This window comes from Emydura macquarii, unplaced genomic scaffold, assembly GCF_026122565.2.
Source record: "Emydura macquarii macquarii isolate MOO-44397 ecotype Brisbane River unplaced genomic scaffold, CSIRO-AGI_Emac_v2 contig_1119, whole genome shotgun sequence".
Taxonomy (NCBI): domain Eukaryota; kingdom Metazoa; phylum Chordata; order Testudines; family Chelidae; genus Emydura; species Emydura macquarii.
This window is the reverse complement of record NW_027131256.1, coordinates 13,064,780-13,353,137: the sequence shown is the minus strand read 5'-3', so window position 1 is coordinate 13,353,137 and position 288,358 is coordinate 13,064,780. Positions and strand designations below refer to the sequence as shown.

General features: G+C 39.9%; 1 protein-coding gene and 1 long non-coding RNA gene across 7 annotated transcripts; both read left to right on the top strand.

The window, feature by feature from the left end:
- Positions 1-68,828: 68,828 nt before the first annotated feature.
- CBLB (Cbl proto-oncogene B) lies at positions 68,829-246,728 on the top strand. Of its 6 annotated transcripts, none has more exons than XR_010919355.1 (20): positions 68,829-69,090; positions 69,730-69,909; positions 79,235-79,485; positions 157,985-158,131; positions 172,740-172,896; positions 178,638-178,759; positions 180,894-181,031; positions 182,805-182,892; positions 187,124-187,255; positions 191,504-191,707; positions 206,719-206,904; positions 213,830-214,192; positions 220,289-220,383; positions 228,392-228,535; positions 233,048-233,136; positions 233,248-233,379; positions 234,899-235,039; positions 239,248-239,367; positions 242,251-242,420; positions 245,812-245,928. XR_010919355.1 is itself a non-coding variant. In XM_067546190.1 (20 exons), exons 3-20 carry the CDS (start codon positions 69,742-69,744, stop codon positions 246,072-246,074), a joined length of 2,940 nt encoding a protein of 979 aa, XP_067402291.1. In that variant the 5' UTR covers positions 68,829-69,090; positions 69,509-69,537; positions 69,730-69,741; the 3' UTR covers positions 246,075-246,728. The 6 variants fall into 6 exon arrangements, 5 of the variants coding, with proteins under 5 accessions (XP_067402291.1, XP_067402292.1, XP_067402290.1 ...); XM_067546190.1 differs by lacking the exon at positions 242,251-242,420 and adding an exon at positions 69,509-69,537 and having other exon boundaries at positions 245,812-246,728; XM_067546191.1 differs by lacking the exon at positions 242,251-242,420 and having other exon boundaries at positions 68,829-69,053; positions 245,812-246,728.
- Positions 246,729-254,865: 8,137 nt separating this feature from the next.
- LOC137151887 (uncharacterized) lies at positions 254,866-258,551 on the top strand. Its single transcript, XR_010919394.1, has 3 exons — positions 254,866-254,878; positions 258,002-258,063; positions 258,477-258,551. It is a non-coding gene; the product is annotated as an uncharacterized lncRNA (long non-coding RNA).
- The last annotated feature ends 29,807 nt before the right edge of the window (positions 258,552-288,358 follow it).

Below are 288,358 nucleotides of genomic sequence, written 5' to 3'. Positions count from 1 at the left end.
TGACTCCCTGCTAAGACTGTTATAGTGCTTCAGGAGTTCACATTTGTTACTGGATTGGTGAACGCTAATTATAGAACACACCACCAGTTTGGGGTCTCTGCCCTGCTTTTTGACAGTCTGCCCTAAAGTTGGCACTCATGGTCGTGAACCACTCCAGACAGTGTGACAGACTCTTCAGGATCCCTATACAGGACAATACTGAACTTCAAGGCTCATTAGCTCCCTGCAGCCACCTCCCCTGTTGCGGATTGGGAGGCGGAGGGAATTGGCACTCTCTGTCAGCCCTGTGAGCCATTGGCTTGGGGAACTTTGACCATATTGAACTCCAGAACTCCAGAAAATCTGGCCTCACCTAATCTCTATTTTCTTATTAAACTCCCTCTCCCTCCAGCCTTTAGCCAAGTTGAAAGTCCTCAGGCAGCCTGAGGTGAAGTAAATGAATGGTGTGGGGTTCAGAAGATCTGGCTGCAGGCAACAGAACTAGAATCTTGATAACTATCCTCTTGATAATCAAACCAATCTGGAATGTCATAATTTCCTCCTGGGCTAGAAAGGAGCAGTTAGAATTGCCTGTGCCATCCTTCATCCAGATTTCTAAATTACTCATTGTGGGGGAGGCGGAGAGGAAGGAGGAAAGGGATTGGAGGAACTCAGTAAATCAAAGGAATCCAAAAGAACTCTGAATGCTTCAGGCTATTGCAATCAGACGATTCTCCCTATAAAAACAGCAGCCACACATTCATTGAGTAACCAAAGTGTGAAGAAGGAGCTCCATTTCCCCATGGTTTAACTCAGAATATTTCTATCTTAAATCCTAATTCCCTGGGTAAAAAGCTTGGGGGGGCGGGGGTTTGTTTTTTTCTAAATTGCCAAGGGGTTACTAGAATGGGACAATGTAGTACAAAACACCCAGCAAATGTTCATGGGAATACAACCAATTATGTTGGACAATATTGACAAACCCCTATAATTTTCTGCTCACAAGCAGTTGGGCAGGTGAGGTTCAGACATGTAGAAGAAGCTCCTATTAAGGTGAATCCTATTATTCGTGTATTAATGTTCTTGAATAAGAAGACCCATGGCTCAAGAACATATTTGTGTTAAAATCTATAAAAGTGGTGGTCATGCAATCAGAGGAGAAACAATATCAAGTCACTTTGGTAACCAAATCACACAACTTGAATAACTAATTCCAAATAAATATTCGTAGATTTTAGGCCCATTGTGATAATCTAGTCTTTCCTCATGTATAACACAAACCAAGTGATTCCTGCATCTTGCCCAAAACTTCTGGTTGAGCTAGAGCGTCTCTTTTAGAAAGATACTCAATCATCACTTGAGGAGTTCAAGTGACAAAGAATCAGCCACGTCCTTTGTTAAATTGTTCCAAAGGTTAATTATCCTCAGTTTCAATTACATCTGCTTTATTTCTAGTCTGAAATTGGCTAACTTCATCTTTCAGCCATTGGAGCTCATTATGCTTCTGTCTTCTAGATTAAAGCACCCTCTGTTATCAAAAGTTTTGTCTCCGTGTAGGCACTTGTAGACTGTGATCAAGTCCCTTCTTAACCTTTTTCATAAACCACACAGAATTTAACTTCGTAGGTCTCACTGTAAAGTAGATTTTTCTAGACCTTGAATCATTCTTGTAGCACCTTTTTTTTAATCCTTTCCCAATTTTTGACATCCTTTTGACACCAGAACTGGATTCACAATATTCCAGCAAAGGTCTCACTTATGCTGTATACCGAGGGAATACCACCTCCCTACTCCTACTGATATTCCCCGCCTTAAACATAAAAGGATTGTGTAATGTTTTCTCAGTCACAGCACCATACGTGCAGCTTCTATTTTGGATAGTTATCCGCCAGGACTCTTAAGCCCTTTTTAAAGTCATTACTTGCAAGGATACAGTCCCAAATCCTATAACGGTGACCGTGTTCTTAGTTCAAAGATGTATGACCTTGAATTTGGCTGTATTAAAATGCATACTGTTCAAATGAGCCCACTTACCAATCAACCCAGATCAGTCTGTATAACTGACCTGTATGTATCATTTGTCATTTCACCAATTTTTGTGTCATATGCAAATTTTACCAAAATTATTCTATATTTTTTTTGCAGAACATTGATAAAAATATCAAATAGCACTGGGCCAAGAACAAATCCCCACAGGATCCTATTAGAAACAACATTAAAACTCTTCATTTCCAATTATTCTGAAATCTATCAGTTTGCCCTCATTTCATCTATTTAATATGTGCTACACTGATTTTGTACTGTGCTAATTTTTTCATTAGAATGTTATGCTGTAGTAAGTCAAATGCCCTACAGAAATTTAGGTATATTCCCAGACAAAAATTACATTAAGGTGAAATTAAGGTTGAGAGTACATATAAGTAGTTTAGAATAGAGTATGTTACAGGGATGTAATAATTATAACCCCTCAAAAAAAAATGTTATAAACCCAGGAAATTCACAGTTAAAGTTAAAATTTAGAACACCACCATAGTTACATCAAAGTTATCTGTATCAACCAAATTTGTAATCTCATAAAAATTATATAAAGTTTAAGACCTATTTTTACATAAAACTATGTTGAGTATAATTAATTATGCTACCAACCTTTAATTCCTTAGTGATTGCATCCCATATCAGCATTTTTATGAATCTGTCAGGAACTGATGTCAGGCTATGTAGGTTACAGTTGCCTGTGGCATCCCAATTACACTTAAAATATTAGTACAATATTAGCCTTTTTCCAGTCCTCTAAGACAGTATTCTAACATTTGTTAAAAGTTAATATCAGTGGTTCAGAGAGCTCCTTGGCCAATTCTTTTAAAACTCCTGGGTGAAAAATCTGGAAGCCAGCAAGATCTAAGCAGCATTTCATTGCTTAAGTTCTCTCACTGTTTTATAAACGGTCTTCATTTTCCCTTCCTCATTTCAGCAGCTCAGCTTCATCCTCATATGCCAGAATAGGCTGAGTTTCTTTGCAGAAAAGAATTTCCTGGGCTACCAATTTGTTTTCATTACAAGCAGAAAATGACACTACATTCTCCTCCTAACTAATGAACCTCATTTTATATAGGGCTGGATGCGCAGCTGGTGTAAATTGAGGTGGCTCCATTTACTTCAGTGACGATTTGCCAGTTTACACCAGCCAAGTATCTGGCCCACAGGATAAATATGTACTTTTTTTATATTTGTGTGGATTCCTTCTGGATCTTTGCCCATTTTTCAACACATACCTATTTTTATTCATTTTTATTTCCCTTCTACCATTTTTAAAGATATGATGCTGTGAAGACTTCCCTTGTGATTAAGAGGAGATAGATTAGAATCCCATTAGCATTTCTCTGAATGTCTATCAGAGGGAGCTACGTGAGAGTGGAGATTTTTCCTCTTTGGAACAGCTTCCACATTGCCATTGACGCAAACTATGACCACAACCCTGCAAAGAACTCCTCACAGATACAGGGATCCAGCTGTGTGGAATTCATTGCAGAATCAGGGCCAAAGTTATTTTTAAGCAAGCCAAATATCCCCGAACACCAACTCAGAAGAGCCCTTCATTTCTAATTTTATGTCCAAATGCATTATTTCATTTTCAGTTTACTCATAGTGAGATGAGCCTCTGACCTTTTAAATTTTCAGACTGCTGGGCAAAGGAAAATGGCTAGGGTTTTTCTTCTGAGAAATGAATAGGGTAATCAATGGTTTCCTTCACATCTGCTACACATTATTAAGCACCATATGAAGTCTAAACTAATGTAACAAAGAAGAACCCATCTTTTGCCCTGTATCCAGCAATAACAGTATGTCTTTTCTCTTCTGTCATGAGTAATCAGTCTTTCCATTACAGAAAGGTAAAAACAAAAACCTTTTAAAACTTCTAGAGCCTCTTTCATCTGTTGATCTCAAAATACTTTGCAAACCATATTTAAACTACATATCACCCTTTGAACTGAGAAATTATTAATCTTATTTTGAAGATGGTATAGAGAGGGTAAATCTTCCCTCCAGACATATTACATACACATATCCTCTCATAGTGCAAAGCACCATAGAGTCACATCACAATGAACAGTAAACGCACCCCACAGGTGTCACTGGCCAGCTACCTTCCTCCACATGTCATGGTCTTCACACAAGCTTGAGAACAATGCCATGCAGCATGCCATCCAGACAACCACACTCACCATGGGTGTTCTCTGCCCCTGGCATCTGGCACCAGCCCTGGCAAAACTTGCTTTGGCAATTGTCCTCCACTCATCCGACCTACGTGTTCCACAAACTTAAGTTTTCTTCATTTTATCATCTTGATCACTCTAGTTATGCTGTGTATATTTATGCAATTTACTTCCTCGTTAGTCATGTGTGAGGTATAACTCACATGCAGCAATCTCCTGTAGCATTTCAATTCAAAAGCAGAAGGCTTCTTAATGTCCTGTTTATTTAACATCCATGTCTCACATGCATTTAGCAAGATGCTGAAGACCAGAGACTTCAGCAATTTCATTTTACAGTTAATGAAAATACCTTTGCTTCTCCACATGTGGCTGAGTGTTGCTTTGAGTGGTAGTTGCAAATCCAATTCTATGTTGGATCTCCAAGTGATGTTTAGCGTTTTTTGTAGTCATGCTACCAAAGTATTTGAACTGCTCGGTGCACTCTAATATCTCCTCAGATTTGGGTAGGCATATCCTCGCCTTTTCAACAGATTAAGGCCTTGTCTACACTAGAAAGTGTTGCCGATGCAAGTTACAGCGATAATCAAAAAGTGCTGTAATTACAACGCTTGTGCCTGTCCACACAGCATCTGTATTGCCGAAGCACATCCATAGTTGGTGCTCTAGCATCAAAAGTGAGAGCCGTGCACTGTAGGAAGCTATCCCACTGTGCAGTTCTCCACCTTGTGCCACTAGGAGCTGTGGGAAGGCAGAGAGGACCACAGTGCATCATGGGTGTGGACTCAATGTTCCATGATGCACTGATTTCCGTCCCATCATTCCATCGGTTTCTGACTCTGTTTTGTGGCATTTTTCCACAGCCCCAGTTTCCTGTGCAACCACCACCTCTATCTGAAAGGATGGATCCTGCACTGCTCTCCACTGTTATTGTCAGTGTTCTGAAAACATTGCAGCTGGTCATGCAGTATATCATGAGCTCCCAATTGGAACTAAAATCCGAGGCACCTGACCTGTTGTGTGCCATGCAAACAAACAACGCCGGATTACTGTTTGCATTCATGTAGCATCTGCACACAGTGCATCACTGCTTTTGGGCACGTGAGACAAGCACTAAGTAGTGGGATCACATCGTTACTGCCAGGGGTTATGAAGCCTTATCAAATTGTGTCACCATTTTCCACAGGCGGGGGCCATAGAAGTCAATATCTCACTCCTGAGAGTAAGCAGAGATGCTGGAGTGCATCTCCTCCATGCTGACAGCTTCAAACCAGGTCCCTATGCTGCTCACCTGTTTGCTGCTTTGGTCCCTGCACAAGTGATTGCTGATTTGGTGCAGAGAAGTTTCCTACGGTGGGGGAAGAAACAAAGCAATTCTGCTGAGGAATCTCCAGCAGAGGATTTGTGAGAACCTCCAGGCAGATTTCCTAGAAATCTCTCAGGAGGATTCCCATGAAATCTCAGTGTGCATTAACACACTGCCTAACTGCACCGGGAAATGGGAAACACGCAAACACAGCTACTCTTGTGCATTTCTATTCTATCAAACAACTATATCATGCAACAAAGCAAAGGACAGCTGTACCTCATGTAACCGAGCAACATCAGCTCAAAAAAATCACTTACCTGAGCTCCCCTCTCCTGCATCCGGCACACCAGAGCTGGAAGGCTAGGACTGGCTCGAAACCTCTGGGGTTGAGAAGAGATCCTGGCTCCCCATGTCAGCAAACAACCCGGTCCCCTGCTCTGCATTGTCCTCCAACTCGACCTCCTCATCAGGGTTGAGTCCAGTGTCCACTGCCTCCAGGCCTGCAGTGGTATCCCCGGGTCTCTTGGCGGTGGAGGTGGGGTCGCCGCTGAGAATGGCTTCCAGCTCTTTATAGAAGCTGCAGGTCTTTGGCTCTCCACCAGGGTGACAGTTTGAACCCCTAGCCTTTTGGTACCTCTGCCTCAGCTCTTTGATTTTTCACACGGCAGCGTGTCCCATTCATAGCCCTTCTCCTCCATTAAACAATACATTTGACCATATATATCGAAGTTCTTTCAGCTGGAGCGGAGCTGGGGACTGCACAGCAGGGAATGCACTCCTCTCCCCAAATGCCAATCAGATCCAGGAGCTCTGATGTACTCCAAGCAGGAAAGCGTTTGTTGCGTGGAGCCATCATGGTGATCTGGGAAAATGAGATGGAAGCTCTCCAGACCGACCAAGCAGGAAGTGAATTAAAAAAATTCCCAGGACTTTAAAGGGGGAGGGATGGATGGCTGCAGGGCAGCAGAGTTCAAACTGATGGCCAGAGCAGCCATGATGAGCATTGTGGGACACTTCCTGGGGGCCATTTACTGTGACAGAACCAAGCACTGTGTCTACACTGATGCTTTGTTGCTAAAAGTTCAGCACAAAAACCTCTACGCCTTTCATCAAGATGGTTTTATTTTGTCACAAAATCATGGGAGTTGGGTCAATATGGGGGGATAGCAGTGTGTACACCACCACCATTTTGGCACAAAAAGCTGACTTTGGTCAACAAAAGTCTCTAGTGTAGACCAGGTCTTAGATGCCATCATGGTCTTTGTCTTTTTGTGTGATATCTTTTAGACCTAACTTCTCCATTACTTTTGCTGGCAATTTTTGCATCTCTTCTTGTGATGAGTCCAATCACGTCTATATAACTGAACCTAATACAAGAAGCACAATAAAGCAATCACTCTTCAGTTTGAGGCTAAGGCTTGAAACCTTAGATTTGTGTCAAAGTGAGATGACCCTAAAGCTGTGACCCTACTAGTAAATTAGTTAGAGACTGATTAGCTTTTTTTTTTAAATTAACACATACAGCAGGGCATATAAAAGCAATTATCAAACTATCCCACACAACGATTCAGTTTTGAATTAATACAGTACTCAGAAAATTTGCAGTTGTGCCAGACAAGAAAATTAATTAGTTATTAGTAAAGTAAAATGTTTCTCCCTCCAGATTATTCACATCTGCCAGTCTCATTGACTTCTTCAGCCCATAATACAGCTATATATGTCCTGATGGATTTGGAAGAATAAAGAATAGTGAATCTTTATAATGAATCCTCCACTGTGTTCCTCCACATTGTTCCTCTACTGTGGAGATCTTAAAATGGCGGGCAGATGAACTGGGAAGCTGCAAGATGGCAGGATCAGCTGGAATTCACTCCTCCTTCTGCTTTGGGCTGGCCTGGTATTTCATCCTTTAGTTGTATTTCATCTTTAGTTGGAGAATGATACAGGTCTGTGCTGCAGCTAGTTTTTAATGCTCTCAATAGCATCCCTCCAGTAGTTTATTTTTGCATGAGGAAGAAGGATAGCACTACCCCCTAGTAATATCTTCCATATTCCATCAATCATGCAGAGGTAACTGAAGCACACTTTAAAGCCATGTGCAAATGATTTCTGTACAGTCACTGCTGCCATCCTATGCAGAGCACACTTGATGAGATAGTGTAATAAAATGTTCCTTAAATCATGGCAGACTTTCCCTAATGGAAAAAGTCTGGGTACCATCTGGAGATCCTTTGTGCTGGTGTTGTGTAGAGAGAGACAAGATTGATATGCTCCATACTTTCTGTATGGCATCTCTGAAATTTTCCCTTTACATACTCTGCTACAAGACAGTATTTCTTCAACTTATGAATCAGTATTTCCTCATGTTTAATAAGGTTGATTTGCCTCAAATCCTGGCATCTAAAGGGCCAGTCAGTATCTTAATCAGAGAAATTAGAGTGTTTTCGGGCACAGAAATAGCAGCATTGGGGGAAACATTAACAAGAACCATATGTACTACTGATGCTGAGACTATTCTGCCACCACTCTAGAAGCTAAACAGTACCTTTCTATTATTCACTAATGAAGGCAGCCTCTTTTTGCTGAATTCCCTGTAACGGAACCAGTTCACCTTAAAATTCCAAGCCATTTCTTTTTATGGAATTGCAATAAAAAGGAACTTGCCCACCACTACTTACAATTAAAAACTATGCTCATCTTGAAGTGCCTTTATAGGCATTCTTTTGTGTTGAGAACTGTGCAACCAATGCACCGGAGTCAATCCAGAGATGGTTGCAGTAACAAAATTGACATGCACTCACAAGGCCCTCGTTTGAGATAGTGTTTACTAATTACAGTACTTGACACTTCACAGTACTCTGCATGGTCAAAATGATTTATAAACATTGAGGACTAGATTGTACATCCCTTATTTCTATTGGAGAGTGCTTATACTCAGTGACTTCATTGGGACTAATGTTAGTAACTGCTCATCAGTGTGAGGAAGGGATTGCACGATCTAGTCCCAATTAATTTCCAATTCTTATACCAACCCCTCTCCTATCCCTGTGAGGCATGTACAGGAAGTATTTTTATTCTCTCTTTTTCAATGGGGGAACCAAAGCACAAACAGGTAAAGTGATTTGTCATCACACACTGACGCAATCATTGCCATAGTACAAACTTCAAAATGACAGGACTTTGCAGCGTGATTATTTTGTGGTTCTGATTTTATTCAGTAAAATCTCTCTCCTCTTTCCTGGATTTCTGGCTATGTACAAAGAGAAAAACATAATTTCACTCCAAATTACTTTTATTTCAGAATATGAAAAAGAAGACATAAAATCTCCATATGAGAGGGAACAAGCTGAGTATGTATGTCAACAATCCTTCATCTTGAATCCCTTCACCACCCTAGCAGAAGCAGGCATAGGTCTTATTTTAAAAGTTCCAATGCACCGAAAACAAAAACATATCTATATGTAGCACGGTGGCATTTCTCCTTCCCTTCATGTCAAGTTTTCCCAGACCTAGAAGAGCAATGGTAAACTTTCAATCTGAACGGCATTTATATCAGAAAGCAGCAACACGAGTGCAATAAAATCTCCATAATAGAAAGCACTACAACAGGGACAAAATGGTTGCTATCTCCACACACAGGCATAGTTGTTAATGGGGGAGGCATTCACAGAGAATGTGGGGGCAGAGGGTTAGGAGGGACAGTGAGCGGAGCTACTGAGACTCAGAGCGAGGGCAGCCAGTTCCAGGCTGGGAAGTGATGTCCCAGCAGTTCCTATGCCATTTCTATAGCATTTCCTCAATGGCTCCCCTCCCTCGTTTCTTCGGTATCTGGCTGCCTGTGTACCAACGCCCCCTGCCGCCCGCCCAGATGCCAGTGCCCTGTCCCCCATCCTGGCAGCTAGCACACATGCTCCCCCGAGCCAGGTGTCTCTGCCAGGACCCACAGCGACTTAAAGGTGGGGCTGGGCTGGGCTAGAGAGTCACATGAGTGGCCGTCTCTGGGCATACACTATGCCACCTCTCGTGGTCCCTGCTCACCAGCCCTGGCCCAGCTTGGCCACTACAGCCAACCAGGCGAAAGAAGAGGGGAAGAAGAAAGCTGTTCCTACCTGGTCCCCAGCAGTCAGCCCGATCCCGTCGCCATGGCAATCACTCCAGTCCCTCCTCTAGGTCCTGCTCTCACCTCCATGAGGGGGCAGAAAACATTGAGGGAGTAGAAACATATCAGACCCCAAAATAGTTCCATTGCGAGGGTGCTACCACCTACTGCTCCTCCTCTTAGAAGGCACCGTTGTTTTTGTAAGCGTCTCATAGCTACCTGCCAAGCTCTTGTCTCCACCTCTTACTTCCACGCTGGGAGGGAGGCTAACAGGTACAATAAGGTTCCAGGTATTTTATTGATTTGGGAAGGGATCCCAACAGGAACTTGAGATATACTGAACCTGGCCTCTTCTAGTGCCGCTGATAGTTGAAGTGCTGTTTTCCATCTTCACTCATCCCCACACCCTACCATTATGCATATCCATGACTGCTTTAAGGGACAGACACAATCTGGCAGCTCTGAATCATTCACTCATCACTATTCTATTCTATTCTATTCTATTCTATCATGCATGTACCATGTGCTATGTGTCGTTAGAGTGAGAAGAGCACTGAACAGATACATGGATTCAACAAAGACCACATGCAGCTCGGGAGCCTTAGATTGAGTATCCATTATGAGTGTAGTCCTGGAACATCTTGCTATTTTTCTTCTGCTGTATATCCTCTCAATGACTAATCTACTTAAGCTTGTGTCTGAGTATCTTTCTTCGAAGCTCTCATGTCACCATCTCCCAGAACTTCTGATGCTTAAAACTGAATTATCACAAAGATTCGACCCACCAAGAACCCAACGCCCTGCAGTCCCTAAGTTGCAGCTGCTACTAAATACATCACCTTTGACTCTTGATTTTTCTTCTTCCCTGGGAAAATGTTACATGGTTTTGATTTGTTTTTAAATATTTTGCTGCAGTACATTGACTTAAGCATAGAGAGACAGAATCAAAGACAGCAATAGCCAGTGGCAGTAGGATGAAATAAAACTGTCAGGTCAAGCAAAGAAGCACAGATGTATCAAAATAATTTCTAAATCTTTTTGAAGGAGTTCTTTTCCATCTTAGATGTGTATTGCCTCCAGCAGTTAATTGGAACCAAGAGCTGGAATCAAAAACATGGCCCACTTTGACTATCAAAAGCAAACTCTATATTATCCTTGTCATTAAATACTAATAAAAAGGCATGGAGAACAAAATAATTTTAACATTACCACATTACAGCCAAATGGGAGTCACTAATAACAGTTTAGCCTTTATTCCAAACCTTCGGCATATCATTAAACTGCTAACAAGATGCTGAGCATCCTATTTTATCCATTTAGATAAAATTATTGGATTTCATTTTTTACATTGAGACAAATTTTGCTTGGATACCTTAATACAGATCCAAAATAAATCCATCAGTCTCAGTGGAGTAACTCCTCATTTACACTTGAGTAATAAAGAGCAGAGTTTGGTCATAAATCTTATTAACATTGTTAACAACAGAGTATATAACTAGGATATAAAAATCATTACTTCTCTTCCATCTCCTCAGATTTTATATGGTGTGTAATCGCTGTATAAAACCAAGGCCATGGAATCATTTAATAATCTAGCTGCAAAAAAGGATTCAGTTGAAACAAAGGATGCTTTTAATGTTTTGGTTTGTTTTTTGAGTGGTTAAAGCACAAAGTTTCTATTCCTGCCTCTGTGATCTGCCCACATTGTTGTCTCAGACAAGTCACTTATGGCCTGATGCAACTAACACTAAATTCAATACAAAGAGTTGGATCCCAATCTTTTACCCTCTTTTCGCCTGAGTTTACTCATGAGTAAAACAGGTATAATGCCACCTCGTTCTCAGGACAATATGAGAGACTGAGGGCCTGATTCCATTGAGTCTGAGGGGTGCAGATCAGACAACTCATGTTTGTATGGTGTTTTGAGATCCTTATGTGAAATGTGACTCTAGAAATACAAAGGGTTATTAAATAAGTAATTCCAATTTCTGTATTATACCATCCATGATATCAAAAAGACCTTTCTTCATGAAGGGGAGGAAAACCCTAATCAAGCATAAGCAAAAGATTTTCTATAGGTACTGAAGTCCCTGGTCACACAAATACAGCATGGTGGTGCATATCTTCCCTGTTCATCAGTTTTCTTTTGTTTCCATTTCATCATTTCAGGCAGGAAGAAGGGATATAACCATGATCCAGATCTTTTTTCATCATCAAGTTGTTGACTCTTTAGAGGATAGTTGCATTAAATTACAGATGAATCAAAACTAGAGCCATTATCCCATTCCCTGTGACAGTGATCACTCTGGTCACAATTTTAAACATTATTGCTCAGGAGTAACAGAGACTGGAAGCCACTCCATCCTTTAAAACCCCTCACCTGTTTTTGAAATGCTTTTTCCTGATTACCCATCTTGGCAAGCACATCTAGCAGTTCACCCTTGTTGTGTGCAACTGCTTAACTGATCACACCAGCTTCACACACTAGATGAACTCCTATCTGGAGTAGGCAGAAAGTTTTGGATCTTCTGGGCCTATGTGAAGAAGCAGCGCTGAAGACAGAACTATGTACCAAGCATAGAAACATGGATATCTATGAGACGATTGCACGAGGGATGTAAGTAAAGGCATATGACAGGGATCAGCAACAGTGCCACATGAAAGCAAAGGAACTTTTCCAGGGATACCACAAGGCCAGGGAGTGCAACACTAGATCTGCCACTTTTACAACAAGCTGCATGCCTTACTGACTAAATCCCACCAGCACCCCACAGACCACTGTGGATACGTAGGAGGAGCTAGAGACAGAGACCCCGGTCTTGAACAGCAAGGTGTAGGAGGAAGCAGAAAAGGAAAGGGGAGACACGGCAGGGGACTTCAGCCATATCACAAGTCAGGACCTGTTTGAGACTCCACCACAGACTAGCCAGTCCCACCAGGCAAGCACAGGTGAGCCTGATGAAGGGAAGGGAACTTGGATAAGTGTGTGCATGCATCTTTCCTTACAATGTTTACACTTAAAGATGGTCCCCGACCCATCCTCAAGTTAACAAGGCACAGGTATCAATTTTCCATTGTTCTACTCGTACAGGAAGAGGTAGAGTTGGCATCTGCTTTTCATTCTCTGTGAGGGGAGGAGGGGCACGGAGGCATAGGGATTGTAATGGAATGCTACACTGTATTACATTGTTCAGCCAATAGGTGGCACTGTTTTTAAAACACCTCATGTAAACAAACCGCAGCCCATACCTAGCAGAGCATTAAAAGGATCTTCTGAGACACAAATCTGGCATGTATAAGCAAGCTCTGTAACCAGTCCGTGTCTGGTTCAGGAAGATGACAGTGTCAGGAGTAAACTAAAAACAGAAACAGAAAGAAAACAGCAGTAAAACTTGCAAGCAGAAGGAACAGCGACAAAGGTTGCAAGATGTCCCAGACAACCTCAGCTTTGACAAATATTCACAACGGACAGAAAATATTAGACAGTCTGGTTATTGGGTTAACAGATTAAAACCTCTCACAGCAGCTACAACTGAAGAGAGATTTGCTATACATATAGCAAAGCAGCCAGAATTAGTCAAACAGAACAAAAGGCAGAAGCAATTTGAAAAACCTGAAACTGGTTTAGAAGCTATAAAAGACACTTGAGTGCTAAAAGTCATCATAAAACTCCCAAGGCAAGATGAAAGAATTCCCAGGCTAAGAGGGACAAATTCCGGCCTACATGCGCAAGGTGTGAAAAAGTCATATCCCACAAGATGAAGCATGTCCAGCCAGAGACACATGGTGTAATAAATGCATGAAGTATGGACACAGTACTTGTAAATGCACACCAAGCAGCATGTAATTCTAAGCTTAAGGAAAACACAGTCCTATGAGTCATCAGAGTAGCATAGAAGAGTAGGACTGGAAGGGATCTCAATAGGTTTTCTAGTCCAGTCCCCTGAACTCAAGACAGGACTTAGTAATAACTAGACCATTCCTGACTGGTGTTTGCCTAACCTGTTTTTAAAAACCTTCAATAACAGAGATTCCTCAATCTCTCTAGGCAATTTGTTCCAGTGCTTAACTACCCTGACAGTTAAAAAGTTTTTCCTAATTTCCAACCTAAACCACCCTTGCTGCAATGTAAGCTCATTGCTTCTTGTCATAACCTCACAGGTTAAGGAGAACAATTTTTCACTCTTCTCATAACAAACTTATATATACTTGAAAACTGTTATGATGTCTCCTCAGTCTTCTCTTCTCCAGACAAATACTCAATTTTTCAGTCTTTCCTCATAGGTCATGTTGTCAAGACCTTTAAGCATTTTTGTTGCTCTTCTCTGGACTTTCTCCAATTTGTTCACATCTTCCCTGAAATGTGGTGCTCAGAACTGGACACAACGCTCCAGTTGAGGCCTAATCAGCATGAAGTAGAGTGGAAGAATTACTTCTCATGTCTTCCTTACCACACTCCTGCTGATACATCCCTGAACGATGTTCGCTTCTTTTGCAAGTGTTACTGTTGACTCATATTTAGCTTGCAAGCCACTATAGTCCCCAGATCCCTTTCCGCAGTACTCCTTCCTAGGCAATCGTTTCCCATTTTGTTTGTGTGCAATTGATTGTTCCTTCCTAAGTAGAGTATTTTGCATAATTATACATGTACAGTAAGTACTACACAGTTCTTAATGGCATCCAAAGCTCCAGGCCCAGAGAACAGTCCAGCACAGAACACGAATGTGGCTGACTGTTAAGGTGTTCTTTCAAAGCCTCCCTCAATCACACAGCTCAGTGCTGGGCTCTTGTAATTACCCATTAGCCTAGCTGTTAAATGTCAGCAGGCAGCTGCTCCACCTCCACCCTAGTGGCAGCTTTTCCCTCTTTGCCTTGCAGATATTATGCAGGACACAACAGGCAGCTATAACCACTGAGATATTTTTCTCACTGAGATCCAGTCTAGTGAGTAAACAAAGCCAAATATCCTTTCAGTCCACCAAAAGCACATTCAACAGTCATTCTGCAACTGTTGAACCAGTAGTTGGCTCTTTCCTTGGTGCTGTCAACATAGCCAGTGTATAGCATTATGAGCCAGGGGAACAAGGGGCAGTCCAAGTCCCCCAGAATTACTATTGGACTTTCAGTATCACCAATGGGTAACGTGTCGGTTGGGAAAAAATGGTCTTGCTTGCAGCTTTCTGAACAGTCTTGTGATCTTAAAAATTCAAGCATCTGGCACCTTCCCTGACCATCCCACACTGATATCAGTGAAGCATCTCCAGTGACCCAGCAATGCTTGCAAAACCATAGAAAAGTAGCCCTTTCTGTGGATGTGCTCTGTGGAAAGGTGCACGAGTGCCAAAACAAGGTTATGTGTGCATTCTATCACCCCAGCGCAGCTTAGGAAGCCCATTGCTGCAAATCCATCCACCATGTCCTGCACATCGCCAAGAGTCACAATCCAGCATAGCAGGAGATGATTAATGGCCTACACACTTGCATGACAACTGTCCCCACTGTGGATTTTCAAATCAAAATAATTTCCCACTGACTGTTAGCAATCCAGCACTGCAAGATTCCACAGTGCAATTGCCACTCGCTTCTCCTGAGGGTTACAGGAGACAAGAAGCTGGATAAGAGTCAACAGTGTGCCCTTATTGCCAAGAAGGCTAATGGCATATTGGGCAGCATTAGTAGAAGCATTGTCAGCAGATAGAGGGAAGTGATTATTCCCCTCTATTCAGCATTGGTGAGGCCACATCCGGAGTATTGTGTCCAGTTATGGGGCCCCCACTATTAAAAGGATGTGGACGAATTGGAGAGAGTCCAGTGGAGGGCAACAAAAGTGATTAGGGGGCTGGAGCACATGAGGGAGGTTGAGGGAACTAGGCTTGTTTATTCTACAGAAGAGAAGAATGAGAGGTGATTTGATAGCAGCCTTTAACTATCTGAAAGGCGGTTCCAGGGAAGATGGAACTAGGCTTTTCTCAATGGTAGTATATGACAGAACTAGGAGCAATGGTCTCAAGTTGCAGTGGGGGAGGTCTAGGTTGGATATTAGGGAAAAAAAATTCACTAAGAGGGTGGTGAAGCACTGGAATGGGTTATCTAGGGAAGTGGTAGAATCTCCATCTTTAGAGGTTTTAAGGTGAGGCTTGACAAAGCCCTGGCTGGGATGATTTAGTTGGGATTGGTCCTGCTTTGAGCAGAGGGTTGGACTAGATGACCTCCTGAGGTCCCTTCCAACCCTGATCTTCTATGATTCTCCACTGTCAATGTAGCTCTCGTTCTGGTGTGCCAGCGTTGAAGGGCTGGAGTGAGCTCAGCACACAGATCCAGGAACGTGGTCTTTTGCATTTGGTTCTGAAGCCACTGCTTATTGTCTCAAACCTGCAGTACAATGGGATCCCACCAATCAGTACTCGGTTCTCAGGCCCAGAAGCAGTACTCCGTCATCTGCAGTTGTTCCAAGACCTCCAACAACAGTCTTGAATATGTTTTTCACTATGTCCCTCAGGAAACTGTGCTCAAAGAAATCATCATGATCTGCATTGTTGTGATACTTCCTGTGGGTCTGCAAATACAGGAGAATCATGCGGCCTGTATTTGCAACATTCATGAGAATAGCTCCGAGCTCTGTGGGCTCCAGGCTTCTGTCAGAGATAGCAGACAACGGGTATGAGTTTGTCAGATTTTTTTTTAAAAGGCACAAAAATTATGTTGTGACCGTGGTCACCAGAGGGGATATACTGAGAATGCTTATTCAGGGCAAACTGCAAAGAATAGTGCAGATGATCCCCAAAACTGGTGGTTTATTCTATAATTAGATTTCACCAAGCCGGTAACCAAACAGCCTCTGTAATGCCTTATTGATTACCAAGAAGCCAAAACACAGTTCCCTTTAAGCAATCCCAGCCTTTGGTTGCCACCCAGATAGCCAAGTCCAATATAGTGAAGGTCACTAAAACCATATTCACCGTATATAAAGTTCTACCAATCCCAAGAGATCAGACACGTTACCCACCAGGTCAGTGAATATTTCAGATCTCACCCAAATACGCACTGACAAACAATCCTTATTAATTAAATCTAAGATTTATTTATAAAAAAGAAAAGAAAGAGTTGCTCTAGTTAAAGATCATTATACATACAGTTATGAATAGAAAAATCCTTCTGGAACCAAATTGTCAATAGCTACAGCTGCAGAGCCAACAGCTCCAAGAGAAGGTTGGTGCATTTGCTAGAACTGGGACTGGTAGAATTAGGTCCACAGTGAGAATTGATTCTGCTTTCTACTTGTGAAAATTCTATACAGGGAAAGAAATAAAATATATAACCATAGGCAAGTATCTCCAACATTCATTGCTTCCTATTATTGGTAGAGCTAGTCTACTTAATTCTATTGTAATTTTCTTCTATTCATCAGTTTATGTTCAAAACTTATTAAGAAAAGATAATTTTGGGTCTAGTGGTTAGAGCCTAGCAATAGGAGTCCGGCCCCCAGGTCCTGTTCCTGGCAATAGCGTTGAAAATGCTGTGATTAGAGCTAATACCTGTAAGCCTCTAAGATTCTGGGATGAATGCAGCTATATACTCTAAGGGCAGAGCATTATTATTTGTACATTAGGACTTTTGCAGTGGTTGTTGATGATCTGTAATTCCCATTGAATTCGGTATCTATTAGAATTCGGCCCAAGCTAAATACATTTATGGTAAAAGATGACTCATGAATGTATGTTTATATTGATCTATCTATTCTGTAGGCTTATGATATAGATCCATTTCTATTATAGAGGTACTATTATAAACAATTACCATTATTAAAATATTTGCAAGCCCATTATTATTTGTAAGTACACATGTACATAAAAGTGTTTAGTGTGTGTCGGCCATGGGGGGAAAGCACACCACTGCACCCAGTCTTTAAGCATGCACTGCCCCACCCAGTTCCAGTCAAGGTTTATTCTTTTATAACAAAGGTTAAACAGACAGAAGGCAATCTTAAGTCAATATCTGGCCCCCTCAAGCTTCAGGCCATCCTCCCCAGGATTTCTGGCTATCCACCTCCTGGCAGCTTTCTTGTCTCGTCCAATTTAACTCCACTGTTGGAGCCATCACCATGGGGGTGTTTCTCTGAGCCCCTGGTTCCCTTGCTCCAGGGACCCATCACAGGAGTTAGCTCTACTGCAGTGTGGCCTCTACTGACCAGAGCTCAGCCTGTCTCAGTCCTTCCTCCCCTACCTGCATACTAGCAACCCTTTATAGGCCCAGGTGTAGCCCAACTCTCTTTAATTAGCTGGATTAGACTCACCAGTTCCAGTCCAGGGAGGCTGGGCTCAGTCTATCCACAGAGACCAGCGACTCTGTGACTGTGTTATATTCTCATTGAGATTGTTACGAAGTATGGAAGTTAATGTTAGAAAAATGGGTTGTGTCAGATGTTTAATATAATGATACTAATAGAGCAATTTTTCATCTATAGAGATGTAATGATAATTATTATTATTCCCATTTTGCAGGGGAGAAAATTGAGGCATATGGAGTGGAAATGGCTTGCTCATCTTTACACAGCAAGTCAGTGGCAGAGTCAAAAATTAAACCCTCACCACACTCTGATGCACATGGGTACCTTTATGCACTTCCATCAATTCACATTGTTGCAGCAGCTTTAACACTGAGCTACTGGAAGAAATGTGTACCCACAAGCCAGCCTGTGATTACAGTTTCATTCACAAATGGGTTGCATAGTTTTCTCATTTGTTACTGAGGCCCATTTTCTTCTGGTTCATTTTTATAAACAACACATTCTCTCTTAAATGGCATTTTTTCTCCCAATAACCATTGCTTCCCTAGTCTGCTGTAGGACAAACATTTAGCAAATTTTTACTGTTCTCAGTGAGGTGGTAGGACACATGGCGTGTGTCCTAAGTTCACACAAATGCCAGCTCACTGAGTATGTTTCCAAAATGATTCTCAGAAAAATGCACAAGCAAATCCTATTTTAACACGCAAGGATTTAGTGTCATAGAGTTTAAGGCCAGATCATCTAGTCAGACCTCCTATACATCACAGGCCATCAACACCATCCAGCACCCACACACTACACTCAACACCAACATTAGACCAAAGCATTACAGCCCACAAGAGACTACACTAGACTGTTATGTGCCACAGGCAGAAAATAAGAGGGACTGAAGTGCACTAATGCCCAAGGCCCCGCAATAATAGGGAAATGGTTGTGTGAGATACACCCAGATAATCCTGATTCGGGACCCACATCCACACGCTCCAGAGAAAGGCGAAAAATCTCCAAGGTTATCTGACCTGGGGGAAAATTCCTTCCTAACCCCACATATGGTGATCGGTTAGACCCTGAGCATGTGAACATGTGCAGCCAAGCACCTGAGAGAGAGACTGCTCAGTGCCACCTCAGAGCCCTGGCCTGTGTATGTGTAGTAATTCCGTAAGGGCCGCTCTGGAAATTTATCACAGACTGTTTGTACAGCGGCACTCTGTGGAGTTGACTACTCTAGAAGTGATGGAATTTTTTTTTTTTTAAAGTGGTTTAATTATTTGCTACTACATTGCTGAAAGTGAATACCTAGAGGACTCAGACTATTACTCAACACTTTAAACAAAGAAACATGCACATTTTCACAGCAATCTATTGGTTAAAAGAATGTTTTCCCCAAACGTTTTCACTCAGATTGGGCCTGATCTCTTACTCCTTTTGAAGCCACTTCGAGTAGTGTATGTAAAGAAAAGTTGCAGATACAAACTTTAAGCGCATATATTTTTATTATTTACTGACAACCAGTTTTGTTAGTGTTGTACAAACATAAAAGATGACATACTGTTGGGCCAAATTTTCAAACTTTTTTTTAACAGTGCTTGAACCCCCACAGCTCTCACTGATCTAGTGGAGTTCTGTTTTTTGGTTTCTATTTTTAGTGTTTATTTTTGCCCACTTCATTGCCTTGTATCTTCCAAAAAATATTCAGTTTATATCAGTTTATTTGAATTTGACTGCATAATTTCTAGCAGAAATCAGTTATTTCATTAGCACTAATATAAACACATATGATTTATAAATGCTTTTTTAAACAGTCACATTCATTGTTTGCAACCTACATTCCCACACTACGTACAGCAGCCTATGAAAATAAACCTCACACAACGCTACCGCTATGTGCCAGTCAGGAATGAACTGTGAAGAGTATGAACACAAAGTGACAGAGGCTGTAATTTTCTAGCACACTGCATACAATAAATTCACCTTTAAAGCAAACTTGTCAATTTGTTTTCTCCCCTGGGGTTTATTTTAAACTTTTAAAAAAGTTCATGAAATGTATGACCAATGTGTTTTATCTTTTTGTTAAAACTGGAATCCCTAGCCATAAAGAATCAGATGATGGTTCAATCTTCAAGAAGATAAGATGTCATGAAGACATCATAGTTAAAAGGCTTTGTGAATCTTTCTTAAAATCAGAAATGCTCCTTTTCTGTAAATCAGACAATCTTTTGACTTATGAAACGAATCAGAATCTGAGAAAGATAGTCTCTAAGTTCTACAAAGCTACTCAGGTGCCTAAGGCTTGAGTTTATGTGCCTAAAGTCTCTGTTGTGGCTCCACTGTGAGCCACAAAAGTGCTGAACCCTGTCGGTGCCTAAACTCACTCAGTAAGTTTTCAGGATAAAAGTTGTCTAGGTTTCTGTCTCTGGACATGTGCACTGCTGCCTTCCTCTAGGCATCCAGATGCCTGTCTCCTGGCTTACCCAAGAGCTATCCAGGTATTGGAAGAAGACAGGATTTTAGCTCCCTAAGGCATCGGACAGATGTACTCACAGGCAGCCTACTGGATTCCATCCCATTCAAAATCCAGCCGGAGGAGGAGACCAACGGTTAGAGCACTTGCCTGGGATGTGGGCGATCCAGGTCCAATTCCACCCTCTGCCTGAAGGGGAGAAAAGATTTGAACAAAGCTCTTATCTATCTCAGGACCATGCTCTAACCATTGAGCTGTTGACTAGTTTTACATAGGGCTCCCTCTCTTCTATTAAAGCTGTTTCTCTGCGGATAAGTATTTTAATAGTGATGGGGCAACTGGTTAGGACACCCACCTGGGAGACGGGAGACCTCCAGTCCAGTACCCTTGCTCTACTCACTCTTTCATTATTTATCCTCAATGGAACAGCTTCAACAAGCTATCAAGATAGCACTTAAAACGGATACCTGGTGCAGCAGGATACTGGTAGCAGCTATAGAAGCCCTTTGGGGAACCAGCACCCTGGTCACTTAGAACATGCAGGGCTGTGGGCAGTTAGAGTAAAAGGGAATTGGGTGGTCTGACTGGGTCTAGAAGGTTAGTGTGGATCACTTGCATCTGCAGGGAGTCTGATGAGCTAATGAGATAATTAGCTCACCAGCTGACTACTTTGGAGAGGAAATCAAGCAGTATAAATATCTGAGCAAGGGAGCAGGGCCCTTTTATGTTACTAGACTGTATTGTACTGGGAGCATAAGGAAAGAAATAATAATGAAGACACTTGATGAAGGGATCTAGTGGAGTGCATGTGCTGTTTAATTACCAGGAGAGCTTAGCATCTGGGATGTCCCGGGCTGGAGGGAACGCGCTCACACCTTGCTTTAGCCAAACATTCCAAACAAAGGGATCTTTGTCAAGTCTAAGAAGTGCATTTAATGACCAAAAGATGAAAGGGAAACATAGTAACTGTTGGAGGCCCAGTACAATTTGAGTTGCCTGACCATGGTCCTACAGGCCTAGCTTAGTTTCAGTTGCTTGCTTGGCTATTCTGACCCCTGTAGCATGACATCTTCCGGTTGGCGAGAGATGAATAGGACTACTGAGTAACCTTGCAGATGTCTCCGTTTCTGCATACCACGGCACATAATGATGAAATACACAACATGTCTGCTTGCAGCTGCACATAGATAACGGTGATGAGAACAACAAGTTATCCTTGAACGTCTGGGGTACACTTTTTCATTGCCAAGGGGCATATTTTTACACTCCCCCTCCTATCACCAGATGTTGTTTTGACAACGCCAATAATCATGGTGAGAATGGAATGTAGTTAAGGGTGAAAACCCACTGTAGGTAATTAGCATGAATGATAATGAGTAGAGAGTTAATTAGGTGAAAGATGTTTATGGAAGGGTATAAGAAGTCACTACTTAGAGAAAGGGGTGTGCTCCATCAACACGGGACGCTGTGGGAGGTGCTGCTGGTTGGACCAGAGGCCACTGACTCCCTGGTTGTTGTTGAAGAAAGCCATTCTTGTATACAACCTTCTGAGTGACCCTTAGCTCTCCAGGCTTAGTGAGTATGATCTATTGTAGTTAATTTTAGGCTAGTATATCTATAGAAAACCTTGCACATTAAACCTTATTGATCTGCAAATAGGGTGTATCGTTTCTCACTGGTATTCACCCTGATCAGTAAGTGTCCAGTATCAACAGTAACCATCTTTGATGTCATACAGGTCTTAATAATAGTCAGAGCCAGAGCACCAGCTGATGTAAATCAGCCTGGCTCCACAGACTTCAGTAGAACCCAATTGACTACACAAATTGAGGATTTGGGTCTCTATGTGAATACATAGCAGATGGGAAGATTACAGAGGAATGGGAAGGAAAAGAGGGTGAAGATTATTTTCCTTTTCATAACAAGCCCAAAGAAATTAGTTCTATCACATAATCAAACTACTTAACTCCTTAATGGGGCTAAATGATAGATGACAATGAGAAATGTTAGGAAACTTCACTCTTCTATAAATGCAACAGATTTAATTACTTCATTATTCCACTTGCTTGATGATTCACACACACACAGACACACACACAAATTGGCTTCTCCTTTCCGCTTCCTAGCAAAGTTTTGATTGCAGAGAGCTGCAGCCAGGTCTCATATGAATAATGCTTCATTATTATTAGAGACGGATTCAAGCACAAAAGTCAGATACAAGTTTTTGATTGTGCCATTAGCAAAATTTGAATCCACATCTGGGTTTGGATTTCACACATTCTGAAAGTTTGGGAATGCTCAGCTTCAGGCTTTTGGTTCAGAGCCATCTCTTAACTATGTTTATGAAATACATTTCCTATTATGATAGGAAGTGATCTAAATTACTAAAGTTAAAATGACAAGTGTTAAAATAGCTGAATAAAGCATATATTTTTGATGTTATCATTGCATGTTATTGCAATTCTTTACTTGTTAATTTGCAAAATTGAGTAATATCTAACAGGTCTCTTAATCTCTCCTGTGAATTAGCAAAACTCCTTTATAATTGGAAGATACCAACATTTCATGCTACTTGTAGTGGTTTTATTATTGTCTGAATAAATACAATATATATTTATAGAAATTGGGAGGAAAGAATATTGTTATCAGACTGAAAAATTCAGTCCTCATTCTGGCTGGAAATGGCTAGATAGGAAGAGAAACATAAGTCATAACAGTTGCAAACAGTTGCTGACTTCCCTAAAACCTGCAGAAACACACTCCATAGGTGTGTACAGCCACAGTCAAATGAGATAATCCAAGCTGTATTAAATATCAGGGATGAGGTCATAGCATTTTAGCAAGTATTCTCCTTCATCTGGCTCGCTATGTCTGGGACAGATTATTTTTGCCATGGTTAGGAATAATCTGAGCGAGGTGTCATTAAAAGCCAAGATACTGGTTCACAATAGTCCTACTTTTGCTGAAATATTTGTATGCCAATTGTGAGGAAAATTAACATGGGTCCTGAATTTTGCTCATATTATAAAGATGGCTTGAGGGACAATATTTATCATCATGGATTCTTCTCTTTCTAAGCAGGACAGATTAAGGAGGGATCAATGAGAAACACTTTATTTGACCTTAGCACTAATTGAATCTGCTTTTTTTTTTTTTTTTAAGAGTTGCTTTGAGATTTGAAAGATTCTTGGCATCCATATATTTAATACCTAGAGAGATCCATTTAAAGAGAAATTAAGAACATAATAAAGGGCAGTTATGGAAAATTAGTAGGAAAAGTATTTCACATTTGTCCTAGTTAATTTAGTAATGAGGTAATTTTTTCTGTTAAATCAAAAAGGTGGTCAACGGAAGTGTTAGTGTTAAAAAAGAAGCATTTATCAATGGAGTAGATTTAATAGATTCATCAACCAGCCACAAAATAGGGGAAAGCAGCAAAGTAGTCTAAATTGCACTAATTTGCACTTTATTAGTTGTGCAAAAATGATTACACTCACCCCTATACACAGCCCTATTTTAATATTTATGGTGGGGCTGAAATACTGTATCTCTGCTCTGAGGTCAATGTCACCCAAGGTGCTTCACTCCACTTAGTCACCTAAGTGCTAGAAAAAGGAGGTTGTAGCTTGAGTAGATGTGTACCAGAGGTATGTTGAATGGATATGAGACCCAAGGGTGATCAGCACCTCCAAAAATCAAGCCATTATTTTGCATATTCTGTGTCAATGAATCCTAACTTAGATTTACATCCATGAAAAGAATTTACTTTTGTGTGAACTTGAGTAACACCTTTTATTTTCAGCTGCACTTCCGATTTTGGATTATCTGTAATATGAACATCTTTTTAAAGCCTCTGAAAGGGGGGGAAATAAACATGCATGCAAAAAAGCAAGGCACTGTTTACAATACATATATGTATGGAAGAGAGGTTATTTATATCCACCTATAGAATAAGAGATCTCATTTCACCCAATCAAATCTTTTTTGACATTAATGGAAAGGCCCAAGGGAGAGTGTACTTATATGGCACAATAAGTTTGTTAGATAAGGGCCAGCCACTGCAAAAATACAGTGGCTGGACCACACAAGGAGCTTTCCCGCCTCTTGGGCTTATCTTGGCCAGAACTCACTAGGCAGTGGAATCACTGCTCCTACCTAGTGCCACTAAAAATGTATCAAAGAAATCAAACTAAAAGAGAGAGGTATGTGACCAGCTTTGGGAATTAACGTGAATGTGTCTTCAGCAAAACTTTGTTCTAGGCTAGTAGTTTGGCTTTTGAACAAAAGAGTTCTAATTTGGAAGTTATTCTAAGTGTTTTGTAAACAAAAATCTTCCTTTTTGTTTGTAAGATTCAGCAATGAAGCCATATGGACTTCAAGCTTTTTGGATTTTAGTGACTTAATTGCCTGTATTATATCTCCTTCTGTGATAGGAAAGTACTGTCATGAAATCAGATTTTTGTCCATTTGTTTTTTGGAAGACAGTATCAAAGAATTTGGAAGAGGCAAGAGGGTCTAGAGGGGATTCTAACTTACAGAGCTTTTCTGTAGTAATGAGCAGAGGCATCTGCAGTTTCATTTTCCTTAGAGACTAATGGCTATCAGGAGAATGACTACAGTAAGATTTTGTTTCACAGTTTTTGATTTTAATGTAATTAGCCAGGAGGTGAACAGCTTCGTAAAGAGTCTAAAAACAGTTTGGGTTTCATCAAGAGAAAGGCTAACTTAAACAAGTCACATTATAGGGCAATCATTCTTTATCCACAGTGAAACAGCTTCAACAAGAGAGACTGAGGGAGTCCCACATCCACATATCCTATAACTCAGCAGTTAGCACACTCCAGAGGTAGGAGAGCCCTATTCAAATCTATTCTTTCCTGTTAGCATAGGGGGATTTGAACCCAACTGTCCCACATCCTAGGTCAGCGTACTAACTACTTAGGTGCCTAAGCTGTCTGATTGTAGCAGCTGGGTTCCTATACATGGATCATGAAGAAGAGCTAGGTGCCACACTGCAAGAAGAGACAAGGTTTAGGACACACCTTCATGTCAGCATCTTTTATTGGCTAGCTTAGGCAGCTCTATGCCTAACATGCTGGCATTTGTGAATTGCATTCTAAGAGGCATATCTCTCCCCGTTCATTATACAGGGAGTCTAACTGCCTAACTCAGGCTCTGTGGGTTATACTTCTGTTCTTGTGACTTTTCTAGGAGCCTGAAATTTAGGAGTCATAATGCTGAGTGTTGCAATACCTAAGTCCCTTTGTGGATCCCAACCTCGGTGCCTATCAGCATCTTTGGGTGCCTAAATTCCTTTGAAAATCTGGCCCTAAATCCTTGACTACAGCAAGGACACAGATTTTCACTGGTCCAATTGTGAGCAGAATTTGGCTCATGTTCACTGTAATTTCATCTCTTCAGAAGTTAAAACATGCCTTTCTTTCCTTCTTTCCTTAGATTTTAAAGCTCAGATCCTCAAAGGTATTTAGGCACCGAAGAAACTGGTCTTAACCAACCTTGTTCTGGGTTTTTTTTTCACTCTGTATGAGCCCAATCTTATTCCCCTTCAAGTCAATGGATGTTCTGCCATTGGTTTCAGTGGAAGTAGCGTAACAGCTGTACACACACAGTCTCTTTAGACTGTAATTTCATCTTTCTTTTGAAGATAATTTCACAAAAATGTACTTGTGACATATCTTGCAATTCTCCGCATTGTCTTTGGGGACCATATTGTATTAAGTTTATGTACACTGAGCCAGGGACTGTGTGCAGTGCCAGTGGGAAGGGTTATCACAACTTAGTTCTCTAGGGATCAAAAAAGAGAACGTGTGCGTGCGTATGCATGCGCATGTGTGTCGGTGACTAAGGTTCATCACTTAGACTGTAAACACCTCCTGAGAGATATCACCCCCTGCAGAGGCTTGCATGTACAAGTTCAAACTGGATCTGCTAGAGCAGTGGTTCCCAAACTGTGGTACGCATACCACCAGTGGTACACAGGCCACCTCCCAATGGTACTCATCCATTACCTAATTAAGACTGCAGAATGTGGGCCTGGCTCCACCAATATCTCTGTGCTGCTGGGTGCTGGCCGCAGAACCTCCAGTGGCGCTCAGCCGTGCAGGGGCTGAGTGCAGCAGCTCCCAGCACCCCCCCACACACCTCCGGACACACTCATATTGGCTGGCCAGGAGCTGCTCGGTGCCGGCCTCAGCCCCAAGCAGCATGGCAGCCACTCCCCGCCCCGCCCCTTCCCCCACCCCTCTCCCATGTGGGCCCAGCACCCTGTCCAGGCCTGCCCCAAGTAGCTCCTGCCCCAAGTAGCATGGCAGCTGCCCCCACCTCCCAAGATTTCACCAGATATCCACCAACCAAGATACCTACCAACTTTGCTCAGTCAAGCAAGCACATCCCTCTCATTAAAGGCATACCAGAAATCCCAGTTGGGGTAAGTTTATAATGCATTTATTACCATTTTGCAAGACTACAGCTTTTTATATATATATATATATATAGCTATGCTGTTGATACAGTGTGTTTTAACAACACTTAGGTTTTAAGGTGGTTTTCATATATAGCCTGTTTATAAAAAATTGGTGATGGTACTACAGGTGGTGGTGTTTTATGTTGGTGGTGCGCAACATGGCAGAGTTTGGGAATCACAATCTAGAGACAAGTAGACCAAGAAAGGGCTTTTGTTTAGACTGACACAGGGCCTTCTTTCTGATCCAGCAACTGGACAGGTCCTTCAGTCCCCTTATGGAAGGGTTGGGAAAACTTTAGCTTACAAGGCCCCCTAAGACTGATAGGGACTCCAACTATGTTTAGTTTGTGTTTAATTCTGTTTATTGTTTGTATTATGTTTTCTGTGGAATGTTTTTACCTTCAGAATAGATGTGCTTGCTTAGAAAGAGCTGTGCGGTAACTTGTAACGGCTGGCAATACACTGTTCATAGCTTGTGGAGAGAAAGCAAAGCACAGGCACCGGCCTTTAGTCCAACTGGCTAGCTGGGGATATCACCTGTGCAGCCTTCATTCAAACCCTGGTTGAGAGGGAGAACGACACAGGTCTCCATCCAAGAGAAGTGATGGCTGGAAACAAGAAACTTTAAGTGGGAGCCCCCCAAGAGACTACGGAGGGAGAATACCAGTGCAGTTACTCTGATACTGAAAGTAATGACAGAAGTTAAGGGTATGAATACAATACCTTAGGCTGCTAGTTATAGGCTGCAGCAGCATGCAGATCTGGAATTGAATACAGCATATGATATAAAATGACAATTTCAAACTAGGGTAATTTACATAATGTTAAACATTTCAGTATGCTCTCCACATATTACTGTATATGTAATCTCTCAAGAGGGCCAAAACTGCATGACCCTCATTTTTAAAATGTGTGATTAAAAACTGCTGAAAAATACTAAGACAGGAAACTTCCATTATCCAAGTTTCATGAATCAGCATTTCATTGTGATGTCAATAAATTACTGTAATAAAAGAGAATCCACAGTACAGGGGTATAATTTGGACCAAACTGAAGGACATCCCTATTACTGAGGCACACTTGAAATGTGAGAGCCAATATAAAAAAGATATTACTGCCCAGAAAAGTTGAGGATCTGGATCATGGTTTTTATCTTGGCACTGTCTTTTAACATCGGTGGGCGGAGGAAGGGCAGAAATAAACGTGTGCCTTTTTCCTGGTTCAATGCAACTTGCAAGGTATGTTGTTTGAAGGGATTCTCCCCTCCTCTGGTGCCTCTGTATGGCACAGTGCAGGCCCTGGAGCCAGCTGGAGGAGAATTCTCTTAGTAAGGACCACGCATAAGACTGTTATAGGTAATCTTACTACAACAGGGTCCCTTGTGTAGCTCAGCGTAGAGGGCAGGAAGGGAGTCCCTCCAGCACATGTTGGCTTGTAGTTGACAAGATTCCTTAGAACTCATGGGATGCTTGTGGTTTTTTTCCTATGTGCTTGATGTCTTCTCTGGCTGGTTAAGGCATTCAGTTATTCAGTATAATCATTCGTCCTGAATGCCACTGACTACAGAGCAGCTCGCGTTCGAAAATGGAACTGCTCATCTCAGACAAGCTTGCAGAGATGCTAGCAGGATATATATATATATATATTTTTTTTTGCACATTATTGAGAACGTATACCTAGCTTTATTCTGACATTTTGCTGCTCGTGTGACAACTGGGGTATGGTAATGTACTGCCCAAACTGATAAGAAGTCTTTATGCTGGTCAGGACTAAGACATATAAAACCAGATTGTGGCTTTTGCAAGCAAAGCCATGTTGGGGATGCTGGTGCACTGCTTGAGTGGTACTTGTCTCTGGCGTTCTGCTCCCGAGTGTTCTGGCAGGCAGAATGCGTACAGAAGAGGCAACTACTCTGTCCCTAGAGGTGTGGGGATGAGTGTAGGTGCACCTTAACCTCTCCAAGTGCCATTGCTGGTTTCCAGGTAGTAGTGGATTCAGAGGTGGCTGGGCCCTGGCCCCCACCACATCCAGGTTTGGGGTGTGTATTACTTCAGGCCATGGTCTCTTCTTGTTCTCCAGAAATATAAGCACCCCCACTCATGGTGACCTTCTGTATGGCTGTACAGTGTGTGTGGGGGAGCGGGGAGGGGGGAGTTTCTCTGCATTCTCCACCCATGCAAGATTATCTGTGATATGAGCCACAAAAACTCAATCCTAGATTTTCAGAAAGGAAAAGCAACAGCTCAAGCTTTTACTCTGAATTCCCCGTTCAATTTTCTTTATTTTTTTTTTAAATGAATCACACCTCATGTTATCGCAGGTCCACTATTGCAAGAAAACCGTCAAGAAATTATACTTGGCAGTTTGCTGGTATCAAAGATATTTTAGCATCCATTCAGACACAAACACTGGCATCAAAAGACCACTTACAAAACCCCCTGCTTAATTAAAAAAGGCAATGTTTTAAAATCCGGACAGTCTACCAACTATATAAGACTTAGTTGTAACCAGATTCCAGATCAACAGGGAGACAAAAATGCTTGAGGCACCAAGGCTGCTTCCACTCTATTTATACCTTTAAATGGATTCACTTATAGCCTGCTCCTTAGCACCCATGACCTGCAATGATTTAAGTTGCTCAGCACCTCTCCAGATCATGGCCTAAGATTACCAGGCAGTTAAATGGAATCTCTCACTATATAAAGGTCAATAAATCTTTTACATCAGAAATGCTAATGGCTAATCCAGTACCGTTTATTGTATAGTAGATAGACAAAGTGAACTCATTTTACTAAATTTATTTCACCACTATCTTCTGTGTGCCTACTTCTAATTTCAGTTTGGGTGCGATTTTTCCTAGTGTAGATACAGTCTTAGAGATGGAAGTAATCAGAAAGGGTTCTGAGCGTAGGCTCTGTAGCTATGGACCAGAATGGGCACAGAATGCAAAGTTAATGAGAGATCTGAGACCAAGAAGAATTGTTCCCTGCATTCATTTGGGGAGGAGGAGATTCTGTTACGCCTTGATATGACAGGCAGGAATAGGTACTGAATCTTGAGAAAGTGGAGAAATCCCCAAGATTCCTTCTACAGAGGCAAGAGATAAGGGTTAGCCTTGGGAACTGATTTAAGAAAGGCTTGAGACTGATTCAGTTTAAGCCAGGTCACTTGGTTAAAAATTCTCTTAAAAGCCAAAGAAATGTTTGGCTACTGAGTTGAATCATATCCTGGGAGGAGAAAAATCCCTCTTCATTAAAAATAAATAAGTTAACTTGATGCATTTATCCTGGAGACTGCCTTGGGATTTTGGTTCCCTTTTAAGACAAATGGCCGAAGCGTGCCACCACCAGATGAACATACCACTCTTACTTGAAGGAGCTCATACTCCATTAAAAACTCTATTAACATTAGCAGAACAGCATAAATTTTCCAATTTGTCTTCTTTCTAGGGGAAGGCGTTTCCAGCTGCATAGAGGGACTATGGGGCTTCTAAAACACCTGCATATAGTTTCCACATAATCCATGATTAAATCTACATAGGTTGGGTCATATATATACACACTGCCAGTCCCTCCACCTTGTTATTTGCTGTAGCACAACTCACTCAGGAAATGCAGTGTTGTTGGTCATCCGGCTCCAGAAGCCCATTACTTCCTGCACCAAGGAACATTTAGGGGTTAATATCTTGGTTTCAGAATAGACAATCCAGAACGGCCACCCCGAGCGTGCAAATATCACAAGTTTTATTTTTAATAAATTTGGTGTGGTTTTTTTATTTGACTTTTGGTGTTGGAGTGTTTAAGGGTCACCTTTTTAGGTCTTTTGATGTAGCAATGAAAGCTAGGAACTTTATTTATCTGAGATGCTTTGCTTTCATTGGAAAGAATAACCTAATTCCAGCAGCTGGGACTTTAAGGAAAAACACCATATCAAATAAAATCATGAGGGTTGGCAATACTGGATAATGCTGCTAATACAGTAACTGTTCTCACCTGCTTGCCACTTTCTCTGCGATCACACAGAACCCCAATTACAGGGAGAGGTTGTGTGAAAGGGCTTCTATTGTCTTGGGGGGGGGGGGGGAAATGCCTCACAGGTTTTGCTATTCCCCTACATCCATATTTATAGCCATAATCTGTGCTAGTTCATTATCCTTGTTTCCTTGCATTGGACAGTATGATATGGCCCTTATTCACACATTTTTAAATGGAGTTCGGTGACCAGGACCGTAGAGTCACTGCCCTGTATGGCATGATTCAGTAGCATTTTTAATCCTTAAATTTAGAGCAAATAAATAATTAAGAGAGGAATGGGGATGGGAAAGTAAGAGAAAATGAAAATCTCCCCAAAGTGTAAGGCAGTTGTTCTGATGTTGCTAAACAGTTGTTTTATTATAAGATGAAATGGCAATTGAAATATTTTCAAAACATTAAATCCCTACTTTTTTTTTTTTTTTTTTTTTTTTTGCATTGATGTACTTACTACAAAGGAGAAATTGTCTGATCCAAAACATGTTTGATTAAAAAATAAGATACCCTAACCAGTATGAGCCATTACTAAGGGGGGGGGGGCGGGGGAGGAGGAGTAACTAGAAAACATCCTGAACAGGATTAATTTAGAATCACAGGGTCAGTTTTTAGCAAAATGAATGTGCACAAATCTTAAGCCAAGAAGGTATTTTTATTCATTACAAATGGCTCAGGTAATATGTTTACACAACATGATTGTGACTTCAATAATTAAAAGTCTAACATAATTTAGAAAGACCTTTAAAATCTAGTGCATTTAAACTTCGGTCTACAAACTGCCTCGCTTGATATGTTACATTTAGGTGTTTTAGAAAGGTAGTGATAAAATACTAGTTCTGATTGACTTTGTTCCTATTTTGTTAAACTATATAGTTTGCTACAAGTTTTCAGATCAGAACAGTCTAGACACACACTATCCACTAAATTACTGTGCAAAACTAATAGTCATTTGACTAGAATTTTAACATTAGACAAACAACATTCCATGCCAGCAAAAACTTGTTGCTCAACAGAAAGAACTCATGCCCTTATAAGGCTGCAGGAAATCATTTCTCTTACATGAAGGTAAAGCTTTTCCTGAGGCTTCAGATTCCCTACGAACGGAAAGGCAATTAAACGGCTAAGTGACGTACTTATTCTCATGGTTGGGAATTCTGTTGGGGGGGAAGGGAGAGGGGAATATCCAAACCCAGATTAGCATCATCCGCATTGCTTCCTGTTCCTATAAGTGTTAAGGAAGGGGAGGGAGAAAAAACCCACTCATTCACAAAAAGGAGTAGAAATATGTACCATATGGGAATGAGACATTTTACGGAACAATCCCAACTACTTAGAAGGTTCAGAAATTATGTAGTTCCTCACGTCAATGGAAGTTTTTGTGTGTTTTTTTTTTTTTAAACTATGAATCATGAAGATCTGGAGCAGATACAGGGATACTCCTAAAACACCAGTGTGGATTAGGAGGCAAAGAATGTTGGTGGAACAACATTTAAGACATCCCTTCAATTCCTGCTGCCTCAACCCATTTTGCCTACAAAGTGCTTTAAAATACTAAGTATCAGAATGAGGTCAAATTTATTCATTTACTTTACTATATTAAATGAAGTATTCAAGTATATATATAATGACACTTCACTATTCTGTTTTCAGTGGGATTACTCAGAATAAGGTACTACCATTCATGAATAAAGGGGTGGCAGAAACAGGCTCATAGTATATGAAAATGTGCTAGGTGTTTTACAGACATGTGGAAAGATTCCTGTCCTAGAGAGACTGCAGTATAAGTGTCATTTTTACACACTCTCTGCGATGAAGACTTGAGTGGTTGCTTAGTGAGTTGCTCATGACTTATTTTTGTCAATACTTCCTACTACTACTAAAGATTTAGGTACTGTAGTCTCATACATTATAGGGCTTTGTAACAGGGCTGCCACTTCCGGAACAGTCCCTCATAGCCAGAGTTCTCTTTGCAGCAGACTCCCTCTGTTTTCCCTCTTCAGGGCCCCTTACAGACGCCCCACAGCCTTTCTTATCAGTCCTACCATCCACTACAGGGGGGCGGATTTAATGTCTGCAAACAGTTCCAAACAGTCCCACCAATGAAGTCCATCACTGCACTCCAAAGATCCACACTTGCCTCTGGCTCTTCTGCCACCCACGCAGAGCTCTTCCCCTGCCACAGCCTGTTCTTCACAGGGTTTCCTCTCCTAGCTGTCTCTCCCTGGAGTTTAGCCTGCTGGCTTCCTTCTCTTGTCAGTGTCTCCCCTGTTCCCTGGGACAAGGCAGTCTGTATACTGCCTTTCTCCAGAGAGCTCCTCCAGATTTGCTGGAGAAGAGGGGAGCCCTGCTTTACTCTTCACTACAGGCCCCTTAACCTGAGGACACTGTTCCTTTAGGAGCCTGGGTTTTCTCCCCCTCCGACTCCTAAATGCCCCAGTCCAACTCCTAACTGCTCTCTTGGATTACCAGGCCATTTCCTGGGCCTTTCTGCATTCCAACTCCCTGAAATGGGGTTTGCTGACTCCTTCGACTCTAAAAGCACCAGTATACTCCATTACAGTCTTGTATATTATAATGACAAACTAATTTTTGGTCAAGGAGGAACCAGTGGCTCAGCACGTTAGAAAATTTTCATTACTTTTCATTTCTAGGTTACTAGCTCAAATCTGCCCAAGTTTCACAGTGATCAGTATTATGTGACATTAGTAGTCAGAGTCCATTTTCAATGGGGTTACCATGTGTAAAAGAGTGGCCTGTCCCTCCCTTTCAGTCTCAGAGGGAGGCCACACCCCCTTGCTGCTGCACCTGTGTGGATACACTTTACAGGGGAATTAGCTCTCCATCGTCTTTAGCCCCCAAGCCCTCAAGCATGGTGGGAGCAAGTAAACAGTTCCTATAGCCCTGGCCCTCAGTTAGGGTGGGCAGGAAAAGCCAGCAGTCTATAGCCTTGGCCCTTGCTCGGTTGGGGAGGGAGGGGCAGGCACGTCCGTCTGTGGCCCCAGGCAGGGCGAGCAAGCATGGAAAATAGCGATGTTACTGAGGCCACCTTACAACAAGATATAGAGCGGAACAATTCCTGTTTTCTGCAGGCTGTCACGCATCATCTTCAGTCCATGGAGCATTGGTTCTGGTCCCGGGAAACAAACACAGATTGGTGGGATCGCATCGTTATGAAGGTATGAGACGATGAGCAGTGGCTGCAGAACTTCCATATGCAAAAGGCCACTTCCTTTGAACTTTGCATGCACTGAAGCACGTGAATACTCGCTTGAGACCAGCTCTGACAGTGGAGAAGTGAGTGGCAATTGCTCTGTGGAAGCTGGCAACCCCAGACTGCTACCAGTCAGTTGGGAACCAATTTGGAGTCAGTAAATCCACTGTTGGAGCTGCTGTGATGCAAGTGTGCAGGGCCATCAATAGGTTTCTGCTAAGAAGGGTAGTGACTTTGGGAAATGTGCAGGACATAGTGGACAGGTTTACCACAATGGGGTTCCCAAACGGGGGGGGCAATAGATGGCATGCATATCCCCATCCTAGCACCTGACCACCTTGACACAGAATACATAAACAGAAAGGGATACTTCTCAATGGTGTTGCAGGCCCTTGTGGATCACAGGGTATGCTTAACATCAGTGTGGGGTGGTCTGGAAAGGTGCATGACGCGCGCATCTTTAGGAACTTGGGCTGTTCAATAAGATGCACGCAGGCACTTTCTTCCTGACCAAAAAATAAACATTGGGGATGTGGAAATGCCAATAGTGATCCTGGGGGATCCCATCTACCCCTTGCTCCCTTGGCTAATGAAGCCCTACCCGGGCACCTGGACAAAGAGAAGAAGCATTTCAATAATAGGCTCAACAAGTGCAGAACGGTGGTGAAATGTGCATTTGGCTGTTTAAAAGCCAGATGGAGATATCTGCTTACTAGGCTTCACATCAGTAAAAAGAACATCCCATCAATTATATCTGTGTGCTCCATAATTTGTGTGAAACGAAGAGGGAAAAGTTCCCCCAGGGTTGGGTCTTGGAGGCTGATAGGCTGGCTGCAAATTTTGAGCAGCTAGATTCTAGCACTACACTCAGAGCCAATCGCAGAGCGCTTCGGCTTCAGGAAGCATTAAAAAAAACAGTTTTGCAATGAACTGCAGTAATGTATGTCTGTGCTGTGCCTTTATTTCCTATCTCCCACCCTCGCTCCAGTGGTCCCCTCCCCTTCTGTCCCCACCCAAGCTATGAATGAATAAAGAGATGTTTTTTAATGCTACAAAGTTTTATTTGTGACCCATTTTAAAGGGGGGAAAGGAGGATAACTTAACATTGTAAAGTGTCACTGCGCAAGCAACTGTGGTTGTGTACAGTTCTTACAGGGGCCGTCATGTCCTTCTGCTCACCTCCACCTGTGTGGGGTGCAGCACATACTGCACTCTGCTCAGTCTCCTCCTAGATCGCTTGGGGGTGAAGGCTGATAACAAAGCAGTAGGCGGCGGAGCATTTTGGAGGGGCTGCAGAGGGAGTCTGTCCTGCTGCTGCTCTTCCTGGAGCTCTACCAGATGCCTCAGCATGTCAAACTGATCCCTCATAATACCCAACATCTCCTGTTGTGTATCACGCTCCTGCTCCTATGCAGATCTTCTGTGTTCCATGTCTGTGTCTAGTTTTTCAGACAAGGACATCCTCCAGGCTCTGAGCTCTGTGTCAGCAGCTGCAGAAGCGTTCATTGAACATGTCATCCCACATTTTTTTTTCCGCTTTCTAATCTGGGCAAGTCTTTCAGCTGGAGTTCAGCAAGGGGGGCCGAAGGCTGAGGTGTTGACTGTAAGAAAAGCAAAGCACAAAGTTGCCATTGTTAGCTGACCCAAAGTAGTAAAGGAAATATTATTATGTAAAAAGTACTCCCCTTCATGTTCACAAGGCTAAGCCAGACCTGCATTCCATTCTGTACATCTTGGAAAGGTCGGACTGGCATTACAGACATGATAAGCAAGGGGCCCTTGAATCTGTTATAGAGAGGCTTCATTAGCACAGAAGTGAGTATGGCAAATATACCATCTTTTGCCAGGAAGCTTCACCACCCCTCTGATCACACCCCTCTGATCACAGATCATTGGTTCTGGTTGATGGCCAATAGGTATTGCAGTCTCAGTTTTATTTCTATATCTTATAAAGCTTCAGCTACATGTTCCAAATACTGTTATCCTTCCTCTCCCCCTTTAAGCCCCAATCCTGCAATCATGTGTGTGCTTAACTTGAACCACGAGTAGACCCACTGAAGTCAATAAGTCTGTACATGTGCTTAAAGTTAATCACGTGCAATTTTTTGCTGGATTGGTATATTACAGCCACTTATGACCTACTATGAACAAAATATAAGGGATAAAGTTTTCAAAAGAGGTGACTAAGTCACTTAGTCAAAGTCCCATTTTCAAAAGCTACATAATAGGCATTTAGGTTCTTAAGCATCACTGAATGGAACTTGGGCTCCTAAATGCCCAAGTCACTTCAAAGAATGGAACTTGGGCACATTTGAACATTGTGAGCCAAGCTCATCGATATAGGGGCTGTGTCTTCCTAAGTTTGAACAGTGCCTAGCACAAGAGGCCATGATCTTCCTTAGGGATAGGAAAAAGGTCTCTGGCTGTCACTGCACTATAAGTAGAATTTCTTCAATGATTTGGATAATTGGAATCTGTAATGACTGTTTGATAATCAGGGTAATTATCCAAAGTCTACAAGCAAATCTATATATTTTTCTTTGTAATGTTTTTAAAATTAGCAGCTGAATCTTGTCATCTTATACTGTATTATCTTTGATGACTCCTACCATTCAAGGTCACCAGTTGTTCGAATTGCTCACATCCAGTAAGTCTTGCCTTTCCAGAAAGTAATAAAACTAAGAGCTCTGAGTGTTTGACAAGTGTATTATACACACAGGGATAGTTTTTATTGGCAAATGGGATGACGGGCTGAAGTTTGGCCAAATAATCAGTAGCCTAGTTCAAACAGAAAACAGCACACAATCACATTTCAAAAAAATCATAACTCAGGCTGGACTGTCAATTTCATTGTTAGCTTACTATATTGTCATTTGTATACTTTAAAAAAGGATATTTGGGGCTTGCAAATGTATTATTCCTTCTTAGTCCAGTAAAATATATTCTTCTCTCTCTAGGGGACTGCTTCAGCTGCTATCATTTACTATATGTTATCATTTTTTGCATATCTAATATAAGCAACTCAGAAATGGGACTCCACGTAAAAAGAAAAACAAGGTATATGCCAGTTATGTAAGAAATGTATTTCTTCTATATCACCTCAAAATATCTATTATACAGTCATTATAACAGATGATACCCAAGCAGGATACAAATTCCTGGCTATGAATGTAGGAGGGGGGATCCTTTTCAATGTTATAGGAGACGTGACCACGTGTCCAAGGGCAAAATTTGATCCACAGCTTGTTAATAGCATGTACAGCAAGGACACCAGAAAAGAAAATATGTTGGAAAATGGGTATGCTAAAGGAATATAATCTGTTAAATAAACATTATGTGTATCAAATAATGTGCTGGATACAACCATGCACGCCTCTTAACTGAATACATTTGCATATTTTATGCTTGCCAAAATATTTCTTTTGATAAGGGCTTTTCATTTAACAGGGCTTCTGTGAATGGATTTCCAGGGAATACTTATTTGTAGGTTTGGAGAGGTTAGATTTTTTTATTATTAAATGTCAGCCAATGTCGATTTCACCATACACACACAAACCATCGAAAAAATATTTCCATATTGATGATGATCTAATTTACAGACAGGCAGAATCAGAAAAATGCTGCATGAGAAATTAGAGTTTGATGTAAGGATATTTACTTTATATATTTTGACACATGAGAACAATTTGTGTTTTAACCATTATAAAGCTAACTTTTTGAATCTCAACATTTATTGTCATTAAATAGTTATTGTCTGACTTCTCCATTGTCTGAGAGAGAAGATGGGTGAGGTAATATCTTTTATTGAACCAACTTTTATAAGTTAGAGACAAGTTTTTGAGCTTCCACAGACACCAACAGAATGTGGTCCAATAAAAGATATTACCTCACCCATCTTGTCTCACTAATATCCAGGAACCAATATGGCTACAACACCACTGCATACTTTAAAGAAAGAATGGCCAAAGTTCTGGAATGGATGTCAATAAGAGTTCCCCTAAAGATATCAAAGGTAGAAAAGTTCCAGAGGGGTAGCTGTGTTAGTCTGTATACAGCAGAAACAACAAGAGTCCTGTAGCACTTTAAAGACTAACAAATTTCTGCAGGCATAAGCTTTCGTGGGCTGCAACCCACTTTGTCAGATGCATGAAATAGAAATCAGATAGGGGGTATATATATACACACCCAAGGTAAGAACCAACAATGGGGAGGGTAAGTGTAAACAAAGTCCATTCAGTTAGAGTAGATGAGGCCTATTCACAACCATTGATTAGAAGGTGAGAATGTGTGAACAGTAACAATTACTTCTTGTAATGAGATAACCATTCCAAGTCCCTATTCAGACCCAGTTTGATTGTGTCAAGTTTGCGTATGAGTTCCAGCTCTGCAGTTTCTCGCTGAAGTCTGTTTTTGAAGTTTTTTTTATAGAAGTATGGCAACTTTCAAGTCAGCTACAGAGTGTCCTGGGAGATTGAAGTGCTCTCCTACTGACTTATGGGCGTTACCATTTTTTGTGTCTGATTTGTGTCCATTTATTCTTTTGCGTAGTGACAGTCCAGTTTGGCCAATGTACATGGCAGAGGGGCATTGCTGGCACATGATGGCATATATTACATTAGTAGATGTGCAGGTGAATGAGCTCCTTATGGTGTGACTGATGTGGTTAGGACCTGTGATGGTGTCACTAGAGTCGATGTGCAGGCAGAGCTGGCAACAGGGTTTGTTGCAGGGATAGGTTGAGCGAGTAAGGAATCATCTGCTAGGATAGGTTGTAGATCCTTAATGATGTGTTGGAGAGATTTTAGCTGGGGGCTGTAGGTGATGGCCAGTGGTGTTCTGTTGTTTTCTTTCTTGGGTCTGTCCTGTAGTAAGTGACTTCTGGGTACCCGTCTGGCTCTGTCAATTTGTTTCTTCACCTCTCCAGGTGGGATTGTAGTTTTAAGAATGTTTTATGGAGATCCTGTAGGTGTTTGTCTCTGCCTGAGGGATTGGCGGAAATCTGATTGTATCTTAGGGGTTGGCTGTAGACAATGGATCGTGTAATGTGTCCGGGGTGGAAGCTGGAGGCATGAAGATATGTGTTGCAGTCAGTTGGTTTTTGGTATAGGGTGGTATTAACGTGACCATCCTTTATTTGTATTGTAGTGTCCAGGAAGTGGATTTCTTGCGTGGACTGGTCCAGGCTGAGGTTGATGGTGGGGTGGAAATTATTGAAATCCCGGTGGAATTCTTTGAGGGACTCTTCCCCCTGGGTCCAGATGATGAAAATGTCAGTGTAGCACAGGTAAAGGAGAGGTGCTTGGGGACGAGTTTTGAGGAAGCGGTGTTCTAGGTCAGCCATAATGTTGGCACATTGTGGGGCCATGCGGGTGCCCATAGCTGTGCCACTGACTTGAAGGTATAGATTGCCTCCAAATCTGAAGTAGTTGAGATAAGATGACTGCTCTCCAAGACAGCTTTATGTTTATAGCTCAAAGTCATAATAGTATTGAAAGCACATTGAGGATTGTAAAAATGTTGTTTTTAAAATGATAATCAGAGTCAGATGCCTCCAGCTCTCTACTGAAAGCTTCTGATAAATAGAATAATTCGGTGAAGTGGATAAGTGCCCCGTTCCTATAGCAACTATACTGTTGCAAAGCTGAGCCTTCTGGGAAAAAATGTCACTAACTACTGACATGCTTATTTCATGAGCAGTACAGAGAAATTGTTTTGTAGACTGCAAATATGTGAAAGCCTGAACAATATCCATGCATCCAATCTAAGAGTATAATTCTGACAATGTACAAATCTATTAATTGGTTCTTATGTAATAAAGTGACTGTGTATCCAAATATCCATAAAATATTCTCTTACAAATAATTATCATAGGTGAACCACAGAGGATCATAAAAGGTGGTAGAAGCAGTGGGGAAGAGTGAGAAACAATGAAGAAAAGAGTTAAAATTTCAGAAATTCTGCCAACTTTTAGAAGCAGTTCAAAATACAAACTCTTTGGAGATTAAGATTCAGTGTAGTTTTTTTTTTTATGTTGGCTTCATTCACCCATATAAAATGTCCACACAATTTTGTTTCAGCCTCAGCGTCAAGTTTGTAGGTGTATAATTCAAACCACATCAAAGATCTCAGAGGGCAGGGCCTTTCGATTTGATATTCTGGTTCAGTCCTGTCTGTTTAACAGTCAGGAAACTGTTCTTCTGATAAAGCAAAAGGTATTTAGCTTCTGAAAACTAAGATTTCTAATACCTAGTACTCACAAGTTTAGAGCTGGTTATGCTTTACTTAGCCCGAAGCAGAGACAACATCTGTCTTCTATGTATGTTACCTATGTAATGTATGTTTTACAACTCCTTTTTATTTTTCATAAAGAATAAGTAGGGTTCTAAGAAGTTTTGCAAGATATATTTGGACTGAATTTCTGCTAATTTAATCCTGCAATCATTGCTCAAATAAAACTGCCTTTGAAGACATTCATTTCTATTTTGTGAGCAAAAAATTGTAGGATTGGACTGTTGAACTGACAAAGTAAGATCATTAGCAGTGGATATACCTGCTGCTTTTGCTTAGGGACTATCCTCATCACACTCAAATAAGCCTTCTAACATTTGATGATTGTTTTGTTTATAGCAAAGGAAGTGATCAAATTAACCACAGACAATTTGTTTCTGCTGTTGTCAAGTCATTTAGTTTCTTAACGATGGCTAAACACACACTATAATGTAGGTTTCCTATCTGCAGAAACCATTCCTTTCTCAGTTATGATAGCATAAATTGGTATTGTACCAATACAAAAGATGAAGCCCTACATTTTCAAAAGTGACTGACTTTGGATACCCGACTTGAATGTTTTGAAGAGGGGTTGTTGAGCACCTCAGAGATTCAGATCCCTCTAAGGTGTCAAATCAGGTAACCAAAAACTGAGATACCCAAAAGCACTCATCGCTTTTGAAAATGTAGGCCAAAGCATTTTCATACGATGTTTTAATTACTTTTATATTACATATAGACAGAGACCAAAAAAAAAAAAAAAAAAAAAAAGTCAAGGAGGCTTGAAATCAAGAGGAAATTGCAAAACATTCTAAAAAGAGGGATTGCACGAAAGTAGAATCTTAGATGCTCTGTCACAAAATATGACAATAATACTAAACATGAAACAAAAGAAAAGAAAATTAAAAAACAAAGTAAAACACTACACCTTTCAGGGACAGAGCTTGTCTAGTCTCTACTACACCTACCTAGGCAAGAAAAATCTTGTGGCCTTTGATTTTCCTCAATCTAGTTCCTATTAGTGTATACTGTGACTTAATTCCCAAAATTGCCCTTAATTGCCCCCAAAGAGAGAGTATCAGGACTCCCTTTATTCCCCTGTACAGACTGCCTGGACCTTAGGCCTTGGCACATAGGAATAAGCTGGCTTCATATCTGCTTGCTCTTTCCCCAGAGCAAGTGGATGAGAAGGAGTAGGCAGAGCCTTGGCTATGTGTGCACGCTCCCAACCCTTCCCTCCATCTGCGGATCAGAGCACGCAAGAGAGTGCAGAGGATGCCAGTGTGGAGGAAGCAGAAGTTTGTTGCTGGACTAGGTCAGAAGTAAATTATTACCACCCGGCAGCAGGATGGAAACAAGAGAAATTTTGACTCCCGAGGGCATTCTGTGCCAAAAAATTAAAAATTCTGCACACCATATTTTAAAATTCTGCAAAATTCTGCCTCTTTTATTTGTCAAATAAATATATGTGGAAGCTCCAGCATGGCAGTGGGGAACACTGGTCACTGGCTGCATGGAGGTGGAAGATCACCCTGCGGCCCTGCCCCCTGGGACACAGACTCAATGGTGAAGCTGCACCCAGCCCAGACACAGTGCAAGGGCCGGGCCTATCCCAGAAACACTCTGAGGCCCTGCCCCTCCACACCAGGCACACCAAGATAGCAAGGGAGAGGGACAGAGTCTCACACACACACCCAACCCTGGCCTCCGATCCAGGTGTGGAGCAGGCAGGCTCAACCCAGGAGGATCCAAGTGTGGAGGGGCTTGGCGTGGGGGGGATCCAGGTGTGGGGTGAGAGGGTTCTGTGTGGGGCAATCTGAGTGTGGACAGCTCATTTGGGGGGGACTGGGACTTTGTAGCAAGGGGGTCCAGGTAAAAGTGGTTGGGGCTCCGTGGGAGAGGGGGCTGTGGCTGTGTGGGGATGGGGTTTGGGTGGGGGTCTGGGTGCTGGGGGATTAGGGCTCAGTGGGGTGGGAGTCCAAGTTCAGCTATGCCTGAAGTAATTGTGTGTATCAACAGATGTGTATCAACATTACCAAAGCCACCACCAGACCTGGCATGTCAGGCAGCCACAGCAGAATGTTCCAGGATCCATGTAAATTTCATGATTAAAGAAAAAACAAACAAATCAAGCACATTTACTATTTAAAACACTAGAAAACATAACATTAGCATTATTTAGAAGCAACAAACCTGGATGATTTCTGCAGTTCACAGAGCCACCCCTTTTCCACTCTATCTACTTTCAGATTTCAAAATGTCTTCTTGATTACTAATTCACTCCCAATACTGCTCTTAAACTTTAAATTTCAATTGCCATATCACAGAGAGAGATGATTACAGCAGAGATTATAATGTAGTGCTTTCTATAGGGAACCACTCAGAATTAAGGAAGTTATTGAATGGAGTCTTCTCTACTTTTGGTTTGAGTTATCTACTATTATTCTTTGACTGTAGATACTAAGTGGATTCCAGAATGATATTATCATAAGAGATGCCAGCGATTCCAGGTACATTCTTCTTTGTGATAGTGCAGGACAGCTGGAGCTGCACTGTATGCTTTTATAAAGTGAAACGTGAAAATTCAGATAGGATTTCCCCTTGAGCAATAAAATATGGCACACTGTCAACTCCAGTATCTTTTTTCCTCAATGTCCTCTCCTCAGTTTAAACTTGATCAAAGATAATAGCAAAACAAACAATATTTTAAAACTTCTCTTGCTTTTGGGGAGCACGTTGAAGCCACTGGATGGCTTATCTCTTCACCTTATCTAAAACCTCAGGGAAAAGCCTTTGGGCCATCAATTTCAATGGAGTTAAGCCCAAAGAGAATATGGCCTGTAATGTTAGCAAAGAAACAAAGCGTTTGGGGGCTGCAGCATCTGATGATAGCACGGATCTATTATGGAGGCTAGATAAACTTTTAGATCATTCTGTATTGTATCTAATGTTGTATAATAAGCAACCAACTACCTCCTAGTTATTCGGCCAGAACAACTCCAACCTACTCCCTCCCTTCTAACCTCTCTCTCTTGAGTAGTTAATAATACATCACTCCATTAGACTACTGGAGCACATAAGTACTACCATGTATTCTTAAGATATGAAACAATCACATCAAAGTAGCTTCAGACAGAGTGAAGTCTGCAATAAGGAAAGGCTCCAGTAAACTGGCACATGTGAAACGTGAAATGGAAAAGGTGTGCTGTGATTTTACTTACCTCTGCCTCATTTTTTGCCTCTCAAAAACATCTCTTGCACAAATTTTAAATAAAATCTAATCTGGACATTGGCCAGTCAAAGAAAAGGCTGATTGAAATGAAAGAGAATGGAGGACACTCAACAATCTTGGGCTATGCTCCTTCTCATGTTAATTCTGTTTGAATAGCAAACTTGCTTGCTAATAACAGTGAGTTAGGCAGTAGGAAGGGAGGGGACACAGCTTGAGCCAGGACAAAAACACAAAGAACGAAGCACAGAAATAGCAACTTCCCCAAAAGAGGCGGAACTGGTACTTTCCAGTCTACTTGGTTCATGCAAATTATGCAGGGTTTGAATTTGTACTGAGTAGTATTCTGCATTACCCAACTGAAATCAAGTGATGTACTCACAGATTAAGGTAATACTCGGCGTGAGTTATGGTAGCAGAATGGGATCAGAGTTGTCATTTTCAGCTGGTTCTGAGGCATGCAAGACACAATGGTGGTGCTGTCCATGTAGATCAGATATGTCATCTTACACCTGTTATGATTAACTGGCCAATGGTGGTGAGGCTGGGTGGTAATGCTGTACAGCACCTGCTTGACTCATCACTAGATGGTGGAGGAGGAGCAAGGAGCAAGGATGATACACTTAAATCCAGCCTGAGAGCCCTAATCATAGGAGCCACTTTGAAAAAATAAAACAAACAAACCCAAAAGCCATGCAATGTGCTGAAGTAGACTATGAAAGAAAGAAGAGCCTTTGTTTCCTATAATATCCTTCCCCCTCCTTCTCCTCCCCCAGTTGGTGCATTCCGTGGGACTCAGCACACTGGTGAGGAAGGATGCAGAAGAGGGTTCACATTGTTGCCTCGGATAGCGCAAAGGGCGGTCCTGCCTTGGCTGAGAGGAAGACATCTCGCTACGTCTTCTGACAGCAGAGCAGCAGAACGATGTGGGTGAGACAACGAAATACAAGGTCCCCAAGGAGAAGGGGATAGTAACCAGATGTCCTATTTTCAAAGGTGCAAAGCACCTGAAGCTCCTTTTTGGGTTCAATTATAAGCCACCTTACTCACCTGTGCACTGAAGCAAAGGAGTGTGAAGTGCCCTCTTGCTAGTCTGTGCACAGACGAAGACCAGATGCCATGAGGTGGTACTATTGCTCCCAAGCCAGTGGCAGGGAATGTCTGTGTGCCGGGGAACCTTAACTCCAGCCAGCACAAGCTAACCAGTGTAGCGTGGGATTATCTTTTGTAAAGTGTACGATTGGCACAGTTTACGTGATCCTTTCTGAAGCAAGTCACAATCCAATCTCTGGTCTGCTCTTGGGGCAGCATAACTATGTAATTCCCCTTACTCAGGGCTAGTGATAACTCCACAGTCCAATGAAGGGAGTGTGTATTCAGCACTTTGCAAGGCTAGCGGTGATGAGAAAGAAATGTCAGGCCCTAAGGCTTCTTCCAAGAAGTATCAATAGGAATCTTGCAGCAATTCTTCAGACTCCATACCCTACGTGTGGAAAGGGGACATGGTTGCATCACCTTTACAAAAACAATAGGATGACAGAGAGTCAACAAGGAACTTGGTAGTTTCCTTGTGTTACTTGTTCTTCAAACCTTCCAGTACCAGCACACAGATGTAAGGGAAGAGAGCTCAGGAAACTGTGTGAGCAGACTAGTTTACAGATTACAGCTTATCTACTGTATGTGCTTGTCCTCAATACTCACCATGTCACTGTAACACTGTAAGCAAAGGTCTCTGGGAGCCAAGAATAAAAGGGTATGCCAGAAATAAGAAGTGTAAAGATCAAGAAGCAAAAGCTGGTTGGGCAGTTGGTTAGTTGGTTGAAGAACATAAGAACAGCTGTACTGGGTCAGACCAATGGTCCATCTAGCCATGTATCCTCTTTTCCAACAGTAGCCAATGCCAAGTACTTCAGAGGGAATGAATAGAACTGGTAATCATCAAGTGATCAATCCCGTTGGCCATTCCCCGCCCCTAGCAAACAGCAATCCCTGCATATACTAGCTAATAGCCACTGATGGAGCTATCCTCCAAGAATGTATCTAGTTCTTTTTTGACCCCCATTATAATCTTGGACTTCACAACATCATCTGGCAAGGAGTTCCACAGGTTGATTGTGTTGTGTGAATAAATACTTCCTTTTGTTCATTTTAAATTTGCTGACTATTAATTTCATTTTGTGACCCCTAGTTTTTGTGTTATGAGAAGGAGCAAATAACACTTCCTTATTTGCTTTCTCCACACCAGTCATGATTTTATAGACCTCTGTCATATCCCTCCTTAGTTGTCTTTTTTCCAAGCTGAAAAGTCCAAGTCTTATTAATCTTTCCTCATATGGAAACTTTTCCATACCCCTAATCATTTTTGTTGCCCTTTTCTGTACCTTTTCCAATTCCAGTATATCTTTTTTGAGATGGGTTGACCAGATCTGCATGCAGTATTCAAGATGTGGGCATACCATGGATTTATAAAGAGGCAATATCATATTTTGTCTCATTATCTATCCCTTTCCTATTGAGTCCCAACATTCTGTTAGTTTTTTTGACTGTCGTTGCACACTGAGTGGATATTTTCCAAGAACTATCCACAGAGTCTCCAATGTCTCTTTCTTGAGTGGTAATATCTAATGTAGATCCCATCGTTTTATATGTATAGTTGGCATAATGTTCTTCTTCAAGTGATTGCTCATGTCTATTCCACTATAGGTGTGTGCACGCCTCCATGTATGGCTACCGGAACTTTTTTCCTCTTAGCAGGTCCCGTAGGGCCGGCTCTGGTGCCCCCTGGAGTCCCGCGCACATGCGGCAGTATATGAGGCACTGCCGGCCCTACGCCCCCTCAGTTCCTTCTTTCCGCCCATGATGGTTACTGGAACTGCCTGCGCTTCCATTCCAAGCGCTTTGTTCCACGTGTTATGCTTTAAACTAGGTTTTTTTGTGTTAAGTAGTTAGTTAGATTAGTAACTGCTGTAGTGGTAGTTAGACACTTGAAGATAGTCTAGCTGAATTTTTTACCGGGAGCAGGTGTGCTCCAGTGTCATGACTTCAAGCCGTGCACTCCGGCGGGAAGGCTTTCCCGCTAACTGACCCCCCACTGCCTAAAGCGTGGGGGGAAAGCTCTTTGTAAGTAAGAGAACGGATTGTAAGGCTTTCAGACCTCTGGAAAATACACATGAAAGCCTGGCTCACAGAGCCCCGAGTCGGCTCTGAGCCAATCGCTTGTGGTATCCAGCGCGCTGCCCGGCACCGTGGAGACAGAAGCACTCGGACTCCCCCGCACCGTCGGAGCAGGCGGGGTGAAGCACCGATCTGCACCGAGGTCAGATCATGGAAACTCACTGCAGGAGCCAGCATCTCCAGCCAGGGAGCCTCCCCGACTCAAGGAGTGGGGGAGCCCCTCAGCACCTACCAGTTTCGGTCGCTGAAGGGCAGTAAGAGCCTTGTTGGCCTTGCATACGCTGTCACCCCCAGACCTCCATGAGAGAGAAGGGGCTGGCATTAAGGGGAAACCCACACTGGGACCCCCTGAATGACTCAGGAGATCCCCGGTATGGGGGGGAAGATCTCCTGCAGACCGGTTTCCTAGGGTAGAGCAGGAACGCTCCCCTAGAAGTCATCCCAGGTCGCGGTCACCAGACCGAGCTGCATTGAGGCGGAGAGCGAAGTCACCCGCCTGACACTAGTCTCAACCCCCCGGCACTGGGGGAGGTCCATCCCACCGGCCCGCATCGAGGAGTTCACCCACAAGGATGTGGAGCTGATCCCGGTCACCACAGACAGTCTCAGTATCGAGAACTTGGCCGGGCGGTGCAGAACCCGGATGCCAGAGACGGACTCGGCACCGAGGAGTTCGCCCCTGCACCGAGGCAATGCAACCCTGGATGCCGGAGATGGACTCGGCACCGAGGAGTTTGCTGGGTTGTACAGAACCTGGTAGCCGTAGACAGGCTTGGCTCCAAGGAGTTCGCCCCCGCGCCGAGACAACATTGAACCCTGAATGCTGGAGATGGACTTGGCACCAAGGAGTTCGCCGGGCGGTGCAGAACCTGGTATCTGGGGACAGGCTCAGCACCGAGGAGTTCGCCCCGTGCCGAGGCACCACTGAATCCCGGATGCTGGAGAGGGACTCGGCATTGAGGAGTTCTCCAGGCAGTGTAGAACCCAACATCCTGAGACAGCCTCGGCACCAAGGAGTTCCCCTGGCACCAAGGCTGGGCATAGTTGGTCGCCAACGAGACGCATGTTGAGCAGGGATGATGCTCGGGTCAGCCCAGCCCACCAGAGCATTGTCCTTACACCTGCGCTGGCCACAGCACCCACAACGAACCTGATAGTCGAGGTGGTCGTCGCCAAGGGGTCGCTCTCTGGAGCAACAGTACCACCCAGTAAGAGACTTTTGGGCAGCCCCAGCAGTGGTCTGTCAACGGTGCCTCAGTATCCCTTCGGGGATGCAGTACCTGGGGGAGCAACCATCAGCGGAAGGTGCCAGAGCCCCAGGCGGATGGCCTCAGTGGCAATGGTCACCCCAATGGCTGTATGACCTTGGGGGTTTCCGTCAACTCCTCAGGGATGCAGTCAGTGTCTCGAGTACAAGAAAAGGTCACCATGAGCGCTCGGACAATGGTTCGGCCCCACGAGCAGAGGCTCCTGGGGGGACCGCCTGTCGGTGGAAGAGGGCTGCGGCTTGCAGAGCCCCCCCTCCCACTTCTCTCTTCCTGCCAGATGAAGCACGTCCCCGAGCCCTGGTTGATTCTAGGGCACAACAGGAACTGCTCAAGAGGCGGCCTCCACCTTGGGGCTAGAGGCCAAGGAGAAAAAAGGGGCGGTGGACAACCTTTAATGTGATACCAGTAGGCTCCACAGAGTGGTAGCCCTCCTGGTTTACAGAGGGGTGCCAGGCATAGAGAAGGTCTCGTGGCAACCCCCTCCTCCATAGCCCAATGCCTAGAGGGAAGAGTATTACACCCACCCAAGGGGTTTGAATATTGTTCACCAACCCGCCCTAGGTCCCTGGTGATGGTGGCCGCCGATCACAGGGAGAGGCAGGGCGGACGGGCTCTACTCCAGAGGAAAAGGGCGACTGCAAATCAGACTTGTTGGAGAAAATTGTATTCAATAGTGCTACCAGCAGGTGAAAAGGGGGCCCTTGCGGGACTCGGTGAGCCCCTTTGCTGAGGCTCTGTCTGACAGCAGGTGCAGAACCTGTATGCCATTGCAGAAGAGGGTACCACAGGAGCTAGAACAGCGCTCCAGGCACCCTCAGTCACTGCTGATTCGGTGGGTAGAGCCATGCCCCCCGCCACCAGCATGCCCAGAGGTTAGTGGCTGCAATCCCGGTCTAGCCCAAAAGGTCCAGCAGCCTATCCGGGGCCCTTCCTTGGACAAATCAGCCTTCTCCTTGGCTTGAATAGAGGCAAATCTGCATGGTCTCAGGGCCTCCTAGACCATGCTCTGTTCCCTGGGCCGCTATGTGCCACAGACCTCTAGACGTCAGGCAGGTCTCCAGGAACAGCAGCAGCAGGAGTGCCAGCCATGGCTGTCTCCTGACCTACGGGCACTGAGACAGAGTCAGGGAGTCTGAGAGACAGCATCCGCCCTAACTGGCTCCTTAGGCCCTCAGTAAGGGCCTTCTCAGCAATGAGGCGATTGGAAAAGGCCCTTCGGCCAGCGGGTCCTGCTGGTAAACACACAAGTTCACGTTACCGCAGGTGCAGCCTACGGAATGCATCGATGAGACCGCTTGCTTCCCGAACCAGACCTTCTTGCCCCAGCCGTGCTGTGGGACAGAGTCCCTCATGGGAGCCCACTCGTCAGCCTTATAAAGAGAACCTATCGGTTCTTAGGACCTGGCGGTGATCACCTCCCGGAGGTGAGGAACGGCAAAGCAGACCGCATCAAGGGGTCACTCTTCCTCACCACGAGGGGTCACTGCGCCAACTAAGGGCATTTATGACCATCTAGAGGGGGGGTTCTCCCCAAAGGGAATCCGTCAGTATCAGACTGCAGCATGAGGTGTCCTCAGTACTGCCCTCTCCCTGGTCAAGAGCAGTGGCGCTCGCCAACACCATTCGTCTGCAGCAGTCAGAGTCCTTCATATTCACTTTCCCGCCTTCCCCCTCCTGCATGCAGCCCTGCTGAAAGCAAGGAGGGGCTAAACAGATACCATCTCAATTGTTCCAGCCTGGCCACGCCAGCACGGGTTCAGCATGCTGCTGGTTTTCTCAATCGCCACCTCAGGAACCTCCGGGCCAGCACAATCCCAGCTCCAAGGATCACGGTCACTTGCGGTGCCCAGACCTGGACCCCTCAGCACCTCAAGGGGTCATAGATCGGTGGCCTCGAGGCGATGAGAAAACCGCTCATAACAAGCCTAGAGAGCACCGATGGGTAGCAGGAAGCCCTCCATGCAGGTTGTGTACCGCGCTAAGTGGAAGTGGCTGTGGCCTGCCGGGAGCAGTCCCAAGACACCCTGCCCGACCTTTTGCCAGAATAGGCGATCCAGGAAATGCTTGCCGCAGCTAGCAGCCATATCGGCCTTCCATCAGCTGCTGGAAGGGGGATTGAAGTCCTCCCGTCAGATGGCGGTTCGGTCCCGGAAGGGGATGGGAGGCTCTATCCATAGGCCCACAACCCAATGTCTCCCTGGGATCTTGACCTGGCCCCGGCCCACCCCCGGAACCCATGGCGTCATGCCCCCTACTCTGGCCTTCCAGGAAGGTGGTCTTCCTGGGGGTATGTTACCTCGGCAAGGAAGGTCTCCAGGATCAGAGCTCTGACCTCAAAGCTCCTCCCTCATGCTGTAGTCTATAAGGTAAGGTTCAGATGGGACCGTACTGGGCCTTCTGGCCTAAAGTGGTTGCTCAGTTCATTGGACCAATCATATACTCTCCCCAGGTTTCCCCGAACCACACGGCTCGGAGGAGAGGGAAAGGCAGCACTCGCTAAAACGCGAGTGGGGCCCTGGCTTCTACACCAGATGTACGAGGCCGTTCTGGAGAGTGACGCAGCTCTTCCTCACAGCATCCAACCGGAGGAAAGGTTCAGAAGGACTGGCGCAATTTCCTTGTGAATAATTTCCTGGCATCTGCAAAGCAGCTGCCAGACTGGCGGTACATACCTTCACATCCCGCCACGCCTCTGTCTAGGGCACGGGAAGGAGTTGGCTTCAGCAGAGCTGGGCTGCAGGCAGCTCACCGCTAACTCCGACCCAACTCCAAGGTACTGCTTGTTAGCCAACTCTGGCGGCAGGGAGAGGGGGTGGGTTGTGGAATGGATAATCAGTTACTGATCCAGGAGAGGACCTTCCCTCTTATCCCATGACTGCTTACTTTGCTTAAGAGCCTTTGGTGAGGGACCTTGTCAAAGGCTTTCTGAAAATCTAAGTACACTATACCCCCTAGATCACCCTTGTCTACAGGCTTGTTGACTCCCTCAAATAATTCTAGTAGATTGGTGAGGCACGATTTTCCTTTAGAGAAACCATGTTGACTCTTCCCCAGCAAATTTTATTCACCTATGTGTCTGATAATTCTGTTCTTTACTATAGTTTCAACCAATTTGCCTGGTACTGAAGTTAGGCTTACCGGCCTGTAATTGCTGGGATCGCCTCTGGAGCCTTTCTTAAAAATTTGTGTCACATTAGCTATCCTCCAGTCATCTGGAACAGAAGCTGATTTAAATGATAGGTTACATACCACAGTTAGTAGTTCTGCAATTTCATATTTGAGTTCCTTCAGAATTCTTGGGTGGATACCAACTGATCCTGGTGACTTATTACTGTTTAATTTATCAATTTGTTCCAAAACCTCCTCCAATGACACCTCAATCTGGAACAGTTCCTCAGATTTGTCACCTAAAAAGAATGGCTCCAATTTGGGAATTTCCATCAGATCCTTAGCCATGAAGACTGATGCAAAGAATTCATTTTGTTTTTCCACAATAACCTTATTCTCCTCTAGCACTTCCATTGTCCAGTGGCCCCACTGGTTGTTTAGCAGGTACCTGCTTCTGATGTACTTAAAAAAAATGTTGCTGTTATTTTTTGAGTTATTGAATCTTTTTTGGCCTTTCTAATTATATTTTTACACTTCATTTGCCAGAGTTTATACTCCTTTCTATTTTCCTCAATAGAATTTAACTTCCACCTTTTAAAGGATGCCTTTTTGCCTCTAACTGCTTCTTTTACTTTGTTGTTTAGCCACGGTAGCACTTTTTTGGTCCTCTGTGTTTCTTGAATTTGGGATATACATTTAAATTGAGTTTCTATTATGATTTCTTTAAAAAGGTACCATGCAGCTTGCAGGGATTTCACTTTTGGCTCTGTACTTTTTAATTTCTGTTTAACTAACTTCCTCATTTTTGTGTAATTCCCCTTTCTGAAATTAAATGCTACCATGGTGGGCTGCTTTGATGTTTCCCACCCCCACAGAGATGTTAAATTTTATTATGTTATGGTCACTATTACCAAGTGGTTCAGCTAGATTCACCTCTTGGACCAGATCCTGTGCCCCACTTAGGACTAAATCAAGAATTGCCCCTCCTCTTGTGGGTTCCAGGACTAGCTGCTCCAGGAAGCAGTCATTTAAGTTGTCAAGAAACTTTATCTCTGCATCCTATACTGAGGTTACATGTACCCAGTCAATATGGGGATAATTTAAATCCTCCATTATTGTCGAGTTTTTTATTTTTATAGCCTCTCTAATCTCTCTGAGCATTTCACAGTCACTATCATTATCCTGGTTAGGTGGTCGATGGTATATCCCTACTGCTATATTCTTATTATTCAAGCATGGAATTACTATCTATAGAGATTCTATGGCACAGTTTGAGTCATTTAAGATTTTTATTTCATTTGACTCTATGCTTTCTTTCACATATAGTGCCACTCCCCCACCAGTACAACCTATTCTGTCCTTCTCGCATATTTTGTACCCTGGTATTACTGTGTCCCATTGATTATCCTCATTCCACCAAATTTCTGTGATGCCTATTTTAACAATATCCTCTTTTAATATGAGGCATTCAAGTTTATCTGTGTTGGTATTTAGATTTCTAGCATTTGTATATAAGCACTTAAAATTGTCACTTTTTAGCTGTCTATCATTATGTGATGTAATTGAATGGGACTCTTTTTCATTTGACTGTTTTTCATCAGATCCTACCCATATTTTATCCTCTTCTATCCTCTCCTCCTTACTAGGATATAGAGAATCTTCATTAATAGATTTTCCCTAAGGGATGTCTCAGTCCGAACCACATGCTCCTCCACACCTGCCAGCTTTTCCCCTGCCCTTACTTTAAAACCTGCTCTACAACCTTTTTGATTTTATATGCCACCAATCTGGTTCCATTTGGGTTTATGTGCAGCCCATCCTTCCTGTATAAGATTCTCCTTTCCCAAAAGGTTTCCCACTTCCTAATAAATATACACCACTCCTCCCTACACCATTGTCTCAGCCATACATTGAGACCCTGCAGTTCTGCCTGTCTAATTGGCCCTGCATGTGGAATTGGAAGCTTTTCAGAGAATGCTGCCATGGAGGTCCTAGACTTCAGTCTCTTACCTAGTAGCCTAAATTCGGCCTCCAGGATCTCACTCCTTCCTTCCCTATGTTACTGGTTCCTACATATGCCATGACCACCAGCTCCTCCCCAGCCCTACACATAAGTCTGTCTAGATGTCTTGAGAGAGCCACAACCTTTGCACCCAGCAGGCAAGTCACCATGGGGTTCTCCTGGTCATCACAAACCCAGCAATCTGTGTTTTGTGACTGGGCCAGCCCTGATGGCTATAGGAGGGTGCTGGAAGGCATATATATCAGCCCCAGGCTTAGCAAATCTTTGTTCCCTGGGTGATCCAGCTGCAGCCACTCCAGCGCAATTAGGCCAATCAGGCCAGCTGCGGCCACTCCAGGACAATTAGGCCAATTAGGCCAGCTGGGACCAATCAAGGAACTTGCCCCAGCAGTTAAAAGCCTCCCAGCCAGGCAGATGGGGGCAGCTGAGAAGCTGTTGCTGTGGAGGAGGAGATGACTGAAGGAGAGCCACAAGCTGGGGGACTACAGAAGAGTGACCCAGGGAAAGTAGTAGCCCCTTGGACTAAGCTGTTTGAGGCTACTCCTTGCAGGGTCCCTGGGTTGGGGCCTGGGGTAGAGGGTGGGACTGGGCCCCCTCTCCCTGCTCCCACCCAGCTGCACCACTGGCATAGCTGTAAGGAGCGCAGACCCACAGGGCAAAACAGGCCCACCTTGCCACAGTTTCTAATGATCAAATTCCCCATTGCTATGACCTGTCTTTTCCTAAAGACTAGAGTTCCCTCTCACAGAGAGGTATCATCAGTGTGAGAGGTGTGGAAGAACCCAAACTCAGGGGTCCTTACTTACACGTCCATTACCCAGCGGATGGTCCAAAGTAAGCCAGACAGCAGATTAACAAAATCAAAAGTTTATTCTTTATGTAAAGAAGGTGGTCCCTATATGCTAGGGGCGACTCTTAACATAGAATTCTAAAAGCTTTTATAACCTTACACAACCAAGTCTTTTTACATCACAATTTCCATGGCCATACATACTAAAAAAAACTGCTTATCTAGGAATTTTTTGCTCAGTATTTTCAACTTTCCTTATCTAAGTTGCAAGGTCTTTCTCTGCATTCCATCCCTGCTGGTGCCTAGGCCTCTAAACTATTTTATTACTTCTAAACATTCTAAGATTAAATAACTGCTAGAAAGACATTTTCCATCTCAGGCTTTTGCAGCAATTTCTAAAAATCAGTTCTCAGAAGAAACTGAGACCATCTTCTTTTCCCTCCACAGAGGACACCATGACATCATCTGGAAAGAGGGTCCCAACTAGGGAATCATTTCCCTCCACTCCAGTTTGATGTTCTCCTTCCCTGAGACTTTCATCCTCCTCAACAGTACAGAGTCTGTCCTAGTGGGGGTGGGACCATTCTACTGTGTCCTGGAAAGTCTCATCTATGTACCGCTTTGTCTCCCTTAGCTCCTCCAGTTCAGCCACCTTGGTCTCCAAAGCCCATATGTGGTCTCTAAGGGCTTGGAGTTTCTTGCACCGAAAGCACATGTACACCACTCACCCTTAGGGCAGGTAATCATATATGTTGCACTCAGTGCAATAAACTGGTTAGCCACGACTCTGCTGGACTTGTGTCTGCATTCTCTTCTGTAGCTCTTGTTTTTATTGTTTGGTTTTTTATTGGGGGAGGGGCGTTTATTGAATTTAGTTTACAGAATGTTAATGAAGTATATCTACCCCTTCCCCCCCCACTCTCCCCCTGTAAACTCCCCTGCAAAACTCCCCTGTTAGCTGCCTCTGGTCATTAGCTCCTATGGTTGCTTAGGAGTGGGTTTATTTTTAGGACCTAATAGCCTGCACACTAACATTTATAGGTTAGGAATTTTGTTGAAGTTCTCTCAAATGCAGTTTGAGGTACAATTTTGTTCAGTTCTTTATTAGAAGACCTACCTTTAGTATATCTTTATTGAAAGTACTAATGAGTATTTGACCATTATTTAAAGAGATCCATTAGTAGACAGCCATTTCTTCCTTGCCCTTTGGGCTGTCACTTAAGACAGGATTTACTGAGGTGCAGTAAAAGAAAATGAGAATACAGCTGTGGGTACAGGAGAGAATCAAGTTCACACTCTCAATGTTTCTAAAACCTCAGAAGAAGCATCAGGTGCCACTGTTGTTGAACTTTATATGATTTGTATAACAAACGGACCTGATTTTGCTTTCGATGAAGTCAATGGAAGAGGATTAACCATATAACTTTGATACTTGGAAATAGCACGGTCCTCAAGAGGCAAACTTCATTGCTTTTAAAACAAGCTGCAGGTGATTAAAAACTCAATACTTCAATCATGCTCCTAGCTGAGCTGTGTCTCTATTATTGAGAAAAAGCTTATTCATCATCCAGTGCCAGATCACGGAAGCCTAATTAAAATAGCTATGTTGGCTAGGATTGTGGGGAAAAAAACAAAACAAACAAACAAAAACACCACATCACACCCTGTAGCGTACATAACTATGTCAGCAAAAACCCCAACATAGATGTAACTATGCAGACAAGAGTGTCTCTGTTATTATAGCTAACATTGTTCAGGGAGGTGATTAGTATGCCAACAGGAAATTTCTTCTTGTCAGCCTGGTCTGCATCTACGCTACACTAGGTTCTACATCTACACTACACTAGGTTCTTCTGGTAGAACTATGCTGGCAAAACATTTGTAGTCTTGACAAGCCCTTAGTCTGATGAAGTAGATATGTTTTCCTCTGGTGAGTTTCAGATATTCATGTTTTCACAGCCCAGATGCCAGCCTCTCATCGGAAGCTAAGACAGGAAGTGCTAAGATTTTTTTATTGGAGGCAAGACTTTCTTTCCAGTGTCCAAGTAGGTTTCTTTCTTTTCTATAAGTAGTCAAGTTTCTAGTTACCTTCAGCCCAGTCTTACTTCCATAATGTCCTGTGTTTTTCTCTTTCATTTATGCTGTTATAATAACCATGACACTCATGGAAATGGAGATGATGGCAATATCCAAAAGATTGTTTCTTTCAATCACACTACAAAGATAACCTGAGCTCAGTGAATAATGGATTTAGTCACTCTCATTTACACTGGTGTAAATTTAGAGTAATTCCCTTGAAGACAGTGAGCCAGTTTCTACACTCATTTATGCCAGTTTTACACTCCTGTAATCTACAGTAACTTCAATGGAGTTTCTCTTCACTTTCACTGGTGTAAGTGGGATCAGAATCAGGTCTGAGACATTAAACATTTATTTTGTCTGCTTACCTATTGCCACCAAGCAGCTTGTGACTGTCTCAGATGTTTTCCTTCTAAAATAACTGCTAAATTCTGTGATTAATTCTGATCCTGTTCCTGATTTTTGAGCAGCTCATCAGGAATATTTGATATTTGAAATTCAGGTTAGCCTATCTGATCAAAACCAGTCACATGGCATTGTTTCTCTTTCCATAAATGGATGACGGAGTCAAACTCAACTATTTAGACTGGAAACCTCATTTCTAATGAGTTCAAAATTCACTTGCCAGAAATATTCTCCAACATCTACTTAGGCTTCATTGTTTCAGCAAACTAGCATTCTTGATGCTAAACTCATTCCCTAGAGTACTCAGGGAGTGTGACAACACAAGCGCAGTTAATGTGGTCAAAGCAACATTTTTTTAAAAACAAGTCTTGAGTAAGCATTTCTGTAGAATACTGTGTGGAACAGGTCCAGCAGTAAAGATGATTGGAGTCTCAGAAATACAGAGTTCTGATTATCAGATGAAGTGCCAAGCTAGTAAGCGGTAATGAAGGTCCCTGCATTCCTTTTGGACAAAAATACATGAATGCACAGGAGGGAGGTGGATGAAAATACAAAACCAGGACTGCTGTGGACATTTTTTGGCCCTGCTGTCTGTCAAGGGGAATCTGGGATCCCTGGGAAACCTAGTTTCCAAATACATGGATCCTAGTTAGCTTCATGCAAGGACTCTCCTGCCACACATCACTTGATTCCTCCTTCATATAGTCAGTAGGGCTGACCCTGCTGCCAAAGTAGGTGGTCCAAATTAGTTTCAGTGCTGTACCAGTTTACACAACCTAAGGACCTGGCCCAGTGATTCCTCCAAAAGTAGTCAGAGGGTGGAGGACCCTGCTTGGAGACATCCTAAGAGTGACACCCTTACACTGAAGTCAATGGAGCCATGATAATTTACAGCAGCCAAGGATTTAGCCTAGTCTTTTTTAATCTGTGGAGCTCAGGAAACTTGCAGCATAGAATAAGAGTTTCCTGTCTCCTCTTCTTCTAACTCCCTTGCCCTGCCATGCCCCACCCCACTTTTTCTTAGGAAAGGAGCCTAAGAAAGGTTGGCTTTAACCTCCTCAGAGAAAATACATAATAGTGTCTTCCTTGAACATTTCTGAAGAGTTTTTCTAAATGACAGTTCAAATTGTGTTACTCCAGTTGCCCTTTCAAAAACTTCAGTGGTTAGTATTCACTCTTTGTGAATTCTCCAGCTTTTCCCACTCATTTTGAGGAGGTTTTTGACCAGTTTATGTGCTAGTGAAAATGACTTTATCAGTGAACATACTTTTTCAAATAACAATTCACATCTGGTCTTGCAAGCTGTTTGCCCAGTTTCGGCTTCTGATTTTCAGTCCAAAGAACTACAACTCTTTACAGGCCTCACTGCTCACCAATCGTGCTTGACAGATTTAAAATCCAGTTGGTATAATTTAGTAGGCTGAAGGAAAAACAAACAACTATGAGTCAAGGGAGGTAGGTTTACTGAGGAGTATTTTCAGTCTTTGCCAAGGAAAAAAACTGGATGCACTTACACTTTAAAAAAAAAAAGTTTTGTAGGTTTATATATCTATTGCTTGCACACTGTTGCGTTGCTCTTTTATCCAGACTTAACAGAGAATATCTGTACTCTGACCTGTCTGTTGGAGTGCGTTGAGACAATCACAGCTGCCAAAGATTTCAGTGCCAAAAAAATAAACAGATGTCCAGCATCAAGAACAGATCCTCAGCTGGTGTAAGTCAGGGTAGCTCCATGGACTTCATTATTTAATGAGGTCCAGATAGATTCTGGGATCAGTGGGGAAAAAACTCCAGGAGTAAGGTATTACTCAGCATAGGGAGGGCAGAATCTGGTCTTAACTCAGGTTCTAAGATGTTAACTGCTAGCATACTAGAATAGGTAGTATTCTTACTACATTATTATGTGTTGTACTGATATTACAGAGGTGTCAGTGGGGGCTATTGTTAAGATTATGCTGAAATTTGCACTTTAAACTGGGCTACGATTCCTCCATTGCACACCTTAATGACTGAAATTAGCTTCCCTGAGGAGTAAGAACTGATGTAAACTTGTTAGCCAAAGAGAGAGACTTGGTCTAGGAGGGTGAGGGAGTCTTTGGTTTTGGTGGTCTTTTGTTTGAAATTAGTCTTCAAACATCGCACAATAACTCTTCATAGGAGAAGTGAATTTTCTACTTAGAACTTTAGTGAAGTATTTACTAACTTCTGCAGAATGCACCCTTTGGGAATTATCCTCTGTCACTTATCTTTGGTGCCTTATAGCTAAAATACACTCACCTCAACATCTTGGCCTGAGGCTATATTTAATGTTTAAAAATCCTGTGCTCACCACAGGATCTGATGGGGATAAGGGAAGAGGGGGTTTAGAGTCAACTGTACACTCCTCTGATCCAGAGAACAGCTGCAGAGAGATGTGGCTCCCCTTGCAATTAGAGCGCTGTTCTATCTTATGCAGGAGGGTAATGGCCTGTAACAGGATCAGATTACCTCATCTAAGATTAGAGTGTGTCCCTGCCTCAGTTTCCCCTTCCATAAGACCATGCCTTTAGCTAGTTCAATGCCTCCCAGCCACAAAACTTGGCTGCAGAGAAGTGAGGGAGGTGAAAGGACTTCCTCCCACCCTCTCTGAAACCCAGCAGGGGACCACTAGAAGTAGGGCAGTTGATTCCTTCATCAAAACAAGAAATGATTGCACTATGTTAGGCCCTGTCCACAACAGAACATGTAATCATGTTTGAGCCACTAAGCATATCACAACTATGATCATTTGGAAAAACCTTCATCTCCAGCGAGCACTGAAATTTTACTAAAACTTGGCTAGTGGTAATTAGTTTTATGTTCAACTGCAGCAATCATGGCTCAACTTCTGCTCCCTGAGTGCACATGTTCTTTAGTGTCAGCTGTTATTTATAAAGGCAGATTGTGCCATGTGATGCAGGATGCACTCAACCTTGTGTACACAGGCAGCGAGCATTGACTCAGAAGAGGCGCCTGTGTAGAATATCCAGAAAGAAGGGTACAAAAGTTAGGGATAGAAGGAAATGAGGCATATGTATTTGAAGAGAAGATCTGAAAATTATCCATCTAGCTTTCTTTGTTGAGCAAGGTAATAGACATGACAGATACCAGGGTGATGGCCATATTTTTAATACTTTAATAAAAAAAAAACACTCCTTGTCTGCTCCCCTTTAGTTCCCCCCCCCTTCCCCTTTAGTTCTATTGTGCTGGAGCTAAGCATAGCTACAGTCCATGCTTTTCCTCAACCATACGGATTGCTGCCTTCTTGCATCCCCTAGAAATAGGGGAGTCCCCTCATCTGTGTCACCCACTGAAGCCGGTTGGGTATGCAGTGGTGAGTATAGGGAACCCCATGAAGGGTATGTTCCCCCCTCTACAAGCTTGGTTGCTCTTCAACGAATTCTACTTCCATTGGTCAGAATCCTTTCTTGAGATCTCTCCTGCACCATGGGGGTGTGCACATATACAAATCCACACCACTCCCCAGAGTGGCTTTATGCTTATAGGCCATGGTTGTGCTCTCTGTCACTAATTTAGGTCACAGTCATTTAGCAGACAGCAAATAATCTGTAATGGGTCTTTGGTAGTAGTCCAAACCCATTTCATATGAGCATGAAGGGAACAGTGTAATCCGGTTTTCCTTTTGCTTTGAGCTGTTAAAAGTGCAAGCTCATTTCAAATGGAAAATTTGTTTTTCCTAAAAGCCTTCGTATCCAAAACAGAGATTAATGTCTATGTTCTTTATAGACTTCTCAAAACCACCATTTCTGAAGGATAGCCTGTCAGAAGGAGGAAGCTAAGATTTTACTTTGGGTGTCTCAGTTTTTGAGGTACTCTTAAAAAGGCCCATTTTCAGAAATGGCCAAGCATGCATCCTCTGAAAATCACACCCTTTTTAAGGGCTCTTGAATTAGGCATCTAAACAATAAGGCCACCCTCTCCACCAAAAGAAATTCACTCTTCAGTTTTGAAAAATATGAGCCATGATCTTTATATATGCAAAAAGTACATGAATCTACTAAGCCAAGTCAGAGGAAAAAAAGTTTTAGTCTGCCTTTATCAGATTGGACAAGAATACCAACATTCATGATAATGCCCAGTTCCTTATATGTGCTTACAGCAGGATGGTTACGTTGTTTATACCACAGAAGCTAACACAAATAGAATCTAAACAGCCTGCAAAAGATTCTTCAGAAACACATCATCTTTTAGACTGTCCTCCCTCTTCCACCCAGACAAAAACAAACAGAGGGCGCATGCTTAAACACTGGCCAGAAATCTGCCCTTCTCAGTCAGATCCTCATGTCAAAACTAGCTGCTAAAGAGATCATTCCACCTGGACTGATAGACTAAGTATTGTGTATTAATGGGTCTTGTACATTGTGCCAAAATTATCCATCTGTTCTGAGATGCATGGCTGAAATCATGAGCATTTCTATACTTCAACAAGGAGCAGGACTTGGGACACAATTTTGCTAATTTCAGCAAGAGGCGGATAAAACAAGTAAGGATCTGCCATGATTGCTGGCTGTGCAGGGGAACAGTCTTACACAATTTGTTTATTTTTGTCTCTGGCAAGACAGACATAATTTCATGAAAGAATTGAGCTATACCACAATTAGAGAAGAAAATGTTTAACTATGCCTGATAAATATTTTGATGCTGCACTGGAAATGTTGTATAAAGCCAAAATTCTTAAAAATAAACATGAACACGAGGAAAGGGAGAGGAAGCTGCTGGTGATACAAGCTTATAGGCCAGTGTAACTGTTTTGTGTTTCCCTGCAAGTGAATGGCAACTCAGTAAGAAAACTAGGGAATATAGTTTAGTTGACAACCTGCAGAGGCATCAGTATAAACGGAATCTTCAACAGTGAATGACAACTTTATGCATTTCCTTGAGAGAGAGAAACTGTTCTACTGGACATCTATTGACTGCTAAAACAATGAGGACATGCAAGTAGCACTGGATATGTTGCAAACTTAACAGAGAAAACAGAAAACAGGAATTACACAATCCACTTCTATTACTAGATCTGGTATGACCTCTTCCAGTCTCATCATACCTTTACCTGAGACTTCCTGGAAAGGCAAAGTTTTATATTCTCCCACTGGAAATTAATTGAACAATGAAAAATATTTGCAATTAACATTCATGTCACTATTTGTTGCTTGCAAATATTTGGCTGAATACCTGGTATTCATTAAAATGAATGTTTCACAGATGCAAGAATCACAAGGTTTTTCCAGAAGCATCCTATTCACTATTTGTCAGTCTCTTTTAAAAAATTACAGTCCTCCCAATCATGAAGCAAACAGTACAGTGACCTATCACACTATAAATGAGTATCTGACACAAACAGTTTGAACGGAGTATGAAAATTATTCATCTAAAGTATTCAGCAACTACTTACAATTTTAAGTACATTCACAGCTAGTGTTCACTAAATGATATAAAATAAAACAAAATACAAAATAATAGAATTGCATTTAAACAGTTCTTGCTATACAAAAGATTATCCATATACTTTCAGGCAAGAAGAGCTTTTATGTTAGATTAGAGCAAATAAAGAATAAAAGTAAAGTCTCCATGAGAGACCAGCATGTGTTTCCTGTAACAGCTAAGATGACAACATTGGCTGCAGTTGATCCACAGCCACAGTTCTCATAAATTTTAAGGTGCAGTAAACAGGAAGACAACAGATACATTATTACATACATCATATAAGTGGCCAAGCGAGATATTGCGAGGTATCTTCTCTCTGGCACATATGCACGAAATGTATATTTTAAGCGTTATTTATAGTTGATCCAAGAGTAAAAAATATTTTTAAAACAAATTTCAAAATGCTGAAAATTCCACAAGAATTTTATTCCATATAGTTCATGTGTTTTCCAAATGTCATTAATTTTTTTTAATTGAAAGTTATTCAAAATTTGACTTAGAAAAGAGGCAAATTTTAAAAAAAGAGAATTTCTCATACAAAACGTTTTGACAAACTCTAATAGTACTATAGGACCAAAGTCTGGTTAAGGGGATTTACTCCAAATTTACATCAGAGGAATGAGGGCAGAGTTGGGTTCTTTGATTATTAATTGTTCTTCTGCACACTTTTTTTCATTAAGAAGTAGCTATTATACCAGAGCAAAATGGCCAGGGAAAGTGCAGCCATAGTGTGCTTACCACAATTTCGTAATTTTGGATGAAGCAGAGATATTTGATGGAAAGGGTGATGCCTTCTGGTTCTTAAAATAGAAAATTTTCCAATCTAGTTGGGACAGGATATTAAATAGGATACCAGAGGGAACCACACAGGCTAGAGGAAAGAGAAGAAGAGATGAGATTGGAAATACCATGACCATTGTTTATCAGCCACACATTATAAAAAGGGAAAGAAAAAAAAAAAGATTTTCAGATTGATGGATTTTTATGCGACAGCACAGATGGGACAAATTCAAGAGGTGGTGTTAGAATGACACGTCTTGATTAGAGCCCTTTGCACCAGCTTCAGCAACTGGACGCAATTAAAAGCAGAAATGAAACAGAACAATGCATATGAAATTACTCCAACAGGGGTAGTTTGTTTCAAAATTAAGCTAACACACTTTTTAATATATTAAGGAGAGGTGTTGCTTTTGTCACCTTTACAGCTATGAGCTCAGTCAGGTGTATATGCCCACACAGGTCTTGAAAATGAAAACTAAATTATACAGAGCAATATCCTGCAAAGAGAGGCTATATTTTATACTGCCTTGTAGTAAAGCAAATTAGAAAACAGTGGAGTAATTACTTTGATTTGTCCTTTTAACTTGCACCAGACAAAATGGAAGGAAATGTAATGCTTATGAAAACAGACAGACCTTAAGACAGAGAACTTCTAGCCACAAAATAGGTACAGCATAGGCTGTGGAAGCTTAACTTGGTTTGCCATTCTGCGTCACACTTGATATCTACAGATTTTCTCTTAGTAGTTCAGGCTCCATGTCCATTCGTTCACTGATGTTTTGTTGACATTGCCAAGGACAACGCCAGTTAGCATCAAACACAATAGTGTTTTGCGATGTGGATATTTGTACCTTAGGAACTGGACTGACAATGAACTCATTTCACAAAGGCAACACTAAACAGCTATGACATAACAAGTTTTACTATTTTGAATCCAGCCAGAGTTGACTTATAGGTTAGAGGATCCATATTAGAATGCATAGATATAAGATTCCTGACGTTGATTCAACATCCCAGTCAAGGATAAGGGAGACAAGTGAGCCTTTCTCAGAGGGAATTAATGTTGCACTACTGTGTTGATTATTATATTTGTATTTCGGTAACGTGCCACGGCCAAACAAGAATGGGTCTCTATTGTGCAGGCCACTGTATAAACATAAAAAAAGAGACAGCCTTGATGCAGTAGTCCTGTGGCAAAGGTTTAGGCCAAGCTATAAGGAAAAGACATTCCTATGTTGTCATTGAACGCCAGCTTTGAAATGTCTGGAAAGCATTAAAAACACAAGGGAAATAAACAAAGACTAGAACTGAGTATTTGAGAGCCATAAAGGAGAAGATATTTAGCCCAAGATTTATTTTTAACAATTTGGTTTCAATAGTTACCAAGTTACTGTGGCAATGTAAAGCCAAGTTTACCACAGTTATTACTGGATTTCTCTCTTGAAATAATCAGCCTCTGTAACAGAAGTTGGGTCTATTATTAACAACAATATTAATAATGGGTAAGAGATAATCCTTAATACCATGGGTGATTAGTTGTGTTTGCTGTCTCTATAAATTCATTGTACTAAAATATGTAAATATGTTCCACACTAAATGCATAGTCAGGTATAATTATACTTAATACTGGCTGACAGCCCAACTGTTTCCAAAACCGTAAATAAACAGATTACATTTTCTTATTGCTTTATAGTTCTGAATAATCTAGCACAGCTGGGGGCATTACAAAATAGTTAGAGACTATAAAAAGTAGTTTTTATTACTTGGGCCAATTTAAATATTCATAGTGGCGACTGCATCTGACTGGACACAGTAAGGTGACATTATATACTGTTAGTGGACACAGTAAAATGATATTATGTAGTGAGTATTTTTTAAGTATAAGGCATTACACTATATTTATTTCTATAACTGAATAATTAAAATATATTTTAAAAAAATAGTCCTGGAGCTGTAGAATTCCTGCAGGGAGGGTTCCCTTTCTTGAACAGGTGGGATTTTAAGACTTTTAAGACTCCAGAAAAAGCACTTATTTATAGTCTCCTGATCTGGAATTTGGACTCACCAGTGCACAACGATGAGTCAGTGAAAAGTGCTATCTATGTGCTTGACCTTGTTAAACATGTAACCATTGAGCTACCATCGCCCAATGCACTGCAGAATTCACACATCCTAAAAATGGAACTCTCATTGCTGCTTGGAAATATTCTGCCTATCTCGTCAAAACATTGATAAATGCCTTTGAAAATTTAAAGGTGCTGGGATGTTTAATGGAGTAATCCGTGGTTTAATTAGAGGAGAATCTCAATATTCAGATTATGAAATAACTGATATTACTTGTATAAATGTAACCCTGGCAAGGGCTTAACAATCTACTGTGTGCTATAGTAGCTAAGTTCTTTAAGAAACATATATAGGGCTAGCATCCAATCTTATTTACAGGGGTTTGAAGCCCTTCATCTTTAGTTGAGTGTACTGGCCAAAAGCTACCCCATCAGGGCTGGGGGTAAGGAGGAAAGGCTTTCAACCCACATACATTGATTAACTGCACTTAGTAATAGCATTTTAAAACTGCTGGTGAGAGGATGTATTTCTCTAGCTTCCTGCCACCTTGAAAGGTCTCTGGATCTCTGATGAGATTCACTCAGGAGTACCTTTGTAAACCTTCAACTTCCAGCCTGGAGAGACCACAACATAGTTCCAGGAGTGGTGGGGGTTATGAGTAGAGAAGAAAAACATTGGCGGTACTGAGAAAAAGTTGAATGACTTCCAGCGCAGTTATACCCCCCCCCCCCCCCAGGCAACTATATTACTGCTGCAGCTGTGTGTGGCTGTGACAAGGCTGGCATACCACATTTAACATCAAGTCAAATTTCTGTGTCTTGGTTCCCTTTTGCTCTTGAACAGTTGGATACTTCAATAAGGTGGTGATTTGGCCCTCCAGCCAAGTGACCAAGTCAAGAGTTCTCTGCACCCAGGGCAAAGAAGAAGTCCAAAACAAGGCTTCTACAAATGCTCCCTTATTTTCTCCAGATGAAGTCCTTCCTTTTGATTGCAGGGTTCCACTAGTTCTTTGCTGTTCCATGTGTCCTGGAGGCATCCATCAATAGCCTAGAGTGGGTGAAGATCTCTGGGGACAGGGTTCCCCAGTTTTTTCACTCCTGATGTACAAGGGTTTGTGCACTATTACTCTTGTTGGTATTATAGGGTGACTGACCTATGTTCTCCTTTCCTACAGTACATAGCCACATGCATCTTTTTATAGGCTGACCTCCATCTCCAGCATGGCCTTGCTTCTAACTGACATTCACATGACCCTCTGGGGACTGGACTTTCCAGAATCCCTGTATTTAAAGGACCAGAACATACAGCAGGCATCCAATGACTGTCCTAAAAGGGACAATACAGTACACTCTGTGACAATAAAAAGTAAGTGGCTTCTTGAAAGCCACACACCTTGTAGCAATCCCACAGACTCTCCTAATGAAGCTGGCCATTCTCCTAAAAAAGCAACACCTATGTACAGGTCTGCAGCACCACAGAACCAAATCTCTCACCTCTGCTACTATGGCATTCGTATAAACTGCAAAGGAATACATGACCCAATCCCACCGAGCTAACAATTGACAACCCATTGCATCTAGTTTTTTTCCTGCAAGGTGAACAGGAAAGGAACCACAGAATCAAATTGCACAAGAAAACAGCAAAAAATAAAATACAGAAGACCAAATACATAACAAAATTAAACCAAAACAAGAGATGGTGGCAGTTATAATAGGGCATGATTCTGAAAGGCACCACCAGCCGGTCTATCTTAAGCAGGGCTCCAACAAAAAAAAATGTTAGGAACTACATCTATAAAGAAAGTCATAAACCAGGATTTCAGCTCAGAAAGCAGAGTTATTTGCAAAGGTGATAGTGAAACGAGAATCCTTTCAATCCACCTGTGCATCTCAGCTTTCATTTTAAAGATGCAGAGAAACAATAACCACTGACCAGAGATTTTTATTAATAGGACTGTATAGTTCTACATGTGGCTAAAACAATGACTAAACACATTTTAAATAAATGGAAAGAAAGGACACCTGTATTTACAGTATTTAATAAATGACAATGTAAATAAGAACGATGATGAGGCAGGCCACAGTTTGGAAATACAGACATCATCCAGTGCTTCCTCAAATCATTCATCCTGTCCAGTCTTTACTATTTTAATAGCTAAAATGAGAAAAATGGCAGCATGTATTTTAATCCTGAGAGGGGGCAATCAGGAGAGAAATACTTAGAAGTTGATTTTCAGCCAATGAAAACTAAAACTTGGAAATAAGTCATCCCAAAAATGATTGGATTTCCATGAAAACAAAAATTGCATCTAAATATTGAATGTTTTAGTGTCTGCAAGGGATATTTCATCCTAAAAGTAACCATCTAAGCAAAAAATTCTGCTCTCAGTTCTCCATGGGAAGTCTGAACTCCAATATTCTGCGTCAATCCTAGGCATGAAGCTCATGTTTCAGATACATACAATTTAGTTAATGTGAAGATAAGATGCTTTCACCTGCTTCTTACTACTCTTCGTAGGGAGAGCTCCTATCAGAATCAAGGGGTATAGATGTAAAAGAGGTATTTTCAAATAAATTACTGTTATTACGTATCACAATTTTGTTACACCTCACAATATTTGGTGTTTTTCTTAAATTCCTGGAAGTCATAATTTGGTGGAAGAATCTCATCTTTCATTTTAAAAAAAGTAAGCTTCTAAACCTTGTGGCTGCAGAGAAATACCTCCAAGTGTGACACTTAAAAGGTTCAAAACCCAGAATACCAATAAAAGAAGACCCCAACTGATTATTGTTAAAAATCTCATGACTTTAAGATTGACAATCTCATGACTTCTTGGGACCAAACTTTTTGAACTTGGGTCTGACAACACAGCATATGTCAGTGAAACAGGCCCAACAAAATCCACTCTATCCCTGGGGCAGATTAAAAACAGGACCTAGTAACCAGGGGCAAGATCCTTAGTTTGTTGTAAATCAGCAAAAACCCTTCCCCAAAGCATAAGAAGCTTGGGGCTGATCACCTGAGGACTGCCTCCCACACCTCACAGAAAACCTAAATCTATCCCCTTCAACTCCTTCCTCTTGCTTTCCGTCCCCTCCCCCAATTCACCTGCCTCCTACAGTCCCACTCCCCACCAGCAAAGCCACCCTCTCCTCTCTCTTTCTACCCCCTAAGTACCAAAGCACAGGGCTAAATAGGAGGGGGAAAAGGTGGCACCGGAAGCCCCGCCTCCCCCCAGACCAGCCCCCTTCATTGGCCCCTTCCTTCATCAATCCAATCCCGGAGGCTAACCTATTCTCCCTCCCCCCTCCCCTTCTAAGGAGCTCCTGTTCAGCCCACCCTAGTCTCCCACCCATTTGCTGTCTGGCCTGTTAAGCCCACCCTCCGGATTGGTTAACGTCTGAATCTTAGCTCCACCCCTGGAAGAGTGCCCATTCTTTCTCTCTCTCTCTCTCTCCCTCCATCCATCCCTGCCGGCCCCTCCTCCCCCCACCAACCTCGCCTCTCAAGCGCGCATGCGTAGGAGTGAATGTTGGGTTGCGAGCGGGTGGTGTGTAGGTTGTTTCCAGGAGAGCGCAGCAGCAGCAGCAGCAGCAGCGGGGGGCGGGGGAGAGCAAGGAGCAAAGGGGAGGGGGGAGCTTGTGCCGCCTGCATGTGCGCGCGCGCGCGCGCCTCACTTTACTTTCCAGGCGTGTGTGGGGCAGAATCTAACCCGCCCGGGGGCTTCTCGTGCTGCCACCGCCTGCTCCCGCCGTAGGCACGCCCCCTCCCCCGCCCCGGGCACGGACGGACGGACAGTCAGCCAGACGCGGGCCGGGAGGCTGTATTAACTCTCTCCGTGTTTTCCTGGGGAAGGGGGGCCGCGACTGAGCGGCCGCTCCCCAAGAAAAGCAGCGGCGACACCCCGCAGAGCGAGAGCGACAGTCCCGCTGCCGTGACTGCGGCTGCCTGAGGTGCCCGGCCGGCCGCCGGTGCGTGCGCTCGCTGCAGCGAGCGGGGGGGGGGGGTGGGGGGAGCATGTGTGGCGGCGGGGGCAGAGCTCTCAGCCCGGGAGGCGGGAGCCCAGCTGGGATTTAACCCCGGCCGGCGCGGGGGAGGCAGGGCTGCGTCCTTGCCGCTGCGACTGAAGCCTAGGCGCACAAGGTGGCGAGAGAAAGAAGAAGGGGGGAGGAAGGCTTCTTGGGGACGCTTTTCTTCGGCTTCGCACCCCCCCCCCAAACCCCTTCAGACTGGAGAGAGAAGGGGGGGAAAGTGGCTGTTGTGAAACAAAGCTTCCAGGGGGCTTGGATTTACAGAAGAAACTTCCTGCCTGCTCCTTCAGGTTTTCCCCATTGGTCAGTGTCTCTCTCTCCTCCTGCGAGACAACACACCGTATGTATGGCTACTTTTGTGGTCCCCTAAACATTTGCTCGCCGCAGGCGTGTCGTTAACATTTTATTTTTTTTTTTAACGTGGCAAATGGCCCTGTGCCTTTGTTGTCTGGTGACAAGCGTGTGTCCTGGGGGAGCTGTGGGTGTGCACGATGGTCTGCATGTTTGTTGGAATCTGTGAAAAAACCTAAACCGGAGTGTAAGTGTGCCGTACTGTTAGGTTAGGTTCGCCAGGGGCTCCTATTTCTGTATGGTGACATCTAGGGAAGGTGGAGGCGCAGTGTGTGTGTGCATTGTATCCGTGTTTGTTTTTGTTTGTTTGTTTTGGTTTTGTTTGGGCGGTAATCAAGTCTCTGACTGTCCATTCACAAATGTAAATTTACCTGCAACTTGTTTGTTTACATTGACAACAAACCCAGGGTCACTTCTCAGTGTAAACTCAGCCGAGGTGGGTTTATACTCTTCATCGACATCAAAAAGTTAAGCCAGTTCCAAAATACACTGGTACTTGTCCTTTTCTGACTGGGGAAAGGAAATGGTACCTCACTGTATGTGGGTCGTCCCCCCTCCCACTCCCCCCGTCTTTAGATGTCTTTAGGATACCTTGTGATAATTCTCTTATTTCTTCATTTTTATGAAGCTCTAATCCCAGATGGCCAATTCCCTGAATGGCCGGAACCCAGGTGGCCGAGGAGGAAACCCCCGCAAAGGGCGTATTCTGGGCTTCATTGATGCTATTCAGGATGCAGTGGGCCCTCCCAAGCAAGCAGCTGCTGACCGTAGGACTGTGGAGAAGACTTGGAAGCTAATGGACAAAGTGGTAAGTTTTGTGTGCCTGCACATTGTATTCCCCTGTTGGGAAAGGAAAGTATTTACATGAGTCCATGTGAGAATCTACATCTTCCTGCAGATTTTATTCCTTTCCCATGTATGTCCTTGCTTGAAAAGAGAGGGTTGCATTTTAGGTCATTTTAACCTATTTGCTCATTTTGCTGGCCTCTGGCTATGTGTTCTTTAAACATCTTATTTGAGTAGAGAAATGTACGTTTGCCTTAAATCCTGCTGCTCTTGTTGGTCAAAGTCCTTCAAAATAACTCAGATTTGTAGAACCTGTTCTGAGAAAACTGCTTAATTTGTTTCTTGTGCATCAGATATGCCTTTTGTTTAACTAAATGAGGATCCACTGTGAGTCTGCAAACAAACCCTCTTGAGCATGAAACTTCAGTTTAGCTAATCATCCTGCAAAGCACACTCATGACAGTCATATGCATACATGTTTGTAAGAATTGTGCCTGAGGAGGAAATTACTTTCTGATTTTCCCTTAGTGGAGTAAAGAGATTAGTAAGAAATCATTTATTTTTAAATCTTTCATCTGTATTTTCCATGGTTTGTTTTTTTTTTAAAGTACTTTTACATCTTCTTTGCTTAACTATTTATTTTGGAACTGAAAACAATTTTTATTGAAAGTGATTTACTGTGGGTTGAGGGATGGAACATTGGTTTGTATATCTTGTAACATCTACATGTTGCTTTCTCAGTCACACATTTTATCAAATACTATATAAGAGAAGTGACAGCTTTCTATAAGCTATGTACAAATTAGCTAAAGAGGTGCTGTATTGAAGTTAGGAATAGTTTGTTTACAGTCTGGATAACTCTCAGGAGGCAGAGTGGTTTGGTAGGTAAGGACTTGATTTTTGCAGATAATCAGAACAGGGGAGCTTTCCTTTGAAATCAAGCCCTAGAACCAGAGGAATTGTGACCCTAAGGGTTTATTTAACTCTGTTGTCTCTGACTTTGGGAAGTTAACTAACTCCCTGTGGTTCACTTCACTTATTTTTAAAATATAGGCAATTTAATTTAGAGGTCTGTGTGGTGTTATATAAATGCAAAATATGTATTTACTTTAGGAAACGTTAATGCATTTTGCTAAACTAGAATTGCCAGAATCATTTATTGGAACATTTACCATTCCATACTGATACCACTAGAAGATTACTTGTATTTAATAGCACAGCACCTAAAGTTAATTCTAAAGGCACCTATGATGCAAATAGGTGCTATTCCAAAGACTTTAGTGGAGTTGTTTCTGTTACTGCCAGATCTGAATTTGGTTGGGTGATGTAAATAGGGAATGTGTCATAATTAATGTCACAAATATAGGCACATAGAGACAGACCCTATTCTTCAGTAGCAAGATGTTTTCATCTTGAAAAGATGGCATCTGTCTATACCATGTTTGAAACAACACAGGAAATGTACCGTTTGATATTTCCCTCTTTGCAGTAATATGTCAAACCATGCAGAAAGCCTTACAGTGCATTTTTCCTTCAGTTACTTTGAATCTTAATCTCATTCTTTAGAATTATATATTGCTGTCACTCAACTTTCATAGAATAACTTTGTCATTGTTACATCATGCATCAGAACAGTATGTGGCCTATTCTGCAGAATTATTCAGAAAGGCTGAACTTTGTTTTCTTTTTGGTTTCACTGGATAAGTGTCCTCCGTTTTGATCTTTAATGTATCCTCTTTAAGCTGCTGTCAGTTAATCAAATTTTATTTCCAAATTACATTAAAGTATACCAGACAGGGTGATGTAATGGTGTCCAAATGCAGTAACTTGCTGCTTGAGTTAAGCATTTGGTATTTGTAGTGAAGAGGGTGCATTTGAACAAATGTAGTATGTTGGCAAACAACAAATGTTAAGTCTTCTAGCCTTTCTCAACAGTAGGCAATGGAAGGAAAATTTTCTCCTTTACCTAAAGCAAAAACTGGGATTAAAACCAGAAATAGTTAGAAATTTTCCCAAGTAGCTGTTGATTTAAATACTGTTGTGGGATCCTGCAGTCAGGTGAACATGTGCAGACCCTTGTTGCATATGCATACCCCACAGAGAATCTGAGTGAACTTAGTGGGGATCTGCATAGTCAGGGGTCCCCACTCAGCGATCAGACTGTGGATTCAAGGCCTAAATTACTGTGGTATTAATATTATTACCAATATTAAATGGAAATACTGGTTTTTAACTATAAAATCTACAGATGGAGGAAGAAGAGAAAACAAGGCAAAGAGGTTCTTTTGCCCACAGACACAGAGAACCAGTGTCAAGACTGGATTTAGATCTCAGGAATTTTATGTTCAGGCCACCATGCTGTGCCTGCTTTCCTCACTGGTTAAGATTCCATATATGAAATAACTTGAGTAGCAAAACATATTTGTTGCTCTATTTACAAGCATTGTGGGATTAACCGAAACTACAAATTGCATGATTTTATCAACAGTGAACTAAATATCGTGGGACTATGGTTTTTGGAGAATAGGTTATGGTGTATGTAGAAACTGAAGTTAATTAGCAACATCATGCAAATCTACATTTGCAGAAGTTATTACATGCCATGACTTGGAATTGTTATAGTTAAAGGTCTGTCACTTTGGATTCTTCATAACTCTTTGTTTTTCATGAGTTTATATCTCAGCTATGAGAACAGGATTAAGGCTGCAAATTCATATACAGTATGTCATCTTGAAATCTCTTTGGTGGCACTTTTAAAAAACCCGCAACTTTCCTTTGGTAGTTGAAAGAACCCTGTCAGAATTAATAGGACAAAATATGATAGAAAGATATTCTAGATAAGTCCCATTGGTAAATATTTACTAATTAGTACACTTGCAAAAAATACAAAATTGTTCCTGATGCAGAAAGTCTGTTTTTAAATATATGCTCTACCAAGTCGTCTTGTTACAAGTAAACAAATCAGTGTATGTGGGACAGCATCCATCTGAATCTAAACTTGCTTTCTATAAAGCTTACTGATATAACAACTCTCTTTTTTTGTGTGTTTTTTAAACAATTCCTTCTGATTAACCATACACTCAACCATCTTTTTCTTTGTTTGTTTGCTGTTTTTCTGTATAAACTCACTCCTATTTTCAAATGGACAGGTGGTAGTTACATCAAAATGTTGTTGGGCATTGGTATATTTCATTATCTTACATAATACCAAGTCTGGTTGATGCTCCTTTTTTATGTTCCAGAAAGCTGGACATAATTTCCAGTGGTAGTTTTGTGCTACTGAATACATCAGGTATCTTGGGACTCATAGTAAAGTTAATTCTTTGATATAGTGGATTACTGTTTCCCAAAATAAGATGCAACACTACATGTGAGAATGAATTTCAGATTCAGTTAATATTGGTGCGATAGTAAGGATTTCAATTACAAATAATTTAAGCTTTCTATACATTGGAAGGGCCTTCTAAAATCTGTTGATATTGCAGCAAAATCATAAGTGTAATAGATTTCAGAATCTAGAAAACAAAAGTACATTTCTGTAAGGAGAATGTAGGTGTTTTGAGAGTAGCAGGGGAAATACCTACCATGTAAATGGTGAGAGTAGATCAGTATCCTTAATAGTCTTGTCTATTCAGAGCTGGGAGTTCAGATTAATTTTAAGCATTTCAAGCTAGTGAAATTGTGAAATGTTTCAAAACAAGATTGTATTTATGCTCCCATGTACGAGCACTTCAACTTTCGATCACTATAAGGTACTCTAAAGTATTGGGGGGGAAATATTGTTGGTAAGCAGCATGGTGGAAAATAAAATTAATGTATAAACTTTATTGTTGCTTTATCATGGACCACACACAATAAATTTTATCCAGATAATGGAAAGCAGGAAGAGCTATTTAATTAGCTTTTTAATATAGTCTAAGAGCAAAGTAGAATGAAGTAGAATGTGTACCCAAAGTTCACACTATTGGCTTTGTGATTATGCAGAATTATAGAAGTAATAAATTTTTTAAAATGAGCTGATGCCAAGATCCAATTTTTTCTCTAACACCTGGTGTCTATATTGAGTACAGTTAACGAGCGTGAAACCCAAAGTATACATTCATTCTTTATAACACTTATTGTAACATTTGAAATAACCACAAAGGAACCAATTAAGTAAATCATAGCCATAGAGTTCTTTAGGATATGAATTGGTCCTTGCACGGTTTTTAAATATTGATTGAAAGTCTTATGCCACACACCTCTCTTGGGGGGAGGGGAAAAGATTTAAAAAAAAAAATTAATTAGTTACACAGAAAATCAAGTGGAAAAACTAGAGGAGCCATCCTTTTTCCTGTATCTGAATATCTGTGGCAGATACAGGGCATTCATGAAGAGTGCATCAAAGCACTGCACTCTTTGCTTTTAAAGAACACCACTACGTTTGCATCCCTGAGCCCATATTAAAAGAGGCACAGTTACTGTATGGAAGCTGTCAAATCCAGGATATGAGCATCCATTGTTCCCTCGGGGTGGAAGTCAGGTAGCAGATGGCCTCTTCCAGATGTCTTTCTACCTCTTGGTAATTTACCCATCAGCAATATATAGAGCCAGTGCATCAATAGTTAATGCAGTCTTGGGTGTGGTGAGTTTTGATGGGTGAGTCTGCATCTTGTGATCTCCCCATTTTCCCAATTGCCAATCCGTCACTTCATTCTTCAGGATTTGTTCCTTGGAATCGTGTGTGCTGTGGTTTTCTGGAAATCCGAAGTGTTACAGTAACTTATTGCAGAGACACTTTTAACCCATGTGTGGTATTCTGAGCCAATTTGTTTGTATCTTGTGTCATTTCTGCACTATGTGGCAGGAAGATGTTGGTTAAGTAGAGCCTTTCAAATTGTAACCTTGGAAATGTACTAGTCACTGATACTCTAATTGTCACATCCAGTGGGTCTTGCTGAATAGAGAGAATTTAGTAGGAGTCATAGTCAGCAGATATTTATTCTATTACCGTTTTCTCACGTGAGTATCTTTTTTCACATGATCTTTGACCAGCATTGGGGCATTTAAACATATCATGGTGTATCAATGTTGCTGTGCTTTGCTTGATAGTGTAAAGCTATTTTATGACAGCATTAAACCAATGACCTTTAAAACAATTAATAAAAAAAAAGTTCTTCATGGAACAAACAACACACAGTTTTCTACATGAAATCAAATGGCTAAATAATTGCTATGGAAATTTATTCCCTCTAATCTGAAGATACTTTAAAACACTATCTAACTTAAAAATCATATTCTTTTAAAAAAAGTTGTGCTATTACTTCCAAGTGTTATCTGTCTAGGTACTTACTGTATATGAACCTCATTAGCACAGTTATTGAGCACCTCCCAAGTAATGAAAAAGAAACAAAGTGAATTCTCTACCTTCCCTGCCAGTAAGAGAAAATTTGGATAGGTGTAACTTTTTTTTTTGTGTGTGTGTGCATGTTTCAGATTAGTTTTGTGGGAAGAGATATATTGGGAGAGGGAACGTTACATAGAAGAAATAGGCTTTGCATTTGAGGCCAAAGGCCCTTGACGTTTGTAGTCCTTCTCTCTTGCATAGACAAATTCCACAGGCTGTGTCCAGTTTACATTAAAGTTTGCCTTCGGTGCTCATGTGGGTCTCCTACACTGTTGAGTGTTTGGCTGAGCCAATGAAAAGAAGCTGTGAAGGAAGTCAGAGTGTCGGGAGAGTGGTTATGATGTCTATGGTAGTTCTCACCAGTCCCATGGAAACCTTTGAATATAAGAACCCCATTTAATTATTTTGGGCTAGATCTCTGCACTTTGGGTAGCATCTCACTAATAATGTAATCATGGGTACTTCATTGGGATTACTTGTTAGAGTTAAGATACCACTCAGTGTGAGAGAAGATATCACAATCTGGCCCTTGTATTTATCGGAGAGCATGGAGAATTGTAGCAATGTGTTCACAGTAACTCACGTTGATGAGTAGACGAGTTGTTGCGTGTTTGTGCTAACTGTAGTTGGTTTTTCAGGGTGTGAGTTTCATTCCATGTGAACTGTAATAGTCAAGCCTGGAGGTTATAGATGCAAGGATCACTATGGTGAAATCAGTTTCTGATAGGATGGGGTGCATTCCGTGGCCATGCACTCTTGGAAATGGGTGCTCTAGTATCATAGTGATAAACATGGTATAATATGTTGATAGCCTGTCCTGAATAGGATACTTCAAGGATCTTATCTACACATAACTTACCTCAATCAAAGAAAAGTTTCTTTCATTTGCTGAAAGTATACCAAAGAAAAAATATTCAAAATGCTTACTATAATTTTACTATATATGTTACTACTATAAAATTATAGTTGTTGCTGAGCATTTACATCAATCATATGAAGAAGGTTTATAAATACATACCTGCTTAATCCAAGTCACAATAAAAATGAGATCGGTGATCTGACTCATATCCTATGCTATTGCTTCATAAAGCTCAGCCTGGTGGTGTTTTTGTTTTTCAGAAAGGTATGTACTACAAGAGCTAGGTTGCTTTAGGATGCCTTTTATGTCAGCTATTGTCATGTTGTTGTTGCTTACTGTTAATGTGAACCCTTGTGGTAAGTGTCAGGACATCCTGACTCTAGGAGCCATATGGCTTACGCAACCAACTCTTTACAGACACATTTTCTCCATGCTGAAATCTGGTCCACTATAAAAATAAGTAGAGAAAATTCTTCACAACCTCAGTGAGTGGGTGCTTTGACCCCTAAACATCTGAACTAAACTCCAGCACTTGTTTTGTGATAAACTTATTAAAATGGTTAAGAGGAGCTGAGTTTTATTGTAGAAATATTTTAATATTATTTAAAAGCTAGGGCCAGTGTTGAGGTCTCCAGTACTGTTCTGTAATTGGTCTCCATGTAGTCTGCAGAAAGTGAAGCATGGTAAACCAGACGGACCACAGAATCCTGTTAGCTGCCCATATATGACTGTATTGGACTAAAAAATACTTTCTAAAGTACCTGAAAGAGGAACTGAATCTTGTTTTTCACAGTATATCCTTTGTTCATCTGTCTGGCCATCCAGCCATAGAAAATGCTCAACCAAAATAAGCAACTTGTATAGACAGGCAGCTTGTATATAGACCTGTGAAATAGCATGTTCACCTTTGTGGTACATATAAAGCCACCCTTCTTTCACTTACTAGTCTGATTTTTCTCTTTGTGCAGCATGTCTTTTCACACAAGAACTAATTATTTTAACCATCCAGTTTCCTTAGGAGGAGTTAGGAGTTGATAATTTCACTTTAAGTTTTAAAAAGTGGATCAGTTGAGTGTGATTATAACTTTCGGTGTTTGTTCTTTTTGCTGATATTTTGTCTGAATAAGCACTTTTTCTTAGGCTATATGTTTCAAGGACATCAGAATCCTCTATTTGTGATTCTAAAATCCCTTCCATAACAAGTAACTGGTGTCACAAATCATTTTCACTTTAGATAAAGTGTAAGGGTGAGTGAGTAAATTGCTGTTGAAAAATTCACAAATGATAGAGGGCCAAGAAAAATAAAGGAGAAAACCCATAAAAATCCTATGTTTAAATATTTTTCCCTCTAATGTAAAAATTTCTCATCAGCAGTTGCCACTTTGAGTTCTGCTGCTGCGGCCTAATAGGCTTCATAATAAGTTTTTTAAAAGTTACAACTAAATTAAATTTTGACCCTGTTTTACCAGTACAAAATACACTCTAGAGTCGAGACTGAATTACTATGTATGTAGATAACTCTTCCATTCAGAGAAATTGCAGTGTGCTTTCCTTCTGTCTCCACTCCTGCCAAATACTGAATTTTCTACTTTGTTTATGTTGCAGCATGGAAATAGTGACTTCTAAAGTCTGGTTGGTATCTCATGACTCTTGGAGGGCTAGAAATAGCTTAGCATTTCCAGTGGGATGCCTCTTCCCCTGGAATTGCCCAAGATATTGGACTTTGAATTTAGTATGAACAGAAGATCTGTCCTGTGCAATATTTGAGGATTTTAAAAATTAGTTTTTAAACTTAATTAGTATGTAGTTACATATTAATATCTTTAGTATACTTTATACTACTATAGCAAACATTTTTTGAGGTAATGTGGCCATCCGCAACTCATGCCTATAAAACCTGTATATCACACTACAGTTTATTTTTTCTCATAAGTATGTGTATGGGTTTAATACATATACATATGTAGAGTGTGTGCATATGGTAATTATGTATAGAATCACACATATGGAGATCACTTAGTTCATCAGTGAAGTACTGCCATCTGTATGGTGGAATGCAGCAGCTCTTGAGACGTGTATATCAACTCTATACAATCATTTAAAACAGAAAATAAAGTAAAATACCATCTTCGATTGAAGTTACAGGAAAATTTCAGTAGCCAGAATATAATTGCCTGAAATTGGTATAGGATCAGAACACAGGACTAACACTCTACTCTTTCAAAATGGACAGTGGGGGTTTGCATCTTCACAATGTGTCCACAGTGTGAACATGTGGGACATAAATTTAGTTCTAGATTGGAGTGAAGAATCCTGCCTGCTTGGTCACTAACACAATTTCTTAGAGCACCTCAATTTACTTGGAGGTTTTGGGGTTTTTCTTTTTTTAATCAAAAACTGGTCAGGCCCAACCCTACTTAGTCATGAGATCTAAAAAGATCGCAATACAGTTTAAAAAGTCAATTAAATTGTGAAGGCTGTAACTTAAACAAGTGTATACCTTACCCATAGAGGGGCAGGCTGTCTTGGGATAAGAAGCACTTTGTATGGTAGGTTTTATTCAAATAAATGTGCACAAAATAGAAGTTTAACTATTCATTCAAGCTTATTCCGTTTGTCAGTTGTTTTTTAAAAGGAAATTCACTGAAGTGTGTATATAATGGGCTCCATTAAAAACCTTAATGACTCAAGCTGCATGTAGTTGCTGTCTTTTTACTAGAACCCTGAAGTTGCAAATGTTGAGTTTCTAATAATGCCTTCTTTATGTCTCTGTAGTGGTGCAGAGCAGGCAGGCAAAGGCGCTCATATCAGGGGAACACATGCATAAAATGTGTAGAGGAGTGGCTACGATTACTTGGTGATTCTTATGCGTGCTAGTAAAAGGTTAAGTTCTCTATACACTAGTCAATAACAATGACTTAGTGCCCTTGTATGGGATAGAAGTCAAAGCAGAATTTTTAGACCTCTGTGTTTGGAAACCTGAGAAGTATTCTTGCATCTGCTAATTTCAAGATGTCAAATCATTTTTTACCACTACATATTTCTTTCTGATGTGGAGTGATCAGAGGGTGCCTTTTTAAACACTGTTGTTTTTACTTCTAGGTAAGACTGTGCCAAAATCCGAAACTTCAATTGAAAAACAGCCCACCTTACATACTTGACATTTTACCAGACACTTACCAACATTTGCGACTTATACTGAGCAAATATGATGACAACCAGAAACTTGCACAACTCAGTGAGAATGAATATTTTAAAATCTACATTGATAGTCTCATGAAAAAATCAAAAAGGGCTATAAGACTCTTTAAAGAGGGCAAGGAGCGGATGTATGAGGAACAGTCTCAGGAGAGGTAAGAGAAATATTTACATATCAATGCAGATAGTCTTGCTTTTCTGCATTCTTAAGATTGTGTATCTATATCCACAATGTTTTGACATTTTAGTTATTTAAAGACAAAATATTTATTGTTTGGATGCAATGACCCTACAGGTCAATCAGTAATTCACTGGATTTGTTCCACTAGGTATTCTTTGTGTCACTGTACATGAAGTTAAAACTAAGTGCATTTCCTTAAAACATTTATTTCTTTAGAATTACTCCTTCAGCCGACCAGCCCCTCATGCACACTGGTAAGGGTGGCATGGCATGGGGGAGGGAGGGATCATCACTTTTGGGGAGGGTCTTCACAGCCTGAAATACTTTCAAAGGGGGTCCCAGCAAAAAAAAAAAAAAAAGTTGAGAACTCCTGAGTTAGAGCATTGCCAGTGTAGTGTACTTGAGAGATCCACTTTGGATATTGACTGATGTTTTCCCAAGCAATAAAATGAAACAGAACTGTATGGTGCTTAGATTTTTTTGTACAGCTCATGGGTAGTGTAGGGTGGTGATCCTTCAGAGTGGTGCTGAGAAATCTTTTGAAAGATGTGATTGATTTCTGCTTTGCTGAGTGCTTGTGCTGTTAACAGGACGCTAACGTCTTATGTCTACTTGTAAAGGTGGATAAAGGGCTTTTTTTGCAATAGCAGTCAGTATGCACTTATTTATTAGCTGTTAGCTTAACTTACTACTTCAGTTTCACTTGGTGCTCACTTCTGGTTTAGAAAAGGTATTTATGGGGTAGAGTGACCAGACAGACTTTTTGATCTGAAGTAAACACTGTTTATAATGAAGAATTAGTAATACATATTAGGCCCCAAAGATCCTGTGAAGGAAGTAAGATAGTCATGCAGTTGGGTCATATGCTGGCGTTTTAAATAAGAATTGATGATAAAATTACAATATCTAGTAATCTACAGTATCTAGTAATTTCATGCCAAACTATACATAACCACTAAGTAAGAAGTTTTACAACTATCATATATGTTTTGGTTGTCCAATGGGATGAATGTCTTGCTAAACATTCATGGTAAAAGAGACTGGCTTACGTTCACCAATAACTAGTTTAGTTTATGATTTGGTGTATAATGATCCTGATCCTTCTCTCTTCCTCTTGTTAAACAATTATTTCCTCTTTTATTCCTCTTTTTTAATGAAGTATGATATTCATCTGTCCCGTTACGTCTAAAAGGATTCTGTTCAGTCAACACATAAAATAAATTAATTTTATTCATCTCATCTATTAATCACAATTCACTATGTCCATTATTTAACTTTTCATATAGATTTTATTTTATGATAAAAAAAAAACCTATTAAAATTGTTGGGTCTGTGCAACTTTTTTTAAACAAACAAACAAAAATGACGGATTCCCATGCTTTGATGAGTCATTTTTTTTGCTTTTCATTTTTAGGAAGCTGACTAAAATTGGAAAGAGTCATTAATGTGAAGTACAAGCTTCCATTTGGCTTGCTGCGTCCCAGAATTGTCCATCCAGACAAAACAAGATTTCTGCCGACTGTCTGTCAGGCATAGCATTTGAGTTATCATAAAAAGAAAAAAGGGGTTTGAGGGTGGAGTGAAGGGTAGATTACATTTATGTTCATTAAAGATGTTGAATTGATGGTCTTGGAGGCTAAACCACTAAATCTCAGTATGGCATGGCAGATGACAGTGTGAGGACAAAATCCCTCTCACTTCCCGTGCCCACTGTCTTTTGGCTTTGCTGAGGCTTAGCACTTCAGTTAGTGCAGAAAGTAACTTGCTTACTTGTTTGAACCTTTTCATGGAGAACATTATATTTGTATTTCGTATATTTAGAAAAGCTTGCATTTTATTTCTGGATGTTGTTTGTGGTGTTGTGCCTGATAAAGCTGTCAGTGGATTAGGGTATTTATAGTGTATTCCTCTTCTCTCCATGCAGTCTGTATTGACAGTTGAGATAAATTAGGGTGGTTGAATTAACAGAGCCTGAACTGGTACATCCAGTTACTGAAGACATGGCATTCTCAGTGGAGAGTTTTCTACTCTGGAATTTACTATCCTCCTACTCCTCTCCTTCCCTACTGTGATAGAGTCAGAGTTTGTTGAGAAGCTTAGGAGAGTGTCTCATGTTTGGGAGAGTTCTGTTTGCATTAGCAAACAAGTTCAGATTGTTTTGGCTGGTGGTTTTTTGTTTTAGTAAAGACACCTAGACTTTGATCAACAGATTCATTATATAAATGGAGTACATAAATTCAAGAAAGACAATAATTGGGATGCTCACAGCCGTCCCTAGAGAAAATAGTCTTTGGCCACCAGTTCATTTCACATGGACTACTGAGTAGCTGTTGAATGGTAATGACGTTTTGGTGTCTGCCAACCTGGTCTAGATTTGAATCTGTGACCCTGAGGTGAAAAGTTCCATATCCCATTAGCAGTCCCCTGAGCCATCCAGTTTTTCAGATAGAGACATCTTTTGTCTTCAGTAAATTCTGAACCAAACCATTTTTTAGTTCATGGTCACATAAGATCTATTGTGATCTGGCAATTCCTATATTGAGGCTATGTTTAAAAATTAAATTTTATTACTAAAACATATGTTTTATTCTGAACAGTTCAGAAAGGAAGCATACTTTGAAAAGAAAGCTGAGCAGCTTTCACTGTAATCTAGGCATTAAAGCCCTTCCCTGTGATTTATTTAATCACCTGCTGTTTGTACATATTCATCTCAATTGTTTTTAAGGGAAAATAGGAAGATTTCCTCTTGAGTGTCTCCCCCTCCCATCCTGGATTTTGAATATTGACTAATATCTTGAACGCCTTTTCAATAACACAACGGCAAGATTTGTCTGTATCAATTTTTAAAATAGATTAGTAACTGGAAGATAATTAGCAATATTACTTTGCCAAAAAAAAGCAAGGTGAAGAAAACCTCTTTTGAGGTAGGGGAGGGTGGGTGGTGGGTGTGCAGGAGGTAAAAATGGACATTAGATTCTTTGAAAGCTTTTACATTGCAATGAGATTCCCCCACCTAAGCCTCACCTGAAACAATAGTCTAAGAAAGCATTTTTGCATAACTTAATCATGTGAGTAATTGAACTTGAGTTTTGCAGAAGTAAACACTGCTTCCTGTTTTCTATAACACTAATCTAAAATTAAAAAAGAGAGGTTATTCAGACAAACACGCTCTTCACAGAGCCAGACAAAGGAAATCTTATTGCAGAGAGCAGGTGAGAGTATGTGGAGGTGATAAAAACGGCAAGTTAGTTTTATGACAGTTTCTAGCCTACATAGGGACAAGTAGGCTAAATTGCCCCACTGAAGAGTTTTTGATCCTTTTTGCTACTTAGACTATATTACAAAATGAGAACAGAAAGTATTAATAGTAAAAACAACCAAATGGTAGTTATTAATTCAAGTTGGAGAGAAGGAAGAACAGGGTTTAAAACCACAGATCTTTTTAATTTGAAGATAAGTTTTGTAACGTTTTTATTGCCTTAAACACCAGATCTTGAAGGGCAGATGGTACATTTGCTTAATTGATGTTTTCATATGGAACTTTATTATAAACATGAGGCAGTATTGTCAGCTTTAATATAAGCTCTTACTTAAGAGCTTTCCTGAATATGGTATTGATGATTAAATCTGAGCACAGCTTAGTCATCTGTGGTGGGAAATCCAGAGCCTAATTCTCCACTGGTTGCACATAGCGTAATCACTTGTGCTAAGGGGGTATAAAATGCTGTCAAATCAGAATGGTAGCATTCTACACCTGCTTTGCACAAATATAAATAAATGTTCTCACATAGCTGTGGAGAATCAGGCCCTCTAGACCAGTAGTTCCCAATCTTTTTGGCTCGAAGGCTGCAGATACTATTTTTACAACCCTGAAGGGCCACCAGTCTCCGCCAACAGCTTCCCCCCTCCTCCATTGCAGCCAGACGGAAGGAGGTCTCAGCTGCCTCCACGCTGATCTCCCATCCTCCTGGCTGCAGCAGGGAAACCGCATGCGTCCTATAGCCTGTGTGCTCCATCCTAGGCAATGGCTCCCTTCTGTAGCCCAGGGGGATGGGAGATCAGTGCTCCCCTCAGCTCCAGCAGAGACCCCAGCACCTATGGACCCAGGCGGAGCGCTTTGCCATGCTCTTTGCTGGAGCCAGGGGAGGAGAGCGCTGATCTCCTGTCCCTTTGGTTGCAGCAAGGAGCCTGCATGGGTCTTGTAGCCCCGTGGCAACGCGTGCGCCTGGGTCCTTAGGCAGTGGCCCCTTTCTGCAGTCAGTGGGAGGGAGCTGTGGGCTACTTTGAAAGGCCCGTGGGCCACTTTTGGCCGCTGGGCCCCGGGTTGGGAACCACTGCTCTAGACTCTCCATTTGCTATTTGTTAATCTCCTTTGATGCAGAGCAGTTGTGAGCTCTAGGACTAAGAAAGGCAACTAAATTAAAGCCCACCGTAGTTGTATAGTTTCAGCAGAGGAATGGAGATATTTGAGAAGATTTCAGATGGGAAAAAAAGTGGGTGGTTTTCTGGGGTATGACTGTCATGCTGCCTGGGGTGGCTCATGACAGTTGGAAAACTATTCCCAGAGAGTAGTTATCAGTGGTTTAGTCAAGCTGGAAGGGCCTATTAAGTGAGGTCCCTCAGGGATCAGTCCTGGGTGCGGTTCTGTTTAATATCTTCATCAATGATTTAGAAAAAGGCACAGAGAGTACACTTATCAAGATGTTACCAAGCTGGGAGAGGTTGCAAGTGCTCTGGAGGACAGGATTAAAATTCAAAATGATCAAGATAGACTGGAGAAATGGTCTGAAGTAAATAGGATGACATTTCTTAAGGACAAATGTGAAAGTTGCAAAGTACTCCACTTAGGAAGGAACATTGGTTGCACACATACAAAATGAGAAATGACTCCCTCGGAAGGAGTACTGCGGAAAGGGATCTGGAGGTCATAATGGACCACAATCTAAATATGAGTCAACAGTGTAACACTGTTGCAGAAAAAGCAAATATCGTTTTGGGATGTATTAGCAGGAGTGGTATAGCAAGACACAAGAAGTAATTCTTCTGCTTTACTCCATGATAATAAGGCCTTAGCTGGAGTATTGTGTCCAGTTCTGGGTGCCACATTTCAAGAAAGATGTGGACAAATTGAAGGAAGTCCAGAGGAGAGTAACAAAAATGATTAAAGGTCTAGAAAACACGACTTATGAGGAAAGATTTAAAAAGCTGGTTTTGTTTAGTCTGGAGAAGAGAAGACTCATGGGGGGAACATAACAGTTTTCAATACATAAAAGGTTATTTACAAGGCGGTGGGAGAAAAAATGTTTTCGTTTGCCTCTTATCCTACCCTCAGAGGTTATGGGCTTAAATTGAAGCAAGGGAGGTTTAGGTTGGACATTAGGAAAAACTTCCTAACTGTCAGGGTAGTTAAGCACTGGAATAAATTGCCTAAGGAGGTTGTGGAATCTCCGTCATTGGCGATGTTTAAGAGCAGGTTAGACAAATGCCTGTCAGAGATGGTCTAGATAATATTTAGTCCTGCCTTGAGTGCAGGGGTCTGGACTTAGAAGACCTTTTGTGGTTCCTGCCAGCCCTGTGATTCTATGACCGAGTGTGCCAACCTCAGGGCAGACACTCCAAACTGGTGGTATGTTCTATAATTAGATTTCACCAACTCAGTAATAAATGTGAACTTTTGGATCACTGTCACAGTATTACCCCTTGGGATATCCAGTCTCTTGCGCCATCCAGCTGGACTTAGTGATAAATGGTCACTTGTACCAAAGAAATCACAAAACATTCAGATTGCTTCCAGTCCTAAGAGACCAATCACTTACCCCAGATCAGTTTGTATCTTAGATCTCACACCAAAGACAAGGCCTGTAGCCAATCCTGTAATAAACTAACTTAAGGTTTTTAAACTAGGAAAAATAAATGAGTTATTTACAAGTTAAAGCAGACAACATATATGCACAAGTGAGTTCAGTCTATGGTTCCAAGAGGTGACAGACATATAATGATACTCAATATTGAATGTCTTTTCAGAGCTTAACCTAGGTCTTCCTTGGGCATCTCTGCTCTTTATTTCTTAGCTCCAGCCCTTGTGAGACTCCAAACAACAAAGACAGGACAAGGCCTTCTGCACATACTTCCCCATGGGTGATGGGGCAGTCAAAGCTTTTGGCTTACAGTGGGCCACTTAATTTTTGATAGTCCTCTTGGATGTGCAGGGGGAGCCACTCTTCCTGTCTGAGTTCACAAGTTCAGAGCAGGCATTTTTACAATTATAAAGTAAACATATTTTACCTTATAGGTACAATTGAGATTAATGCAGGCAGTAATTTACAAGCATTTAATAGAGTCTAAACACTAAATACATTCTTATACGATTAATAGGTATTTTGAATATAACTAGACAAGATCACCTGTATGTTAGTTTCCAGCTATGAGTTTCAGTTCTTCGCTAAAGCCTGCAGCTTTGGCCAGAGCAGGCATTTGGCTTACCAGCGTCACAATGACACTCTCTTGGTTACAGTAGTTGAATATGTTTAAATCTGGTTTGGGGCCTGAAGTGTCGGTACCTATTTCTAACCAGTGCTTGTGCAAATGGGCCTCTACCACAGATGCTCACTGCAAATACTGTTGTGTGCTGGGATTTGGTCACAGCAGTAGTGGCATCATACTGTGGCCTAGTACTGTAGACAGAACTGATTCCTAAACTTATCAGATACTGGGGCGGGTCTTTGGGTCTTCTCCCTTCATGCACTGTCAACTGTGTGGATGATTTTTGTGAAAAGATTGCTTCTCATTTTTCTACCTCAGAAGACTTCTGGCTTAGGCAACGTTCTATTTATAGGCCTATGATAGCTCTAATGGTGGCCAGTGGTCCTAGTGAGAGCAGCTAATCCTGCCAAAGACCAGGAAGCACTGAGAAAACTCATAAGAAAAAATAGCCCAGATTTATGAAAATTTATGTATCTAAATATTTTTAGCATTATCAAATTTTATCTTTAGGTTGTTAAAATAAATTTTTTCTTTCACAGCCATTCTCTTTCCCCCCCCCACTCCCCCCAAATCTTATGATGTCATTTTTAATTAAAATCTAGCAACATGAGAGTGTCTGTTTTTATCTTTTAAAAAAAATACAAAGGAACTTGGTGAATAATTACTTTCAAGTGGCACATTTGCTGTGTAGTTCATAAAAGCTCTTTTGGCAGTCTGCAACAAAAGTGAATTAAAGCCTGTTTATAAAAACAGACACACTACAATGATAATTCTGTAGCCCAAAGAATTCTTGATCAGAAGTCAGACTAGAAATGTACTTTTTTTGTTAGAAATTTAACTAAACAGAACAGGTGCCAGGACTCCATACAAAGTCCAAAATAACCCTTATCTGAAAAGGAATGGAATTATATATACCTATCAAAATGATCCATACAAGTGGAGAAAGGAAGTTGGGGAAAAAGTTCTAATGAGGGAAAATATTAGCCAAGATTGACAATTCTGTTTACTGACATATGTGTTAGAAAGTTTAAAGGTACTATCAAGTACTGTGCTCTTCAAGTGCTTGCTCATGTCCATTCCATGCTAGGTGTGTGCATGCCATGTACACTGTTGCTGGAGATTTTTCTGGAGCTGCACACACATGCTTTGGTATAAGGGGTGCCGCTGGCTCCACACTCTGTTCCTCCTTACCGCCTGTGATGGTTGCTGGAACAACCTTTTCTTGCCCTGGCAGGGCTTCTTCTCAGTGGTTTCAGACTTTTTCTTTATTTGTAGTTCTAATAGTTTAGTGTATATAGTTTTGCAAGTAGTGTTAGTGTAAATAGTTCTTATCGTTGAGGCATGCCCCGGTCCCTGGGCTTCAAACCCTGTGCCTCCCGTGGCAAACGTATGCCCGTGCGTGACCCGCACTCCCTCATGAAAGCCACTCTCAGACCTGTCTCAACTGAGTTGCTCTGATTCGGTGCAAAGTACTTCATCATCAATGCGAAGCACTCCCCTGGTACCATTGTCTATCTGTGATGCCGAGGAAGAAGCACAAAAAGCAGTGTGCCGACAGAGGATACTTGCCGGTGAAGAAGAGGGACAAGCAGGGAGGAGTGAGACCCACATCGGCACCATCAACTCTGCGGAGAACATTGAGTCCAGTATGGAACCCTCCACCAACACCAGGAAGCCACCATGGTATCAGTGGTCTCGACTCCAGAGGCCTTTTAGGTGGCTAAGGACCTTCTGTCTCTTGTGTCCCTCCCCCAGTCCCAGTGGGGCACCTGCCACTCCAGTGTCCAGGATCAGAGAGCGTCGGATGCCTTCCCAGGACTGGGCCTTTGGGCATCATCCAGGGTCAAGCCCCACCTGATTCCAGTGTCTCAATCCCTGGCATGCCACTGGTCTCCAGAACCTGTCACCGTATGGAGGTGGAAGCAGGGTCTTCTCCACCGTGAGTGCTGAGAGATTGAAGCCCTATTGGGACTCCTCAGGATTTCCTCCGATACCAGTACTTTCCTCACACTGCTTCTTGGTGGTGTCTCAGAGGTGGGCTCTTTCCCCTTCCTGTTCCGCACTGGACTCCAACACTGTATCTCTCTCCATCCCGATCTTTTCTGCAGTCCATCTTGAACTATCTGCTCCACCTGAAGCATCAAGGTCTGGCTCTCTCATCTATTAAGGTTGACTTGGCCGCCATCTCAGCCTTCCACCTTCCAATGAATGGCAGAACAGTGTTCTCTCATGAGATGACAGTCAGATTTCTCCAGGGGCTGGAAAGGCTATACCACAAACCTATCGCTCACCCCATGGGACTTAAACCTGGTCCTGTTAAGACTCACGGGGCCCCCTTTTGGACTGATATCATTAGCATTTTGGTCTCTGCTGATTCTCTCTTGGAAGGTTGTTTTCCTGATGGCAATCACTTTAGCTACAGGGGTCTCTGAGATCAAAGTCCTATGTCAGAACCATCTTATACAGTACTTTTCAAGGACAAGGTCCAGTTGCGCCCCCAGACAGCCTTCCTACCAAAAGTGGTGTCACAGTTCCACAAAACCAGGACATCTTTCTACCAGTTGTCTTTCCAAAATCTCGTAAGTCCACTGAAGAATGTTGGCTTTATGTCTTGGAATTTAGGGGGGCCTTTGGCTTTCATATTGAGAGGACTAAGCCTTTTTGCAAATCCATGCAACTCTTTGTGGTCATAGTGAAAGGATGAGAGGGCTTCCTGTGTCTTCGTAAAGAATCTTGTCCTGGATAATCGCCTGTATTCAGGCTTTCTATGAGCAGGCCAGTGTCCAGCCTCCAGCCATCATGACTGCCCATTCCACAAAAGCCTAAGCTGCTTCATCAGCAGTCCTTGTGCAGGTACCAATCCAGGACATCTGCAGAGCCATGACCTGGTTGTCAGCTCTTATTTTTGTGTCCCACTATGGTGTCACCCAACAGGCCCAAGATGATACCAGTGTCGGGAGAGCAGTGTTGCAGAGCATGTCCAGGAACTCTGAGCCCACCTCTAGGGGTATTGCTTGTGAGTTACCTATCATGGAATGGACATGAACAAGCATTCAAAGAAGAAAAAACGGTTACTAACCTTCCATAACCGATGTTCCTTAAGATGTGTGCTCATGTCCATTCCATGATCCACTCTCTTACCCCTCTGTCAGAGTTACCAGCAAGAAGGCACTGAGAGGATGCGGGGCCAGTGGCAACCATTGTATTGGTGCATATGCATGCAGCTCCAGAGGGTGCTAGAGCCAGCCCTATGGATACCACTAAGGGAAAAATCTCCGACAGTTGTACACGTGGCGAACACACACCTAGCATGGAATGGACATGAGCAACACATCTTGAAGAACAACAGTTACAGAAGATTGATAACCATTTTTTTTCTATAGATTTTAAAAAATGCCCTATAATACAGTGACATTGTCCTCTAACATTAAGTGAATGTTCTTTTCTTTTACCATTTAAAAAAAAAAATAGGGCTGGAGTTATCATAGTTGTTTCTGACTAACGAGTCAAATTCAAAGCATTCTTTTATGGTAGAGCACCTTTATTTTGTGCACCTGCATTATTGGTGATGTCCACACATTCTCAGAGTAACTTTGATTTTGTAGGTCTTACCGTAGCATCACATTTTAAATATTTATGTAATGGAATGAGATTTTCTTTTGTTAAAATTCAGACTATCAAGATGTAAGTAAAATTTTGTGTATAGAACTATAACACTATCTCTTTTACAACTGTTATTTTACACAGATGATGAAATTAACATGTTGGCATTTTTCATCCTTTTCTCATTCAGCCTTCATGTACTTTGTGAACAATTCCTAATTTTTTGTATTTTTAAACAATGCACTCTCTGTCTACTAGTTCAGGAACGTTGTTTTGTTCGCTAGATCAGCGTTAAAGGGAAAAGTGCTATGTGCAGAAAATAATATAATGAAAAGAGTAAGGAAAGCAAATCTTTCAAAATAAAAAAAAAAAATAAAAAAATCTCTCCCCTCACCCTCCCCCCTCCCCCCCCCCCCCCCCAAAAAAAAAGTACATCTTAATTTAATTTTAAAAAAATTCTTAAAAATTGAAAAACAAATTGATAGGTTGTCCCTTATTTATGGAGCAAAGAGCATCCCAAGCAGTGAGCCGATTTACTGTCATCACTATTTCATTTTTGTAATGTACATGAATAATACATTTCAGGGTGTGTGTTTGTTTTTGCAGCCGATGTGGCGCTAAAGGATTTTTATTATTAAGATGTTCTTAGATTTGTCTCTGGCATATGATAAAACATTGTGCATTTCAACCATAATTTGATCAGATTACCTGTGAGGGGATGATTTAGTGATCGTGTATTGTACGGAAAGACTCTCAGCCATGATCCCTGTTCACTACCTAAATTATTTTCAGTGTATACTTCCATATGATTGAGTACATACACAAGTGTTCTGACCTTGTGTATTTAGTAAAGGTTTTGATATATCAAAATTAAATTAAAACGATTGTTTTTTTTAAATAATACTTTGTCATCATAATAGCAACCAATTTTCACCAGTTTTCTGGTATATCTAATGAGAAGGTGGCAAATTCAATTGTATCTTCTCTACATAATGTTGTGTTATACACTGAAGATGTATCTTAAATGTTGCTGGTGTACATTATTAGTGAGAAATACAATCCTTTTTGAGATTATGCACTGAAATATGTAGGTAGTAAAAGGAGATTATGATTAAGGGTGGCAGGTATTTTTATCCAGCTCAACTAAATTTAATAGGGTAGCTTGCTGTGGAGGTGAGATTTTCATGGTCTCATGTTCCATTTCCTCACTATAGGGATATCATTTAGAAAGGGTCCTTGAGCAAGCATAGAGTATTCTTGAACTATCCACCAGATCAAGTGTAATTTCAGTTTAATATCTGATGCATCCTCTTCTGGACGACTACATTGTGTATTCTCAGAGAGATGGGTTCATTGACCTTATCCAGTCTCTTTCATCTCGATGATCCCAGAAGAGCCTTGTGACTGTACTGGCACAGGAAAATCTCTCTGTAAAAAGCAATCTGGACAGTTCCACAGTTCACTAGAATTTGGGAGATAAAATAATGAAACTATATGGCTTTGAGGCTTTAGGTGAAAGTATTGTAAATAATTATCAAAAGAATTCTGTCTTCAGAGAGACAGTGAAAGCATTGTCCTTCTCATTCTATAATCCTAGTATGCCCCTTTGTCAATATTAAATAGATAAAATGGGAGTTCAGATTTTTTTTTTTTTGCGGACCTTTGATGTTAAACAGGTTATACAAAACCAAACCCACAACCTTACCTTGTTTGTTATACTAGCTTTAGATTTGCATCTGTGTGACTTATGGGAGGGAAAACAGCAGCCAAAATAATAGTTCATGAAAGTTACATGACTCCTAGATGAACTTGTATTGATCCTTTGCTTGGTCCCAATCCTATGAGGTGCTGAGTGCCGTCCATTCTCATGAACTTTAATGGGAGTTAAGAATGCCCAACATCTGGGAAGTATTGTGCAGTTTGCAGGACTTGGCCCTGAGTTCCTGCCTGAGAAAGGAAAGAGTCAACATACTTGATTAGAAGTGGGTGAAGTAAGCTCATGTAATGTCTGGGTCTCTACAAGCCTTGTTAGTTATATCTAGGGTCCGGTTTTCATCTCTTTCTAGATATCCAAAAACAAAACTTGTGCATATACAAAAATCATGCTTATGTATATATACAAATGAGCAATTTGTATGTAGCTCTGATAGCTAAGCCCTTAATGACTTTTATGTATCTGAATAGAAAATTTTGCTGTTGGAAATTTTAGATTCATCTGAAAAGTTTACTGTGTTTCTGTTTTTTGGTACCAGACCTCAGTCGCATCTTATCAGCTTCTACCAGTCTCACTTCTTTGCCCTGTAAAATAATTACTCCTTGCTGTCTATGCATCTATAATGTTCAACACATTTAAGGAGGTTTACTTACAGTACATGAACTTCTAGAGCTTGAAATCAGATTGCTATCTTACTTAAAACAGGACATTCCTTATCTGTATTGAATTATTTCCAAAATGACTAAACTAGAAAAATCCACAATTATTATTACCAATTAAGGAGAATTAATGCAACACAGACGTGCTTGTATTCATTTCTGTTGTTTCTGGATCATTTTGAAATGGAATAGGTTAATCAGCAAAACATTAAATTTATCCATCTCTGAGTTTGTTCCTAGTCATGAATATCAGTATCAGGATAGTATGAAAATATAAGATCATTAATGAAACATGTTTTACTTAGAAATGTTTTAAGATTTGTTTTAAGGTAACATCACTAAAACAAATCTACTTCCGCGTCAGTGGGAGTTGCAGATATGTACCTGAGGGCAGAACGTAGGTTATCAGTGTATTCTGTTTTGACACATTGTATGGTAAGAACCTGCAAGTCAAAGCAAACTACCCAGCAACTATAAAACATGAATACCCTTAAAATAATATATTAGATAAGTACATGGACAGTGCATCCAGAAATTATTTGGTTTTGTGTTCAGTATTTTAAGTAGCTAAAAAGGGTTAAATGTGAGATGACACTATTTTTTATATAATATAAAATTTCTAGATTCATTTTATTTTTTGTTCAGGCTGTTCTGGAGTTCAAACTTCCCATGCTCTTAATCTGTCAGGAAACTTATCTTTCAGGAGAACTAGTACCTAGACTAGTTTTGAAGGAAGAAAAGCCAACAGTTCTTGCAAACTCACTAGTTTAATTTTTCAGCCAAAGTAACGGATGGATCTTTTGCTAAAGTGATTACTGAATGTAGGGATGCATAAGTTGAAATCTGCCCAATAGAAAATTGTGGTTTATGGAGAGTTTAGGTTTAGCTATCCATTTAATAAATGGTTCAACAAGTTTTGAATCCAAAGACTGTATAAGCCTTAATTATGTCAATGGAAGGACATTGGGAGCCTCTTATATTTTACTAAGGATGAAATCCTTACAGAAGTAGACATTGCAGTTTAAATGTAGTCAGTTGCTTTTTGACTCCACTCATAGAAAGGAGAGTCTGCTATCTTTTCTTAGCTAATCACTCTTTATATTCATGCAGGTGCATAGCGATGAGTGAACATTGTTTGGGAGCAAATTGTTCTGTTATGGAAATCCTAAAAAGGACATAAAGGTGATAACTCCTTAGTTATGTAATCTTCACACTCTAACTGGCATATTTGTGATCTATTAAAATACAGTCAGCCACAACTTGGTTGCAGTTGTCTCTGGTGCAAATATTTGTAATACGAGACGACACCATCATATTTTAGCTTTTAATAGAGTACATTTCTCCCGTTTACCCGTTGATTATTTTACTAATAATGTTAATGTGAGAGAGAAACTTTTTTAACAGTTAAATATTGTGTTACTTACTTTCATCTATAAAAATTATCATTGAAAAGGGCAGGGCATGTATACAGTTGATACATTGCCCTAATTCTATTATAAACAGTACAGAACAACAATGCAGAGGGAGTGCTGTCCAGAGCAAGGACTCTGGACTCCTGGGTTATTCCCAACTGCTCTACTCACTCTTTGACCTTGGGCAATCACAGGTAAATCTGTCTGTAAATTATCCGTCTGTAAACCTAACAATTACGAAGCTTAATTGGTTGTAAAGCTCCGTTAAGACCTCATATAAGGAGTGATAAAATATTTTATTAAAACAGTATTGTTTTAATAATGGACTCCTTGTTATAGTAGTATACCAAATATAATCTGATCATTGCTGTAGTAACTGAATAATAGGAGAATCAGGCACAATTTACACAATTCAGCCCCATGTCTGCAATAACTTCACAATTTTCACATCTGCTTTCCTGCTTAATAAATAAATATCTTGCAAGCAAGAGCTAGCAGCACCTCTTCAATGGCTGAATTCTGCAATTTTTTAGAATGGTGTATACGCGGTAAACTGTATGATCCATGTTGTGCACAATGTAAAAAGGATTTTCCATAAGGAAAAAGCATGGGGGAACTAAATTCCAAATTGTGTTCTGTCTAAATGAGAGAGCTGCGTTTCATCAGACTTGAATTTTTTTCTGTTGATACGCTTTTTAAATAGGCTATTTTTAATACAGGACAATGGTAGGTTAGAGTTACTTTATTTGATTTGCAGCTCAGCTTGCATATCTATTTTTCCTCCATGATTCTCAGTTTAGGCAAATACACCAAGATTCAAAGCAAAAAGTAAGCAACATCCTGTTCATGTGTTTCCTTTTACTGTTAATCCTCTTAATGAATGCCCTATGAGGAATGGGTTCTAATCACTTACAGAGCATGGTAATGTAAAAGGACAGTGCTCAAGTGGGAGATGTTCAGCGGTTCGGTTTAGTAGGGAACCAGGTGGTGACCAGCTGGCCTCCAGGAGGCTCAGAAATGCTTCCATTAGCCACCTGCTTTGTATGCCTGTAACAGCCCAGCAAGGTTTGCCTGAAAAACTTGCATTGTTAAAAAGTGTTTTATCCTGTGGCGAAAAAGGGTTCAGTAGCTTTTCCTTACCCATTGAGGCAGGTGACTCATTTTCCCATTCTGGGTATAAGGGAATTGGGGGTGGCTGTGGCTCTCTGAGGCAGGTGGAGGAGAATATCTTAGGTGAGAGCTGAGGTAGCAACCCTAGGAGCAGCCAGTCCTGGGCAGAGAGTTTGAGCTAATTTTTACTTTAATCAAGCCGAACTCCAGCCAAGGAGTGAGTTTGGACTTAGCGTGTGGACTGTGGTTTTTAAAACTGCCTGGTAAAGGCATCTGTATACAGTGCCCCTCTGAAAGATTTGTGTGTGTGATGTTTTTGTACTTGTCCTCTGTTTGCTTATTTGTGCTATATTCACACACTACAAACTCTCATATTGTCAGCATATGAAGCAACAATTGCTGCTCTTTTTACATTAACTGTGGACAGGCACGTGATTACTCTTGCGTTTTAAGAAGGCAATAATGTTTAAATTGGGAATTTTTATAAATGTAATGCATTACTCAAGGGGAGACTGAAAGGTTTGCTAATTAGATTCCATGGAATTACAGGCTCAACCCAACCACCCATTACAGGAGAAGGAGGGAAGTCATAAAAAAATATTAAGAGAAAAGGGGAAAGATACACAAAACTTAGATGCTAGTGTTGATTTTCTCTCTTCTGTCAGGATATGGTGGAAGGTACCCATGTGCTAATCCAGTGTTTCTCAACCAGGAGTACGCGTACCCTTGGGGGTACACAGAGGTCTTCCAGGGAGTACATCAACTCATTTAGATATTTGCCTAGTTTTACAATAGGCTCCATAAAAAACACTAGTGAAGTCAGTACAAACTAAAATTTTATAAACAATAAATTGTTTATATTGCTCTATATCTTCTACACCGAAATGTAAGTACGTTTATATTCCAATCTATTTATTATATATGGTAAAAATAAAAAAGGAACAGTGGGGTTTTGAATTTTTATGTCTGATTTTGTAAACAAGTAGTTTTTAAGTGAGGTGAAACTTGGGTACACAAGACAAATCAGACTCCTGAAAGGGGTACAATAGTCTGGAAAGGTTGAGAACCACTGTGCTAATCCACTCCAGTGGAATGGAACACAGGAATGGTGGTAACTACTGGTATGTACAGCAGTTTGAGTAATGCTTTTGGATGCCTGAGGGCGATGAAATGGTTGTGTAAATTGTGGGTGTGCACTGTGCTGTGTGGTTATATGAAACCTATAAAATCCATGCATAATCTTGCATCAGTATTATGCAGATATCGATTAAATTGCTGCATTAAACATGAACTTAATGTGTTGGTCCTGCTGCATTTAGTATGTGCTATTAGCAGAACTGCTGTAGCTCTCCGCTTAAGTTTGCTTTGTAGCAGATGGTCTTTCTATTGTTTCACTGGTCTTCTGGGAGTCTGGCCCACTGTAGTGGGTGTGTGCTGTAGCAGAGACAACTAAAAATAACAAACTTTTGTTTATTTAACTGATGCAGTTTAATTTAGTAAACTGTACTGATTTAGCTGAAAAAAATCCTACAGTTTTCTCTCAATTTTTTTCCAATATGCTTAATGAAGATTGGCATATTTAAGTCTTCAAAATATGCCCACAATCCAGCATGCACTGAAGTGTCAAGGAGAAATCTTGATTCAAAAGGATTAATTGTCATGCCCACTCTTTGTTGGGCATAATTGTAGCATATGTACTGGAGATTCATTTAAGATTCAGAACTGGCAGGATGAGTGTTTTAAGAGGCATTCCTGCTATCCCACATCAGCCCGCTGGGCTTTGAGCTAAACTTCCCAGAAAGACAGCAACGTACGTGTACACAATGTGTGTATTATAGTGGCGCCCACTCATGCCTAAAGATGTGTCAGCATTTCCAGAATAATTCCCTGTTTTAAGGGCCTTGTTTTAGCCTATTTACAGAAGTTGGCTCTGGGTTGATGCTTGATGTACATACAGTTATAGCCATCCTATCTTTGGTTGTAAATCTTGTTAGATTACATGAACTAAATTAGGTTGGGTCTAGTCTCTATCTCACTGAAACACCCCAAAGCAAGAGGGCAGAATTGGTGACCCTCTTCCTGCAGTTTAGTACTGAATTGGCGCCTCTGCATCTATCTGTGTGAAGGAAGTCTGTAGAAGATGTCAACTTCTCAAGAGCTGTAAAACACTTTTTAGCAGAGGAGGAGGCATAACCCATGGTGTTCTGGCCAAATTCCAATTGGGTAATTGCATTTTGCTTTCTTTAAAATTCCTCTGTAGATTCAGTATTTGTCACTTTCTGACCTGAACTTTCTCTGGTACATATTAATTAAATTCTACCACTTTTCATTCACTGCTCCCACCCTGCCATGTTAGTTGTGTTTCTGTGACTGTGCAAAGGGAGTGCCTGTCTAGTGTGTAATTGGTTTGTCAAGTGTTTTAGAAGGGTGTCTGGGGTTGAAAGGAACTGCATAAATTCCAGTAGCTACATTTCATCAAACTTTCAGCTTTTGAGTATGCTGAGGTAAGAGATGAGTGAGTCGTCCTGAAATTAAATATTTCTTTGGTTAACACTGAACTCACGTGAATGACTAGCGTGCCTCAGTAATGAGATTTTTACTTGTTCTAGAGGAGCATACTGATTCTCTAACAATTGTATATTGTATCTGATTTTTAGGAACTTCCAACTATATAAAATGTCACTGACGATTCCATTACCTGCTGATTACTGACATGAAAGACACCTTTTATAGTTATATCAATAGTCCAGAATTAATTGAAGTCTGTCTCGCACGTCAAATTAATCATTAGATTCTCACTGTATAGTGAGTCTGATTTTGTCTTTAAAAAAATCATTCATATCTTAAAAAGCCTTGGCGTTCTTTTGATACATAGCAGAGATTTTTTTATACCAGAGTTAACCCCGCAGAATGGATGTGGATTATCACACAGCTAAAGACCATCTTGATGGAATTAATACACTCAAGAGGGCAATTGGTGTGGCAATTTAAATTGAGTCTGTAATCTGTAGGTGGCTATTTGGGAACAGAGTTAAGCCTGGCTCTTGAACTATAGCTGTGACTCAACCAACCAACCTTCTAGCATTTAATATTGTATTTAAAAAAATAATCTAATATTATTTATAGTGGTCTACCTGTTCTTACTTATACTATCTGTTTATACTTGCTCAACTGGGGATTTGTTTTGAATTAGTAAGGTTTTAACAGTGTTTGAACAGCATCCAAAGAGAGCAAGTGGTCTATATGTGGGTATAGATTTCAGCAACAGCCGGCTAACTAGACAAACCTGCAGTATCATAAGTAGATCAAGTTTTTGGAATCTTCTTAGTTCAGAGTTGACCCTACTGGAAGCAGCTCCTTTGTAAGTCATTGATAGGAAAGGCTGGCTCAGCAGCATGCAGCAACTGCAGGTAAAATCAATTCTGCCATACAATCGGTGCATTCATATTACAAAGTATTTTGTTGGGTGCTCCCATGTTGTCCAGGGCACTATTGATACATATGGAATGTGTTTTGCTGGATAAATGTTGCATAGGTTGCTTGAACCTTTGAATGACATTGAATGTGATTAAACCCTGGAACAAAGAGTAGAGTGACTCCTTTGTCTGTAACTTTAATAGAGGGAAAGGTAATCTTGGATAACTGGGTCTCAGATGATTTAGCTCTATATTAACTGTAACCTATTCTCTGAACTGCAGTGTGGAGTGGTAGGGTAGGAAGTTCAGATCACAGTACATCGTTATTCTGTGCTCACAAGCAGATTGCCCTCTGAGGTGAATGACTGTATTCTGCACTAGCAGAAGATTGAGTCCCTTTGAAGGGTAGCCCTACGGAGAACACATGACAGTAATGTGGTGTAAAAGTGACAAGGACGCAAGATTTTGTGTAAAGGTCTGTATTGGAGAGTAACAGATTCAACCTTAGCAATAGATGGGAAATGGCATTGTGTGCCACAGCTTAATAGGTATGGTCATAGGGTCAACGTCAGCCATTTACAGAGTCTGTATTCCAGTTTCCCCATCAGCAAACTCTGATTTAGTTACCATGAGGCTTAATTTATTCATGTTTGTAAATGTTTTGAGCTCCTTTTAACAGAAGACCGTATAGAAATATGACTATATTAGAATACCACTACGTATTTAATCTCATCTCAGATGCACAGTGGTCCTATTTGCATACACTGCCCCAAAATCACCCACTACAAAAACATCACTGACGGACAGCGATCTCAAACAAGATTAAGGTTTTGTCATAATGTTGTTAAACGATACTGTAAAGATAATGATGGAACCATGAGCAAATTTACACAAATGCATGAAATGTTTCCTTTAACAGACTGTATGTCAAGTTTGAGGGGTTTTCAAACATCATAGAGTTCTAATAGAGGTGATGTTGCTTAATGAGTTGCTGTAGATTATTTTTACAGAGTAGATTAGCGTAATGGGAAAATATCACGTGTATCTGTTTTGGCTCTAGTTCATAAGGACAAATTGTCTGTAGGATTTCATTTTTAAATTCATCACTTTTTATTTAACATAAACTACATAATAAATGCAAGTGAAACTGGCAATGAAATAAAATAGTTGATCACACTGGAAGATAAAAAATAAAAATGTTTCATAAACAGAATATTGTAATTGACTAGCAATTTGTTTGCAGGAATTGAGCCTCATGAATTGAAATGAGCTACATCCTTTGGAAAGAATGGTATACGGCAGACTGCAATTACTCCTGCGGGGATTCGGCACCGCTATGTGCGCAGAATTCATGTCCCCTGCAAATTTCTTTGCTTCCCCACAGAAAAATGACTTTCTGACAGAGAAGCAAAGGGAAGCCACAAGAGTGGTCATGTGCTCCTCCCTAGCAGTGTGGGCATGTTTCAGGCGCCTGGAGTAGCTTATGGAGAGGTAAATCACCATGGGGAAACGGAAGGTGCAAGGCACGGCGGGGCGGGGCGGGCCTGGGGAATGCCTCGGCCGGTGGCTCCTACTCTTTGCCAGGCTCAGCTTCTCTTCCCCTGCAGGGAGTAGCTGGGGCCTGGTCAGACCCACCCACAGAAACCTCCCACAGCTGCAGAAAACTCCACACCTCTCCCTCCCCTCATCACTCCTCAGCTGCAGGAGGAGGGCTCACTGTAGGGGCAGCTGCTCCCCCAATCGCCCCCCCCCCCCCACTCACCTAGACTTCCCCTGCTGAGCCTCACCTTCCCACACCCAGAATCCCAACCCTGCTGTGCCTCACCCCCTGCATCTGGACCTGCACCCAGACTACCCCTGCTGAATCCCTCACCCCACTGAACCCCAGCCAGCTATACCCAGATCCCCAGCACCCAGACCACCCTTGCTGAGCCCCAGCCACCTTCACCTGGACCCCCCTGCAGAGTCCCATTCCCCTTGCATCTGGAACCCCCCAACGAGGCCCTGAGCATCCAGATTCCCCTACACCCAGGACCCCCACCGAGCCACCTACACTCAGCTTGCCCCCACACAGAACCCTCTCACCCCACACCTGGATCCCCCCACACTAAGCCTTTCCACACTTGGATCCTGCTGTGTTTAGCCTGCCTGCCCCACACCTGGTTCAGGGGTCAGGGCTGGGCGTGCGTACAAGACTCAGTCCCTCTCATTTGCTATTGTGGTGTGCCTGCACGGAGGAGCAGGGCCCTGGTGTGTTTCTGTGGCAGGCCCAGCCCTTGTGCTGTGTCAGGATCTGGTGCAATCTCACCGCTGAGTCTGTGTCCCAAGGGTGAGCTACAGGGTGGTCACCCACCTACATGCAGCCAGTGGTCTGTGCTCTCCACTGCCATGCTGGAGCCTCCACGTTTATTTATTGACAAATTAAATTTGCAGACTCTTAAAATATTGTGTGCAGAATTCCCAGAGGAGTAACCGAATCTAAAGTTGTGACTGCTGTATTGTAGTAGAATGTATTTTTCACTTGCAGTAGAGATCTCCTTTTCTCCTATAAAGGGGAGAAAAAAATAGTACTAGTGCTTTCTAGTTAAAGAATAATAAAACAAGCAATCAGATTTAAATAAGTATTCTTTCACCTGTGCACACTTAAAATGTTTTGCCAGTAATCATAATATGTAGGGCGTCCACCAAGCATTCCCAGAAAGCTTGCTTTCTTCTCTCTGGTTAATATTTGAATGGCAGTTTTATTTGCATAGTGCTTTACCTCTTCATTAGGAAGTGTAGTTCAGTGTTTTATGTTCAGAAAGCTTCACTTTTACAGTAAAAGGGCACTCTTTAAGTTCTTCACTTGAATATGTTTGCTCATAGATTCCAAGAACAGAAGGGACTTGTGTGGTCATCTAGACTGATCTCTGTATAACACAGGCTATAGAACTTCCCCAAAGTAATTCCTAGAGCCGAGCTTTTAGAAAAACATCCAATCTTGATTTTAAAATCTGTCAGTGATGGAGAATTCACCACAACCCTTGGCAAATTGTTCCAGTTGTTAATTATCCTCACTTTTATGTTCTATTTCCAGCTTTAACTTCCAGCCATTGATTGTGTTATGCCTTTCTCTAATAGATTGAGGATCCCATTATTAAATATTTGTTCCCCATGGAGGTACTTATGAACAATATACTAAGCACACCCCTTTACCTCCTCTTTAAAATAAATTGATTGAGCTCCTTGAGTCTGTCACTATGAAGTGTGTTTTCTAATCCTTTTAATCATTCTTGTGGCTCTTCTCTGAACCCTCTCCCATTTATCAACATCCTACTTGAATTGTGGACACTAGAATGGGACATAGTATTCCAGCAGTGGTCAGACCCCTGCCAAATACCGTGATAAAATAACTCCAACTCCTGCTGAAGATTCCCCTGTTTATACATCCCAGGATCTCATTAGCGCTTTGGTCACACATCTCACTGTGAGCTCATGTTCGCTGACTATCCATCCCAAATCTTTTCAGTCACGGCTTCCTAGGATAGAATCCTCCAATCTGTGAGTATTGCCTCTACATTGTCTGTTTTTCGATGTATGCTTTTACATTTAACTGTATTAAAACACAGTCTGTTTGCTTGTACCTAGTTACTAAGCGATCCAGATGTTCTGAATCAGTGATCTCCTCTTTGTTATTTACCACTCCCACAATTTTTGTGTCATATATGCAAACTTCGTAAGTGGTGATTTTATGTTTTCTTCCAGGTCACTAATAAAAATGTTAATAGCTTAGGGCCAAGAACAGATGATCCCTCTAGGACCCCACTAGAAACACATTCTCTCGATTATGATTCTCTAGGTGCTTTCCTATGCTTCTGTTTTAAAGGTCAGAGTAATGTTACCTATCCTTGGGACATTATGTGCACAAATCCATAAGTGAACTGCAAGAGTGTCATTACTTGGCACTGCCTTGAAATGTTCACTCTAAATCTTTAAGCCAGGGAGGAAGAATCAGTAAATTATTAATTTTTTTTCTCCAAATATCAGAAACATGTTGCTACAGTTGTTAGCATTTCAAATTGTTCTTAAATTGCTATTTGACCTGTCTGCAAAGCGGGGCAGGATGGATATGATTGTTTCAGTAAATCTAGTTTTTGGGATTGTCTGTTTAAAAACAAATAAAAATGGTAGAACTAGTTCTAACATAATTAGTGTCACATATAGCAAGAATTCTTTACCCATTCACCACCTCATGGAACCACCTAAAGTCTCATATGTTTCAGATCAGATGATCCTTTACAAATTAGTTTAATTAAAAAAAAAAAAAAAAAAAAAAAAAAAAAAAAAGCTCCAGTTTTGACTATCTTTTAAAGATTTTAGTTTTGGAGATAGCCTAGGTCTTGCTACACTTAATCTACAGCACGGGAACCAAAGCATCCTATAAATCAGTGAGAACAAAATTCCTTTCCTCCTACCATTACTGCATCAGGAGGAGGAGGAAGTAGAAACTGTTTGGACCCCTATTTTTAAAGGAAACTAAAATTGCTCGACCAGTTAGCTGTCCCATAATTTTTGCCTGAAGGGTACAAGAAATGTTTGTTTTAAAACTGGTGGTTCCATTGTAGACATCTGCGCACAAGTCTACTATGTACCTGCTAATTGGTCTGATTTAGCTGGAATTTTCCTAACAATCTTCAGTTTAGTGCTTCAGGACTGTCGAATGACGTGGGCATCTTTACTCCTTGCATGCCACAGGTGGCTGGATGAGGCCACTTTGTTAGCTGGCTGACTCAGTACTTCCCCTGCCAATGGAGGGTAGAGTATTATTTTCCTTATTTGAAAAATGGGTAAACTGAAGCATAGAGAGATGAAGTGACTTGTCTGAAGTCACACAGCAGGTCAGTGATATAGCCAGGAATAGAATGCAGGTCTTCAAATTCCTAGTCTGGCATCCTCCCTACTGTACCATGCTGAGAATTTTATCTACAAAGGTTTATGACACAGAAGGAGAGGATGAGTTAGGAGATATTGGTTTCAACTTGGAATACTGCACTTGACACACATTACTTGATGTAGAATCTGATTATAAAGGGAGTCCAAAGCAAAACTCTTCACTGATCTTTCCAGGAGCATTAGAAAAGGGAACAGAGAGGCACATCAGATGTATCTTCAGCAGAGGAGAGTTGCAACTTATGTGGATGGTTGCCAAAAATGTAACTTAATGTATACACTTTTGTGTATGTGGACTCTTGTCTGTAAAGTGCTAAGCATGCACATGATGGTGCATAATCAGTAAAAGTAAAATTTCAAGGCAGAAATTCCGAAGAACCTGTGGATTTTTCTATTGTCTCTGCTCTTTAGCAGCATAGTGAGTTAACTTGGGCTGCATTTTAGAGTGGCTGTTTTTAATTGGTAAGCAAGAGGACTTTAGGGAGTGTCAGGGGTCAGGCCAGCTCAGACCAGCTACTGGCTTGCTTCCTTGCTAACTTTGCTGCTAGGCAACTAATAGGCCCAGCTGCAGTGCCCTAGAGCTGTCTGATTAATTGCAGTGCCTGATTGGTTGTAGGATCAGCACAGCAGCCTAGCTGATTTACAAACCTAGCAGCAACAGTAGAGCACCAGCTGCTCAATGCAAATGTTGTGGATTCTCTGCCTTCCTGTTCTTGTCTCACTGTTAGCCGTTCTCCTCACTTGCTTCATCCCTGCTCCAGCCTAGTCCCTGGTTCCCAGCCTTGCTACTGCTTCAGCACCAGCCCTGCTCCAGCTTTCCATGGCTTCAAGTAGCCTGGTTCAACGTGGAAGAATTTTTCCATTGACCTAGTCCTGTCTACATGGGGACTTCAGTTGTCTTAACTGTGCCTGCTCAGGGGATTTTTCACACCTCTGAGCAATGTAGTTATGCTGACCTCATTTTCTAGTGTAGACCAGGCCAGAGAGACAGTTAGGGTAAGTCCACGATGGGGATGAGGGGAACCTCCATTGCAGGTGAGTCTGAACACAGGTCAACTGACTTGGGCTTGCGGGACTTGTGCTACGGGGCTAAGCAGTGTAGACATTTTTCCTTGGGCTGGAGCCCGGGCTCTGAGACCTGGCAAGAGAGGCTCAGATTCTCGGAGCCAAGGCTCCAGGCTGAGGAGGAATGTCTGTCCTGCTATATTTAGCCCTGTAGTGTGAGCCCCAGTCCGTGGACCTGGGTTCTGAGACGCTGCTGCCACAGCATTTTTATCTTTGCTTTATCCCTGCTTTAACTGCTGACAGCACAAAGGCTTGAAAGGGTTTATGTAGCTGCAGTTTCTCATTCTGGGCCTGAATGTCTTCTCTGAGAATGCATTTACAGAGGGACCAAAACTCATGCACATGCTGTCCTTTAATAGAAAAAAGGGGAACCTCTACTTCCACGATTCTTTGCTGCTTCAGAAGTAATGGGGCTCCAGAAGATTTTGTCCTTCTCCTGTACTATTCAATGACCTTTTGAGGCTGTGCCTGGGATATTTCTCAGGAATTTAATGGAGTTTTCCCTGCAAAGGGATGTTTTCACCCACTGTTCAGATGTTAGAGATGCCTTCGATACTTAAGGAGGGCACAGAAAAACCTGTATATGGATTTTGGCAGATACATATGGAGGAAAAAGTGCCTCATTTATGGGAAGAGGGAATGTGGTCTTACAACTAGTACTGAGAAGAAAGTTTTGGGTTGTAATGTTATGTCACTAAGGGTACATCTTCACTGATGACAGCAAATTTGCCGCCATCAGATCGATCTATCCACATCAATTGAGTGATCAGTGAAGACCCGCTCAATCGATCTGGAAGTCATCTTGTTAAAACGACCCCCTCAAAAGGCGCAGCACAGTGATGACGCTGCGCACAATGGAAGTTACGCAAGCTACACAGAGTATCTTGTGTAACTCCCGTTGACTGCCGCCGAATTTTAAGGTAAGTGTAGACCAGGCCTAGCTAATTGTGAAGACCTTGAGATAGTTACTTAACCTTTCTGTACCGAAGTTTATGCGTTTTTACAATGGTACAATATTTGTGTACCTCAGGGACAAGGCTGAATTAGTAGTTATAAATCACTTGGGTCCTGTCTTGACTAATGCTTGATCTACACTTAAGTTTTACTGGCATGGGTATTTTGGCATTGGGGGGGGGGAGGGAGATTTTTTGACGTCTTGTTGACATAGCTGTGCCAGTATAAGCCCAAGTATAGACACCGTTATAGCGGTATAAAAGTAATTATACTGGCATAGACCTTGTCTACAATTAACAGTTAGATTGACCTAGGTACGTCGCTCAGGGCTTTGAAAAATTTTGCACCCTGAACACTGTAGTTGGGTCCTGCGAAGTGTAGACGCACTAAGATGATGGAAACATTTTTCCATCAACCTTCCTACTGCCTCTCGGAAAGATGAATTAACTACATCAGTGGAAAAATATCTTCTGTACATGTAGGATGGAAGTGTCTGTGCTACAGCAGCTGCCGTATATTGTAGACATAGTCGTAGTTTATGCTAGTTTGGGGACCATAACTATGCTACTAAAACTTTTAAGCATAGACCAAGCTTAGTGCTTTCTAACATCACACCTTTAAATCCCAGTCTAGACAATGCCTTGGCAGACCTTGGCTAAAAGGTACCATCTGAAGGAAAAAAATATTTATGGAAAGTAGAATATAATTTTCAGATAGTTTGTCTTCATAGATTCCAAATATATTTCCACACAATTTAGAATCTTTGGTGCTTGATCCAAAAAGCAATTTAGGTACCTAATACCATGAGAGGCGCCTATGTCCAAAACTTTGATCCTCATAGCCTCTGCTCAACTGTCATCTAACGTTGTAGGTGGCTAATTTCCCTAGGTGCCTAAACTTCTGCTAGCATGCATGTGCAAAGCCCTCTGAGTCCTAATGTCACCAAGCATCTTTGGTGCTTAGCTCATGTCTAACCCCAAGCTGGATTCACAAAGAAGGGTTCCCGTATCTGTCTCACCTGTGGGACCTGATTCTAGACCCCACCCTGCTCTTCTGCGTTTTCTGCTGGCTAGGTTAGACAGCTCACCAGTCAACTTGCTAGTTCTTGTAAATCCCATTTTTAGGAGCCTAACTCTCTGTATGGACTAGGAAGCCTGGACACCTGAGGGTATGTCTATACTGACAGTGGCAAAGTCATCACTGCCAGATCGATCTTTGTGGATCGATTGAGTGGTCAGTGTAGACCCACTCAATCGATCAGGAAGTCAACTGAGTAAAACCACCTCCTCAAGTAGTGTAGTGCTGCGTCGACGCAGTGTAGTGACGACACCGCGCAGAAGGGAAGCACAGCAGCCAATGGGCTAACTTGAGGCTATGGGTTCCACTGGGCATCAGGGTGCTTAAAGTTAGGTGTTGCAGGGCTGAGCTAAGTTCCCTACATGGATTTAGCCCTATGAATTAAACAAAAGCCAGTTCAGTTCACTTTTAAAAACCATTATAGATCTTGAACATTAATCTCACTAAGACTGCTGCTATAATCTTTTTTTTTTTTTTTTTTTTTTAAAGTCTAGTTAATACCAAACCCAAGTATACTCAGTCTGATCTTTGCACAGAAGGAGGGGATACTAGGGTTTAAAATTTTAATTCATAGCTTGAGTTTTCTGCCCAGTTTTCTGACTTGAGATGACTTTTCTGATGAGTGGAAGTTTGTCCATTATACACAAACATCATTCTTTTTAGTGCTGGAGAACTCAGTATTTCCATTTTGCATTGTGGAAGATTTGCATTTCAAAAGTACATGCTAGTGTTAGAGCTTTGTATAACTGAGAATGAGTTGTCTTCCCGGGGGTGAGGGAAGATCCAGTGCATTCACATCTCATTGCTTAAGAGGAACAATTTATAGTGGTGTATAAATAAGTGTTTGCAAATATTGGCTTTTTAAATGTACTGTGTCTTGCTATAAAAATAAAACCAGCCGATCATCAAACTGAAGTCTTTCATAGAATTTGGGTCTCTGTTTAACTCTTACTCCAACTGTGTATTATTTAGACTTTAGTAAGTGAGGTTAAACAGGATGCAGTCTATTGATAACAAAGATTTCCTGTTTTTTTTCCCCCACCCCCACCTGTGGCTGGGTAGAGAGGTTGGGGTTGAGGGTTGTTGTAGCTTTCACTGACCAATCATCTCTTACATGTATTAATAGCGACCAGTATCCAGTATCCCTACATATACATACCGGTGAAAACTGACTTAACCACATGTGGAGGATATTTTAGAACTGAGCTTCAAATGGCTGGAGAGGAACCCTCACAGCAACCTTTAGACTGAATAATGTGACTTATGAGAAATGAGTGCTGTGGGAACAGAGGAAACTGTTATGTGTGGGAGAAGATATATTTAAAAACATTTTCCACAGTGATGAATAAGTGGCTGGGGCAGCATGATTCTTACGCAATCTACAAACTGCAAAAGCTGTAAAATATATATAATTACGTTTTAGAGGGAGAGACAAGTGACATGATTTTAGGTAAATTGATTTTGTCTGCTTAATTTATAGCTCTTTCATACAGAAAGGTCTATGTACTTTAATTCAGGCAAATCAGATACATGTGTAAGACAGGCTGTTATGGGTTCACTAGAAAATTATACAGAAAATCAGTGTAGTTTCCATTAATTTTGGATTGTGCAGTGTGTGCACAAACCTTAAAAAAGATATCATGTCTCATGTCCTTAACTGGACTTTGTGGCTTCCAAAAGCCAAATGTGGAGCAAGAGCAGTGGGACAGGGTAACAGTTTTTCCTCATATTTTGGGGAGAAAGGAATAGTGCAATCCATCCTGTGATCTCATTTGTGCTCCAAAGGGAGTGAGAAATTTGGACTTTAGGGAGGAGGGCTAGAGGAGAAAAGCAATTTAAACTGGCTTTGTTTTATTTTAGTTTGAATTAAATGTTTGTGCTTTTCAGGGAAGGGAATACTTAAAGGTAAGAAATTAGTGTGGTAGAGCAATGCCAATGAGAGCTTTGAGAAGCCCTACCCTATTCAAAATATTCATTGTTTATTTTAAAAAATGTAATTTGAGATTTATAAGAAATGGCAAAGTCTGATAGATAAACGTTCCAACGGTTTTGGCTGGTTGGAGGAAAAAAGACATTTTAAAGGTCAAGATATTTTTCATTAAAAAATTACAATACATTCATAAAGGTTTTGAGCTTGCAGATTTTTTTTGTACTTGGACTGACATGAGATCACAACATTCTGTTATATCATTAATCCTCAAAGAGATATTTATAAAAATATGGCAATTTTGGTCAAAAATGCAATTAGGTTAAAAAATAAAAAGCCAGCTTTTCAAAGTTACACCTGCACAACTGAGTGCATAGTTTTTCAGGTGCCTAATTTACAGTGTGTTCATGTCTCACAGTTACCTTCTGTTTCCCCATCTGTCTGCATCGATCTGTTGTACCTAGACACATACTGAAATTTAAAGCTCTTTGGGGAAGGAACCATCTCTTCACTACATGTGTGTACAGTGCCTACCACAATGGGGTCTCTGGTGGAGTTTATAGACATTACCATGATATAAATAAGTGTGTATGGAATCGGTCTACACGTGCTCATGCATTGCTGGCAAATGCATGCATTCATTGCTGCTACCAAACTGGGCAGTTGTATGCACAAATACATAATTTACATGTGTACACACATTGGGTGAGTGGGTGTGTGTGTAAGTAAGATGTACACAAACACATGCAACTTGTAAAAACCTAACTTTGAAAATGTGGCCCATAGTAAGTTAATTGTTGTTGTAAATTACATGTATTTACATAAATTTTATTAATTAAATTTTTATTTTCTTCCAGGAAGAAAATACACTTATTCTGTCTCCTTTAGTTTATTTTTAACCCAATTAACAGACTCCTCTCCGATTAAAAATAAATATACCTTTTACCGATTATATCCCTACTCCAAATTATTTTTCCTTAAAGATTTCTAGTCTCTTGAAATAGTAAAAAAGAGTGTGTCTGTCTGTCTGTCTGTCTGTCTCTCTCTCTCTCTCTCTCTCTCTCTCAAATTGGTCTCAGCATATAAAGTGAAGTTTCAATTTGAATGTATTTGCTATCTGATAAATAGTAAGGGTCAATTGGGTAAATGCTTTTTTCTTCCTCAGCACACATATGTAGACTAATATATCATTTAACACTTGGCTGGTTAAAAGCTGTGACCTTTTTAAGAATCATGACTCCAAATCTGTAGCTGCTGTTCAGTTTATTTTTCCATCCCTAACTTAAGAAATTTAACACCCATATGCCTCTTTGGCATTATGTATATAGTATAATATTTACAATATCAAACATGGGAGTATATGTTTTAACAGGATTTTCTATGCTATTAAAAGGAATTTGTTCTGTAGGGCAGGCATAATTTAAAGTCTGACTAAATATAGCCTTTCAGGCTACAGTACACAGTTTTAGTTTGTTTTATTAATACCATTAATTGTGATGAGTTAAAACACCTGGGTCCTTTGTAACTTTATTTTTGTGCTTCTTTTAATACAATTTTCCATGTTTCCTGAAAACATCTGAAATCACCTTGTGCCTTCAGTAATTTGCCAGCTTTCTTGTTGGTGCTCCCCAGCCAGACACTCTTCTTTTAAAATCAGTAGTTCTTTGTTGTACGCTTTCTTTCTAAGCACTGAATAATCACAATATTCATTTATAGGGTTCTTTTCACAAATATGAAAGTGCTTTCCAAATATGTAACAAGCAGACCAATCCTGCAAGCAGCTTGTAAGAGAATCCATGGCCTAAAAGTGCAGAGCTGATTAAAATAGTAAGAGTGATCACATCTGCCTCTCCATGCTGCATTTGCTCTCACTAGATAGGAGGGTAAATGAGCAGGATTGCCATCTGCTGCTGCTGAGTCCAATGAGTGCCTTCAGCTCCCACACCTGCTGAATGATTCCGTAGCCTGGCTGTGATCGGTTGGGGTTGTGTATCAGCTTGGGTCTTGTCAATGCTAGCTCATCTTAATTCCATATTCAGTGTGTTATTGACATGCTGCTACTTTTGTGCTATTTGCTTGCGTTTCATTGACTGTAATACAGTCTGTTTATAGAATCTCTCCAGTGTGCTCTTAATCCTAGAAGAAGGTCAACTTAGTTGAACCTGGAGAACTAGTGTTTTGCAGATACTGAAATTATGCCAAACAGCAGCACAGAACAAGTCAGTGCAATTTCTTCTGTCTGTTGGAGAGGTCACACAGCTCAGAAAAACTCCTGCATTCCTTCTGATTCTGCCTAAAATAGAAGGCAAGTTTGTACTTCACCACAACAGCTGTTCATCACTATGTATGGTGCCAGTAAAAAGAGAAATATTTTTCATGGTTGACTTCCTCTCTGCAAGATGTTTGATTGAATTCTGCTAGCACTGCAGTTAGCATTGCAGTCCAGATACCGTTGTTTAAATCTTGACTCTGTAAGGACAGCTTGTTATTAATCTGTTGTTGTTATGGTACATACTGATCCTAATGTACACTTCTCAGTTCCCAACTTCCTCTCTTCTAGTAGATCTGGAAGACACAAGTCAGAACTGTTTGTATGTAATTGGGCATTCAGAGTGAGATTGTATCGTAGGAATGTAGCACAAGATCTAATTTTGTAGACACACAACTTTTTTGAAAAGATGCTTACTGCTAACAAAAATATTTTGTGGGCCTGTGAAGAGTACCATTTACATTTGTATATTTGCTACTGCCACTTTCCTGTGGATAATGGTCTTTTATAGTATTAAGAGGTGGGTTACTTCAACATTTTATCCTCCCTTTGCTGTTCTTAGAACCTAAAGAAGTCAGTGTAGCTAATTTGCTCTATCTGTGTTAATTAGGGAAATGGCATTGGACTTCTCCATAGCAATCTGTTCCATATGTTAAAGCCTGATTCTTTCTGAGAAGGTTCTAATGCTGTTTCCCTGGCCTATTGTATCACTATTTATAAAACACCCAAAATTGCGCTAGACACACCTATCTAGTTACAAGTGAAGTGCCTATCTTAGAGATTATAGTCTATATTTGTATACAACACAAGTGAAAGGAACACAGAAAGAGGGATGTGAAACCCCACTTCAGTTTAGACTGGTTATGTGTGAAGATGACAAAGTAAATGCTTCATTCATTTCTCTTCTTCCATCGATGTTATGGGCTCCGTACTTAAGATCAATAACTGGTAAAGTTTGCTTGTGATGGAAGAAAACAAATACATTTCTTACAGTAACAAATTATAAATTGGAAGCTTTCATAGAAGAACTCATTAATCTTTTTTTTTTTTAAAAACTGAATGTCTGCTGTAAACAGAACAGACGTTCTACACATTGGTATTACCCAGACTGAAAAATAATTTGATGTGTATTCACCTTCAATTAAGAACTTTAGTTCAAAGTTTATGCAGCCTGAGAAGCATTTTGTAGTACACTAAATATTTTCCCCGTATTTCATTTCTGCCTTTATCAGCTTTTCCAACAACTTTCTTCCTATTAGAACATTAAAAATCTTTGTGAAAATGACATATTCATTATAATGAGGAGAAAAACCGATTGAATTTAAATAGAACTTCCATATTTTTTAAAACAAATATCCCTCTGGCTTTTTTTTGGCTAATACATGGTGTACAGACATGAATTTAACAAAATTCTCTATATGTTTGGCCTTTACTGGCACTCCACTCTAAACCTGCATACCCTGCAGGGCTTCAAATTTAGAAAGGGGGCAACAGCCATTTTTCCATCTTAAAATCTTTAAAACTACATTAATCTACTTACCTGTGCAACAGTAAGCAGCAATAATTTTCATACCTTCCTCAGTGTTGTGAAGTAGTGGGCTCTCTGCCAGAGGAATACAAAAAACTGAAGCATAGTAAACTGAATAAATAAGTAAAATTACGATCTTAACCTAAAGGCCAAATATGGACAGGCTTGACTTTCTCCTTTCTCATGTTTCTTTCACGAAAAATTCTACCCTTTTCATTTCTGTAGGCCAGCATAGCCTCCCTGTCCAAATTTATTTTTCCTCTTTTGTTTGTAACTCTCCTTTCCCTTGCTCATTATTTATTCTGGATTAAGCCCATTTTCATATGCCTAGTGTTCATAAACAGCCAAAGGTTTTAAAATATAATTAAAATTGAGTTCTTGCTGACACTTTTGATTTAAAAGGTAATTATGCCCGGGGTGCTCTCTTGCTGTGAATTAATGTTAAAATGTTCTTAATATTGGGGAGAGGAGTGAGAACACTACAGAAAAGCTTGGATCCCAGGTGCACACAAAGGGTGCTGCTCTCTTTGAAATGTCTCTTTAGCAAAGTCTTAAATGCTTAGCTGAACTAAGGCCTTAATTGCTAAACTTCAAGTATGCAGGTCCATCCTTCAGCAAAACACTTCAGTATAGATGTGCATGCAGTCCCATTTGAAGTTAGCGTGCTCATATACTTAAAGTTCAGTACGTGCTTTGATGAATCTGTGGCCTAAGTGAACAATTCTTCTGACTGAGGCACCAGTTCTGCAAAAACTCACTGATAGGAGGAAACCCATGAACTTCAGCAGGACTACCCATGTGTAGAAGTGTGGGATTTGGGTTTAAGGTGGTAGACAACGTCAGTGCACACTGGGGTTTTTGTTCAATATAAATTTCTTTAAACAAATATTAAAGGTAATTTTCAATCTTAACTCATTTTGATTCCCCTTCTTTCCTCTCCCACCAAACCCTAATAAAATAAAGAGAAAATCTCTTGATATAAATATTTATACTTTCATCAGTTCTCTTCTGTAACAGCCTCAGATCTGTGGTACGGTTATTGGCAATGCCAATTGCTGCTTATATCTTATCAGGTTCAGGGCACACTAATATTTATTTTGTAATTATTGTTGGAGTGGGGTGGTGGTACAGTTGTGTGTGTTAAGATCTAATACATTCAGATTAGTTTGCCTTTCCTATCTCTCTGTCTCTATATAGGTATTAAATGGCTCCATCACTACACTTTCTGAGCCCTTCACAGTCATTAATGTACTTACCCTCCTAAGAGCCCGGTAGGTAAGGAAGCATTTTGTCCTATTTTACAAATGAGGAACTGAGGCATAGAAAGACTAAGTGATTTGTCCAAGGTCACACAGGAAGTCTGTAGCAGATACAAGAACTGAACTTGGTCTTAGTCCTAGCCATTGCGTTACCACAATACATCCTGAACTCCTTCTTTCATTTTCTTTATATATACTTATGACGGTGAACTGCAAATATATATTTTAAAAAACCTGCGAAGCATCTATTTTTATGTGCTAGATGCCCTAAATATCTAGAGTAGAAAAGGTGTTGGAAATATCTTAAGCTAACCATTTCTATTTCTGGAGGGAAGTCCTAGCTGAGTAGCAATTGGAAGATTTGTCTGTAGGGGAGCTGAAATTAAAAGGTCACATTAATTTCAACTTTTATACTAAAGGTGCTCGGTCTCCTTAGTGGGTTTTTTGTTTGTTTTTGACCCCTTTGATAGTTAGTTCTGCTCCTCTTCTGTTTTTTCTGGTTTGTGTTATGAGAGAGAGTGAATATGATATGAACGAAGTTTGAAAGGAAATTCTTGTTTCGTTGATCATTCATATTTTTCTGTTTTGGTAAACGGAAGCTTTGTTTCTATCACTTTATCCTCATTCCTTCTGTCCTGGGAAGGCAGCATGGTTAGTGGTGAGGTTGCTGGACTAGGACCCAAGAGGACTGGATTCCATTTCTGGCTCTACCAGTGACTTCCTATGGCACTTCTCTGTGCCCCTATTTCACCTCCCACCATTATTTAAATGTAGGGTTTTTGAGGCGAAGACTTTTTCTTACCATTTGTTGGTATAGTGCCTAGCAAATAGGTCCTTATCTCATTTGGGGCCTCTGTGTGCAAACCTTAATACAAATAATAATCTATTCATAAAACTAGGAGAATGCATACTTGTAAAAGCTAAGATTGGCTGTCAAATTATACAGATGGAAGAAATCTCTTTGTACAGAAGCACTAAATGAAACTTATGAAGCGAGAAGTTGAAACTTTGAACACTGAATTGATTTTGTGAGGCTTATCTTGTTTTTAATTGCAGATATTGATAAAATACTATCTTCAGTTTTACCATATTTAAAGTTACTTAGCATTATAGATGCGTTGGTGACTAACCTAAAAGAGTTTACCTATGCAGGCTAAATCATGTATTTACATTGCTTCCCCTCTAGAAAGGCAGTTCTTGAGAATCAATTAATTTTCTATATAACAAGACTAATTTCTACAAAAACTGCTTTACTTTTGCATTTGGCTGATCGATCTCTGAAATCTTTCTGGGTCTGCGTGATCAGGCACAAAAGCCAATCTCTCTTATAGCAAGATGCATACCATACTATAAAATAAGAGTTACTTAAAATAGGTACTGTCAAGTAGACTCATACTTATGAGATGGAAAAGACTTATTAGGTTATAGCATCAATCTCCCTGCAAAGGCAGGGTATGGTTCCATGAGGTTATTTCAGGATTGATATTTACATACCTTTTTATGTTTGACTCTTCTTTAAGCAAAGAGAGAAAGGGGAGGCTTGGGGTTTAAAGCACTTGACTGAGACTCAGTAGATCGGGGTTCAAGTCCTTGCTTTGCCACTGACTTGTGTGTGATCTTGGGCAAGTTACTTATCTCTTCATTGTGCAGTTCCCCATCTGTAAAATGGGGGAAATAATTTTTCTCCCACCTTTTGTCTATTTTGATTGTAAGCTGTTCAGGGCAGAGACTGGTTTTTTTATTTTATATAGGACACTTTGCACAATGGGCCTCTGGGTTTGGTAAGGGGCTCTCCTAATGTCATTTAAAAAAAAAAAAAAAGTGAAAAGAACATTAAGGTTGCAAAGTCAAGCACTCATATTTGGGAAATGCCTGAAATAAGGTTACCTGTTCAACCTTAATTCAGCCAATTTACAAGTATGCATTATGATCCACTCTAAAATTACATGGACGCTTTCAGTAGAACCTCAGAGTTATGAACACCAGAGTTACGAACTGACCGATCAAGCACACATCTCATGTGGAACCGGAAGTATGCAATCAGGCAGTAGCAGAGATGAGACAAAGCAAACAAACAAAATAATACAGTACAGTACTGTGTTAAATGTAAACTATTAAAAAAAGAAAAGTTTACATTTTTTTGACAAGGTAACGAAACTGTTTATGTGCTTGTTTCATTTAAATTAAGATGGTTGGGTAGATGAGACCTAGGATCAACACAGCTACAACAGTGCTGCATACAATAATTTCCTCTGGGCATTTGTCTGGTGCTGTCATTGTAGTATCTAAGTCCTTAACATATATTTAATGAGTTTTTCTTCACAACACTCCTGTGGGGTTAGGTGGTGGTAATATTCACATTTTTAGGGGGGAACTGAGGCCCCTAGAGATTAAGGCCAAAATTGTCAGGTGTCTGCTAATTTTGAAGGCCCAGCTAGAGTTGTTCCCCCCACCTCCTCCAGAATATTTAGTATTTTTTTGGCATGTCATATATTTAAACCATAGGTCTAATTTACTTCAGTTGTATTTGTGAGTGCTTGGCACTTCAGCTAATTTGGCCTGAGGTGTCTCATATGTGGTGTACAGAAAACAAAGAACACAGTGATGACCATTTGTGAAAAAGTTATTTTTAAGTGACTTGGCCAGCACCACATAGAACTCAGTGGCAGAGGCAGAAATGGAATATAATTCTGCAGGGCAGCATTCACCTGCCATAATGCCCTGCGTCATTTACTGTACACCTTCCAACTTCTGCATCATATTAGACGGGCCTTATGGACAACAGCCTCCCTCAGTACACAGCCCTGATTCATCCCCCAAATACATCCATTTTGTGAACTTAATGACGTAGCCAAAGATCCCAGTGAGACCTGGTGTCTCGGTATGCCAGGCTGATGCAAGCACATGGGTAGACACCATCCCTGGCCTGAAGAGTTTACAGTTTTGCTTACCTTTCTTTTGAAACTATATATTCAGTACTAGATGGATGAACATCTTTTTTGAGTCCCTGTACTTTTACTGGTACAATATGGTTAAAGGTAGAATTTGAAGGTCCAGTTTTTTTTGGATGGCGTCTGGTGGAACTGGAAAAGAAAAGAGACACCAAGTTTAAAAAGTTTAAAATGTTCAAAACAAACGAGTGGGAGCCCTGTTACGTCCATATGAGTACTGGGGCAGGTGCTTCTGGAAGCCTGTCTTAATGTCCCAAAATCATCTTGCTCCTGAAATGATGGAAGTTACTCTGGATATCCGAGGCATGGTCAAGAGAAAAGGATTTTGCCACATGTGCTGCTTAGCCAAATGGCACAGAAACTTTCTTGTACAGACTCTTATGTGTTCACACCGTAGTACAATATAAAGGAGCTTGGAGAATAAAGCAAGTTCAGGCTACTGTAACTTTTTATTGTTCATTTTATTTGAACTGTCAGGATGTATATAAGAGAGGTGCTCTGCGCTAACAGTTGCCGTTGTGCTGTCTGGCTGTGCTGCTGTACAGATACTGGTGCCCAGGGCACCGTGTTGCAGTTATTCCCTGATAAGGCGCACCTTTTGTAATGGCTACCACTGCAGAAGGCTGTTTTTGTTAATGGCACCCTCAGTGGGTGCCATTGGTTCTGTGCTGCTATGGGCATTGTTTCTTTTCTACTGGGGTGTAGAGCACTGCTAGGTGCCCCATAGCTTGCCTCCTTTTCTAACACTGATTTGAAAATGAGCTAGTAAGGAGAATTTCCCCATTGCTAATGTTCCCTTTGCCTATGGAAAGGAGGCTTCAGCTGCCTAAATTAGAAGATTTTTTTTGTTAATTTTGACACTGTTCTCCATACTTCCATGGAAAAATAAGGTTCCCCTGGTGTGGCACATTCCCTCTCCCAAAATACCTTTTTGCATGAAAGTGGACATGCAAGTCTGTGTATTTGCATGAAATAACATGAAGTGTGAGAGTATGGGGGGAGTAATTGCTTTCTAATGTTGCTAACTGCATTGCATTTAGAGAAATAACCTAATAATAAATTCTTTCAGTAACTTCAAGGAAGCTAAATATCTCACACGTGCTGACCTATTAATAGTCTGAAAGACCTCTACAGCTTTTTCTGAGGAAGTGTATGTAACAGATCTCTTGTGTAGGAGGTTTCATTGTGGTAAAGTGGCTTTTAATCTGGTGGACGGAAAAATGTTTTTCATTCGTGTTCCTCTTTTTGTTACTTTGATACTGGCCGAAAAAGAGCACAAGTTTACATTTATGAAGGTGGAAGTAAATAACTCCTAATGGATGCAAATAGTTATAATGGAAAACGACTTCTCACTAGGATCCACAAATATATTAAACTAAATATTTGCCATAAGCTAAAGTTAATATAGTTAAGAAAGATGAATAAAAGAGAGAATGTAATAAAAAGGAAAACCTCTGTGCTTCACTGTCCTATCAGATTAATTCTAAAAATGGCAATGATATTTATTTCAGAGGAACAGTCCCTATTTATTAAACAAAACATCTCACTTTTCTATTCTTTCCCTTTGAAAAGCTCTCTTTATAAGTGGATTTCAGAGAGATGATTTCAAATGTTGACAGATATATTTTTTTATTTTTGAGAAGAAATTTGAATGAGAATATTAAATTAAAAGGCTGGAAGTTGCTTTGCATCTCTCAAAGCTTTAGACAGAATAGAAGAGTAAGAAAGGGATTAATATAAAGTTATTTACAAAGGGGCAGCCAGAAGAAAATGGAGCTTCATCCCATGGAAGCATGTGATGACCAGTAGGCATGTAAGACCAATGTCCCATGTGAAATGACAAAAAATGGTAATCCCAAATCAATCTAGAAAATATGCCAGTATCTTTATTATCGAGGAAGAAAATTCATTACCGCTGCTATGGATAAAGGATTTGATAATTTTAGTGGAGGAGGTAGTAATTGGATTTGACATTTGTGTCGTCTTTTGCGTGTGTGTGTGTGAGAGTGATTTAGCAAATGAACTGTTACACAGTTTTAGAGTCTTGAAGTGGGGGTGGGGGGGAGGACATAGCAGTTTTCAAGTACAGGACAAGAGTATAGGATAAGAAGCAATGGACTTAAATTGCAGCAAGGGCAGTGTTTAGGTTAGACATTAGAAAAAACTTCCTAACCGTCAGAGTAGTTAAACATAAAAATAAGTTGCCTAAGGAGGCTGTGGAATCTCTTATCACTGGAGGTTTTAAAGAGCAGATTAGACAAACGCCTGCCAGGGATGGTCTAGAAGATAAGGCTTGGTCCTGCCATGAGTTCAGGGAACTGGACTAGATGGCCTCAAAAGGTCCCTTCCAGTCCTACGATTGTATGATTCTATGAATCCCATTTTATACATGGGGCGAAACGGAGGCCCAGACATGCTGAGGGTATGTCTAGACACTGGTGGCTGGCCAGTGCCAGCTGACTTGGGCTGCAGGGCTGTTTAATTGCAGTGTAGCCATTTAGGCTGGGGCTGCAGCCTGAGCCGTTGGACCCTCCCACCCTTCAGTGTACTGGAGCCTGGGCTCCGGCCCAAGCTTGAATGTCTGCACTGCAGTTAAACAGCACCTTAGCCTGAGTCGCAAGCCTGAGTCAGCTGGCATGGGCTAGCCATGGGTTTTTAATTGCGGTGTAGACATACCCACTGTGACTTGTGTGAATTTGCGTAAGTCTGTGATGAAGCAGGGAATGAACCCTAGGCTTTTGTGTTCCCATCTAGCACCCTAACCCCAGTCCAGCCTTCCAAAGGAGATTAAAACACTGCTGCAGTAGTTCTCATCAGAGATTGAGGATAGGCTGAAATGGCTCATTGTTTTCTCTGTAAACCTTCTTGCTACGTAGTTTTATGTATGCCAAGGCTTTCTTGGGTATTAAATATTCATCTTGCTTCAACCATCCAGAAGTATTTTAATGTAAGAAAGTTCCACCTTTTTTTACATAACCTTGCCTGAATACCAGACATATTAGACATATCTATTTTAACTTCAGTTGCATTGGACAGTGAATATTTTTAGTGGTCTGTTGCTTTGTTACCAAATAGTAATGTGATAGAACTTGTATTGTATTTCTCCTTGGGAGGTAAACATTCTTAAGAGACTTAATCATCCAGCCAGTTATTTAAGTGGATTTTTTTACTGGATTTAAATGCATAACAGAAGTAAAGGAAAGAGGAATTCAGCATTCTTGAATTTAAATACACTTTCAGTTAAAGTATTTCTGTTTGTATACAATACGTTTGTAAAGTATTTTAAAACTGGTGATAGTAGCAGTATTGGGACTAATTTTTTCTTGATCATAAATTTGTCAAGTGGTTACAGATTTTAATAATCTACATCAAACAATGGATGATGAATTTTTTTGACATTATTCTGAATGTTGCTGAGGGAGGCCATGTACATGGTGAAACAGCTGAACATCCTGTTTTATAGGGTTGATTTGTCTTCCTATTGTTTCATGCTTGCATTTATCAAATAGAAGGAAAAAATTAGTTATTACAGGCACTGGTTTGACTAAAATATTCTCTGACGCGCCTTTTTTAAGTTATCCTATCTATTGCTGAGCTTCCTCTAACACAGAGTCATTAATTTTCTGTGCCAAACTTTGACTGACTTCAGAGATTTTCTTTTTTAAAGTCAAAGTAAGCATGTCTAGAGATCTTATTCATATAGGAAACTGACTAATATATTGATACAAGTAGTAAAGTGCTGTTGCAGCTAAATCAAATATATGTTCCTTTTAATGTGAGGCAAGACCTGTTTATGTAGTAATCACATAGAAAACATTTCTTATCTCCCTCTCCTTCCCCCACCGCACAAAGCCATAGTTCAGCCACATCAGGATATTAAAATTTTGAAAACAGCTATGTAGAAGAAAGTTAGCCATTTTAAAGGGCCAATATAAACAAGACATAGTTGGGGCTGACTTCATGTCCACTCCTACAATTCCAAATACACATGTGGGAGCTTTGAAATGCTGTTAGAGTAATTAGGTCTGCACAAAAAGAATAAAGTTCTACTATTTGATACTGGCTGTTTACAAGGTAATAAATACCCTGCTATTTTCAATGTCATATAAATTGCAGTAACATTAGTGCTAGCTTTACTTGAATCACAGAAGTAACTTAATTATCCTGATTGTGTGTGTGTGTGTGTGTGTGTGTGTGTGTGTGTGTGTGTGTGTGTGTGTTTGTGTGTTAGTTCATGGATGAGATTGTGGACATTTCTGGTGACCTAGTTTTGACTGCTTGGCCCTAATACAGGAACAAAGCAGTAAACCCAAAACAATTGTTTCTGCGGCTAAATGAAGAAAATAAACAGCAAAGTCATGTAACTCTGAATCAGAAAGAAAATTATGAAGGGAAATTGCTCTTTCCAGGTCCCAAATTTTATTGGAGGCAATGTAATAAAATAATTAAACATATTTTTAATAACTGGGTGATACTTCCGAAAAGTAGTCTTAAAATGTATGAACATAGTGGTTCCATGGCAAAAGCAGTTGTAACATCAAGACGTATATATGTTGAAACTGAGCAACCACTTTATTGTATCCATAGCTCTTATCTTCTCCCTTCCTGTATGTTATATCCTCCTCTGCCTGCCAAATCCATTTTGTCAGTCAAGATTGTGCAATCTTGCACTTGTAAGTGTGCACTTACTCACCTGAGTAGTGTAAATGAATTCAGCCATGAGTAAACGTTGCATTGTCTAGTCCTCAGTTATTATTCTCTGCGAGTGGTAGGAACATGTCCTCCTCTGTGAATGGCCTACTTTGCTGGTTGGTGCTATAAAGTAACAAAACTAATTAAATTAAGTGGCTTTTAAATAAATTAATTTAAACTGACATTTGACTGTCCTGTGTTAAGGATGCTGCTGCAGTGTGACAAATAGATACACCAGATCCTGAGGGGGCATACGAGGCCCCTAGCTCCTTTATAGCGGAGCTTCATGATGTCCTGACTAAATCTTTCAGAGGGTCAGTATAGTGTGAAAGGGGAAATTGAGTGTGTCTGTTGCAGTCCGTGCAGGTAGTTCTTTGTCTTTCCTGCCCACACCCCTAGTTGCGTGGGTGGCATGATATGTAGGGCCATCAACCCTGTCTGACTGCTTTTTATGAGCTGTGTCGCTGTAGACTAAATATGGGGTAGCTCAGTCACGGTCTCCCTTAGGGAATTCCACACAACTGAACTGGTGAGTCTTTGCCGTCATGCAGAGACATGGGCAGGGAGTGGACTATTAAACTCCTCCACACCTACCCACTTTCCAACAGGTGGAGAAATTGTAGCTTTGGAATTGTTTTGTGGGTGCTGCTGACTACTGGAATGCATAGATTTCCCGCCATTGGATTTGATTAATACTTTGGGTGTGGACTCCAGCCAAACCACGAGGCCCAGCTTGGGCTCTTTGTTCATTCAGTGCTGGATTCAAGATTTAGCTCTATAGTATTTAATGGCACTAATTTAATTTTCTATATGCCAAAGAGATCACACTTTATAAAAAGTAAATTTGCAACTTGAATAGCACTTTTAAATATTAAATATAGGAAGCTGATCATGGTTATACTTCTCTAGTTTTCTGAGGGGATTTTTTGATGTGAAATCTGAAGCCATAATTGTACCTGAAAAGACAGGTATGGTTTATCAAGAACAGGTGCAGTTAAAAGGATATTCATGGATATTCATGTAACTAGTGAGGGAGAAGTATCCGATCGAAATCAGAATAGTTTACTATATTTAAGCTTATTATACACTCAGTAGCTATTATTCCTGTTGTCTTATCTTTTTAAAAACTGCATGGAAATAAGATTTTGTTCTCTTGCATTAAAATGGCTAGATGCTTGTTATAACTTTTTCCTTCATGGTCATTAAAGGAAGTGATGAAAGCAATGTATAGTCTATGATTTCAAATAGCAAGTGTTTTTGCTTAACGTGTTGTAGAAGCCAATGCATGAAAACTTGTGCATGTAGTTTGATTTTTCTCCAATTTTTGTCTTGAAAACCTTTTGTTGTTGAAGTGGAAATAACAGGAACGTTATCAGATCTAGCTACCTTAACTAGCTAAGGTACCTATACCTTAAATTGATACTTACATACCAATATTTGGGGATATTTAGATTTTAAAACTTACACCATCTTAGTAAATTTTTATATCTCAGCATGGATAAATGAGATTCCCATTTGTTGTCTTTTAAAATGTTTATACAAATATCAGAAGTTTCCCCATTGCTAGCACTGACACACTAGTGACTAAATTCTGGCTGTCATTCGCAAAGAACAATATAAATTGTACTTGTCTTTTCCAATAAATGCTGCCTAGCAGGTAGAGCATTGGACTGGGACTCAGGAGACCTGGGTTTTATTCTCAGCTTGGTCACCAGCCTACTAGGAGTCATCAGGCAGTTCACTTCACCTCTTTGTGCCTTAGTTTCCCCATCTGTAAAATGGAGTTTTGATACTGACCTCCTTTGTAAAGCACTTTGAGATCTACAGATGAAAAATGCTAGATAAGAGTTCGGCATTTTTAGTAGTGGTGGTACTGGGAACTTTGCTTTTCACTTGCTAGATTAGGTAAGCATCTCTTGAAATTGGTGTTTTCACTTTCATTTTTACCTTGTTTTGACTGAAAACAAAATTTGCATTTAGCTTATTTGCATAAAGAACAGTAGCTTGACAGTTCTGTTTTAGGTAAGCAGATGAGATTACTTTCATTTAATGTTCTCTGTATACAAACAGGTATGTATGTACTATTTTTCATATATGTATACATATTCCCTGCACCAGTGGGAACTTCTTAGGCTTCTGTCTCATCTGTTAAACGGGAGGCCAGATCTTCTAGCTAAGTGGTACCTAATTGGCTTCTTCCTTTGGATCTCTGTGGTCCTTTTTCAGACTCTGTTAACATCAGACATACTTCATATATCATGGTGAAAAGCGAGCTTTGCAGGGTGTGGTTCTTTTTGCAGGTCATTGCTCGGTTTTCAATAGTGAGGGTCTAAAATGCCCTATCGAATAGCTACTTTGATCAAGACTAGGGAGCATAAAGCCTTCATGTTCTCCCCAGTCAGCCTCCTGGCAACTCCTGATCAGATCCCCTCTATAATAGTGACATCACTACATCAAAATTCTTTGTGGGACCTTGTCAGCTTTACGTGTGCTCATTAAGACTCTTCTCATGATTCTTTTCAATGCTGTTGGAATGCTCAGTGAAATCCATTCATTGCTGCTTTGCTTCTACTGGAATGTAGACTGGAACATGCAGACTTTGTCATCAGAACAGCTGTCCCCACCTAGATCCTTACCTCAGGGGAAGATGCTGTTAAATTAATAGCTGTGAATAGGCAAAGAATTGCAATGAAGGTTAGTTTATTTTACTCTTTTCTAATTCTTTTCTGGATGGTTTGGCACCTCAGCTGCACCAATGGCTGGAATGTTACTGCTTGATGCTTCTTGCTTGTAGAAGGCAAATATTTAACCTTCTAATCTCTTTTCTGGAGGCTTAATGAGGGCAGGCCTTCACATTTAACTGCTTCCCAATCCCAGTCATTTCTTGATTTTTTTTTTTAAGGCGAGGTGTTTCCCTGAGCACATGCCTTCCTCCTCTCCTTTTGGTTTCTAGCCATCTTTCATTTTCTCCTTGGACTGTTCAATTCTAGGCATTGCTAGCATTCTGGCTATTTTTCTGGAAGGAAAGGGTTTGTCATTCTTTGTTTTGAGTATCTGTACTCAAATGAAGCACTTGTTTCAGGCCTCCAAGGGTATTTTCCTAAGGCAATTTGAAAGGAAATTGTTTACGATACCTCCTCAGCTTGGAAAAATACATGTGAGTGACTTGTCAGTCTCTTCTGCCCTGTAGTCTCTTTCTGAGATATTTGGAAAAAAACAGAGGTTTGGGGGGGGGAAAGGGAGGAGGAGTCCCTCCTGCGATGGACTTCTTAAAATTATCTCCTATTCTCAGTTTCCCTGGAGAAAGTCTGTCTTGGACCCTGGCAACTTAGGGCTAACACTAGACTTTTTTAGGTGCTCTAGACCAACCTAAAACCCCTTACATCCCTGAACTCGCTCAGAAAACTTCACTGGGAAAATCACCTGTACTTGCCTGTGTGGTAGAGCTGACCCTCTCCAAGGGCATGAGTGTCTCTGAAGTTAAGTCTTCTAGATGTTCTGGACCATCTAATGCTATGAGACTTGGAAACATGCTTCTTGGAAACTACAAATAAAAGTACAGTATATTTTGCTACCCACACCACTTGTACCTGGTACAACACAAGATACCTTGCAGAGGTTGGTAAAAGTTAGTTACATGGGCTATATCTACACAATGGGGACTATAGCAGCATAGCTGTGGTGCTGTAGCTATGCCCACATAAGCCCATAGATTAGATGCAGCCTATAGCGATGGAAGGTGATTTTCCATCACTGTAGAAACACCACTTCCTGAGTGGCAGTAGCTAAGTGGTTGGGAGCATTCTTCCATTGACCTAGCTGCGTCTACACCAGGGGATACATTGGCTTAACTACCGTAGTCAGCAGTGTGGATTTTTCAGACCCCTGACTGCAGTAGTACATCAATCTACATTTTTAAGTGTAGACCAGGCCATAGTGGCAAGTAAGCAACTGTTTGCCTCCCAACACTGTCCTTTTGATGAGTTTGACTCTTGAGTGGATCTTGATCAGACCTTGCTAAATTCAAGATATCAATCACTTAAAAGGAATAAATGGAAAATTCTGCTAAGTTGAGTCCAACTTCAGAAATAGTTTTACTACTATTTTTTTAATGCATTTTTCTTGTATCTCAACTCAGTTCTGTTGGGGTTACTACATATTTCTTTTACATGTTCTCTGTCGAGCAATAAAAGTAGATTTTTAAAGGTTGGCTTTTTTTAAAAAAATTATCAGAAATCAATTTGGAATAATGACTAAAAAAATGACTCAAATTTTTGTTTTAGTGGTTTCTTTTTATTGCGCACAAATCAAAAGACCACATAAAGTAATTTTTTTAACATAAAAATTTCCTAATTCTGAAAGTTCAGCTGTGAGATGTCAACAAGAAGTTCAGTTACACCAGAAAAGCTGCTCCTTGTTCTGAGATAGTAGTGGTGTTCTGTGTATTATTTTTTTTCATTTCTAAGTAAACACTGATTTACAAATACTGGTGAACTTACCGGTCATCCACACACCTCATTTGGATCCCGAAGTACTCAGTCAGGCAGCAGCAGAGACCACCACCACAACAACAAAAAGCACATAAAGTATTGTGTTAAACGTAAACTACAAAAAAAAAAAAAAAAAACCTGAAAGTTTTTAAAAAGAAAAGCTTTGAGGTAAGGAAACTGTAACATTTTTATGGCTGACCTAGAACACCACTTCCTCAAAACTCGTCCCCAAGCACCTCTCCTTTACCTATGCTACACTGACATTTTCATCATCTGGACCCACGGGAAAGTGTCTCTTAAAGAATTCCACCGGGATTTCAGTAATTTTCACCCAACCATCAACCTCAGCCTGGACCAGTCCACACAAGAAATCCACTTCCTGGACACTACAATACAAATAAAGGATGGTCACATTAATACCACCCTATACCGAAAACCAACTGACTGCAATACATATCTTCATGCCTCCAGCTTTCACCCTGGACACATTACACGATCCATTGTCTACAGCCAACCCCTAAGATACAATCAGATTTGCTCCAATCCCTCAGATAGAGACAACACCTACAGGATCTCCATAAAACATTCTTAAAACTACAATCCCACCTGGAGAGGTGAAAAAACAAATTGACAGAGCCAGACGGGTACCCAGAAGTCACCTACTACAGGACAGACCCAAGAAAGAAAACAGAACACCACTGGCCATCACCTACAGCCCCCAGCTCAAATCTCTCCAACACATCATTAAGGATCTACAACCTATCCTAGCAGATTGCCTCCCACAGCTTGAGCCAGTGAGAGATCGAGACCTATCCTTGCCAGCTCTGCCCACACACCGACTCTAGTGACACCATCACAGGTCCTAACCACATCAGCCACACCATGAGGAGCTCATTCACCTGCACATCTACTAATGTAATATATGTCAAAAACAGACTTCAGCGAGAAACTGCAGAGCTGGAACTCCTATGCAAACTTGACGCAATCAAACTGGGTCTGAATAGGGACTTGGAATGGTTATCTCATTACAAGAAGTAATTGTCACTGTTCACACATTCTCACCTTCTAATCAATGGTTGTGAATAGGCCTCATCTACTCTAACTGAATGGACTTTGCTAACACCTACGCTCCCCATTGTTGTTCCTTAGCCTTGGATGTATATATATATACCCCTTATCTGATTTCTGTTTCTTGCATGTGACAAAGTGGGTTACAGCCCACGAAAGCTTATGGCTGCAGAAATTAAATTTGTTAGTCTTTAAAGTGCTACAGGACTCTTGTTGTTTTTGCTGTATACCGACTAACACGGCTACCCCTCTGGAATGTTTCTGTGCTTATTTCATTTAAATTAGGATGGTTAAAAGCAGCAATTTTCTTCTACATAGTAAAGTTTAAAAGCTGTATTAAGTCACGGTAAACTTAAAGAACAACCATAACATTTTGTTTAGTTATGAACAACCTCTATTCCGAGATATTCATAACTCAGGGTTCTTCTGTATAAATTAACTGCCTTTAGAGCTATATCTGCATAAAGAAGGTACTTCAAAAGAAATCTCTAGTCAGGATTTATGAAAGATTAGAAAACTAGTAAGTTATCTCTGTTTGGATTTAATGTTAATTGAGTAGGGGAGAAAAAGAGATGGTTTAGTTTTCAGTGTCTTGTATTTTCTGCTGAATTTTATAATGATAAAAAATATTGTAGGTGGAGACTGAGTTTTACTTCCTGAAATTGACCGAGATCTTCATTAATGATAAGGTGATTCACCTTTTGGTGACTTGCTGATGCTTTACATGTTTAAAGAAGTATTCTCCTGTTGGGTAGGAAATTCATGCACATCGTTTAGATTAATATTAATGGGAGTTGCGCATGTAAATCCTCAACATGGACATTGGGAGCCTATTTCTCTGCCACTTCCTATTGTTGACTATATTAGTGTAAGTGGGTGTATAAAACCATACCATTTTAACTTGACAGTTTGTGTCCTATATCCACTCTGTGCACTCACGTTGTGCAGGGATGCAAGGCAGTTGAGGATCAGATCTTATTTTTCTAATTTCTTATGGATATATAAATTCAAATTTTTCTTTATTTATAAATATACTTTTTTAAAGTCTGCATTCTATTCCCTCAACTTGCATGAGGGCAAAAGCACTATCAACATTTTTACACACACAGAAAAATAAATGTCCTATAAATAGGATTTTATAGAGAAAATCTTTAATGCATGAAGGAATAAAACTTCCTTTAAATGGAAAACTCTCTCAAAGCCATATAGCTATGCTGTATGTACAGCTATGTGGCTGTAATTAAGGGTATGTCATGGTTTCCATTAGATATTTATGTTTTTAGAGGTTTGCAGCTTGGTAGTAAAACTGCAGGGAAAACCAGCAGTTTTTGCACTGCTTACAAAATGCAAAGGGGAAAATTAAAGTTGGCGCGCTCAAACGTTCATGGTAGCACAGAAACTTAAAAATAATGTTTTGTTTCAGCAAAGGGTATGGTCAATTTAAAATCTCTCCTCATCCTAATTACTCCTTTTGACATGTTTGTTTCTGAAGATAAAAACCTAATCATCAGAGTGGATTTCTTTTTGCTATAGACCATGCTATGACAACATTTCAATATAATTTCTGGGATGTGCCTGACTCATTTGCAGTGGAGGAAGTCTAGGAAGCAGTGCACTGTAATTTACCCGGTATAGCAGTCAATGTACAGTGTGTTTTTGTTTTTTGCTTTTTTTTTGGCCTGGAGCACTCAGAAGTTGTTGCATACATTACTCATAAAAAGAGAATTATAGATGAATTTAAGCATTTTATTTGGGCTGAAAGCTCTTGATACTGTAGTGCCATGTAACAAATACATTATGACTTAGGTGATTAGTTGAAACTTTCTAAAATCTTTGTGTGTCATTTGGAGTTATTTCATACTGAAAAGTGACTAGCTACTGAACCTTTACAGTGCTTACCTTTCAGTAAAAATGCATTGCTTGGTATACAACATACTTGGTGAAATCCTGACCCTATTGAAGTTTAGCTATTGACATAAATGAGCGAGGATTTCATATAGTATGTTTCAGTATGAAAACTGCTACTGATTTAAAATGCTATGGGTCGCAAGGAAGGATGTCATATTTCTGAGTTTATTCAGCTGTGACTAAAAGTTGACATTAAAGTGATGGGGCAGTGGGCTCTGTCATTCAACTATCATACTGACCAATGTTGTCTCATTCTTCACGTATGCTCCTGTTGATCTGTATTCATCTGTTGTCTCTCTTGTAAGCTCTTCGGAGCTGGGACCATCTCTTTTGTTCTATGTTTGTACAGAACCCAGCACAAATGGGGTCTTGATCCATGACTGAGGCTACTAGGCACTACTACAGTGATACAAATAATAAATGATCAAATTTGGGGTGAGGGGTTGTCAAAATTCAGTGGGAGTTGGGTACCCAATTCCCTTGAGCTCTTTTGGAAATCCAAGCATGTGCTACTCCCACTTTTTAAAGGGTTTGTGTTTTCAAATGGTGTGCATGTTGGAATGAGGAAATTGATAAGTAAGAATGTGATGAAATGACAATGCCATTTAGAAGGAAGAAGAAAGGTCTTGTGAGTCTTTTCTGCCAAGTGTTTCAATAAACGTGCTCGAATAACATAGTCTTAACAATTTAAGCAATATTTTATCTCATAATGTTGCTTTCCTTTTACAGCAACTCTTATGGTAGGTATTGTTGCTATTTTGAGTTTGATTAGTATTAATCCTTTTAAAAATGCATTAAGGATAATTGGATAAGAAATCGTGTGTGTGCATGTGCATGCGTGCATCTAATGGAGAAAATATATATTCATCCTCCATCTTAGAATTTCATACTGCCACTCATCAGTGTATTATCTGAGCACCTTCCATGTAAAATCAACAGCAATAATGAGTCCCTTATGGCCTGCCTGGAGGCCAACATTTCTCCCTTTTGGGGATAGAAACTGCTCTAGTTTAATTTAGAATAGAATTTAATACTATATAAATCCTAGAATGTTTCCATCTTTATCAAAACCTGATGTTTTCCTCCTGGTTTTGATATTCTCCCACATAATGTCTTGATTATTTACATAACAGCTACATATGTAATTTTACATAAAATGCTGTGTATTTGTGTCACAGCAACTACATTTTATCTTAACTGGAATAATATAGTATTTTAAATGGATGCTTAAGTGGATTTGTGATGTTAGAACAAATATTCAATCCTCTATTATACTGGAAAATTTCCAGTAGATTTTTATTGGAATAGGTGCATGCCAGCATTTCACACCACTAATTAAAAAAAAAAAATAGTTCCCCCCCCCCCCTACCTCCCTTCTTGTGTTTATTACTTTTCTCTTGATACCACTGTGGTTAATGAACACCAAGAGTTGAGGCAGAAACTACAGAAGTTTGAATTGAATTAGTATTTACTTTGTTACAGATGAATCTGGAAGTTTTTGCACTCTAATTCAGCAAACCATTTAAGCATGGGTTTAAGTTCATCTCTAGCCATTAGCACTTAAGCATATGCTTAAGTCACATTGAAATCATTGGGGCATGTGCTTAAGTACTTTGCTGAATTGGGGCCTCAGTGCTCAATTCAGCACAAATACATCTTCCATGGTTTTGCACTATCCTGGTTTAATGTGACCAAATTGTTACCTTACTTTGACTGTTGAAATCTTGTTTAAAGTCTTCACTTCCATAGTGTTAAGGAACTAAATCTTTATTATTATTTACTCCAAAACATATAAAAAGTATAGCTGAAACCAGTATCAATGTTTAGCTAAATCAAGCATATCAATCTTGACAAACTTTTAAACCCTTTAGTTTCAACCCAATGTCACTTGAACTGTTTGAGAATATAAAGTGCTCACCATACTTCAGATGTGTTATCTACATAATTAATTATAAGAAAGTTATGTGTAAAATGAATCAAAATTTCCCATTAAATCTTTTATGCTCTCCTAGATCAGATGGTTTCCCAGTGCACTTGATTCTGTTCCATCTTTTCTCTTCTGGTGCAGGGATGGAACTATGTGGCCCTGCGCCCCTGGGGTGGGAATGAACCAACACCCTGTACTTCCCAGAGCACAGGTACTGCTATCATGCTTGAATCTTGCACAGAAGCACAGGAAAGAGGAGAGTTTTCTTACACTTCCATGAGTGTTTTAGGTGCATTTTCAATATTGAGTGTTATATGGCCTACATATGCTAAGTAGATGGGAATCTGAGCCTGGGAATGAACAGCCAGAGCAACCACTTGAGGACCTAATGTCTTGTGTAGACCCAGCAATTGCAAACCATTCTAGTTTCTGTTTCTAGCTTCAGGAAGGAAAGTGGACACTAGCTCATTGCCAATCCTGTCAACTTTATACCTCACAAGTCGTCTTGGGAAGATGGTAACAGTGCATCTTAGATTTGCATTAAGAACTACTTTTACGTTCATAGGCCAGATACCTCATTTACTTCATTCTTCCAATCCATTACTTAAACCTTACCTTCTCTTTCTTTTACACAAATGGAAAGACATTTTAAAATCAGCGTAGAACATATTCTGAAGAAAACACTGAGTCTGTGAAAGACACGTAAGAAGGGAAATGGAGTACAAGAAGAAGAAAAGGAATAGCTAAAGCAAGAGATAGTACATTTACTTTTTTCTTGCAAAAAATAGTTAATGTAATGCTTAGTACACAATAGCCAAATTATTTTTTTAATTGCATTTATGGTGGGTAAATCCCAAGGCAAATTAAGATGGCATTGTGCTGTGTATTGAAGTTTAAAACTTACTGGGAAGAAACAGCATAGCATTTTGGGGTAGGCGTACAAGGACTCTTGGTCTGTTACCTATCTAACGCCAGTAAGTAAATTCTCTTCCTTTGCCCCCATTACCTTTTGGAAGCCATTATCAATATTCAAATTCGGTATCTAGTTACGTAGGAATATTTGTCTGTTTCTGTGAAATGAGCTGATAATGAGTCAAAATGGTTTATCTGTGATCTGTCTAGTTCAGTGGTTCCCAACCTGTGGTCCACGGGCCAAAAGTGGCCCATGGGGTCTTTCAAAGTGGCTAGCCACTCCTCTCCTGCTGTTTGCAGAAGAGAGCGGCTGCCTAAGGACCCAGGCAAGCACGTTGCTTTTGGGCTACAGGTCTGGTGCAGGCTCCTTGCTGCAGCCAAGGGGATGGGAGAGCAGCGCTTGCCTCCCCCTGGCTGTGGCAGGGAGCACGGCAAAGTGTTCCACCTTGGTCCATTGGCGCTGGGGTCCCTGCTAGACCCAGAGGGAGGGGAGCACTGATCTCTTGTCCCTCTGGCTGCAGAAGGGAGCCACTGCCTCTAGGGACCCAGGTGGAGCACACGGAGCTAAAGGACAGGTGTGGTTTCCCTGCTGCAGCCAGGGGGATGGGAGATGGAAAAGGAGGGAGGCAGCCTCCTAGCTGAACTCCTTCCATCTGGCTGCAGTGGGGGGCAGAAGTGGGCTGCTGGCGGCGACTGGTGGTGGCTGGACTGGTGGCCCTTCAGGGTTGTAAAATGATACCTGTGACCCTCAAGCCAAAAAGTTTGGAAACCACTGGTGTAGTTGATTACTTTTACTTCATCCTTTTTTAACCTACCTTCCACTACCTGCATATTGTATTTGTCTACGATTTTTTTTGTTTCTGTAAGTGACACTTGGGCATCTGACAATAATTAAAATATTAATGATAAATTTCTTTCCAAATTGAATGGTTCTTTTTCTTATGAACAGGTTATATAGATATATATATCTCACCCTTGAACACTTCAGTAGAAATGTTCACATTTTCTAAAAGGTTTTCAAACCATTTATTTGGAAGTGAACTGACAACCATCCAACATTCCTTCTGTAGTATCTGCCCTTGCCAAAGTGGAAACAAATGCATCTATAATTAACATCGACAGAGTTATAAAATTGCCCCTATTCAGGCAATTGTAGCTCTTGTAATTAATCAGTAATCAGTTATTTTAAGACAATTCACAGAACACTTTCAGTAAACTATTAAACTACAATCTAATTGATCATTCTTTAAACGCTGCTTATGACCAGTGTTCTCCTTATAAATGCCAGGCGCACACAGCACTTCAGGCGCATATACTATACGAGCTTTACTCTAGAGTCAATCCTGCAGTTCTTACTTTTGTGAGTCCACGTGTGTGTATATATATAAATAAAGACTGCAAGATTATTATGGCTAAATCCTGACCCGGTGCTAAACAGGAACGAAAGGCCTCTTACTCCCATGTTCAAGAGAGCTTTGCTGAGCTCATGTATGACCCAGGATAGTAAGGCTGGCACTGAAGGGGTTTGCAGTGTCTCCATGGTCAAATCCCACAATAAATGAACTCCCTGCCACTGGCTGAACCTTTGTGCATTCAGTCCCCCTTTTCCCCTGTGAAGACCCCTGCAGACTGGGACTGGATTAACCCCTGTAGAACTGTGTGGATAGTAAAGCAGGGAGTGGGCAGGAGAGATGGTATTTGAGAAAGAGGAATGAAATATTCCTTTAGAGGCATAAGAGAGAGCCTGGGGACCTCTTCTTTCCCTGATTCCTTCTTCGGTTGTCCTGTGGGACACTGCAGCAGTCAGCTGGGACTACTGTTTGGGCACTTTGGCTCTTTTACCAATACTGCAGCTGATCAAGTCATCTATGCCGAACCTTTGTCTTGGAATCAAGAGGCTCTGCACGTGCATTGTGCCTCCCAAATGTTATCTTTTAAAGGTCTGAAGGGGTCCCGATTATGCACTCTGCCTTTTCACCAGGGAGGGTGTTGTCTTGCCTTGCCTTCTAGTGGTTATGTACGGGGAGGATTTCAATGTCACAGAATTCCAGCCCATCTCTGTGCTGTAGAACTCGATGGGAACAGGATTAGGCTATCTCTTCGCTGTCAAAAAGGCAGTGGTTTTACAGGAAGATAACTAGCGTGATAGATAGGCAAGGCACCTGTAGACTTTGGTGCAAGTTCAGCACTATACTTCCTCTCTCCCATCTGAGGTTGATCTTGCCTTGTTTACCTTACAGTAAAATCTTCAGTGCCTTGTCTCCACTTGGATCTTCAGAGGGATAGGTACAGCAAATTAGTTAACATGAGGTAAATTTTTTTTTTGGGAGGGGGTGGGGGCGAAGCAGTGAAGACAAAGCCTCATACTGCACCTTTTGTCCCTTAATATTTAACCTCAAATGCTTTCACAGCTCACTGATCTCCTGGCTGCCACTAAAATAGTCAGGTTGCCCCCTCCACTTGATCTGTGATAAACATATTCTACTGCAAACTGTTTGTTAGGCATTAATCATTGTTTGTTTTCTTGGTTAATGTTTAAATTATAAATACTATCACTAGTACTCTATTAGTGGAGCAGGCTGTACACTTGCTTCCAGTTGTTGAAGCATTGCCCACATCCGAGCTTGTCACTATTTGAAACTATTCTCAAATGTTGTAATGACCAAATGAGTTTGTAAACAGGATGTGTGTACGTACAGATGAGATAAGGTCAAAAATGTTGTCTTCCTGGAACTTGGGAAATAGTCTATACCATGCTTCAGCTAACATAGCTCTTTAAAAGGGAGAGAGAGCCTGGATACTGAAACTGCTAACAGAGTTAGAAAGCTGTCGGCCATGGTTCTCTGTAACTCAACCATTAGCAATCATTGCAGGTAACATGATTCTACAGTAGTTCCAATATGGGCAAGATTTCACATTTGACTCACATTACTGGTATCACAAACTGACTCTGTCATCTAGCCTAAAGCTTAAGAGGCCAAACATCTCTTTAAAAAAATGTAAATTTCAAATAAATTTCCCCAGTGTCTTCATGTTGAATGAGTTTCTTACCTACTTGAACTACTGGAATGTGCTAAATGGGTATTTTCCTTCATAAAGGGATACATTCAACTACCTTATTCAACTGTGTTTATATTTCCATTGCTGTAATACCCTCCTCAAAGTGTGCAAACAAATTTCTTTCCTGTTTTGAGTTTTACACATTTGTTTGATAGAGAAGACGGTAGGGGAAGAGGTGCAGAATTTTTTTTTTTAAATATTAAAGTAGAATGTTGTGTCATGACTGGGTTGGAATAGAAAACAGAAATACATCAAGGAGAAAATATCCAGTTTGAATATGTGCCTTCTGTTGGTCTTCTGAAAAACCTGTTCTAATTTAGTTCAAGTAAAACAATATTTAACACTTGCTGCATGCACGTGTACTAACTTTTTAATAGATTTTAAAAAGTATATAGTAGTATAATGATAGTGGTTACGTATGCAAAAGGGTGGAATTTTAGATCAGATGAAATTTGGAAAATTGGAAAAGGTGCCTATCGAAAGAGTTTGGGTACTAGATTGTTACTATACAATTTTCTGATGTGTGTATTCAATAAGGGAGGAGTTCCTCAGGAAGACTTGCCTCAATGAATTTGCATCTTGACCATGACAGCAAATAGTTCCACATTATGGAGTTCCCTGGTCCCTAGTGGGATATGCATTATAATACAGTTTTGAATTATATCACCATATACAATTAATTCTGCAGGATCCTGCTTCATTCAGTGCACAGGTTGGATTTTACACAGTGAATGAGGCAGGAGTATGTGGCGGAAGAGAGACTGGGTCTGTAGATGTGCACATTAATTTGAGCCATGTCTTGTTTGCACTGTAAACAAGTGCAAACCAACATACTTAAAATTGTCATGGTGTAAATGAAAGGAGATTTGGGCCTTCAATATATAGGTTGGACAGACTATCTGCTGAACAAGTACATGTCCACATGTTGACCAGTGAGGATAAAAATAAAAATTTTAAATATTTAAATATTCCTTGTGCATAGTCTAAGGTGTGCACCACTGAGACAGATAGGTTCCTGCTGGAATAGTAGCATATGATCATGGAATTAGGCTGTACATCTGTAAATTAACTACCCGGGTGCAGCTTAGCAGAGAATCAGGCCCAAAGTTGGAATGGTAGAGTTTTACATCTGCTTTGCACTCATTTTGAACAGGTGTGATAATTACACAGTGGGGAATCAGGCCCTCACATTGCATAATCAGGTCCCAGATCCTGTATTGAGATGTGCACAGACGAACCCTGGCAAGTTCAAGTAATTCACTTTGTAACTGTGACATTCTTTAACGTAGTTTTGAATGATGAAACTTTATGTATAATTTTGAATTATGAAACTTTATGGATAGCTTGATTTTTTTTTTTTATTATTCCCTCAGTAGGACAAGTTATCCCTTTTCTGAATTCTCCCTCATAGTTCTGTGCTGAAAAATTGTTTTTAAGAAGTGAGCTCAGAATCCAGATTAGTTATTGTTTATTTAGCATAGCTGTTCTACTTTTCAGAAGGGCTCATATAGTCTCAGTGGTGTATTTTTGCTTCCACACTGGTTGTTGAAACAAAACATTTAAATGAAGGCAGAGTACTTTGTTGAGAATTAAGTATGATGGAAGCACTTTCTCCTTTCTCTAGTTACTATTTGTTGAATACATGGTGTAAATTGAGGCTGTTGTTTGTCATGGTTTTTTTAAATTGTCTCCAAAGTGTGCTAAATACCTGCTTTAGAGGAAGACTGGTCTGGTGTTTTTGAGGTGGGTTCAGTTCAGCTAGTCTACTGCATTGCTGAAGAACTACTGTGTATCAGTGATCTATTGCTCTGTTTATTACTGTTTTTACACTCCTGAAAGTGGTTCTGACATTATTGTATATAAGGTAGAAAAGTCAAAATAAGATTAAAAAAAATACTGATTATACTCTTGTTAGTATTCACTGGAATAGATGTAATGAGTGTTTTACTCTGATTTAATTAACGGTTGAAATTAAATTACTCTCTTATTACTTATCTGTTCTCACAGCTAGCAAATAAACCTTTTTTGGTACCACAGGTGCAATTAAGAGGACTAAATGTAAAGAAAAATGCCTTAAAAATGTTCTTTGATATAAAAAGATTTTTTTCCTCTTCTCATTTCTCCCCATTTATCCTTGTATCACTTTTCCCCCTCAGACTTGTCTGTCCATCTTCACTCTTTTTTGAATAGCATCTTTTCTATCCCCTTTTCCATCCTAATGTCATCTCCCTTCCTCCTCCCGTATCACTTTTTGCCCCTTTCTCCCAGCATCCCACATTGTTCCCTTCTCAATCGTCATTGATGATGGCACAAAGAACTTGTCTTCTGGATGCCTAATCTCTCCCGTTTTTCTGTATTATAGGGTTGGGTTTTATATCACAAGTCCTCCTACCAGCAGTCCTGCCTGTCCTCCATACACCTTCCATCCCAAAGTTGTTTTGTAGAGCATTAGATGTATTTTTACCAATTGTCTTCAAGCAGACTTGGCCTTCTTTCACTGCTTGTTTTCTAATGAGCTCCTAAACCGTACTCTTTCCTCATCTTCTAAGATTGGCAAGGCCTAGTCTTCTCCCTGAATCCCTCTTGGAAAAAACTTAATTGCCTTATTCATTTTGGAGAAGGGAATGTAACTTGGATTTTAAATCCTAGTACATTTCTGTCATAGCTATTATGAGAGGTAGCATGGTTTAAAGGTCAGGGCATAAAGCTGGGATCCAGAAATTCAGAAGTTGTCATACTTGTCTCTGACTCTTTTTGGTTTTGAGCAGTTTGCTTCACCTCTCTTTATCTTTATCTCAGCATCTGCTTTAGTAGAATGAGGATAATAGTTATGTATCTCAGAGGTGTTGTGAAGAGTAAATTGTTGTTTTTACAGTGGTTTGATGTTGTAGAATTCTGTATAAGTGCTAAGTGTAGCTAAAAATGCCCTGATCTCACTGGCAGAACTACAGTATACAGTACTTACTGTAGTATAAACACCTGCAAATGCAACAGACCAGGAATACAGGTTAGCTTTTAGTCTTATTTTGTATTTGCACTGCTTATAATCATCACTGTTTGGCTTTTTCTGGCTGGCAGCTAATGAACTAGCTAGTTCATTAACTCACAGGAAATACCCTGCATGGTGGTTTTTGCTTAGTTACTTGATGGATGAGTGTTAACACAATGGAAAATAGCATAAAATATTTAGATTGTCATAATCAAACAACATGTTTGAAAATATATTAGGCAAAATCCTGCCCTTATTATTTTGACCAGAGTGGTTTGAGCTGTGCTTAAATTCATAGAAACTTCTTGTTGGCATAGGGAATATGTGTTGTGGTCTTCTGATCTCAGTTCAGCTTCTTTCTTGTACGGGTTCCTACCAATATGTGCTGTAGTGTATGTGCAGGGGCTGACTATTGTAATAACAACTATATGTATCCAGTATGTCTAGAGGCCCAACCAGGATCTGAGCCCTGTTGCGCTAGGCGTTGTATAAACACACAGAAAGAAACAGTCCTGCCCCAGAGGGCTTACAGTCGAAAAAAGGATGGGAAGAGAAACAGGCACGGAGACGTGAAGTGAATTGATCGAGGTCAGACAGCATGTGAGCGAGAGAGCTGGGAACAGGACCAAGGTCATCTTGTGTTCCATGCCCCTTAACTAGCTGGCCATCCTCCTTGGCATGCTAATCAAGAGGGCCATGGGCATTGAGCAGTATCTGGGAATCTTGCACTGCTAGTGCACTAAAGTAAAATATGCTCTCTTCCCTTTCCAACCCTCGTGCATCTGCCATGACCCCAAGACCTATTCCTGATACGGCAGACAGGAAGACCCTCGTCTGCTTTTCTCCTTACACACAACAAATATAAAGGATTTCATGTAGCACAAAATAAATGTGGGAATTGAATGCACAATGCACATGGGAAATTAACATACCTTCCTCACCTCAGCGGTGATGCCCTGAAGCATAAGGTTCTGTTAGTGCACATAACTGAAAATGTTGATCATAAAGTTATTCATCCCCTCGTTGCTAAAATACACATAATTCTTTAACCACAACACAAAAGCATTTTGGAGACATTGCAATGACAGTTTTTAAAAAAACCCATGATGATATACCATTTGCCATAAGCTTATCTTAAATAAATGGTTTTCCATACTTTGCAGATGGCAGGGAAGAAAGCTACGTAAAAGAGCTAAAGCAAATTTAAGGTGATCACAAAAATGTTACGGTTTAGAAACGGACCATTAGATTTTATGGTATCCAGAGATTTCATATTTTTACTTTTTAGCTTGAAACACATGAATTGATGTCTGGCACTTTCCCTGATCTTGTTTGCTTTAGTAGCAAGAATTGAAATGTTTTGAGCTTTTGACAGAAAATTCTGTCACCCTTGGTTTTAAGGTCCTTTTTCATAGCAATTTAATTTGTTTGAGAGAGCCTAGCAAATATATCCAGGAATCCATAATCACCACAAAGTGTTTACTTTTTAAAAGGAAAGTATCAAAGTAAAGTTTAATGCTGACCAAAACTGAAATGGTGTTTTTTACCTCATGGGAGTAAGAATTGGGTGCAACTCTTACAAGTTTTATGCTTTTTTAAAAAAAATGATTTTTATTGAAAGAATTTTATTCCAGGTAACTTTTTTGACTGTTTAAAATTCTGTTCACATTAGTGCATATCTTTTTTCATAACTTCACATACTAGAATTATAAGTAAATAAAACTCAGGAGTTTCCAGTTTGCAACTCAGAATTTTGATGTCAGCAACCTTTTCTCTTTATGGTTCTTGGGACTCTGTTTCCCCAGGTATCTCCCTTTTCCTGCAAATCCCCACTACCATATCCTTTACCATCATGCATCCCTTTGGTTTGCTCACTACACCTTTGACGTTAAATGTCTCTTAGAGGAAGTGAAGCTGGTCAGCCCTCTTGTTCCCTTAAAACTGCCCATTTCCCGGGTCTCAGGATATAGCACGTCAGCTGGACCTTGCTGCAGCTCTTATGTCCAAACATAGCATACCTTTGTTACTTCTGTAGAACTCTTAATTGCTAGGTGCACCATTCTACCATAGCCTTCTAAAACCCTGTCAGATCATGAAACACTGAATGTGCTGAGATTGGCTTGTAGATTTTTGGAGTGAAAATTACAGGGCAATATGGCAACTTGTAGGAGACTTCCATTGGCTATGCCATCATAAAATAACTTAAAAATAAGCGGGTGTAGCTTAAAGTCTTCAGTGCCTATTTAAACATTTGAGTTACCATTCTTGGTATGTTGTGTATGTAATGCTCACAGTAGAACTTGGCAGCAATGTTTTTGATTTTAAAGATTTAAGTACACTTCAACGTCTGAAGGGACAGGAAAATGGTACATGGCATATCTGGGCAATATAACAGGGTAGTAAAACTAGGACTGATTTAGATTGTTTGCTTTTTACATTCTTTCAGCAAAAATGCATGATGATCATTCTCTGACCAAAACACAGTTGTTACACTAAATATATATTTTATTTCATGCCTTTGCATGTAGTACTTGTGTGCACAAGTCACAGCTTAGATATGTAACCCTTAGATTTTTGTTACTGAATTTGACACACAAACTTCATCCAAGCCTCATAAAATATAATGGGGAAAATATGTTATAAATAACTTTAAATGAATGATTTCAAGTGGATTTGATTATAATAAATACACGGAGATCTGAACAATGGGAAATTTTATGTATACTCGATAGCTATCTTTAAATCTAGGAATTATGAGTGTGGCTTGCTGGATGACTATTGTATATCTATGGGTTATTTGGAAATATTTTTACTCATTTGGACTCCTATTCTGATAAATGTAATGTATTCTAGACCATAGAAAAAAGATGAAGTATTCTACTGCAGTACCATATATGTGTAGTTCATTGGCTGAGTTGTCTCCATCATGTGAAAGAGGCACAGAGGAATTTTGAAATAAAAATGGATCTCTTGAAATGTAACAGCGTGACTATAAATATGCATTTATGGCAGAGGCAGGGATAGAATCCAGTACAGCATTCAGCTACCTTAACCTGAGGCTTTTCTTTTTCTTCTTGCAGTGCCCTGTCTCATTCACTATACATCTTCCAACTTCTCCAACAAATGAGGTCTCATTCACTACACATCTCTTGATTCATCCTATGTGCATGTTCTATGTTGTGTATTGAATGAGATGGGGAACTTGTTGCAGAAAATAGTATGCAATCATGTAATTAAAGACTATGATAATACCTGTGCATGAGGGAGGTTAACTAAGGTTGCATGGGCAACCTTAATTCTGGCATTTCCTAACTTTTGAATGCTTGATTTTTGAAACTTGATGTTCATTTAGCATAGTTTTGTGTGTGATTCGCTAGTGTCTTTGCTTTCTTTTAAAAAAATAAATAAATAAACTGGAAAAAAAAAAATTCCATGTCATGTTGCATCATATTGACACACAGTTCATCAGCAGGGTTGGAACCTTTAGATGCACTCCACAGACCTCTGCCACTTGAGCTATAATGAACTAACTTTTAGCAGTAGCAGGTTATCTTCTATGCAGACCAGAATAAGAAGGGGTAGAGGAACATACTTTGTCATTAATGTTTTGTTTCATTGCTGGCAGCAAGAGAAATGGAGAGATTCATGAATCTTGGGTTCTTGTCCAGGCTCTGGAAGGGAGTGTGCTGTAGTGGGCATACTCTTCTGCCCATTTTCTTCAAGCTTGACCTCTTCTTCCCCATCCCTTCCATTCTCCACTCCTCAGGCTTCTGATCCCAGACTCCTTGCCCAACCAATCCTAGTTTTATCCCCCTCTGGGCTCACTGTCCAAATCCCCCACACTCACTCCCAGTCTCGTCTCCTTTCCAAACCCAGTCCTAGTTTTCTTCTTCCCCAGCCTGTCGGTGATGAGTCATCCCTGAACTAAAGCCTGATTAAGCCACATGTGTTGTTGAGTCATTCTTGTGCTGGGCTCCAGCCAATCCACAAGCCAGGAGCTGGTCTGGTGACACTCAGGACAGGTGTATAAACCTCACAGGAGAAACTGCATCTCAGTCCGTCACTGTCATTTCATGGCTTGGAACTTCCCCTGTCTGATAGTGGTAACAGACTCCAAAAGACTTGCTCTTCCTCCAACCCTTTTCTAGCTCTACTTTTTATTCCTGGTTCTGACTCTGACCTCTGGCTTCAACCATAAACTCCGACCACTAGGCCTGACCATCCTATCATGGTTTCTGGCAGCCAGTCCCAGTTCCTCCCACTAGCTTATTGTCTGATCTGTCTCGCGTCACTCCCACACCCTGCTTGCTGCCAGTCCTAGTCTCCATCTCTGGGCTCCTCATCTAAACTCAGTTTGCCCGCTCCCTGGCTTCTTGTCTGTCTCTTTGCCTTCCTAGTACCAGTTCTCCCCTCACTCCCAAATCCTTGAGAGATTTGACTCTCCTGTCCCTGTTTCCCCCCACACCTGCTCCCACTCTCTTTGCCCTGCTATTCCCAGTCCAAGTTGTTCTCGCCACCACACCTCAGCCCATTCTCACTAGATTTCTTGTCCCAATCTACTTCTTTCCCTCTTCCTGATCTGTTTTTTCTCCCACTCCATTTTATCAAATGACATCCTTCTCTGCTGCATGGGTGCCAGCAAAGAGGTCATTGAGAGCACAGGAAAGAAAGGTTCCCTGTTCTCAATTCCAGTGCCCAGCCCCATCCAGGCCTTGTGTATCTGGGAGCCGCCATTACTGGGAAAATCTGCTTTTACACCTGAGGCCCTGAGCTGGAGCATGTTCACTCGCTCTGAGAAGATGGTGCATGAGCAGTCAGTCTGGTCAGCGCTAGTAACTGTGAGAGGCTTGAGCTTGCTCCATGTGAAGGAGTCTTTGGGTATATCTATACTGCAGAGTGAAGTCGACTTACTTAAAGTTGACTTTCACCTGCTGATTTTTAGAAGTCGCTGGAGCATGTACACACCACGCTCTTGGCGCCGGGCTCGTGCATCCACACTCGCCACGCTTGTGTCGACATTCAAAGCAGTGTACTGTAGGTTGCTATTCCACAGTGCAACTAGCCGCGGTGGCTGTTGGGACGAGTTTCATCGTCCCATGATGCAGTGCTCCTTCCCTCTCCCTTCTTCCCCCAACCAAACAGGAAACCGATTTTCACGCCACTTGTTTATGCCACCCACTCGCCATTACTGCGGAGACATGGAGCCAGCTCAATTCTGCACTGTTATTGTGAGCATCACAAATACATCGTGGCTTATCATTGAGTATTTTCAAAGTAGATCAAGAAGCCAAAGCACAGGCAACTGCGTTGCTACCAAACCTGCCGTGCTCCAAGCCGTTGAGCGGAACAATTTCCGATTGCTGCAGGCCATAACACATCATCTGCAGTCCATGGAGCGCTGATTCTGGTCCCAGGAAATAAGCACAGACTGGTGGGACCGCATTGTTATGCAGCTGTGGGATGATGTGCAGGACATAGTGGACGGGTTTGCTGCGATGGGGTTCCCAAACTGCGGGGGGGGCATTGATAGGATGCACATCCCTATCTTAACGCCTGCCTACCTCTCGACCAAGTATGTAAACCGCAAGGGGTTCTTTTCCATGGTCCTGCAGGGCCTTGTGGATCACAGGGGTCATTTCACCAACATCAGTATGGGGTGGTCTGGGAAGGTGCATGACGTGTGCGTATTTCGGAATTTGGGGCTGTTCTCTATCATGCAGGCAGGCACTTTCTTCCCTGACCAAAAAATTCACATCGGGGGTGTGGAAATGCCAATAGTGATCCTGGGGGATCCTGCTTACCCCTTGCTCCCTTGGCTAACGAAGCCGTACACTGGGCACCTTGACAGCGACAAGGAGTGTTTTAATAACAGGTTAAGCACTTGCAGAATGGTGGTTGGTTGTGCGTTTGGGCGTTTAAAGGCCAGTTGGAGGAGTCTGCTCACTAGGCTGGACATGAGTGAAAAGAACCTCCCATCAGTGATATCTGCACACTGTGTTCTTCGTAATGTGTGTGAAGTGGGAGAGATTCCTCCAGGGTTGGGCTGTGGAGGCAGAAAGACTGGTCACCAATTATGAGCAGCCTGATGCCAGCAATACGCTGAGAGCTAACCGCGGAGCGCTTTGCATTGGGGAAGCATTGAAAACCAAGTTCTGCAATGAGATGCGGGACTGATTTCTGTTCCTGTATGTTTGCCTTTGCTCAACATCCCCCCCCACTACCGATATCGATACTCTCCAAATCCCTCCTAAACAAGATACGATTTAATAAAGAAACGTGTTGAAATGATGCAAACTTTTTTTTATGAACATTCAAGTTGGGAATGGGGACAAGGGGCAGTTCATTCACAGTCTCAAGGGGTAGCGTAGTTTCTTGCAGGCCAGCTGTTAGCAGGTCTGCTGCTGCTTTCTGCTCACCTCCACTGGGGTGGAGTGCATCGTGTACTGCAGCCTGGACATTCTCCTCTGAGACCTCTTGGGGGGCGGGGTGAGGAGCAGGGCAGGAAAGCCATAGGCAGAGGAGTAGTTGGAGGGGCTGTAGCGGGACTCCTGAAGCATCCACAGCATCTCCTGTGTGGTACTGCGATCATGCTTTTGCATTTCTCTGACTCTCCCTGTCCATATTCTGGGACAAGGTCAGCCACCATGCTCTGAGCTCTGTCTATGCGGCTGCAGAGGCATTCATGAGCTCGCCAAACATGTTGTCTCGATTTTTTTTTCCTCTTTCTAATCTGCGGTAGTCTTTCTACAGCATTTCTAGAGGATTGGGCCAATGCCGAGGTGTCTACAAAATGAAAAGAAATGCACAAGGTTGCCATTGTTAGCAGTCACAGGAAAATGAAATAACTGCAACAATGTATAAAATACTCCCCTTGCAGTGCACAAGGGAAACCCAGATCCTCATTCCATTCCTAACATCCCAGAAGAGTCAGCTCGCTGTGCCGTTATAGAGATGGTGAGTTAGGGGCACTTTCCTGTGCTATTGAAAGGATTAATGAACTTTAAAAAGCTCATTTCAAATGCTCTGTATTAGAGGGGTACCTGGGCAACATGGTTTAATTTGGATGACCATTTTGTCACGAGGTGGCCACGGGGGATCTGAGGACAGTGCGGGGGGTTGTTAATCTCTTCTGAAACCAAATAAAAATAATTAGTGACTTGTTAGGACACTACAATGGGGAATACAGAGGTACAGGATATCTGCTATACAGCTCGGATATTTTAAACATGCGCCGTCTTCCCTAGGTGACCATGAGCAATATCAGTCTCCTGAAGGTAACGCACGAGGAAAGGGAAAATCTGTTGCACACAGCAGGGCACCAGCCTGGCCCTTATACCGCTATGCTGTGTTCCACCATCATGCCAGCTCCCTTGATTGCAGCGTGGCGCGGCAAAATATCCTACCGTGGAGGAAGGAACAAGGCTGCCCTCCCCCGAAACCTTGTGCAAAGGATAACAGATTACCTACTTGAAAGTTTCCTTGAGATATGCTTCGAGAATCATCAGTTGATATCTCTGCACGTAAATAATCTGCTACAGGGGTAACCCCCCAATAAAGTCCACTAAATGCCAGAAGTCCCCTTCCTGGCCCCCTCCCCTTTTAAAAGAACAGAACTGCTAAGAAGAAAAATAATCTCACCAAATGTGCCTTCCCCGGGGTCATTATTTCTGTCCTGTGTGCTGCTGGACTTCTCTGGGGTCAGGAATAGCTCCTGACTGTCTGGGAGAACAGACACCCCACGCTCTTGCACCCTGCTCTCCTCAGCTTCCTCCTCGTCCATGGAATCCTCATCATTGTCCATGGACTGTGATCTAGTGGAGGTATCAATGCTGCGGGACGGCACCGTGGTGGGGTCGCCGCCGAGAATTGCATGCAGCTCCTCATAGAAATGGCATGTTTTTGGTGAAGAGCCAGAACGGCTGTTAGCTTCCCTGGCTCTCTGATATGACTGCCGGAGCTGCGCGTCCCTGTTGTCCCTTCTCCAGCATGCCCTGCGATATCTTCCCGTAAATGTCCAGATTCCTTTTGCTGGCTCTGAGCTGAGCCATAATGGACTCTTCGCCCCAAAGACCGATGAGATCTAAGACCTCTGGTCGACTCCATGTTGGAGCGCGTTTGGGACTTGCAGTAGCCATGAGGAGTCCAACGACAAAGCTCTCTTCACGCTGGCTATGCAGGAAATGAAAATTCAAATTTTCCTGAGGCATGAGAAGAGGGGCCATTTCCGGGTAGCATGAGCACATAACAGCAGAGCGCGAATGTCCAGAGTGGTCGCAATGAGGCATTGTGGGATACCTCCTCGAGGCCATTAATGTTGAATTACATTATGTTCTGTCTACACTGACACAAAATTGACCCAATAAAATTGATTTAGGCGCTACGCCAGTTGCGGAAGTGGTTTTATTACATTGACTTTTGCCATGGTTTATGTCGATGGAACTTCAGTATCAGTGTAGACGCAGGCTTTCGGAGATCGACGTAAGTGACGTTACATCAACCTCCGTCGCCAGTGTAGACGAGGCCTTTGACAGTCTCTACAGATCTTTCAGTTTTTCAAAGGCTTATAAACTTGACCAAATTTGAGCATATTGCCACTGGGATTGCAAAAGCCACATCCCTGACACAAAGGCCACCCCTCTCCCCCTTGCTGCAAAGTGGGCACTAATAACTTTAAGAAAAACCCACAAACAAATCTCACCAAAATTTAAGGTGAGGAAAACAGCTTTCATAGATTCAAAGGCTAGGAGGGACCATTGTGATCATCTAGTCTGATCTTCTGTATAACACAGGCCATAGAAGTTCCCCAAAGTAATTCTAGAGTGTATCTTTTAGAAAAACATCCAGTGTTGATTTAAAAACTGTCAGTAATGGAGAATCCACCACAATCCTTGGTAAATTGTTTCAATGGCTAATTACTCTCACCATTAAAAATGTGTGCTTTATTTCCAGTCTGTTATTGATCATGTTATACCTTTCTCTGCTAGTTTGAAGAGAGCTCATTGTTCAATATTTGTCCCCTAAGGGGACATTCATAGACTGTAATCATATCACCCCTTAATACACTCTTAAATAGATTGAGCTCCTTGAATCTGTCATTATAATGCATGCTTTCTAATCCTTTAATCATTCTTGTGGCTCTTCACTGAACCTTCTCCAATTTATCAACAAACTTTTTTTGAATTGTGGACACCAGAACTGGACAAAGTGACAAACACAGAGGTTTAAAAAAAACCTCTTTGCTCCTACTGGAAATTCCTCTGGCCATATATCCCAGGATCACATTAGCTCTTTTGGCCACAGTGTCACACTGGGAGCTTGTGTTCAGCTGACTAGCCACTCCCTCAAATCTTTTTCAGAGTCAATGCTTCCCAGGATAGAGTCCCCATCCTGTAAGTGTGGCCTACGTTTTTTGTCCCCAGATACATGCATTTACATTTAGTTGTATTAAAATGCATATTGTTTGTGCTCAGTTTACCAAGCGATTTAGGTAATCAGTAATCTCTCCTCTTCATTATTTACCACTCCCCCAACTTGTCATCTGTAAACAGTGTCAGTGATGATTTTGTTTTGTTCCAGGTCATTGACAAAAATGTTAAATACTATAGACCAAGAACCAATCCCTGTGGGACCCCACTGGAAACAGATCCCATAGATGACTATTCCCCATTTACACTTAAATTTTGAAACCTATCAGTTAGCCGGTTTTTAATCCATTTAACCTGTGCCCTGTTAATTTTATATCATTGTAATTTTTAGCACCCTGTCCAATACTTTATAGAAATCTAAGTATATTATGTCAATATTATTTCCATTATCAAAAAAACCTGTAATCTCATCAAAAAAAGATATCAAGTTAGTTGGACAGAATCTAGTTTCCATAAACCAATGTTGATTTGCATTAATTACATTGCGCTCCTTTAGTTCACTCTTTATAAAGTCCCATATCAACTACTCCATTATCTTGCCTGTGATTGATATCAGGCTGATGGTCTTATAATTACTTGGTCATCCTGTTTTTACCCTTTTTACAAATTTGCACATTAGCTTTCTTCCCGTCTTCTGGAACTTTCCTGTACTCCAGTCATCATTAATGGTCCAGCGAGGTCCTCAATGAGCTCCTTTAGCTGCATTCTTAGAAATTACTTAATCAGTTGGGTTTAAATTTTGCCCAAAAATTTTTACCCAGCCTTTAAAATTTCAGAGCAGATAGTCTGGCAGAGTTATAAGCAACTGAAAACAGGGTTTTGTAATGGGAAGTGTTGGGCAACCTTAATAACAACAGATGGCACTTCCAACCCTGACTATAATATATTGGTATTTATAAATTATTTGTATTTCAGTAGCACCCAAATGTCTCAGTCAAGATCAGGGCACCATTGTGCTAGGCACTTACTATAAAAGCACATGAGTAGATAAGGTCTGTATTGTGCCAACATAATTCACTTCAGCAATCCCATTTGAAAGGTTTTATATTGTCTGTAGTGAAATACAGCTCTCTTGTGAGCTGAGAGCATGTTAGAGAAATCTTTTTTTTCCTCGCTGGTTGCAATAATTGTAAGTAAACATATTTAAAGCTACCTCAAACATTGTCACATCTCTACATATTCATTTATTTATTTCAATCAATATGTAAATAGAAAGTACACATTCTAATTTTCAGGCACTTTGGACAAACTTGAGAATTGTTTATAGATGCATCATTTGGCCTACCACATAAATCAATATTAAATTAATACATTCAGATCTTAGTATACATTTTAAACAAGGCTGTCTAAAGGAATGCAAAGAAGAGCAGAAAGAGTGATTCTAAGTAACTTGATGAGTAGAAGGGTGTAATATTTGACTGTTAGACTGGTGAATAGAGCTAGACAAGTCAACTTCCAGCATGCTTTGTTTCTAGTCATTCAGCTTTAATTATGTTAAATTATGTGTTTTCTGTAGACAATTTAATAGTCAGATTAGTTAAAAGCTGCTGTAGTAAAACCAATAAATCTGTTGGCGCTTAGTTTGTTGTTACCTATAACGTAATGGGATTGACTATTATGTACAAAGTATTTAGACTTGTAAATATTAAATCATTTATGTAGTCAGTATGAATTACTGGATTTGAGGTTCTTTTCCCCCTATTTTAACTAGGATATTAATTTTGGCTGATCATCAAATGTCTTCTTTGTAAACTATTACTTACCTAACATACTGACTTACTAAGTGTACTAAAGTAAGTCTTTGTGTCTTGTTTAACATGACTTTTGTGTATGGTATGTGTTCAGCTATATAGGGAAGGGAGGGGTATATAGAGGGTGTGTGAGTGAGTTGTGTGTATATATGTATACACACATTAAAGCTTACAAACATACGTCATGGCATTGTTTGGTTTCCCCACCTTACTCCATCACTGTTTATTAGTGTGACTGGAGAAGAGATAAGCACACACTTTGGTTTCCTTAGGCATTCAGTGTTTGTCTTTCTTACACTATTGATATGGGTTCGAAGAATAATGGAGGTTTTAATGACGTGTCTGCTTGACAATTACTCTGAACTAAGGCTGCTAACCACTATTATATAGACTATCAGATAAGTACGATACTGTTTTATGGTCTGGATTTAAACTAGGGACCTGAAGGTGAAAGGCTCCATATACATTACCTGTTACTTGAGCTTTGAAGTCTGCCCATAAAATCGATTTTAGTCAACACCCAAAGCTTCATACTTGTTTCCATGGCAAGTGTACTCTAGGTTTTTTGTTAACTTGTGCTACGTTCTGTATAAGTATACAGAGTTTATGTCCATTTGTGGGGAAAATGGTTCAGGTTTTTGGATAATAGCACAAAACTGAACTAATTTTAAACTATTCTATTTTATAAGGACTGAGTTAAACTCCAGTTACTGTTCTTTATTTGAGATAGTAGTGATTCTATATTTTCATCCCAGGGATAGTGTTGCTGTATTATAGTGGTAGAGTGACCAAATGTCCCGATTTTTATAAAGACAGTCCTGATATTCGGGCATTTTTCTTTATATACCCCCCACCTCCTGTCCTGATTTTTCACACTTGCTATCTGGTCACCCTATATAGTGGCATCGAGGACTGTTCACATAAATACATTAGACAGAGATGCAGGCACTGCCTCAACAGTCTCAGTTTTTGTATTTGGGGAGCTGTGTAATGTTTAATCTCCGGATAATTGAGCTTTTTGGCATGTGGGCTGCATAGCCTTAAGACTTCAGGAGAACCTTTAATGATTATTGTTAACAAAGGTCGGTTTATTTTGGGGTATGAAATGGCTCCTTTTTAGTCATCTCACATATATAATCCACTGATAAAAGACCTGATCAGGAATGATAGACAGGCACAAATACCACAGCAGTTTGTGAATGGAGAAGAGAGAGGGGAAGAAGAGATGCTAAGGAAAGAAGTATTACTCTAAAAGCAGTACTTGTGGTCTAAGAGTTTCCAATGTCATAGATTTTAATTCTTTGCCTACCTTGTTTCTTTCCTTTTGGGTCTTTTTCTTTTCATCATTCCTTCCATAGAAACAAGAAAAGGGATGAAACACCAATAAGGGAGGCTTTAAAATTGTGTTTAAATTATGCCGAAGGGAAGAATGCAGGTGTTAGGTAACAATGGTGAGCAACTTCCTTAGTTTCAGCAACTGCCTTAGGCCCCTCTCCCCGTGGTGTTTGAATGACTCATTGGCAGAACTAGAATTAGAACCCCAGTTATTCTGACTCCTAGACCCATACCTGAGACACTGTACCATGCACCCCCTCTTCCCATGCTTTAAAAAGTGATCTCTGCACACATCCCAGAGTTGAAGTGACTACCAATTATGGGTTTGAAAGGATTTTCTCTCCCAGGGCATACTGGCAAGGTCTCTCAGTTGTCTTTACTTCCTCCAACAAATTCAGTAGGAATAATTTTTTTAGGATTAGATTGATGTATCCTATGCATCCAGTAATTACAATTACAGGTATTAAGACACTGGTCCACCTTTGATTTTTGTCTCCTGTTCTACCACCCCCTTTTGTTTTTCTGTCTGTAAGTGGAGGAGAAAGTTTTAGGTGAGTAGGAGGAAGGAATGAGAGTGGGGCCAGCGTGGCATCGGGTTGCAGAAAGTGAAATGTTAACTGACTGGTATCACAGACAGTGGCAGCCCCATTCTGTGATTTATGTATATCTTCTAACATTCATTCTAGGTAATTTATGGATAACCTCCAGTGCAGTGCTGGTCATAGCATTTCTTACAGCATTGGCAGTTAGTGATTGACAGCCTGGTATTCATGTGAGAAGATCACATTTCATTCTTGTGGGAGGAAAGATGGCTGTTATTGAGGGAATTTGTTTAGTTGGGGGTTGAAGGGGAAGGGAGAGTAATGCTCAGACATTTGTAGAGGAGGCACAGTTAATGTTGTTGGCATTTCTGTGGTTCTAATCACCATGGTAACTGAACATCTAAAAATTAATATATTAATGAGGAGAGACAAGGTAGGTGAGGTAATATCGTTTATTGGACCAGCTTCTGTTGGTGAATGAGACATACTTTTGAGCTTCCACTGAGCTCTTCTTCAGTAAGTCTCTCAATGATCCTGTGAGGTAAAGAAGTATTATCGCCTCTTTAGGATAGCCATTGGTCCTCAGTTTCCCTAAGTGATGTGCATGGTCATACAGGGATCGTGGATAGCAGAGCCGGGGATAGAGGATCCAAGCCTTCCTGACTCCCAGTTCTGTGTCCTAATCCTAAAACCATCCTTCCTCACTTATTGTTGCTGAGTGCAATATCCTGTGTGTCTTACTGTATCTGGAACACATAGACCAGAAATACTTGTTTTCAATATAACTTATCATGGGGAAATGATCTTTGTGTGTGCTTTGGATTTTAAAACTTTCTCAATTTGCCCTTTTATCTTTTAGAGTTAAAAAACCCCACAGTTCCCCTTATGAATGCTCTCCAAATTTGCTTCTGTGTTCACAAACACTTATGACTTGCAGTTTTCCAAGTTCACAGAGTTGTCTTTATGTATATATGTATTCTAAATAAAAATATTATACAGTGGCTTATTTTTTCTTTTGTAGTAGATTGACCTACTTTTGTTTTAAACAATTTACCGAAAAAGTATTTGTTGGTGGTTAGATTTGATTAAAGGACATTCTAGATCTAATAGACTTCACTCTGGTGGTTTTTCTTATGGGAAAGGGAATTGTGTTGCATTTTTTTGAGTTTGAAAAGCTGGTAGTGATCACAGCACTTGCTGTGGTAGATTGTTGCCTAACAAATATTTACTCTTTTGCAAAGCTAAAAATCATTTATTAAATGCATGAAAAGAAGCAACCTCATAGTCCTCTAATTTTCAGCATGACATCACTGCAAAGAAACAATCTGTCATTCATGTTATAGCTTTTAGGGATTCTGAATTCTGTTATACACTGTTGGAGGTTTCTAAGACTATATAGATATTTACTGCAAAATGGGAGGCAGAGCAGTTACTTTAATTAAGAGACAACTGGTAGTATGCCATAAAAGCTGTCTGCATAGAAGTGACAAGAGTGGACTCTAAAGAAAATAATAGGTAGGTAGATGTTTATTTGCATAGGTCCAAGTACAGTTTATCAATGTATCTTTGTAATAAAAATTCAATGATTACAAAGATGGAGGAAGGCATGGGAACCTCTACTTCACTTTGGATATCTATGTATGTAGGGGTCTTATTTCATGACTTATGATGAGAGTGGTGATGAGTGTACTTTCTGGTGCTTTTTGATCTGTTCATCTTGAAGTGTTTATCATTATTCTCATTTCACTGATGGGGAAACAGAGAGGCATAGAAGTGTACTAGTTTACCCAACATACAGCAGATCAGTGGCAGAACTAGGAATGGAACTCATGCCTCCCAACACCCAGTCTAGTGCTCTCACATTTGGACCACACCACTTCCCATAAAATAAAACTTGCTTCCATGTGCCGCATGAAGTGTTGACACAGCCAAGTTTTGAATGTCATTACATGCCAAGCATGCTTAAATTTCTTATAGAAATTGTGGGGTAAAACTTTGCTTTAAAAATCTTTACTACATTCTAGTGCCACTCTAGCTATTATGATGGAGATACCATAATATTTTCTTTATTAAGCCCTATTTTCAAATGCATGTAACTCAGTGATGAAAATTCCTTCTGGGCTGAAGTGTATGCAGGCTTTCTTTCAGCCTGGAAGTAAATATTTTCACTAAATTTGAAGAGAAAATTGGTTCAGCAGTTAGTGATATACTACAAACAAATTCAGTACTCTTCTTGGTTTCAGGCTTTATTTGTTCTCTCAGATGGCTTTGTTTTAGAAAACTGCTTCTGACAAGCAATTGCTTCATAGTGTAGGCTAATTGCTTTGAACATTTAGATACTTATACAATTAGAAATGGAAAAATAGTCTCTGGAGAGGATCAATTGGTGTAAGTCGGTAGAGCTCCATTGACTATCATGAGCATTTGTTGACTAGTGGAACGAAGCCAACTTACATCAGCTGAAAATTTGACCCTTCATAGTTATCTATAATTAGATGTATATGTTTAATGCAAACAAAATGCAGCCTATGCTGCAGCATGCAGAGTTTTTGTCAAAACACATTTCCAGAACACTAATTCACTTAGTTTTCTAAAAGCATTGACACAATCTCGATGTAGAAGTTGAAGATACTGAGTGAGTTCAGGTGGGCTGTGGAAATTCAGCCTGAACTAGCAATGGAAAAGTCTAATTATCTATGTAATGGAGATCAGGCTGACCCAGAGGAAGAGTATTTGCATCTACAGTAGGTGTTAAGCACATGGCAGATGATATGGGGGAGGAGCGAGTCATGCAGCCTATAGCATGCAGTCTACATACAATTAATTAGTGGCATGATACTCCTAAGTATTACCACAGAGGAACTATTTTCTGGTATAAGACTATTGAAATTCATACTTCTGATCTCAGTGTGGCAATCCAGGGGGAAAAAAGGTTCTGATCCTTTTCTGCATCACGGTTTCCTCTGCTCTGCCTTGAATTACTTGGTCTGTACCTAAAACGTAACTTGACCTACCTACATGAAAAATGCCATATCCCATGTGATGTAAGTAGGTCAACCTAACCCCCCTTGTAGACACAGCTAGGTCAAAGGAAAAATTCTTCCACCAACCATGCTACTGTCTCTCAAAGGGGTGGGTTTATTGCAGTGATAGAAAAACTCCTTCTGTCACTATAATAAGTGTCTACCTGACGGCTACAGCAGTAGTGCCACTGTAGTGTTTGTAGAATAGATATACTGTTATGTCCTCACTTGCATTGTCCCTTCTGTGAAGTACAATATGGGATTCCTATTTGGATTGGGGAGTTTGGAATGAAGGGCTGTCTGGATCTATATAGAACTTAAAAATCCAAATGTATCTCCTACACCAGTTCATTATTAAAATAGTTCAATATTTGGACCCTAATCATCTGACCATCTGAGTGCTTCACAATCAATAGATTTTATCTGCACAACACCCATGTGAGGTAGGGATGTATTAAAAACCAAGTGACTTGCCTAGTGTCACACAGGAGGTGTGACTGAGCTGGGAAATGAAAACATGTCTTTGGAATCTGTCCAGTTTCCTGTCCACTAGGCTATCTTTCTTACACTATGATTTATTAACCATAATTAATGCAAGAGAACGGTAACCGTGTTTTATAATGAATTGAGCTCCGTTTATAAGAAAACAGTTCAGTTTTCCAGCCCATCACCACAACTTCAGTTCCTGAAAGAAGAAAAGACAATCGCATCCAGGGTGAAATTCACCGCACCCAGAAGCAGGAATATTTGGGCATTATGCAAGTGAATTGTAGGACAGTTGGAGAGAGGAAATTAACACCTCCAAGCCAGTAGCAAGGTGCCTGGGTGCTTAAATAATAGTTGCAGACCCTGCGTGCCAGTTACTCAGGGTTCTGGAGCCACATAATGTGGATTTGAAGCCTCTTTTCTGTTCTATGCTTAGTACAATACCAGTGTGGCTATTTGGCTGTCATGAAAGCCTTCACACAGCATTCAGGAAGTGCACAGATGCTCCGGTACAGCAACTCTGCGGGGAGACCCTATATGCAGTTCCTGGGGCCGGGGGAGAGAGGATGAGATGGTAACAGCTTTTCCAGATCAAGGTGAATTATGCCCCCCAGAGAAGAAAATAAGAAGCAGTAAATCTTACTCCCATACACCACCCTTGGATAGCGCATTACGCGCCTTCTCGTCTAAAATACAACAACAAAACTATTAGTTTTAGCTTCTGATCCTTCAAATATAAGCATCATAGGCCATATTCTGGCCACCTGATCCATCAGCTGTGCGCTGCATTGGTGGTATAAGGCAGGCAGAAAGCCATCTTAATCAGTTTTTTCCTAACATAGGGGAATCCACAGGTGATGTGGAATCTGTATAGTTGGCTCTGTTGCCTCTTTTCTTCTCCTGGCCACAACACAGGGGGTCTGTTGGGAGCATGGTGGTGAAGCCATGGCTAGTGTTATGCTAGATTCTGGCAATCCTCTGCTGCTGTACAGCCTGTTAGGAGGACAGTGCAACTGAGTGTGATTTAGAGCAGCCCAAAGGCTGCTCTAAATTATGCTGGGAGATGGACCTCCTTCCCCAAGATGAAGGAAAAGCAATGGTTGGTTCAAAAACCTTTCTGCCTCCCCAATCTTAGCTGTGTTGAGTGCAGCAGAGAAGCTGGCTCTACAGTTGATGGTAGTGAGTTTTTTCAGGATTGTTCTTTAATTGGTACACATTACTTAGGTAGTGTTTCAGTTTGGTGTTTCCTTCATTATTCAAGTTGGCTAAATTATTAGACGGGAATCAACTTTTGATTGCATTTGTCTGTGTAAGCAGGAATTACATCACTTTACTTTTTTAATATAAGGAAATTCATATTAGATTTTAAGTGAGGCATTTTACTTTTATAACTCCCTGTGGTGGTGTTATTTTGGGGGAAGTCCTATATAATCTGAAAAGTTATTAATGGAAACATCATTAAAGTGAATTACAACCTCTATTGTGTTTGGGTCTATAAAGAAATCTGCCTCATTTCAGTATAAGATGACTAGCCCTTGATCATGCAATGATGGTGACAGTGTATTGCTTTCTTTCAACTGATATATTTATTGATGTGTATGTTAGTTGATTTTGACCCCCTCATGTTCCTGTTTTCTCTCTCATTCCAATTCCCTGGCCATAAGTTTTCACTTAAGCTATCTATTATAGATTTTTCTGTAGGATAGGTATTAAGTACCTGTTGCACTAATTGTGCTTCAGAATTATTTTATGAAATGCGAACTCTGTGACTTAGCCAAAGATTAATAATAATGGTCTGTAACTATATTTTAAAAGTAATAGTTAAACTGAGAACTCATCAACTGTGGAAATAATTCACCATGTCCATGTTATTTATTAACTATGTCTAATCTATTTCAGTAAAAATATGAAGTTTCATAACACTTATCAATAATAAGTTGGGGTTTTGGGGAGGCTTCAGTATGGATAGCAAATACAAAATGTATGGGGATCAGCATGGTATAGTAGATAGAACATTGGATAGAGACTTGAGACTTGAGTTCCATTCCTGGCTCTCCCATTGGCCTGCTCGAGCCTGAGAAAGTCACTTCACCTCAGTGTGCCTTGGTTTCCCCATCTGTTAAATGGGGTTAATGATGCTTTCCTCCCCTTGTGAAGCACTTCAGATCTACTGATGAAAACACTAAATGAGAGATGGGCATTAAATATATTTTCAGTGAAACCGAAGTAGAATATTTTCATTTGAAAATAATGCCCTCTCCATTTTTTTCTGTAACTGAGTTGTTTCCAGGGTAGGGCCACTATTGTATAGTTCAATTGGCTGTCCGATCATAGAACAGACTCTAATCCTTGGTCAATGTTCAGCATGGTACTTTATCACTTGCCTCATTTTCACCACAACTTATCCCGTTTGAAATCAACACACAGTGTGACCATGTCAAACTGTCTGCCCTTTGCAGCTCTTCCCTAACTGGCTTAAGGTGACCAGATGTCCTGATTTTCTAGGGACAGTCCTGATACTTGGGACTTTTTCTTATATAGGCGCCTGTTATCCCCCATCCCGATTTTTCACACTTGCTATCTGGTCACCCTAAACTGGCTGAGTCTGTAATGATATGGGAAACAGGCCTCCGGATGTGGAGAGTAGATGGAAAATGGGAGGAGAATGTGACTTAAAAATATAAGTTACTTAGAGGTGGACCTGGTTATTCAAAAGGTCACTGTAAGATGTTCGTTGCTTGCACTGTGTTTCAGGCCTGAGTCCTGAGAAGTAAAAATGAAGAACATATGGGTCTAATTAAAGAACAAAGGAACTAGGGAGTGAGGGTGGGGGAGATGGAGGGGAACAAATCCAGAAAATAAGGAACAGTTGGACACCCTAATTATAGACATCTGATTTTACTGGATTAATTAAAGACTACAGAAGAGCTAACCCCGCAGCCATTTGGCTGGGGGGGAGGGGACACCATATTAATTACAGATTTTTTTTAATGACTTGTGTTTCTGTTGTAACTATTTTTATTATAGCTTTCCTGGTAGCAAAACCTATAGTAAAAACTGCAGTTCAGATTCCATTTTAATTCTATTTCGGTTCCTCATGAGTTCTTCAGTATTCTTCTATTTGGGCTGAAATTTTCAATGTTTATTTTCAGCTCTAAGATGTATTTCCTTTTGGGAAAGCTTTGGGATATCAGTCCAACTATTTGAGTTAGGTGAGCAGGGAAAATGTATTTTTCCTATTCTGAAAAATATTTATTTTGTCATGGATGACTTCATCAGTTGAACCTTCGACTTCCCATGTGGCTAGAAAATCCTTAAGTAAATTTGAATTTTTCTTTAATTAAAAAAAAAAAAAAAAAAAAAAAAAAAAAAAAGCTACAAGCAATTACAAAATGGTTACACATAGTCAGTAAATACACTTTTTTTGTTAAGTTTTTGGTTTAATTTCTTGCAGCACTATAGAGGTTGTAAGGGAGCCTTTTAATGTGTGTAGTTAAAAATGGTTCTCACCTTAATTTTAAAACATTAATTAGATACAAAAACTCACTCAACGTTCTGCTACATTTGTGGGCTGGCCATGAGGCCTTTACCACAAAGGAAAAAGCCCTGACCCCTTCTTACTTAGGATGTTGAAGGAAATCGCCACAATAAAACCCTTGTGGAGTTTTCCTTTTCAAAGCCTCTTCCCACAAATTCTTTCACAAGAAAAGATGATCTGAGTTTAAGGATGCATTGTTCCTTTCACTATACTAAATGGGATTTTTGTCACCAAAACTAAATGTCTGCTGGTGATGAACTGATATGAAGTCTTAAAAGTTACAGAATGAACTAGTAGCAAAAGTCTTGATTTTGTTTTCAGCATGCCACTGGAAATGTGAAGAAAACATTAGCAGTAGAAGAGGCATGTTAAAGAAAAGAAGAAATAGGAAGCAGCTGCACTAAAGAAAAGCTGAAGAGAATCAAGAGAATAAGTGTTAGGCAGAATGAGTGGGATGTGATAGAGTGGATAGTTAACACTGTTCTTACACCTCTGCAATACTGGATTGAAATATTGTACATGTCACACATGAACATGTATTTGGTAATTATCCAAGTCCATAGTATTTGTCTGTCTAATATTCTGCACTTAAACAGTTCAGGGATGGGGCTGTAGACAATCCTAAAATATATGTTTAACTCATCTTTTGATAAAGAACTGTGAGATCCCATGAACTATCACAAACAGTTGCTAAACAGAATCAAATTATATGCTGTTGTTGAAAGTTGAAGCTTAAAGCTCAGTATAAATTGTCAATAGAATGTATGTGAAAACTTGCATTGCAAATATATCTTAGAACATATGAAAAATACAATAAAATGGGTTATTAACTTAGTTGCTGGGGGGTTGAATTGGGGGTTCTTTGTTTCCCTTTTATCAGATGACAGTACAAACACCTTAAATAAACAGGAAGTTGAAAGACTTATTAATGATTTTAAGGTTTTCCCTTTTTATTTTTCTTGCTATTGCAGGCGAAACCTTACAAAACTGTCCCTGATCTTCAGCCACATGCTGTCAGAAATCAAAGCAATCTTTCCTAATGGCCAATTCCAGGGTGACAACTTTCGTATCACAAAAGCAGATGCTGCAGAGTTCTGGAGGAAGTTTTTTGGAGACAAGTAAGTATTGCCTGTTTGAAAGATTCTACATTCTGTCTTATAACATGCATACAGGGAAGTACTGTTTTAAAGAGTGCAAATAGAATGGTTATAACTATTTTTTTTTTTTTTTTTTTTTGCCAGAAATGCCATAATGATGATTTTTCATTTAGTTTCAAGAGGTTAAGATTGGGTGCATTAGTTCTGTTTCTGTAAGTAAAATACACAGAAAGAAAAATGCACTGTGCGTGGTGTGAAGGGAAAAATAGGAAGAAAGTTTTGTTGGTTTTTTAGCCTTTCAAATTGTGTTGCTGCTGTTGACAAGGGTGCGAAACCCATGATCCAATCTTTTTGTCATTTTCTTAAAATAATATGTTTGATCTTTTTCTCCAATCCCTCAAAACAAGTCTCATCTGCTTTTCACTTTCTTGCTTTTTTCCATTTCCAGTTTGCCCTTCCATGTGTTCAGCAAAATCTGAAATTTGGAAAGTAACTGCCATAGCCAGAATTTCCAAAGCCTTTTAGGTATCTAAGTAGCCATTTGTAGGCCAAAGAAGAGTGTTTTTTGAAGGCGGGCATTAAAAGTGTACAGGAATTCTGTGATCTCAGTAATAGGTATACCTAACTTCTAGGCAACGTGGGAGTGGCTATAGGTACAGGTGCCCAGATGGGATTTTGGGGGGTTGGCAGATATGCCTGGGCAGATTTAAGAACCTGGAAATTAGGCATAATCCGGGATTGCCTGACTCATTAGGGTATATTTGGTAATGAGTTCAAAATCAGCTACCCATTGGTAGATGAGCTTGCAGCACATATGCATAATGGGAGATAAAGCATGGTTAGAGAATTGGGCCTGTGTAGACCCACTGTCTTCTGAGAGCTTCTCAGTCTCAGATGGTGGGTCTCCTTGGGATAGCCTGACTAACAAAACACAACAAAAACCATAATAGTAAAAGTATACTTCACCGTAATCCTGAAGGGGGTGGAGAGGGAGAGTGTCTTTTCCCGGAAGTGCTTTTGGCATTGCTGTGTACTTGATTCAGGGGGCAACTAAGTTTCTGTGATGAGCGATCCAAGGAAATTTTGGGTGAAAAGCGACAATTTTTGACATTAGATACCAGCCCCCAGCAAGCTTAGTTTCGCGCTCATTCCAACACTCCAATGTTCTAGTGACAAATGTCTACAAAACAATTTTAATGTTAAACTGGCTCCAGCTGTCTAGGCCCTTCTTGTTCCTCCCTTGCTTCAAAAGCAAAATCGGGTCATAGGACTATAACGGGGGTGGGTAGGGCTAGATGAATATCTCATATATCCTTTTTTGAACATATCCCCTCAACATACACTGACACAATTTTTGTGTAGGCCAAGACCAAATTTTCAAGCAGATAGGAAGATACATTTTTTTTTCTTGTTAATCTCCATAGGCAAGAGAGCATGCAGAATCTAGAGTGATGCAGAGGTCTTTCAGGGGGTATATCAATTCATCTAGATATTTACCTAGTTTTACAGCAGGCTACAAAAAACGCACTAGCGAAGTCGGTACAAACTAAAATTTCATACAGACAGTAACTTGTTTATACTGCTCTGTATGCTAATCACTGAAATGTAAGTACAATCTTTATATTCCAGTCTATTTTATAATTATATAGTAAAAATGAGAAAATAAGCAATTTTTCAGTAATAGTGTGCTATGACACTTTTGTATTTTTATGTCTGATTTTGTAAGTAAGTAGTTTTTAAGTGAGGTGAAACTTGGGGTATGCAAGACAAATCACATCCCTGAAAGGGCTACAGTTGTCTGGAAAGGTTGAGAGCCATTGTGCTAACCAGTATAACGCTACAGGCCCAACCCTGAAAACAGTAGCATGCTTACTTCCATGTGTAATCCCATTCATTTCAGTTTAAGGAATTATTTTCACTTAAACATTGACCCACAGTATGTTAAATACTGCATCACTCTTTTACATCTGAATGAGAATACTTAGGTTCTGATCCTGCAAACTGCTGAACGTGTCAAAATTAGAGAATATATGTGGGTGGAGGTGAGATACTTTAGGTCCTTAAAGGTGAAGGTGAGAAGATGCTGTCTCATCACTCCAGAAATATTTTCTACCCTTCTAGTAAACTAGAAGTCACTCGCTCTGAACCATCAGAATAAAATAGTTTTCACATTAGTAGATACTGGCACATCAAAGATTGACCAAACCATGTAATTTAGTTTATTTGATACTCTTGGAGTAGAGTAAATATAGTTTATTATTTTTGATGTGCCATTGTATTTAGGATGAATTTTAAGATATGCTTAAAAAAAAACACAACGTAATGTATGATGAATATTGCTCTTGCCTACATGTCCTACTACAAGAGGATTACCATAGACTGAATTAAGACCTTTTACTGAATCTGTTTCCTTCTCGTATTGCTACATTTTCAGTTAACAAGTTGACTGCCCGACACATACTCACAGATTAGTAATGTTTAACTATATGTGGTAACTCCAGTACATGCGCTACTTCACAAATACGTTAAGACGGAGTCCCTGCACTGAAGACCTAAGAGTCTAGCTCTGTTATGACAGGTGGAATAACAGTTGAAGTGTGAGAATAAATGGAAACTGTGTATCTGTGGCGATGAGTTCTGGAATGCTTAATGAAAGTAGTGAGTTTTTAGCAAAATACTTAGTGTACAAGAAGGAGGGGGTTGTGAGCGTATGGGATTGTTTAAAAACTGGCAATGAAATGGAGCACGTCAAACACAAATAGTTACATTATTTTTTAGATAAATACTTCAGGGACTTTACATAGGCTGCAGATGAATATGTGATATACAGTTTGGTCACTGCTTCATTATCAATATTTATCATTTCAAAAACACTCAGTATCAGGAACAGGAAAAAAAAAAAAGGTTGGGGATATTTATAGATTTATAGATTTTAAGGCCAGAGAGGACCAATTTTATCATCTAGCTTGACATCCTGCATAACACAGACCATAGCGTTTCACCAAACAAGTCCTGAATCAAGCCCACTACTTCTGGTTGAGCTAGAGCATGTATTTTAAAAAGAAATCCAGTCTTGATTTAAGACACTTCAAATGATGGATAGTCTCTTGTGGCCCTAGGTAATTGTGCCAGCCTTTCGAGTTGGCACAATAGGCAATTGTTTAGGGTGCCAGACTGCGGATGATGCAAAAATCTTTTAAAATCCTCTTTCTCCTCTTCCCCCACTATTTGACTGATTGGGATAGGGTAATTTTTTTTTTTAAACCAATCACAACAATAAATCTAAATCCAGCTCCGAACTTCTCCCTTGCCTATGTGTCTGTTCATTTCCTCTTTAATCTTCCTTTCTCTGCTCTTCCTAAGCCATCTGCCTTAGTGCTTCTTTTATCCTTCTTGACTCTTGTCTTCATAGCTCCTTCTGTGCTACCTTTTATGCCTGGATCCTCCTCTCCCTTTCCCGATTATCTAAATTTCTCTATTTTAAAGAAAACTTTGCATGTGGATTCTCAGCACTAATCCACCTAAGAAAGAAATGTTTAAATAATAATGAATAAATAATAAAGATACAAAACTGCACTAGTGAGGGATCAAACCATTGTTTTGGTCATCCAGTGAATTACATATCTAATGTGTTGTCTAATTTAGACTCTAAATTCCTTGGGGTGGGACCATGTGTGTTACGTTTTGCACGGTGCTGTGCATAGACAGACCTCAATAAATAGTTGCTGTTGTTAGTACACTGGCTCTTTAAGAAACTGGCAATCACCCATGATTAACAACCTCACTTTTCAGTAGTAAACAGATAATCTGCTCTCAGCGTCCTTGGCATTAGCCCAGTTTTAGTTAATTGTGTTTAAATAACTGTAAAGCATGTAACAGCATGAATGTTGAATACATAGATGAGTAAAAGTTATTGTCTTGCATTGCCATTTAATTTCTTCATTAAATGAAATGCCTGAAGCCTTTTAGACATGAATTGTCTTTTAATTCATTGAGTAACACACGGTGATATGCCTTTGGGTAACATCTTTTTAAAGTGGGAGTGTTATGACAAATTGGTCTGCAAATACTTAAGTATCCCTTTCCTAGACATAGTGCATACTTCAAGTTGTAGGGTGTTGCACAAGATGTAATAAATGATAAAATCTCCACTGTTCAGTATTTAATTCACTGCTCAAACAAAGACAATGTTTTCAAGCCCACCTGCTGAAGTTTGACCCTCTTCGATCTAAATTTGGGCCCCGATTTTGCAACTAGCTCCCTGCAGTCAGATTCCTGTGCCAGTGCTGAACCCCACTGAAATGAATGGGAATATGCATGTGATCAGAGTTCCACCTGTGGAGAACAAGTAGCAGGATTGGGACCTTCGAGGCTTCATTAAAAGTGATAAGATTTTTCAGAGTTGTTGCCTACCCACAAATCACATTGAAGTCAGCGGGAGCTGCAGGACCTATGGAAAAACAGTCCACCTATTTACATTTCCAAATACAGATTTAGAAGATAAACTTTAGGCATCTATATCGAAAATTTTGGCCCATTTTAACCAACTTCAATAACTTTAGAACTATTACAGACATATGCACTGTAAGCATATTAGTACGTTGCTTCAATACAGGTATAGCTGCCTTGATGGATACTTGTTCATTGACCTCTTGTGTCAAGCTCCTTTTGCATCAGCACTTTTAAATAAAGTACATTGCAAGTGAGATTCTAACTGCAGAGGGAAAAACTCCAATAAACAAACTAAAATTTAGGAAAACAGCCCTATTGAGGACAGAACTTAAGCCTGTTTCACGTTAAGCATGCGCTTAATTGCCTTCCTGAATTAGGGCTGTCAGATACATACGAGGTTTCTGGTATGTGCATAATTTATAGAATGCCTAATCCAGGGATCTTTTGCTCATTTTTACCCAGCCCTTATTCTGGGGACAATGGAGAGTTTGCTCAGGTGAGCACTGCGTAAAAACTAAGTAGATTACCTTGAGATTTGGCTCCTAGAGAATCAATGGGTGGTTAAAATGAGAAACATGGAAACAATTATTTTATGTCATCTGAGCAGAGAGGTGGAATTATTTCTTCGTTTATAGTTGATTATGTTATGATTTTTCAGAATACAAATATAAGACATTTTCCATTTTCCAGTTAGAAAAAAACAATTGGAAGCCATCCCACAATCCCTTTTCCTCCTTTTTTTATGGCTGGAGGCACATCAGGGCTTTTTTTCCAGGTCTTAATTTGAAATATCATAAATGAAGCTTTAACAAAAGTCATGATCCATTATGTCCTAGGCCTGCTTTTTAGATTATTGTGCCTTTCGGGTTTTGTCTACCAGTGGATAAGACCTGCTGCTTTTTATTTAATATGGATATTGGATAAATTCTCAAAGATCAATTTCCAGCATCCAATCTGTGCTGAACACTTACATTTTTCTTTGACCAGTCTTCCCAAATGAATTGAAAACTTTTTATTTTGTTGATCTGTAATAAATGAAGTGTTGTTTTTCCAGAACACGTGTTGCTGTCATCATGCTTTTACAACCATCAGGATAATACAACCACTTTAAGGCACATTCTCCAGGTTACCTGTGTACATCATGACATGCTTGTCTTCCTTCAGATTTTACAGCTAGCTATGTGCACAGCCAGATGGTTTCAAATAGATCCATTAAAAAAATACATAAATAGCGAAGATAACTATTAGAAGTTCCTACTGATTGTTTATTTAGCCATCATCTGTTGACAGTTTCCCTTAGGTACCATGTAAGTGGGTATCTCAGTTGTATTTGAAGGAAGACAGGGTTTAACAGATTAGTTCATTCATTCTCATCCTCTTTCAAATCCCTCAAGATCCACTTTTATGGTTTCTAAAGGAAACTGCCAAATGATAGTGGCTAGATAAACATGAAAAATTAGATAGACATGAAAAATTTCTGCTCGGGAAAAATGTGTGAAAATGCTTTTGGGGAAAAACAGGAAGATAGGCAGTGGAGGCTGCCGTCCTCCATGGACCAGAGGGATTGTGACATTTGTAACACATTAAATAATAAAGACAATTACAGAGCAGAGCCAAGTAGTGAAGGAGCTTAAAATGTGAGGATCAGAACCTTTTATGTGATGCAATGGAGAAAGGTGAGTTAGTGCAGGGACTCAAAGGGTTGACGTGTCACAACAATGGGCAGGAAGATTATTTTGGCACCAATGTTTGGAATGGGCCTGCAGGGAGCAAGGTGGATGTCAGAAAGGCCAGAGAGAAGTAAGATGCATTAATCAAGATTGGGAGGTGATGAAAGTGATACTATTTATATATGTAGGTCTAGAAAGACCACAGAACACAGTCAAAGCGGGATCCAGTTTAGGGGACTGAGTGACAAGGTTGATGGTGATTTGTGTCCATGGAGAGTAGGGAGAATTTTAGGGCTGGAATATCAAAAGTTGGTTTTGCCATGGTTTTGAGTTTAGTGATGGCAAGATATCCAAGAGGAGCCGTCAGGGCAATAGGCGAAGATGCAGAATTGGATAGATGGAGACAAATCAGGACTGGAAAGAGAAATTTGTGCCATCTGTGTGGAGATGGTAGTTGAAGATATAAAGTGTTAGCCAAGGAGAGAGCTTGTGGGATCCCCACGGAATTTGGGAGGGGAGAAGTGGAGAATCTCTGAAAGGAGATGGTGGAGCCGCTGACAAGAAGAGCCAGCAGACATTCAGAAGAGCTAAGATAGGACAGGATTTCATGAAGGAAAGTGTTTATCAATGATGTCAAAGGGTGGAATAGAGACTTGATGATTCAGATTTTGGAGATAGTTGGAGACTTTGGAGCAAGCAGTAATGTAAAAGCATCTTGTTCCCTACTTCGATATATTTACAGTGAAGCAAATGGTAGCTAAATGTACAGCTAAATAGTAACACTAAATGGAACCATGAAATTGTAGGGCATGTAATCAGCAGTTACATTTGTTTACAGCTAAGCTACTTCAGTAACCCAAGTGGGTTGTAAACATGCCATAAAACATAATCTGATAACTTTTTCATTATCCATATTTTATCACGCCATAGCATCTGAAGTTAATTTTTTCCAGTTCCTCACTCATTTTAATAGTGCTTCTGCAGCTTTTACTTAATTTCTGCTCTGTGCAGAAATGTGGAGAGCAGTTCTGCAATGACAAGGAGAGCAGGGTAGATGACCTAACATTTTTTCAGTCTCCTAATTTCTAAACTACTATGAATTTATACAATGCTTCCAAATGATTGAGATCTGTAATTTGTGACTGTCTTTATATTGCAAAACTAATCAGCAGCACAAATGTCAGTGTTCTTCAGATTTTAATTTCTCTATAGTTCTACTATTTATCTGAGATCCATTCAGATTTTATCTTTATTGTTAAACCTTCACAAAAACGTGCATTTTTGTCAGACAGGTTTTTATTTTTTATCAGGCAAATAGATTTCTTTTTCCTCCTTGGGGTTTTAATGGAAATGGAACTGACTTGGTTCTTTGCTACTTTGGGCATGTATATTACTGCCGCCATTACAGCTTTGAGAAAAATAAGTAATTGCTGCTTCTAGGAGACCAGATTTTTTTCCATGGGACTAGAAAAATTGTGGTTGATTTCTCAATGGCAGATAAGTAGTGTTTTTTTGTAATTGATATTTAAGGCTATAAGAAAATTGTGGGCCACAATTTTGTTGCAGAAACCACAACTTTTAACATATAGTGCAACTTTTAATAGTTTCTGCAAGTTTTTGAGTGGCATTGCAACCTGGTGTATGGGATTGCAGTGCCATTCAGATTTGGTGTTCTTATGGTTTCGGGGATTTTTGTTTTGGTGTGTGTGTGTGGGGGGGGGATTTTAAACATTTTTTTGGAATGGTACTTGAACTGACCTCCCCAGAACTGCAAGTTTAACAAACTGTGGCTGCAACTTTTCAACCAAAAGAATCCCAACTTTTTTGCATCCTTATTGATACTTAGCAATTGGAGTAGAACTGACCGTATTATGTTGGCCTCCATATTTGCTGACACCGGAGATTGAACCGGCATGAGATTTTACATTTTAAGCTAAAGAGCCATTGTTTTCTAGTTGGGGCTATATCAGACATTTCTTTTGTGAATTGGGCACAGAGGGGAACCTGTGACATCAGTGGATTGGGTTAGACTGTCAGATTTTGAGCTTGAACTTGAAAATGTTTGTGAAACGAGAGACAAGCCTCAAATAAGTTTTGTTTTTGCACACTGCTGCTTTGACTAAGTTTGACTAGGTTTGGTGTTATGCCATTTCCCAGTTAGTCATTGCACCCAAGTCTTGATGTCATTAGGCCTCTAGCAGTCAGTGACCTCAACAGTGCTGTGTGATGGGATGGATTTCTTGTTGGGGACAAGTGCATGTAAATTAGCATGGAAGCAGCTAATAGTTCCCTTTTCCTACTTAAAAAAAAAAAAAAATCGTTTGTACTGAATTACTACATCAGCTGCTAGCATGGGTTCCCCAGGTAGTTTCAAAGGGAACAGGAGTAGGGCCAGAAAAATACAGTGGTCTGAGACTGACTTTGTAGATGGCCTAACTTGGATCCCTTGTAGCATGCGCTTTGCAATCCCTGATGCAGACTGACGAAGGAATTTGGAGAAATGAGGTACAACCCCATGTAAATACAGAGAGCTCTTCTTTTCCAGTCCTTTGCTGTTCCAGATCATGCACACCCACAGATGGTTGTGGCAGTAGATGACTGTGTGTTTGGAACCCGTTGCTGACTAGTGAAACTGTGCTGTGTAGGCTGCTCTGTACAGATAAGTGCTTTGCTACCTTCGGGATTACTAACATGCATTCTCCAAAGATACACTGCTTAGGCAAGGGATACACTCTCCCTTGTGCCTTCTTTATTCCCAGAGCTTTCCCTCCCTATCCTCCTGTGTTAGGCTTCAGTTGTATTTATGGCATGAGGTCATTATAGTAACTCTTGTATAAAATGGAATGGAATGATGGAGCAGAACTCCTCGCTCTCCTTCTCCTCCCGCCCCCTCCCCCCCTCCCGACTGATCGTCTCAGGCCTTCTTTGTACTAACTTGTACAGTCCTTTGCTCTGGGCTTCAGAACCAATGGCAGCAGGAGGTCCATTATTTGTATTGGAGGGTGTTTGGAGCAATGATCTGAAGAAAGAGCTGTGTTCAGTGATGATAAACTGAAACACATCAGTTGCCTCAAACATGCAAAGAATTTTGTTTAGGTCTGGGTGACTGCTTGAATTTTGAAATGAAATCACTTTGGGGACAGTCATACCCCCTTTGTGCTTGCGTTCAGCAGCATTTCTGAGAGAGTCTTACGGGCAGGGATGTTGGCAGAATGTCAGTTTCGAAGTTACACATGCACATATTCACACCAGAAGTGCTTGTGAGCTCCTCTACTTCGAGAGAGGAAACAATGGCATATGCCTTATCTGACCAGTCACATCTGAACAATGCAGCTCAGGTATTGCACATGGAAAGATCAACGATATTTTGTTTTTAATCCATAGTTGTTGGTTCTTTTAAGCCAAAAATGCAAGTACTTAAAAAGTTTGAGAAAATCTCAGACTGTTCCTGGAAGATCCATGAGCTGAAGAAGCAGCTAAATCCATCTGTTAAATTATTTGTTGTGAATTACTTGCTGAACTGTAATCCTGTTGTTTGAAATGGCCTGGAGGACGCTTGGCTGGTGTTTTAGAATGTGATATATCTGGGAATCCTGAATAACCCCCCTTAGGGGCAGATGCTTATTGAAACGCCTTTTTATGTAAGGAGGTGTCTAAAACAAAGCCTTTACTCTGCCCAGACACACCTGAATACCCCCAGTGTGTTGTGTTATAAGTGCAACTACTACTGTTACTCTGGCAGAAAAAACAGGCAATCTCCACTGGTAGTGAGTTTTTCTGGTGGGATCCTCAGATGAGAGGAAGACCCGAGATGTTGTCAAGATACAGTTAGTTCTGCAGTGAAAAAGTGTGTTTAGGTGTGTATGAACTTTTACTGCATTGGAATCAAACACAAGCGTCCTGAAGCTTGAAAGAGGACTGTTCTGTTGTTAAACCGGCATGGGCATGCTCCAAATGCAATTGAAGAGAAATCAGTGCAGAGTCTCCCACTGTTTTCAGTGCAAGTTGGAACTTTACATTCTTTAGATTTAGAGCAGTTCTATTTCCAATTAAAAATAAATAAATAAATAAAACACCACCTTAAAAATATAACAGATGGTTCTTCTTAGCTCCATATTGTATTAATTCAGGTATAGGTTTCAAACCTTGTGACACGTTTATTCTTTTCATGTATATTTTCTTTTTCAATTTTAATTAATTGTATCTAAGACCATAACAAAACAGCACATATAATACATGTTTATGTAAACAACAAACATATAGCTTGATACTTCTTGAAATTAATACTGCTTCAGAAAAGAAACTGTTGCTTAAATATCTGTTTAAAAAAAAAAAAGGAAAGCCCCTTTTTATGGGGCAGCAAACAGTTTGAGTGAAATACAGGAAGGGCAGTATTTTTATACTATCTTTTAGTACTGCTAAAATGAGAGACTTCCCAGAATAATGTCTCAGTAATGGTAGTGTACATCATATATATAGCCAGTGACCGCTTATATAATTATTAAACATAAGAAATAATTAGACAATGCATTTATTCATCCTAACAGGGTAGGGATGTCGTACTGCATCTTCCTGATGAGCCTGGCAGCAGTGACTAACCCATCCCTCCCCAGACAGGTTCCCACAGATCTCCCTAATCTCATCAGGCATGTGCAGAATACCTGCAAACATCTAGTGCTGGACAGCATTAGTGGCACGATGCAACAAACAAAAGAGGACAGAGAGCTTGGGAAACATGAGTTGTAAATACCTTGTACAATTCAAGACTTGAAAGAGGCAGGCTGCATTTGGTTGTAAACAAGATCCCGTCTTTTTATTTTATAGGCAATCAGCTTTCTGTAACAGCATGTAGTATGCTCGACAAAAAAACTGTTCCCTATATAAATCCTTACCTCAGCATTGGTTTCCTCCATTTCCATACCAGCTTCTGAAGTAATGTGTTTAGATTTAAATAATAAAGACACCTGTACAAAACTTTAAGTCCCTAATATGTAATAATACAACAAAATCACAGCAGCATTAAAATGATCATTTAAACAGCGACTGAACCTGACAGCCACCTACCAAAACTCCTTTCCACCACTTTAGTGTTGTGGGAAGCTTACTCTCAGCTATTTCCAAATACTCTCATACCCTTTTGCAGTCTGCCTGGGAGGATGCCAAAGTCAGGCTACCTTGGACTAACATGGGAGAAGGGTGGAAAGGGAAGGGGAACAAGTTCCACAGTCCGGGAGCCCCCACAGAGAACAAACACCCTGCTAGCAAATGCCCTCTCTTTTAGAAGGGCTCCAGCTCACGGCATTCCGTTGACCACAGCTGCGTCAGTCTGCATTGGGGGAGAGGCAGTCCCTCAGATAAGCTGGTCCCAAGCCATTTAGTGCCAAAAGCTACACAGTGACTTTATCAGAAGCAGAAATGAGTATGTTTCAACAACAGACAGTTCTCAGCTTTACTGGGGACAGTAAACGATGCTGGGCGGCAACACAACAGGCCAGATTGAAAGCTCGTTGAAAAAATTGGAAGGGCTCAGACAGATTTCAGTGGACCCTAGATGAGGAACAAACTTTTTTGACACCTGTTCTGGAAGATTATCCCAAAAGAACTTCATATATTATTTCATTGGCGTATCTGTCGACTCGTCATCTGATTTCTGTCATAGGCTGAGTTGCAGATGAGCTGAATTGTGCATAAGGGTGTTTGACCTTGAAGTTTTGTATCTTTTTTTTAAAAAAATCAGGTGAGGGATAATAGCATTTAGTGAAGAGGATGGTAGGTTCTGTGTATCATTCACATCCAATAACCATTTCTTTATGAAACTATTGGCAGAGGAGAACCAAGACGGAGTTCTGCAATATCACTATTTTTTGCCAGCATTGTATCGCATATGAGATTAATTTTAGTTTTAGGTTTTTGTTATTTCCTCTTCTAACCCCTTCTACTCTAGTACTGTGATCTTCATACTGTCACCTTTCAGAAAGTTTATTGAGAGTCAAAGAGGAAGTCTAAATTATGATTACTATTTAATTCCTGTAATTGACACCTAAATTCATATATAACTGTAGTTTTTAATATCACTGATACACAGAGGTTTTCCATCTTTGTACTTTATAGTCAGTGCAACATTTTGTTCTTTCTTTACCATGATCAAAATTTGATGTGCATTCTTTTTTAAATGGCATCTGATGTGGTATCTCTCTTTAGTTCTTTGTGGTTTCCTGTTTTTCATACACAGATGAACATAGCTTCATCATATTTTATCATTTATGATTTTCTCAATACAAACTTCAAAATGATATATAGATTGCCAGGTCCAAAGGCTTTTATGAATATAGTAACAGCTAGATTAGGATTTTTCCCTGCAACAGAAATAAGGACTCTCTCATCCTCAGCATTTTGCTTTTAGGTGAAAGCTTTTTTAATTTAGGTGAATTGGCAAGTATTTATTTTGTGAGGAGCAATCGGATATATCTAGCCTTTTTAAAAACAACTCCATATTATTACTAAGTATTCTGAATTACTTTGTACATATAAAAAGGAGGTGTGAAAAAATATTTGTGGAATAAAAATGTTTTGGCTTTTCTAAAGTTAGACAGTGTAAAGAATGGAAGCCTGTGAGGCACATGTAGCATGTGTGAGGGTTGTTTCTTTGGCTCTTTAGACTTTTAGGATTTACAGACACATGAGCCAGGCTTTAAATACACAAAATCTTTCACATTTTGAAGCCTGCAAATGATTACAGATCACCTAGAGTGTGATCTGGTAAAGTAGGCCATTCTCTACTCCTACTGGGTATTGAGGTCAGTCAGTCAGTCTTTCAGAGATGCGTTTTTAAAGCCTTGCAGAATTTAGATAGTAACCTTTATAATGACATCTGGGGGGAAAGGAAGCAGCAACGGTTGACAGGTGGTCTACTGTGGCTTGTAAAGGGTTCCATGCTCCAAGTCATGGGCATGGGGTGGGATCCCAAGTCTCACCACCTTCATTGACAGCAGTTGGCAGAAGAGTCTACCACTTCGTGTTGGCAGATGAGCTCAAAGGGATGTGGGATGCAGAAGGATAGGGAGGGCAACTGAGGTGAAGAAAATATGACACTTTGCTAGAGAGGATCACTTTAGCACTTCGCTCTTTCCACACCTGCCCCACACTACTCTGCTCCAGAATTACCTACAATAAAAGCAGGGGCAGGTACTGCCAGTGACAGAAGAACAAGTTTGCCCATTCCCTGTTAACATTAACAACTCAGGGTATGTCAAAGCACTCAGTCGGCCTCTGTCTAGCAGAATGAGGCCTTCAACGCATTTCAGCTACCTTTCCTCTTTAATGGTAGTACCAATTCATCCTCTGTTGAACTCATTTGCATCAACAGGCCCCTCCTTTTTCTCCATGCTACTAGGACTTGGGGCTAAGGGGTGCCTTCCGCCCAGTTCTTGTTGCATTCTTCAGAAGGAAGGCAGGATTTTTCTTTTTTTCCCCAGTAGCAGGCTCCCAGCCTAATAGCATCTTGAATTGCTGATTTCTTGTGTCCCAGATTGCTTCCTTAAATGCTCAGGTAGACCTTGTCTCTAGTCAGGAAAAAAGATCAGGGTCATTGAATGAAATCTCGAACATTGCCTCAAAGTTAGCTACTAAATTGGATTCGGAAAAGCACAGTTTGGATTATTTATGGAAGAGCTTTCAAATTTGTGCACTCTAATATACATGCAACTGTTATAACCCATTACAATTGCCATCATCCTGCAGTTTTTCCTTTGTTCATCACTACTACTCAATTCTGTAACTATTTTCTCATTTCTAAAAGCAATTTCTTTGGGAGGATGTGGGAGTTGGGAGAACAGTCATATAGTCAAATAGATCAAGGCACTGTCTTTGGCAATGAGGTAAAGAATCTTTCCCTTTTTTATGTTGCTGATGTGAACTCAGCCTTGATTAACGGTGTCCTAGCAGTAGTTATATGGAGGTTGTTGGCCTGTACAAAGTGAGCTGATGTAAATGAGTCTTAATCTCAAAATTGCAATCACAATAGGCACTAAGTAGCATGCTTGTTAATCTGAACAGTGGCCCAGGACCATGAAGATGGAACTTCCCTTCACTCCCCTCTTCCCCCACAGGTGTTTCCTTCAGGTCAAGGTTGGGTTCATGTGTGATGGTTTACTGTACCTGTTCTCTGCAAAAATAGAGGATTTCAATCTTGGCAGCAGAGACTCCATCAACTTTCCCTAGCACAAAATTAATTTAACGTTTAAAAACAAAACAACCACCATCACACCATTTTGGGAAATAATTTGGCTTGAATATTTAGCATAATAAAATAAGAGACTTTATCAACATAATTTTAATGGAAAATAAGTTGTACTAGCATTTGATTGGATCCTTGCAGAAAATTGAGTTTTTAGTTTTTGTAGCAAAATTAAATATACTTATATTAATGTCAGGCTTGAGTTGTGCTGTCCAAATAAGATAATGTCTTAAATATGGCATCTTATTAAATTATTTGCCTCCCCTCACAGAACTATAGTGCCATGGAAAGTGTTCCGGCAGTGCCTTCATGAAATTCATCAGATAAGCTCTGGTTTGGAAGCAATGGCTCTTAAGTCTACCATTGACTTGACCTGCAACGACTACATTTCAATTTTTGAATTTGATATCTTCACTAGACTATTTCAGGTAAGCTTTTTAAATATTCAGCAGTGTAAAACAACTTAGATCTGTAAATCACCAAATGGACAACAAAAGTCAGATGGTTGGAAAATCATGAATAACTTAAACATTAGACCTCAGAACTACTTTTTTTGTTTTGTTTTTCTTTTTTGGTATCAAGGCATACATTTTAAGAGCTACACTCATGAAACAATATGTGTATAGTTTGTGGACATAGTAACCTGATTGTGATGCAATTATGGCAACTGCTCATGCATTTCTTCCTACATGCAGATTTACGTCTAAAAATACGGGCCTGGTTGCTAATCTAAAATCAATATATAAATGTACAATTAATGTTGCATATAAATCATATCTATGCTAAATGTGGGCCTGATTCTGCTCCTTTTTGAAGTTAATAAGAATTTTTGCCATTGACTTGAATGGGAGTAGGATCAGGTCATTTGGCAATGCCATTTCAGTTGCTGAAGAATTGTTGAGAGTTTTATTATCTATCTGAAGAAAACTAATACAACTAATTTTGTACTTATGCTATATAACTTTTATATATGTGTATCCATTCTATATTATTGTACTTTAATGTGGACACCATTCTAATGTCTTGAGTTTTCTGGCAACTGGATAAAAATATCCATATAGATATGTTAATTTTTAGTTTTCCTCACTTTGGCTTCTCTTTTGTATATAGGAGAAATTAGTTAGGATGCAATTCTGGTAAATGAAGTCATATACAGTCATATACAGTCATTTTTCTCTTTGTCTAAAGTGTACATTGACAATTTAATGCATTGTTTGTGAACATTATTTTGTTTGTTAAAGATGTGCTCTGACTGTAAAATTTGGATCCAGATCCGATTTTTTTTCAAACACCCACAATATTCTGGCATGTTCCTCTCTGGGGATTTGGTATAGTCAATTAAAGGGCCAGGGACCATTTGCAAAAGCTGAATGATAGTAGGGTGTATTTGAATCCAGGGTTTTTGTTTCTTGACCATCTCTTGTTTTCACCAAGTGAAATTGCTAGAACCATAAAAATCAAAATTAAGATTCTTCAGGTGTAACTCATCTCTGTTTAATTAAGTTGTAAATGGTGGTCACGCTGTCAAAACAGTCTTAACATTCCCCTTACAGATATAACCAAATGCATCTTTTATCATTTTATTTCAAAAAATATTTTTAATGGTTCCTTTGCTAGAGCTAGTGTGAAACTCAAGGATTTGTGTGAATCTTTGACTCATGGTTTTGCACCTTCTGAGCTTTACTTTTTAGTTTGAAGTTTGAGTTAAGGAAAACATGCAAGGCAAAATTTAGTTGAAACACCTAAGTTTTGCCAAGCTTACATAAGTTTCTATTCCAAACAAAAAACTTCTTCCTTGTTCAGTAGAAAATTCTAAAACCTTTTTGTTGAAACTGAACTAGTTTTCAGGTTGGTAACTTGTGAAACACTGCTGAGGATATTGAGAGCTGTGGATCATGGTGTTACCTCTCTGCCTCATCAATAACGAGTTTTGCTGGTGATTAGACTCCCTTCCTTTCCAGTCTGTCTTCCTCACCAGCAAACCTCTTGAGGTTCCCCTGGCCCAAACTTCGCTAGTAGGTAACAATCAGTGCACTCCAGCCCTGAGCTCCTCAGAGTTGTTTCTCTGCAATGCACAGCCCCTACCACTTTACAGAATATATTAAGTTTGCTGCCCTGTTAGTCAGTACATCACAATTTATTAAATACACTCTTCCCAGAGAGCACAGAATTGGTCTATAGTAAAAGTAAAACAAGCTCAGTAACAAAAGAGCAAGGATAAAGTGATACCAAGTAAAAGAAATAAAGGTAGAGATAGTTACAAGCAAATAAAAGTGAAAACACATCAAAATGTTTCAAACTTCACCTAACAAGATACAGGCTTTGTTCAAGATGGTTTCTCTCACCATCGCTTTCCTTTCCAGCCTAGCCAGAGATCAGATTGCTTGGCTTCTTTGTCTCCTAAGTGAAGTATAAAGATATTTGTGACATTCCCCATGGTACAATCTGGACTATTAAATAGAGGTGCCCCTTAATTCTGTATCCTAGGGTGCTTTTACATTACTTTGCTGCTAGAATAGCCACACCTTGCTGCTCACATACAGCCACTAGCATGTAAAATCACTCACAGCTATGATACATGAATGCTCTCCCAGCTGTTCATGAATTACATATGGGGTGACACCCATGTATTCTTCAATCCCAGGCTTGTTCCCCAGAAATGTCTTGCACTGCTCAGTACCCTCCTGGACAGTGTAAGCTCATAGTAAGTCCATCATTCCAGCATGGGGTAGTGATTGTGCACCAGCCTTGTCATTCTAAGTAGAGATTCCCAAACACTTCAACCAAACCACACTGGTTTAGGTAAAACAATAAAATAAGTTTATTAACTAGAAAGATAGATTTTAAGTGATTTTATATATAGATAGATAGATAGATGCGTATAAGTAAGGATTGGTTACAAAAGAAATAAACAGATAAACATGCATACAAATTCTTAAACTTTACCAAGGCTCATAGGTTTAAAAGCAAAAAAGGGTTGTCTCACCATAAGCTGTAATGTATTTCACAAGCTTCATTTCCTTCCAGCCTGGTATCACTTTCCCCTTTGTTCAGTTCTTTGAGAGTTCTTGTCATGAGCAGAGAGATGGAAGGAGGAAAGGGGTGATGTGGAGGTCACGGTCTCTTGTTTTTATATCCTCTTCCTTTCTTTGAGGATTACCCCCTGCCGGGGTGTAGACAGACAGTTCCCTGTGTATGTGAGATTTGAACTGTATCTGGGGTGGAATGTAAATTTCTTGTTTACACCTCTCCATTACAGAAGAATGGCGGCTAAAGCAAATGATAGCCCACTTGACTTTCTTGATACCTGTCTGGGGTTGCAAGTGTGTCTCCTGAGTGTAGGCTAGTTTAGTTTCATAACTTTCTTTACAGCTAATACGTAAATTGAGATAAACCCACATTCCTTTATCTACGACAAATGGGTTTATCACCTTTACCGAGGCTAGACTCTCAGGTCTTAAACATGTTCCAGTAACATCATACAGAGGAAATTCATAACTTCACATATAAGGTTAGCACATGCAGCTTACAATGATATTAATAACTAGCTTGTTACTAGCGTTCATAGGATACTGCACAAAGCATATTTTGAACAAATATCATTGCAGTAGTGTGTAGGGTGTGAATACAGGGGTGCCTAAGGTCACAATAGACAAACCCAAACCTTGGTTTGGGATTTGATTACAAGAGATTCTAAGGCCTGGTCTAAACTGACAGGCAAATTTGTCGGCAGTCGACAGGAGTTATGTATAGTAGCTTGTGTAACTTAAGTTGATTTCCTAAATTCCCTTCTGCACGCCGTCTCCACACTGTGCCGATGGGAAATGTGTACCTGTTGATGCAATGCTATGCTTTTTGGGGAGGTGTTTTTATTAAATTGACCTCTGGATAGATTGAGCAGGTCTTCACTTCCTCTCAATCGATCCGGATAAATCAATCTGATGGCGGCAAATTTTCTGCCGTCAATAAAGACATACCCTAAGAGGAACACTCCAACTTCCTATGCCATACGTGAATATAGTTTGGAGGTAACATAAGATTACTCTTCGTAGGAAAGCTGTTCTGTTTTTCCTGCTCTGCTTACAAATCCGACCCAAACTTTCCTTTTTGCTCTTTTTAATCTCTATATTAACTATAATTATGGAAAGGGAAGGCAGTGATCTGAGAAATACATTTTGTTCTGGCCCTGCGGCGTCTTGTAGATTGTGCTACACTGCAGAGTTGCGGCTGACAGTCGGATATAGGATTTATTTTCTTTGATCCATATACCAACAAATAACAGATTATATTCGTTTCTGTTTATTATTTCTGAGCATTGCCTCTATGACTCATTACCCTGCTTGCTGTTAGATAAAGCGGATCAACAAGACCAATTTATGTAAGGACAGAAGATTGGTTATGGTGCATTTTTAATTGTCATTTTGAAGAACAATCCTTTTAAATGAAGCAGAGAGAACTCTTGCCTTAGAGGGTCAGATTCTCAGCTGTTGTATATCTGCATTGTTCTATTGAAATCAATGTACATGGCTGAGAATCTAGCCCAGAGGCTACATTTACTTCCCCAGATTTTTAAGATACTTCTCTAACTCCTTTGTATATGTATATACAGTCTTCAAAGTGAAGTTGCTTTTTTTTCCTCCCCATGCAAGAGTAGAGCTACAGTTGGTATTGTAATTTGGATGTTTTAAAACAATAGAGCCATTATTCTATCATTGAAAGCGGGTCCCATTAAGTATAGATTTTTCGTGGTACAAGGTATTTGCATATTCCTCTTCCCTTAATTATTGCAGCTAACATTCTCCTCTTGATGGCATGATGGCACTCAACTTCTGTATTTGCTCTGACTGAAGATAAGGATGTAGGGAGGAAAACTGAAGCTGACAAATGCAAAAACTTTTCTCAGCATTGCATTTGGATTATGGAATTCTCTTGGAGGTGAAGTTCGTGCAAATATGATTAATCTCTTTAAAAGTAAATTGAAAACATTTTGAAATAGGTGTTTAGGAAAGTTTAAAACCCAGTTTCATCTTGGAATCTCCAGTGTGAAAAGTTCTTCATAATAATATATGTATTCTGTTCTTTTAAATAGTGGGAAGTTAGGTTTGGTTGAGATGTTTTGACTCATGAACTGAAGAGTTCTCCTGAAGAATTGTTAATCTATGATAGAGACAGGCTGCCAAAAGCCTTCATAATTGACACATTTTTATCTCCACTTTCCTAGCACGTGCATCATCTTCCTAAAAAATTTCACCTGTAAATGGCACTTGTATGAGAATTGAAGAGTCTCAAGAGACTCGTCTTGATTTCCCTCTTCAATTTTATCCCCGGATCCACCTCTCTCCCCCCCCCCCCCCCCCCCCCCCCCCCAAAAAAAAAAAAAATCCTGTAACCCTTTAGAGGCAGTATTGTCTTTAAAAATATTGGTTGTTAAATACTTACTAGTTTTATGTTGGTACCTGGGGAAAAATGTTTTTTTTTTTTTTGACTGAGGTAATAATCTGGCACATCAGATGTGCTTCACTGCCAGCTCTTTGAAGTAATCCTGACTCAGGTCTATCAGTGATGTGGCAATGATGATTCATCAATACCCTTAAAGCAACAGTGTCATTGTCCATCTCTTTCCTTGGCCATAATACCAGTAGTACAAGTGACAGGATCAAGAAGTGTAGAATAATAAAAAGGATGACAGTTCAAAAATCAGTGCTTCACTAGGCTTAGTCTATTAGTATAATAAAGCTGGTTATTATCTGAAAAAGTTAAGCTATAACACCCTTCTTTGCTATGCATTCCTACAACTGTGCAGCTTTTTTATGCTATCTTGGGGCCCAGTTCTGCAAACACTTACTACCAGTCATAACACTTTATACCATACCTAGTCCCAGTAAAGCTGTCTGTGAACCCTGAGATGCTGATCCTGCGAAGATCTTGCACAAGTGCTTAACTTGATGCATTGAATAGTCCCTTTGAAGGGACTCCTCACAGTGCATAAAGTTAAGCACATGTGAAAGAAAGTCTTTGAAGGATCAGGGCCTTAAACGGATATATTGAATCACATGCATACATTTTAAGTGAAACGGTCTGAAATAATTTGTCTTTTTCACAAATAGTCTTGAGTTTTATTCTTAACGGATCATCATAATTATCTTCATTATATGTGTGTTCTTTTTAGCCTTGGGGTTCAATCTTAAGGAACTGGAATTTCTTAGCTGTGACACATCCTGGGTATATGGCGTTCCTAACATATGATGAAGTTAAAGCACGGTTACAGAAATACAGCACCAAACCTGGGAGGTAAGAGGTTTCACTGATTGCTTTACTTGTCTCTAAAGCTAAGTAATTACACTGAATCCACATTCCTGGGTCACATACCATTTTGTTGTCTGGTTCCGGGGGAGTGAATTCCAACATCTTTTGTTTGTTTGTTTGTAAAAGTAAAGCTATATGGTCACAATACAGCTGGAGTAAACTTCAAGCCCTTTTTTTGTAATGGGATACAGTTTTGCCACCCCCAGTGCTCAAAAAACAAGAATCTGGTCCCTTTTCTCTGCATCCACAAGAGCTAGAAACTTATTTTAAAAAATGCTGAGGTTCCCCTGACTTTAAGAAAAATCTCAAATGCATCTGTGGTAATATAAATAAATAAGTAGTAGCAATATCATGAGGCTTGGGATAAAATCAGGAGAGTTAGTAACATGGAGGATGACTGATCATGCATCTGGGGTTTAAAACGGCAATTTGTCATTGTCTGGCATTTGGATTCTCGTCTAATGAAAGGAAACCTGCATTGAATTTGAAATGATTGGATTTAATACTATTTACAATGCTTAATTTGTGCCAGGACTGAACCCTGGTACCTCTGGTCTTGCCGCACCAGTTATAAAAGTTAAAAAATTGCTTGATCCCCTGTACCTCTTTCATTACAAATTAAGTACTGACTATTTAGTATACATTTTTTCATGTTTTTAGTTAATTGCAAGGGAGTTTTTATTGCTTATTAAGGTGCACTAAAGGAACATTGAAAAATAGATATAGGCTCAGTATTCAGAGCTTATATATATATATATATTTAAATAACACAAGTATAATATTTTTCATCAGTTTTATTTTATATTATAAATTATTTAAAAAACCTGTTTTAATTTAAATAGAAATACACTGAGACCAAAACTCTAGATCTAATACTGAACTTCGGGATTTTCAGATCTGATGGATCCAAATCTTGTGACTTGGGCTGTTCTTCCCTTATTAAAATATTCCTCTGCAGTGCTGTGAAACCAAACAATTTTGTATTAACTGCATGAAAACCAAAAAGCCAAACTAACTGCAAATGGTTAGAAACAAAAATGAAACTAACTAGTCTTTTATTTTTTGTATTTTTATTTTTCACTTAAACTACAATTTACTTTTCAATACTTACACTTAATTGCTGTTTAAAAATTAATTTACTTCTATTATGAGTTTCATTGCATAGTCTTTTAAAATTATAGGTCTTAGTTTAATCAGTATTACTTAAAATACATTGTGTCAAAAGAACATACTTGACTCATCAGTAATTGTTTGATATCAGAGGATCTGGACATTGACAAGGTTAAAAATGATCAAATTTGTGTGTGTGTATTTTTAAATAACTTTTGTGTTACTAAACCTGTGGAATTATTCAGCTGAGCTAACTTTCACTAGTTACGTTTATCCTCTGTACTATCTGTGCTTTCCTCTTCACACATTTGGGCACATGCAAATAAATGAGTCAGTTTCATTCTTGTTCAGTTGTTTTCTAGCCAGTTTCACTCCCCCCCCCCCCCCCCCCACACACACACACACACACACACACATTTCATGTTCCAGTGTTTAGGTTTCTAGCACTTTAGGGGCACACTTACGTCTGACCAATGAAACATTTCCTGAAAATTGGCAGGATGAGGGGGAATGTCATGAGAAAATAATACCTAATATTGGGTTTTCTCTTTTAACGTTAACCTAAATTATATCCTATGTTACCTGGCCTGTAAAGGAATCTTGCTTTACCAGTTTCGATATTAAATTGATACTAATCTCCTGCATGTATGATAAAACCCAGATAAAAAGACCTAGGGGCATGCTTAACATTATGCAACAGAAAATATGTACTTAGTGAGTAAAGTTTAACACGTATAAGATTTTACAGGATTGTGGTTTAAGTAGACAACATACAAAAGATGGGATAAGGGAACCAATATCATCCCCATTTTACACATGAAGAACTGAGCACAGAAGAGATTACATGATTTACTAAAGGTCGCACAGGAAGTTTGTGGCAGAGTTGGAAACTCCGTCCAGATCACCAGAGGCCCAGTCCAGTGTCTTAACCACAAGATCATCTTTCCTCTCCATTTGTTTTGCCAAGCTTTTTTATTAGAATTGACTTTTTGTACCCGTTGTCCTCCAGCTACATTTTCAGACTGAGTTGCACTCGACTGGGACAGTGGGCCATTGGATATGTAACTGGCGATGGAAACATTTTGCAGACTATACCTCATAATAAGCCTCTATTTCAAGCTCTAATTGATGGCAGCCGGGAGGGATTGTGAGTACAAATGATAAGTTTCATTTTATAAATTATTGATTTATCACTTTGCTAATTCATAATTTAAAGCATCAGAAGATGCTTTAAAGTATTAGAAGTAATAGATTATATATCTGTATTGTAGTCATTTGGAAATTCATGACCATTACTTTTTATTCCTCTATAAAATACTTATTTCAAGGTAATTCAGTTAACTAAAGTTAACAATATTTCATGGCAGATAAATTCCAAGAGAAAATGAGATTGTAAAGTTGTCATTGAGATTTTTTTTAATATAAAAGTCACAAATCCTTAAGCTGATCATGTAGTTTGTTCTACTAATTGCTCCTATGTAATACTGAACAATTAAATGTATTTAATAGTTTTACCTATCTTTTATAGGCCAAAAATTTCCGTGTGTTTGTATGTGTGTACACACATCTGTTTTCTAAAGGAACCCTTCAAATGTCAAGTATTTTTGGGTTTCCTTGAAGTTTTATCTTTTTATAAAGGTCTCAGGAATTTAAAAGTTCTGTGCAAACTTGTAACTTTTCTGAGAGTATGATTGTTTGTGTGATGAGTGCCCAAATAGGTATCTGTATCACTTTTTGTGTGGCTTTTTTTACACTTTTGGATTGCTTTTAAAAGTTAGTAAGAAGTTGCTGCTCTACTTCATCACAAAATTAATCGTATTCCTAAAAGGATAATTCAAAATTTTGAATGTTAAGTGGTTTATCTCAACAAAATATCTGCATTATGGTCTTCTAAAACAGAAGATGCATTTTACTGTTGCTACGGTAAAGTTCCGAGACAGGAACTACAGAAAAATAGAGTTATGGTTGAGAGTAAATATCAATAATTTAGGGTGAAATACATTACATGAATATTGTAATTATCCCAAATCCAAGTGTAATAAACCCAGACATGTTACATGGAAATACCCAGTTAGAAAACCCAGGCAATCTTAACTCTGCCCTTTAGTGGCACAATGCAATAACCATATGATTATGATTTGTCCATTTTAATATATGGTCCCAGATCAGATTAAACTGATTTTAAAGATGCATTAGTTTGGGATGGCGGTGGGGGTTTGAATAACTCACTTGTCACTACAAAAGTGTCATTTTTAATTAACTTGAATCCTGCTTTAGGTATAAAACTCAGCTGAACCTTAACTAACATCAAAATAGTTTTCTTCCTTACCCTACCTTTTTAATACCCGATCTATTCTCGTTTTAAGCCCATGCATCATGGATTTTAAATGTAGTTTCTTTTAATTATTTACTTACACACAAAACATAAATACAGTGTTCTTCCTTTGCTATCATTTGTGCTCCATTGTGCTGAATTATCAGCTACATGCATCACACTGAGCAACTAGAAGGGATCAGATGGCTTTGAAGCATTCAGATTGTGTGGGTATGCATTCATATTCTGTTGCAAGATAACCTAAGATTGTGTCAACGATAATTTTAGCACAATTAAGTTATGTTTAATCAATTGCCATTTAATAAAAATTCTTAACTAACTGTAGATCAGGCATATTCCTCTGATACACTGCATGGTATGCCTTGTTATGTCCCCAGAACATTTTGGTACGTTACATGTGTTTTGATGAATGGTAAAGAGCCAGTTGTCCAAAGAAATTGGGGAGTATGGCTCAGGAGAGAGAATGTACATTTTAATCAATATCTGTTTAATTTCCTTTACTGACTATTCAGAATTTCATATATTTACTTTAGCAATGAAAATTTTGGGAATATAAGTATTAATAATAATTTATGTGTAATTCAGCTATCTGTACCCAGATGGACGAAGTTATAATCCTGATCTGACAGGATTGTGTGAACCTACTCCACATGATCACATAAAAGTTACACAGGTATGTTGCATATGATAAATTCTATTCCTTATTTGCTTGGTCTGGCAGTGATAAGTCTTTATTAAAATATTAGAGAAAAATTAAGATTACGTGGTTGACAAAAAGGAGTTTGAGAAAGAACTGGATGGCAGGTCTTAAAATATGAAGATAACAATCATGCAGATGTCTTGTTTTTGGAAAGTTGTTTTGATTTTAACTCTGTTTTGGGAGGGAGAAATATTTTCACAGTAGCTAAACATTTTCTGACATTGTCTGCTGAAGGATTATGCAGTTTAATTTTTTGTAATAGTAATGTGAGGATAGCTTTGAAATCTGAATATCCAAATGTATAGAGCTTGCTGACAGGTGCAGAGAGAAAATACAAGGGGTATTATCAGGAGGTTACCATTTCCTGGTGTGTGTCTTATTTCTCTTGTGTGTGTTGTACAAACTGGAGGGAGTTGAGGGAAAAGGAACAGAAATGATTGTAAGGCTGAAGGGAAAACTTTAAATATATGGATAGCTTGGCTAAGCAATGGCATGATACCAGTCTGCAGATATTTGAAACTAGAGGAAGGGGCATAGTACCCCTTTGTATCATGGTGAATCAGTAGAAGGAAAGGAAAATTGTAGGCTGGTTGTTAGGAGAATCTTGTTGATGACTTCTATATACTTTGGGATAGTCTCTGAGGAAGTTGTGGAAGCGCTAGAAAACTTTTATATTGACCAGACACAATTTTATAGAATGTTTTTGAAATATTCTTGTGTTGGCTGCCAAGGAAGGCCTGGATGACCTATTAGGTCTTCTGCAGGTCTAGTTGCTAGGTTTTTGTACCATGTTTACAGAACTTACAAGAAGGAAAAATGTTGTTTGCAACACATAGAATTAGTGGGAACTCATTAATAAAATGTCCATCCCTGTGTAGGAGACCTTCTAAAATGATTGTCTGAGGAACATGTGGAAACTTCCACAAGGCTGACAGCCTTCTTCTCTCTCCTTTATACTAATGTTGAAAAAATGAAGCCTAGGGCTACGCAGATGATTTTACATGCAAGAAAAGGCCACCTGGCCCAAAATTCTTGCCCTTTTTGATGGTTTAAGATCACCTTTCTGCTCTTTCTGCATAGTTCCCTTCTTCTCCAAAGGTTAGTCTTGATGTATGTTGAAGTCAAAGGGACAAACCCTCACCTCTTACTTGAGCTGCATTGCTTAGCTCTGGTAGCTCGAAAGCTGCCTTAACTGACTGCTGCTGATTCCCCTGGTCTGAGGGAATTCGTAGGTAGCATAAATCCAGCGTAGCCGGCGCTATTCTAGAACCCTCCCAGTCACCCTGCAGTACAAGGGATGTGGTTGGAGTGCTGCGGTTGTCCATGATCCCTTGAAGCATACCTAATTGGTATAGTTTAGAGCAATGCTGGGGAAGCTAGAAACTATGGCACAGGTTGTGCAGAACTGGTTCCAGGAGCAGGTTGCTGCTGATGGTTCATCTGTGGGGAAGCACCACAACTGTTGCTTGGTACATACTGCCTGCAGCTAAGAGTTTCGGTACTCCTTACTTTTTCCCAGTACCTTGTTCCATCTGCTTATTTGCCATCTGACTTGGGTCCTTAATTTATTCTATTTCTCCTAAATTTGTGAACCTCCTTTTCCTAAAATTAAAAAAAAAAAATTGTATCACTGTGTAAATAATTTGCCTGCTAACCTTTAAACTCTTTCTTAATTCTGGAAGCTTTTGCTAGATCCATGTTTTATTTGTTACAGTATATATAAAGATTCTAGGGTTGTCAGTCTCTGTCTGTCTGTCTGTCATTCTGAAGATGGAATGTCCACTGAGTCAGTGTGATTCAATGGAAATAGCTACTGGCATGGTTTGGAGCTTTTTGTTCAGAGTATCACCAGGTTCAATCATCACTGGGCTTCGTGGTCAGTTACCATCCAATTTTTAAGTTCAGTCGTTTTGACTTTAAGTATTACACGTGGGCAGCGAACAGCTGCAGTAAGCCATGTATCTATACCATGCCAAGAGTCTTAGACCATTGTGATATCAGCAGTAAGTCCAACCAATTGCCATGCTTGCTCTACAGCTAATTTACACACAACTGTTGCATTGGTTGTACGAGGGAGACTGCACCGCTGATGGATTACCTGACCCAACTGTCACGGTTCTTCAAAACCACCCACAGAACCACACAACTGGGACACGCAATACCCCTAAGTACAACATAGCCCTTCACAACAGCACACATCCCTGTTTGCACAAATCAGCACAAGATGTTCCAGCACAATTCTCACACAAACACAAAATTCCCCAGCACAACCGCAAGACACAAATCAGCACAGCCATCCTCACACAGTATGCATGCACACATCACTGCAGTATGCCCCCTTATTTGCCACCTACACAAATCAACACAACTAGGACACACAATAGCCTCTTACCATGGCACACATCTCTCATTCACCACCTGCACTACTCAACACAAATGTCCCAGGTCAACCAGCACATCTCCCAGCACAATCCACAGACACAAATCATTTGAATCAGCACACATAATAACCCCAAACACACACAGCCTCTCACGGTAGCACACGCCCCTCATTTGCTATCATGGCAAATCAACACAAAATCCCCAAGCATAACTCCCCCAAACCACAAATGAACACAACCACACACACACAATAACACCAAATACATATAGCCCCTCACCTCAGCATACAGCTTTCATTCATCAGCTGCACAAATCTTCCAGAACAACACATATTCGCCCAAGTAATCAGTTTACAGTTTGTTACAGTTAGCTGTCTGGGGAGTCGGGGAGCTGCCTGCCCCACATGACAACACAACCACCCACCAGCACAAAGAGCACACACAGTACTTTCAAACACAGCAGCAAAACTAGCACGCATGTTACCCAAACACACAACACGAAGCCGTAAACTTGAGTGGCAAACCCATGGGTCATCACTAGTTATTTGTATTCCAGTATCTCCTGGTGTCCTCTACTGGGATTAGGGCCCCCTTATGGTAATCATTGAAGAAATACACAGTCATAAAAAAGACTTCCCCAGAGAGCTTCCCATTGAAATAGGCAGGTGGGAGGAGATGAGGTAAATGCCATCCAGCAAGTCTGTGCCATCAATTATTGTTTGAACTTCATTTCTCATAAACTATTAATCTCCATTCCCAATAGACAGGTGAGCACATCACCAAAATCACTGTCACAGATGGCACCCGTGTTGGCACTCTTACAAGGAGGTTATGGATTGACTGAGATGTGCAGACTGAGGTTATCTTGTTACCCTAAGGGGTGGTCTCTGTATGTGCATTGGGGCACCTAAGGGCAGATTGGGGAAGCTCATGTTTCCATTGACCGTACTTTATCTGTTCTGTGGATAGATAGAGGAATTTGCTCCTCACTGCTGTCAATTTAGCAATTTTCACTAGATGTACCCTAAAAATAAATTCAGCACTAGATTCACACTAAAAATAAAATACATAAAAATCACTGGTTTACTGTAACTCATAATCTACCTCCTGTTCTTCCCCTCCCCTGTGACCTCAAGACTCTTCTTTATTATTCTTTTCTAAATTACAAACAAGGAAGGCAGCATGATTTCCTTGGCATTGAAAGGCATAGCCTCCTATAATAACTGGTTATGTGGAGAACCCAGGTCACAGCTTCCCAGATTCCAAGCTGTGGACTGACGGCGCTAAAACAACCCTGAAGCCACTTATATATATATATAAAACCTGAGAGCCAGGAACAGAGCTGAGCAATCCAGTGCTTTTTCATGTTGTGATCTTGTTAATGATACTTCTTATTAGATTCCTTTTCCCTCTCCCCAGATTTTCAAAAGTAGCTTATTCTCTCTCCTAAAAGTTCATAATGGAGTTAATAAATGTTTCTTTTTATAATTTGGATAAATTTATAATGGTGAGAATTTAGAAACACAAAAACTTTAATTTTATTGATGTTTATAGAAATGCCATTAGAAGAACAGATCTTTTAAATGGGTATTGTAACATCTATAATACATATTAATCTTTTAAGAAGTAAAAAAAAAAAAAAAAAAAAAATGTCTATAACCTCCATGTGGCTGAGTTCTGTTACGGTAGTGTCCTGTACTGCTAAAAAAGGTAAGCCAGGTGGGAAGTCAAGTATAATGTGCTTGCTGTAAGTAGTATTTAAGCATATTTCACTATTTACTGATCATACTGGAGATGCTGACCTTGACTTTCTGTTGTTCCAGGAACAATACGAATTGTACTGTGAAATGGGCTCCACTTTCCAGCTGTGTAAAATCTGTGCAGAGAATGATAAAGATGTGAAGATTGAGCCTTGTGGACATCTCATGTGCACTTCTTGTCTTACAGCATGGCAGGTAAAGTCATAATTCAGTCAGTAGATAATAAGGATAGATTTCTTTATTATTCCCCTGGCTGATCTCAGCATGTCTTTACTGTTCATCTCATCCTTCTCAGGCATTCGATAAGGTCACAACCAGTTATACGTTTTTAAAATGGTAAACTTGGAACCATTGATGGGTTTAATTCTTGCACTTGGAAAGCTAATATAGGACCTTAGGATCAGAGCTGCATGGCCTGGTGGCTGCATTTGCTGGTTGCTGCTGATGGGAAACCTTTAGCCAGATCAAGGCCTAGTAAGGAGATGAATACTGGGCCCATGGTTGCCCATTCAACCACATGGATCACTTTATGAAGTGAGCTGAGGAAAAGGTGAGGAGAGGCAGCAGTTGGAAGTTATAGGATTGACTGTACTGGATTTTGTGATGCATGAGCTCTTTGTAGTGTTTCCTAATGATCAGCTCACTTAAATGACGGGACAAAAGGTCTTTGAGTGCTTTTAACTGGTAGGTCACTGGTTCAAATTGCATTCACAATGGCAGTAACAACACTTTACCTTCTGATAGTGATTAGCCTATGAGAAATGAGTTCATGATCTTGGTCCACTTCCCAGTGGACAGTGCCCACATCACAGTTTTTTTTTCAGTTGTTGGCAGTCTGGGAAATTATCTTCTCCCTTACAGAAGTGAATATGCCAGAAAAAGCTTGTGGTGCTCTGATGGCAGAATTTGGGGAAGTCTGTCCTGCTCCTGTCTAACATATCATATCAGTTCTGTGGGAAAATAAGATTAGTGCCTCTAGTTCAGCATATTTAACAAACAGGTTGATTACAAAAATTGCAAAGACAGCGTTGTTCCTCATTACAGACCATAGCTTTAGGATTTCTCCTGGTGTTTCTTTTTAAAATAAATCTTTTCAGCATTACTACTTTGGGCAAGTTGCCTCACCTTTCCTCTGGCTCTGTTTTGCTGTCACTTGCTATATTTGTATGCTGTGTGTCACAAAGAGGTGCCAATCTTGGGGTGTAACTGTAATATAAATAATGAACAAGACAACTTGAAATAGAGGCCCTGATTCTGGTCTCATTTTCATTGGTTTTATGCCAGCATACCTTCACTAACGTCAGTGGAGCTCCTTCTGGCCCAAAGTATTATCAGAAATCTTTTTCAGATTCCCAACTAAAGAGTAATCATTAGCCAAGGAAACTCTTAATGAAAAAATGAGCACTGGGTTTTTCTTCCATTAATAATTATATTTTTAATTTAATTAAACTTCATTGTAAATTTAACTCATATATAATTAATGAAAAGATGAAGAAACATACTGTAGCAATATCAGTTGTTACAGGCTGGCAGTGGGTTAGTGTTTAATTGCTGTCATAATGGCTCATTAGACATGCCTCAGGAGAGATTTCCTGTACTTTTTTCCCTCATAGTGAAACATTTGTGTTACTTAATAAATTGAATAAGCAACTTCAAATCTTCATAAAATGCTAAACATGATACAGTGGATTTCAGTTTGCAACAGTCTTTTATTTTGGTATCTTTAATTTAGCTTATTACTTTTACATTAGACAGACAGTAAGAGGAGTCATTAACAGTTCTTTCCCCCAGAAAACTGTTTTTTCAGAACTGTAACAATGTTCTGTTAGGAGTGTATATGTATTAAAAATTTGCATTATTTGGCATCATGTCTAAACTTATGCACAGTATAATAGTGTAACAGTGCATATAATAGTATAACAGTGCATATTCAGTTTTTGTAATAACATAGCTATGTACATACATATGCATGGGTAGGTATATTTTAGTGTGCGTATGCTGATACTGCTTCTTGTTTTTATTTATTATTGTAGCATGCAAAGCTCTGCTGCTGATATTTTTGTGTTACTTAGACATGATTTAATGTTTTGGAAAAGGTGAGGGCAGACTGGCAGTCATGGAAAATGGAGTCCTCTGACAAGCCAAGTACAGTACAAGCAGTATAAATAGAAGCCTCCTTGCACTACCGTTTTAGCATGCGCCTGTTCTGTAAGGCTACTTCTATGGTATAACTGTGCAAGGATGCTAGCCCTAAGGAGATATTTCTGTGACTTTATAATAACCACTATAGATTCATGCAATTTGTGGCTTCTCTTCTCCGACTCTTTCAGCAATGATGCCAGTTGTGATGGTTTCTTTTGTGTTATGGACAAAAGTCCCATAAGAAGTAATTAGTTCAGCTTATTTCACAAAGGCAATCCACTGGTACTTTGATGACAATTTACATTCAACACAGACTGGATTTGATTGAAACCAGTATTCTAGAAGTGAAAGGCTACATATTTCAAGGCAGTTTGATTAACTGATTATTTCTGAAGTACACCATATTTGTATCTTTTGGTATTACCATTTATGTAAAACACATTTTTGTTCTGTGGCATGAATTTCTCTGGTATAACTGATTGCAATCAGAAATATGTTCAATTTTAGGGTCTCTAGGGCCTTTCAGGAAGATATGTAAGCATGCCTTGAACTTCAAGTGCATGAGTAGGACCATTGAGCTTTAAGGTAGGCTTGTGCTTAAATACCTTCCTGAATAACAGTTTGTATGTTTTGTATGTTGAATTTGTAAATGCTACGAGCATGTATTATTTTGTGCAGTATATAATATTAAAAATGGTCATAAAAGTCTTTGCTCATATTCAGCATCAGAATGGCCATGTGCAGTTTTGCACATGAAAAATGATGACACTTTTGTATTGTTTAGTTACCTTGGCAAAGAAAGACTAGTTTGACTGGAAGAGTCCCTAGACTAGGTGGGGCACATAGTGTGTCTACAGTCCACAGTGCAAACTACTGATATTGGTAGGTAGTGGAGAAAACAGAGTAGTAATTAAAGTTTTTTTTTTTTGTCTACTCTACAACGTGTTAGTTGCCTAGAAAAGAAAAAAGAAGTACTTTATAGATCTAACCACAGCAGAGATTCCCCCAAAATGAAGTTGGGTTTAAGCTATTGGTTAGGTTTTCTGGCCCTAGTACTGAAGTCAACCCAATAAATCAAGAAATGTGTGGGGTATTATCTCAAAAAGTAGGACAAGGATAAAAGTCTTGATTATTTTTTTAATTTAGGGTGAAAGGATAAATATATATGCTTGTTCTACCTGCCTACTTCCCATAGTTAGTAATTAATGTATGGGATCTTCATATACAGAAATGAGATTCAGCACTAAGCTTTGGGGAAAAAACTACTGCAGACATGATACAGAACCTCTACTTTTCTTTCCTTGAGAAGTGGTACATTGATAGAATGTAAAGCACAGTACTAAGGGTGACAGACTATAGGCCACAGTAAAGCATTGCCAGATAAAATAGTCTGTCCTGTCATCATTAAGAATTGATTACAATTGAATTGATTGCATTACAAATAAAAGATGTCAAAATTACAGATAGGAAGCTCTGAAACCTTGACATAATTTCTGAATTTAAATCAAGTTAGTTTTGATTTCTAAAGTTCAGATGCAGATCTGAATTCTTAAAATGCACTGGTGGCCACATACACATCATGTCAGTCCAAACAAACTTATTTTTATAGTTACTTTTACTACTTCTCTGTAAGATGTGATCTTGTTCATTAGCACTTTCACATATAGGTGAGGGGCTAAATCTTGACTGCTTTACTCCTCTGTGAATGGGATTACTCATTGTAAGGCAAGTGGAATTTGGCTTTTTGAAAGCCACTTGCTTAAAGATGTTTTATCAAAGATTTTGACGATGGACATACGAAAATCATGTGTATGAAAAACTCTTGACCTAATTTCTTGCAGAGCTAACAAACAGAAAAGCTTCTATTCATGTGTGTATTAACAATGCAGTCAAACAATCACTGAGAACTATGGTTTTGGATTTTCTGATGTATGTCTGTGAATGAGCATTGAAATGTAAGTCTGAAAGGCAGTGTTACATTTGGGCCTTATGATATTTATAATTTTGGTGGTTTTAAGATAAGAATTTAGAGAATTGTTATGTTTTGATGATTTTTTATTTAAAAGTTAACTAACTAGTTTTTTAAAACTCATTTGCAATAATGACCATGTTAAAAATACATATATATAAAAAAATTCAGGTGACTATTAGAATGAATTATTTTGTCCAGTAAAATATCTGTGGATCTGTTTCTGATTTACACCAACACCTTTCTACACAGTACCAGAATCCGGTAAAGGGACCTTAGCATAAACAAGACTATGACCCTCTATCTAAAGGAATACTTTTGTTTTTGTGCAGGAATCCGATGGTCAGGGTTGTCCTTTCTGCCGATGTGAAATCAAAGGAACTGAACCAATAATTGTAGACCCTTTTGATCCAAGGGATGAACACTCCAGGTGCTGCAGCATTATAGATAGCTTTAGTATGCCCATGCTAGACTTGGACGATGATGATGACAGAGAAGAATCTTTAATGATGAATCGGTTGGCTTCAGTACGAAAGGTAAATGCTTAACAATTGCATCATGCTTAATCAAATATGTTTGTAAATCTGCAGTAACCAGTGCGTGGTATAATTGCACATTAAAAGTTCTTGCAGTTCACTGAAGAGCTCTCAGGATGGTGAAGCACCATACATTTAAAAATAACTGTAGCAATAAAAATTAATCAGAACGAGAGTAAAATGTTCTTGTCTATTTAATGGGGAAAAATGGCCACTTTCTCAGATTTTGTAAATTGGGTTAACTCATTTGAGTAAAGCGGAGCTACATCAGTTTATGCCAGCTAAGAATCTGGATCTGTATATTCAGTGTTTGGTAGAAAGTTCATTAACTGAGAATGGGAGTCTGTGGGAACAAAAATGGGACATCTATACAGAATGTATGTTTAATTGCTATTCACTTGCAAAAAAACCCAAAACAATCCATTTACGATTAAACATACTTTTCTAATCAAGTAACAAAAGTGACTCTGTGTCAAATTGCTCCTGATCAGAACGTCCACATTTTGACTGAACACAAGCAGATTTTAATCCAGGTTTTATTTTACTTATCTGTGTTGGCTTCGCCTTGAGTCCTCCTGCAAAATCAAATAAAGTTTGCTATTTTTTTTAGATCAACTTTGAAATTATTTGTAGCAGCTTTATATTTTGGTTGGTCTTTGGCTCTTCCCTCACCTTAATCATTTACCTTAGTTGGAATCCTCTGTACTCCTTGTTTTTGGAATGGTTGATTGGATATTGTGAACCTTATCACTTTTTAAAAACATGGTAGTATTCAGATTTCATTACTACACTTCAGTGAAAAAATGGTTCATATAATTGGTCATTTGTAAGATTGGTATTCGTAGAAGTGTATTACTGTATTGCAAATTAATCATCAGCGTCTAATGATAAGTTGTACCAAAGTCTTCTGAAAGAGCCAATAAAACTAGCTTGTTCACCTAGCCTGTCTCTTTCACCAAGAAACTTAATTCATTGTTTCCAAAGTGTGTTGAGATCATGAGATTTCATCACTATGAAATGATGATGGAAGATAATGCTCTGTCCATTGTGACCCTAGGCTAGGGAGCTCTCTGCCCCCAGAGAATCTGATCAACTAAATCAGTCGCTGTTTGTGGCATTTCATTTCTCTCCAGTGTTTTATTTGTTCTAATTGAGCTTTGTCTGACGTCTTGTCTGCATCTTCTTTAGGTGCATATCAGGAAATATACCTTATTAATGTGTATACTAGTCTGGGTAAACATAAAACAACACTATTTCTCTTTTTTAAATTTATAAACCCTGTAAAGAAGGTACTTGAATCTCCAGTAGATGGTTTGAAGTTGGGAATAATCTTTAGTATGCCGTTGTCCCAATGGATGAAATAAAAATGAGTTATCTTCACAAGACTTGGTTTAATGATTTATAGGCTGTTTTTAAAAAATGAAATAAAACAGAAGAGAAAAAAATAGTCCAAAATACATAGTGAGAGAGTTTATACTTAGGATAAATAATTTAGATTTATAGATGCTAAGATAATGGTATCAGCTGAATAAAAACATTTCTGTTATGATAAACCACAGGGGGAAGGCCCTAAGAATATAAGAGCCCCATGCAGATTTTAGTAGCTCAAAGTAAATTAATATACCGTCGGCACTTTTCTGCTCCCAAACTATATAAAAAGTTACTTTGGGGATATCTGCAGTTCTCTAGAATTAATTTGATAGTTGTCTCAGTGCACCAAAATCTGACTTTGATTCACGCTGTTGTCCTCAAAGAAATCAGCAAGACTGAAAGCGGCTATTTGTCATGAGAGCAGGCTCTGTATCGAGGATGAGTAAGTGTGTGTGTTTAATGAATCATGCATGACCTAAAGATCTTGGCTCTCAAGAATTTGAATGGGGTTGGGTTTTTTTGCTTCCCCTTGAATTGATGGCAGACCTATTGTTTGTGCATTATTCATTCGATCTTAATTGTGGGGACCTTTATGTTCCAAAATGCTGCATTGCCATTATGCTAGTGTTTCAACTTTGACACAGTGTCAGAGAAAACAATTGAAAAAAATGGACTCAAATGTTTATCTTAGCTAACTTCCCGCCTTCTAATGGGTCAGTGTCTTTTTAATGAGACTCACCTATCTAATTGTAATTCTGATCAAAAGATTATACTAAATAACTGGAAAATCTTTGACTTCATAGTTCAGTGACTAAGAGCAACTGGGGAGTTTCAGGAGTCAGATTGCCTGTGCTGCCCCTTTCAGTGGGCTGTGACTAACAGGTTCAGTTTATCTCTCCATAAAGCTCCCACCACTTGTATTTGTTTTAACCTTCTTCCTCTCATTCCTTTGTCATTTTTGGGGGTGGTGTCGGTTTCTTATTTGTCTTCTGTTCTGTGTTGTCTAATTTTGGCCTCAATCCTTCTAACATTTAGGCATATGGGCTCAGATTTTAAAAGGTCATTTGGCATTGTTGTGTTCAGCATCTCAGTGCCGAACTTATTTGGGATCCCAGATCTCATTTTCAAAAGGGACGGTCAATGGAACTTAAGCTCCTAGGTGCTTAAGCACCTTTTGAAAACAAGGTTTGGGCTCCTAAGTCTGTTGGTCATCTGATGCGGCGCACAGCAATGCCTAAATACCTTTAACAATCTGAGCCCTATCTATTAACTTAAGCGTATAAATATTTCTGTTGACTTCCAAGTGACTCATGCACTTAAAGTTAAGCCTATGTTTGCAGGATTATGACCTTAGACTGTCAGTGCTTTAGGAGAGGGACCTCACCTTTTTTCCTAACTCTGTAAAGCCCCAGGAAACTTACCATGCTATATACAAATTTAATGATGATTAACTTCCTATTATTGCCCCTTTCCTCCCTCATACCATTCTGACATAAAAAGCCAGGGGCATAGGATTCAAATATACTCTCTTTGAAAGGGATAATAAAATACATTTCAATCAGGGCATTTCAGATCTACAGACTCTCTCCGCTTTCAGATGTAGCATAAAACAAATTTGTGCCATTTGTTTTTAGTTTATTTCAGGCTGGCTAACCTGCACATCAATTGCACAACTTTAAAAACTTTTATAAGGCTTTTTTCTTTTCTTTTTAATGAATGGGTCTGGAGACAGCTGGATCTCATTTTGTGCAGGTTTTGTTTTGCTCACATTGGACCTCAGAGTAGATAAAACAAACTGATCTAGCTGTCCTTTTTACAGTTAAATTTCAGTTCCTTCAAGGGAGCAATTTTGATTTTTATTGTTTTTCATTTAATAGTGTTTGAATTCACATGGTCACTGGTAGGTTTTGAAGTTCACAAGCCAGTTAAGATTAAGGGTGATGTTAACTACTTTAGTGATGCTATTCCCAGGCTACATGGCTGTAGATTCAGAAAGAGGGAAATGCTTTGAGATACAAAATATAGGTGATTTCTAACCAGAAATGCTAGATTTTTAAGAGACCTTAAACTCTGGAATAGAGATAATTAAATTAATATACTAAAAACAAGGAATTATAAATGTTTTGTTGGACTGACTGGGAAAGACCAGATAGGCAGTACTATTCACACAGAAGAACGTGTACCCAGCCGTGTTGTTGTTTCTATGTAGTTTTAAGTCTTCATACAATCTTGAAGTAATTCCAGATTATATTAATGCAGCTAGGACATAATCACCCTTATGAAAATAATGAGTTGCTCTAAATAAAACCAGTTTCCAATTAGGTTAATGAAGATTAAAGGCAGCTACTCATGTAGAGATCCCAAAAAGTCCAGTGCTGGTGTAGATCTGCTGAAAACTTCTTGGGCATTTCTTAGTGCAGTCTTTAAAATGTTGTGTCCCCTTGCAGTACATTGTGATCCTCACAATTATACTGAATCAATCATATTTTCAGGATTTAAAAAAGTGTGTCGTGATAGGATTAGAAAAGAACACACTTTGATTCAAAAGCAGCAGCTTTAGCACTTGGATCAGAAAGAAATCTTCCAATAGTTGTAGTCAGTAATAATAGCATTCTTATGCTCTCCTTAGGTCTGCATCCACTAGGGCGGGTTCTCAAACTATTTTTTCTGGGACTCCCTTTGAAAATATTTCAGGCTGTGATTACCCCTCCCCCAAGAAAAGTGACGACCCCCTCCAATGCCATGCCACTCCCCTCCATGTTATATGCCACCCTTACTTCTGTGCTGCTGCTGGGGTCGGTGCTGCCTTCATAAAATCGGGCCAGCAGCTTCTGCTCCCCAGCCACACAGCCGCAGCCATGGCATGTATGGGGGCTGACAGCTTGTGACTCCCTCTCCCCATAATAACTTCGCGACCCCTTGAGGGGTCCTAACTCTGTTTGAGAGCCCCTGCACTAGGAGAATAGACATTACAATTTGCTGCTACTTAACACAACTGACTAAGCAGCACAATTTTGGTTCACTGCAAGCCTGAAAGATCATTCTGCAGCACTATTGCAAATTAAGCTATAGCTGCTTTCCTTTTGCCACATTTGTGCCTTATTGATGAAGCCCATATTGTTACAAAGGAGTCTTGTCTTTTCCTTAATAGAATATTTATTGCACAGGGCTATATTGTAGGAGGCCCTCTATGGGGTACATTTTTCTGCAGTTTGTCATTGCCAGCTTTATTTGTGTTTGTTTGTCTATTAATCACTTGTTACTTTATATACTGTTTCCCAAGCTAACCTGATTACTCCCTCTATTCCTTTTACTGAGTATCATATACACAGAAATCTGCAGTGAGTGACATACACAAAATCTAGAATCCCCAAGGTCACACTCCTTTGGATCTACTTTTAAGAAAGCATTTTGAAAGAGCTTAGCTTCTAGCTTCATATGTGTAAGAGAGGTCTTAACCAGTAGCCTCGGTCTGAATGCCCTTGCACATTTCTCTGAAATTTATGGATATCTATTTAGAGGCATTATCATTTCCCATGCAAATGCAGTGCAGTCATCTCTGTGGTGGAATGTTGCAAAGTTTAACATCAGTCACATAGCCATTAATGTAATTACAGAAATTGAAATGTTGTGAGAACACTGAGCGCCACACCTTGTGCGTTATCATCCAACTTTTGGCCAACGCCAGCTCACCTTAGTCTGAGATCTTGTGTGTGGTGATAACAGCAAGGCTGGAAACAATGACAATTTCAGATAGACTGAACAATTTCCCAGCTGAAAACAACAGAAAAATTAAAGTAAATGAAAGCCTTTAGCAGACTTTCTGATGGTATGAATGTTTTCATAGATTCATAAATTCCCAGGCTAAAAGGGACCGCTGTGATTATCTAGTCCTTTATGACCTCCTTTATAACGCTGGCCATAGAACTTCCCCAAAACAATTCCTAGAGCAGATACTTTAGGAAAAACCATCCAGTCTTGATTTGAAAATTGCCAGAGATGGAGAATGGATGGAGAATCCAAAGGATCCAGTGGTTAATTACCCGTATTGTTAAAAATGTATACCTTATTTCCAGTTTAAATTGTCCAGCTTCAACTTCCAGCCGTTTGATCAAGTTGTATCTTTCTCTGCTAGATTGAAGAGCCCATTATTAATTATTTGTTCCCCATGTAGATATGTGTAGACAATAATAAAGTACAATAATCAAATATTTTAGAACTCTTGGAGGATGTCAACAAGTATGTGGGCAAGGTTGATCCAGTAAATATAGTGTACTTGGACTTTCAGAAAGCCATTGACAAGGTATGAAACCAAGGAGTCTTAGCAAAGTAACAGTCATGGAATAAGAGGGAAGGTCCTCTCATGGATCAGTAACTGATTAAAAGATAGGAAATAAAGGCTAGGAATAAATGGTCAGTTTTCACAGTGGAGAGAGGTAAATAGTGGTGTCCCCCAGGGACCTATATTGGGACGTGCTGTTCCACATATTTATAAATGATCTGAAAAAGGGGATGAACACTGAGGTGGCAAAATCTGCAGGAGATACAAAATTACTCAAGATAGCTAAGTGCAAAGCTGATTATGAAGAGTTATAAAGGGATCTCACAAAACTAGATGACTGGGCCACAAAATGGCAGATGAAATTCAATATTAAGGGCAAGGTAATGCACATTGGAAAAAAAAAATCCCAACTATACATAAAAAATGATGGGGTCTAAATTAGTTGTTCCCAAGCAAGAGAGAGAACTTGGATTCGTGGATAGTTCTCTGAAAATATCTGATGAATGTGCAGTGGCATTCAAAAAAGCTAACAATATTAGGAAAGATTAAGAAAGGGATAGATAATAAAGCAGAAAGTATCATAATGCTTCTATGTAAATCCATGTTACACCCACACCTTGAATACTGTGTGCAGTTCTGGTTGCCTCTTATCAAAAAAGATATATTAGAATTGGAAAAGGTACAGAGAAGGGCAACATAAATGATTAGGGATGGAACAACTTCCATGTGAAGAGACTTAGCTTTAGTCTACACTTACCTGGAAATTTGGCGGCAGTCTACGGGAGTTACGCAAGCTACACAGAGTAGCTTGCATAACTCCCATCGACTGCTGTGCTTCCCTTCTGTGCGCTATCTTCACTGCACTGCGCCGACGGGAACTGTGTTCCTGTCGATGCAGCACTATACCACTTGAGAAGGTGTATTACCAGCGTCAACATCCTGATTGATTGAGCGGGTCTACACTGACCACTCAATCGATCCAGAAAGATCGATCTGACAGTGGCGACTTTGCCTTTGTCCCATACCTTGGGACTTTTCAGCTTAGAAAAGAGCACTCAGCTTACCAAGAGAGCCAGATGGCTCTGTATCATAGTGACCTCTCCTTTACATTATTTACCACTCCCACAATTTGTATATCATCTGCAAACTTTATCAGTGATTGATTTTATGTTTAATTCCAGGTCATTGATAAAAACTTAAAATAGTGTAGACCAAGAATCAATTCCTGTACAACTGCACTAGAAACACACCTGTTTGATGATTCCCCATTTACAATTACATTTTGAGACCTTTCAGTTAGCTAGCTTTTAATCCATTTAATGCATGCCATGTTAATTGTGTGTTTTAGTTTCTTAATCAAAATATTGTGCGGTACCAAGTCAAACACCTTGCAAAAGTCTAAGTATATTATGTCAGCACTATTGCCTTTATCCATCAAAAAAAATTGAGACCCTATCAAAGTAAAACCTCCATAAATCCATGTTCATTGGCATTAATTATATTACCCTTCTTAAATTCGTTATTAATTGAGTCCCTTATCAGCCACTCTTATTTTGCCTGGTATCAATATCAGATTAGGAAGACCCAGGTAATTACAGTCTTGTCATTTACCCTTTTTAAATATTGGCACATTAGTTTTTTTCTAATCTTCTGAAACTTCCCCAGAATTCCTAGACTTAATGAAAATAAATATTAATGGTCCAGCCAGCTCTTTAAAACTCTTGAATGCAAGTTATCCTGAAAATGTCTCACTTTTGTAGCTGCTCTTTAACATCCTCTTGAGATAATAGTGGAATGGAAAAAGTGTTGTTATATGATATAACTACGGCATCTGTTTTTCCCCAAGTACCAAACAGAAATATTTATTGAACACTTCTCCTTTTTCCACATTATTATAGATGAATATACCGTTATAGATATTGCTACCATTTCCATCCAGTATTCAGTGTTCCTAATAGACTTTAAAATACTATGTATCGTCCTTAAATCTGCTTTCTATAGGTTTCTCTTTATATCCCTTTCATTCCCTTATCAATTTTCTAGCTTTTGACTTATACGGCTTACTATCCATTCCCCTTTCTTCCATTTGTTATATATTAAATTATAACTCCTTTCACTCTACACTCTAAACCAGCTGCTTTTTAAAACCAAAATGGCCTTCTTCATTAGTTGTGGCTTTTTGGGAATTTAGTAAAGTTTTCTGAAACAATTCCCAATTATCATTCACATTGTTCTGATTAAATTTTTCTTCCCAGCTGATTTGGCTCAATATTGTTTTCAGCTTTGTTAAATTGGCCCTTTTAAAGCTCCAAGTATATATTCAGTGGCAAGAAAAATTACATTAATGCAGAGCTAAGGTTGCTTGGTGCCGTGTCATTGCCTTGCAGAATGTTAAGTTGATCAAAAGCAAACTTCTGAAAACCAGGAAATGCACAGTTAACCTTTGCTGTCTTTCAGCAGTGCCCCCGTGTGCCCCATTAACACATATACCTTTGTCTTCCAGCCCCACAGTTGCTGAAATGAACAAGTTCTTCACCTCCTTCCAGAACCTATTCACTGTCACCCATAGGATTTCTTTTAACACTAGTGAAGGATCAACCCCCACCCTCCAAAAAGGGGGGGTCCACGCCATCTTACCTCTGGTCCCCTGGAACTGACCATAAGCAGCCAGTGGGAATTATTTGCATACACTCCAGGTGTAGTGAAGGGTGTTAGGGGAACCTACACTATATGATGGAAGCAATAGTTTGGGCCTGCGTTGTAAAGTTGTGTTAGATATGAGGACATGTATGTATTACTTTGAGGTGTGTGACAGAGCAGAGATTATTATATGAGATCTATGTCTTACACCCTCTCATATGGGTGAGCAAAAGAAAGAGGTGCATGTATACCTTCAGGATCAAGTGTGCATCAGTTCTTTGTAGAATTGTGTAGGTTATGTCAGTAACAGGGTATAGGTCTTTTATTTCAAAGAACATTGTCAACAGTGAAATGGAATATCAAAGGATTCTAATACTTATGGTTAAGTGAAAAAGTGTAGGTTGAGATGGTATCTTGTGAGTAAGCGTAGGGGAGTTGTAAAAGGCTGTGAAGTGGTTCTGAAATTGCATACATGTGGTATGTTTTCTGGGTAGTTGGCTAAATGCGTGAATGTATTCCAGAATCTGGAACTCCCTGAATCTTATAGTGCTAAGATCCAGTGCGAGTCTGTGTGATACACATATTGAGGCATTGTTTGAAGAAGGTAGAGAGTTTTTGTGAGTAGTTTGCAGAAGATGAAGAGCTTGTACAGCTTAGCAATTGTAAAGTTGGCAGAACCACACACACACACAATGTAACAGGGCGTATTGGGGCATTGTTGAAATTGGGGCAGAGTTAAGGTTACATGGGCACCTTAAATAGATATTTCCTGGCTTTCAGAAACTGCCAGCCATGACTCGAAGTGTAGCAACCTCCAGCCATTCAGTCCAAAACTCCTTTTCTCTTGAGTCAGGGCTTGTGATTAATTCATTCTTAGTTATGTTAATTGAAGGTTGAGTTCATAGCCACTGAGGTCTGTGATTCATCCAGTCATTAGTACCTCTAAGTTTACCAGTACAAGGCAGCAGAAGGAAACCATTTTTGGGGGCAGGGGCCTGTGACTAGGTAACTTTTTGGTCAGATGACCCCAAATTTGGATCACTAATGCTACCCCACACCACTCGGAGGCCCACCAAATTTCAAAGCAGTTCAATTAATCATTCGGATTTTAGAACACTTACAAAAGTGGAGTTCTAAAGCATATAAAATGGCAGGAATGGAAACCATCTAGCCATTTTTCTGTATTGGTGCATTTGCAATATAAAAAAAATTAAATTTTCTCAGTTTCGGCCCCCCAATGATTTAGAGTTCCCTGAAGTCATCTGTTATCTGAGAGATATCCCATGATACAGTGTCATTAGTGCCAATATGAACCATCCCCAGTGAGTATTGGCCCATCAGCTTCAGAATACTGTCCAGTCTCAAAGTAACAACTTGTGTCTTGGCTCCTGGAAGGCAGCACACCATCCTATTATCCACTTGTCCCTTGCAGAATGTTCTTTCGATTCTTCTGAATATTGAATCCCCAGCAGGGATGGTCTGTCTTCTTTGCATGGTTGGAGAATTCATTATAGGTAAGCTTGCTTTTCTTACAGGTTGGGTCGAACTACCAACCAGAGGTGTGTCCTGTACATCTCTCCATTTCCTTGGAGCAGCTAAATCTTGAGAGGTATCTTCCACAGTTTCCATGTTGAGGACTTGTTATTGATTGGAAACTTCTAGCTGTGTGGAATTGCTTCTGCTTCTCTTCTCTCTAGTAGCCTCAGCCTGTCCAGAGTAGTCTGTCTCCAGCTGTGTAGAATGCCAATGTGATCTACAAACTGTCAGGCATCCTCTCTGACATCCTCTCACTCTGACTCTTTAGTGTACAGCTCCTTTCTTCCTTGAACCTGAAGTATTGATGTTTCCCAAACCTGATTGTCTTGGAACTCGTCAGCTTCTCAGTGGCATCTCTATTTGCCTCTCCAATCCAAGAATCTTTTCCTCCAGCACAGTCACCACCTTGCACTTCATGCACAGGAAGTCTCTTTTGGTGTCAGGTGGGAGAGAAAACATGGCACATCCATTGCAGGTCACCGTCACCATTCCATCCCCATCCATCTTGAAATTGCACGTTGAGCCTTAACTGGAAGAAAACTCTGTCTCACACCATCTCTGAACTCCCTCTGGAACTCTTCTGTTAGCTGTTTCTGTTCACGACTCTTGAGTTGGCCTAGCAAATGACTTTTTATACTGAGTCTCTCTGCTTTGCTCAGCTCATCTTAGCCCCGCCCCCACCACCAGGGAATGATTATTCACTCAGAGACTTCAAGCAGCCAGACTGATTAAAACCTGGAAGGGTCAGAAAAACCTTCCTTATTTTTTTTGATACTTATGAGTTACCATCCATGGCGTATGGAATAGAAACAGTCACATAACAAATAGATATGTAGCTTAAAGTTTATCACACAGTGAAATGGAAAAATAACCTAACAGATGGGAAAACATCTTGAATTCTGAAGATAGTGTTGGGCTGATAATTCAAGAAAAAAATGAAGAGCATTCACAATAGTGCTCAAAAAAAAAACCCCTGCATATAGAAGCACTAGAAAAAGATTATGTAGTATAATAGAACTTAAGGTAGCACAAAACCCAGTTCATGTGCCTATCAGAAATAATTCACTGCACTTAGGTTCTCTGCAGTCATCTGTCTACATGTATATGGTGCTCATCACCCTCGTATCAGAGTTATTTTCACACAAAAAAAAAAAATCAAAAAGCTTATTCAGCTATGTTAATGTAATGGTATATTGAAAGTGCAACTCTGAAAATGACTCTAACCCTGGCCTCTGTATTTGACTGATTTCCACTTTGGATTTACTGAATGTACAAGTCAGGTTCTCCCCCCCCCAGCTCCTAAGCGCAAACTGAAATCTGAGAATCAAGCTGGATTCTTTCTGTGTCATCACCCCCCAAAAAAGATTGTGCAGGCCAAATTAGACCCTCATTGATGCTTGTGCAACCCAACTGTCCTCAAATTGCGTTTCCACAGGTATAATTGTTTAGAATTTAAACAATTGTTTGCTATGGTATGCCAGAAAGCAGAGTAACCAGTTTACTGGCTTTTCAGGGCTAACAGAAACACTCACTTATTTAGGCAACATCTGTGCTAGTCGTTCTTTCTTAACCATCTCCCTTCTCCCTCCCATTGATACAGTAGGTGGCAGCAGTATTTTCCGGTGGTAGCAGTGTTTTCCAGTGGTAGCAAAGGCATGAGTGCTAAAAGTGTATTAACTGGTGACTGACATATTAACTGTTCTGGTCTAACACAGCTCACAGTTGATCTACGTGATTCGGTGGTTAAAACACCATCTGCCTCCAGTGGCCTTTCTGCTCCTACTGTTGGTGGACCTGCACTGATGGTAAATACAGAGGATGAAAAAAGTGCATTGCAAACAAAGCCATAAGGAGCATATTGAAGAAGCAGAAGTCATTTTACATAGTCATTTTTCAGAGTAGAGCCACATAAGAGAAGGTCATACCAAGAGAAACAGTGACGGGTGTTCTTGGAAATGCTTTCTGAAGAATGTTGTTCTATCGGGTATGGTCTCAAGGCACATAGCTATCACATCCTGGGGTGCAATGCAGACCAGCGAGGATTGTTACCACCTGCTTGCAACCTTAGCTGCCTCTCACAAACAGCGTGCAGGTCTTGCCCTGAATGTCTGTGTATAGCTACAGCCCTGATCCAGCAATTCTGACCTCAGCAGCCTGTCAGCAACACTCCAGCCACACTCTGGTTTCCAAAAGCCTTAGTTACTACCTTTAGGGTGATCCCAACACCCTCCCAGTATGGATTTTCAAAAAAAAAAACAAAAAAAAAACATATGTTCTGCACTGTCCAGCTCTTTCCTGGACAGTCAGTTATTGGACGTCCATTGCTCCTGTAAAGGGGTCAGTAAACAACATTTGACTACTTTAATTGGAGTTACCAAACAGTTCAGTTTTAATACAACACTGGATTAGTTTTGATTTAAAAAAAAAAAAAAAAAGTATTTAAATACAAAGAGAAATCTTAAGTGAGTACAAGGTATTAAAGTCAGAAATAGTTACAAGAAATAAAGATTAAAAGGCTTTTTAATAGCCATAACTTAACAAACTAGACTTGGATCAGGGTAAAATCCTTATCACATTGTTCTCAGTAATGGGGCTGACCAAATTCTCATGTCAGAACCCCTCCCAAAATGCAAAGGCTGGTTCCTTGGGTGTTTTTGCTCTTCACTTTTATAGTCCAGTCACCCTTTGAAATGCATTTTCCTGAGTGTTTCACATTTGATAAAGTTCCTTCCTGCTGTGAGGACAAAGACATGGAACCTGTTTCACCACTATATTCCATGTTGCTTGCTTGCTAAGATGCAGATCAATCTGTTCCAGTCTTCCTTCTTTGCCAAAGAATGGCCCCTTGACAGGTGATTGCCAATCAAATTTGACACCTGACTAGGGGTATCCGCTTGCCCTTTGTCTTTGAGGAACTGGTTTACCCCCTCCTCATAGTAGTTTGGTAACTATAGTTCAGTTATGATTTCAGCTTATATTCGTAACTTTACATATAACGTTGCTACATACATCTCATTATGATGTTATTGACTAGTGAGTTACTAGTTTTCAAGTGATGTATCTTGAGATACGATTTTGTACAAAGATTATTACAGTAATATGTAGGGTGTGAGTACAGGGGTGCATTTGGTCATAATAAGTTTATTATTTAAGTGCAATGTAGTGTCAGGACTAGTTTTCCAAGCCAGTCTCACAGGGAAATCAAGGTAGCTAACCTAATGGTGCAATATTAGAAGTCTGAAATTCAGGACAATTGATAAATATGGCTGTCCCAGTTTTTTCTCATCCAGCACTCTTCTGTACACATTACTTGTCTTTATCTTCTAGCCAAATATTTTCCTATCACTAAAATCTTCTAGTATGCATATTTTTTCATGTTGCTTTATATTATCATTTGTGTTGGCAGATTTCTACAATGGTACAGTGTAGTCAGAGAGGCAGCATGTTATGTAGCACTAAATAACTTAAAGACTTATTTCAGCACTATCACTTAATTTTAAACAATCACTTTTCATGAGGGACACAGACCAGCTTATTTTGACCTAATTCAAGTGATTTCTGGTAAAAAAAACAAACAAACAAACCTGAGAATAAACTTGTTTACTGCACTATTTAACACCTCTGTTTTAGTCAAATGGATTTTTTAGATTATGGCTCCAGAGTTAGGAGAGTAGTTAAGCATGTGCATAACTTTTAAGTGTGTGCTCAAGTCCCATTTACACTGAGTTTAAACATATGCTCAAGTGCTTTCCTGAATAGGTTCTTGAGGCCTGGTCTACATTAAAAAGTTAGACCCCCACTACGTTGCTCAGCGGTGTGAAAAAAAGCCCTGAGTCCGTGATAGAAGATATGTTATCTAGCCTTTATCAGTATCTCAGGAATTGCAAGATTCTTAAGTAAGAGCAGGTTAGATGAAAACAAAATCAAGTAAAACAACTTCATTGCTAACTGATCTGTCCTAGCAATTGGTATTTCACTTCTGCCAGCAGCCTAAACTGGAAAGTTTGTCTTTATGTATTTATTTTAGAGAGGAAGGGAGGGAGGGAGGGAGGGAGGGAGAGCGTTCGTTTATACCTCTAAGTTGTTTGTGCTCCCGGGTCTCTGTGTGGTGGGGATTTCAGAGTGCATCAGCGCTCCAGGTGCTGCTGCTGCTGTGTGTGCATGTCCCCCAAGTATTCTATCTCTTCCTTCCAGAATGCACTGTTATAAACATTACACACGTCTGTATTTTAAATGAAGATATTGTGGAGACATAACTGAATTGTTTGTCTTGCAAATGAGTCAGATGAGCTTCAGGAATGAGTTGCAAAATTGAGTATATTAGTAGTGCAGACAAGGCCTGATATGAGGATTGAAACCCTGTGAATTGGATTTATCTTTTGATTACAGGCTACATTTGAATTACTTTTTTCAATGTTCAGGATAGTCTTTTAAAAGAAAACGACTTAATTTTCAATGTCAATGTATATTTTGAGAAGCACAGACTAAGAAAACAATCAGCTTAACCTTTGTCACTTGTGGACATTAAAGAAACTTGTACTAAATATAATATTGGTTTACATAAATTGAATTTGATCAAAGGAAATCTATAAATCAAATGAGTCAGAAAGGATTGTTCTGATGCATGACAGCTTGAAGATTTTGTTTGCCAAAAGCTTAGAACAATTTATTCGACTTCGTATTGAAGTGTGATTTTAAATGACCTATGATGCAATGTGAGAGGTGATATACTTGGTTTTCATTGAATAGTTTTAAAAAATAATAAATAGAATCCTAAATGGAATGCTGTGTATAAAATAAACATTTACCAAGAAGAAAACTCAAGTATTATGGTGAACTTCCCATTCCTGTTCCACTATATAAGCCTCTTTTCTGTTTCTGGTAGTGCAATAATATATCATTTTATTTCTTTGTCTATTTTTAAATCCTTGAATTATCTTACTTAAACTGGATCTTAATAAAACTTGGAGGCAGAGTGGCATTGCAGCAGTTCATTAAATAATGCTGTCCTTGAGCTGCAAAGTGAGTGTCTATTAATCAAGAGAAGCTGGGTGGTGAGCACTTTTAGCAGATGGCTAATGGCAAGCACCTTCCAAATATCAAATGCCTTAATCAAGCAATGAAAACTGTAATTTTAATGGATGATGTAAACACTAGTAATTTTCTCTCTTTTGTGTTGAAGTGCAATGAGAGACAGAATTCACCAGTGACTTCCCCAGGATCCTCTCCACTTACACAGAGAAGAAAGCCACTTCCAGACCCGCTGCAAATACCCCATCTTAGTCTCCCACCAGTGCCTCCTCGTCTGGATCTCATTCAGAAGGGAGTAGCACGGTCACCTTGTGCCAGCCCTACTGGCTCACCAAAGGTACATCTTATTTTACCATGACTCTGTCTAACTGAATGATGAGAGATGCTTGTTACTTTTAGGGTTCATTTTTTAAAAGATTGGCAAGTGTGATTTTTTTTTCCACATTTGCTACATCCAAAAGATCCCCTATGCCCAAAGTGCCTATCTAATTCTAACATGCCCCAATTCACTAAATAGGGCCTGATTAAAGCCTCCTTCAAATCAGTGGAAAGACTCATTGCCTTCAATGAACCTTATATCAGACCCTATGGCCGCCTCCCTATATGACGCCTTGTAGAATCTGCTAATGACAGAAAAACATGATTTTTTCTTTGATGGCAGTGTCACACATCATTAGCCCCAGGCTTATATTTCTCTATATTATGGAACAAATCCTCTAATAATCTCTGATTTGCAGTATTAAATAGCAACTGAAAGTGTGCTGTAAAATAGATTTAAAGGGTTAAAATTGCATACTGTTATCAAATAACGATTTACACTCTTTTTTTCCACAGTGTCTTGAGAAAAAAATTATGCAAATATCTTATTTTAAAAAAAAAAACCTTAAGGTGTGATAAATTAAGATCCATGTGTCAAGGGGATTTAGAAGAGGAAATAATTAATAAATGTGTACATAATAAATACATAAAGTATTTGTGTATGAAAAAAACTGGTGATCTAGAACAATTTTAAAAATCATATACTTGAAAGTCTAAAGGAAAACATATAAAATACTGTTTATTTAAGTGTCTTTCTCTTATGAAGGAACCATTTTATTGTAATTGGTGCACAGACGTACGAATTAATTTATATTTTGAAGGCATATTCTGAAATCTGTATTAGCATGTATGTGTGCATGGCAGTCCAGTGATAAACACCCTATTTATTTTGTCAGCATTTGCTGTTAGACATCAACACTCATCTTTGTTTTGAAATTAAATTGAATTCTAGTAGCATAATACTTTGCCAAAACAACTGAGGTATATAAAAAAGTTTCCTCATCCCTATTATTTTTTAATTAACTCTATCATTTAACTTAAACTGGAGCTAAAGAGATTATGGTTTTGCAGCTAGTACTGAAATTCACTCAGTAGCACAAACTTCTTTGAGTAGTGTCCCTATGGGCTCCACTCCAGGTGTGCATAGCTATCTTAAGCCCTTGATTGGAGATTTTCGTTAGCAGTGTCCATTCAGTCTATGCATATGCTGGTTACTGGGTTTGTATAGGGGTGCAAGGGCGAACCATCCTTCCTTCCACTGCCATGGCCTGAGATGCAGCCCTAGCATGTCCACCTTGAGTGTACCTCAGCTTTTCTAATATTTCTAGAATGGTTGAGGAAGTTTTTATAGTTGGTTGTTATACTTTGTTAGATAAGTAGTAAGAGTACTGTTTTATTCCTTTTTCCCCTCGGGAAGCGTTATCCTTTTCCTAGCAGGGGCATGTCTGGCTTGCCAGTTTTCAAATGTTGCCCCTTCTGCCGAGAGGCTAAACCTGTGAGTGATGGCCACTTTGTGTGTGCATTTCTTGGGGGAGTTCCGTGTCTCTCAGAAAGTGCGACTTCTGCCTGGCCCTGAAATCTAGGGCAAGGAAAAATAGGGAGATTAAACTCAGGTAGCTAATGATGGATTGCTCCCTTTGGTCAGCTTCCGAGTCATGTCAGGAGACAACCTCTGCTCCTTCCTCCCACGTACATCTATCTCCTGACAGATCCATTGCCTCTTCTACATTGGCACAGGCTTCCCCTAAGAAAGGTAAGTTTTTTGGTGGCTTCAGGGAAGGCTTCCAAAAAAAGGAGCAGGGGCAGCCAGATCAGAAAAAGTCCAGGTCCAGACATGGCTCCGTTAGGGCCTCAGTACATTTTACCAGCAAGGAGGGCAAGCATAAACACTTAAGACTGGCACTGTCAAGTTCAGCTGTGCCTGCAGTCAGTATCCATGCACGCAGCACCCTCTGCACCAAGCAAGGAATGGCACCTGACACCATCGGTGCCTTATTTTGGCACATACACTGTCAGCGGTACCATCTGCTTCAGTGACCGTGGCCTCAGCTTCCTCATCCGAACCAATCCCCTGTTCGGTACCAAAGTCTCAAAAGTTCAGGATGGTGATTCTGGCAGCTATAATTCCTTCACTAGAGAAAGGGGATTGATTTTCAGCCCTCGACCCATTTCCATATAGAGATACACCCATTGCACAGGAAATACCTATGCATTGCTATAGGCTAGGATAGTTTTCAATACCAAGTGCTTCTCTTCGTCCTTTCTTTGGCCTCAGGGTGTTTTCAAAAGTACTGGCAGTAGTGGCTGCTTACGTTCAGCAAGAAGCAATCCTAGTATTCCCATACCTTGATGACCAACTACTTATGGACTGGACCTACAGAGCAGTGTTATCTTCCACCAGATAGCCCTTTCTCTGTTTCAGGAGTTAGGTCTTAAGCTCAGTGTAAAAATATCCATGTTAACTCCTCTGCAGAAGATACAGTTTATAAGAGTATATTTGAACTTGCTGAACGTCAGAGCCTATCTTCCTTTGGACAGATTTGTAATCCTGTCAGGTCTAATATGAGAATTTCAAGGGAGCCCTTGAACCACAATAAGGAACTGTCTTCAGATCCTGGGCTTTTGTGATCTATCACACAGCTAAATCTATGCTGCTTCCAGGGTTGGCTCAGAACAACCTATTCTTCAGATAGAGACAACTTGGACAGACAGATGATGGTTCTGCTTCTTTCACTAGTGGACACATCAATTCAGCATATGTGCAGCCGTTGCTGCCCAGCCTAGTCAGTGACTTTAACAATAGATGCATCACTGTTTGGATGGAGAGCCTGCCTCAATGTCCTCACAACTCAGGGCAGATGGGGACAAGTCAAGAAACCAGTCTCCATATCAATGTGTTGGAGCTCATGGCTTTCAGAAACGCTGCCTTCATTTCTTGCCTCCCATCAGGGGCAAATCAATCAGGGTCATGAGGGACAGCATATCCTGCATGTTGAACATATCAACAAGCAGGGAGGAGCAAGATCCCCCTTCCTGTGTGCCAAAGCCATGAAACTATGGAATTGGTACATAGCTCATCAGATCCAAATATCAGCAGTCTTCCTCCCAGGTATTCAGAACTCCACAGCTGATGTCCTCAAAAGACACTTCTGACAGGATTATGAATGGGAGCTGGCCACCCAAGTTCTCTAAAGCATATTACTAAAATGGGGAATGCTAGAGGTGGATCTCTTTGCTACATCCAGGAACAGGAAGTGTCCTCTTTTCTGCTCAAGAGAGGGGGTCTGGGCGACTGGTCCTTGAGAGACGTCTTTCTTCTGCCTTGGAAGTAGGATCTGTTCTATGTGTTTTCTCCAATGCAGTTTATACCTAGGGTGACGAATATGATCGGACAGAACAGAGCCAGAGCTATCCTTATAGTGCCAACCTGGCATAGACAAGCTTGGTGCCATTACCTGCTTTACCTGTGTGTCCAACAGTCATTCAGGCTCCCAGCCATTCCTCATTTCCTGTCACAGGAAGCCAGTTGTGTGCTTCATCCCAACCTAGCTGTTCTCTGCCTCAGTGCGTGACTCCTCCATGGTTCACCGGGTTAGAATCCTGCTGCTCTACAGAAATACATCAGGTGTTACTGAATTATAGAAAGAGATCAACTTGTAGTATTTACCTGCAGAAATGGAAGAGATTCTTCCTTTGATGGTGGTGGTGTTGCTGCCTCCTGCCTGATTTGGCGCCACTTCCATTCATTCCGGATTATCTGTTGGATCTAAAGAACTCAGGGTTGTCAACTAACTTGATTAAAGTCCATAAGCTTTTCATTCTCCAGCAGAAGAATCCTCCATATTTTCTTGTCTAGTATTATCTAGATTTATTAAGGGTTTGGGGAAATCTCTATCCACAGATTAAAAACCCTACCCAGACACACAGGTCCTCAAACTGGTACTCAGTTACCTTATGAGTTCTCCATTTGAACCATTGGCACCGAGTTGCATTTATCTATGAAGACTGCCTTTTTAGTAGCAAGCCCATAGGGTTGGGGAGATTGAAGCCTTGATGGCAGATCTCCCTCCCCCCTTTTACGGTATTGTTTAAGGACAAGATTGCTCTATGTCCACACCCTAAATTCTTGCCCAAGGTTCTGTTGGAGTTCCACCTTAATCAATCTTTCATCTACCAGTGTTTTTCCCAAAGCCACATAGTCCTCTGCAGGAATCCCATTTACATACCCTGTATGTTAGAAGGGTATTGGTCTTCTACTCAGATAGGACCAAGTAATTTTGAAGTCACCTAGGCTTTTCATATCCTTCATAGATAGGTCCACGGGGTCCTCGATCTCTACTCTGTGAAGGGAAAAGAATATGGGGTCTCTGTTTCTGCTGAGAACTGATTTTTAGTAATGGCTGTAAAAACCTGAGATGGAAAATGTTTTTTTAGCAGTTATTTAATCTTAGAATGTTCTGAAGTTATAAAATAGTTAAGAGGCCTACACGCCAGCAGGGATGGAATGCAGAGAAAGACCTTGTAACTTAGATGAGGAAAGTTGAATATACTGAGCTAGAAAATTCCTAGATAAATAGTTTTTTTAGTATGTATGACCATGGAAACTGTGACGTATAAAGACTTGTTTGTGTGAGGCTATAAAAGCGTTTAGATTTTTGTTAAATCTTACATTGAAGGGACCACCTTCTTTACGTAAAGAATAAACTACGACTTTGCTAATCTGTTGTTTGGTTTATTCTGGACTATCCGCTGGGCAACGGATGTGTTAGTAAGGACCCCTGAGTTTGGGTTCTTCCACAACTCAGAGAATATAGAGATGGATATCTGGATCTATTATCACTTATGATGCTGAGGGCGTTCATTCCCCCCAACCGCAAAGGGAGGTAGCACATTCAACCAGATTGCAGGCACCACCTATGGCATTACTGAAGAATGTACCAGTATCTGAAATATGTAGGGCCTCTACATGGGCTTCAATACATACGCTTTCAAAACATTGTACCCTGATTCATGCTGTTAGGTTTGATGCAGCTCTTGTTTTTGCAGTACTATCTTCAGTTCTGAACTCTACTGCAAATCTCCCTTCTCTATCTGGGGACACTGCCTGGAAGACACATGAAGTGGGAAAGCTCTAGGGACACTACTCAAAGAAGAGGAGATTACTCACTTTGGGCAGTAATTGTTCTTTGAGATGTGTGCCCCTATAGGTGCTTCATTACCTGTCCTCCTTCCCCTCTGCTTTGGACTGTTCTTTAGGGGATGTTTGGGTGGAGAAGGAACTAAGAGTGATTCGCCCATGCACCTTTGGGTAGCTGTCACAAGGAGGTATAGAGACCATGCGCGGGCCTAATGGAAACAGCTAATTGAAAATCTCCAGTCAAGGGCTCAAGTGGTACATGAGCACCTGAAGTGGAGCACCCACAGGGGGAACACATCTTGAAGAACTGCAGTTACTGCACAAAGTGCGTAACCTCTTCTTAGGGTATGTCTTCACTTTGCCGCCCTCAGATGGATCGATCCGGATTGATTGAGTGGTCAGTGAAGACCTGCTCAATCGGTCCGGAAGTCGAGGCATTAAAACCACACCTTCAAGTGGTGTAGTGCTGCATGTCGGCACAGCACAGTGAAGATGCCACGTAGAAGAGGAGTTATGAAGTTGACAGGAGTTACGCAAGCTACTCTGTGTAGCTTACGTAACTCCCGTTGACTGCTGCCAAATTTCCAGGTAGGTATAGACCTGGCCCTAGTGTTAATAATCAGAGATTTCCAGGCCAGAAGGGACCACTGTGATAATCTAGTCTGACCTTTTGTATAACACAGACCATATAATTTTCCCAAAATAATTCTTAGTGCACATCTTTCAGTAAAACAGTGCAGCCTTACAAAATTGTCACAAAAATATACCATCCAGGCACAAAATTTGCCTACCTTTTACCATGATGACTGATAGTAATGATTTGCATGTGGGTGGGGGAAGACTCAGATGGTTTGAGGAGTGAGATTTTGCAAGATGGTGTTAATGATTTAATTCTTATGAACATGTGGTTTGTTTTTCTCATATACTACAATTTATAGGAGATTTATTACTCCCTAGATATATTCTTTTGGTCACTAAGTTTCCTGCTTTTTAAATAAATGTGGAACCATTATTTTTGCAAACAATTATTAAATATATTTCATTTTGCTTAATTTCTGATGCTGTTCAAATCTGACAAAGAAATGCTCTGACAGAAGAAATTTACTATGTGTGAGCTGCGAGCATGAATATACAGTAAGCATGTCACCTGGGTGATTAAACTGTTACTTGAACAAGTTTGTTGTTCTAGTAGTAGGTGACATGTAAAGAGCGGAGTTGACCATGGGGTTTGTGTCCCCTAAGCAAAAATGGGACTTGTCCATTCTGCCTCCTGGGCCCTAATCATTGCTACTCCATGCTCCTTTCCTCCCTCCAAGCCTCCCAGTCCATTTTACTATGTTATTTCCACCTCCAAAAATGCCTTTTTCTGTGGAAGACCTCTTGAGTTCCCAAATACGTCTCAGAATCCTCTGCACCACTGGTAGCAGTGCTTCAAGGGAGGTATTGTAGAAGCCAGAGCAAAGGAGGATTCTGGAGAAGTTTCATCACCCAGAGATACCAGCTTCCCCTCTCCCCCCCCCCCTTTCTCTCTCTCACACCCCCACCCCCACCCCCTAAACTGTGGCAGAAACAGGGACATAATTTCTGGTGGTCAAGAACCCCACTGGAGAAGAGTTTGGTTTTAGGATTGGCATATTGGTGCATCCTAATACTGTTATGATACCACCTTAAAATCTCACATCTTAGATGAATGTCGGCTTAGCCTTTGCCTGAAGTTTGTCCCTTAGACAAAAGAAGGTAAAGCAGTATATTTTCATGAGTTGTGCATCCATACACTTAATTTATTTTAATTTCTGGTTTTGTTTAGTCTTCTCCATGTATGGTGAGGAAACAGGATAAACCCCTTCCAGCACCACCACCTCCCTTGCGAGATCCTCCTCCACCTCCACCTGAGAGACCCCCTCCAATCCCGCCGGACAACAGGATAAGTCGACATCTGCATCCTGAAAGTGTGCCTTCCAGAGACCAGCCTATGCCGCTTGAAGCCTGGTGCCCCAGAGATGTGTTTGGGACAAGTCAGTTAGTAGGATGTCGAATTGGAAATGATATTTCCCCCAAACCAGGACTCACTGCAAGTTCAAATATAAATGGAAGGCACAACCGAATGGGTTCTGACCCAGGATTTATAAGAAAATATAGACGCCATGATGTGCCTTTAGAAGGTGCTAAGGTAAGAAATATGTGGCACGGAGCATGAAGCCTAATTTTATATGTTAATCCAACACGAAGTCTCACATTGGTTAAAGTGCCATTTTATGTTGGTTGATGTTGATCTGCTTCATTTAAAGCTTTCCTGTTGATAATAGAAAGGTTGTAAATAATAAAGACTCATTAAACTGTCATTTAAAGCAGCAGTAAACAAGGTTCAAAGTTACGATTTAATTTTAACTTGAAGCCGTCATAAAAATAGCGGCACAGGAAAGACAATTCTAGATTTGCTATATTCTTCTAGCAAATTATTATAGAATCGTAGGACTGGAAGGGACCTCGTGATGTCATCTAGTCCAGGACTAAGCGTTATCTAAACCACCCCTGACAGGTGTTTGAAGATTTTTTAAGAGCAGGTTAGACAAATTATGGGGATTTCACAACCTCCCTAGGCAACTTATTCCACTGCTTAACTACCCTGACAGGTGGGAAGTTTTTCCTAATGTCAAACCTAAACCACTCTTGTTGCAATTTAATCCCATTGCTTCTTGTCCTATCCTGAGAGGTTAAGGAGAACAAATTTTCTCCCTCCTCCTTGTAATAGCCATTTATGTACTTGAAAACTGTCCTCCATTGGTCTTCTCTTCTCCAGACTAAAATAAACCCAATTTCTTTCAATCCTCCTTCATAGTTCATGTTTCCTAGACCTTTAATCATGTTTGTTGCTCTTCTCTGGACTTTCTCCATTTGTCCATATCTTTTCTGATATTGACGCCCAGAACTGAACACAATACTCCAGTTGAAGCCTAATCAGTGCAGAGGAAAGAGGAAAGAATTACTTCTCATGTCTTGCTTACAGCACTCCTGCTTAATACATCCCTGAATGATATTTGCTCTTTTTGCAACAGTGTTTACACTGTTGACTCATATTTAGCTTGTGATCCACTATGACCCCCTAGATCCCTTTCTGCAGTACTTTCCTAGGGAGTCCTTTCCCATCCTTAGAGTTGGTGCTGTTACTAACTTCAGTTATATGGTGTCTGAGATGAAGCTTTGGAAATACTTTATTAAAGTTACATGTACATTTGTTGGTAAAATAAGTGCTCCGGTCTTTTACATTAGATGAGATGAGGACTCGGTGACTACAGCAAACCACAAAATATATGTAAATATTAAATGCACATGTCATAGCTTATCCAATTGAAGAAATTTAGAACAAATATTACCTCAGATACATTTGTGTGTGTGTGTGTGTGTGTGTGTGTGTGTGTGTGTGTGTGTGTGTATTACATAATCAATTTTTAAACAATAAAAAGCTGATTCGGGCTGTGTTCATGCTCAGATTGGAGACCAGGATCTGAGATCCTTCCCTATCGAGAGGTCTCTGAGCCCAGGTTCCATACAGAGCCCTAACACCTATATTGCAGTTTTATAGCCCTGAAGCCCAGTACCTGCAAGCCCGAGACAGCTGATCCAGGCCACAGTGTAGACGTACCCAAAATACCGTTATTCGCAACCCCATATGCTGCAATGCATAGTTTGATATTATCACTTCTGTAAACCTCATTGAAGGAAAGCTATGTGGTTGCAGTATTACAATAACTAGACTTGAGCTATGATTGTATCTCTGCTTGTTGTTCTTGCAGTTAATGGCAATGACATACATTTTTTTCTGCTGGATCTTGGTCTGGTTCTCTGTACTTCTTGTGGTCTTGAATTGGGAGACGGACGGGAACTGCAGTAACCATCAGTAGCTCATGATGCAGACATGCGTAGCTTGGAGATAGAAATTTTGTATTTAAGGGAGACACCCTTAGATGGATGCCTCACCTGCTCTCTGTGGTGAAGGAGATTGGGAGATGCCACTTCCAGCTTCTCTTCGAAACTCTGGCCTGCCCTGACTTTCTTGTGGCCTGAAGGAGGGAGAGAGAGAGGCCTATGTGATTCTCTCCTGGATTCTCTCCTGGACTGGGCTGAGTGGTATGGTGTGACATGGACAACTTCCCCTGTCCACAAGACTAGCAGAGCTCTCTCTCCATATTCAGTGCAGAAGGGGCTGGCTTTGACTTTCAACTCCTTCTCAGCTTGTCTGTGTGCCATGCCAGGATTACATGCTGCTTCAGTGCCTCAGGAAGAAAAGGCATCAAGTGGCTAAGCCCAACCCCCAAAGTATGGCAGGAAGCGGTTCAAATTTTTTCTAACTCCCACTAGCACTTAAACTCTCAAACAAAACCTAATGGTTATGTTTAAAAGTGTGAGATTCAAAGGCCTTAAAGCTCTTTATTAGAGAAGTTTTACCACCTTCCCTGTAGCAGTGAAGGTTGAGCAAAACTGGCAGGTTCATTAACAGGAGGATGGGTCAGTTCAGCTTCCAGACTGAAAGTAGGCTCAAGATCCATTATGGGAACCCTGGACAATTGCATATAATATGTCCAAATAAATGTAATGAATATTGAAAATGGAACAAACATCTAGTGCTGCGTTTTAGTACTGGAATCCTGCTATGGAAAGGTCTGAAACTGGTGGGTGAGGCAGAGCCTACGTTATAGCTCTGTAGGCTATTGATATTCTTACTTTACCAAAAACCACTCTAGAAAGAGCACACACAGCAATGAAAATCTAGTGAGGTGTCTGCTGGCAACAGGAAACAATATCCAGCATGGTTGTTAACTGAAGCTCATTCTCTAACTTTGAGCTGCCTGTCCTTGTCTTATAAGCTTCATAAAAGTAATGATCCACATTTACTGTACTGTAAGCAACCTTTCCTGAGAACAGTGATGTGTAGGGCCATCTAAAGGCCAGTAGTGCTGGTATTTGAGGTAGAAGGTCAGATACAGTTTCCCTAATTAATCATGATTCGATTTTAATTCTGTTGCTCTGGTGTGGTTGAGAGTCTTGTCCTCTTTAGTGGTTTGATGTAGGATAATTTTTAGATGTTTCAAAATAATAGAATTTCTTTCATAAGGGCCAAATGTTGCCCTCAGATGCATGTCCATGAATCCAATTGACTTCTGTGGCAGACTTGCAAGTACATCTGCAGACAGCAAAAACTGGTTTTGGTAATATACTTTCAGTGAATATAGAACATCAGACAGAGTCTTAAGGATTTACCCAATTGACTACTAGTACATGGTACCTAAAGCAAACATATAGCATCTCCGTGGCCAACATCAATGAAGAGCATCATCATAAAACTTGGAAGTCCAAGTTTACGTGTTACAGGAGTATCATTGTGGTCGTCTGTTATAAAATAAAGCATTCACAAAAAGTGCAGTTGCATCCTTCAGAAAAATGAATATATTCTGCGGATCTTTTCATTCCCTGGAAGATTAGGTTATGATTTTCAGCCGTTAGGGCCTGACTTGTGATGTGGAAAATTATGTGGGTGCTTGCATGCATCTGTGCCACTGGGTTTTGCAAGTGCAAATTCTGATTATGGTGTATGTATATGTTAGAATGTTTAGTGTATAATTTTGCAGATGTTTGCACCTCTAAAATGCAGAGGCATATATGTATACGCTGTTTTGCACATGAGTAAGTTTTGCAACAGGACTTCTGTGTATTTAATGCCTTCTTCAGAGCTAGCACTTAACAAATAATGTGGAGGACAGGCTGAAATGTGTCCCTTAAACAACGTCTTTTTTTATTTTGTATCTTTGTGTACTGTTCCATTATTGTTGTTGTCACACATCAGCAACCCACTCTCTAGTAAAAGTTGATTAAAGTGAATAGTTGACATGGAAAAATTCTTTTGCCAGAAGTAAACGTTGGTACAAAACACCCTCACGGGATTTCTTAACATTGTGTTTCTATAAGGACATCACAGTTCATTTGTAAAATGACATTAGCACTTTGAGCCTTAATGACATTTTCTCCCTTGCTATTAATGTGTTGTATCTCTGTCAGAACAGTTCTGACACTTCTCCTTATTTTGTAGTCCCTAAACTTAGTTTAAGAATAAGATGACAAACTAGGTACATGGTTTCCCTTAAATATAATTCTATGGTAGTTAGTCATTTGGCCTTGTGGTTCTTGCCAGTATAACTGAAAAAAGTGTGAATCCTTACATAAATTGAGCCCTCTCTTTTAGTGCTCAGTTTTCAGCTGCATTAATTTTGCTTTTTGATTAACAGGTATTTGTATATTTCAGGGTTTTTAGCTTGAATTTCTCTGTCTTTTAAGGCAGGTGAGAGGAATGCTTTTCATGAAAACAGAGTATACCCATTAATTCTTTGCTAACTCTGTTTTTAAAACTAAACGGACAGTTAAAATCCTGTATTCTAGTAGTTGAACAACTAAGTAAAGGTTAAGAAATAGATTTGGAAATTCAGATAGTCTAGAGTGCCTTAGAGGAATAAAGAGAACTTGCATAATATTCCAGTAATTATTGGAGATCATCTTTAACACGGTAAAATAGAGAATTTCTCAGGCACCTAAAATTACTAATTTGAAACTTTTTGCAATGAAGATGTTTTGAATTACTCCCATTTGTTTTTCAAGTAGGTGAAAAAATATTGTATTTTTAATTAGGAAAATATTATTTGTTAAAAGTTGGCTTTCACTAGCTGTATAGGTCTGAAAACTGTAGGTTCTAAAATTAGGCATTAAGGCAATGAACATGCCCTTCTTCAGAGTGGGATGTTTGACTTCCCTACTGATATCAGAGACTACCTTTTTCATGTGAATTAATAAGGCTTTTGAATGCCCCTGGGGCTTAAAAATTATTGCCTGAAAAGGTTGTATTGCTTTGCCTTTTAAAACTGAAAAATTACCATTTTTGTATTTTCAGTGTTCTTTATTTGCAGGAAGGAACACAGGTTGAAAGTACTGATTGCCAGCACATGTGGCTACTTTTTTTGGCTCTCAAATGTGAAGTGAAAGTATTGTAACAAGAAATATTTAAAATTATGTAAACATATAGCTTTGAGATTTTTATTGACTGGAGGCCCGATCCTAAGTTCATTGGTGTCAATGGGCTTGGTATCTTGCCCTAGAATGTCTCTCCCCTTTACTCTGAACGATTTGCGTCTGATTTTCATGAAAACTGAGAAATCTTTTCCATAAATAGATCATGTTTAAAGCGGTTTGAATTTTCAAGGCCAGTTATAGGTTTAAAGACATTTGATAGCTGTGGCCTTAGCAATGACCTAAGAAAAATATTCCTGATTCTGCTCTAATCAGTTTTATCAAGAGGTTCTGTGATGATTTGTAGGTCAGCGTATTAACTCTGAGCTGCTCTACTGTAACTTTCATTAATTTGGAAAATATATAACTTGTACTAAGAAGGGAGACAGGATGGATTTGTGGTTTCTCACTACAGTTGAAAGATGTGGGTTGCCTCTCCTGTCTGTTTGCTGTGTGACCTTGGGCAAGCTACTTAACCTCTGTCTTCATTTTGTAAAATGGATATTATATGTACTTCAAAGGGGTGAAGAAGGAATTTAATAAGTGTTAGTAAAGTGCTTTGGCATGATCCAAAGAAAGGTGCTCTAGAAGTCCATGATATTGTTTATAATCTGATTTTTTTTTCCATCCGAACTCAGACAGAGACAGCACCAACCTTAACATCCAACTAGACTCTTGTTGAAAGTCCTTTGATTTGAATTATATTTTAAGAGAGCGTTGGGTTTACAGTTCCAATTATAGCTTGATAGTAATGTTGTTGCATGGGTACAGTCTCATGGCTGGTACAGTTGGCATGTTACTCAATCACAGTAACCAACCAATATGAAAATGCTATGCCATTGAGTTCTGGACAGGCCACATACTGGTCCTTTAACCAGTTGACATCTAAATTGTCATCTTTAGGTTTCAGACTTAACTCATTTGGATGGATGAGGCCATTCACACCTCTGCATTGCTGTCTATCTGCCTGTTCTCAAAGTTAACATTTCATGAGTTTTAATTCTTGATTAATGTTTCAGTATTTATATATAATTTAATGGAAGCTAAGGCTCAGGAGCACAATTCTGCAGCAAGTGTTTGTGTCGTATTCATCAGTTCAGCCTTCAAACTCCTTGGAGATGGGGGGGAGGTCTTTCTGAACTTGTAAAACATTACACATCTGTGATGCTATAAATGTAAAAATATCTTACTAACATTTCTGTCCATTTTTCAGGTATTTTCAAATGGCCATCTGGGAAATGAAGAATATGATGTCCCTCCTCGACTTTCACCCCCTCTCACAGCTGCCTCCATCCTCCCTAGTATGAAGTAAGTGATCTTTATCTAGTGTTTTATTATAAAAGAAATGCATTAATTACATAGACAATCACACTCACTCTCCACCACTGTAAAAAAAGAATTAACTGAGTTCTGCTGGTGATGTATTTCCTGTGAACTTTAATGAGCTTTTTCAAAGGTAACGTAAATTGTGTTGGCTAAATAGGAGCAATTTTAATGCTAATTTAACATGTAGCGTACATTTTATAGTAAAATGGGATGAATTCTGGCAGGCATTGCGTATAGGTTCTTGGTAGTGGGCGTGCAGAATGGAAGGTAGCTGTTCCCATTTCAGTTCTCCTAAGCCTACGGAGAACCACTCCATTTGTTAGCGTAGGACAAGGCCTAGAGGTAAAGAGGTGTGCGTGTGTGCATGTGCACACGTCACCCCATATCCAGCAATGATGTTTGATACTTTCTGTGCTCATTCCTGCAATTACTGCTTTACTTGAGGTTGCTGCTAACCATAATATGAGCCCACAGGATTGCCACTGTTGCAGAGTACAGTATTAGTGCCTATTTAAGTGGGATCAATGGCTGCCACTTTCCTTGAACTAGCCAGAATATGACCTGGTGAATTTTATCTTTTCAAGCTGCAGGCTGCTCTTGGGCTTTGAATCATATGATTTGTTATTTGATGCCAAGATGTTGCTCTAGGCAATAAGTGAATCTTCTGATTGGGCTGTGATTCCCACAAGATTTTCTAGAGAACCAATGGATTCTATAGCACTCCAGTCCTTCCTTTTGTAAATGAGTTGTACTCTAAGGATTTTTTTCTTTGTAAATTGTATTACCCCACAATACTTGATGGCTCCCTTCACTATGTGGCTCTTCCTTCAGCAGAGTAATAGCATAGCTGTAGTTTTGCAATAAAATAATTACATCTGTCAACATACTTATATAGCACCTGTTGGTACAAGTAGAATTGTAACAGTAGAATGTGACATGGCCAAGTCTTTTGAAATCTTTGTAAACCCAATTTGCTGTAATGTTTAGGCACAACAGGAAGAGAACAGCATTTAGGGTGACTGTAGTTCCGAACATCATTGCTCTGCCACTCTTTACTTCAATATAAAGGTTGTAATAAAGCTTCAATGGACGGGAGACACTTTCATTATAACACATTTTCACAACTTTCTGGAAGAGTCACCCTTTGAGTTGAAATTGTTCATATTTTCAACCGAGCTCAAAGGTGAATTTATTTTAGGCAGGTTTTAAACACACACGTGCTCTAGCCATTTTTGTTGTGTTTTGAGTTAGGGAAGAGAGGGAAGCTTGCTTATAGCTGCATTTTTCCTTACTGAAATTGGACATCTGTATATTGAAATAAATGCAGGGACATCAGAGTGCGTGCATATATTTGAATGTTTGATTTCCAAAGACTGTGTCAATGAGAATATTGGGTAGAGTGTCTATTTCAGAATTGGAATTTTTGTTCTGAAGGAATTTGTGATATTTCAGCATTTATTTATTTCCTGAACAGAGAGTTAAAAATGACTCAATTTTGAAATGTTAGAATGTTTAGTTTTGGCTTAGTTTGACATTAATCTGTTTCTGCTGAAACTGCCATGGAGCCTCCCGGTCCCATTTTCTTCTATGGGCTGTGCTCCCTGGCTGGACTGCATCTCCCACGATGCACCACAGCCATGTGACTCCATTGTGCACAGCAGCAAGTCAGCCAGAAACGAGAATGTGGTGTATCATGATAGATGTAGTCCCACCAGGGAGCCCGATAGACAGAGGAGAATGGGAGCATGAACATCTGGACTACAGTTCCCAGGAAGCACCTGCAGATAAGAAAATTCAGGGTATAAGTACAACTACTATTACTGTGCCACATTGCATAGGTATTAAGGCAGAAAAAATATCACTGCATAACAGAAAATACTACATATGTGCCACTTTAAATTAATCCAGTTAAATGTCTTGCTGCCTGTAGATAAAGCCCTGAATAATCTACACCCAAACTAGACAAAATGTACATGAAACCAGGTTGATATTGGTGTTGCACTTTTTTTAATGAACTCAAACCGCATTTCCAACAACAAAAATTGTTTTCAAGCATATAACATGGTTAATATGCAGCCTGATGTAACTTGAAATGGCTGACAGAATATTTTTACAGATTTTTTTCCTCTAAAATTGAGTGCCTTTAGCCCTCATTAATATGTCAGACTGTTTTCTGTTTGGTCAAAGATATCCTGGCTTCCCATAACTGTTCTGATGCAATCCGACCTAGATGCCCCATCTTTCCTATTCTCAGGCCTCTGCTTAGCCATGGCTAGCAGGTAGGTAACATTATACAGAACTGGGTTTTTCCCATGATTTTCACAAAAGTAATTCCAGTGTCAAGACTGTAGACACCAAGATAATTTTTTTTCTTCTCCTTCGTTCCCGTTCCCAACTGGAAACCAGATCTTGCAAAGTCGTGGACTAGGTTTTTGGAATACACTGTACTCTTTTGAGCCTGGTCTCGTTTTACACCAAGACCCCTTTCCACTGCCAAATGTAAAGGAGAAATCAGGGCCAATGTGTGTCACTTGAAGTATCAGGCATCAAAGTAAATTTACATAGAAATTCAGGAAATATTTTGAAACTATTTTTAAGTATTAAATTCATTAAGATAAAATCACCTCTGCTATTTGTTGCAAGGTAGAGCCTATGTTTTTGAACCAATTGATTGAATTTTTAAATTATCTAGTAGTAATGAAAAATATTAGGGGGCACAAAATGAACAAATTAAGGCTCTTTTTAAAACTTGTCGGTAATTGTCTTAGAAAGAGATGAAAATAAACACTTGTGGAGACCAAAATACAATAATTCAGTAAAAGAAAAAGGTGATTAAAATAAGCTGCTCAATAATAATAGCTCTCATATGTAGCAGTTTTTATCAGTAGATCTCAAAGCACTTTACAAAGGTCATCAGTATTGTTATCTCTATTTTACATATGGGGAAACTGAGGCACAGAGAGAGGGCTGTGAATTGCTTACAGTCATCCAGCAGAGCTGGGAATAGAACCCAGGTCTCCTGAGGCCCAGTCCAGTGCTTCAGCTACTAGGTGTCACTACCTTCCTTCTTTTATTTCACGTATTTTGTATAACCCTTATCCATTTTATATTGTCTGCAGCTTTGGGAAGATATTCCCATGTCACACTTGCCCTGCCTTTGTCATATTTCAGTACAGTATCCTAAAAAAAAAATAGAGGGAAACTTTTGAAAGAACCCTGAACAACACTGTTTTGCAGTTGTGAACGATTGTCAGTATTTGTAGAAGGCTTTGTTTTTCCTTATCTGATTTCTAGATATGCCATATCAGTTGGGCTGCTGTTAAATTTGTGATTTCTATGTGTCCTGCTAATTCATCTTCATCTCAGGTCCTTGATTTTCCTGCAGAATCTCAAATGCTGTCTATTGGCCTTTAAACATCCTGCATTGACTTTATATTGCAAAAGAATATTCCCCCCATAATTAAGTAAAATGCATACCCCGCTGGTAGCACATTCATGAAGCACAGGACTTGTATTAATTTGTGTTTTCCAATCTGTGATTGAATTTCTGACCCAAAGTGCAAAAATAATTATGCTGTTAGAACTGGGCCGTTCAAAATCCATAGTATTGTATGGATCGCTAATGAACTGTGTCATTTGTATGGCTTGGTGTTTCTTGTTTCACAGAATTTAGTGTGAACATTTTTACCCTTTCCTGTGACTTGCTAAAAAAGAGAGTGCAGATTTTGAGAGTGTTCAATTTTGATTAATTGGCTAGTTTGCACTGAAGAAAGGTATGAAAGTAATTTTTCATATCATGCGTGCAACAGACATCTTTGCAGAAAAGGTGTCCTATTTCTAGCAAAATCATGCTTGCTTTACTTATTATGTGAGTAGGTTCTTTTTTGCTGGTAAATGGGCCTCTCCTCAAATAGGTTGTGTACCAAAGCAGGTTTTTTTCTGTGAGAGAAGGCCCATTTTTGAGTTTGTAATGAAATGCAAAGAACCGTGGTCTTCAAGTAGCTCTGTATGTTATGAATATATCATACATATCTAATTGCTTAGAGAGTGTTAGGGGAAAATAGCATAAAGCATTCTGTGGCTGTTCACCCACCACTACTGCTTTAATTGCTTGTATTTATTCCCATCGTTGTATATGTGAAAAATAAACTTTTAGAGTGAAATCCTGGCCCCAGTGAATTCAATAGGTATTTTGCCTTAGATTTCAGGGAGGTCAGGATTTCACCCGTAGCTCACTCTGATTATTCCTGCAGTGGCATTAGAGGTGGCCCTATTTATATAGGGGCAGTTGCCTGCAAGATGCTGAGCACTCTGGCCCTGATCCAGCAAATCACTTAAGCACATGCTTAACTTTAAGTGTTTGAGGAGTCCCACTTGCATAATTTGCTGGCTCAAGGCCAGAGTGCTCAGCACCTTGCAGGATTGAGCCCACAATGTCCAAGGTTTGTAAAGTACTTTACCAGTAAATAAGGAGACCTCTGCCCCCAGGAGCTGGTAATGTAAATAATTATGAACTGTCAGTGTGTTCGGAGTTCCTCAGGTAAAACAGAATGACTTGACAACTAGTGACAAAAAATTATTTTGATTTTGTTGCTTTCCCTGATTTGCCTTTGGCCGTCAATACTCTTCATGACTCATGTCCTACTAGAGAAAAAGAGAGTAGCATCGGGCTACTTTTCAACCAACCAGAAATTATTGAGACACCATTGATAAGGATGTGACTCAACCTTTCAAATTTCAAACACTGCCAACTGTGGGCGGGGGAACTACAGATGACTTCAGTAGGTTTTTTTGTTTAATTCCTCTCTTTACCTGTGCACACATCTTTCCAGAACTTTCAAAGCAGTAGTATTTTTTTAAATGTAAACATCAAAAATAAACTTTAGAAATAACCTTTCCAAATATAGGCATTCTTCAGTGTTTCATACCATGGATTATAATAGAGTGTAAATCTGATTTTTAACCAGTTTTGTAATTAAATCTCTGAACACAATGTGTAGAACTATACTTGAAGGAAGCCTCTCCTGAAGTGTCAAATAAATAAATTTTGGATAACTTCAAACAAGTTACTAATAGATACCCATATTATACAATCCAGCTCTGGGCACTAGAGTCTATTTGTGAAACTCAAGGTAATTTTTATCTAACAATTACAAATTCCATAGAAATATCTGCCTGCTTTTGTTTGTGTACTTACCTCATTAGACTTGCATTATGCTAATAGTAGAATAATGAAGGCTTAGTAACAGGCAGAGCCTTTCTCAAGAAGTTAAGAACAGAGGACTAGCAAGCACATAGAATTTCCAGTCTGGTATAGCCTTCTGTTCTTTCTGGAGTATTCTCGATTGATTTATAGCATGGTGATTATAATTCAGAAGTCCAATATGACTTCATAAAACAAAGAATTTTTGCAAACTATTTCTGTATTGGTCAGCATTTTTGTCTTTTAAAGCCTGGTGTTTGCAGGAGTTGAAACTTGGAGTTGTTTTATAGGTTAAAACATAAAATAGTCTTCAAAGGAACTTGGACTGCAGGGTAGCAATACCTGTTGATCCATATAGCTGAGAAAGTTCTCTTGTGCAGGCCTTTGAACTTCTTTTCTATGGATTCTGATCTTTTCTCGCCTCTCTGTTACATTTTTCCGTCCCTTTTGTGGTGGGCACAGGGCAGTGACACAAACATCTTGTCGATTTTAACTAGGAATATGAAATCAAAGATTGGAAAAAGTAATTTCAGCCTGAACTGCTATATTTACAAAAGGCCTTTTGCTCCCTCTACAGAAGGTGGTTGAAAACTGCAGTACAGACAGCTATAGAACACAGTTCCATAAATCTTCTTCTGTCTTTTGGTAGAGATCTGTCCTCAGTTACTGTGTGTTCACAAAATAAATTGGATTCCTGCGCTCAGCTTGTTTTTTTAAAGTCAAAAGTATATTAGTGATTGCAGGAAAGAATATCTGAGCGGTTTCAAAGAACCAAGGTGCTCCAGACTTTGAATATATTTAGCAAATGCAGCACATACATCACTCCAGTGCAGCATTCATTTTGCTTTCTCTTGGCTTTTACAGACTCGTGCTGCTTTTAACAGATCTATAGTGGCCACGCTTACCCTTTTAAAGTAGCATCTGGAGTTTGGTAGACATGTGGCACTATTTAGTATAAATTATGAAAAATATACTGCTTTCCATCACTTAGAAGTGCACTATGTGCCAGATGCTTTGATGCCCTTTTTTTGGTGAAAACAGGGAGACAGGCACGGCCTGTCAGGGAGATTTGAGATTTTATAGACCATGTACAGTGCATAAAAATGGTCAGGAACATATTATGTGCATTTATTCTAGGTCTCTTAAATCATTTGTGCATTATTGACTGCATGATATTTCATAACTTGGTTAAAAGAATTCAAATTATTTTAAAGCAGTTCTCTCCTTACCATTACTGTTCAATTAGTTTAAGACACAAACATTGTCTATGACCATTTCATTTAATGCTGGAAGTAAATGAGACACTTAATAAAGCTTTCCCCTTTCCCATTCAATATGTTTTGTGATTTTTCTCTTGTTAGATGTGTAATGTAATCATTATAAGCATAGGATTACGGTAAGGAATGGGGAATAAAATGTTGTTTGCTAGATGGAATGCATCTAGTCATCTCTTACCAAAGAACGAAGGACAGAACATCAGCCGTGTTTATTGGGTTGTTTTTTTAAATAGTATCACTTTCCATTTGTAGCTAGCTGAGGCATTACAGGTTGTATACAGTTTTGTTTATACTCAGTTTGTGACTGGAGAACTTTTTCCTCGTTTTGTATGTTTAAAGTCAATCCCATACTCATTACCAAGGCCAAGCAGAAGGACATGTGACTAAGTTTGTATGGGAGGAATCCTCTTTCCCAGGTTGTGCAGTGGTAGTATTTGACTGCTCTTGCAACCTCCAGCACTGCAATAGCAATTGCTTTGGTATCCCTCTTCCTTTGTCAGGGGACTTGCTGGATTTGTGTGACTACTCTCCCACTGCCAATGTTCCTGCTTATCCCCACCTATCCTAATCCCCTCCACATGAGTGTAGAAGGAGATTCCACTGAGCTGGGCTTTGCAGAGGGCCAGGAGTGTGCACTCCCCAGAAAGTACTTCTGCAGTCCTTCTCCACAGCTCAGGACCCTTTGCATGAGTAAAGGAGGGCGACAGATGATGGCAAGAGGATCCTAAAAATGCCTATATTTTTATTATTAGCTCCAGTGTAGCATGTGTTCAGTCTGATCAGAAAAAAACAGGTCTCTCTATTGCCTGAGTCCAGAATCTGAATTGTGGAAAAGTTTGGATCTGCATCCAAATTTTGTAAGTCAGGCCACACACCAGCACTGATTTCCAACCTGTAGCTCATCAGCTACAAATGCATCTTCATAGATGAAACGGTCTGCTGGAGTTGCACCACATCCTAGTAACACTGAGGCCACTTGTCTGGGAAGCAAGCTAAAATGTCTATTTTAAAAAAAATCTAAAAAACACAGACAAACACGTGACGGGGCAGTGGAGTTGCCAGAATCAGACTTCTCAAAGCTGGTGGCATACTGTGAATGCCAGCTCTCTTGTTGAGCCTTTCAGAATACTATTGCCATATCATACCCTTTATTTAGTTCCTTTGATAAATATAATCAGGTTAAGCTTCTTACATGCACGTTTTGTATTTTAAATCTATTTAATTCTTTATGGCTCTCTGCTATTCCATTTGATAACAAAGTAGCTCTCCGACTGTCAAAGGTTTGCTACCTGCTCCTCTGTACAATCTTAGTAATGGGTGATATGAGAAGGGAAAAACAATCTCATAATTTTGTTTAGTCTGACAGGAAATCTCTGTTACCATAAATATAAAGTGAAGATGCACAGTGGTGACATTTACGAGAATCGTTGTTTTGTTTGGCTTTGTACCAAGCATTGTTCTTCAACAGTTAAACTGATGCTAGACATGGGTTTTATTTTTCTTCTCTTAGGTGCCCCATTCCAGTAGCAAATTCCCTTGCTGAGAAATCGAGGGAACATGTAGAAGAAGACGATGAGTACAAGATTCCTTCATCCCATCTTGTAGCCCTGAGCTCACAACCACCTCACTGTCATAATATAAAACCTCATATTAGGTATGGTAGTTTGCAGCATTGCACTGCTTTGGAGAGGAGAATAAAATTACTCTAGAACAAACTTTTGACAGGTTTTCTAAAATCTAATTGGTTATAATCATGGTGAAGCTGCCTGCCTTCTAAAGGTCTAATCTTTTCCGCTTGGGTGTTCATGCCCTTTGATTCTCCTGGTGGATTTGAGGGAGAATAGAACCCATAAAACTCTGTGGTTCAGCCTATTTGTATTTCTGTAGTTCAGAATGTAAGTAACAAAATGCAGAACACAGCTGAATCAATACACTGTGAGGATCAAAATATAGCAGTACTTCCATTTGGTTTCACTCTCTCCTCATCTTGTGTGTACCAGAGTTATAACAACTTCTTTAAACTTTTAGAGCCCGTTTCACAGAAGACTTTCCTTTGTGCTTCACAGGAAGAAAACTTTTTCTCATTCAAACTTAATATTTCTCTTGCACTTTAAATATATCTTAAAATAATATCCTCAAACTTCCACAGCCTCTGAATTATTAATGGGTTGTGGTAAGGAGATTTGGAGTCTAGAGACATTGACGCTGAAGGCAGTATCACTCATGGTGAACCTCTTGGTCCCTGACTCATAAAGCAAATCTGAGTGTGTGGAATGAACAGAATATTCAGGAGGAAAGGCTGAAATATAAGAAGGGACCAATTTGCAGTAGTTTTATAGGTCAAAAATTCTATTTTAAAATCAATTATTGATCTAAGTTCTGTCTCTTTTGTACAGCCTAAAATTCATTGAAACATTAGCACTTTTTTCCTTTCAGAATGTGATGTCAGACAGTCAAAAGCAATAAAACTCAACCTTATCCTCATTCCAGATTTAGCCACTTAAGGTCTTATTTTACACATGTTTAATCAAAGAGATTTAGCCTGGCATGGCGAAAAGATCACGTTCTGACTACTACCTGAATCCGAATTCTAAATTCCTGGAAATATAGGCTGTTGTTGCTGACATGACCTTCTGTGCATAGATGCTCCACTGGTCTTTGAGTGTTTTCTTGTCATGTACCCTTAAACTCCCATTTATTCTTCTGGGGAAAGATGTTTTGATATTTTTAATAGAAATTCAGTATTACTGAATAGAATTCACTTTGTGGGACAGGCAGGATTTTAAAACTTTACATTTTTGGGCCTATTTATCGGGGTTTTGTTTGTCCCTCTTGGGAACCTCTCCATAAAGTCAGCCATGTAGTAGAGAGCTGAGTTCCTATATGAATGAAGGAAGAATGGATGATTCATGAACACGCAGGAAAGAGGGAGAGTGCTGCGTCAGAGCATGCTCTATTGGTTCTCCAGCTGCTTAGGAGCCCTATACTAGGGGAAATCCCCAAATAGAGAATTATAGGAAGTTTCCACTCCCTTGGTACCTCCTATGGGGCACAGAAGGAGTGGAGTAGGGATGAAAATCTTGTTCAATATGTCGCAGATCATCACAAAGCTGATTTTTCCAACCATTCTATCTGGTCTTTACCATTTGTTTTTAGCCTTGTTGATCCATGAGAAATATTACCTTCAGGTGGTCATGGGTCCCTTGGACCAACAGTGCTAGCCTAGCACTAATCCAGGACTTCCCATGCGGAAAACATCCTTAATTTATAGTTAAAGTTTCTGCAATGATTTAACCCTTGTACAAATTGTACACATAAGAAGAAAGTGAGGCCTAACATAAAAACTGGTGATGCTTTATGGAAACGATTTGTTGAATGAATTTATATAAATATTCCAAATATTACATGAACTTTCTGCTTTTTAGTTCATGTCAGTGTTGACATGTAAACATTCAGAATTATACATTTCACAAACAACCTTGTTTCTGACCAACAGCATGTACTTAGGAACTAGAGCGAGACAATTTTTTTCATTCAAAAAGTTTTTTCGACAAAGAAAAGGTCATTTTGTAGGAATGAAAAATTTTGTGGAAAAATCTCTTCCTTTAATTTTTTTGTTATTGTTGAAAACACAAAAATTGAAATCTTTTTAGTTTTCAGTGTCTGAAAAATTCATTTTTTTCACAAAAACTAGAAAAAAGCTGAGGAAAATTTTTTAAAGTGAATTTTTTTGTTTTCATTTAAAAAAAATTGCAATCCCCGCTCACCTCCTGTTTTTCAGACAGCTCTAGTAGAAGCTTTTTCAATGCATTTATCATTAATACGTGGATTTATTCAGCTGTGTAATGTGTATAACTAGTACATGTTTTACTTATGGCATGCATATGCTGAAAGAGTTTGTAACTTTGTGGAACCATACCGAATTCCCATTGTCACCTTCAAAACAGATCACAAAAGCTTGGTCAGCATATGCCTTTTGGCCTCTCAATTTTTAAGTTAAATTGGAGATTTTACACTTTGTGTGGATGCCATTTCTGCCCTTTTAACTAGAGTGCCCAATTTTTTGGCTTTGACAGGGATTTCATAAGGGCCAAGACAATCCTGGGGTGACTCCATTAAAATCCTGGATTTAGCCCAAATACTTTAAAGGAGATAAAGGGAATGCAGCCGTTATTGTGGATGTCATGTGGTTCAGAGACTTTTGCATTTCAGCATCGCATCCTGAGCTGCTTGTACTAGTACTATTATATACCAAATGGGTTGCATTGTAGTTTTCTGGCTAGATTGTTAGTCAATTGATTTGTTTTATAGCTGACTTTATCTTATTGCCAAATTTGTCCACATTGTGGAAAGGAAAGGAGAGAAAAGAGTGTCTCAATATAACAGTTTAATTAGGCCCCTACTAATAAAACACAATTCTATCATTCTGTTTACTATCTTTCTCCAAAAAGTGTTTCCTTAAGGGGTTGGGGGAGGGAGGGAGTAGCTGGGATGGAGGATTTGGGCTATTTAGTCCTTGCTCACCTTTGTATTTCTAGTGCAAAGGATATGCTGTTATGACTTGGTTACACTGAAGACTTCCTCACTAGTAGGGAGTTGCACTAGGCACTTTGTTGCAAGTGGCTAATCAACTTATGGAATATGAAGAGTAGACTTATAACTTAGAGACGGAAATGTCTTTTTTATCTAATCCATCTGATGAGGAGTCAAGCGTGATTATTCCCTACAGTATATTTTCAAGTGACTTATTCTAGCTTCAGAGGACTCAAGAAATATTTCTTCCTCCACTTCCATTGGGAGACTGTTCCATAATATAATAGGTCTTACCAATAGGAAGGTTTTCCTTCAGATAGTCTGCAAAATAATTATTCTTTATTTTCATTTCTTTATTCCTATTTATACGTCCTTGGACCACACAAAAGTCCACTTCCTCTTTCCTGTTTATATACTTGAACTAATTGCATGCACTTATTCTTCCATCCGTTCCTTATGGCTGGCGGGGATAGATTTATTTACATTCATGCTAATGATGAAACTCTAGATCTCTTCAGCTTGAAAGCGATGTTGGTTTGTGATAATGCAGTATGTAATATGATGTAACTGAAATGTGATCTGATGTGACTTATAGCCTTTATCTAGCTGAAGAAACTTATTTTGATCCTTCGTAGCTGAAGAGACTTCACAATTCCTGTCATGGGGTTGAGGTGCCTCCGTTCCCCAATTGGTTTTTAACACTCGTTCAATTAACTACACTTAGTTCATTATGGGGTGATTTTGGTTTCCTGTTAGTGTCCTGAGCCTTTCATCATATATTATCCACTAAGGATGATTAGTATTTTTATGGCAGGATTTTCAGTAGCTTTCTACATTATTGCCTAAATCACCAGGATTGCAGTTTCTGGGAGGTTTTAGCATCAAATTTGACACTTTGGCTTGTTTTTGCAGAACAATTTGTTTCCCTTTGGAGGAAAAGATAAAATTGTAGGAGAGACTATAAAAGACAAAATAGTGCACCACTTTTATTGACAATAGAGGACCTAATGGAAACCCACTAAATTGTTTTGAGCAGAGTTAATTAATTCTTTTATTTTAAGAGTTTGACGGGAATATTACCGACATACACTATTCCCATGGATTTGTTCTTCTTTAAAGGGTTTTTTCCAGCGTACTTACTGCTTGATTTCAGTGATCTTCAAACTCTAAATTTCCCTTATTTGTATTTCTTTATGAGCCAATATGAGTAGATTGTAACAGTTGGAGAGAGAGAATAAGGATGAGTTTACATTTGTAACTTAACTGTATGAAGAAGCAGCATGTTCTAGTAGACTCAGCTTTGGGTTGAGAGCCAGGAACTCCTAAAGTCTAATCCTAGCTCTTCCATTATCTTGCAGTGGATGCTTTTGTAAATTACTTAATTTTTGTGCCTCAATTTCCCCATCAACCAAATAGTGTAATTTCTCAAAAGGTGGTTGAGAGGATTAATCAATTTCTGTGTTTAATACTTTGAAAGTGAAAAGCAACTATATAAGTGATTAGAGTTGTTATAACTTACATTCCTCAATTGGTTTTGATGTGACCCATGTTATGCTGTAGCATTCATTTTGTGATTTAGGGAATGAACATTTGGGTGGTTGGTTCATTTCTTCCTTTTGATCTCTGCTTTGAGGGTGTGCGAGAATGGTCAATGTGCTGGTACAATGAATGGAACACATAATGCCGCTCCAGAGATGAAGAAATCCAAAAATCCAGAATTAGGTATGTTTTTCACTTTTGTTTGTTTTAGCTCTAGAGGAAGACAACTAGTTTGAGACATTCAGAAATGCAGTAAGAAAGCATTCACTTCTTGTTGCTGTTTTTGTTATGTAGGAGATGCCTTTGATGCACCCACTGTTCCAGTACCTTTACCGCCTGCACGGCCTCCGACGCGAGACCACCCAAAACATAGTGCTTTGCTCAACAGGACACCCTCTGATTATGATCTTCTGGTGCCCCCTTTAGGTTGCAGACCTTTTGATGTTAAATATTTAATGGTTAACATAGTTAAAATTAACCAAATACCAAGCTTATTGCAAAATAACTTCACAGATTTATTATTTGAAGAAAACAAGTGAGTGTAATCATGCTACGATCTGCAGTCAGTGCCTGTCTCAGTCTAGGCTATTACAGCTCTTTTACCTTTACACATTAACATCCAAATCCCTTCTTAGTCAGTCAGCTGGTGAAGACTGATCGTGTCATAGAAAGTGCTACGCCCATTCCTTGCAAGATGGAAAAGTTTACCATGGTTGTGTCAGATTTTAGTGTCCATGGTACCTATAAATCCTCATGCCAGAAACAGATGAGAAGGCAGATTGAATTTATTTTGTGGCTGTAAACAGAAGAGAAACCTTTTACTTTAAAAATCAGATTTTAGTCACTTAACATTGAAATTAATCAAATTTCAAGTTCTCTATTGGGGGGGAGCTGACTTTTTATGTGTTAACTTTAGTTTTCATTTTATCATATAAAAGGGAGTGACTAATAGCACCATTAGAGATAAATCTGGAGGTTTTTTTTCCTTTATATCAAGAAATTAACATCTAAAGCAGAGTATTATCGGTGCCTAGAATCCTCAAACTTTACCTTTCCCAATCCTGGTCACCCAGTTCCCGCTCCTAGAGCCCCATAACTTTTCCAATTCAGCAGATACTAACCAAGCCACCCTCTCAGGGGTCTTACGCTTGTCCTCTGCCACCTTCCATATCTTACCCGAGCAAACTCAGTTGTGAAGTGCTGGCTCTACTATGCTTACATTCCATATCTTTTTTTCTGGGTGCTTTCACTCTTTGATTTCAGTATGCTTAACCCACTATGCATTATAGGGTGTCCTAGCTCAGACTCCAAAACACATGGTGCAGTAACATACTGAATTGAAAGAGCAGAGTGCAACACAAGAGGGAGAGGCGGGAATCACACTGGCAGCCCTGAACTACACCTGCATGCTCCTCTCTCATAATGTAGAGAGTGAGGACCCCTATGAATCCCAGGACTGTGCTTCTTGGCCTCTTCACCCAGATCTGCAGATCTCTGTGTGAGGTAACACACAGTATACATCAAATCCAGCACGGTCAGCACATTTTTTTTTTTTTTAAATTTCCCTGAGCTACTGGTACGTATAGTGATCATCCTACAATAATTTTCAGCATGCTCTTTTATTTCACTTGGGTACAACATCTGCAGATTGGCCATCAACACACTGATTATTTTACAACCTAGAGTAAACTTAAAAAAAAAAAAAAAAAAAAAAAAAGAAAACTGAGTGTGCTAAAAACTCATTTGCAGCATGTTTTGAAAGTATCAGGTTGTGCATAATAGGAGTCAGTCGTACAATTTCATTATTGGAGTCAATGAACTGCTAGATAAACTGTAGGAGCAAGAACCTCTGTTAGCAGCCGTGGAAAATCAATTTTAAGCTTCACTTTTTTTGTACTATTCTTAATGAAGTTTTGGTCATGTAATGAATCTTTTCTAAATGCAGGTGAAGATGCCTTTGACAATTCTCCACCCTCACTTCCTCCACCGCCACCTCCTGCTCGTCACAGCCTCATTGAGCATACCAAATCTCTGGGCTCCGGAAGCCGACCTCCTTCAGGACATGAACAGTTCCTTCCTCCTTCGGGTAAGAGTCGCAAAACAAACAAAGTTTTCATTTATTTTCATTTATAGCAGAAGCTTATTGGAGCTGATAAAGTTGTCATTGCCTGTTAGAAAGATCTTTGCCCATAGCTAACTCTAAAAACTGGAGAAATTAGTTTTTAAAACTGTAGAGATGAAAGAACTCGGAGAATATAAAATGGTCTCAACTTTTAAAACATTTTCTTAATAGGAACCAGTTATTTTGAAGTGCCAAGTTTTCCATTGGGCTCTGTGTTGCCAGTGTGCATCATTTGTCTTTTCACTACACAGTATTAGTTTCTATAGGACAACATGATACACAGTTCAGTCTTATTTTTAACTGGAGACAACACCAGAAAATAAGGGCAAAGAACAACAACATATATTTGATGAAATGGTTGCTGTAAAATCTTACTTCTAAACTATTTTCAATTGTAAACCAAACCCTCCTGATTGCAACGAACTGCAGTTCATCCCATTGCAGTTAATGAAATTCATTTCCCTAAATCATTGTCTGTCTCTTTCAATCCAGTTTTCAGCCTGTATGTGGCACAGAAACTGTCCTAGTGTCATGATTGGTTTCCTCCTGTTAATGTACAGTCTTCAGGACTCCAGGCTGATTAAGTTGGTTCTGTTTGCTGCCTCGGATACAGATTACCCACAAAATTTTATGAACTTCCTTGTAGGCTGGGGTACATACGATAGCTGTCAAAGGGTTCCTTTCTTTCTTCTTTGGGAGATTCAGACAATGTTTTTGGCCAATTAGCTACCTACCCTAAGGATTCGGTTTTGTGGTGATCTGCAAGGCTCCCTATTGTCACCTCTCTGCTTTCTGCATGTATGTGAAGCTCCTGAGGGATACAGTAAGGAATTTTGAACTATGGTATCATCAATATGCAGTTGACAGGCAGTTCTGTCTTGTTTTCATCACACCCAGCTGGTGTGTAGGCTTTGTTTTCCCAGCGAATAGATGACATTGGTTGTTAGATAAGAGCAAACTGGCTGATGCTCCCGTCAAATTAGCGGTGATGCTAGTGGGTGGCTGAAATGATCCTGAAAGATGGTTTGCTTCCTTGGCAGAGAGGTTTTTTGGTTGTCCCACGCTTGTCTAATAGGTTAATAAATTAAGGGATACCCTTGGACCCCATCTACTCCATCCTTCCAAGGTGTGTAAGTAGTTAAAATTGATTTTACTTTCATCACAACCCCACATCTGATTTAGCTCTGATTCAGAATACTGTGCTTTTACTGGTCATTTTAAAAATACAAAAACAATGAAAAACCTGTTTAGAAAAAAAACAGACATGTTGTGTCCACATTAATAATACATATTGATCTGCCTCAATTGCAAGTCTGTATAAATGCATAATTTTTTACCATAAATAAACAATCTTATGTACTTTTCCTATTAAATTACATTACAGACACAACAATATTCTCCAGGAACAGCAATTATAGAAATACTTTACTAAAAAATTCTACCATAATTTGATATTTTTTTTGAAATTGGATGCTATTTCCCACTTAAGTGCATCACTTAAAAGAAAACAGTTAAATTCCAAAATCAGGATGATAAACTATAATACACAATAAGAATCCATGGATCAGAGCTGAGGTGGTTGAGTTGGTTTAAATATGGATTATTTTATTCTTAAAAATAATTTGTTTATTATGTGGGCAGTATAAGGTTTATGATGTCCTTAACTATTCGTTCCTTACATTTAAGTGCTTACATCATTAGTTTTCAAACTGGGGTGTGCGCCTCCTGTGAGAGTAAGATGAAGTTATCAGTGGGGCCAAAGCACCTGCTGCTGGCAGCTCCCAGGGGAATAGCAGAGCTTCATGTGAACTCACTTCCCTTTCTCCACTCTCTCTCTCTCTCACGTGCACATGCGTGTGTGCCTGTGGCTGTGCTGGGAGTCAGTATAGTGGCGGCAGCACCACGTGCACACCGGGAGAGGACAGAGCCATTCCACACATGCACAAGTCATTGTTCCTGGCAGCTGGATTTCGAATGGGGCACATGAACTTTCTCCCCACACGTGCTGGTCATATGGAGATTCTGTGGGCCCCCCCCTTGGTGGGCTCTGAACTTGGCACTATCTAGATCCCCCCCTTTCTCTTGTGCCAAGGGGGGGCATGCATAGGACATGAATCTCTGAAGGCAGATGCAGTGAAAAAAGTTGGGGGAACCGCTGGCTTAGGTTTTGTAATTGTTGTCATACGTGAAGGACATTGTCACTTAGCAACCTAAACTGAGTTTTGAAAGTTTTTGTTTGTTTTGGAATGATCTTCTGTAGTGTTGTTTGTCTCCCTGGGAGGGTAGTTTGTTAGCCAATGTTTTCACACATAGGTAGCAAAATTAGATGCCTAAATCCAGGCACTTAAATTGGCCTGGTTTTTCAAAAGCATTGAGCTCACAGCAGCTCACATTGTACCCAGTGTTGGCTTAGGTGCCTAAATATTGAAATAGGGGCCTAAGAGAGTACATTTTTGAAAATCGTGGTATTGATGATTATTGTGCAATGGCAGGGTGGTGTTTATTTGTATTGCACCTGTGCCTAGGAGCCCCAGTCTTGTGCTAGGTGCTATACAAACACAGACCAAAAAGATAGTCCATGCCCTAAAGAGATTACAATCTGTCACTTTAAGGGTCAATCCAAAAGTCATGTATGTATTTGGATATTTAAATGTTTCTCTATAAAATACCATATTGTAAGATCTCTGGCTCTAGACGTGTAGACATCCTTTAACAAAAAGCCATTTACAGTGTCTACCAAACCATCAGGTAGAAAATAGTATTTTCAATACCTCTAACTTCTCTGCATATTGTGAATGCTCCCCATAGATTTTTGTTACAGCATTTAAACAAATAAAAAAAGTGTGGGTTTTTTTGGCTGGGCAAAAAGATCTGAAACGTTTAGAAATCAAGTTTACACTTTTCAGTTCAGATCACACTATTGCAAGGAGTTGTATCTATTATGTAATGAAATATGACAGATTTAACCCACCATAACACATCACAAAAAATAACAAAGCATAAAAATGCAGGAAGTATTTTTGTTTCATAACTAATCTTGTGAAATAGCAAGTTCACTTAGAAAAGAAAAAGCTCACCTAAAAGCTTCAAATAAGTGTGTTACAGTATGAATACCTGAAAGTAATTAGGTTGACCCCATATAACATGTTTTCTGCTATCCGTCAAGATCTGAATGTTGAATAAGTGCTAGTACTCTGTACAATTCATGACAGAATTCAATTCACCATCCATCTTGTCAAATAAGCCACTGCATATAAACAGTGGATGACTTTGCAACTTACGAGATTCAAAGGTTCATGCGTGAATTGCAGGGACAGAAATTACTCTAGAAAATCTGGGTACTGAAGACAAATGTTATCTACAAATCACAAGGTTATGTGGATAATTATTTGGAAATAAGTATAATATAACTTATAAATAATGTTCACATAAAATCTGGAAAATACATTTTTGGTCACTTATCTAATAGGTACATATGGAAAATGTTATGATCTGTACTGTCACTGTTCATTAATCTTATAAGTGTTTCTGACTACACGGAGACACATGCTTGTGTGGATTGCTATTTCATTCTGGGTTGTTTTTTCAATTTGAATATTTCTTTAGACATTGATTTCCAAAGCCATGTTATGATTGGTGACAGTACAAGCCTTCAGGGATTTCACAGCCATGCACCAGATCTAGTGAGTGTACAGCCAGACCTGATCCTTACAAAAAAATATACCTATCCCTACACCTATTGTGGTTAATGGATTGAAGTCTTAGTTGAGGAAAGCAACCTGTTCAGGACAGCTCTTAAGCACTGCTTAAAGTTTCAATAGAGGCCTAAAAAGGAGACGAGAGAATGTTCTAACATCATCTGCTTTGACTTTTTAATCTGTCTTCAGTAATTGGCATAGATGGATACAAAGCCTGCTTACCCATATCACCAGTTTCTTTTAGTATGTGTTGGGGAGGGAGACTCTATTAAATTAACCATCTCCCCTGCTTATCCATAGGCATAGTTACATCACCACTGCACGAATGCAAGTGTGTGTGGCAAAGAGAACACTCCTGTTTGCTTTCACAACACATTCTCTCCAGAAGGTTCTTGTTCATCCAGCTCAAATCTGGCTCTGTGTGCATGAACCTTGTGAACATTTTTAACTTTAAGTATCCTCTCATTTTTATAGATCTCTTTTTTGATCCAGTTACTAGTGTAATTCCTTCGCCTCCTGCTCGAAGATTAACAGGGGAAAATGTCAAAACGAATAGAACATCCCAGGACTACGATCAGCTTCCATCCTCTTCAGGTAAGGTGAAAAACTGTGCTTAGACAAATTACCAGCCTAAGAAAGCAAGTAATCTTAGCTCAGACAAACTGGCAGACAACCAGCCAGTGCGCATGAGGGAAGGCTGCTGTTATTCACAGAAAGAACGGCAATTCTTTTCCTAGGAAAAACAAATAGGTAACCATCAGAGGAACAATAGAGATGGGTCTTCTGAAAGGATATAAAATCTCAGAGTGGCTGGTCTATTCTATGATCTGTAGGGTTGGATAGACTAAAGGGAAAATTCTTTTCCCCTTTAAAGGTCAGTCCTTTTAATCCTAATCATTGAAATTGAATGCTTATGTGAATTCTGGTATCTTTTTTAAGATAAGGATTTTTCCCTGTTCTTTTGGAGATCACAAGAGGTCAGATGTCATGCAGGGGCCTCTTGTTCCAATTTTATTCTCCTTATATTGCTCTTTGGAAAAAAAATAACTTAAACTTGTATATTCTCTCATATATGTATCAATGTGCCTTCCGTGGCTCTCTGGGCACTATAAAACTTTTTTTCAAATTCACAGGACGCCCCAAAAGCAACTAAAATACCATATCCAGTTCTTAACACACACACACACCCCCGATCAACATAATGTAATGAATTAAAAAACTGACTATAATATATAACATCTCTGATCCAGAAGGAACCTCAAATGCTTTACGACCCCAAACTTGCAATTGGATTCACGTGGCTGGATCCTTGCACCCACACAGATCCAATGACAGATTGAGAGTCTATAGCCTTTATGTAGTGTAGGAATCACTCAGTCCACCAATGAATATACTCACCTTTGCAGTACAACACAGCAACTCTTTAAAGGGACACTATCAACTAGAAACCTAGTCACTTAAAAAGAAATACCTTAAAAGTAGTTTCAGTATTATCCCAGTCCCTGAGTCCTTCACCTATTTACAGTCAGTTTTCCTGTTCTTTTACAAATATATTTTCTCTCCTGTTGCTGCATGAAAGCCCACACAATCAGGGGAAACTGGCCAACAGGGGGCCTGAGTTAAGCACGTGAGTAGTTGCACTGAGTTGTGTGCATGTGGCTGTTAAAATTGGGCCATGTTCAGGGCAAATAATGTAGCTGTATGTATGCAAACTATTCTCCAATGCACAGCAGAAACGCATTGAAAAACATGATTTTTTTTCTCTAATCTGTCATTTTTAGTAATTGTAGGTGTTACTTGCCACAAAAGTAGGCGCTAGATTTCCCAGTTAAAGTGATTTTTTTTTGTTTTGTTTTAACTATAAAGTTGACATTGTTCCTATGACAGTGTGCTTACACCAGAATGCTACTAGTTAGATATCGTTGAAAATGGGTTTTATAACGCATGTGTGTGTTTATAAAATCTTCAGGGCAATGACCTTGTCTTTCTACCTTGCAGAATGGACCCTGATCCTGACTGGGGCTTCTGGATGTTATTGTAATATGCATATATGACTGTAATGTAATAAACTGATTACCTTCAAGGTATTAGAGATTCAAAGTGGGTGAGGTAATACCTTTTATTGGACCAACTTCTAATGGTAAGACAAGCTTTTGAGCTTACACAGAGCTCTTCTGAAAAAGATATTCTCACCCACCTTTTCTCTATATATCCTGGAACCGACACTGCTGCAACATTGCATATCTTAAAGACATGGCATTTTCCCTCTGTGCCAATATCAAAACACAGTGGTTGCTTCACCCATTCAGAATAGAAGATGGTGAATTTTACATTAGTTCGAAGGTTTTTCTTTAAAGCTCACTTAGAAACAGCTTGCTTGCATTTCACACACTAATTTACATTTCTGCAGTCTTTTAATAGAGAAGCTTTTATTTTTTTTTCTCCATGGAATTGGTGTATTTTAAAGTCCTCCAAAAAGAAAGCTGATGTAGAGTTTTAATTCTGAAAAATGGCTGCGTTTTCTTGGTATTACGTAGTGCATACTTCATTACCTAGATATTTTGCATAACTATCTTCTAAAATATCCATATGGTTTAATCTTTGCTATAAATATACTAATCCAGCATGATGTGTACAAAAGTTTTCAATTTAATTTGAATTAAATAACTGTTTGTTAAATTATGCTATGCTATAATTAGACAGTTGTATTTGTAGTGGTTGTAATTCCATCCTATGGAATTAATGAGTTTCAATATGAACAGATTCAACCTACTCCTGGATTCAAAAAGACAACTTGGTGTGGAGCATATAACTTAGTGTCTGAGTTATTCCTTAATAACTCTCTAATCATCTCTAATAGCAAGTTTTTCTGCATTCCAAACCGGTTTTAGGTTGGCTGTTGGACCCAGTGTTAGAAAGGAAGTGAATGTAGTCCCCTGCTTAGAGTAACTTCTATTCCTAGCGCTGCCACTGACTTACTGTACAACCTTGCGCAAGTCACTTGACCCCTCTGTGCCTCAGACTGCCTCACTGTGATGTTCAGCTTACATTTGCCCTTACAAGTCAGCAATTATTTCTATTATTATTATTATTATTGATTGTGAGAGCTATCAGGTATATTTTGAATGACAGCTCTTTAGTATTCTTTAATATCAAGAAAGTAGATTGTGTATGGTAAAATATAATATGTCGTTTGTCTCTGGCACGTATCATCTTGGTATGTAAGTACCAAGCACAGCAATTTATTTAGCACTGAAAATTTCAAAAATGGCTCTCAACTTTTCACTTTTTAATAGTTCCAGAGGATTTATATATAATATAAAAATTGTGGTGGTATAATTTGTAAGGGAGTTCACATAAAAATAATTAATATGAGGAGTGTGGAGAAATCACTGAATATAGAAGTTAAGCAGTCCAGATACTCTCACTCACCCTCACTCTCTCTCTCTTCCCATCACCTTTTCTTCTCTTGCTCAGCTGCGATCTCCACTGCCTTGGACCTTTTTGCACACCTGTGCAAAGTGGATGTAACATGCTACAACTGGTGTGAGTGAATGGAGCAGGCTGATTTCTGCACTCACTTTGCTCATGAATAAATGACTACACAAGGTGCAAAGTAGAGGAGATACAATAGACTTATACACAAGGTATCTCCTTGATATTGCACTTAAATACTCTGTGCAAAATGGGTTCAAAGTTGTGTGCCTTTTGGAACCCTGCCTACAAACTGGCATTTTTAATTAATTGTTATGACATTTTCCACATTGCTCTTGGGTGGGGCAATAGATAGAAATGTCAAATCATGCTTGCCATCTTTAAGTTATTTATAAAGGAAAAATTCATCTGGCTCGAGGTACATTTGTGCTATTGTTATATACTTAAGAATTGATTTTAATATAGTTCAGACACATCTCGTCTGCAAGCATTTGCTTTAACACTGTGATGCCTTGTAGCACTCCAGGCTTGAGGGCTTTGAGGAGGAAGATTTACACATTCTTAGCATTCTTCAGTGAGAAACCCAGTTCTTCACTCCAGGTCCCTCAGCTCCTCAAAAGGAGAGATCCCTTTGTCTCTCTCATATCTCCTTAAAGGTGATTTTCCTATACCCCAGATAGACTTGTCTGCCTTCCTCCACTCCACAGAGACCCTCACGTGAGAAGCCTGCTTCCTCTCACCCACCAGCTGGCTTGCTTGCATAGTACCACTTATCCCTGCTGCTTCCTAGACTGTCATCTGAAGAAGATGGGGGATGTTCAAAAAAAACAAGAAGGGAACAGGGGAGTGGTTCACTGAAGGAGGAGATGAAGCTTCTGGCATCATTACCCCCAAGAATCCTGACTTATCCCTGCCTCTCATCAGTCTGAGGCCCCTTCCTCCCTGCCGCAGACTTTCTCCTCCTCGCCTTCTGCTAGTGAACCATAGTCGTTTATTAAATCAGCCAGTCCCAGGAATTATCTGCTTTGGGATTAGCTAGTTTCCTAAGGGTTAAAGGCAGCACAGAGGCAGAAGTGTCAGTGATTGAGACTTTCTGCTCAGAGGCTGAAATAATTAATTGAATTATATGAATATACAATTAAAAAAATCTCTAGTTGAATTTTCAGTTAAGACTCCCAGGTGGCTGACACATCAGAGTGGATGGAGGGAAAGAAAGCCCTGTTTAAATGCCTGTCTCTGTGTCCAGATGGAAGTGCAGTTTAAGATTAGTATTTTTAAGCTCAGAATCTAACTTGATACCTACCTTCAGCTAAAATTTTATATGGGTGTGAAGATATTGAAAGAGGTGTCAGCATTTTTTTTAAAAAGGTAATTGATTTACACAGAGTGAGGGCTGGAGATTTAAAAGAATCTGTGCTATAGAGACATCGGTGAAGTGAGAAGAAAATGCATGTGTTGCAAATCTTCCCAAAGAATTAATAGTCTCCCTCAATGACATGTTTGCTTAAGCAGGTTGCCTAGGTAGTATTAAGTTTTTAGCCGAAAAAAACTCCAGTTTGGAGTTCAGATTGGAGCTTCCAGAACTAGTTGTATTTTCTCTCTCTCTCTTCCCTCCCGCCTCCCCCCCCACTCTAAAATCCCACCAAAACTGTATCCAAATTAGGTGTATTATTCTTTACATACTTTTCTTCCACAATCATTTTTCTGAAATTACTCTGATATTTGTGTCGTTTAGCCCCAGATTTGAATATGGTAAATTATTTTTTCTTGGAATTTTCTAGCATTGTGCATACTTTGATTTTAATTATGGACAGTATTCTTCAATAATACTGTAAACTGAGTTTTTTTAAAAATAAGTCTGAATTCCCAATTTTACTTATTTCTCTCTTTCTGGTAACTAAACTTTCTGAAATATTGCTAATCACGTAATCCTACAAGTATTTCACACACTTTTCCCTTGTAGGCTCAAACCTGCCGTGTGTTGTCTTTATTATTAGCCTTTATATAGCACTTTTCATCTTCAGTGTCCTTTATAAAGACAAAATAATCCTGAGTATCTGCTATTTTTTATCACCATGTTGTGCAGAAAATAAGCAATGTTTCCAGCACAAGATTAAACCCAATCTTTTCATGTGAAATCTGAATAAAATTACTCCCATCCATTTGTTACATTAACTCCACAATCTTTCCAGAAAAAAATGTTTCCTGGATCTTGTCTGAATTAAGAATAGAACTGTACTGATGCCAGCAAGCTTATCTGAATGCAAAAAAACTGAATCAGGAAATGTCTTGAGTAGATCTACATAAATGTGAAATAGTTTGACTAGGTTGATCCATTGGAGATGTTTAACATGCTCTGTGGGATTACAATCAGATATTATCACTTCACAAAACTGAGTAGCACTGTGGCTTTGATGGTGAGAATAGAATGCTCCTTTGCGTCTCTGAATAACCAGATATAACTGGAAGATTTCAAATGACAAAATGCTATTGCCACCAGTATAAATAAACTGGAAAATGTTATCGCCATAAGTTTTCTCTAATTACATATAATTGGATCACTATTTATTGTCAGTAGAACTTTTCAGAATTCTTCTCAAAGGATTAAAAGCCTGTAAAATATTTTGCATTCAAAGCATTTCTGCTGTATGCTGTCTTGTATTTAAGCTTCTTAGTGTAGCCTCAGTAAGGATAAAGAGGGTTGGGCAAAGTACCAGGTTTACTTGAGTCCTAACCCCTTGACTCTGAAAAGATTAGAAGCTCTGGCTATTAGCTCTTTGCATCAACATATCATGATTCTTAGCACCAGTGTTAACTGTGAAGGCTAACACCTCTGGAGCCACTGCAGAACTATAGTTACGTATCCTACCAACAGCTGAAATGTATAAACTGTGATATTGGGGGAGAAAAAATGAGGGATCTTTTTCTCACTACGGAAATTCATTCGACTATTAATTTTTTGAAAGGACAGAATGAGGAAATAACTATTTTCCTACATAGCAAGCACACTTGACATGCACGAAATAAACTTACAATTGACTGAAATAAATTCTTGTGTGCAAATGAGTGTTAGTTTTTCCTCTCCTGGTTTATTTGGTGAGAGTCGTCTTTCACATAGTTCACTGATTTGTGCAATTTATTGAATAAAACTGTGAATAAATTGTGAAACAATAGGTTGGGTTTTTTTAAAAAAGTTCTTTTAAAAAAAAATCCTTATTGGTGATATTAATAAAAACTTGTTGAGAGTGAATTACTTTTAAAACTCAGATTTATTTTTCACCATTTATGCTATTTTTATACTTTTTTGCCCAATTTGGACAAATCAAATATAGATGAGTCACTTCCACTTTCAGATTCTTACAGCATTATTAACACAATGCTACATTGTTTAGGTTGTGAAAGTTGCTGGTGAATTTTCTAATATAATTTCCACCAGGATTTTATAAAGAAAGAAAGGAATTAATTTAAAACATTCCTCTTACTAGGCTTTGTAAAACTTGGTTTTGAGTTCTTCCTAAATTTGGGGGCTGAACTACCAGACACTACCTCTTTATATCATGTTTGCTAGTTTGTAGTGATTGTCTCTCCGGTTTTTTTAAACAGATGGCTCACAAGCACCAGCCAGACCCCCTAAACCACTTCCTCGCAGGACTGCACCAGAAATCCACCACAGGAAAGCATACAACTCTGACAATTCCTTGGAAAATGCGGATGCAAAAATTGCAAAACTTATGGGAGAAGGCTATTCTTTTGAAGAAGTGAAGCGGGCACTTGAGATAGCCCAGAATAACGTTGACGTGGCTCGTAGCATTTTAAGAGAATTTGCCTGCTTTCCTCCACTAGTCTCTCCACGTCTCAATCTATAGTAGCATGCAAGTCCCTGCAGCAGATGAATTCCACGTATGTGTGTGTGTGTGGAACTGAGAGCAAAAAGACAGAACTGAAGAGAGAAGTTTTCTTTTTTATCATTAGAAGAGAGTCTATTTCCAGCAGTTTATCAAAGGAAGATGGCTGCTCTGATCAAGACTCACAGATGAGCTGATGCTTATGTATTTTTGCTAGCCATACTTTTAAAAAATCAGGGTTGAACTGACAAAATAATTTAAAGACGTTTACTTCCCTTGAACTTTTAATCTGTGAAATGCTTTTTTCTTGTTTACAAATTGACAAGTTACAGTTTTCTAGTTGACACCTGTACTGTGTTCCTGTTTAGATTCCCTTGTGAGTGGTCAGTTCAGCTGTAGCATTTGCAACATTTTCCATGCTGACCACCCCATCAACTAAATCATTTTTTCCAGAAGCTCTGTATTTCCATTTCTCCTTTTATAAAAGGCTTTAATGGTTTTTGCATTTCAATGTATCAAACAAATGCAAAAAACAAAACAAAACAGAAGTATGTGGCCTTCACTACTGAGTGTTTTCTTCTGAGATTGTTTTGCTATTGAGAGAGAAAAAAATCTGAATGTATAATGCATTATTTTTGTCTATGAACTGCCTTTTTAAAGGTATTTGGACAGTGATGTTGGGCAGCTTTTACTTTTATTATGGGTTTTGTGACCTATAATCTTCAAGGTTTTGATTCATGTAGTTTCTGCATTTAAAAAAAAAAAACCACATGCAGTAATGAAACTGACGTACATGACAGCTTTTAAATATTTGAATGCAAATGTTGATGTTGTACTTAGGTTACATACCAAGGGCACCTGTTGTTCATGCCTTAAGTATCCTCTGGCATACTGTATAATGGGGAATCTTGTTGAATTATATTAATGATCAGGTAAATTACAGTCCTATCTTCTGCAAAGTGGATGACAGTTAATTTCCTGTTTGAGTGATTGTCCTCTGGTGCTTTAGGGGCTAGTTCATATTGACGTGGGAACTTTAAATCTTTGATGCACTGTTAAGTCCGAATGCTAGTGTAGCAATACTTTTTACAAAGCTCTTTAGTAATGCTCTCTGTTCGCACTATTACATTAGAGTATGTATTTAGTATCCAAATTTTCTCATTCACTACTCCTGCATAGTTGGAAACGTCTTAAATCTCTTTGCCATGGGTGGAATAGTGTTACCTCAGTCTAATTTTTTTAATTTAAAGCACAAATCGATACAAGCCAAATCAAGTTTTTAGTAGACTAGACTCTCAAATTAAGAGTCCAGACTTTCCATGGTAATTCTCATTTTGCTGCTTTTCTGTTTTTGTGGAAAACACTGAAATTCTCTTTCCGCTCCTCTTACTATTGAAAAGATGAACCATGTGGACGGTAAACTAGTTTCAGTATTTTGAAATGTGGCCAGTACAAGATCTTTCAAGTTATGATAAACTTGGGTTGCGGTATATATTTATTCCTTTTTTATTTTTCGGTTTTCTCCTTCACTCATGGCGAGTTGTAAAAGTTACAGCACTTAGAAGATCAGATCACAGCAACAAATGCAAATATTTAAAGGTTTAAAGACAACGAAACATCTCAAGTAAAGATTTCAAAATAATTAAGAAAATATAGTGGAAGTTCCATTATATCTAGACCTCCATCATTTCATCAAAAGCTTATTCTTACTTTAAAAAAAGAGAGAGATCAGTCCTTTGCAGGGTCCCAAAGCATGGCAATGACCCTCATTAATCTGTCTTGGTCCAGTGAAACAAGATGATCAGAGGTATTTGAGCAACAGGGATTTCTGTTCTATTTCAATCTAAGCAAATGATTGAGTTTATGTGCTAGAAAAGGGCATATGCACCTTCCTTTCAGTGTTCATTCTTTGGGTAAGGATAATGAAAGCTTTTGGCTGAAGTTTTACTAAGTGCTCTCTGTTTAAGAAAATCCCTTTTTTGTGGCAAAGTATGCTCTTTTCAGCTCTTGATTGGTTTCTTTCCTGCATCATATTGATAAAACTCTAGCATTTCAGCCAATTATAAATGCTGTTAAGTTAAATGTTGCAATTTTATTAGAATTAATAATAATTTAATTTAATTATAGTTCCAACATACCTGCCAGCAATAGCAATGATGAAAAAATAATGTATTGCATAGACAAGCAAGCAGTCTGCAGATCATGTGTTGCAATTTCCAGTCATATCAGATAAAACTGGCACTGATTCTCTCATTTTCTAAATTGTATGCAGGATCTTACAATAAATAACACCACTGTGTTTCGATTAAGAAGCAAGAAAAATAGCCTTGTAAAAGATTTTTAAATTATTTACTTCCACACAAGCTCTTTCCACTTTTTTATAGCATTTCCAGCCTGTTTGGCACAATTTTGTTTTTTTGTACATGTGTTTAAAAATCTCTATACTGTAATAGCATAGGTGGTGGCTTTAAACTCTAAAAGAATTCCATTAATCTTTAGATGCTAAAGCTAATCAGACACTCTTACATACATAAGATGCTTCAGACCTATTTCGGTTAATAGATTTAAAGCCATATTGAGTGAAATTGCCTTGCTAGATTTCTGATGTTTACTGTCCAGGACTTAATGGGCTTGCGAGGTAAATCTGACAATAGACTAGTTCCCTGAAATGTCTTTAACAGTTTAAAAAATAAAGGTTTAATCTTGCAAATACCTGTGCACACATGTGACTTTAAGCAAATGACTCCCTGTAGTGGGTGGAGTCGAATGAACGAAGTTGCTCAAGTGCTTATGTGTGTTGAAAAGTGGGGTGTACGGATCTCTCTTCTATAGAGGCGTCCTGTTGGCTATCATTCCAACATCTTTTGCATTTATTTCCTTGCAGCTAAATTGCTTCATTTTAACCAGATTTGCTGAATCAGAAGATGAGCAATATTAATGAACATCAGCAACATGGATCTTTTCCAAAGATGCTAAGTAAAAACCGAAACTGTGCTGAAATAAATGAATTCCATGTGATTAGCCAATTAGTGGGTTGGCTGGGAACCTAAAATGGCCACTGACCAAATGTGCCAATGTTTCATAAACCAAGTGCACATCTGGCAAAGATTTTTTCATAATGTGAATTTAGATTTTTGTATCCAAATCATTTCCTCAGTTTTATTTCTCATAATTTCAGTTTGAAGCTTTACTTTGCACTGATTATTCTGAACTGGTAAACATTTTAATTTGTGTCTTAAAGCTTGACGGATTTGGAAGCAGATGAATGGTGTACTTTAAATGGATTCAGGTACTCTTTGTTGACCTGGAATTTAGTGCTTCTAGGAATGATTTCCTGAAAAAGACTGCAATAGTTTCCATTTTGAAGGGTTTTCTTCCAAATAACTATTTTATCAGAAAATGCCTTTTATAAACTTGTCTAACGTGATAAACATAGTGATGTGTTCAATTAATTTATATTTTCTTCAACGTTCTTTTGAATTCTGGTTATTAGGTAACCTCAAGTACTTTATCTGTTCTTGTAAGATATTTTATAAAATTAATGTTAACAAAATTCCAAGTTGGTCCTTGATTTTCAAATCTTTGATTCTGATCCTGAATATTGCCACTTGTGGCGTCAGAAGAACAAAATTATCCTAAAATATACTTTATAGAGGTTGGACTCTGTCTTAGAAGCCAGACAAGTGACATGCTAAAATATAGTGGATCAAAGCGTTTAGAACCACCCCCATTACTAGTGTCTCAACTTCTTAATTTCAGTTATTTCACTTTCCAAACACAGCTAATTATTAAAAAAACTGAAATATGAGCACTCAGTATTTGTACCATGGAAAGATACTGAATTGTAAGTACTTAGACAGTGGTTTACTTAAGCGTCAGCATTATTCTGTTTTCTGAGGTGATAATGAAATTACCAAGTGAATAAGCTATAAGGCAAAGGCAGACTATTTTATCACAACTGGTTGACTGGGTTTTGCTGAGGAAAAGGGCACCAGAACCACTATTGTTGCTGTGATAACATTTTAGTGTCAAATCCTGCTTGCTTTGCTACACAAGTCCCATTGAAAAAAAAAAAGTAGCTTATGCACATAGGTGAGAAGGATTTCCCCTTTACATAGAATTCAAATTCTGAAAGTGTTCAGAGAAGATAAGAGAAGGGAAAACACAATGATCTCCATTAAAAACTCCACACTTGCCACTTCGTCAGTAACACAGGTAAGCTGGGGTCTGGAATGCTTATTCCAGTGGTTCCACCTGCACGTGCTTAGCCATTTTCAGAGGAGAGGGCGTTGTAGTTCATTAGTCATATTAATACAGTATTAAAGTTATTAGCCTGTTTGGTTTGTTTTTTTATGCAGTGGTTTCTCATGTTTTCATTTTCTGTCCAGTTCAGGAAGTGAGATGTCACTTCCTCTGTTTTGCCTATGATAGCTGTACAGTTGAGGCCACTTGGAATCTTTTAGGGAGTTTTTGAGATTGGAAACCCAGGCATGTTATTCTGGATGAAGTGACTGGATCCACTTATCCCTGCATTACAATCGGACCAAATATGCTATCCTGGAGCCTTAAAATTCCGCTTCTTTTAAGGGATATTTCCTGCCTTGCAGGGCAAAGTCCACTGAGTTCCTTTTCAAAACAAATAACCCCACTCCCTCACTGCAGGACAGGATGAATTTCAAGACTGTGGGATTATAGGCACAACAGTGAGTCTGTTGCTCCCTAGGCCTACTTACAAAAAAAAAAAAAATTATCCTAAATGAGAAGCATATTCGCACAGAAGAAGGAGAATCCTCTATTAAGATTCCAAGGCCTGTCTCACTCACATGCATAGAAAATATAGCTGTTGCCATAGGCATATTTTCAAGTACAAATGTTTCATCATGAACTGTTTTGAAATGCCTGGGTATCTGGAAACTTTTAGAAAATATTGGCATAAATGCTCCAGTCCTGAATTAGTGCATCTTCCCTCAAAGAGACTTTAAAGAGATGTCTGCTGTGCGACAGGATGTCATGGCATGAAAAGCATCAGAAGACAAAAATGATAAGTAGAATACCTGAAAATATTTTCAATCCTAGCAAATCAGCCAGGGGCGGGATACAGTGTATTGGAGGAAAACATCCTGGCGAAAGGCTCAGTTATTGATTTGTGTGCATGTTGTGTGCATGTTAATCTAATGACATGGAAGGTGGGAAGAGAATCAACCAATGCCTGCTAAAGAATTAGACTTGGAGTGAAAAAACTGGGTGACTGTATTCCCCTGTATTAAACATCTGTTCCATCTGGACAGCTGAACTGAGTGTGTATAGTAATCAAGCTTCTATAGTAGTCTGGGTCAATGTTCAAGGGCCAAGTTTTCTCCCCGGATAGAATGTGAGTTGCATATGCTTGCCCCTCTCTATCCATCTGTATAATGATTAGGAGGAAGACACTGCAATGATCATAGCTATCTCCAGATTGTCCTGTAAATGTTTATCCTCACAATGTAAGTGCAATAAGGAAGGGTTATTTTTCATCGGCTGGTTAAATATCACTGAATTCCAAACTCTCTCGGTTGGCAAGCACTTGTGTGTCATTGGCTGTCCAAATATATCTCTTTGCTCTAGATCTGTTCCTATAATTCAATCTTGCATAAAAACTGCCTTTCAGACACTTCTTCTCAGAGCACTCACCATTATCTCGAACTCAACATGGACAAAATAGCGTCCCCCAAACCCTTCCGCTTACCTATATTATTATGGCTGTTAAACACCACAATCTTTCTTATTACCCAGGCCCATAAACTGGGGGTTGTATTTGACACCTCCCTCTTTCTCCCACATTCAGGCTGGGCCAAATTCTGTTGACTCATTCTCAAATATTGCAGTCTCTTCCTTGGTCTGTTTGCTACTAATCTCATTCTGCTTCACACCCCAAAATGTTGTTGGCAAAATCCTTTTTAAGACCCCTTGTTCTCCACATTGAGTCACTTTTGAGTCACTCCACATTGACTATTACCCTGTAGGTCACATTTAAACTTCTGGTGCCTACATTCAAAACCACACAACACTTGTCTACATCTCTGACCTGCTTCCTTTTTTCCCTCCATTCCGTCTGCCTGTGACACCAACTGCACTATTCTCTTCATCTCCTCTAAATCAGCTCTGGGCCCCGTTAGTGCTTCCTTTTATGTTTAGAATTGTCAGGGGTCCTCCTTCAAATCTCTCCCACTTAATAAATAAATAAATTTAAATAATCAAAAGGTGTACCTCTCTAAAAGAGTAACCCCCTCATTTTTTTAAATTTTTTTTTGCTTCACCCTCATGCCCACCCCATTTATAACCATCTATTGTTGTCATGCTGAACTTGGATTGTAAGTTCTTCAGAGCAGGAATTGGGGTCTTTTCTCATCTTGGGCAGGTAATTAGTACATTTCTGGAATGCTCAAAACGGTTAATGAAGAATCCCAGCAGTAGCCTTTGAGTTTGAGGTGCCAATGTCTGCATTAAAGAGTGTGAGGCTTGCCTTGCAAATATGGTCTATGGTATCCTGAACTGTGGGGAGGTTAGGGGATGTCAAGTAATACTGACCTTTTACTATATTTCAGACCTGTTTGGAGTTCTGATTACTTCTGGTATTGGGCGAGGGAAGGAAGGAAAACTTAATTTCATAAAGAAGTTCAATTAATAATAGTAATACCTAGCTCTCACATAGCACTTTTCATCAGTAGATCTCAAAGTGCCTAACAAAGGAGGTCAGTTACCATATCCCCATTTTACAGGTGAGGAAACTGAGGCACAGAGGTGGGGTGACTTGCCCAAGGTCATCCAGCAGGCCAGTGACAGCTGGGACTAGAACCCAAGTCTCATCCAATGCTCTATTCAACAGGCAACACTGCTTCATTAATTTGAGATGAAATCACTAGACTGAGGTGGGTGCTTATTTCATGGGTCTGAGGTCAGGGAATGGTGGATAAAACAAGGCTTCAAAGCTCTCTTAGAGGGAAGGTGTCATACGACTTCTGGATCATTCTGCCAACGGCCCAGTGAGACCTTTAGGATCCTCTTTGTCTCTTCTTCTTGGGTCACCTTGGTGTGCCAGTTGTTTGTGATGAATGAAGTGAACTGTCACAGAAAAACTTTTAAAACTAGGATGAACAACTTTTTCTGAACTGGTTTGGGGATAGAGAGGGCCTGTGTGCCTATGCTTGTTGCTGTCAGGGAAGTTTAAAAATGATCTTTCTGTATTATACTTTTGTGACCCCCATTTGTGTTGTATCTGAGCATCCTGCAATCTTTAAAGTATTTATCCTTACAACACCCTTCCTGCCCCCAATTCTCCCCCTTCTCCCCACACATACCTGGTTCACTAGTGTGACTGAAATTCCAACCAAAGGAATTGTTCTGTGCAATGAACAGCTCCGTGAGATTGCTCAGTATCAGCTTCAAATGGTTTTTACTGTGGCATTTTCCAGGCATGTTGGTCTGGTTTTAGGCTTAGGGATAGTGTGAAGACTGCATTAGCACCATGCATCAGTCATTTCCTGCTAGTGATGGACAAAGCTCCAGTATCTAGGGAGGAGTTTAACAGCTCTCTTGCCAGCCTTTGGTACCATTTACTGAGAGCTGTTGATAATTTAAGCAAAAGGCCTGTCAGAGATCGATGGGGGATGCAGCGTTTTTGGTGTATCCATTCTTTGCTTTTTGGGAGCTGCCAATGCATGTACTGGGTCACTATCTGCCCACTATCTATCTGCCGGGGTTCCTGCAGGTCTCCATTGTATTACCCTCCTGTTCAGTGTGCATGTGAGCACTGTGGGAGGCTGTGACGTGTTTTAGGGCTGTGGTGCTGTCCTCAAGGGTACATCTACAATGGAATAAAAGATCCACCCCACAGCCATGTCTGGTCCAGCTCAACTGGAGGGCTAGAAATTTCTGTGCACATATTCGGGCTGGAGCCTGACTTCTGGGCACTCCCCCTCGCAGGATCTCAAAGCTCGGGATCAACATCACAATTTTACTGCCTTACAACTCAAGCCCCGCAAGCCCAAGTCAGATGACCCGAGCTGGCCACAGGTGTTTAATTGTAGAGTAGACGTACCCTATATTGACTCTTAAGTTCCTTTTCCTTTTAACCAGATCTAGTTGTTGCTGGTTCTTTGTTTTCCCAGGGCCTAGCTGAGATAGGGACTTGAATGAGTTGGCTGTGGCTCAGTCTAGGAAAGATGGACCCGAGAGCCGGTTGGGGGCAGAAACTGGGTTTACATGTGTTGATGGATCAGCTCTGCTAAAGAAGAGTGTCGTAAGAGCTCAATACTCTCTTAGTCCTAGGTGACTCAATTTATTACTGAAGTCTGCAGGTGTGATCTTCCCTGGCTTGTTGTGGTGCTTGCCACATTCAACCAGGTGTTTATCGGATCCAGGCTGGATGGCTACAAAACACTGAAGAAGCCAGACACTCGAACACTTCAGGTAATGCAGAACATGCACCCTGCCCTTGCTTAGTAGAGTGAGGCAATTTGTTAGCTTCCCATGGTGGGGTGTACAGACTCTACAGTGAGCCAGAGCAGGAAAGGGTTAATTTTCTGCTCTGGAGACAGAATTAAATCACTTCAACACCTGCAGAATCAAGCCTGCAGAGAGGGATGAGCCTTCCAGCTGCAATAAATAATCAGGAAAATATCAGTGTGAAAGAGAAAACAGCTCCTACAGGGGACTGCCCTGTTAAGGGGGGAAAGCCAGGGGATCAGAAGGAACTGGATTTGCAAGGCCTGAGGACTGCAGTCAGCCTGAAGACTCATTTTACAGGAGATGTACCGAACTGTGGGAATGGGACAAGTTTATATTCGGTAAGCTAGAGCTGGTTGGGGCGAGGGCAAAAAACTCTGACAATGTCGTCATCAAAAATGACTTTATTTCTGCTTCCAACTTTGCAGCAGTGTTGAAATGTTTGACTTCAGTTGGCCGTAGCCATAAGGGATTCTGAGGACCAGGAATTGTCCTTCTTGGACATGTAGAGTAATACATTACTCTGAGATTCGCACGGGTTTCAATAGAATTATTAGAGGAGGCAGATTCTGTTCAGCATGAATAAGAGTGTCACCAAATAGGCTCTAAGTTATCTATAACTTCCCGCTAACCCTAATGATAAGAACTTGGCTCCAGATCCTTAAAGCTATTTAGGCACCTAGATACATTTGAGGGTCTGGGCCTCAGTACTTCTGTCTTCACTGTGTACTAACAGCTAAATTCAAATTTTCCCATTAGTATTGAATTTGCAGTAATGGAGGGATGACTGACTAAAACATTTTTTTTCTTGTGTTGGTGGGGTTGCAGTTTATATTTAAACAGTCTTTCTATCTCAGGGTTTTATATTGATGCCTATAACCATGGTATCTGGCACTTTCCCTGTAAAATCAATAGAAGTTGCACAGTTCCCAGTGGACCACATGGAGTCTCTGGTTCTCCTCCCCATTTGGATGATTGAAAGCTCTGCCTTAGGGTGTGGAAGCTGCATGGTTGATTTTAATCACACATTTTTGTAAGGGAAAGGGGAGCTAGTTGGAAGTGTGGTGATCTTGTGAGTGTCATTCTTGTTATAATAGAAATGCTTTATCAATCAATTTTCAGTTTTTGGAAACTCTCTCTTTTAATGGAAGAAAAAAGCTGTTTGAATCAAATGAATTTTTATCTATATATCTATCAAATAGGGTGGTAGGTGGGTTTGAAAGAGAAATGCTCTCCAGATGTTTTTTTCCTCCTTGATTAATCAACAATTGACTAATCTTCTGCTCCCTAGTCAGTTATTGAAATCATACCAGCTTACCAGTGCTATCTTTTTGACACAGCAATTACAGTGTTTCCACAAGACATCATCCATCTCTTGGTAGCAAGCCAATGACTGGGAGGAAACAAAAAATCAAAACTGTAAATCAAAGGAAATTTTGAGGGGGGGGGGAGACAAAGGCAGCTGCAAAGAGTGGGAGAAAAGGACTAAAAATGAAGAAAGACAAAGAAGATGTTCCCTCCTGAAAAATAGTAAAGATCTTAAAAGGAAAGGAGAGGAAACGTAGCACAAAGCTCTATATGAAAAAAATGTTTTCTTTGGAGGTAAATGGGAAATTTAAATAATGGTAAATGCAAGCAATTAAATGAGTAGATAATTAAAAGCATAATTTAAAGTGGGTATCGAATCATATTAACTCCAAGCCACAGAAAGGCAACAGTTTTCTATTTATTCCTGATAAAATATTTACCTTTAAATATGATACACATTTTCTAGGCTTAGGAAGTAGTCATCAAATGTAGTGACTTTTTTAACTTAATGCCTGGAAAGACCTGCAATTTACTGAATCTCCCAAATTAATGATTAAATGAATGATGAGAGAATGATCAAACAAACAAGCAAACAATGGTAACACATGACAAAATGTATTTTGTTCCATAGTTTGTCTTTTGTCATTTGATAATATGCTATAGTAAATGTACTATAGTAGGTTTTGTAGGACTTATGAAATCCAAATGACACTGAGACCTCACTACACCACAGCATCAGCTCTTACATCTTTGCAAGGACTATAACGCATGTGGATTAGTACGGTGGTACTGTATTTGGAACATCATTTAGCCTTATCAAGACACATTGTTTAAGCAATGTATCAAGGATTTGCCTATCCCACATATTGTCATGTGTATCAATGTTCCAGTTAACCATTTCTTCCTCCTTTATGAAAAATTCATATTTCACTGCTCTTTCCCAAACCTCAAATAGTAGTTAGATTTTCTCCTCTGTATAACAATATAGGTTTCATTTTCAGTGCAATGATTGTAATTATATTGCAATAACATTGTATTCATACTGTGCTATTGCTTTATGATGTCTATCATTACCACTAACTCATATGACTAGGAGGCTAACTACCTAACTAAGAAAAAATAGTGTAAATACAATGTAGCTAATACATTTCAGCCAACACTAATGATTTTTGGTGCCTCAGTTTTTGGGTGCCCAATCTGAAACCTGATTTGCTGAGCACCCACACGCCTTTAAAATGTCTCCAGCAGAGCACCCAAAATCACTGACCACTTTTGATAATCTTGGTCTTGGATTTTTAAAATGTATGTATTCAGGATAATGCCCTAGAGGTAATAAAAATAATATTTTTATATAAGTAAAACTTTATATATATTGATTTTCACCCAGTCTCAAAGCACTTCACAAAGGAAGTCAGTACTGTTATCCCCATTTTACATATGGGGAAACTGAGGCACCTGCGTCAAAGTGACTTACCCAAGGTCAGCTGGCAGGCCAGTGGAACCCAGATCTCCTGAGTCTTATCTTGATGTTCTATCCATTAGGCTACAATTCAATTGTGCAGCTAAACTTCTGGTTATGTTAATTGGTAATTAGTTAAAGGGAAGCATAGTTACCATTGAATTACACTGTAATGTATGTTTTGTGAAAACTGTTGGAGAAAAGCATATTGAAATCTACAGAATACCTGTTCCTTATTCCAGATGATTTGAAACACTATAGCACTGGTCATTACCTGGCCCTAGTGCAGAATAGACATGACGGAACAAAACCTTGGCACATGATGTATTGGTTTCAGTCTGAATGCTCTCATTAACTCCAGCAAAACATCTGATATCCTCCTGCACAACATAAATTAATCAATTTAATTCAAAGGAAAGTCAAATTATCACAGATGATGCTATTACGATTGTCAGTGATGTGTTGAATGGATAGGTGACGCTAATGACGTTTACCCTATTGTATCAGCAGTCCAAATGTACTGTGTGCTGAGGGGCCTGGCCTCACTTCAAAAGGTTGTCTCCTGGTTTTTTCCTTCCCTTTCCCTCATAGCTGTTCCTCCTTTTTTTTAGTTGCTTCTCTCTTCTTGAAATTTTAAGTACCTAAAACTAGTGGCAGTCTTGTTCAGTGGCTTTTGTCCTTGCTTCCCCTGCTCTAGGTCAGCATTCTTCTCAGCGGTGGACGTAAAACGCTGTTTACAAAGGGCTTGTTGGAGCACAGGTAGGAACAGAAAGAGTAGAGTTGAACAGGGCAAGTGTGGGGCTGCTGCACAGAATGGTGGGGAAATGTAATGTGAAAAGCTGATGTGGGACAAAGAGAGAACAATGGGGAGAAAAAAGGGCTTTTCTAATTATATTGATCTTTTAAAATGATGTGAAATTGGGCCACTCTTCCTTCAGAAATACTGCTGAGGAGCATTTTCCTCAGTACCCACTGATTGGGACTGCAGTGTTGCCATAATATTGGCATATCAAGATGGAGGCTACTCTGAGGTTGCTGCCTCAAAACCTGATTTGAGAGAGAGGGAAACACCCCATAACATATCTATCGTCCCAGGGTGACACTGGCCCATTAAGAGGGAAAAGGCCAGTGCTCCTTCGACTGGTCAGTTGATCCCTGCACCCCACAATTAGGCTGAAGAGAGGGGAAGGCAACTGTAGAATCAGAGACCTGGAAAGTCGGACCCTGAGAGGAGTCAAACACACAGGAGGTGCAGGTGGAAGCTGAGAGACACGGGGGACAGCAGGGGAGAGCAGGTAAGAAGCGTTGCTTGGGAGAGAGCTTCAGGAGACCCAGTGGAGAGAGCTGAATTTGGATGGGAGCTATAATAAGAGTATTGGTGACAACTGACTACTGCCCGAGACCCATGACAAGCAGATGGCTGTGGTGGCCGGTCCTTTGGTCAGGCTGATCCAACAGGAAGGTTGTTGCAGTAGGATGGATCTCCTGAGGGTAGAACTCCCCAGCACGGATGCCTGGAGAAATGGAGGGGGAACCCTGAGGGCAAAGACCTAAGTGAAGGGCTGTGGGAAGATTGGACACCCTCAGTCAGTGAGGCCTGGAGAATGGCATCCTGGATCAGGGGCCAAAGGAACTGAGAATAAACTGCTGTTATCTCTCAGGTGGGAAACCTGGAAGTGATGGCCTTGGAGAGGGGAAAGGGAAAAATCCATTGTATCCTTATGTTTGTTGTGGAAATTGCAGAATGGTTTTACTTCAGGGCTTCTGGGGAATTATTGTACTAATGTGTATGAATAAACTAAGCTCAGAGGCAGGCTTCGTATGGGACACTGGGGGACTATGTTCTTTTCATGGGTGGAAGAAAGGGGAAACTGAAGCAGGTTGGATGCTGGAGAGTGCCCTAGGCATGGCTGTCCTAGGAGACCTACACACAATTGTGCAATGGAATATGGGGGAGGTAATGGTGACCAGCCTTATAGTGGATTTGAATACACCTTTCTTAGTATCTATAACCGCTAATTTGTAGTAGTCATTACAAATATCTGAGCCATATCCAGCCACGTTGTCTCTTTGTTACCTTGAGGAGATTGAAAACAAAATGCCCTATAATTTTATAACTTTATCCATCGTATAAATTGACCATGTCTGGTGGTGTCTTAGCTGTGGAGATTGTTCTATGAACAAGTTCCCCACAGACAAGCATAGCCTAAATTCTTATAATTGGAGAAAAACCTCTTTAAGGCTGAAACAAAACATAACTAAGCCAATTCAAAGTGCCAGTGTCCTATTTTCAGAAATAATTTAGGCACTTAGGAGTCTTTCTCACTGAAAGTCAAATTAACTTAGGTCTTAAGTGACTATGTCCCTTTTGAAAATGGGACGTAGGCTCCTTTTAATCCAAGAAAATTATTCAATTATTTTCATGAAGAATTATCCTGATTTACCCTGGCACCTCTGTTACGGAGTGACAACCAGAAGCTCCATAGTTGCTATGGAAACTCAGTTGCTCTTTGAAAAGTCATAATGGCCCCAAAATTGGTAGCTTAGACCAGAAGTTGATGTGGTTTTTTTTTCCTATGAAATGTGAAGTGACTTTGACAAGGAGTTACAGAAATGATGACAACTTAAATACAGTGGTTTAACTACTTTTTCTATTACTTCTGGAAAAAAGTGAGAAATGCATTTAGCTTACTGGACTCAGAGGTAGGAGAGTCCAGTAAACCAAGTTTCATTTCCCTCCTTGTTTCTTATAAAGTTGACACAAACAAAATGAACAAAAGCTTTAATCAACAGAATGTAGAGGCAGTGTTCATTTTTATTTTTAACTTCAGAATGTACTAAGGATAGCTTCATCTAGTGATCTTAGTGTCTAACATATGAGAGGACAGGAAGAAAAATTCAAAATTAATATTAATAATAATTTGATCAGCCTTAGTACACGGTAGTGACTCCAAGAAGGCCAAACAGCCAATCAGAATTATGGTTTTGGATAACTGGTGTCCCAGAAAAGATTTGGATTTCATTTTTTATTTCTCACTTCCTGTCCTAAACACCTGTGTTGCTGTGCACTGTTAAAAAACTGCTACATTTTATTTCAAAGCAGCTGACATTAGCAGTGGTTGAACTATTTGCAAGTAATACATCAACTTTTTGGGGTCCTTCTGAGTAAAAGTTACTACTGTATGGAAATGTCCCTACTCCATGTTGAATAAGACCATTCTGCTTCCCTTTTATCATTCCCAACAAATTGCATTTAAGATTTTGGTACAGAATTTTGAGGCTTCTTTTATGGCTGTGTTCACCACTTAAGCTGATGTTTTCCAGTTGCCTCCCTTTTAACCTCTTCACACTAGACATCAACATCCTAGTTCCTTTTAAACTTCAACTTGTTTTACTTCATTGTCTTCTCCGCTCCTTAAAAATGGTTTTTCATTCAATAGAGAGAATTTCTTACTTCAGGAAACGTGAAATCCTTCTGATCGCCTCTTGCTCATCCTCGCTGTGTATTGTGCACTAGTAACAGTAGCCCATGAAAGCTCTTCACCGGCTCTCATCTTCCCATTCAAAATCTTGATGTGCTCAACAAAGTGATTTCTTCTTTTGGACTCTTTCTCCAGGGACAAGGGAACATTGAGTGGCTATGATGGCTCTTTTCTTTACAGTCACTTTTCCCTTTGGAACTGAATGCTGCCATTTCGCTAGAAGCAGATCGTTAGCCATGCCTCAGCAGTTTGTTCCAGTCTAAAATGACAGCTGCCTTTAATTGGACAGCTGGTTATGCAACTGCCCAGTCTCTCTGTGATATCTTGCATGTTGTTTCAAACAAAAGTTTGTCTCACTCTTCTCTAGATGGTTCAACCCATAAAATGTTGGGGAATCTTCTTGTTGTCAGTAGTTTGTATGCTGTTTAAACTTCAGTGTTTTGGTTTTTTGGGGTTTTTTTGGAACAGGTCAGTAGAAGCCACAGTTATAACCTTGTATATATTTGCTTTCTTCCTTTTCCCAGACCATGTCCTTTCACATGTTTGCTGTGATAAACTACTCTCTCCTTTTTGTTGTTCTTACTGACCATATCACGTTGAATGGTATCTCCTAATCCTAGTGTCTACTGCAGGCTGTGAACTTGTCAAATCTCTCAAGTTAAATGGGGCAGAAGTCAGGTTGGTCCTCAGGTAATAGACAAATAGGGAAGTCCTGAGATGATGCAAGCAGTGTGTTGGTGAGGCAGTGTTGAATTACTGTCCTAGGATGGTGCTAGAGGACATTGTATAAGTGTAGGTGCCATCTTTGTGACCACTTCTTATTAAAGCTGCCATGGCAATTATAAAAAGAGTAGAGGACCTGGCCTCTCTGTCTGCCCTGGTGATTGAAATAAAGGTGTGACACACAGGAGCGTTAGTTAGAAACTAAACATTTTCCTGGCTCCAGTCATGCAACGTGGATTAGAGTTACAAATGGTAAAGGCATATCAGCTCGTTAGTGACTGTATTATTACTAGTATTGCAGCAGCAGTTAGAATAGGTTCCCATAGTCCCTGTCTCTAAGAGCTTACAATTTAAATATACTTAACAGACACATTATGTGAGAAGAAGTATTATTATCTTCAGATGGGGAAGCTGATCAAGTTGCTAGGTAATGAAAGTTTTTTGAGGCTTTTTTAATACTAAATCTCCCATTATCAATTCTCAAACAGTGAAGCAAGTTTTTCTGAATATGAAAGCTGTTAAATGAAAAGGCCAAGTGTGGACGCTGGGTGTGCGTTCCTTATGTTGAATGACCTAGTTACTGGCTGGTTAACAAACCTTCAGTCACTACCGAACAGGGCAGGATTTTAACTGGCTATGAAAGGTTGAAAAGTTTCATAGCATGTTGTTTTTCACTGAGCCCTCCACCTTGCCTGAATGTACTTATAAAGGTCTAAATGATATCCTGTGCATTTCTTGGTTGCAATGATTTTAACATTTCTTACCCTCACTGGGAAGGAAGCACTGACAGTCCAGCTTCCTTCAAATGTTCTCTGATGGATGACATTCATTGGAGTTGCATAGCCCCTCTGCTACAGATGTGTGCTGTGTGCTCCTTGAATGCTGTCATTCCTTTCTAACAACACAACACTCGCTTTCTCTCTGCACCACCAGTAATTGGGATCCTTTTCAGTGTGTCTCACCCTAACTCTGCCCTGTGTGAGATCTCTGAAACTTTCCTCATCTTTTCTCCTAATTACCTGTGCCAATCACGTGTTGGGGAAGGATGGCGATAATCAAAATCTCTGGCCATGAGACTAAAAACAATGCAAGACAATCACCCAGTAAAGTAAGATTGAAGATCAAAGGGGGGAACATTGCACCAGAAGTAGAGATAAATGATAAAATGATGACAAATACATGAAGTCGGTGAGGGAGATTTATAGGCCCTTTGATGCTGAAGGAAGGGAATTTAATGACAGGCAAGAGCTCTATTGCTGAGGAAGTGAAGCTCTTTACTCCACTTTTCATCAGGGAGAGGGAGGAAAGTCTGCCACAGAGAAGCTTTCAAGGGTGCAGATCAAATACAAAAAATGACTGGACTAGAGGGTCACCTCAGCCCAGACTGTTTTTACATTTTTAAAGAGCGAATAGGCAGCTGTTCTGACACTGCTGGTGTTGCTTCTCTAGCTAAGTACAGACACAGGCTCCCGTTCTCAGTTCCAGCAGAGCTGAGCTCACCAGACAGAGGTGGCTGGGGAGGTGGGAGGTTGAGCAAAGGTGGGTTTTGAGCCTTCTGGATCCTGGAGGTGATTGGGACTGAGAACAGGGGCTGCTGTAAATTATGCGCCACTGCAGGGTCTCTATGGGTCATTACAATACAGAACAGCCAAAGTGTATCTCCACTGCCCCCAGTGCATCCCTCTCTTCCCTAGCCTCACCTGTACACTGCAGTGCAGGTGGCACGGAGCCATCCTGTCAGCGTTCCCTACACTTAAGGTATCCCTTGTTCTGTTCCTCCAGCTACGCAGCCCCTCTCCATTGGCTGAGGATAGGTGATGGGCCCATGATGACCATTTAGAAACCCTGCCTTTACCTGAGAACTGAGACATCAGTTGGGAAAATAATGCAGCAGAGCACAGATTACCCAACAAGTTCTTGGAATGCATTGGAGACCATTTTTTATTTCAGAAGGTGAGAAAGTGACTAGGGAAGAGGCTATTTTAAATTAGATTTTGACAAATAGGAACTGGTTGAGGATTTGAAAGTGGAAGGCAGCTTGGGTGAGAGTGATCATGAAATGGTAGAGAAAACAGCACAATAAAGATTATGGATTTCAAGAAGGCAGACTTCAGCAAACTCAGAGTTGGTAGGTAAGATCCCATGGGAAGCAAGTCTAAGGGGGAAAAGAGTTTAGAAGAGTTGGCAGTTTTTCAAAGAAACTTTATTAAGAGCAAAGAAGCAAACTATCCCACTGTGTAGGAAAGATAGGAATTATGCAAAAGACCACTCTGGCTTAACCAGGAGATCTTCAATGATAGACTCAAAAAAGAATCCAACAAAAAGTGGAAACTAGGTCAAATTACAAAGGATGAATATAAACAAATAACACAAGTATGTAGGGACAAAATTAGAAAGGCCAAAGCACAAAACGAGATTAAACTAACTAGAGATATAAAGGGTAACAAGCAAACATTCTACAAATACATTAAAAGCAAGAGGAAGACCAAGGGCACAATAGGCCCGTTACTCAATGAGGCGGGAAAAACAATAACAGAAAATGTGGAAATGGCAGAAGTGCTAAATGACTTTTTTGTTTGTTTTCACCGAAAAGGTTAGTAGCAATTGGATGTCTAACACAGTGAATGCCAGTGAAAATGAGGTAGGATCAGAGGCTAAAGTTGGGAGAGGACAAGGTACATATCTTCAGGTCACCAGGGTCTGATGAAATACATCCTAGAATACTCAAGGAGCTGACTGAGGAGATATCTGAGCTGCTGGCAATTATTTTAAAAAAGTCATGAGAGATGGGAAGGCTTCCAGAGGACTGGAAAAGGGCTAATATAGTGCCAGTCTATAAAAAGGGGAATAAGGACAACCCAGAGAAATTAGGCCAGTTATCTTAACATCAGTACCTGGAAAGATAATGGAACAAATAATCAAGCAATCAATTTGCAAACACCTAGAAGATAAGGTGATAAGTAATAGCATGGATTTGTCAAGAACAAATCATGTCAAACCAACTTGATAGTTTTCTTTGACAGGGTAACAAACTTGTGGATAGTGGGAAAGCAGTAGATGTGGTATATCTTGGCTTCAGTATGGCATTTGATACTGTCTCGCATGACATTCTCATAAACAAACTAGGGTAATAAAACCTACATGGAGCTACCATAAGGTGGATGCATAACTCATTGGAAACTTGTTCCCAGAGAGTAATTATCAGTAGTTCACAGTCAAGTTGGAAGGGCATATCGAGTGGGGTCCCACAGAGATCAGTTCTGGCTCTGGTTCTGTTCAATATCTTCATCAGTGATTTAGATAATGGCATAGAGAGTACACTTATAAACTTTGTGGACAGTACCAAGATGGGAGGGGTTGCAAGTGCTTTGGGGGATAAAATTAAAAGATGATCTGGATAAACTGGAGAAATGGTCTGAAGTAAAATGGATGAAATTCAACAAGAATAAATGCAAAGTACTCCACTTAGGAAGGAACAATCAGTTGCACATGTACACAATGGGAAATAACTCCGAAGGAAGGAGTACTGTGGAAAGGGATTTGAGGGTCATAGAAGATCACAGGCTAAATGAGTCAAGAGTGTAACATGGGTCACAAAAAGGAATCATCATTCTAGCATGCATTAGCAGGAGTACTGTAAGCAAGACATGAGAATTAATTCTTCCGCTTTATTCCATACTGATTAGGCCTCAACTGGAGTATTGCACTACATTTCAGGAAAGATGTGGACAAATTGGACAAATTGGAGAAAGTCTAGGGAAGAGCAATCAAAATGATTATTTCATTTCAGGAAAGATGTGGACAAATTGGAGAAAGTCTAGGGAAGAGCAACCAAAATGATTAAAGATCTAGAAAACATGACCTATGAGAGAAGATTGAAAAAATTGGTTTTGTTTAGTCTGGAGAAGAGAAAACTGAGGGGGACATAACAATTCTCAAGTACATAAAAGGATGTTACAAGGAGGAAGAAATTGTTCTCGTTAACTTCTGAAGATAGGACAAGAGAAAATGGGGTTAAATTGCAGCAAGAATGGTTTAGGTTGCACATTAGGAAAAGCTTCCTAATCGTCAGTGTAGTTAAGCACTGGAATAAATTGCCTAGGGAGGCAAGTTAGACAAACACCTGCCAGGGATGGTCTAGATCAGTGTTTCTCAATTATATTTCACCGCGGAACCCTTGCACGGCCATGCGATACCCTCCGCCGACAAGTCCAGGAAATCTTGCCCTTTTCGGTGGCGCGGTGTAGGCTGGTTTTGGTGGCACGCCACCAGCTGTTCGGCAGCATGGTTCCACTTCTTCGCGGAACCCCATTTGAGAAACACTGGTCTAGATAATCCTTAGTCCTGCCATAAGTGTAGAGATCTGGACTAGATGACCTTTTGAGGTCCATTCCCGTCCTAAGATTCTATGATTTTCGAGTTCCATCAGCTATTATCTAGAAATCTTACAAATATCCCTTTCAGGTGGCATTTGGATGCTCCCTTCTTCTTAATCCTTGCATAAAAAACCCATTCTAGGCAGAAATTAAAACGTGCCATCCTTCCATACTGTTCCCAGCACTGCTGTCAATTTGTTGAGGGGAAAACAAAAGTAGCTTAAACGTCACTACCAACTACTTTTAGTCAGTCAGAAGCAGTGTTTGTATATTCCCCTGCTGTGTTTCCAATACCACCAGTCTTGTAGTGCCAGAGAATCAGTACCACCAAGTAACAAAAGTAAAACTGACAACACATTGGTCGAATGGAATGAAATACAAAAATCTCGGGCTGAAATCTTCAGAAAGATCCACTAATATAGGGAGCCTCTGTTCTTCAGTATCCAATCCAAAACATAGAGGGACTGATTTTCAGAAGTGCAGAACCCTTTCATCTTCAACCAATTTCAGCTGGGAAGGCTCATGACTTCTGGAAATCAGGCCGCAAACTATTGTTATAAATTGGGCACCCAAAAACCCGGGCAGCCAGAATTAGTGGATACTTAAAATTTGGGTCTAAATTAAATGCTACAGAGTGAAAAGTAAATTAAATCTCTTCCTATTCCCCATAGCCCCCGCCCAAAATATTAGATGATGTCAATCTAAAAGTAATTTACAGCAAACAATGTTTATTATTAATAATTCTTTGAAGGCCTTTTCCACAATCTTAGCCTAGGAACTTAAGACTGGAAGAGGGACTCCTGGATCATGGAGTTCGGGCCCCTGCTATTGCAGGCAATCCCATCATATAATCCTGTTCATAAATTTATCAAGCAGCATCTTAACACTAGTTAGGTTGTCTGCCCCCACTATAATTATCTGGAAGACTGTTCCAGAACCTCACAACTCTGATGGCATTTGTCAGAAGAGAGATTGTGGGGGGCTGAACAAACTCATTTTGAAAGGGTGACGTTGCAATCATCTTTAAAAAGTAGAACTGCTACTTGTTGGAGTTTTCTCTTCTCTTTTGGTATCTCAGGCCAGCATGCATGCATGTTCCTCCCAGTATTAATTGTAAAGAAGCAGAGTGGTAACTTTGCATCTTTCATGAGTAGCTTGCATTGTTCATATTAATAATAATAATGGCATTAAAATTGCCAGGTTTTGAAGGAGGGACATGTCAGTGGTATTAAAATCAGAGTTTCAGTTCACTGTGCTTGCATATTGATTACAAGTTGTCTGAGACATCAGAAGAAGCTCAAAGAAATTATACACTCCCTTTATGTTTTAATATTGGAAAAGCTCCCTTGTAATGCAGGATATGTTATCATCATGCAGTTCTCTAATCACAACCTGCTTTAATTTTGATAGGTGACTCCCAACTCCTATAACTAAGATTTACTGTAAGTATAATGTCTCTACAATACTTTGTTGCTGTATTATACATCATGACACATTCAAAGATGAATTTCTTTACACACAAACTTAATTTGTCATTTTTGTAAAGAAAAGCTCATCTCAATTGCAAAGGGGGCTCTGATAAAATGTGTCACACTCTAGGCTCTGATTTATCAGGGGACTATTGTGGGGAAAGATAATTTTCTGTTTCAGATGTGCCTTTTTCCTTCAGCTGACTTAAGTTTGATATTTAGAAAATTAATGATGCACATGGTTGAGTGATCTGGATCACTTGGTAAACTGGGCGCAAGCAAACAATATGGTGTTAATACAGCTAAATGTAAATGTATATTTCTAGGAACAAAGAATGTATGCCATAGTTACAGGATAGAGGATTCTATCATGGGAAGCAGTGACTCTGAAAAAGAAGTCATGGTGAATAATCAGCTGAATATGAACTCCAGTGTAATGCTTTGCCCAAAAGGGCTATTGTGATCCTTGGATGCATAAACAGGAATCTGTAGTAGGGGTAGTATTTGGTTCTGTATTTTGGTTCTGTTGCATCTGCTACTGGAATAGTGTATCCAGCTCTGGCTCCCACAATTAAAGAAGGATGTTTTTAAATTGGAGAGGGCTCAGAGAAGAGCCACAAGAATAATTAAAGGATTAGAAAACATGCCTTATAGTCATAGACTCAAAGAGCTCAATTTATGTAGCTTAACAAAGAGAAAGGTAAGGGGTGACTTGACAACAGTCTATAAGTATGTACATGGGAAACAAATATTTAACAGTGGGCTCTTCAATCTAGGAGGAAAAGGTATAACATGATCTAATGGGTGGAAGTTGAAGCTAGACAAATTCAGACTGGAAATAAGGCGTATGTTTTTTGGCAGTGAGGCTAATTAATCACTGGAACAACTTACCAAGGATTGTGGTGGATTCGCCATCGCTGACAATTTCTAAACAAGACTAATCTTTTTCTAAAAGATCTGCTCTTGGAATTATGTTGGGGGAAGTTCTTTGGCCTGTGTTATACAGAAGTTCAGACTATATGATCATGATGGTCCTTTCTGGTCTTAGAATCTATGAATATATGTGTGCGCTAAGGCACTTGTGGTGAGATCCTCAGCTGATGTAAACTGGTGTCGCTACTTTAAGGACCATTTACACCAGCTAAGGATCTGGGTTGTAATATTTGAGATCTGTATAAAAATGTGACTCATCTCATGAAGGAATTTAAACCAATTACTACAACAATTGCTTTTGTAACAATAATATTATTGCACATTTGTAATAATGGCTTTTATGCAAAAGCAGACTCTAAAGTATTAATAGATCTCTGTGATCTGGAAAATGTATACCTGGATAAAGACCATCTAACTCTCTTCTGGGCATGGAGCATTTTTAATTTTTCGTGTTCCAATCCTGCAAATATTCATGTAAAAAACCCCAAACCAACTAAGGATGTAAGCACTGAGTTTAGAGTTTTAAACAATGTTTCAACCACAAAGAAATGGTGAATAGAAGATTGAGATGACAACTTTTTAACTGCATAATACACAGTAGCTAGCAACCAAGAGAACACAGGTTCTTTACCACAACATCCAGAATAGGTAGCTAGTCAGAGGCATTGTTCTAATACAAGTGTCCTTCCATCCCAACTCTTTCCTCCAAACGCACTCATTTAGAGGGCAACAACAATGAGAAGTATGGGTTAAAATTCACTAAACTAAAATTTTGTTGTTTTTGGTTCATGTTTCTCTCCCTTTTTTCTTTTCTCTTCATTTTCATCATGTTCCTCTGCACACAAAGAGGAAGTGCATATTTTCAGTCTGAATGACTTTTATTTTAGATTGAGATTTTGTTGTTGCAAAACAAGAAAGAACAAAAGCCAAGTCTTCATATGAGAGCACTGAGGAAGTGCGTGTGTGTCCTCTATCTGCACTAAACTATGCATCATAAAATGGCTGTTAGAGCCAGCTGACTCCAATACTTGAAGGCATAGCATGTTGAAATCAAGTCCTAAAAGCTGCAAACTTCACACACCAGTTCTAGACCGCTATTGCCCCGCATGCAGGGTTTTTTCTCCTGTTTGTGTCACTCCTTATCCTTTCTTCAGAGGGCAGCATCTCCTTTATTTTCATTGGTTCATTGTCTATCCTGAAGGTCGCTGTTGTGGTTTTCAGCCTCCTTCCCTGTCCTCATCTGCGTTATGTTTCCTCTTCCACTACACTTCTTTTCTTCTGTAGTCCCTGTTTATCTGCATGCATCTTTTTAGCATCCCTCCATCCAAGGGTCTCTTTCCCTCAGTCTTTCTCCAACTCCTGGGTCTCTTCGTCCACACACTCTCACTCAGGGCTAGGCATGGTTACCACCTCGTCTCAAGCATCCTTTATCCTGTCTCTCTCTAGAATGTTCCCCTCCATATTGAGCTGACTGGGGGGTACCCCTCTCCTGCCTGCTCCTTCTTGATGTTCTCTCAACCCCTGTCCTGTCCTATCCTCTCATCATAAAAGCCAGATGGAGAGTACAAGGGTTTGGGGCATATGTGGTAACTGCCTACTTGTCCCTCAACGGCAGCTCCATTCTTTCTAGGCTGTTGCAGTGAGGGAGACAGAGGAGCACAGATCAGAGGAGCTGGTAGAAAGGTAATAGCTTCCAATTGTCAAGCAAACAGCAATAAATGTGGCTCATGGTGGAGAAGGAGTCTGGAGAATCAGGGCTTTAATCCAACACATCTCTCTTCCTGACAGATAAATTGGGACAGACAGACGGGGAGCTCCATCTAATGGTGGAATTTTATCCAGGGGCTTTTGCTAATCCTTTCAGCACTCTGCTAAAGCACTGGCTTAGAGCGAAGAGAAGCACATACCAAATCCCCATCACCTGAAGCACCTTGGTGTTTTTTAAATTCATATCTCCCATTGGCCTTACTCAGCTTTTAAGATGTGACAAGACGACAGCCCAAAGAAACATGACTTGTAGGTATGGAACTGGTTTCACTCACACTGCCTATTTTCTAAGTGTCTGAAACACTGCCAGATACTGTCCTGGATTTATGCTATGGGGGTGACAGCCCATCAAGATGAGATGGTTCTTTGATTAGCAGGCTAATACCAAATGACATTCACAAATAAAATTTGATTAGGTTTTTTGACCAGAAAGGTGCTGATAAGGAGTCTGACATTGGCTGAGGGTTGTGGTGTCAGCAAAATATACTAGCCTCAGTCTATTTTTCTGCTTTCACCAGAGCATCAGCTATATAATCATAGCAATTATCAGAGTCAATTTTGAGGCTGTAAGCCTGAATGAACTCTGACCCAGCTGCCAAATGCCACAGGGTGTACATCTGGAAATCTGTTGGAACTCAACCAACAACTCTGTGAAAACTATTTCTAATGGTTTGATTCATTAAGTTTAAAGATTTTTTTTTCAACCAGGTGTGACATGTACTTTTGGTTTGGATGCTATAAGGAAAGGCTGCTCCAAAATCCTGTGAGCCATTACTCCACACTCTGTTTTGGAAGTGTAAGGTGGAAAACTGAGTCACAGGTCCACCCAGTTTAGGCTTAATCAATTTTTTCCTTTATTTAATACAATTTGAGATAGAATTATTGTCACTTATACACACATTTATACCAGACAGTAAACATAACACTGCTTAGGTAGGGGACCCAAATTATTGCATTCCAGTGCACTGGAAAGTTCTCCGTTCTTCATGAAGGTCATTGCTGCCTCTGCTCTAGTCCTTCAGTCCTGTTCCTTCATTTTCTGTAAACTTGGGTTTTCAATAACTTTTTCACTCAGTCATGCAAAGTTTGAAAATTACTACCAAAAAATAAAAACAAAACCACCTTGTTAGTAATTTTCCTCTTATCCTTTCTCTCTCTAGAATTTTCCCAATGTTGCATTTTGAGGAATGTCTTTATTTTAAGGCCTTAATAATCAATTGTTCCCCAACAGTCTCCCCCCACCATCAATATATTTTCAAGGGTTTCACTTATTTTACATGATGGAGTAAGGTGATTACGCCACTGGTTCTCTTTCCTGTTTCTTTCACTAATCCTTTAACATACATCTTATCTTACAATGCATTATAAGCAGTGCTACAATTATTAACACTTGTATCCATAATAGGTGTTAATAATAAAAGTGTTTAACATATCTTAAAACTGAATGTCACAGTTGGATGTCCCCCAATTGTATTCACTTGATTCCCCCAATTATATTCACTTGATCCCACCAGCTACCTGGTTTTAACATTGGTTCTATTTGATTATTCACTACGTTTAATTAATCCACATGCAGGAAAAAAATATTTGTATTTAATCTTAATAAAGACTTTAAGTGCAAGTTGAATTTAGCAGTAGGTACCATAAAGCTAAGGAACAATCGCATAGGCTCAGGACCAAAGTCTGGTCAACCTTTTATTACTATTGGGTCAACACATTTGAGTATAGGTATGATTTTTGACTGATCCAGTTACAGTTTTGAGTTTAGGGATAGAACACCAATTGAACTGACTAATTGGAGAGCACTTTCCCTCCATAACTGTATTTTAACTGTTTTTGTGGCCACACAGTACTCTCCATTTCCCTCATATGTGGCACGTGTTTGATGTCCATTCCAGGTACTCAGCCATACTGGGCAGTCAAGATGAGCCCTTTCTCGGATTTCTGTCTCATTACTATGATCTATACCATAGAGGGGTTGCATAGCCCTGAAGGCATCACATCAGCACATCCGTCTGGCTCGCACCTGTGTGCAGCAATCCAGATGGGGTGCCTGCCATCATCTATGTGTCTATCTTACCCGTATCTGAGGGACCTGGGCACTTGCCTTTTTAAAAATGGAATATTCTAGGACCGCTATTGAGTGAACACATACTATTGTCTCATAAATAGTTGTCTTTTCGATTGTGGGCAGGAAAGTGAAAAATAGACTTACGGGTCTTCTATAAATTAACTGTAATCAAGAGGTAACATTGTTACATCAGCTAGATCCTTTAGGATGTCAGCCTCTGTGACTAGTTGTGTTTCATTCCTATACCAGTCCAGCAAATATTTATTGGTGGATAAACTTAGCTATCATCTCATTTGAATCTCTCTTAAAGCTTCTTGAATGGCTATGAATATGTATATACCCATGGCAATGTACATTATTTCTTCAGCTATGGTATGATTTCCAGCTTGTTGTTGTTGTGATTAATTAACTGATTAACCATTTCCTGGGTTTCCCTTGATGCCTGTGCAAAATCATGCACTTTTATTACCGTAAGTAGTTCTTCATCAATTAATCTACCCTCTGTCTGAGCAAGGGGATAGAGTATTTAATTTTTCATACTTTGTTTTAACTTAACTACTTTTGCAGTGCCTGTATATCCCCTTGAGTTGCTATGGACATGCCTGTCTGAAACAACTCATAATATCTCCTATTATCCCACTATTGACTCTCTGCCTTCTAATATCTGTTCCTTTGCTTCTGGGGTTATCCCAAAGTCATTTAATAAATTCTCTATAGTTCCCCAACTTGACTACCTTGACCAACTTCAATATTGGTGAAAATCCCACAGGTTATGTTAAGAATAATTGGAACATGGAACAAACATACCTTGTTACATAAGGCACTGGTTTTGCTTCTAACAGGGGAAAGTTTTAATCCAATTTCTGGTCCTGGTGTTTCTACTGGACATAGGGAAATTTCAGAGGTGGAGTTTACTTTTCTTTGTGTGTGTGTTTAACAGGGGGAATAGTTGGTTTAGTTAGTTTGTCTGTAACTAATAATATTACCTCTACTCCTCCCATTTCTGGCAGTTCTTTTACTGTGTCTCAATAAGCTTAAGTGTCCATGGTTTGGACATCTTAAATTACCATAGAAACATCTCCCTGTGTTATAACTTGGTTTACAAGTTGCGCTTGGCTGTGCTCATGGTATTTTCCATATACACATTGTCTTTTCATTACAGCATGGCCTATACTTTCCATTCCTGAATACATTAATATTAATATATTTCCTTATTTGCCTCCTTTAGTATGAATTCCCATGTTATAAGAAGAGGACTCACATTTTGCCTTTTTCTTTTAAAAATAACACTGCAGAGTTATATTGCTCTGTTCAAATCCTAAAACTATAGTTTGAGTGATTGGGACTTTCGTAGCCATAGTCATAACAATTGGTTTGATCCCTTCTGTGTTTTCTCTTACTATCCCTTAACCATGTATGTGTTCCCCAATTTCTCTTCTTACTTTTTTTTTATGCTTGTGTAAATCCTTCACAGAAGGTGCAAGGAAAGCAAAAATTCAACCAATGTGTCAACTGATTGGCCATTGCTGCCATATTGTAAATGCTTAGCACTTTTCTGGGGATAAATAATAATGCTGAACTTCCTGCTTTCATTGGAACAGGTGACAGCATGATTAATCATAGACCTGCTCAGCATCACCGAGGGGGGAAAACAACTATTAGCACTGCCCTGTTATCCAGATGCTGAGACTTGGCTGGAAGGAAATGAATTCTGATGTGAGGAAAAAGGTCTATTTAATTCAAACTACAAAGTTCTTCCCGTTGCTAAGACCTATTCAGTATGGGAAGAGCACGTTTGTATGGCCATTGCTAAATCTTGCTGTTAATTAAAGTAATGCTTTAACAAATCCTCTCTTAATATTGATTGCAATGTTTTACCTTAAATCAGTGCTCATCTCTCCCTTAGTGGTTATCAGGTGGTTCTCTCTACAAGTTTGCTCATTGAGTAATGATATAAAAAAACCCTCATCTTGTTAATTTGTAGAGAAAGTTTACACACTGCTAACTATGTTTTGGTTTAATGCATTGAATTTAACTAATTAAATCCACTTTTTGGGGATGATTTTTGCAATTGTGTCAGAGCTGGGCAATTCATTTGGCTGCTAGAACTCCCCCCTCTCCCCATCTTTGTTCATTTCCCCAGCCAATCATTAGTGCTATGATGTTAAACAGGGCCAAATAAGCCTCCTAGGGGGATTGTGTTACTCAAGATGGGACAAAAGCCCACTATCTCTCAGGGAAATCTGACCCCACCCTCCCATAACTCTGTGCGGCACTCATGAGATTGTTTAAATGTATAAAGGTCCTGTCCTACCCTAGTTCTCTGGCTGGCTCAATTCACTCTTGCACTTCCTTTGAATTCCTTCGCAAGGAGCATTTGTAGCTTTCTTAAGTCCTCAATGCAGCTCATCTCCACTAGCAACTTCCAATTTGGCCAAAATTACCTTGATCCCTCCCCTGTTTCCTGGAAAACCTTTTGGTTTGCACTAACCAGATTGTTGGTCATCTCAGCAATCTGTTTTCTAATCCAGACTAGGAAATTTGTAGCCGGGCTTCCAAATCTATCCAGGCACTTTGTAGCTGCTGCTCCAACCAAGTTTTTATTTCCAACTACAGCTAATCTCTCGGTCTTTCTGGGAAATACCTAGATGTTGATTTATTTCCTTTGAGAAGTTTCTTGCTCTTGTTTTAGGTGTTAATTTCCTTTGTCTAGTTTTTAATGCCTCTTGGCCAACTGTGATTTCTGTGAGCATTTGTTATTTGTGCTATCTTTGTTCAACAGGAATACCAGCTGAATTCCTCTCCTTGGGAATACTTACACCAGCATTGCCCTTTTGGCTCAAGGTGTTAGCTGAAATGTGGGGCCTTGCAAGATTGTTTCTATTTGCATGTCAAGTCAGGCATATTCTTGGTGGGATTTTGTTTATTCACATAAAGTTGTACACAAAGTCCTATTTCTCTGAACACAGTCAGAAATACCCAAGCCTGCTTCTTCAGTGAATTCTGGACCCCAAACCCCTATCTTTTAGCTTCCTTTCAGGGTCATAGTTACAAACCTTTTTCAGGCCTGCTCCATCCAACCATTATCTGGCTTTGCAACCAGGGAAGTCCCTGTTAATTCACCTGATTTGGTGCTGCCCTAGCCATGTGGCTTAGCGCCTTGGGTGCTAGTTTCCATTGTCTGCAGCAGTTTCTTCTTCATAAAGAGGCTTGATTGCTCCATCTGTTGAGCCTAAAAGAGAGCTTGGCACAACCACTGGCTTTTATGACGTTTGTGATTGCTCTAGAATCCAAGAGTCCCTGATGGCAGTCATCAGCACCTTTCAGCATAGTAGTATAAATGCAGAAAAAGGACATAAATAAGAGACCAGCCAAAATATTGGATACACTTAATGTACACAGGTGATGACTTGGCTATTTTAGCCTACAGTCCTGCAACTAAAAGTGGAGGGGGATAAGGAGCAGGGTGCTGCTATGCCTGTGTGGAGTGCCACTGAAGACCATGGGTTTTCTCTAGGGCACAACAGTCTGCCAAAATGCTTTGATTGCAGGATCAGGGCCTATGAAAGAGTGTCTATAACTAATGTACCACTATCTGTTATTAAGCTGCCCTCTTATTTTCACTATTTCACTCTTCCCCATGTCACGCTGTCTGGAGTGGCTCACAACTCTGAGTGCCTACTGCAGGGCAGACTGTCAAAGAAGCCCAGGCAGATGCCCTAAGCAGGTGGCGCACTCCTATAATTAGGTTTCACCAAGCCAGTAACAAATGTGAACTCCTGGATCATTGCAAAAGTCTTACTCTGGAGTCACAGACAGTCCCCTTAGAATCTCCAATCTCTACTGCCACTCAGACAAACTGGATTTTGTGAGAAAAGGTCACTTAACCTAATGTGGTGTGATTTAGGGTTTTCTTCCAGTCCCAAGAGACCAGTCACTTACCCCAGATCCATTGGTAGTCCAGATCTTATACCAAAGACCGTGCTAGCAGCCAATTCTACAATCAACTAACTAAAGGTTTATTAGCTAAGAAAAAGAATAAGTGTTGTTTATTGAGAGATTAAAGCAGGAAATATATAATAACAGGTGAGTCAGAGTTTGTAATTCCAAATGGCATCAGTGCTGTAATAAACTGCCAGTCTCCCAAAAATCTTTTCAGGATACCCAGATTTTCTGTGGGGAATCTCGGCTTTGTATCTAACACACTTCCCTGTAAGAGTCCAAACAGTCAGATGAAGGATTTTTCCATTGCTGCTTCTGACAGAAGACAAGCTGTCAGCATCTCTACTCACATGAGCTTTTCCTTTGATGATGATGTGTGAGGAACACACTTAGTCCTTGGACTCCAACCATAATACATAATGACCACTTGCTATAAAATTAGTTAGTCCTTAAATCCTTCATTAGCATTTCACAAGATTTCTTCGATGGATTATTTAGTTACAGGGGTATCCACAATGTAAATGCTATTACATTATGACAGGAACAGATAAGTGAAAACAATGCATGTAACAGCCCATTAGTTTATGAAGTTTAAACAACCAAAACACTAATTGCTTTGATCTATACTAACACACAAGTGAATTGACCTGAATACACTCTAGCATGACCTGGTCTGCCAGCATCACACCCCACTTTTGCTTTGCCCTTAGCCCTGAAGGCCACAATGTTATGGCTACCTTTCCAGAGCAAAGAAGGGCTAAATGTCTCTCTGAACACCATGGGGAATAAGAACCAGTTGGCATTGCCTCTTTCAGTGCAGTGCAGTGTGAGGATCCTTTCACCAGAAATGGTAGCTTTGTAGAGCAGCTGGCCAATGTTGGCTATGGGCCCTCATGTAGATTTCCTCTCTTGGTTTTTCTTTTCTCTGGTTACTGTCAACATAAACCTCATTGGGGGGGACAAAACCTGGATGACTCTTTCCTATATTGTTGTTCCCAAGAGCAACATTGTAGCCTGACTTTGAATACTTTGGTTTAGAAAAAAATAACCAACCAAGAGTGCACTAAAATCATGTCTCCAGGAAGAAGACAGAGAGCTGTGTGTGAAACTTGTTCTGTAACGCTAGTCATCTTGAACTGTAATTGCTATCCAAAATGGAAGACCTTACCACAGGCTGCTGCATTAAAAATGTAAAGGTGTAGTGCCCATGAAAAAATTGTAACTGTTACATTGCATACTGGTAACATCTTCAATTGTTAAATGTCTAAACTTTCTAAAATCTAATTTCCTTATCATGCTTCATTGTTTAGACTGGTCGGCCCTCACTTTTTGGGTCTCATGCACTAGCACAATGCTACTGCATTTGGATTCACAGCACTGCTGAGGAAAGCTTTTATTTCAATCTCATTGAAATTGAAGTCATGGAAATATTGTCATGCATATGAGGTTTAACAGAATTCTTTCAGAGAATCTAAATTTGGGAAATAAAACTGGTTTTGTTCTCCCTTTATTTTCATTTTATGATCTGTGCTGGACTTACAGCTATTATGCAGTTATTAATAAAGTCTCAAATCTATTTTTGGACAATAATGAGCTACTTACAACATCACCTGAATTAGCATTTGCCTTCTGACACTGGAAAACAAATCGATGAGTGATCTATTTATGCATGTGATTATTCAGTGGCCTATCCGTGCCATGAAAACATGATTAGAAAGGTATGATTTTGAGCTGAGGGAGACTATATAGATCAGCGATGACTTTTGTGCTAAGTTTGGAGTTGATGTTCATTTGGTGATACAACCCAAGGTACGTAGAACTTTCAGAGGGTTTGCTGCTCTGTTAGTGATGTGTGAGAGAGACAATCTTCCAAGCAGTGGAAGAGGATGAAAACAACATGACTGTTTGTGAATCAAGATGACCCACTTTTATAGCAACATAATCTGTGTTCCTCACTGTATGTATATTGTTTGGTGTTTTTATAGAAGTCTTAATCTGTCTATATTTGAATATTTTAAGATGCATTGACATTTTGGCACAAAATCTTCTACCATAATTACACCAGATCATTGGGGGAGGTGGGAAAGATCTGCACAGAAACAAAGGATGGGAAAATGGACATCAGGACATGCTGGGAGAAAGACTATGTAGCCCTTATCTGATGAGAAGGAGAGCTAGGACAATGGAAAACGCGCAGCATGCCTTCCGTCTACAACCATTTCTCAACCCCAAGTTTTCTAGTTTTGTACTGAAGTTTACCAGCACATTCGTTGCTGATAGCAAGGTATTTCACAGCAAGAAATCTCTCTTCCCAATGTTTGAAATTCAAAATATTCCCCAGAAATGGGGAGTGGAAGTATGTTCTTGCAAGCTTCTCCTGCGTTGCACTCAGTGTGAACTGGGACTGGGAATAGTATAAAATTTGATTTTTCTCTGATTTCTTTTTTCTTTAAATCTCTAGAAAATAATTTGCTAACCACTGATAAGCCTGGCACCTATCTAAATTTCAGGTTATTTAATCCAGAATGGATGGTTGCTGCTGGTTATTAGAAAAAGTAATTGGTAAAATGAGATAGCCTTTAGCATAATCCGATCACTATCCATTTCATGTGTGTGTGCTGTACTCAGACCATAGAGATAATTGGGTCAAATCTTATACTTAGCCTTAGTCAGCCTGTTTGCAATGTCTACACTACGGACCTTACAACAGCACACCTATACCACTGCGGCTGCACTGCTGTAACGTCTCCTGTGTATCCCCTCTCTGCTGATGGGAGAGAGCTCTCCCTCTGGCATAATGAAACCACTCCCAACAAGCAGTGGTAGCTATATCAGCGGGAGAGCGTCTCCCTCTGTCCACAACAATGCTTTTGTCAGTGAAACTTATGTTGGTCAGGGATGTATTTTTTTCACATCCCTGTGTTCACACCCTCCAAGCTATTGTAGTAACGTTTGTACAAGGCATGTCTTCTGAGGTGGTATTTTAAAAACTCATAATTTGCTGATCAATAATACCATGGTAAACTGTACATAATGCCTCGATATCTAAAGCAGGGAAAATTCTTTCCCGTAGCCTCTTAAACAGATTACTTCCCCTTGCTGAGGAAATATTACCAGAATCTCAGTGTGGTTCAGACCATCTCATGGGACAACTGACTTGATCTTCATTGAAATCCAGGAAAAGTTTTGGGAGCAAACTTTTGGGAGTTTTGGGAGCAAAATCAGGACCTGTACGTGGCCTTCATTGACTCTGTCAATCATAAAGCCCTGGGGAAGGTGCTGACCAGATTTGGCTGTCTTCCAAAATGTATTAAGATCCTAGGGCTTCTTCATGATCAGATGACTGCTACTGTTCTTTGTAATGGCTTGGAGACAGGCCCTTTTGTCATCAAGAATGGGGTTAAACAAGGTAGTATTGTTGCCCCAACACTGTTCTCCATCCATTTAGCAGTCATTCCGGTCCTCACTAAAGACTCTCCCCCCCCCCCCCTCCCCCCCAACTGGAGTTGACATTCAATATAGTATGGATAGGTGGCTTTTTAATCTTCGATGTCTGCTCAAATTCTAAAATCCTCAGGGCATCCATCATTAATCTTCAGTGTGCTAATGATTGTGCTATCCTTGTGCATACCGAGAATAGCCTTCAGTCCACACTGGATTTTTTTACACCAGCCAACCAAAGCTTAAGACTTCCACTTAATATCAAGAAAATTAAAGTGCTCTATCGGCCTGCCTCAGGTATTGACACGATCCACCACAAATTACTGTCAAGGGACAGACTTTGGAGACAGTCAAGCATTTTTGCAACCTCAGTAGCCAACTGTCTGCAAATGAAAAAATTGACAGAGCGATTCAGCACAGGATCCAGTGTGCAAGTGCTTCCTTTGGGAAATTGTTCCGATGCATCTTCACGGATCATGACCTACGGAATGTCTTCAAGATTCAGGTCTATAAGACAGTTGTCATCCCTATAGTCCTTTATGGATGCAAAACCTGGGTAACTTACTGACAGCACCTTAAGAGTCTGGAGAGATGCCACCAATGATGCCTCTGGAAGATCCTTCACATCAAGTGGGAAGATGGCCACACTAATACCAGCATCCTCACTGAAGCCAATGTCATCAGCATTGAAGTAGTGATCTTTATGCACCCACTATGCTGGGTTGGACATTGTGTGTGGATGGCAGATTTTCACCCCCCAAAACAAGCTCTCTACTCTCAGCTCACCTGTGGTCAGAGGAAATGCTACAGATCTACATTGAAAGTATATCTCAAGAAAACTGATGTGAACATCATAAAATGGGAGGAGCCAAGCCACCAACCAACCTCAAAGGCGCCATATCTTCTGTTGGGCATTGGCCTATTTTGAGGAGAAGCATCTTACTTTCAAAGAGAGCAAGAGAGAGAAGGAAGGAAAAAGAAAAAAAACTTTCTTTCAGCAGGCAACTGACCTGCTAGTAAATATTTGCACCTATTACAGGGATATCTGTGGTTCCAGGACTGGACTCCTGAGTCATCTCAGGACTTGTATGTAAACCGGGTGGTAGAGATCATCCTCAAATTGAGGGATTGCCCAACGAATGGTACAATACACGTAGCAGCATTATATGTGAAGTTATAAACATTAGCTTAAATCATGACTAAAAAAGTATGTTTTCCAAATAAGTCTGGTGAGTGGCCTAACCAGTTACTCAGAGGCAAAGGGCAAGCTGATGCTTCAGCCAGGGATAAACAAGACTGATGGACAATTAACTGCTAAGTGATCATTTTTTGGCAGGAAATGAGGCTGACGCAGAAATCGTAGCAAAGAAACAGCATGGAGTTGACTTCCACAGAGATTGCCTTTCACCTTGCTCTCAGCTAGAAATGCTTCTCAAAGGGGGGGAAAGGACTATAAAAAGGGAAAGATGACCCAAGGGATGCCTCTCTTTTTCCTGCCATCACATTCACTGCACCTGACGAGACAAAGGGAGCAGCTGTTGTGGACGGAGTCCTGACCTAAAGAGTTCTGTCAGTAAGACGGCTGAAAGCATGTAGTGAGAAAATGTTTCTTTGATTCTAATATAGTTTGGGTTAAGTTAGGCACCGGTAAGCGTTTTATCTTTGTTTTTCTTGTAATCATGTCTGACTTTTATGCCTGATTACTTGGACTCACTTAAAATCTCTTTGTAGTTAATAAACTTGTTATATCTAATCTAATGTGTACAAGTAGAATTGTCTGGGTAACCCATTTGGGGTAGCAAGTTGTGCAATTTATTCCCTTAAAGGAATAATGGACTCTCTATATCTGTACTGCCCAGGGGAAGGTGGGGCAGTACAGGATATACGTTTCTGGGGGGAAAACTGGGACAGGAAGTGTGTTGGAGTCACCCTATGGTAATCTTTAAAGCTGGTAAGAACCAAGGTATGGCTGGCTGCAGCACACACAGACCTAGCTGGGAGTGACTTCTATGCCGCAGGCTGGTTGTCAGCAGTCCAGGTTGGAGCTACAGCAGCAAGGCATTGGAAGGGGCACCCCACGTCCCAGGACAGGGCTGACATAGCTACTCATTGGTCTGTATTGTACCCTGGTATGTGTCACTAAGTGGGTTGTGTGCTGGGGCTCTTCTTCCCTTCAGGCTGTGAAGCATCCTACATTGGCTTTGCAGTGCTCTGTATGCCCCTTTCTGGGCAGAAAATCACCAATGGAACCCCACCCCCTTTCCCTACCTGTCCACTGCCTCCTAGCATAGCGTTTCTGAAATGCGCCCACCAGTGGGTTTTCCTGCAGCCATGACAGCCTCCTGGGTAGAGACAAAGAAGCGTCTCCTCCTGCAGTGCCCAGAGGCTCCGAGGGAGGGTTTCAACCCTCTGCCCCTTTCTTCAGCCTCAGGACTCCAGAGGGCAAACTTTGTGCTTCAGCCTCCCACCCGCTTCAGCTGCAGGGCTCCAGCCGCCTTTCCCCCCAGGCTCCAGCTCTGGGCTTCAGCGGGGCCGGCCTTACAGAGCACTGTGGTCAAGAGGCAAGGAATGGGGTGAGAAACCACAGAAGGGAGATGGGGGAAGCAGGGCCCAGGAGGGCAATGGGGAGTCCAGGGGGAAGGTTGGGGTCCAGGAGAGGCAGCAGAGGCCATGGGAGGGGAGCGGGGGGCGGGTCCAGGAGCACCAAAATACAACTGTACATTATTATTTAGTCTGCCAAAAGAAACCCGAACCCTATATAAATACATTAGAATGATTTGGACGTGTATATGTGCATATTTATTTGTTTTTCCTAAAGTCAATTAATTATTTTAGGAAAATTTGTCAGAGCAGCCACCAGCAAGATTTGGTGGCCACGCTCTGAGGCCACCAAAAAATTTGTTGAGAACCTGTCTAACGTAAGCTCCTGAGAGTACTAGGCAGAACTAGGCTGTGATCTGCCCTGAGTATACACAGCAGAATGAGCTTTCTCTCTCCTTCCCATATGCAGCACCCCCACTACTGTGTTTATGGCTATAATCTAGGGGAAGGTTCCCCTGCTACTGTAAATCAGCACAGTTCCACAATGGCACTGTTGATTTACACCAGCTGAGGATCTGGTTATTAATCTTTTGCTTTTCTAAAACCGGGTCTCCAAGGCTCCACAACAGAATAATAAAAGCACACATTTAGACCGAAAACATCAGCTTATATTCTGCTGTTAAGATGCCTGTCATGCACCATAGTAAGATAGAACAGCAGCCTTTTGTCTGTGTGCAAGAAGAGTGTGTTTGGCTATCTTGTAACATCAGTTGATTTGCAGATCCATGAAAGTGCAAAGTCCCAGGAAGATACGTGATTTGGTCTGAAGGGGATGGTTTGCACCAAACTCTGAAAACCACTACATGGCACTGGCTGAAACAAGATATTTCATATGTATAAGTCACTGATAACCTCAGCGAGAATAATTATAGCCTCGAAAATGTTCACTAACAGGAAATTATCTGGGTGCATATGGTGTTACCAGTAAATCAGAGATTTAACTCCATCAGCTAGCAATTGGGGATATTAAGTGGATTTGTGACACTTGCGGGAGGAATCTTGATCTAAAACCAATGAATGAATGACGCTCTATGAACTTCCTATCTATGGTAGCTACGTTATGATCATTTTAATATTTCATAATTTTAAATTAACAATCCCAATACTTTTAAAACACTAGTTATGAATGCAAGCACAATATATTTTTCATTTTATGTAACTCTTTCCAAAATCAGTAGAATAGAAATTTCCTGTCCAGGAAGATGCAATACATACTGGGTAAGTAAAGTGTATTGTTGGTACCGTGTTTTGTCACTGTATTAGGTCAGGAATAAGAAACAATATAACAAATGGGGAATAGATATTTTTATTGATTTTCTATTTCCTACATGTGCATGTATTGGTTATGTGGGCCCTTGCTGTTTCAGCTGAAAATTTATTCCTTATCTAATAGCAGTCTCAGTTGCTATTGATTGTTGCTCTGTGTTGTGTCTGATAGATAAATGACTAGGAAGCTCATCTTGGATTAGAAAGTCCAAACAAAACCAGTGGATTAGCATAGACACACAAATGGTGAAGTGAATACCTGTAGATGGGCACAAACAAGCCTTAAACCATAGATATACTACACCCTCAGAGACTTTAGGGAAAGAAAAAAAAAAAAAGGCAGAATCTAGTGTAATTTTCCAGTTTTTGTTTGAAATTGACTGTAACATTTTTTCCCTCCCTTCTTTCAGAAGGGCAGACTTTTGACCACCTCTTTGTAAATTTCTGCCTCAATCTTTTGTTGGAGATGAGAGTTCACTAGGACCAACTCTGCAATCCGTTACACTGGAGAACATAGTCCAATGCCTTAATCATAAGATCGACTCAGAAGATCTGCGTTTATTTTGTGGTAAACCATCAATTTCCTGCAGAACCTTGGATAGATAGTTTAATCTCTCTGTGCCTCAATTTCCCCATCCTTGAAAGGGGGATAATAGTTCCTTTCTCTTTCCCTTTGTCCGTTTTATCAATTCAGCATGTAGGCAGGGATGCGTAGTGTATGTAATAATCACAACAACTGAAATCAAAAGAATTCATTTTGTAGTGGTCAATCAGTAGCAGACAGAATTGAGCCCTTATGGCCCACAGTTGTAGTTCTTTCTTGAGGCAAAACCTGGTTTCCTCACACTGCAGAATACAACCACACTTGTAAGATGCCCAGATGGCACAATGGTGGGTACTAAACACATGCTTAAAATAATAATACATTTACTCATGTTCTGCCCAGTGTGAGAAGATTTGATTGTTGAGTCCTGATCTGCAACACGTGGACAGATCCCTGCACTACTTAGAGATTACTCAACACAAATAAAGTTACATGCATGCTTACGTACTCACAGGATCAGGGTCTATGACAGTGTGACTTTGGAAATAAGTCTTTCCTCACATTCAAAAGTGTTCCCTTGAACTGAAATGTCAGACAAGCAGGTGAATTCATACTTCAGTTTTATTATCTTTTAGGCATGGATAGAAACATTCATTCTTTTGCACCGGTGGTTCCTGAAACATGCCTGAAGTGAACGTTGAACAGGGAAAAATCTGTCTCCTGGGGCTGAGGAGTTAACCTGGATGGGAGGCGTAGCAGAATTTCGAAAAGTGAGGTTTTTATTCCTTTTTCACAGTTGTGGATGTAGATATTACGTGATTTTTAATCTTCATAGTTTTTTCCAAGACAGTGGTAAATCATTTTTTGACACATTCTCTATACTTATCAGACTTGAAGGTTTCTTCTCAAAATATAGAGAATTACAATCAACTTCCTTCATTTATCACATACTTAAAGCCATTACAACTTTTATCTATAGTCACTCCTACTGCATTTCACTTGGCAGTGGAGTTTTCACACCAAAATTAAAAAAATTGTATATAAAGTAATATTTTTGTGTTCACGTTTTATTTTTGAAAACAGGTGTTTAAAAATTTTAGAATTTTTTTAACAAAATTCTAAAAAAAAAAAAAAAAAAAAATCACAGTATTTACAGAAATAACAATGGCTTAGCCATGCAAAACAAACAACTTTGGTTTCTTCCCCCCTTTGACTTTGGTTTAAATATTGACCAAGATTTTTTTCCGTTTGCCAAATAAAATATTAACAAATCAAAGTTGAGGCAAATAACAGGATTTCCCCTCTAATATTTTATACAGCATAGAGTTTATAGGACATTTTATGTATTTAATCCATGCCAATGCACTACAGGAAGCTTTTATTAAGACATCAGTCACTATCGCCCAGACATTTAACATTTTACAAATTTACAAGTAACAGTGTTTTTTCTAAATAATGTAGAAGTGGCAAAATGTTTCCTAATTTCCATTTCTTTAATTTGTTTTTACTAACTTTTTTTTGCCTACCAGTCTATAAAAACTTTCTTTCCCCCAGGATTATAGATTTAATAATGTAAACCTGATGTTCTACATACTCTATGTACTTATTTTCTTCCCATGATCAAAATTGTCTATTACATTCTCCCAGAAACTACACTTCTGCTTAAGAGTAAAAACTCAGAAGTTCCATCTTAGTACAGTTTTCTATTGGCCATCTACCCCAAAAATGTTTCCTTTACATCATTCTAAAAATTTCCTCAAGCATAAAACATGTTTATAAAGTTACAAACTTGAATGTAACTAAAGATACATAGACATTTCATTGTTACAATTATATGCACTGTTTGATAAATTATGTACCAGGTAAAAACACTAAAATTATTTCAAGGTGCATTCAATATCTGTAGCGTAGTTAACAAAAACACACACAAAAAATATATATATTCTATTTTTGTGGAAAAATGCAGCTTTGATATGACCACTGTTTTAAAAAAATCTCCAATTCTGACTGATATCTTTTTGAAATGAGAAAAGTTACAGTACTTTAAGGCAGTGGAAAACTAATTCAAAATTAGGAGAATCAATAACTTTTTTCCAAATTGCTATATCAATAACATGTTTGTGATTTACTAACTCAGAAAAGGATTATTAGCAGACATCTGTACACAGGCTAACATGAATATTGTGGTAAATTCCTTGCTAGATTCCCAAACTTATTTCCGGAAACTATGTCCTTTTCTGGTGAGTTAGCTGTTTGTTTTTACTTTCATGAACCATTTAGTGCACTTTTTTCACAGCTGTCTCCATCTCTCTTTAGTGTGATTTCAAGAATAGAAAAGAACTTGCCATATCCCCATAACACACCCTTACACTTTACATCCCTGCTCTGTGAAGCACAGGCTTTACTGATAACAATCAGAATTAGAAATGTACCTGCTCAAAGGGCGTAATAAAAACAATTGAAAAACTAAAACATTACACTATACATCAGATTAACAGCAACTCCCAGAACAAAGCCTTACAGTGTATAAAAATAGCTACGTAAAAAATTTACATAAAGGCAAACAAAAAGAAATCTTCAGTGCAGACATTTACAAAAACAAACAGAACAGAACACAACATGGTGACCTATTATCTTGGCTGTTGCCAAAATAGATTTGTTGACTTTTTTTTTTTTTTTAAACTTGAGATAATTGCATCTAAAATCCTTTGAAAACTTGGTAGAATGATCTGTTCAATACTTGAACCATGAATAGCTGTCACTTTTTTTGTATATGTTTTGAATACAATCCATGTTCATGCTTCAATTGGGTCTATCACCTATTCTCTGAAAATGTGAAAAATAAAATCAGTTAATTTTGCCAATTACCTAGTTTATCATAATTATACATGTTTTAATTTAACTGCAAAATAAATGTCACCAGAAAATATCACTGCAAACTTAAATTATAACTTACATCACTAAAGGATATTCCCATAGGTGATGAATCAATAAATTCATTCTCTAAATAATGAATTTAATAAGGCACTTACATTTATATAACACTTCTGGTTTGAAGGAACCCAAAACAATATATAAATACTACCAAGGGTTAATTTCATTCATCAGTGACAAGCAGTCCCCTCTGTAGATGTAGCAGCTAGTACAATGTCCAGCACCATCACACAAAACATTAGGGCAGGAAGTGAACAATGTCTTTTCTAATTGAAATTGTAGTGGAAATTTTAGAGATTCAAATTTCATCGTTCATACTGGGTCAGACCAATGGTGCATCGTTCATACTGGGTCAGACCAATGGTACATCTAGCCCAGTAGCCTGTCTTCCAACAGTGGCCAATGCCAGGTGTTGAGAGGGAATGAACAGAACATGGTTAATCATGTAGTGATCCATACCCTGTCATTCACTCCTAGCTTCTGGCAAAGAGAGGCTCGGGACGCGCTCAGTATTTTCCCAGAAAATCTGTAAATTAAGTTTAGGGACTAATTTTTTTTCTTTGACATATGTACCACTTTCACAGGGAAAACAGTGAAACTTTTCTTGGACAAAGTGTGTAAAATTCATTTTTGTGTGCGTTACAAAAATAAACATTTCACCAGTGATGTCTCCTCTCCTCCTCCTCCCCAGAAAGCCTGGGCCTCGTGAACTTCTAACACTAAGGGTATGTCTACACTGCAATCAGGAGGTACGAATGAAGCTGCTGTCGGTATACCTGAGCAAGCTTTGCTCTAGCTTGATGGAAGTTAGCTCAAGTAATAACAGCAGTGTAGCCGTGACAACTGAGGTGACGGTGTGGGCTCAGATAAGTACCCAGGATCCTTGGTGGGGTTGTATTTGGAGGCTAGCCTGTACTGCTTGCTTTGATCTAGCTCTGCTATGCCTACTGGAGCTGCAATCAGACCTACCGACTGCAGTGTTAGACTTCTCTAAGGCTGAGGGAAATAGGACCACTCCACCATCTTTGAAGGCCTTAAATCCCTCATGCTCAGACTCCTAATGTGTTCTTCTAGAGCCTGCACATCCATGGTAGATTAACAAAGTACCATAGTATCTTTTGTTCACAGCCCACGAGTCACTTAAAATACAACCCCACCAATCATTTCAACCCCAACAACTTGGTCTCAACCACTGCTAGCCCACTAAAGATTAAGGGGAAGGTAGGTCTCAGTGGAGGGTGGAATGTCACCCTGTGGCATTGTGATGAACCCATATAGGGACTCTCTTCTTTTCTTTCCCAATTTACGTTGTGCCCAGATATATGCAATGTTGTATGGAGTCTTTCTTAATACTCTCCGCCGGGCAAAAGCATGTAGGAGTAATTTTGCAGCTGGAGGGTCATGGGGGTGAGAGAAGAGTGTTTCCAAACCCGTGGGGTTTGAAAGTGAAGGTGAAGGCAGGAGAGACTGAAAGTGGGAATGAGAGGGAGGACTCCTCTTAGCTT

Excerpts from the sequence above, each read along its gene's own strand:
- CBLB (XM_067546191.1), top strand. The coding sequence starts at position 69,742 with ATGGCCAATTCCCTGAATGGCCGGAACCCAGGTGGCCGAGGAGGAAAC. Across the intron at positions 172,897-178,637 it reads TCTTCACTAGACTATTTCAG|CCTTGGGGTTCAATCTTAAG; the intron begins GTAAGCTTTTTA and ends TGTTCTTTTTAG. Across the intron at positions 233,380-234,898 it reads TCTTCTGGTGCCCCCTTTAG|GTGAAGATGCCTTTGACAAT; the intron begins GTTGCAGACCTT and ends TTCTAAATGCAG.